Raw genomic sequence first — 288,358 nt, 5'->3', positions numbered from 1 at the left:
GCAGAGTTTTGAGGAGGGGACTTGCAACCAACCAACAATTGTTGTTGTTGTTTTTGTTGTCGTTTCGAATGTCTTTGTTGTTGATGTTGATTTGCTTAGGTATTGAAAGTGGGTTTGCATTTGCAGTGCCGGGCCGTGCCGTGCCGTGCCTTGCCATGCCGCTTAGCGCTCAAGTGTGTGGCATATTGCAGTGAATTGCAGCGACAGCACCAGCAGCAAATGAAAGAATCGGTAATGCGCCTCAAGTTTTCTAATTGACGTTCCAAGCCACAGCCACACAATGACGGCAGTGGATTTGTCAGAGTGCGGGACAATGGCACCCTCAACAAATCCGCTAACGAATGGCAGGCGGGCACTTGACGTTTTGCCAAAGTATGTGCTCTAGTGTTTGTTTCCTTCTGTCTCTTGAGAGAGGAGTCTAACAGAAGAGGAGGGGGGAGGTTCAGAGAATGCATTGATGATGATGATTTTCTACTCGGGCTTGACATGTTGTGGCAAAAGAAATCGGGTAATGGAAAGGTAAGCTAAAGGGCCGCCTGTGTGTTGTTGGCATTTTTCCTTTATGTGGTTGTTGTTTTTTTGAGGGTGCCTTAACATGCCTTTAGAGCCAAGTCCTTGGCGCGTTCATAATTCCCATAAAAAGGATGTATAGGAAGTAGATTAATTTGCATATTGCGCACATTTCCACCTTTGAACACGTTCAAGAGTTTCGAGTAATTAAAATCAGAAATCCGTCATATTGTGCCACTTGAGAGCGTCAATCCACCCAACCATTCCTCCAGCCATCCGGCCAAGTAGTTGGCTTGATTTTTATATTCTTTTGTTGGCTTTCTTTTGCTGCCTGCCCTGCATTTCTCTATTCATTCGCATTTGGTTCCATTCATATTCATTCAGTTGGTCTCGGGGCCCTTTTGTAGCTGTAGCTCGACATTTATTCCAAAAAGAAAGCAAACAACAAAAAAAAAAAAACGTCCACCCGATTCCGATCCCACAATTCATTAACAACCTCAAGTCTTGTGGAAATTATTCGTATTTTCTTTAACATTTCCGTATAGATCTGTGCAGTTTTTCTTGTTGTTGCTGTTGTTGGCAATTCAACATGGATGTCACAGTCTTTTGAATGGTTGGAGCTGGGCCAGCCACCCACCAGCCATACAAAACGAGAAATCCATGTGACATTTATGCCTTGCATTGATTGTGGCGATGGATGGATGGCTGATGTTGTTGTAGAGTACTGGCCAATGGTAATGGGTGCTTGCCCAGGCATCGAATCATTTGACTCGCTAGTATCAGTACAAATGCCCGTAGCTGGCTCATAGTAGGGTGGAGTTTGAAACTGGAGCTTATTCGATTTTTGACGAAAGAAACCCAATGAAGATCAATACCAGGACTAAAGCAGGGAATCAAACTAGTTTTCAGCATCATTTTCGGAAGCTACTATCTTCGGGAAAAAAATCCAAAAATTTTTAAAATTTCCACTTCAGCTTAAGCTAAGGAGGCTTTACCATTGTCCGATTTGAAAGAATATAGGAAGTTAATATTAAAAAAATTGTAGAAATTTGCTCTGTAACTTATTCTCATTTCGCTTGGGCGCCATTGTTAATTGTTTGGCTATGTCTGATTTTTTTATATAGGAAACCCCTAATTCTCTGGCTCACTACTCCATATTTGATTGGGTGCCACTGTAAATAGAGAAAATTTGTTTAGAAAATAAACATTCGATCGTATTTTACGTTTTCCTTCTTACTTTTTCTAACACTGATCTGGCTACTATTCACATTTTCCTATTTGCTTGGGCACCATTGGCCATCGCCTGGTTTATTCTGAAAAATTTTGTACATAAAATGTGATTTGAACTCTAAAAGAGCGCATATTTCCCGTTTATTATCCAACAAAAAGAAATTAAATAGTTTGTCCTTTTAGATTGGGCGCCATTGGAAATTGTTGGCGTTTTACAATTTTTTTTATACAGCCAAAGGGCTCAAGGTATTTACCAAAAAATATTCATTTTTCTAACCCTGAACAAATCAAGTCCCACAAAAAAAACTTCATTTAAAAAAAATTTTTACTGTTTCATATTTCATTGGGCGCCACAGTTGTTTAATTTTGTCTGATTTCTGATAAAGACATTTTTCAAACATACAGGGTGAAATAAAAAAAAACTGCAACAAAGACAAAGGCCAAAATTTTTAATTTTTTTTTCAATTTTATTGAATGAAAGCAAATAATGTCGGAAATGGCATCAAATTTTAGAATAAGTTCAGAATTATTCCAATTGGTCACCTTTGGCACGAATTATGGCCTTTAAACGGCCAATGAAAATGTCACACGCTGCCCGAATGTAGGTCTACGGTATTTTGGTCCATTCTCGGCATTTTGGTCCTTGCGGTGATCGACACTTTGGTATTTTTTAGTGCCATCCTTGCCTTCCAAAATACTCCAGACACAATAGCCTGAGACGGATTGGTATCTAAAGATTTTGGTGGCCATTGTGCGCTGGAAATGAAGCAAGAAACCTCATTTTGTAATAATTTTTGAATGTGCTAAGTCCTGTTGGAATGTCCAATGTCTGCGGCCAAAATGTTTGCGTGCCCAAGGCTTTTTAATACACCCTCCAGAATATTTTCGCGATAATAGTCGGCATATATTCTGATGCCACGGTCGATTAATATGAGCTGAGAGCAACCATCGGCTGTTATTACGGTCCACACCATCACCATGGCCGGCGCTTGAGTTCTTGAGTGGCCAACCGAAGGTGCACATTTTATCCCGAGCTCATTTTTCAATATTTGCCGAATGGAATATTGCGATATGTTCAGCTCACGAGCCATTTCTCGGCCACTGCGACACGGGTTTCGATCAAGTCGCTTTTCTCGCTTTACTTTTCGTACCATTTCTGCTGATGTTGCTGATTTCTTCCGTTCACTTCCTTGACGTCGGGCTAGGCTACCAGTATCACCAGTACCAGTAACGAGCGTTGGTACGAGGAACAGAAGATTTATTCACATTTAAATTCTGAAGTGCTCTAACGATAGCCACTTGTGGTTCTCCAACCAAATATAAAGAAATCACACTACCGCGCTTGAATTCCATCACGAATAACTTTTTTTTTCTGGAAAATTCTCACCAAAATGCTTTCGGACGCTTGTAAACAATATAATGAGCTGTAACTGGAATAATTTTAACAGCTGTCGGACGAGTGGTTTAGAAATGACAGCAGTCTGAAGTTGGTTGCAGCCCTATGGAAATATAATATTTACCAATTGTAGTCATTTGTTCTGGACCATATTTTCAATTTGCTTGGGCGCCATTCTTAATTGTTTAGTTTTGTCTGATTTTTATAGAGAAAACATTTTCCTTCTCTCGTTCACTATTCCATATTTGATTGGGCGCCACTGTAAATAGAGAAAAAAATTTTTCAGAACATAATCATATTATAAAATTTATTAAATATTCATAAAAAATGGAAAATCCCATTTTTTGCTTTCCTTCCTTCTTCTCATAAGGTGAAAAGTTTGTCCGTAGTCCTCCCTATTTGATTGGGCGCCATTGACAATTGTTTAGTTTAGTCCGTTTTTTTTTTTACAGTGGAAGCGCCGGGAAAATCGCTCATACTATAATTTTCAATTCTTGATTTAATTGGGCGCCATAGTCAACATTTTCGTGGGTTGGTTCAGAGAATTTGTTTTTAATTACTTGGACGCAAGTAGCCTTCCTGACCCCCACCGTAGCCAATCCAAAATAATCCAATGGATGCAAGGATTCCTTTAAGAATTCCAGCATCTCCACCGTAGCCGAGTTCGAATACTTTTGAATCTTTTCCTAAAATCTTTACCCATGCTTGTATCTTGAATATGTCCCTCCAATCCTCTCTCCCCTCTCTCCTCTTAACTACTTAGATGCAAGGAATCCTTTAAGAATTCCAGGATCCCCACCGTATCCAAGATCGAATGAATCCTTTCTTGAATCCTTTTCTTAAAACCATTACCCATGCTGGTATATTGAATATGTTTCTCCACTTCTCTCTCTCCCCTCCCTCCCCCTCTCCCCACCACCTTTCCCTAGCACCCACAAATGCCATTGAACCCACAACACCCTAGTATTCTTAACACATCTTAATTTTCACATTTGGATTTTTGCATTTGTGTAACCCATACCATTCTCATCGCACTTCAGCATGGCTTAAATGGGGAGAAAGACTGCCATGACATCTGTGGAGATATACATATGTATGTGCACACATACATACATATGAAGGTATCTATCTATCTGGATAGCTACAGCCAAAGGTACTTCTCATATTTTTCCTAATAGAAAGCTGGCACTGCACAAAAATTGTCAACCATTTTGATTTGAGGAGGACTTTGTCTCCAGAGACTGAGGAGGGTATATAAGGCAGCCAGCCAGCCAGAAAGGCAAGCAAGAAACGGGCAAGTGAGTGAGTAGGTGAGTGAGTGAGTGACTGACTGCCTGGGTGAGTGATTGTCTGAATGACTGACAGATTCTCAAGTGATTTGACGACGATGACTGTGACTAGTATAAGTGTGATTTGATGTGTGTGTGTGCGTGTGTTTGTCTATGTGTGTGTGCACTTTGTATTAAGTTCACATTAGGATTTTTAGCACAGAAATGGGGGGGAGGTGGGGCACAGATGCAGAACAAAAGCAAGCAAGAAAAAAAGGAAATGGCGGATTTAGGTGTACTTCACGTGTGTGAGAGCTACCAAAGTTGTTATTGTGGGTTGTTAGAAGAGTGGCTGGCTGGATGGCTGGGTGGGTGGGTGAGTATGACTGGATTGGCATTGTTGCTGATTTTCATTTGTTGTTGTTGTTGCAGAGAGAAATAAATATCAATTCAAAGATTTCCACTTCTTATGACGGATGAAGCCAGATTATAGCAATGGAGACACAAGGCAAAAGCAACAACAGCAGTATCAGCATCATCATCATCGTCATTGTCATAAAGACATTGGTAAAATGCTAAATACCCACCCATCCAGTCGTCAGCCATCCCACCACCACCCATCAATACCCAGCCCTGAATGCCTGGCTGCCGGGGTGGAATGGCAATTTCATGTTTTACGCTTTTGACTAACTGTACTCATCGCAAGTTAATACTAATAACGAGAATCTACTTCCTTTGTTATCCTGCTTACGTACGTGTATGCCAAGTGAATGGAACCTGAAGCAAGGCAGGATAAGGAGAAGAAGAAGATGATGATATGTCAAAATGAATGCATGGCGTTGACTTCTAATAATTATGGAAATCATTTCAAGCGTTACATTTTGGAAACATCATTTAGAAGGGTATGGGGAGTCATAGGTTTTCCGGTTAGGCCAAGATAATGGGAAGCTCATTTTTTTAATTTAAAAAAAAGGATACATGGTATTTATGGAATTTGTCCTAGGTTCTCACTTATTTCTTAAAGATGTGGAGAGAAAATCTCAGAATATATGTCACAAGGTCTTCAAAACCGATGCGAAAATTGGAACTTTTTTAAAAAGGAAATAAAAGGATAAATGGAAGGTAAGTTGGAATCAGCAAGGACAGCAGGAAACCTCACCCTTTTATTGGCAATTTGAGAATGTATGAGTGCCAGTGCTATTTTTAGTTTGAGGGACTTTGGGGTCCCATTTTGATTTCTAGTTTTTCAATGTCAAGAATTATGGCTTTCATGGCTCTGATTTTCGTAGTTTTTATACCCTCCACTATAATATGGAGAATATACATTTTAGACCCCATAAAGTATATGTATTCTTGATCAGCATAAAATTCTATGTCGATTTAGCCATGTCTACCCGTCTCTCCGTCTGTGGAATTCACTCTAGCTTCCGAACGAAATGAAGTAGGTTGATAAAATTTTACTCAAATGTATATTATGCCTGCAGGACTTTTGGTATTGAAAATGGGTCATGTAGGTCCACGTTTTGGTATAGCCCCCATATAACGGCACCTCCCGATATTCGGTATATTGATGATTTTAGCTACACCATTCACCGAATTTTTTCCAAGATTAGCATTTGAATATTGTAATGGCTTATGACAAACGTTGCCTATGCAGGTCCATGTCGTCGTATATACCCTAATATAACGGCTACATTCGGATTTTTTAAGATTTTAACAGAATTTATAAGGGATTTTTTTTTTTTTTTTTTGAAAATTGCCAAACTCCTTCCAAATGGTGGAGGGTATTCAAAGTTCGGCCCGGCCGAACTTACAGCTTTTTTTACTTCTTATATTTCAAATCCTGTAGGTTTTTTGGAGATATTTTCTTAGACTGTCGGAGTGATAATTTGAGGAGTTTTAATAATAATTTGTGCATAATTGTAAAAGGTTTTTTGAAGGGCATCCGGTCCATAAATGTGGCAACCCAAGAAAGTGGGACCCTTCAAACCTTCATAATTATAACCTCAGCCATATGGCTGGGGAGGGTATATATCATTTCATGCGGCCAAAAAGTGTCTCATCGAAATAATTGTTGTAGATTCTAGCTCTCATTGGACCAAATCCGTTTCAGGACATTTGGAGTCGATATAGGGTTGTTCGTACGACCGTCCGTCCCTGAGTCTTTCTGGCTGGCTGGGGCGCACAATAACTTCCGAACGGAGTATCCTCCGATTTGGTGCAAACTTGGCACATCGATATATTATTATCATACTTAGATCGGGTTCGGAGATGGACAATATCGGTCCACTCCTTCTGGTACCTCCCCCACAAAAAAGGTCAAAATTTTCACAGAAAACAATTTACCGTATAGAACAAGAAAAAATTATCCAATTTGGTGCAAACTTGGCAAATCCCAATATTTTCGTCAGTGTTAGCTCTGGTGCGAAAATAAACAATATCGGCCACTTCATCAAGTACCTTCCCCACAGAGGGACAAAATTTGGAATAGTTATAACTCATATAAAATGTGATTTAAGAACCCGATTCTCTTCAAATTACACACATGACAATATTTTTGTTAACCTAAGGTCTGGTGTGAAGATGAAATATATCGGTCCACTCCTTGTGGTACCTCCCCTGCAAAGGGTCAAAATTTTGAATATTCATGAAGCTCATATAACGCGAAATCAACATCCGATTTCATTCAGACTTTGAACATCTCAATATTTCCATTAACCTCCCCCTCCTCCAACCTCCCCCAAAAAGGGTCAAAATTTAGAATAGCCATAAAGCTCGTAAAACACGAAACACGCATCAGATGCCTTTCAAACTCGGCACAGCTCAATATTTCAATCAACACAAGACATGATGTGAAGCTGGTAAATATCGGCCTACTGCTTCTGATACCTCCCCCTTAAATTGTCGAACTCTTGAATAACCAAAACGATCATAAAATGCGAAATAAGCATCTGGTTGTCCTCAAATTTCACACATCCCAATATTTTTATTAATGAAAGATCTGTTGTAGAGATGGGAGATGTCGGTCTCCTCCTTGTGCTACCTCCCCCACAAAGGGTCAAAATTTTGAATAACCATGAAGTTCAAAAAACGCGAAACACACATCTGATGCCTTTCAAACTCGGCACAGCTCAATATTTCTATCAGCAGAAGATCTGTTATAAATATGGTAGAGATCGGACCATTCCTTCCGGTACCTCCCCCACAAAAGGTCAAAGTTTTGAATAAGCAACACGATTTTAAAATCTGAAATAAGCATCCGGTTCTCTTCATATTTCACACCATTATTTCTACTAACACAAGATCTGTGTGAAGATGGGATATATCGGTCCACTCCTTCTTGAACCTTCTCCACAAAGGATAACAATTTTGAATACCCATAAAGCTCAGATAACGCGAAATTAACATTCGATTCCATTCAGACTTGGCGAATCTCAATATTTCCATCAACACAGGATATGTTATAAAGATGGTAGGGATCGGACCACTCCTTCTGGTGACTCCCCCACAAAAGGACAAAGTTTTGAATAAGCAAAAGGATTTTAAAATCTAAATCTAAATCATAAATCCTATTATTTCTACTAACACAAGATCTGCTGTGAGGATGGAATATATCGGTCCACTCCTTCTGGTATCTCTTCCACAAAGGGTTAAAATTTGGAATAGTCAGGAAGCTCGTAAAACACGAAATTAGCATTCGATTCCATTCAGACTTCAATATTTCCATAATCACAAGATCAGTTATTAAGATGGCACAGTTCGGACCATTTCTTCTGATACTTCTCCCACATAGGTTTCATTTTTCTCTCACCTAGAAACCTGAGATGAGTATGGAATTTATGATTTGGCATAAAATTGGATGTAAATGTTCGATTTTCTTGTAATTTTGCGCATACCCATATTTTTATCTGTATTAGATGAAGTATGAAAATGGAATACTTCGGTCCACTATATCTGGTACCTCACGTACATTTTAAGATTTTCTTAAAATTATCACATATCTCATATAGTCCAAACCTCGCACATCCCAATATTGAGATCATATTTATTTATGTCCGATACAAAATGTACAATATTGGTCCATTCTTTCGGATTCTACGTTTCGAAAACATAAAAAAGCTAACCTAAAAAATGTTTGCAAAGAAAGCTTTTCTATTTTTTCCAATACTGCTTCATATTTTCATTTTTAATTTTCAAATCTCTTCTTGTGATTTGATTATTTTCAAACTATTTATGTTCCTCTCGAACAGGGAATATCTCGTTAAGAAAATCTCCGAAAAATATCCATATTCAATAGCTTCTCCCATTAGCTGAGAGGCATTTTTAATTATCTCCTTCAAATAGAGATTCACAATGGCCCACAAAAAAACTCCAGGGGATGATAAATGTCAATTCTAGAACTTTAATTAGAATTCAAATGGTGATATGACAGCCGTTCGAAATTTAAATTTGAATGCATTTAAAACAGGGCAAGGCAAAGAGTATCCCTTGGGATATCTGTGTGTTCACCAACACAATCGTAAAAAATAAATTGTTTTGAATTTTCTGTCAAATTGGTTTTGGGAGAATATTTAGTTTTGTTCGAGCAGTCGATGAGGAAGGTGCTGTCGGAAATTTTTATGAATACACCGTAAGAAATATTGGATCACATAAATATATCTTACTACATATTTGAAACAAATATTTCCGAAATTATAAAAATTACAACTATTAAGATTTGTATACTTGATTGATTTATTTTTGACCGAATTTGTATAAAGAGGGAATTCATTTCATATTGACCGACAAATTAATTGTCATTCTAAAGTAGTAGATATTTTCATATCCCCCGATTTCTATGAGGTGTCATGTACAGTCTTAGTCAATTTTAGGAAAAATTGCAAGATGCGATGTTTATCATTCTGTTTGTAATTTATGGAAATAATCTGTTAGAACCCAACGCATAAAATTCTACGACTATTTGCGTATGTCAGCCTGTGGAAATCGGTATTACTTAGATCGTTAGCATGTTATGTCCGAAATTAGTAAACACAAAAAAAATTATATAAAATTTCTGAAAATTTTAATTTTAAAATGAATAATAATTGAAATAATTCTGCAAATATATCTCCGAATTGTCTGTCAAAATATTAATTTTTTACCAACGAAGTTGTTTTTAAAACAGACAATGTTAAATTGAAAATTTAAAGATAACAAATTATTTCTCACTCTGTAAAGAGAGGCAAAAAACACTTGCAATATTTTGTTATTTCAAAACACATACAATCACAAAAATTTTTTGAGGCTCTCTGCCTTGCCCTGATTTAAAATCTACTGATTTCGAAAATTTCATAAAAAGGGATAAATTTAAGGCCATATGTTGGATTTAATGTAAAGTAAATGGATGTAAATACATATATACATATGTATGTACATACATATCTATATGACATTGTGTAGTACATTTCTGTCGAAACGAGTGTTTGAGACAGCAACTGCAGATACACACGCTTCCCCCATTTGATTGAATCAAAGTGACAAATGTGTGCATATTCCTCTTAATTGACAACTCAAGTATGCCTCGGGGGTATTACAAAATAATGGCAACAAAAACAACTCCTCTACAACAACTACAACAGCTACTGCCAGCAGCCAGCCGAGGAATAGTAGAGTGAGTTAAATTCAACCAACAGCCGCCATTGCCGTTGTCACCCTTTGTCGTCATCGCCGTTGTCGTTGTCGCCCCTCAAACATTTGGCATTTTGTCAAAAATGTTAATGCCGCATAAATTAATAAATCGGATGCCTTTCATGGCCGTTGAAGGGAATTAACACTCCCTTGCACTTCAATGAATTCATAATGGCGTCGTTGTCTACGTTCGCCCTGTGCCGTCCCACTACTCCTCCTTTCCCTTGGCCTTGCCCTCGTCCTTTGGGTTTCTTTTTGGACCATTCATAGACGTTTATCATAGAACTCGATGCTGATGCCGTTGGTGTCGTTGTTGTTGTTGTAGTTTGCATATTTTTTCAACCCTGTGGCAGTGAATTTTAGCGACATGTTGAACGTGTTATTTACCAAACACGTTCGTCAGGCTCAAACATTCACACACAGAGAGACACACACACACACAGACACACTTCTAGGTACATACATTTATATATGTACGAGTATGTATTTACAAATACTTTACTCATAAACAAATAATGATGCCGATGATGATGACGGCGATGCTGAATAGCAGGACTGACTGCCTTACACACTGGGCCAGTATTTACCTAATTACATATCACAGTCCCCCGGCGCTGTTCAGCCTCTTCTCTCTTTGTTTTGTTATACACCCATTCGCTTTTTGTGGCAAAGAAAGACAGAACGAATGGAAACAAAAGCCTTACAGTCTTTATATAAACAGATTTCTGTTTTCCTTTTCTTGTTGTTATTAATGTATGTTGTACGGGGGCAATGGGCAAAGTTATGCCCAAGTGGTCTACACTGGTACATAGTCAAGGATCCTTGCAGAGCAAAAACAAAAAAGGTGGGAATGATAGATAAGTTTGAAAAAAATGTTTATTAACATTTTTTCCATAGAAAAACTGGTTGAGATCTAATGCTTCCAGGGAAACAAACTAATCGATAACGTTTATTGTTTCCAAAGTTTGCTCGATAATTCCATAAAAAATCTTGTTCGATTTTTTTACATAGAAAAATGGTTTGATAACAACATTTTCTATGGAAAAGTTGTTCGATAACAAACTTTTCTATAGAAAAGTGGTTCGATAACAACCTTTTCTATGAAAAAGTTGTTCGATAACAAACTTTTTTTTCGATAACCACCTTTTCTATAGAAAAGTTGTTCGACAACAACCTTTTCTATGGAAAAGTTGTTCGATAATAACCTTTTCTATGGAAAAGTTGTTCAATAGCAACCTTTTCTACAGAAAAGTGGTTCGATAACATCCTTTTCTATGGAAAAGTGGTACGATAACAAACTTTTCTATAGAAAAATGGTTCGATAGCAACCTTTTGTATGGAAAAGTTGTTCGATAACAACTTTTTCTATAGAAAAGTTGTTCGATAACAACATTTTCTATAGAAAAGTTGTTCGATAACAGCCTTTTCTACAGAAAAGTTGTTCGATAACAGCCTTTTCTATAAAAAACTTGTTCGATAACAACATTTTCTATTGAAAAGTTGTTCGATAACAGCCTTTTCTATAGAAAAGTTGTTCGATAACAACCCTTTCTATAGAAAAGTTGTTCGATAACAGCTTTTTCTATAGAAAAGTAGTTCGATAACAACATTTTCCATTGCGAAGTTGTTCGATAACAACCCTTTCTATAGAAAAGTGGTTCGATAACATCCTTTTCTATAGAAAAGTTGTTCGATAACAACATTTTCTATAGAAAAGTTGTTCGATAACAGCCTTTTCTACAGAAAAGTTGTTCGATAACAGCCTTTTCTATAAAAAACTTGTTCGATAACAACATTTTCTATTGAAAAGTTGTTCGATAACAGCCTTTTCTATAGAAAAGTTGTTCGATAACAACCCTTTCTATAGAAAAGTTGTTCGATAACAGCTTTTTCTATAGAAAAGTAGTTCGATAACAACATTTTCCATTGCGAAGTTGTTCGATAACAACCCTTTCTATAGAAAAGTGGTTCGATAACAACATTTTCTATAGAAACATTGTTCGATAACAGCCTTTTCTATAGAAAAGTTGTTCGATAACAACATTTTCTATAGAAAAGTTGTTTGATAACAGCCTTTTCTATAAAAAGTTGTTCGATAACAACATTTTCCATGGAAAAGTTGTTTGATAACAACATTTTCCATGGAAAAGTTGTTCGATAACAACATTTTCTATAGAAAAGTTGTTCGATAAATAATTTTTCTATATAAAAGTTGTTCGATAACAAACTTTTCTATAGAAAAGTTGATCGATAACAACCTTTTCTACATAAAAGTTGTTCGATAACAACCTTTTGTATAAAATAGTTATCCGATAACAATATTTTCTATAGAAAAGTCGTTCGATAACAAGCTTTTCTATAGAAAAGTCTTTCGATAACAACCTTTTCTATAGAAAAGTTGTGCGATAACAACCTTTTTTATTGAAATGTTTTTCGATAACAATCTTTCTATAGAAAAGTTGTTATAACAAACTTTTCTACAGAAAAGTTGTTCGATAACAACCTCTTTTTATAACACCTCTCTTCAAATCAAAAATTCAATCAAAAACAGTTTGATAACAAACTTTTCTAAAGAAAAGGTGTTTGATAACAGGCTTTTCTGTAGAAAAGTTGTACGATAACAAACTTTTCTATAGAAAGAGGCAAACAAACTATAACAAACATTTTTATAGAAAAGTTGTTCGATAACAATCTTCCCTATCGAAAAGTTGTTTGATAATAATCTTTTCTATTGAAAAGTTGTTCGATAACTTCTATATAAAAATTTTCCGATAACAAACTTCCGTACAAAAAGGTTGGCCGATTGAAATAAAATTTTTAGATTACTGCAAGTTCTGAAACATAAAAAAAGTTCTCCGATAAGAAACATTTCCTTAAAAAATGTCATTTCCCATATCTTTAAGGAAACTTGTGTTATGACATTTTTTCGATAACAACATTTTCCATTGAGGTGGCATGATATTTTTATTGCACTCTTTTGTGTAACAGCTTTCTTAATAATAAGTTCGGTGGAAATGCCGACGGTTCTTAGTTCATTCAAGGCATTCAATTTCATTTTCAATGTTGAAAATATTGTTTTAAGCAGGGAAAGTCAAATCTTGCTATAGAATGCTTTCAGGATAAGTATCAATTCCATGTATCTGTTTCAAAATCAAATCCCCCTCTTGACATAAGTGGTGGTTGTAATTTCCATAATTCTACCCATCCATATATTTTCCAAAACAAATCTCGTTGTTTTGATTTGAAACAATTGCCTGCCACTAAACGCGCTGTCTAAACAAAAACAGAAAAAAACTGGCTCCGTAACTATTTGCAATCAGATAAAAAAAAAAAACATGCGATCCTTGTCAAGGATCAATGCAAAATATGAAAATCCTTGTTGTTGAGATGGGTTCTTAAGTTACCACTCTGCGATGTAGGGTGTTGCCTAAAACCATTTCTATGCTACAACAACAACAATACAAAGTGAAACGAACGAAAAAAAACAACATTAATAAACCATTGACGTTTTGTTGTAGTTCCGGCTAAATGTGTTGTTTAAAATGCATGCATGTGAGTTTCAGCATGTGTCCATGTGTGTGTGAGTGTGTGTGTGCGAGTGTGTTGATTTCGAGTATACTTTGGCATCCAAAATTGTCTCGGATGTGATGAGTGGTGCTGTTGTCGAGTGTTGCCGCTGCTGCTGTGATTGAATGAAGGGATCTCTTCTTGTCGGTTTTTTTCCTCCTCTGCCTATGTACGATTGCATGTACATATGTATGTATGTGTGTGCGTGTGTGCAAATAGATTACAAACGACAAAACAGTTTCCGTTCCTTCTTCACTTTTACATTGTCGATTCATCATTCATTGTGTTGAATTTGTTCTTGTCGTTGTTTGCAAACAGGCACACACACAGGCAGCCGAACCAAAGGACACTTCTGGGAGAGTGTTGCGTTTTTTCCTCCGATTCACATTTGCCAGAGTGTCCCTTGAGTTTACATTTCACATAACGACTTACAATAGACCCACACACATGTACACATACACATGGATACATACTAATGTGTATGTGTATCTGTGCAATCGAATGTGTATTATTGTCGTCGATGATAATGCCAAAGGGGCGGAGTACTGTTGTGGATTGCGCCATGTCCTTCGCAAGGCGTGTTGGGCTTAAGTACATACACCGAATAGTGGGCAAACAGCCGGAGGACATTGAATGGTGACAAGAATTGAAGACATTTTTAGGTTATTATTGATAAATGTTTTAGTCGATAAGATTGTTATCGATGATTTTGGGGGATATTTTAAAAACGATCGAGCTGATGAAATGTGAATGAAATTGCCTTTACAAAACCGATAAGAAGGTTCTATTGAAAATGTTGATATGTGAAGAAATAGTTGTTATCGAATCACTTTTCTATAGAAAAAGTTGTTATCGAAAAACTTTTCTACAGAAAAAGTTGTTATCGAAAAACTTTTGTACAGGAAAAGTTGTTATCGAACAACATTTTATAGAAAAAGCTGTTATCGAACAACTTTTCTATAGAAAAGGGAGTTATCGACCAACTTTTCTATAGAAATAGTTGTTATCGAACAACTGTTCTATGGAAAAAGTTATTATCGAATAACTTTTCTATAGAAAAAGTTATTATCGAACAACTTTTCCAATAGAAAATATTGTTATCGGACAACCTTTCTATAGAAATAGTTGTTATCGAACAACTTTTCTATAGAAATATTTGTTATCGAACAGCTTTTCTATAGAAATAGATGTTATCGAACAACTTTTCTAAAGAAATAGTTGTTATCGAACAACTTTTCTAAAGAAATAGTTGTTATCGAACAACTTTTCTATGGAAAAAGTTGTTATCGAACAACTTTTCTATGGAAATATGTTGTTATCGAACAACTTTTCTATGGAAAAAGTTGTTATCGAACAACTTTTCTATGGAAATATGTTGTTATCGAACAACTTTTCTATAGAAAAAGTTGTTATCGAAAACTTTTCTGTAGAAAAAGTTGTTATCGAAAACTTTTCTGTAGAAAAAGTTGTTATCGAAAACTTTTCTATGGAAAAAGTTGTTATCGAACAACATTTCTATGGAAAAAGTTGTTATCGAACAGCTTTTCTATGGAAAAAGTTGTTATCGAACAACTTTTCTATGGAAAAAGTTGTTATCGAACAACTGTTCTATGGAAAAAGTTTTTATCGATCAACATAACGTTAAAAAAATGTTATCTGAAAACTTATCGAATAGTTAGTCAATAGAAAACTGTATTGATGGACAAGATTTCCAAGGAAAAGTCTGTTATCGACAATATTTTATATAGATGATGCTATTATCGGCTAAATTTTTTACAGAAAATTTTGTTATCGACTAACGTTTCTATGAAAATGTTTGTTATCGAAGGATTTTTTCCATGAAAATGTTGACTGTCGAACGACTTTCCTAAATAAAATATAAATATATATATAGAAAATAAAATAAAAATAAACTAATCATTAGAAAATGTTGTTATCGATCCACTCTTCTTTGCAAAATATTGTTATCGATCCATATTTTTGTGTAAAATATGCCGTTATCGAACAACTTTTTATAGAATTTATTCTTATCGTCTACCTTTCCTTTAAAAAGGATGACTTAAATCCAAATTTATGCTAAAACTGGCTGCAATTATACCCTGCCCCCCGACCGTCTGACATTTTTATAAGTGTAAGTAAGTATCGACGGTGATTATATTATCGTCGAACACAGAACAATTTTTGTAGAACAGAGTATGTCCGTGTGTGCGTGTGTGCGGGTGCGAGTGTATATAACACGCTTTTGTACATTTGGATCGATTTCAATATCCTCCACTTTGTTGTCGGCCAAAGAGCGCCGGAGCTTATACGAATGTTTTCATTATTTTTCCACTTGGCTCAACTCCTTGTCTGTTTGATTTCCGTTGATGATTACACTCCAAAGCGACCAACTGACATGTCGGGCCATGGCACAGTTGGAAAAGACCGTGACGAGGCTGAGAATGATGATGATGATGCTGAATAGAATAGTGACAAGATGGGTGGGTGGTTGGGTGGTGGGTTTGAGGCTTTGGGTGGTTATGGTGATGTTGGAATGGAATCCTTACATTTCAGTATCTTCTCAACAATGGCATGTTCGCTACGATGAGGGGGCGGGGAAGTTTTTGCAGCCTTAGAAGTTTATGTTGGTGGCTAGGTTTGTTTAGAAGTATTTGATGGTGGTGGTGGTGGCGATGGCTAACAGGACGAAATGCTGCTGTTGTTGTTGCTAGTGAAGCGTCGCATGTTTACCTAACCACCAAGGGGGGTATATGGATTTCTTTCCTTTTATGATATTTTGTTAGATGTGTGTCGGTGTGTGTGTGTGGGTATAATATCAGTGTTATATACTTCTCGGGTACAGCCAAAAACACTCCAGTGGGAATTTGGCTTTGCCAATTCATTTGAAGTCTTAATAATCACGCTCGAATAATAAAAACATGTCGGCGGCATTGAAGAGGGCCTGGGTTTTTTGGGCTGAATGGATGGGATGGTCGGATGGCTGGTTGGATGAATGAGCTTTGCACATGTCAGGCATTGATTAAAACGCTCAAAAATCAATTTTCGGAAAGCGCTTAAAAAGGGATAACAACAACCACGGCCTTAGCCCTGGTATGTGTGTGTGTGTGTGTTTGGCTGTGCGTGTGATGCCAAGTATCTGATAACAAGAGAATTTAGATTTTTTTCCTTTTCGAAGATGATGCTGATGATGAAATGTGAATGAAATCGCCTGGCATTTGGGTTAAATATGCCGCTGCTATGATACGTTGGTCGCCATTTAATTTGGAACAAATGAATGCATTTGATTTGATTTGGGTGAATTGCCCTGTGGGAAATGTTGTTATTTTGTTATCCTTAAAGGGGTCCTTGGCGTATCCTTGTGTCTGTGTGGCACGAAGGGTTCCGTTTGCATCGATTTCAGAAAAAAGCTAAAACGAGTCAAAATGTATGGCGCTACATTTTAATTTTTGCTGCTTTTCTTTCCCTTTCCTTTTTCTTCTCCCTCCTCTCTCCACATCACATTTTGTATCGAATAGCCAGAAAATTGAACGTTTGAGTTATGTGTTGGTTCATTAAAATTATTATAATTTTAATTAAGCAATTACGTCGTCTGTTGCCACTCCAAGTTTGGAGGATTGCTTCTTGGGTTCAACAAAAATTTGCTTTTGAAGTATCCAAGCTGCCATTCAGGCTGCCAACCAGCCATCCAGGCAGCCATCCATTGGACCAGCCAAGCATCTATTGATTGCCATACACAATCGAATGTTGGATGGTTGGTTGGTTGGTTGTATGGCTTGTTGAGGTTCCACACCAGCAAAAAAAAAGCAAAGAAAATGAATCCATGGATGAGAAAAAAAAATGTGGCTCTCCCACTCTGGCCTTTCATCAAAACTCTATTCCAAAAGGTGGTTCTCATTTTTTTTGTGGTTGTTGTTGTTGTTACAAAAAGTCCTTGTGTTTATTTTTCGAATTAATTGGAGCTGTTGACATTTTTTCCCTCATTTCTTTTTCTTCTTCTTCTCGAAAGCTCTCCGTCCTACACTCACACAGCCACACAAAATGGACTTGGTTGTCGTGGTTGGCTGTGGCAGAATTGATGATTATAAAATTTTTATTCATTAAATAATTGGTGATGTTGTTGGCAGCTGCTGGGGGATTGGGGGTCCGGTGAATTTTTTTCATTGGTCCTTGGCTATTTCGAATGAATGGAAATGAGGAAAAATTTGAAGTGATTTGGAATAGAAGTTGAATGTCACAAATTTTTGTGGACAAAATGGGGAAGGTAGTAAGGTTTCCCAATAAAAACGTAAGTCCTTATGAGGCTTCCCAATGAAAATTTAATATATTCTGAGTTTTTCTACAGAAAACAGGATTTTTCAAAAGCTCCCTAAAGAAAACTTTTTTTTTGGCAAGTGTTTTTTCCTAGAGAAAATATCACAGTCAAGGATGCGATTTTTTTCGGGAAAACTTTATGTTTTCAAATATAAATCTTAAATTGAAGTAGATTTATGCACCAAAAAATATCCCAAAAAAATATTCCATTGGAATTTGAAATAAGTTTAGCTTATATCCTGGATTTTGCTCGATCCTGGATGAATTTTTTGTTCTTATGATTATTTTTCTTCCATACAAAATAAAGTCATACATTTTTTTCTAAAGAAAACTAAAATTCAAAGAAGTTCTTCCCCCAAGAAGTTAAATTTGGTGAACTTTTGCGGTAGAGAAGCCAAGTTTTTCAGAGGAAAAGTCAATTAAGAAAAAGTTTTTAATCAAAAACCCAATTCAACAGATTTTTTCCAGAATAAAAAATTAATTTATAATAGAAACATTTTCTGTAGAAAATTAAATTTAGCCTCCATATTCTGTGAAAAAAAAACAAATTTTGCGAAGGTTTTCTATATAAAAATTAAATTCAGCTGTTTTTTTTTTTGTGTAGAGAAAGTCAATTCAAATCCCCTTTTCTATGGAAAAAAGACCCCTTTTCTATAGAAAAAAGTCTATTCGGTAATCTTCTCCATTAAAAATTAATTTCAAGGAGTTTATTCTTTAAAAACACCAATTCAGTGAAATCTTGTTAAGGAAAATCCTTTTTAGCTAATTTTTTTAAGGGGAAAGAGTGCCAAGCGAAAAATTTTCTATAGAAAAAGATAATTTCGCTTTTTTAAAGGAAAATTCAATTTAGTATTTTTTTCTCATAGGAAAACTCAATGTAATACAAATTTTAAAACTGAAGAGGTCATTCCAGGACAGTTTTTTCATGGAAAACTTCAATTCCGTGATTTTTTATTTCAAAAAAAAAAAAAAAAAAAATCAATGCCGCAAAAGTTTTCAATAGAAAAATGAATTCAGCAAACGTTTTTCCATAACAAAAATCCACTAAGAAAACTTTCTTTTTTATGATTATATGAGTTCTTACCATCGTTCTCCACTAATAAACAAACGTTGTTTTTATAAAAACAACAATAAAGGGATTTTGCAACAACAACAAAATACTATGGTATCCCGAACAAACAAGTTAACACTGTTCTATCATGAAAATAATGAATATCTGGAGGTATATGGGGTCTATACCAAACCTTTGACTTATATGTACAGTTCTCTGCAATGATGTTTCTTACATACTGGGAACACAATTGACAGCAAATTCGATTCAAAATTGTGACTAAAACGCCCAAAAGATCATAAATCTTCAGGTATAGGTATATGGGGACCTATATGGTTTATTTCCACAGTCAAAAAACCTAAAATACATCGGAGTAAAAGCTAAACGATTTTCACAGTCGGACAGAGAGATGGCACGCATTTCCGAAACCACATCCATAACTCAATTCCAGATACCAACAAGTTTCAAATTTTAGAATTTTATATCTATCCCTTCAACTAATACCAACTATAGTATCATTTAGTACTTTTCGTACAATTGTAGTACACATTTCAAAAACCACATCCATGTCTCAATTTCAGATACCAACAGAGACCTCAATATCAAATTTGAGAATTTCAGACCTATCCGTATACGAAAATGTGTACCATTTAGTACTTTTCATACAACTATAGTACGCATTTCCAAGCCCACCGCCAAATCTAAATATGAAACTTCAGATTTGTATCTTTATCCCTTCACCCAATACCAAATATAGTACCATTTAGTACTTTTCGTGCAATTATAGTATACATTTCCGAAACCACATCACTATAGCATTTCCAGATACTAACAGAGAGTTTAATGTCAAATTCTGGGATTCCAGCTCTATCCCTTCACCCGATACCAAAATTATTACCTTTTAGTACGGTCGTATTTCCAAACCGACCTCCAAATCTCAAGCCCAAATACCACCACTTATCAAAATATTAAATTTAGTAACATTTAGTACTTTTTGTACAATTATAATACACACTTCCAAAACCACCTGCATATATCAAGGTTACACATGAAAAGAGACCCTAATAAAAAATTTTACAATGCAAGCACTATCTGTTCACTCAATATCAAAATTGTACCAAACATAGTACTACTTAGTTCGTTTCTCGCACTTGTAGTACACATTTCCAAAATCAACCACATTTACCATAAATCTACCACAATAAGGACCTCAATAAATTTTATTTTCAAAATTCTAGCTTAATCCGCTCACCTCAATCCAAAACGCTCTAAATTTAGTACCATTTAGTACGGTTCGTATACTTAGTTGACATTTTCAAAATCACCTAAATATCCCTATCCTTATCTCAAACTTACTTTCCAACCTTGATTCTAATAGCAAATTTTAAATTTTTAGCTCTATCCGCACACGTAATACCAAAGGGCCTCATTTTAGAAATTTAGTACCATTTTAGAACTTTTTGTAACACTGTACGCTTTGGCTCATCTATTCTGCACTCCATCGGTGACTCTCATTTCAAATTTCAGAATTCTAACTCATTCCGTTTGTCCAATGCAATGTATTACATTTTTAGTACATTTTTGAATTTTTCGAATCCTTTTAGTACGAATTTCCAAAAAAATCTTTGCTACATCTATACGGCACTCCATCAGTGACTCTCATTCCAAATTTCAAAGTTCTCTCAAAATTCTCCCAAAAAAAAAAAAAATAATAACTTAACAATTTTTTTCAATTCAATTAAATTAAAGTAATTTGTCATAAAAAGGCAATTTTGAAAAATGTTTGAGTCAATCCTGTTATGACTGTTTCCGTAGAAGAAGATGATTGTATAAAGGGGTTTTATAGAAAAATATTTTTGGAAACCATTTTCTGTAGGAAAAAGAATCAGCAAATTTTTCTATAAAAAAATTGAATGCCCTTTTTTTTCAAACTTTAAAATCCGATTTTTTTTTCCTTAAAAATTCAAAATAAGGACTTTTTTCCCATAAAAATTACATTGAACATTTTTTTCTATAGAAAACCTAAATCCCGATTTTTTCTATGGAATAACTACCCTTAGCTGATATGTTTCATTTGAATTAACTCACTTTTATTTTCGGCTACTCGATTTCCATTCAAAATACTTTTGCAATAAAAAAATACGAATTTTATTTAAAATGTAAAATGCTCCCTTTTTTTACATTTTATATGCCCTTACTACCGATATTTACATACCCACCTACACACACATGCATACACATAAAATGTGAGTATATTTTTTCACTTCAACGCGTTTCCGATTACAATTTCAATATGGATTTTTGATCTTTAAATATTCACAATCCATTGGAATTAAGCTTCCCGGCTACCCCGCAGCCTCTGTGTGTGTGTGTGTGGGGGTAGGGGAAAATCTAATGTTTATTGAAACAAAAGGGCAAACGAATGAAAAATTGGAGAGCAACAACAAAACCATAGCGGAAGAGTGGGACTAATACAAGGAATATGCATGATGAATAGCAACAATGCATAATCGCCAAAATACTTGTAAAAATAACAAATATTTATGTATGAGAGGCAGAGAGAGAGAGAAAGAGTTGTAATGGATACACAAACACACATATACATACAAACATATATACGAAGGTGCAATGGATTTATGACAATTAAGAGTGAAAATGATATACCCTATAGCGGGGATTTGATATTGGTTAAATTTTCGAGATATATTTACAGAGAGAGAGAGAGAGAGAGAGTATTTGAATTGGAAAATCGTGTAAAGAGTATAGAGAATTTGGAGCATTAATTACGTTCGATCTCTTAGGCGCGTTTTAAAGGGAAATTTTTGGAATTTTTCCTTAATGTTTGTAATTAAATTGCAGTTTTTCATACATTTGATTTTTTTTTAATGATTTCTAATCATAGAAAAATATGAAAATGTTTTTTCTCAAAATCATAGATGGGCAAATATGCACGCCAGCTTTGATGTATCTTATTCTCTGTGTTTATAATATATGGCTTTTTCCAGAACTGCAAGAATTTGGCAAAAATGGCAAAAATAGTAAATTCTTGCAGGTTTTGGAACTAAAAAACAATAATTTTAAAATAATTTCGATAATATTTTTGGTTAAAAATTTATAAATATGATAAAATTCGATGCAGAACAGTTGCTTTGAAATTCTCTTAGAAATGTCTCTTTGATTTTTATACCCACAGCCATATGGCTACAGAGGGTATATTTTCATTTGATACGGCCAAAACGTGCCTCATCGAAATAACGGTTTTAAACCCTACGTCTCTTTGGACCAAATCCGTTTCAGGACATTTGGAGTCGATCTAGCGATGTCCGTCTGTCTGTACGCCTGTCTGTCTCTCTGGCTGCAGCGCACAATAACTCTCGAAGGCAGTATCCGATTTGACGTAAAGTTGGTACATCGTAATATTTTTATCAAACTTATATCGAGGTCGTAGATGGACAATAATAATCCACTGCTTATGGTTCTTCCACCATAAAATGTCGAAGTTAAAAAAAAATATTTTACTGCACAGAAAGAGAATGAATTATCCGATTTCGCTCCAACTTTGCGAATCCTAATGTTTTCGTCAGTGCTAGGTCAGGTGCAAAAATGTCCAATATTTATCAACCCCATCATATAACTCCCCCATAAAGGGTCAAAATTATAATTATAACTCTTATAAAATGTGATGCAAGAGTCCGATTCTTCTCTTAATCACTATTCCATATTTGATTGGGCGCCATTGTAAATAAAGAATTTATTTTTTTTTCAGAAAATAAACAAACGATCGCTTTTAATATTTGCTTTCCTACTTTTTCTAATACTGAACAATTTGAACTTCCTATTCACTTTAAATATCCTCAGCCACATGGCTTGAGATTTTACACGGCTAAATAGGGGCCAATCGAAATAATGGTTTTAGATCCTAGGACCAAATTCGTTTCAGGACATTTGTGATCGATGTAGCGATGTCCGTCGGAAGTATCCGTTTTCATCCAAACTTGGTAGAACGTAATATTATTATCAAACTTAGATCAAGTTCAGAGATGGGCAATATCAATCCACTCCTTCTGGTTCTTCCCCCACAAAAGATCGAAGTTTTCAAAATTAATATTTTACTGCACAGAAAGAGAAAGGATGGTCCGATTTTGCTCGAACTTTGTGAATCCTCATATTTTCATCAGTGCTAGGTCATGTGCGAAAATGGACAATATAGGTCCACTCCATCAGGGACCTCCCCCACAAAGGGTCAAATTTGAATAATTAAAGCTCTTATAAAATGTGATGTAAGTGTCCGATAGTCTTCAAATTCCACATATCCCAATAATTTTATTAGCCTAAGGTCTGGTGTGAATATGGGATATATCGGTCCACTTGTCCTGGTACCTTCCCCACAAAGGGTCTAAATTTTGAATATCCGTGAAGCTTAGAAAAACGTGAAATTAACATCTGATTCCATTAAAACTTGCAGCATCTCAATATTTCCATTCACATAAGATCTGTTATAAAGATAGTAGAGATCGGACCATTCCTTCTGGTACCTCCCACACAAAGGCTCAAAGTTAGGAATTACCAAAACGATCATAAATTCCGAAATAAGCATGCGATTCTCTTCATATTCCACACATCATATTATTTCTACTAAAAAATGATCTGTTGTGAAGATGGTAGAGATAGGACCATTCCTTCTGGTATCTCCCTCACAAAGGGTCAACGTTTGGAATAACCATGAGGCTCATAAAATGCGAAATTAACATCTAATGCCATTCAGACTTGGCATATCTCAATATTTTCATCAACACAAGGCACGTTATAAAGATGGTAGATATCGGATGATTCCTTCTGGTACCTTCCCCACAAAGGCTCAAAGTTTGGAATAACCAAAAACCATCATAAAATCCGAAATAAGCATCTGGTGCTCTTCATATTTTACACATCTTATTATTTTTACTAACACAAGATCTGCTGTAAAGTTGGGATATATCGATGCACTCCTTCTGGTGCCTCCCCCACAAAGAGACAAAATTTTGAATATCCATGAAACTCATAAAACGCGAAATTTATATCCGATTCTGATTCCGATTGCGATCAAAAAAGCTATGGTCAAAGCTCTTCTTTGATATATTTAAGAGAAATAAACTCCTCTTTTCCTGTGCCTCAATTGTTTTGAACCACTCTCTCTTTCTCTCTGTTCTCCCAGCTCCCTTGTGAAAGTGAAATATATAATTATCCTTGCAAATTCCCTATGCCTGGTCCAGCCTTGATCATATCCCTTTTGTTGTTCCAGTAGCAGATCCGCTAGACCACCGTCAGCACCGAAATAACAAAAATTATAAAAAAAATAAACTCAGGCATCGGTCAGTCAGTCAGCCAGTCAATGCTGACGATGATGTTGGCTTCCATAAACTGCAATTGTTACAATTGAACAGCAGCAGCAACAACAACAAAAGCAATAATAACACCAACAAAGCAACCAAAAAAAAAATCATAACGAATGGAAATTTTCAACTTCGAACAGAACCCCGCTCTCCCTCCTCTGTGTGTTTTGGAAACCAGGAACCAACCGAAAAGGTATTGAAGCGGCACCAACGCGTTCACTTTTCATATTTTATGATGCTTCATCATTGTTTGTTGGTAAATTGCCTGGAAGCCATTTTAATCGGTCAAAAATTTACAAAAATATTATACAAGTTTGTTGGCTCGACTGTCCGTCCGTCTGTCGGTCCAACCATCCACTCCATTGATGGATATTCTTTGGTCATGTACAGATGTAACACATCGACATATGTACATGTATTCCATCACATGCCACACACACATACAGCCGCAGCTTTTAATCCAATAAAACTATGATGACTGGCACCTGGATGCCTGCTTTGCTACTCCATCAAATATGTGGGTGAAAAAGGGGGAGAGGAAAATTACACACAAAAAATTGAATCCTTGTTGTAGGTGCTTATTACAGGGAATTTTACGAGTGCGGCTATCTCAAGGAGCATGATTTATTTCTTACAATTAGCGTTGAGGATTCTTTTTTTTTGTAGTGAATGGAAGATGGGATGAAGAGGGGGAGCAGGGGGAGATGTGCGCCATTTCTTGGCTTCCCTTACCTGGCATTTTGACGTATTTCTTTGGAATATCTGCAGGAAGAAAGAAAGAAAAAAGTAAATCATAATCAATGTTGTTGGGGGCTTCATTTAATTGAGGCATTATTCATTTGGAGAGTGCACTAGGCTGCAGTGCAAAAGGACTTAAGTTCGTTTTTTTATAAGGAAAGATCTCGTCGGAGATCTTCTTTCAAAATTTCAAAGCTCTATTTTTACTCTGGCTAGCTCTTTCGTCATTTCAACAGACGAAGAGAGAGAGAGAGACGTATCTCAATTGAATTAAATTTTACCGATCATGAGTATAATATTTACTCATGACCGGCGTAAAATTCTATGTCGATTAAGATACGTCACTATCTCTCCCTCTCTTCTTCTGTTGAAATGACGAAAGAGCTCGCCAGAATAAAAATAGAGAGGGAGAGAGAGAGTAAAAATAGAGCTCTGAAATTTTGCCCAGCCCATGATACCATTCATAGAATGTTCAGCATTGAAAATGTAATATCTCGCCCCACCTTCCGGTATAGTCCCCAATATGGTAGCCCCTGAACATTTTAACATAAAAATCCAACCAAATCAATTTAAATTTGACATTTAGGGCTCTCAGTATGTAGTCTAACTTTCTGCCCCCATAAAGTGTACCTCCAGGGGCTGCTAATATTTTCTATGCAAATTTTTATTTGAAATTTTCAAATGACTTTTCTTTTAATTCATAGAAAAAAAATTGGTTCCCAGAATTTCGGTAATTTGAAGGCTCCGGTCCAAATCGGCAATAACTCAATATTTCGGATTAATAATAACTCTCAAAAATTTTTGAAAGTGAGCACAATTTTTAAGAATAGCCTTCATATCATGGTACCCTATGATTTTCGCTATTTTGAAGTCATCTGTCCCGATTACGGATTCCGTGTGAATAGAATAATTCCCCTCAGAAAATATCACTGTGCGACAAATTTAATTTTTTCAATAATTATGGAGAAAATCCAGCAGGTTATGCAGGTAGAGCTATGTATTGGCGATTTGAAAGTTCAAAACGCAAAGTATCCTAAATAGAGGCGGCAAGATTCGCGCCTCTTTCACACTTTTTGAAATCCTTGGAATCCTTGCATTTTAGGGATATAGTGTCAATGGCAATATTGCAGATATAAATAAGAAGAATACTTTACTTTGCTATTTTAACCCTCAAACGAGTCAAAAAGGGGTCTTTTTGGTCCTTTTTTTAAAATATGCTTAAAAACTCCCTTTAAACGGCATCGTGGTAAGTTAAAATATTCTATAAAATTATTTTCCATAAAATTCTACTATACAGGGTGAGATAAAAAAACTGCAACAAAGTCAAACGCCGTATTTTTTACATTTTTTTAAATTGTATTGAATGAAAACAAAAAATGTCGGAAATAGCATCAAATTTTAGAATATGTTTAGATTTAATCGAATTGGGCACCTTTGACAAGAATTATGGGCTTCAAACGGCCAATGAAACCGTCACACGCTGCCCGAATGTTGCTCTGCGGTATTTTGGCCCACTCCCGGCGAAGCGCTTGCTTGAGGTGATCTTGTTTTCCAAAATACTCCAGAGACAATAGTCCAACGGATTGGTATCCGGAGATTCTGGTGGCCATTCTGCGCTGAAAATGAAGGGAGGAACCTCATTTTGTAACCATTCTTGGGTGGCGCGTGCTGAGTCCTCTTGGAATGTTTAAGGTCTGCGGCCAAAATGTTTGCGTGCCCAAGACTTTAATACACCCTCCAGAATATTTTCGCGATAATATCCGGCTTTTATTCTGATGCCACGTTCGATTAATACAAGCGGAGAGCAACCATCGGCTGTTATGGCGGCCTACACCATCATCATGGCTGGCGCTTGAGTTCTAGTGGCCAACCGAAGGTGCACATTTTCAGCTGACCTCTTTGGCAAGTAAAAACGATCATTTTGTTTGTTTACAAAACTGCTGGACAACGAATGTTTTCTCATCGAAGACGGAGAAAACCAAATTCGGCAGTTCACCACTTTCGGCCAAGCGAAGCAACTCTTTAGCTCTTTTGAGTCTATTTTCTTTCTGTTGCGGTGTAAGTTCTTGCACTTTTTGGAATTTCAATGACTTTACTCCGAGCTCATTTTTCAATATTTGCCGAATGGAATATTGCGATATATTCAGCTCAGGAGCCATTTTTCGGCCGCTGCCACGAGGGTTTCGATCAAGTCGCTTCTTTACTTTTCGAACCATTTCTGCTAATGATGTTGATGTTTTCTTTCGTCCACTTCCTTGATGTCGGGCTACGCCACTTATATCACGGTAACGAGCTATGGTACGAGAAACAAAAGATTTCTTCACATATAAGTGCTGGCGGGCTATAACGATAGCCCCTTGTGGTTTTCCAGCCAAATGTAAAGAAATCACACTATCACGCTTGAATTCCATCACGAATAACTTTTTTTGTGGAAAATTCTCACCAAAATGCTTTTGTACGCTTGTTAACAATATAATGAGCTGTCACTGGAATAATTTTAACAACTGTCGGACGAGTGGCTTAGAAATGACAGCAGTCTGAAGTTGGTTGCATTTTCATGCTTTTTTCTACTTTTAATTTAACACGTATCCCTTTCGAGTCAAAAATCTCCCTTTATACTACATTTTTGGGGAAAAGTGTTAAGGGAAGAATTATTCGGGATCAAATGTCATTGTGAGTCTCTGAATAAAAGAAATGCGTATACCTAATATGTACAATGAAAAATATGGCATCAATTTTTGTTAAAAAAAACTTAGTTTGTTTCTGAAAAATTTGGCACTTTTTCCAATTCGCTACAAATTTTTGTATGATTTCACTGCACAATAGCCAGTCTGGGTTGTGGAATAACAAGCCTGAGATGTTCTTCAATTATGGTAGAGGGTATAAAAATTACTTTTGAGCAGGAGAAGTTCTCTGAGAATATGAAAATTTTTAATAGAAAAAAAACGTTGGTCCCTTAGAAAAAAAAAAATAAAATTAATAACAATTATTTTTCCAGGCAGATTTTTCCCATTGAAAATAAAAATTAATCCTTTGTATTTTTTTTACTAATTTTTAAAATTAGTTTTTCAAAAAAAAAAAAAAACTGGCCCTTTAGAAAAATCAATAAAAAATTAATGAGAAATATTTTTCTAGGCAGATTTTCCATTGAAAATAAAAAAACATTCCTTTGTAATTTTTCTAAATTTTAAAATTTATTTCAAAAGTATAGTCCCTTAGAAAAATCAATAACAAATTATTTTTTCCCTGGCAGATTTTTCCCTTGAAAACCTCGTTTCCTTTGTATTTTTTCTATTTTTTTCTAATTTTCAAAATTTAACTTCTTTAACATTTCAGCCCTGATTTATGTACATATCTGTGTTGCTTTTCGCATTGCCTTTTTCACCTCCTGCACTTTTTAGCTGAAGTTGTGGTGTTTCCTTGACGGCCATTTGTAATTTACTTTTACGCGGTGTCTCCATTTTGCTGGCCGTCACACACAAAGAAGGACTGCAGCTATGGTTGTGTGTCAGAGAGAGTGGCTGTGAGTGTGTGTGTCTGCAGGGTCTGGGGGTATTGGTGACAAAGTCTATGTGGTTGGTGACAGTCACACAACACCCACCACCAAATGACAACTGGAAAAAAAATAAATAAAAACAACAAGGCAAGAAGGACATAAAAGAAAACAACCCTTGTGGTGGTGGTGGTAACTACAACGGATGAAGTCTTGACAACACCAAATGAAATTACACTGGGCAACCAAAAAATATAAACATTTATTGAATTTTTTTAGCTCTGATTGCATTCAGAAGTAAATAATGAAAATTATTAAAAAAATTAGTTACGAAGTTTCGAGAGTATAGTTTTCAGATAGCATGAGAACTCGTCCTCCCATGGCTTCAATTTTTGACTTCGGTTGCTAGGGATTCCTTCCCTTAAAGCAACCCCTCCAGACACAAACAACCCCTAAAATTTCTTTGAATTTAACAAGAATACCCACAGCTTGTGCATCTATGAGGGTGTGTGTGAGTGTGTGTGTTTACTCCTGTTTTCTCCAGAAATCCTTAGGATTTGTTAACTTAATGCTGCTCAATGATCATAGATGGCGCATCTTCTAATTCCACCTAGTTTGTCACACAATCCAACAGATGTCGCTTCCACAGATATTTGATTTTTGAGTAAAACTCCTTAAAGAAGTAGGAAAACCACAAAAGTTGGCAATTCTTTTTCCTGACTGGGGATAAGGACACCACATGTGTGCGTGTGTGTCTCATATGCTTGTTTGCATAGCTGCAGCTGCTTGTATGTGTATGTGGGTTGGCCTGTTGTCCTTGCCAGTATCCCAGTATTCTCCCCGTTTTTATCAAACAAAACAAGTGCCACTTAATGAAGTGGAAAACTTTCATTTCAAAACGGGTCGTGTACTTTTATTGTTGTTGTAGTTTCGGCGTTGGGTTTTTGCTTTTGTTGTGGGGATTTTGATGCTGTTACATTTTTCAGAAAATGGGCTGTGTGGAAACAGTGGAAAGGTCTTGGATCTGGAATAAAATTTAAAAATTAATCCCGGGGATGAACTTTTTTCTATAGAAAAAAATTCATCCCCGGGATGAACGTTTTTTCTATATGAAAAAAAAATTCATCCGTCGGGATGAACTTTTTTCCATAGGAAAAAAATTCATCCCGGGGATGAATTTTTTCTAAGGATGAACTTTTTTCTAAGGAAAAAAATTCATCCCCGGGATGAACTTTTTTCTATTGGAAAAAAAATTCATCCACGGGATGAACGTTTTTTCTATAGGAAAAAAATTCATCCGGGGGGATGAACTTTTTTCTATAGGAAAAAAATTCATCCGGGGGATGAATTTTTCTCCTCGTCTTTGACGTTTATCCCACTGTCTCTTCCTCGCTCTCTTTCCCTCTTTCTCTATTTACCAGCTACGCTACACCATCATGCAAATTGTGTTTTTGTTTGTTGTTGTTGTTGCTGTTGTGGCGCTCTAATGGAGCAAAGTTTTTGTCCACTCAAACGACAAGACCAACGAAAAACAAGAAGAAGAAAAAGTTGATGATGTTGGGATCTATGGTGGCAATAGCAGCACCAGGGCAGCTCTATAACCCGGGTACACACCGAGATGAGAAAAAACTATGTGTATGGACAACAAGATACACGCGCACCCATACAGACATACGTAAATGTTATCAAATGGCAAGACACGCATGGAGCTGTGTTTGGCCGACCCATCTGACATGGGACACACGCACACACCCGCACATACACACCCACACACAGATAGACCCACATGAGAAAGGACAAACACGATTAAACTTAAAACTACACACGTGCTCCAATCCCCACCATCAGGAACAGGACACAAAAGTACACACTCACACACACACACTGAGATACACACATACGTGTTTGCATTCATTTGTGTGGTTGTCCATGTGTGTGTGTGTGTGTGCGTGGATTGGGGCTTGTTTGCTATACCCTCATAGCCGACGGTAGGCAACGTTAAATCATGTGGAAATGCTGGGGCGAACTTGTTTCGCCTGCGTTTTTGGGCGAGAAAATTAAATTGGCCAGAGCTGCTGAGTCCATAACTCTTGGCTATACACCACCAACAAAATGTCCAGGCAAGCAGCCAGGCAGGCAGTCAGTTAGTTAGTGTGTAGCTGGACGTTGCTGGACGTCATGTACAATGAATGGACCATGCAGGCTGGCAGGCACTTTTGGATTATGCCGGACAGAGAGAATGGGTAAATATGTATCATATTCCTCAGACCCCGGCGAATGATTGTCGGAATCATGGGGTGGCATATTTTGAATGGTCAAGGCGGATGGGGACCTCGCCTCCTTCCCCCAGCAAAGAAGACATGCCTTGTCGGTGCGTATTTTACAAGCACCTACCGAAGAACAACATTTCCAGCAGCTGAGACACCTTGGGTCTCTGTATGTCATCCTCCTTGTTTGTGTGCGTGTCTTCATGCTGTTCCCGTGTGGTTGGTGGGTTGCGGGTAGGGGCGTTCTTGACTTACACACAACGCGTCCAGCAGTTCCACTAAATTCATCTGTGCGTGCAGATGAAGTCAGAAACCAAACTGACTGAGGATAACCCAGAGCCAAGTATCCCTTGGTACGATGTCCTCGGCGTTTGTAGTATCCTTACCACAATACAAAATTGTCCTTAATGTGCTATGTGCGCACATAGCACTCTCAACATGATGGGAATGTGGGTGTACGACTGAGTGGTTGTGTGTGTGTGTGCGTACGGCACATAATGCGTATGCTGGAAAACATACTAATACAGTAACCGGCTGATGGATTAGGATGGAAGAGAGAAATAGAAAAGAAAAAAATATTAAGTAGAAATTTATTTAGAATTCATCCATCGATGAAACTTTCTCCAATCGGAAAAACACAGCATCCGGCTGACAGATTGTGACGGGAGAAAGCTAAGAGAAAACATAGACCTCTTTCGATTCTTTTAGCCACATTATTTGTCGGAATTGTTTCAAATTTCATATTAGAAGGTCCTAATAGGTACTAAAGCCTATGACAAAAAATTGCGTGGGCAGGTCCACGTCTTCGCATAGCCCTCATATAACGATACCTCCCGATTTTCGGTATTTTGATGATTTTAGCGACATTATCCACCGGAATTAGTTCAAATTTCGTGTTCGAAGATCTTAATCGGTACTACAACTTATGACAAAAAATTATTTATGCAGGTCCATACCTTCGTATAGCCTCCATATGATGGTACCTCCCTATATTCAGTATTTTGATGATTTTAGCGACATTATTCACCGGAATTGTTTCACATTTCATATTAGAAGGTCGTAATAGGTACTACAACCCATGACAAAAAATTGTCTACGCAGGTCCATGTCTTCGTATAGCCCCCTTGTAACGGTACCTCCCGATTTTCGGTATTTTGATGATTTCAGCGACATTATCTACCGGAATCATTTCAAATTTCGTAGTTGGAGATCTTAATGAGTACTACAACTTATGACAGAAAATTGTCTATGCAGGTCCATGTCTTCGGATAGCTCCCTTGTAATGGTACCTCCCGATATTCGGTATTTTGATGATATTAGCGACATTTTTTCACCGGAATTTTTTTAAATTTGGAATTGGAAGTTCGTAATGTGTACTGCAACTTATGACAAAAAATTGCGTATGCAGGACCACAACTTCGTATAGCCCCCATATGGCGATACCTCCCGATATTCGGTATTTTGATGATATTGACGACATTATCCAACGGAATTGTTTCAAATTTTAAATTTGAGGTTCGGAATCGGTACTACAGCCTGTGACAGAAAATTGCGAATGCAGGTCCATGTCTGCGTATAGCGCCCTTTATAACGATATCTCCCTAGATTCGGTATTTTGATGATTTTAGAGACATTATCCACCGATTTCTAATTTTGAATTTGAAGTTCGGAATCGGTACTACAGCCTATGGCAGGAAATCACTTATGCAGGTCCACCACGTTTTCGTATAGCTCCCATATAACAATTTTCATTCAAGCAGTATTTTTCGACGGATTATTTTTTTTTTTTTAAATTTTCAAGTTCCTTCCAAATGGTGGAGGATATTAAAAATTCGACCCGATCGAACTTTTTACTTGTTTTCTAAAGGGATGCATTTTTCCCGTACCGAAAATTTCCTTCCCAGATTTCTGTACGGAAAAATCCATTACCTAATATCCTTCCTAATCAGTGTTCATGATACTGTCTCTCAAAGCATCTCCTCTTGATTACAAGTCAGTCATGTGCAACTGTATGTGTATGTATGTGTGTGTGTGGGTAAACACACTCACGCATTTTGTGATGAAGACGATGAGGTAATTTGGCATACGGTTAAATGTTTAAAATGCCTCAGCAGAACTCTCTACAAGATAATTGACATTTTCCAAAAGAATACCAAAACACACAGATGCACACACACACCCGCGCCCACATTTATGGAATCATACAAAGATTAAGGGCTCTGAAGGTGGTAGGTGGTTGGGGGAAGGCTAAGCATGAATATAAAATAAGTAGAACCATAATCATCAGCAGCCTTATCATTTGAAGTCCTTAGAGTTGGAGTGCTAGGAGATTGGGGGAGAGGGACATTAAATGGTTTCCTAACTTTCTCAAAGACCAGAAAAATAGTCCCAACCCCCCGAAGAATGTAGATGTCACTTCACATGGCCACCCATTATGGGGGGGAGAAAACTTGATCCTTTCACCTATGTTTAGGCGAATTTCTGCTGCTTTGAAGCCTGCCGCCCAACTCCTTGATTTAAAGGACCCTCTGCTTAAGCAAAGAAAGTGTGAATATTGAGAGTCACTCGTGTGCCAGGACACTTGAGTGGATGCCGGCAAAAATACAAAGAGAAGATGACATTATCTGTGAGTTTCAAAGGATTCGTAGATACAAAGAAAGAAAAAGAGAGAGGAAGAAAAAAGCGGCCATCATCCTGCATTTGTTGTTGTTGCTGTTTTGGTAATAAACAAGCCATTAACAGCTCTTTTTGTTGTTATGTTCGAAACGTTAGAGCACCTCTTGTGTAAATGATTAGAATGCTTACACAAAATAAGAAAAAGTAGCAGAAGAGGCATCTGAAGTGGCTGCTTCCTTCCTCACACTTGAGGTGCCTAAAACAGGTTAAACACGATCGAAATCAAAACAACAAATTCCTGAGAAATCCAACAAGTCCCCTTTCCCCGGCTCTCACTCTCTCATTGATATTCCGCCTTGGTTGTGGCTATTAAACAATGGAAACATATTATTGCTTCCGCTTGGATTTGCTGCTTCCAAGAAGGCCTTGGATCATAACGCTCATAATTCTAGCAGCCAAGCTAGAGAACGGAGGAGAAGAAGAAGAAATAGACGACACCATTCTTCTTGGGTGAAAAGGAATTTTGAATTGAATTTATTTATGGACGGTCATAGCAAGCCGTGGCTACGAAGGCCTCTCCATCCATGAGCTGCCTTTGTTGGCCTGTGAATTATGGTTCTCGGTGTTTTATTGAATTGGAAGTGGAGTGCGCGCGTGTTTTGAAATGACAATTATCGCACGTTGTAATCCCAAAGACACACTTAGGCTCGCTCGTTCGCACACACACACACACTCGCCACTCAATCAAACGCTTATAAACCCTGGTCTTGCCCCGTTTCAGCTTGTAATTGATTTGTTCTTAATTCTTTTTATATTTTTGTGTGTCCGCTTTATCTTTTCATTTCTTCAGCTAGACTTCTAAGAAGATTTCTCTGCCCGGTACGTGAGCGGATTGCTGTATGTTTTTGTGGTTTATTATTATCATCCATATTTGTAGGTTTATTAATTATGTCTCAGGTATGTGTTGGAAGTTGGCGTTTCGAAACAGAGAAGTTGGGAGGTATAGCAATAAAGAGGCGAAGTTAAATTTAGAGGATTTTTTTTCTAAGCGAAAAAATTATAGGATCTTGGGGATTTGATCAATATTTTTTCCGTTAGGATAATTTTTTTGTGAAAAAGAAGTTAGGAACTCTCCGTTGGTTTGCCGAAAGCAAGGTCCAGCATTGGTTTGAAAAAATATTGGAATTTTTGATATTTACAGAAGGTTGGGACGCTAATTTCATATTTTGCGAGAGATATTATAAATGGTGGATTTTCAAAATTGTTCTACCGTATGCCAAAATATTAAGAAAATCCGACATTGATTCCAAATTTTACTAGAGTTATAAAAATTTAAAATTTGAGATTTTTGTGGGTAGGGTTTTACAAGGAGTTCATCAATATTGACATCTTTCGATCCTGACCTATATTATGATGTGTCAAGTAATCCCTTTACTCAATATGAACAATTTTAAAATTTTGGAGGAAAGAGGATCGATACCTTTCATTTTAAATTCGCTCTATCATATGCAAAATATTAGGAAAATCGGAAACTTATATAAAATTTTACCAAAGTTATTAAAATTCAAAATTTTGACCATTGCCCATTTTCGAAACTGACTAAGGCCTCAACTCCAAAGGTGGCCTATCCGGGTTTTTATCCTATGGCAATCAGGAGCCTTTAGATCGTGAAGAAGAGTAATCGAAGCATTCACATACGATTACAAGTTTTGGTGATGGTGAGCAGAAAAGGTGGAAGTCCTCTACATGGGAGATGAAAATATGCCTGGGACTTCATCAGATTTCAAAGCCACCTCCTTAAATCATTATAAGCTCAACTTGAAAGAGCGAATTAACAAACAAAATGGCTTTTGCCTTTTAAAAAAATCCAACATTTCAAAAAAGTTATACAGTAGTTATGTATAGAAGCTTTTGGAACCGTCCATGGCCCTAGGGGCTAGGTAACTGTGTTAATTGAATATAAATAAATAAATAAAAATAAAAAAATATATTCGATTTGTAGAAGCTCCCCTTCAGCTTACGAGCTTGAATCGAAGCACGGTTAACCTGCTTCTCGCCACAAGATACCGCATCAAAGCTGAAACCGAGGACATTGTGAAATGGCCAATTGTGTCAAAAATACCGCTTTAATTACCCATTTTTGGTACCCATTAAGATCTTCAAATACGAAATTTGAAAGAAGTCCCGTCTATAATGTCTCTAATACCATAAAAATGCCGATTATTGGGAGGTACCTTTATATGGGGGCTATACGAAGATTTGGACATGCATAGACATTTTTTTTGTCATAGGCTGTAGTACCCATTACGAACTTCCAATTTCAAATTTTAAATAATTCCGATGAAAAATGTCGTTAATATCATAAAAACGCCGAATATCGGGAGGTACCGTTACAAGGGGGCTACAGGAAGATGGAGACCTGTATAAGTAATTGTTTCAACTCGTATCGAGATGTGATTTATTTTCACTCTCAAATTATTTTAGATAATGAGAATAATGAAAAAATATTTTGAAAACAAACAGCTAAGTTCGGCCGGGACGAACTTTTAAAACCCTCCACCATTTGGAAGGAACTTGAATAATTTCCGCTTAAAAACCCCGTTGGGTCTATACGAAAACGTGGACCTGCATAGATAATTTTTTGTCATAGGTTGTAGTACCCATTACGAACCTCCAATTCCAAATTTTAAATAATTCCGGTGAAAAATGTCGTTAATATCATAAAAATGCCGAATTTCGGGAGGTATCGTTACATCGGGGCTATACGAAGACATGGGCCTGCATAAAATTGTTTGTCATAGGCTGTGGTACCCATTAACAGCTTCTTATACGAAATTTGAAAAAATTCCGGTCAATAATATCTCTGTAATCATCAGAATACCGAATACTGGGAGGTACAGTCATATGGAAGCTATACGAAGACTTGGTCCTGCATAGACTATTTTTTTTATAGGCTGTAGCACCCATTAAGATCTTTCAATGCGAAATTTGAAACAGTTCCGGTATATAATGTCTACATATGGGTGCTATACGAAAACGTGGACCTGCATAGATAATTTTCAGTCATAGGTTGAGGTACCCATTACGAACTTCCAATTCCAAGATTTAAATAATTCTGGTGAAAAATGTCGCTAATATCATAAAAATGCTTAATATCGGGAGGTATCGTTACGAGGGGGCTACAGGAAGACGGAGACCTGTACACGTAATTTTTTGTCATAGGTTGTAGGATCCACTGCGAACTCCAAATATGAAATTTGAAACAACTCCGGTATATGATGTCGCCAAAATCATCAGAATACCGAATATCGGGAGGTGTGGTTGTATAGGGACTATACGAAGACGGGATCTGCATACACAATTTTTTTGTCATAGATTGTAGTACCCATTAAGATTTTCAAATACGAAATTCGAAACAATTCCGGTCAATAATATCTCTATAATCTTTAGAATACCGAATACTGGAAGGCATCTTTATATGGGGGCTATACGAAGACTTGGACTTGCATAGACAATTTTTTCACATAGGTTGCAGTACCCCTTGCGAACCTCAACTATGAAATTTGAAACAATTCTGGTGAATAATGTAGCTAAAATAAATAAAATTCCGAATATCGGGAGGTATCTTTATATGGGGGCTACACGAAAACTTGGAATTGCATAGACCATTTTTTGTCACAGGCTGTAGTACCCATTACGATCTTTGGCAAATGGCAACTCAGACTTTCACTTTGTCCGCAAATCTAACCTAAACATCGTTGAAATTCTGAGTAAGTGCGAAATATTAGGGAGAAGACAAAATTCTCCCATAATTCGCTAGTAAAGGGAGTAGAGGATGTGATTGTCTCTTACACCCAATCGATAATTTCTTTTTCACTTCCACTTTGTCCGCAAATCTAACCTAAACCTCGTTGAAATTCTGAGTAAGAGGCAACAGTGAGGGAGAAGAGAACATTCTCCCGAAGAGTGTCTGATACTCTCCAAAAATTTCTTCAAAAGGATGAGATCGCTAAAAATGGGATATGATCTCTTACTGCCGATCGATAATTTCTATTGAGCTCGGCAGGGGATCCAATATTTCATTGTTGTTGAAAATTATTCTTCTGGACTTGCATAAGCAATTTTTTTATCACAGGCTGTAGTACCCATTACGAACTTTGGCAAATGCCAACCCAGATTTTTACTTTGTCCGCAAATCTAACCTAAACCACGTTGATATTCTGAGTAAGATGGAAAAGTGAGGGAAAAGAGAACATTCTCCCAAAGAGTGTCTGATACTCTCCAAAAATTTCTTCGAAAGGATGAGATCGCTAAAAATGGGAGCATAGGAATATGATTGTCTCTTACTCCTCAAATCAAATATTTCATTGTTGGCCGGGCCCTCGGCGAAAAATACTTCGAATATACTTTTGCTAACATGCCGCTGAAGACCCGATTAACAATAAAATATTGTATCTCCTGCCAATCCCATATACATATAATATATTGAGAATAAGAGACAATCATATCCCCTGCTCTATTTTTTAGCGATCTCATCCTTTCGAAGAAATTTGTGGAGAGTATCAGACACTCTTTGGGAGAATGTTGTAGATATGATATATTGAGAGTAAGAACCAATTACATCACTTGAGAAGCAAAAGGTTGTAAAGTCTTTAGAAAGAAATATTCTTCCGCCTTCTAATACTTCCAGTTAAGCACGCCTGTTTTCTTCACCGTAAGAAGATATACGTAGAGGAGACCAAGGCCCAGGCCCCGATTATTAAGTGTCCGATGTCTTTTGTTCTCCTTTTTTTTTAGAATCTATTTCTTGGCCTTTTATACCCTCCCCTTCCTTTTTTTCCCTTCCACCTTTCCTTTTCAAACCAAACTTTTCAATTCCATTAATAACCTCAGTTCATTTCTCGCCTTCATCATCCTCGTAACACTTTGGCCACATAGATCTCCAGCCATATGTTAATAAAATGAGACAAAAAAAAAACTACTCTTCTCGAAAAACTAACTTTTAGTTTTAATTTAAAACGTATGTTTTCATTTGTGGCCATGTCCTTAGATTCGAGGCGAAGGAAAAATGATGCGACTGGAGTTGGGTTACTTTTTTGTTTTTCGTTGTTTTTGTATTTTTCCATTTTTGCTAAGTGAAAAGTGTGGCATGTGAATGCTGTTAAACTATGGATGCAAATTGTTTTCCCGCTTGTTATGCTATGTGAAAATGCCATACATATATATATGTATTTTTGTGTGCTACAGTGGAGGGCAAATGTGGTGGGAAAAAATGGAAAGATATGTGGTTATGTGAAAAAATAAAAAAATAGACTCCTCTATGTGTCCCATACAAATGTAAGTACCCATTGGATTGCTCCTACTTGGGTGAGATCACTTGGGTATTCTGATTGGCAGCAAAGACTTCAAAGACCTGGATCTTATTTGAGATAATAATCTACTCCTGATTTGGGTAAAAACTTAGTAAAGTAAATTTTTGAAACTTTCGATTTTGTCTAATAGGCTAAAAATCTGTTTTCGATTTTCGAATTCTAGATTAATTCACTCTAAATCCATATACCTTAAATAACACTCCAATTGAAAGCTAAATTTACCAAAGATGCTTTGGCAAAACAGAATCCCCATTGACCATCTACAGTCCATATATTCGGAAGCCTGAAAGTATGCAAAACATGCCGGAAATAGCATCAAATTTTAGAATAAGTTTCAATTTGTTCGAATTGGTCACCTTTGGCACGAGTTATGGCCTTCAAACGGCCAACGGAACCGTCACACGCTGCCCGAATGTTGCTCTGCGGTATTTTGAATCATTCCCGGCGAAGCGCTTGCTTGAGGTGATTGACACTTTGGTATTCTTTAGTGCCAACCTTGCTTTCCAAAATACTTCAAATACAGCAGTCCAACGGATTGGTATCCGGAGATTTTGGTGGCCATTGTGCGTTGGAAATGAAGCGAGGAACCTCATTTTGTAACCATTCTTGGGTGGCGCGTGCTGAGTGCGATGAGCGATGGAGTCCTGTTGGGATATCCAAGGTCTGCGGCCAAAATGTTTGCGTGCGCAAGACTTTAATACACCCTCCAGAATATTTTCGCGATAATATTCCGTATTTATTCTAATGCCACGGTCGATTAATACGAGCGGAGAGTGACCATCGGCTGTTATGGCGGCCCTCACCATCACCATGGCCGGCTTGAGTTCTGGTGGCCAAACGAAGGTGCACATTTTCAGCTGACCTCTCATGACCTTCTCATCGAAGAAAACCAAATTCGGTAGTTCACCACTTTCGGCCAAGCGAAGCAACTCTTTAGCTCTTTTTGGAGTCTATTTTCCTTCTCTTGCGGTGTAAGTTCTTGCACTTTTTGAAATTTCTATGGCTTTACCCCGAGCTCATTTGTCAATATTTGCCGAATGGAATATTGCGATATAGTCAGCTCACGAACCATTTTTCGGCCACTGCGACGAGGGTTTCGGTTAAGTCGCTTCTTTACTTTTCGAACCATTTCTGCTGATGTTGTTGTTTTCTTCCGACCACTTCCTTGACGTCGGGATACGCTACCAGTATCACGATCATCTCACCCTGTATATTTCAAATACGGCTTCAATGGGTAGCTTATTTGACGATAGATGAGAGCCAAAAGCATTGTTGACTTCCCCAACTCCAAGGAGAGACAGAATCCCCATTCACCACCTACAGCCTATCTATTCGGAATCCTAAAAGTATGCAGCTGTTGTAGAAATAAGTTACACTAAAGGATAGTTGGCACATCAGGTAAGATACTTTCTGCTAATGCTAATATTATGTATTTGTCATTATTAGATGAGTCCAAAAATTCAAATTTTCCAAGGAAACCAGCCTTGGGCTCAAGGACTAGCACCGAATCCATATACCTTAAATAAGGCTCCAAACGAAGAGCTCAATTGTCTAAAGTTGCTTTGCAAAAATCATTTTTTCCTTTTCCGATTCCATGGAGAGACAAAATCCCCATTGACCACCTACTGCCCCATCAGCTGGGAAGCCTAAAAGTATGCACACATTTTTTAAATTGGCCACACTTTTATCCACTACTCTGCTTGGGGATAGTTATCAAGTTTCATTAGCACACTCTGCCGAATGGAGAAAGGATGCTGCCTGATTTTTTGTTTTAGTTCCTTCTTCTGCTCTTTTTTTTTTTTTGCTGGCGATCCACTGGCAAAACTATGGCCATGGCAGCCAGTGATGATGGTGGTGGTGGTGATGGCAATATTTTTATGCAAATTACTTTCAAGTTTAAATGGTTTTACGGTTTGACGTTAGGCGTTACGCGCTAACCGAGGGCAAAAAAAAACACGGAACGTCCGAAAAGCAAATGTCGAGTGACACAATGGGAAATTGTCGTACCCCCGCCGCTCTTCTCAGGGAAATTAATACAACTCTGTGTGAGAGTGTGTGTGTGTCTGCCCATGTATATGAGTATGGACAAACTTCTAGTACAAGTTGCCACATAAATCTTGTCGTTACATAATGTTGGCGGGTCAGCCACAAATTTAAGCATGTTTATTGTGTTTTCCCTGCTCAGCTCTCAGCTCTGCCTGGCTGTTGGATGCTCTTTTTGTTGACCAGCCCCATTGGCCATTCTCAGACTGTGTGTGTGTGGTCGATAGCTCGCTCGACTGCCATAATAAAGTCAAGCCGTGGTGGTGATATTTGCCAAAGCATAGCAGGCGTGTGGTTTATGCCACCGTTGCTGTTGCAAATGCGGTGGCAATTCTGCATAGCTGTTCGCTCGTTAATTGAAATTTAGCGCTACAAACTGATCAAAGGACATTTGCATACATAAACATTGCCGTGCATGTGTGTCGGCGAGGGTGAGCGGGGCAAATAGGGGGCAATGGCAAAATGGTACCGAAAAAAAGAAAATATATTTTTTTTTAAGAAAAAATTATGATTTCAATATTCCTCTCTATTCTAAAACATCATTTGCAGAAAAACTACTCTGAGGATCTCTTCTCTTCCCCCCAAAAAAATTCGGGACTTGTTCCATTTTGTCTTCCACCCGACAAGTGCCATGCATTATTGTCACCTCCACACAACAACATATGGCAATTTGGTAGAACATGGCGTTATTAAAGGCGTCGGGAGTTTTATGTGTTCATTATTTCTGAAATTTCCTGGCCATGGCTGGGCTGGGCTGGCCTCTAGAGGGGGGTTAGGCGTATACCCCATGTATCCAATGTGTGGTGGCGCTTTGTTTGTGCATAAATGTGCCATGCAACATTTAAATGTTGTGGCAATGTTGTGCGTATAATCCCCCCTCCCCCTTTTTTCCCCTTCCTCCCCCCCTCCACACGCATTGACAAAATTCAATAAGCTTCGTGTATTATTATTTGGCTTCTATTTATTTGTTCATCCTTTGGTTGGTTGGTTGGTTGGCTGTGTGTCTCCCTCCCCAGCTCTCTCTCTCTCTCTCCATCTCTTTAGCCTTTCACTTCATTTCATTTGGAGTTGAGCTGAGTTTTTGTGAATTTGACAGTTGTTGTTGGCCAAGGTGGTGAGGATGGTGGCGTTATTGGAAGATGTCGGTTGGTGGTGCGCTCGGTGCCATGTTGCGATGTCATTTTCAACGAAACGGAAATTATGGTAATTTTTCATTATATTGTTAAAAATACAGTAGCAGCAGCAACAACAACAACAACACCAACAACCGAAAAAAAAACAACATTTACACATACTTGCAGAAGTAAAAACATAATGTTAATTACGCATGTTGTTCACAAATGAACAGTATCAGACATTTATTTTTTTTTGACGATCAGCCATGGCTGTCACACAAAAATGTTTCATTTTTTTTGGGAGGGAGGAGAACGGAATTTTAAAGCCAAGGGCATGAAGTTTTGTGGTGACAGATATGTAGATTTTTTTTAATTGTTTATATGTGCATATAGATGTGAACTTCTCAATATGTGTTTATTTTCTTTAATACTTAACTCTCAGATGAAGAAAATGGCATCAACTCGCCTAAAAGTATGCAATTGTTTATCATTATTTATATGTTATGTTATGTTATATTTTATTGAGTCTTTTTTTATCAATAAGATTACAATTAAAAACAATATAAAGGAATCCTTAAGACTATAATGTATTATCCTAATGTCAAGAAAAGTTATACAGCATCATGCTTCATTTAATAAAAAGGCAATAAAATGTGAACATCTGGTGTGTTAATGGACGCCCTTGCTCCCGGGACTTTTACATAAAAGAGAAAATCTTAAATCTAGGGTTTAAAACTTAAAACTAAAACTTACATCTAAAAATAAAAACATATGAAAAAGAACAAAAAAAAAAAAAAAAAAAAAAACAAAACAATAAAATAACAACAATAATAATAAAAAAAATAATAAAAAGGTACGCAATAGCTACCCACGATGAGTCCCGGCGAGCGCCTTTTCATAAAAGCAGGTAATGCCTGCCTGATCCTCATTTGAAAACCCCAAAGGAGAGAGATATTGTGTGTTTGACAACCCAAAGTTTCTCTGACTATTAATTGCCTCTATTATATGAGCATTTTCATGAAATTCCAATCTTAAATTAAACTTATCCAAAATATCAAAAGCGTAGGTGGAAAAACGCTTTAACTTTGATTTGGAATAAATATAGTTATTTGAATATCTTTTATTTCTACTGCTAAAATTTTTCCCTATACACAACCTTAAAATTTTTCTCTCCAGCATCTCAAGTTCCTTCATTATCGTCGGTGATATATTGAACCAAATTGGAAATGCATAACTAATTATTGGTCTTATGCAGGTTTTGTACAAAAGAATTTTGGTGTTGGATGGTAAAAATTTGTTACAAAAAAGTTTAAGAAAAGAATTAAAGATTCTTTGAGCTTTATTTCGAACTTTTCTCGCGTGAACATTAAATTTAAAAAGTTTATTAAACTCAATACCTAAATATGTGACAGAGTCTTTGAATGGAATTTCTGTACCATTCAAAACAAGTTTTAATGTCTTACTTTCGGGAACAACAAACCGTTTGCATTTCCCAGAAGCATTCCTTATGCAAATGGCTTCACATTTTGAAGGGTTTATCTTGATACCCCATTTATCAAAATATTGATTTACTACGCGGAGATGTTGCGAGATATCTGCCAAAGCAACAACAGGCGATTCGTGGTGCGAATATAGCAAGGAATCGTCAGCATACAAAATACTTTTGGAGTGTTCACGATCGTGGGGGAAATCACTCATAAAAATATTGTACAGATGGGGAGCTAAAACCGAACCCTGAGGGACACCACAGTTCACATCTGAAAGCTCTGACAACTTGTGTTTAAACTGCACGCAAAACTGTCTTCTTGTGAAAAAACTTTTAATCAGCTTTATGATCTGAGGATTAAATCCAATGTTTATCATTTTCGTCAATATTCCATAATGAGAAGCATGGTCAAAAGCTTTTTCTACGTCAAGAAAAACAGCGACAGTACATTTTTTATCCCTTAAATTTAGAACAATATCATTATGAAATTTTGTCATTGCATCAACTGTTGAATGGCCCCTCTGAAAACCGAATTGTGAATTTGGAATATATGGCAACGATATTCCGTTATCCATTTTTTTCCGAATAACTATCTCGAAAAGTTTGCCCAAATTTGAAAGTAAAGATATAGGTCTAAGATTTGAAATTTCTTCACTGTTGGCTTTTTTCTTAATGGGAATAATCTTGGAAATTTTCCAAGAATCAGGGAAATACCCATTAGAAATGCAATTATTAAATATAATGGTTAAATACTCGAAAGCTTTGACGGGAAGTTTGCGAATAATAAAATTCGAAAGACCATCGAGTCCGGAAGACTTTTTATTCTTGATAGCTGCTGAAATGGCCATCACTTCATCTAAGGTTGTAAGACTTTCGCATCCTTCTCTATTTCTGGAATCCACGTCATTTGAAAATGAAACACTATGTTGAGGAAGGTTGGCAATGAAGCCGTTAATGAGTTCTTCTTCAGAAGGTTGGTGTACTGGCATATTATAAATACTTGAAAAGAACAATCTTAAACGGTTGAGACATTCAGCCTCATTAGTAAGCGTTACTCCATCAATTGATAGTTTTTGCAAGGGAGGCGTCTTATAATGTCCAATGATCTTAAAAACTTGTCTATGTGCTTTCGGTCCAGGCTTAATTCCACGGAGTTTTTCCCTGAAAATTGAGACCTGTTCCAGTTCAACTTGTTTCTTAATCATTAAACCTAGCAATTGAATCTGCTTAGATAACAATCGATATTGCGGACTATGTCTATCACTTGAGAGTTGATAAATTCGTTTAAGTTCCTTTTGCCAACTATATTTCAGTTTGTACAGATTCTTAATTCTATCAGAAATCAAAAACTTCCGTCTTCCTAATTCGACTTTTTCAGAATGAGATTCAGAAACCGTGCATATAACAGAAGTAAAATGTTGTATATATTGATCAATTTCTCCGTTTGTTAAATTATTAACGGAATTAGGATAATTGGTCATAACACCCTGCGTCACATCATGTTTAAAATCGCTCCAATTCGTGTTTTGGTGACTCACAAAGAAGGATGGAGGATGTAGAAAAATTTCAACACTTGGAAGCTTAATATTAAGTTTTAAAGGGTAGTGGTCTGAAAATGTGGGCAAGGATGTGGTGGAATATAAAGGGTTTGGTAGATCCGAAGAATTAGAATTGACGATGAAATGGTCCAGGAATGATGAACCATTTGGAAAGGTGGGTTCAGTCGAAGAAATTTTTGTGAACATATAGGGGTGTTGTTGAAGAAAGTCGTAGAAGCAAGTGCCGTTAGAGTTATTTATAGAATCCCCCCATGAAACATGTTTAGCATTGAAATCACCACCAACAAAGTTAAAGAAAGATTGGGGGACAAAAAGATTTCTTATTACCATTAGGCTTTTCTACATTTGCCGTGTTTTTCAATGGGGCTGTCTTATGCAACGAGCTATTAGATTTAACATCAAGGTCACCTAACAGTGCAAATCTATTAGATGGCGAGGTCGATGTACCAGGTACGTTTTTAGGAATGCTAAATTCAACATTTGACAAATCTACTTTTGCTTTTTTATTGCTACTTGCGATTTTCCTTTTCTTCTGCACGAGTTGAAAATCTTCATCAGACAATTCTTCATGATCCATATTGCTATTAGAGTCTAGTACCGAAATTCTTGCGGAATGGTCTTGCATGGGATTTGGGTTTTGCAAATTCTTGACGTCTATTGATGGCAAGTCTTCAACACTTAAAATCATATTCGTATTTTTGTGTAATTTACACATTGAAGATGTAGCTTGACGGTTTGAATTCGATATTCCATCATTGTTAGAATCAGGTCTTGGTGATACATGTTCATTGAAACAAGCAGCATGCAAAAGCGTTCCGATTCTTGATTTTGTGGTCTGTCTGCCTTTATCTGGAGGTATGTTCTCAGCAGGATCGCGGACATCTCCGCCCAAAGAGTTCAAATCCATTTCAAAATTTGACAGAAAAGTTTGTTCAGAAAAAAAAATAATTAATTTTTATTTTTCCGTAAATTTAAAAACACGTCTACTTCGTTCAAAGGCTTTCAGCAAAGTCCCATTATTTATAAAAAATGGCATTGGTTTGTAAATACTCAAAATATTTATTGCAGACCCCATAGAGTATATATATTTTCGATCAGCATAGAACTGGTAGTCAATTTAACCACGTTTTTTCGTCCTCTTAAAAGGAGACACATGCATCGGAGTTTTGAGAGCTTACATCGTAATTTCCCCCTTCTTTTGCATTTTTTGAAATATTCGAATGAAGATTCCTTAGAATCCCAGCATTTTAGCTATATAGTGTCTTTGGCATTATGACAGATAACGATACGAGGATTATTTTGGTAGAATCTTTTAACCCTCAAGCGAGTCAGTAAAAGGGTCTTTTTGGTCCTTTTTTTAAGTTCCCCTTTCTTCTACATTTTTTTTTGAAATTTTCGGATTAAGATTCCGTAGAATCCCTGCATTTTAGCTATATAGTGTCTTTGGCATTATGACAGGTAACAATACGAGGATTATTTTGGTAGAAACTCTTAACCCTCAAGCGAGTCAGGGAAAGGGTCTTTTTGGTCCTTTTTTTAAGTTCCCCCTTCTTTTACTTTTTTTTTAAATTTTCGGATTAAGATTCCTTAGAATCCTTGCATTTTAGCGATATAGCGTCTGTGGCATTATGACAGATAACGCTACGAGGATTATTTTGCTAGAAACTCTTAACCCTCAAGCAAGTCAGTAAAAGGGTCGTTTTGGTGCTTTTTTTAAAATATCATTAAAAACTCCCATTAAAAGGGATCGCAGCAAGTCGAAATTTTCCACAAAATTATTTGTCATAAAATTCTACTATAGGTCCTCGAAGACATCAAAAGTCTAAATGTTACCCAAATACCAGAAATTAATAAATATTAAAAAATACATTTTAGGGTTAAAGTCGTACTTTATGGGAATTTATGCAAAATTCTCCTACAAAACGTGAGTTTAGAAGGATGACTTCAAAGAAAAAAATAATCTTCATCAAATTCCGCTACGGCCACCAAAGAAATGAAATCTCTATTTCAATTATATAACAATAAAATACTTGCATTAATGTTCCCAATAAAAAGCCGAAAATATTTTTTTAATTTTTTTGATCATTTCTAACTCGGGCTTTTTTTTCAAAATATGATTCAAAACTCCCATTAAAAGGGATCGCAGCAAGTCGAAATTTTCCACAAAATTATTTGTCATAAAATTCTACTATAGGTCCTCGAAGACATCAAAAGTCTAAATGTTACCCAAATACCAGAAATTAATAAATATTAAAAAATATATTTTAGGGTTAAAATTATACTTTATGGGAATTTATGCAAAAATCTCCTACAAAACGTACGTTTAGAAATACGACTTCAAAGAAAAAATTAATCCTCATAAAATTTCACTATAGGCCACCAAAGAAATGAAATCTCTATTTCAATTATATAACAATAAAATACTTGCATTAATGTTCCCAAAAAAGCCGAAAATATTTTTTTTAATTTTTTTGATCATTTCTAACTCAGACCTTTTTCAAAATATGATTAAAAACCCCCACTAAAAGGGATCGCAGCAAGTCGAAATGTTTTATGGCAATATTTGCCATAAAATTCTACTATAGGTCCCAGAATATATCAAAAGTCTAAATGTTACCCAAATACCAGAAATTAAAAAAATATTAAAAAATACATTTTAGGGTTAAAACCGTACTTTATGGGAATTTATGGAAAAATCTCCTACAAAACATAAGTTTCATCAAATTCCACTATAGGCCACCAAAGAAAGGAAATCTCTATTTCAATTATATAACAAGAAAATATTTGCATTATTGTTTCCAAAGAAAAAAAAACCGAAAATATTTTTTTAATTTTTTTTCATCATTTCTAACTCGTACTTTCGTTGAGTTGATGCATAAAAGTAACCTAAAATTTCATTGTAGACAGAAAGTGCCCGAAGAAAAAATATTCTACACTAAATTCCACTAGAAATTTCCGAATAAATCAGATACCTAGGTTTAATAGGCTTCGAAAAAATTGCCTTCGAAATTTATGCATTATACAAGTTGAGATGAAAAAACTGCAACCAACTTCAGACTGCTGTCATTTCTAAGCCACTTGTCCGACAGCTATTAAAATTATTCCAGTGACAGCTCATTATATGACTTACAAGCGTCCAAAGGCATTTTGGTGAGAATTTTCCCGAAAAAAAGTTATTCGTGATAAAATTCAAGCTTGATAGTGTGATTTCTTGATATTTGGCTGGAAAACCACAAGTGCACCTTCGGTTGGCCACCAGAACTCAAGCGCCGGCCATGGTGATTGTGTGGGCCGCCATAACAGCTGATGTTCGTTCTTCGCTCGTATTCATCGACCGTGGCATCAGAATAAATGTCGAATATTATCGCGAACATTTTCTGGAGGGTGTATTAAAAAACCTTGGGCACGCAAACATTTTGGACGCAGACCATGGGCATTCCAACAGAACTTAGCACCATCGCACTCAGCACGCGCCGCCCAAGAATGGTTACAAAATGAGGTATCGGCCCAAATTCCATCATTCAAAAACTTCCTGCATTTTCAAAAAATTACCTAAAATATCTTATATAAAGTGGCAGGTTGTATTTTTTATCAGACTTAGGTCAGATACGAAAAGGAAGCTTCTCTATTAAGGGTGAACAGTTTGAATAATCATAACGTCAGTGAATATATATTTAAATAAAATTGACGATAAAACAAGTTAAAAAGCAGTAAATTCGGCCGGGCCGAACTTTGAATATCCTCCTCCATTTCGAACGAATTTCAAAATAAAATCCTTAAAAAATTCTGTTAAATTTTTAAAAATACCGAATATAGCCGTTATATTAGTGTCTATACGACGTGGAGCCACATGGGCATTGCCAAATTCAAATTCGAAACTTGAAATAAACTGTGAATAATGTAGCTAAAATCATCAAAATATCGTATTTAGGGAGGTACCGTTATATCGCAGCTGTGCGAAGACCTGGACCAGCATAGACAATTTTCTGTCATAGGCTGTAGCATTCATTACGAACTTCAAATACGACATTTCAAACAATTTCTGTGGGTATTGTACCTAAACTCGTCAAACTACCGAATATAGGGAGGTACTGGTATATGGGGCCTATACGAAGACCTGGACCTGCACAGACAATTTTCTAACTTAGGCTGTAGTATCCATTGCGAACTTCAAATACCAACTTTTTAACATTTCCGGTTAATAATGTCGCTAAATCATCAAAATACCGAATATCGGGAGGTATCGTTATATGGGGGCTATTCGAAGATGTGAACCTACATGGCCCATTTACGAACTTAACCTGCCTATTGGAAAAGTAAACATGTGTGCAAAATTTTAGCCTTCTATCTCAATTCGTTCGAAAGATAGCGTGATTACAAGAGATGGACAGACAGATGGACGGACAGACGGACATGGCTAAATCAACTTAGAATTTTACGCTGATCAAGAATATATATACTTTGTTGGGTCTGACATGAGTATTTCGAGGAGTTACAAACGGAATGACAAAGTTAATATACCCTCCATAGTATGGCGGAGGGTATAAAAAAAGTAGGCCCAATATCCATCATTCAAAAACTTCCTGCATTTTCAAAAAATTAATAAATATCTCATATGAAGTTAAGGAAGTAGACGATATAGGGCAAATTTGGCAATTTTTAATTTTTTGTTAGCCTTAGGTCAGGTACGAAATTGAACCTCCTCCAGAAAGGGTCAACGGTTTGAATTATCAGAACGCAAGTGAAAATATATTTTAATGAAATTATCTACAACAACAAAATGTGTAATGTGGTCTTAAGACTCTGAAAGCTTGAACTATCGCCTAAATGCCCAAAAGTATGCAATCAAGTTAAGCTCACCGACTGATAGTGACTATTTCGAAAAGAGAGAGAGAGATAGTGAGTGAGAGACATATCAAGTAGCACATTTTTCCATTTAAGATCAGCTGTTCTTTGTTTAAAACAAAGTCCCTGAAAGTTAACTTCCTCTATCCTCATCCTCATCCCCCCTTTTCCTTTATGACTTCCTCATAAAAAAGGGTTAAACACTTGCCTCCCGTAGTGTTTAATTACGCTAAACACTCACTGAGTAGTCATTGAAATATCAGCCAAATATTTGTTGAGAGTACCATCCGCATCAGCTGGTCTGGCCTGGAAATTTGTATTTTTTATCAGCTACGAAAGGGGACCTCCTCCATAAAGAGTGAACTCATAACTCAAGTCAAAATATTTTTAAATAAACTTGACTATAACAAATAAACAAATGTGTAATCTGGTCTTCAGACTCTGAAAGCAAGAACTATCTAAACGCCGAAAAGTATGCAGCACACATCTAAGGCACAATCCGAATGGAAAATTCAGCGCCTGATAATGAATGTTTTGGAAAGAGAGAGAGAGAGTGAGAGAGGGATAGAGAGAGATGGATACAGAGAGAGATTGATAGAGAGAGAGAGGGAAGGATAGAGAGAGAGAGAGAGGGGTATCAAGTAGCACATTTTTCCATTTAAGATCATCTGTTCTTTGTTTAAAACAAAGTCCTTGATAGTTAACTCTACCTCCTCTCTTCCCCCTCCCCCCTAATCCTTTATGACTTCCTCATAAAAAAGGGTTAAACACTTGCCTCCCGTAGTGTTTAATTACGCCAAACACTCGCTGAGTAGTCATAGAAATATCACCCGAATGTTTGTTGAGAGTACCATCCGCATCAGCTGGCCTGGTCTGGCCTGGCAGGATATTAGCATATCTAGTTAGTAAAAATCGTTTCTACGTTCCTCCGTTTGTTTGTTTTAGTGTGTTATGGGGTAATAAATCTTACGCTTGGTCGTAAATGTTTTTTATTTATTTTTTCTACTTTTATTTTGCGTTTTAATGGCATTTATGGAACTATGTCAAAGCTGAGAAGTCATGTCAAATGAACTGAATAAAAAGGCTTCAGCCAAGGATCCTTTGGCTTAACCCTTTCTGTATGTGAAAGTGCGTGTGTGTGTGTGAGCCAACCTCACAAATACTTTTCGCCTAATTTGTTAAGTCACCCAAAATAGTTAATAATAATGACTTGTTGTTGTTGTTGCTGCCGCCACTGTCACTGCTGCTGTTGTTGTTGTTGTTGTTGTGGTTCTCCATTGTCATTAAACGCAATTTCCATACATGCGTTCATAAATTGTTTATGATAATTTTAACAAGCACAGTAGCGACAACAATAACAACAACAACAACAACATTAACAGTTTATTTATTCACATTTACAACAATGTTGGCGAAGCAATGAACGAACGTAGGACAGACATGAGAATTGCAGAATGGATGTATGGATGGCTTGACATTATGGCCTATCTGTTCAAAGGACATTAAATTTATTCCTCGTCTCCGTTTCTTTTCTTTTTTGTGGCAAAAAGAAATCACTTGTTTGCTTTCAGGGCAAGTCAAGTACTTCAATCATCGTCAGGGCCACCATTCGAAATTCAAACAGGGTTTGGGGTAGATAGATGGCTGTTGTTCCAAAAAAAAAAAAAAAAAAAAAAAAACAGAAAAATATGGAAAAACGCAATGTCATAAAAACCCTTTCTTTCCGAAAACGGTGCCTGGTACCTACCACTAGTTTGCAACACTTTGATTCCATTTTCAAATCGCAGAAAATCGCATTCCTTTAAATGTGCTCCCTCACCCTCACTGTGGGGTAGGTAATTTTTTTTCTCCGTAGCTTCTTTATTTATTAATGTAATCGCCGAGAGTCTTGGTGTCCCAGCTAGTTACGTGGTTGTCATTAGGCCTCCTACCATTATTGGTTACACAAGTTAACGCCAATGTAGTAGTTGTTGCTGTTACATGCCCTAGCATGCCTATTATTGGAACTGACTTTCGCTCTGACGGTGGCATAAATAATATTCCGAAAATTACTGTGCTGTTGGCAAATTAATTTCCATTTGTGTGCAATTATCGCATCAAGCCAAATGTGCCAAATTACCTGGTTAACTCGCATTAAAACTTTTAGCCAAAGACGGAGGAGTCGGTGCCGGTTGTCGTCGTTTGTTCGGCAAATCGTGCAGTTTGTTTGTGTTATGGCAGATTAAGGTGGAAGAAAGTACACGGAGAAAAAGAACACAATAAGAAATGAATATTGCAAAAATTGAGAAAGTATGTTCTCGGCGCCTAAAAGTATGCATCAGTCATGTGTCGAATGTTGTATTTTAAGGGAAAAGGAGCACAGTTTTATTCAGAGGAGAGGAGACAACATAAAACAAATTATATCGACTTATATTTTTAGATATAGCCTCTTGAGATATTTTGGCGCCCTAAAGTATGCCGCAATTTAAGGAACACAATTTCACTTCACACCTAAAAGTGTGCAAGAGTCAAATATTGTTTTTAAATCAAAATAAGCATAGATTTACTCAGCATTTGGCACCTACTAACAATTATTTTAAATTAAGCATTTCAGACTTTGTAGTAATTTCGACGCCAGAATCAGAAATATGTTACTTTTTTCAATTTTTCCGTTCAACCCAATTTCCTTAAATTTCCCAATTTAGTAAAGTTTTCCTGTAGAAACCCTCATTTAAGCAAAGCTTCTTTTTAGAATATTTCCAAAGGATTTCCATAAACAAAACTATTTTCAGCAATGTTCTTGATTTGACAAAAAACGTAAATGGATTAATCTATCATAAGCACAGCATATTTTCAGGCGATTTAAGAAGAATATTCCGAGGGGATCCATGAGTATATCGCACACAGAGTTTCCATTCAAATTTTAAAACCAGTGGGAATATTTGATGAAATATCTTCAGGTTGTTTATATTGTTATGATTGCGCCCCCATGTATGCTTTAATTTTCTATTTTTATACCCTCCACCATACATAGTATGGAGGGAATATTGAGTTCGTCATTCCGTTTGTAACTCATCGAAATAATCATTTTAGACCCAACAAAGTATATGTATTCTTGATCAGCCCTGTCCGTCCGTCTGTTGTAATCAAGCTACAGCCTAAACGAACTAAGATAGAAAACTAAAATTTTTCCCAGATCTCTCTTTTGTCTGCAGGCAGGTCAAGTTCGAAGATGGGCTATATTGGTCCACGATATCGTATAGCCCCCATATAACGGTACCCCCGATATCCGGTATTTTGATGATTTTAGCCACATTTTTCAATGGAATTGCATGAAAACTCACACAAGCAGTTCTCTAAGAGCACTTTATATCTTGACAGAGAATTATCTATATAAGTCCACGATATCGTATAGCCCACCCATAACGGTATCCCCCAATATTCTGTATTTTGATCATTTTAGCCACATTTTCTTATAGAATAGTCTGAAAATCCACACAAGGAGTTCTTTGTGGGCAGTTTACCGCCTGAAAGAGAATTGTCTATATTGGTCCACGATATCGTATATCCCCCATATCACGGTACCCTCCCCATTATTGGTATTTTGAGGATTTTAGCGGCATTGTCTAAAATTCTACACAAGGGGTTCCTTGTGAGCATTTTACCCCCTGAAAGGGAATTGTCTATATGGGTTCAAAATATCGTATAAACTCCATATATCGGCACTTTTCGAGATTTTAACAGAATTTAATTTTATTTTTATTTTTTGAAAATGTCCTAATTCGTTCCAAATGGTGGGGGGTATTCAACTTGTTGTTTTTGATATTCCCTCCCTCACACAGAATGATATTTTAACTTAAGAATGAATGAGATTTTATGGTTGTGTTCAGGTTATTGAAATTGATATTATAGCACCTGAAAGCATACTTTATTTTTCGATTTTTGTTTTTTGTCGCATCAAAAATGTTTAATTTTGTGAAATTTTTAAAGGGAACACTTCTGTTTAGGCAGTTCAAGGAGAATTATCAAAGAGGATCCATGGGACTTTCAATTTCCGAAAATACTCTATGGGCAAATTTAATAACAAGACATTGCTATGATAGCGCCCAAAAGTATGCTCCAATATTCTATTTATGTTTTTTTATATTCACTCTCTCACACAGAACGATATTTAAATTTAAGAATGAAAGGCAACATTTAATGGATGGGTTCAGGTTAAATTGAAATTGTTATTATAGCGCCTAGAAGTATACTTCATTTTCGTTTTTTGGCATCAAATATATATTGTGACTTTATTTAAGGGCAATTTAAGAAGAATTTTGAAAGAGCATCCATGGGACTATCTCTTTCCGAAAATGCTATTCAAAATTCTTAATATGTGGGCAAACTTAATGCTTTGAAATTTTTAATGGTAGATCTTCAAAGTATACCTCATTTTCCTGCTTTTGTTCTTTGTCTTCATTTTTCGCGCATAATCATATTGGCATTTAAGAATCAATGGAAAAATTCGTTTTGATGCCTTCATTTTACTGAAATTGTTATGGCAGTGCCTCAAAGTATGCTTCAGTTTTTCATGTTTGTTTCGACTTTCAATCTGCTTCTCTTCGAAAAAGTCAATTTTGCAATTTTTTTTCTGCTGAAATACTAAGTTCAGTTACCTCCTACTTAGAAAAGTTTAAATTTAGAGCGGAATAGCTTAATTCGGCAAAGCAAACCTCATTGGTTTTCTGTGAAAAATATAAAATCAGCGACTTTTTTTTGTAAAAAAATCTAAAGAGCTAAGTATTCCCAACTTAAAATTCTATTCGGCAACATTTTTTTTTTTTTTAAAGAAATTCCTTAAAATAAATTTGTTCCTTGATATTACTTAGAGATTAATTTTACTGACATAAATGTGGCATATTTTCAGGCGACTTTAGGAAAATTTTACGATAGGATATTTTAGTTATGTCTTCAAAGTAAAAATATTCGGCATTTAGAATTTTTGAAAATAATGCGGGTGTTAAATTCTAAGTTTCCTTTTATTGTCCCCATAACGCCTCAAAGTATACTTCAATTTTCAATGTTTTTCTTTCTGTGTATTTCTCCATTCATTGTAGACGGTATTGCCTGCCTAGCTAAGGACTTGGTTTTCTTCTGTTTTTCTATTCTTTTCTTTTCTTTAAGGGGAGGTTCCCGGCTGATGGGAAAATAGCAAACCGTTATTTATTTTGCCATACATTTAAACACACACACGAACACCCACACATCTATCCAAAGCTTATCTGGGGGGAGTTTGGGGCTTTTAAATCTCGAAAAAAAAACTTCTTGGAGGGTGGTTCTCTAAATAGGTGACTTTGGTAGGGATTGTTTTGGGTGATTTGCATGTTTGCGCTTTTCATGAATGTTTCTAGGCCTTCGAATGCTAACAGGGGGGGGGGTTCTGATTGACTGGCTGTGGGGCTGACTGGCTGTTACGTTAAGTTGTGTTAGTTTTTTCTTTGGTTTCGTTTCGTTTTGGTAAAATTTAATTTGACGACACTATTAAGTGGGCGTAACACGGTTGTATTTATATTTTGTCGTTAAGCTCAAAATCGTTTCCAAACAGAAACACATACACCCACATACCCACAAATATCCATACAGTTGTTAACTGTCATGTTAAGGCAATTTGCCTGAGCTTCGTTTGCTGGGCCTTAAACGCACAGCAATTTAGCAAGTCCCGCCAGCTAGGCAGTACCCAAAACTAAGGCAATTGACAATTTTTTTTGTCGTTGTAGAACATGCCGGGGCATGTGACAGGGCCAGCTGTTTAGCTAACAGTTAGATAAAGAAATGGTTTTTGTTTTTTTTTTGAATTGGGGGAGGGGAATGGGGAAAAGCTCCCCAGTCATATTTATTTGGCGCATTGCAATTAACTTTTTAATGCCATAAATAAAAAAGTTTCCAACACTTTTCAATTGAAGAAGCCAAAACAGGCAGCAATGAAAGCAGAGGAAAATAATTTGATTTGATCTCGTTAAGTAGAGAGACCCTCCTCTACCTCCCACTCCCCTCAGCACTCAGTTTACATTTAATCTCCATATCAATGACAAGTCTGTTGTCATTGAATTTCAAGTGTTTTGTGACTACACTTGACAAGTCGCAGCATCCCATTCCGCTGATTCTCCATTGAAGATTGAAAGAAAGCTAAATTGTCTACTCCCTTCCCTGGCTCGCCTGCCATCAAATTTTTCTCAAGTACTTTCATTAAGCGAGAGCTGATGATGCGTGCCGAAAATGTGCCTTGGCATAGACCATGAAACTCATAGCATTTCCATACAATTACATTTATATTCTTTCCTGGCAAACAATACCCAGGGTACACCACCACTACCCCCCCTCAAGGCAAAGCGAAATCACGGTTAACAATAAATTCTAACATAAACATCTCTAATAATTGTAATAATTTTCATCGTCTACCCCTCCCCTCTTGGTAATGGAAACCACCAACAATATTGCCACCCTAGTCTCGATGTGGCAGGAATGCCAGCATGCCACCGCCCCGCTGTGACTTTATGAGCCGCAATTGCGAAAAAAATTCTTCCAGAGTCAGCAGAAAAACATTGATTCGAATACACCACATGCTCTGCACTGCTTATTCTTGGGCTATGGGATTTCCGTTTACTATTCTAGTCGATTCAAATATTCCAACATCCCAAGGAGGGGTAGGGAGGGAAACAAAAACTGCGTCTTTGCTTTGGGCCGGGACAAATTTGACCTTCCGTTCGCTGTTTGGTGAGTTTTTTTCTGCAAAGAAATTTGGGTTTTTACTTCTCTCTTTCAACTCCCGCAGAGTCCAAACAGCAACATAGCCACCTCATTTACTTCCTTTATTCCTCACATGCTTTTCTTTTCCGAACTTCCTCTTTGTTTTGCTCTATGATAATTTCTTGTATCACCCGGCTCACGAGGGGAATGAGCGCGTGAAACGCACGAATTATCACAGCTCCAAATTGCTTAAACAATTCCTCTACAATTGATTTAAGGCTTAACGCTGGGGAGCACGCTTCGTTAAAAAAAACCTCAGATTAATCATTGTCGTATTATTTTGGAGTTGGAGTCTTTCTATGGCTTTCGACCACCAATGCCAAGGGAGATTCCATTATTGATTATCTTTATTTTTTGATTGTGGTATTGTTAAGTAATTGTCGCTTAAATTAAGGATTTGCCGCAGGGATAAAAGTTTCCAAGTTATCACCAAAGATCTCTCTCAAGAGATTTTATTCGAGTTAAGAGTCAAGAAAAACAAGACAAATTAAGAAATTTATTAAGAAATTTATTAACAAAAATCTGTAATAGAGACACAGACTATTGATGTTTTGCCTAAAAGTATGCATCGCACATGGCTAGAACAATTGTTGAAAAGGGGAAAGGGAAAGATAATTTAAATCAGATAATTTATAGATATGATATTTTATATGAAATGGAACCTAAGTATATTTCAAATGGATATTTATTAACAGCTTGGAAAAAAATTCGGAAAAAATAGAGATAGCATCTTGAGGCATCGCCTTGAAGTATGCAACACACATGGCTGGAGCAAATGTCAAAAAGGGGGAAAGGAAATATAATTTTAACTTAAAATAAATGCACAGCTCATTTCATTAAGGCCGAATAATAAACTTTGTATTGTCATGATCAAAATGGAACCTAAGTAAATTTAAAATGGAAATTTATTAAAAGCTTGGAAAAAAATTCGGAAGAAAAAAGGATCATATTGAAATTGAAATTATATATATATATAGGGAGGTCGGAGCTGTGCCTAGACCTGGATCAGCATAGACAATTTCCTGCCATAGGCTGTAGCATCCATTGCGATCGTCAAATACGACATCTCAAACCATTTCGGTGGGTATTTTACCTAAACTCGTCAAAATACCGAATATAGGGAGGTACTGATATATGGGGCCTATACGAAGACATGGACCAGCATAGACAATTTTCTGTCACAGACTGTAGTCCCCATTACGAACTCAAAATACGTAATTTGAAACAAATCCGCCGAATAATGACGCTATAATCATCAAAATACCGAATATTGGGAGGTACAGTTATATGGGGGCTATACGAAGACGTGAACCTGCGTAGACAATTTTCTGTCATAGGCTGTAGTATTCATTACGAACTTCAAATACCAAATTTGAAACAATTCCGGTGAATAATGACGCTAAAATCATCGAAATACCGAATATCGGGAGGTACAGTTATATGGGGGCTATACAAGCACGTGAACCTGCACTGAAAATTTTCTGTCTTAGGCCGTAGCATTCATTGCGAACTTCAAATACCAAATTTGAAACAATTCCAGTGAATAATGTCACTAAAATAATCAAAATACCGAATATCCGGAGGTATCGTTATATGAGGGCTATACGAAGACGTAGGCCTGTACAGGCAATTTTCTGTCCTAGGCTGTACTTCGAATACCAAATTTGAAAGAATTCCGATGAATAATGTAGCTAAAATCAACAAAGAACCGAATATCCGGAGGTACCGTTATATGGGGGGTATACGAAGACGTGGGCCTGCACAGACAATTCTCTGTAATAGGCTGTAGTATCCACTACGAACATCAAATACCAAATTTGAAACTATTCCGGTTAATAATGTCCCTAAAATCATTAAAATACTGAATATCGGGAGGTACCGTTAAATGGGGGCTATACGAAGACGTGGACCTGCACAGACAATTTTCTGTCATAGGCTGTAGTATCCATTTCAAACTTCAAATAGCAAATTTGCAACAATTCCGGTGAATAATGTAGCTAAAATCATTAAAATACCGAATATCGGGAGGTACCGTTGTATGGGGGCTATACGAAGACGTGGACCTACACGACCCATTTTCTGTCTTAAGCCGTAGTACCTATTGGGAACTTTAAATACCAATTTTGAAACAATTCTGGTAAATCATGTGGCTAGAATCATCAAAATACCGAATATCGGGAGGTGCAGTTATATGGTGGCTATACCAAAATGTGGACCTACATGGCCCATTTTCAATACCAAAAGTCCTGCAGACATACTATACATTTTAGAAAAATTTTATCAATCTACTTAAATTCGTTCGAAAACTAGAGTGATTTCCATAGACGGACAGGCGGAAGGACATCGCTAAATCGACATAGAATTTTATGCTGATCAAGAATAGATATACTTTGTGCGGTCTAAAATGTATATTTCAAGGTCTAACACAAACTTAATATACGGAATGACAAACTTAATATACCCTCCATACTATGGTGGAGGGTATAACAGGAGTGTTCCCAAATTACGGTTAAGAATAACTTTTGGCCTACTTGTCATGTTATGACCCGTAAAAGTATGCATCATACCTACCAAAACAAACACCAACAAGAGTTAGGAACTACAAAAAAATATATATTTGATTTACCTCTAAATATCCAAAAAGCTTGTCCTGTACCTGGAATGTTTCACAACAACTTTTCTATGTTTGCCTAAAAGTATGCAGCATGTCTTACAATTACATTTTAAAAATAGGTTTCAGCAATCCTCCTTTTGAAATGTACTTTGAGCATTATTTTTCCTCCACTTGTTCTGTTTTGGCCCCTAAAAGTATACATCATACCCGACAACACGAAAAAGAGGTTGGGAACTAAAAACATTTTTTTTTATCTACTTCCTAAAGAAAGTCGTTTAAAAATCCAAGATCCTTTTGAAGAATACCTTTTACAAATCCAAAATCATTTTTAAAAGTATCCTATAAAAATCCACGAATATTACTTCAGTAATTCTTCAAAATCTTTTAAAAACCCAGGAATATAACTTTGTTGATCCTTAAAAATCCTATAAAAATTCACGATCCATGTTTAAAAAACCCTTGAAAAGCCACAATCGTTGTCTTTTTTCTTTTTCTTTTTTTTTTTTTTTTTTTTTTGAAAAATCCACGAATATTGTTCTGGCGTTTCTTAAAAATCTTTTTTTCAATTCATAATTTTGCCGATTTTTGTCGATAACCCAAAAAAAAGATTTAGAGGATCCCACTTCACATAGGCCTTACACGCCAGCCCTCTGGGAGCTTCACATTTCAAAAGCACCCTACCAAGATCCTGTGAAATAAAGGAAGCCTCTCGGTGACATTGTCCTCTTTGCATGAATTTCTAAATAGAAAACATTATTCCTTGGTGTCTCTAAGTGTGTTTGTGTTGCAAAATTTTATCTCCGCATTCAGAGGATATGCCTGCGATAGATACCCCATCTAAGGCCATTTGTTTGTCCAAATGTTGCTCTGCAACATATAAAGGGTCCCATGTGTGTGAGTCATTCTCGTCACACACTGACAACCGGAGTATGACATGTATCCATGCGTGCCAAATGTACTGCAATTGTAGTGGTGCTCCATCTCACTCCTCTCCTCTCCTCTCCTCTCCTCTCTGTCTCTGTCCATTTTCATGCAATTTCAACAACTGGCTAACCTGACTGGCTGGCAAATGAAAGAGTCATAAGACGACTCCGGATGTCATGGAATTGGATTTGTGTAAGTCCAGGCCAGGCTGAGTTTGAAACATTTCCCAACATTTCTGTACAGGCCAGCAGACGGTCAGGCAGGCATTAGAAGATTACAACAGTTAATGGAGGTGTACGGGTATGTGTGTGAGAGGAGGGGGAGAGGTGAGTTTGTGCTAAAAGTTGGTTAAACTGACCCATGTAAATGGAGTGGGAGCCAGGTGTATGTTATGCTCCACTCAGGTTCCAATTGCAAATCTACTCTACGTGATTCTTGCCTCCTTCCCTAAGAGGTACATTTTTGCTAAGGTTCACATCAAAATGGCATTGACTTCAGCATATGCATGTCATCATGTCATACATAAATACATATGTGACCATGTATTTGCCATCTCCGTGTATGTATGGGAGTATGTGTGTGTGAGTGTTTGCATTTGCAAATCATTGTGCTCTATGACTTCTCCAGGGACTCTCAAGCACTTCTCACACATTGGCAAAAACTTGTCAATGACGATGATGATGATGATGTTAACGTTGCAGAGCCATACAGAGTCGTCCCTGGCAAGTGGACTTCATTTCAATTGTCATCGCCACCAATGCACCAATGATTTGTCAATGCTAATTGAAATGTCAAAGGATGTGAAAGGATGTCTATATTATGTAGCTTCCGGAGAGAAGTGTAAATGAAGTTTGGGGGAAAGGTAGGAAATTAATATTTTGAAATTGAAAAATAATAGAAAAATAAAAAAACTGGATTTGAAAAAAAAAAAAAATTAAATATTCAACCCTCAATAGCAAAAAACTCTCAAAAGTCTTGCTCTCATGAAGGTTACTTCCCTGAATTGGGAAGCTATTTAAGGAATTAAAAGAAAGTACTTCACAAAAAAAACCACTCCCAAAGAAATTAAACAAATTTTGAAAACCGAAAGAAATAATAATTCTGGACTTTCTTGAAGTAACCTTCCCAATAAAGAAGGTCGATCGGTTTTATAGAAGTCCTAATAAGTCTTATATTGTATAGGCGCCCCTTCTCAAGGTCTTCTTCGTTTTAAGCAAAATCGCTTTAAATTCATCCATATAAAGGGTGAGATAAAAAAACTGCAATAAAGTCAAATGCCATAATTTCTACATTTTTTAAATTATTTTTTGAATGAAAGCAAAAAATGTCGGAAATACCATCAAATTTTAGATTAAGTTTAGATTTGTTCGAATTGGTCACCTTTGGCATGAATTATGGCCTTCAAACGGCCAATTAAACCGTCACACGCTGCCCGAATGTTGTTCTGCGGTATTTTGGTCCATTCCCGGCGAAGCGCTGGCTTGAGGTGATCGACACTTTGGTATTTTTTAGAGCCAATCTTGCTTTCCAAAATCCAAAACTCCAGATATAATAGTCCCACCGATTGGTATCCGTAGATTTTGGTGGCCTTTGTGCGCTCATTTTGTAACCATGTAACGGTCTCACGCTGCGTGAATGTTGCTTCGGGGCATTTTGGCCCATTCCCGGCGAAGAGCTTGCTTGAGGTGATCGACACTTTGGTATTTTTTAGTACCAACTTTGCTTTCCAAAATCCAGTACTCCAGACACAATAGTCCAAGGGATTGATATGCGGAGATTTGGTGGCCATTTTGCGCAGGAAATGAAGCGAGGAACCTTATTTTGTAAACATTTTTGGGTGGCGCGAGCTGAGTGCGATGGTTTTGAGTCCTGTTAAAATTTCCAAGGTCTGTGGTCAAAATGTTTGCATGCCCAAGGCTTTAATACACCCTCCAGAATATTTTCGCGATTATATTCGATTATTATATTATTCTGATCGGGCACGGTCGATTAATACGAGTGGGGAGAGACCATCGGTTTTTTATGGCCGACGCTTGAGTTCTGGTGGCCAACCGAAGGTGCATATTTTCAGCTGACCTGCGATGTTGCTGAGTCCTGTTGGAATATCCAAGGTCTGCGGCCAAAATGTTTGTGTGTCCAAGGCTTTAATACACCCTCCAGAATATTTTCACCATAATATTCGGCGTTTATTCTGATGCCACGGTCGATTAATAAGAGCGGCGAGCGATCATCGGCTGTCATGTCGGCCCACACCATCACCATGGCCGACGCTTGAGTTCTGGTGGCCAACCGAAGGTGCACATTTTCAGCTGACCTGCAACGGTACTGAGTCCTGTTGGAATGTCCAAGGTCTGCGGCCAAAATGTTTGCGTGCCTAAGGCTTTAATAAACCCTCCAGAATACTTTTGCCATAATATCCGGTATTTATTCTGATGCCATGGTCAATTAATACGAGCGTAGAGCGACCATCAGCTGTTATGGCGGCCCCCACCACACCATCACCATGGCTGGCACTTGAGTCCTGGTGGCAAACGAAGGTGCACATTTTCAGCTGACCTATGTGACAGGTAAACATGATCATTTTCATTGTTAAAAACTGCTGGACAACGAATGTTTTCTCATTGGAGACGGAGAAAACCAAATTCGGCAATTCACCACTTTCGGCCAAGCGAAGCAACTCTTTAGCTCTTTTGAGTCTATTTTCTTTCTGTTGCGGTATAAGTTCTTGCACTTTTTGGCTCATTTTTCAATATTTGCCGAATGGAATATTGCGAATGTGTTCAGCTCACGAGCAATTTTTTCGGCCACTGCGACGCGGGTTTCGATCAAGTCGCTCCTTCTTTACTTTTCGAAACATTTCTGGAACATTGCGAATGTGTTCAGCTCACGAGCCATTTTTTCGGCCACTGCGACGTGGGATTCGATCAAGTCGCTTCTTTATTTTTCGAACCATTTCTGCTGATGTTCCTGTTTTTTTGCGTCCACTTCCTTGACGTCGTCGGGCTACGCTACCAGTATCACGGTAACGAGCGATGGTACGAGACACAAAAGATTTATTCACATTTAAATGCTGGCGGGCTCTAACGATAGCCACTTGTGGTTGGTTTTCCAGCCAAATATAAAGAAATCACACTATCCGGCTTGAATTCCATTCCACGAATAACTTTTTTTCTGGAAAATTCTCAGCAAAATGCTTTCGGATGCTTGTAAACAATATAAGGAGCTGTCACTGGAATAATTTTAACAGCTGTCGGACGAGTGGCTTAGAAATGACAGCAGTCTGAAGTTGGTTTCAGTTTTTTCATCTTATCCTGTATAGGCGCATTCCTTATGGTCTTCTTCTCTTTAAAAAAAATTCGCTTTGAATTAATCCATGTATGTAAGACCCCTGATAGTTCGGAGAACGAGACACATGTCCGCATGACAAATTCCCTGTAATTCATCAAAGGTTTGCATATCCTAGCCAGGACAAAAAATTTGCTTAGTCGAATAAAATTTTGGGGAAAAAAGACAATAACTTTTCTCACAAAAAACCCCGAGTCCTAACAACAACAACTACAACAAAAAAAGACACAAACTGTGCAAATTGTTGTAATGAAACTATTGTTGTAACATGTCATAAATTAGTCAAACAACCATCGGCTGTCCAAATGTCGGTACGAGTCGGTGTGCCTAACGCATTAACTGGCTACTGGTTAACAGGGTGGTGGTTAGATGGATCGATGGTTGGCCTCAAAAGATGTGTCAACCCAACACAGCAGAACACAACTGATGGACTCAATGCACTGGCCGACTGACTCTTCGACGGCGTGTAAGAAAAATTGCCATCGAACATTTAACAGTCGATTAAATGCGCAATTTATGACCTTTGAATTGACGGCGAGGCGAAAACGCTTCGAATAACTGTTACTTTTAAGCAGCCAAGCATTTCGAACACTCGAACACACAGGGCACACACAATTACTTACATGTGGGCCTAACAGTTCTCCACCCTCCATTACCCTCTCTAAACTTTAGCCGAAAATGATGCTAATTCAGTTGGAGTTGACATCGACGGCAATAACAACAACAACAACAATAAAAAAGGCCAAAAAGTAATCGATACAAACAAATTAAAACGATTAGACTTTTCTTAATTTAGTGCTCGGTTTTTACGAGGCTAGCCGAACGTGAGGGGGAGGACGGCTGGTGAGAGGAAGTGTTTATGGGCCGCCAATGCTGCCACCGTCACCACCACCACCACCACTTCCAAGAGGACTTCTATCATCAACAAAAAATATGGCATAAGAAACGAATAAAGTGACGAAACTGAGGAAGGACAGTGTCGAAAAGAGGATGAATTGGTTTTATCCATTTGGATAATTGCATAAAGGGATAAAAGGCCTTTGAATGTTATGAGATCACATAATTATACCCTCATCCATATGGCTACAGAGGGTATATACAATTTGATACGGTTTAAACGTTCCTAGTCGAAATAACGGTTTTAGACCCTAGGTCTCTTTGGGTCAAAATTTTAAATAATTATAACTCTTAAAAATATGATGTAAGAGTCCGATTGTCTTCAAATTTCACACATCCTACAATTTTTATGAACCCAAGATTTGGTTCAAAATTTTGAATATCCATGAAGGTCAGAAAAAACGAAAACAACATCCGATCCCATTCCATATGATTTTGGATAATGCGGATAGGCCATGATAGGACTTTGGACAACATGGATAAGTACTTTTTGCCCTTTAGACGGCCTGGATAAGACATCCTGGCTCTCCCGATAACATACAGGGTGAGATAAAAAAACTGCAACAAACTTCAGACTGCTGTCATTTCTAAGCCACTCGTCCGACAGCTGTTAAAATTATTCCAGTGACAGCTCATTATATTGTTTACAAGCGTCCAAAAGCATTTTGATGAGAATTTTCCAGAACAGAAGTTATTCGTGGTGGAATTCAAGCGTGATTTCTTTATATTTGGCTGGAAAACCACAAGTGGCTAATCGTTAGAGCACTCCAGCATTTAAATGTGAAGAAATCTTTTGTGTCTCGCGCCATCGCTCGTTATCGTGATACTGCTAGCGTAGCCCGACGACGTCAAGGAAGTGGACGCAAGAAAAAAGCATCATCAGCAGAAATGGTTCGAAAAGTAAAGAAGCGACTTGATCGAAACCCACGACGCAGTGGCAGAGAAATGGCTGAACATATCGCAATATTCCATTCGGCAAATATTGAAAAATGAGCTCGGGCGGGGTAAAGTCTTAGAAATTCCAAAAAGGGCAAAAACTTACACCGCAACAAAAAGAAAATAGACTGAAAAGAGCTAAAGACTTGCTTCGCTTGGCCGAAAGTGGTGAACTGCCGAATTTGGTTTTCTCCGTTCTCCGCTGAGAAAACATTCGTTGTCCAGCAGTTTGTAAACAAAACAAATGATCGTTTTTACTTGCCAAAGAGGTCAGCTGAAAATGTGCACCTTCGGTTGGCCAGCATAACACCAGAGTTCAAGGGCCAGGCATGCTGTTGGTATGGGCCGCCATAACAACCGATGGTCGCCCTACGCTCGTATTAATCGACTGTGGCATCAGAATAAATGCCGAATATTAATGCGAAAATATTCTGGAGGGTGTATTAAAGCCACTCGTATTAATCGACCGTGGCATCAGAATAAATGCCGAATAGTATCGCGAAAATATTCTGGAGGATGTATATTGAAGCCTTGGGCACGCAAACATTTTGGCCGCAGACCTTGAATATTCCAACAGGACTCAGCACCATCGCAGGTCAGCTGAAAATGTGCACCTTCGGTTGGCCACCAGAACTCAAGCGTCGGCCATGGTGATGGTGTGGGCCACCATAACAGCCAATGGTCGCTCTCCGCTCATTTTAATCGACTGTGGCATCAGAATAAATGCCGAATATTATCGAGAAAATATTCTGGAGGGTGTATTGAAGCCATGGGCACCGAAACATTTTGGCCGCAGACCTTGGACATTCTAACAGGACTAAGCACCATCGCTCATCGCACTCAGCACGCTCCACCCAAAAAAATGGTTACAAAATGAGGTTCCTCGCTTCATTTCCAGCACACAATGGCCAATGGTATCTCCGGATACCAATCCGTTGGACTATGGTGTCTGGAGTATCTTGAAAAGCATGATTGGCGCTAAAAAAATACCAAAGTGTCGATTTCGACCTCAAGCCAGCGCTTCGCCGGGAATGAGCCAAAATACTTATGGTCGCTCTGCGCTCGTATTGATCGACCGTGGCATCAGAATAAATGCTGAATATTATCGCGAAAATATTCTGGAGGGTGTATTAAAGCCATTTTGGCCGCAGACCTTGGACATTCCAACAGGGCTAAGCACCATCGAACTCAGCACGCACCCGAGAATGGCTACTAAATGAGGTTCCTCGCTTCATTTCGAGCCCACAATGGCCACCAAAATCTCCAGATACCAATCCGTTGGTCTATTGTGTCTGGAGTATTTTGGAAAGCAAGGTTTGGCACTAAAAATACCAAAGTGACGATTTCGACCTCAAGCAAGCGCTTCGCCGGGAATTGGCCAAAATACCGCAGAGCAACATTCGAGCAGGGTGTCACGGTTTCATTGGCCGTTTGAAGGCCATAATTCGTGCCCAAGGTGACCAATTCGAACAAATCTAAACTTATTCTAAAATTTGATGCTATTTCCGACATTTGCTGTTTTCATTCAAAAAAAAAAAAAAAAAAAAAAATGTTAAAAAATGTAAAAATTATGGCGTTTGACTTTGTTGCAGTTTTTTTTTATCTCACCCTGTATTATAGCACTTTTGAATAACGTGGATAATGGAAAATATCTTTATGGCAGCTATGGGCAGCCTCGAACAGAAAGGTATAAAAAAAGCACATATTCTCTCTCTCGATTTTCATTTGCCGTTGATTTGCCAGGGCAAGAGAGTCTCTCACCACTACTAATGCAAATATTATGAGCAAGGCTGCTTTATGGATACATGGCAGAGTATTATGTGCCTTTGGCGAATGCGTATAAGGCACGGATCACATCGATAATACTTAATATTATCCTGGATAAGCTAAATACTTCACAATGTCCTTTTTAACAACGTGGATAAGGAGTTTTTTTCATGCCTTCTACCACTGTTCCTTTAACTGATTTCCTTTCCTCTCTCCCTCTCTCTCTCCCTCCCTCCCTCTCTCTAATACACAACACTATCACAAAATTGCATTGGTATGACCATCAACATCAAACAATGTCATCCCATCAAACGTCGTCGGACCATCCGTTAAAGTCATCAACAAAAAAAAGTGCGTCCGTTTTGGTCAGTTGTCCATGGCAGTTGTTGTTGTTATTGTTATTTGCCTTGTACTACACGCTCTACTCCTGCGTGCTGTGCTATTGACACTTTATTGAGACAAATTGATGCGTTTTCAATGTGACCCTGTCTGGCCGGCCGGCCGTCGGTGCGGCCGTATCGATGCGATATCGCATAGATGACGCCCCATACTTACTTGCGCTTGTCCGAAACCATTAACAACGCCCATATGTCTTTTTCTTGACCAAATGTGTCCCACACGCAGCCAACAATGTGTAATTGCGGGGGTGGGAGCCGAGAGGTCAAAGAAGAACAAAAAAATTGTCATTTACTAAATTAACAGACCTATAAAAACAATAAGAACAACAACAACAATAACAGCAGTAATCTAAACATATATATCTTCCGCCACTTTCACTAACCTCCAGAATGAGTGAGTGCCTGACTGAATACCCTGTCTAACTTCGAATGACTTTTGAAGCGATAAAGTCATTATTTTAGCAACACCCCTTAAAGGAGCCGAAGCAGGCACGAAGAAGGTCATCAGGATGTGGCTGCTCGAGATAACGATCTGGGCGAGTTGCCAAAATTTGCTACCAAAAAACCAAAGCAATGAATAAAGTTCATGAGATTCTCAAAGTCCAAGGGAACCAAACCGCTGCAGCAGCAGAAGAAGAAGTAGTGGAAGAAGCAATTAAACTGATATGCCGATAAACAGTTCATTTCATTTAGCTGAGCATAAAAACACACACACACACACTCACGCGGAGGGCCTTTGCTTGCTTGCGTCATCATCACCTTTCAATGGCCATTACGCATCACCACACACACCAACACACAACCAAGCAAAAGGGCCTAGCCCCGGGTGATGATCGGTGGAGGGGAGCAATGGATGCCGGAAGGTACCTACACTGGCCTACTCTTTGGGTATGGGAGAGTTGCAAATACGATTTGCTTGCTTATCGCGCGATATCATCGCATAGTGTCTCACACTCATATTTCGATCGTTCGAATTCGCTGCACTTCGTTACGTTCGATCAGTCAAACAGAACCGATCGATTTGTTTGATACTTTGTATTGCAGTTGGGGTGTAAATGGAATGCATTAACGAGGGGTGGAGGGTGGAGAATTATTGAATTATTACAAAAAGAGAAATAGAATCGAAACGGATATTGAATATAAATTTTGATATTTTTGGGAGAAACTTTCAATGTCATAATCCCTGTTTGGAGAATACCAAAATGTCATTCATATCTCACGGATAGAGAATATATAGTTACTTTGTATGAACTCTGGTTATTTTAAACATCTTTCTGATAACCCATCATTAGCCTTCCTTATGTAGCTCAAGAGGCTTTGTTTTTACTATCCACATAAATACATTTTTTAAAAATTGAAAAGATCTGAGAAACTGGGAGAAATCGGTCGCAGAAAAATTAACTTTTGAATTCTCTTATTTCTCGTCTCTCCCATAAACATGGGGTTTCCTTATAAAATTCTCTCTCTCTCTCTCTCCCATATTTTAAAAATATAAAAAAAAATTGAGAAAAACGGGAGAACTTGGTCGCAGAAAAATGGCTGTTTCCTTCTCCCATTTCTCTCTCTCTCCCATAAACTTGGGGTTTCCTTATAAAATTTACTCTCTCTCTCTCTCACTTGCAAGTTAATAATAATTTTTCTCCATTTTATTTAAATAATTATACCCTCAGCCATATGGCTAAAGAGGATCTGTATCATTTGTTAAACCCTAGGTCCCTTTGAAGCTAATCCGTTTCAGGATATATGGAGTCGATCTAGAGGTGTCCGCCCATCTGTCTGTCTGTCTGTCACAATAACTCTTGACGGGAGTAACCGATTTGATCCAAACTTGGTACATTGTAATGTTATTGTCAAACTTAGATCGAGGGCGAAGATGGGAAATATCAGATCACTCCTTCTGGTACCTCCCCCACAAAATGTCAACATTTTTAAAGAAAATAATTTACTGCACAGAAGGAGAAAGGATAATCTAATTTTGCCCTAACTTTGCAAATCCTAATATTTTTATTAGTGCTATGACAGGTGCGAAAATGGACAATATCGGCCCGCTCCATCAAGTACCTCCCCCACAAAGGGTCAAAATTTGGAATAATTGCAATTCTGATAAAATGTGAAATGTGGATTCGATTCTCTTCAAATTTTACACATCCAAACATTTTTGATAAAACAAGATATGGTGTGCAGATGGGATATGTCGGACCACTCCTTCTGGTACCTCCTCCACAAAATGTCAAAATTTTCACAGAAAATAATTGGCGGTATAGAAAAGGAATAGAATAGGTATAGGTCCAAAATTTGGAATAAATATATCTCTCATAAAATGCGAAATAAACATACGATAATCTTCAAATTTCACACATCTCAATATTTTTACCATCACAATATCTGGTGTGAAGATGGGTTATGTCGGACCACTCCATCATGTACCTCCCCCACAACGGATCAACAATTTTTAACAATTGTAACTCTCATAAATTGTAAAATATGCATCCGATTCTCTTTAAATTTACCACATCCTAATAATTTTATTAACACAAGATGAGATGTAAAGATGGGGTATATCGGTCCACTCCTTCTGGTACCTCTCCCACAAAGGGGTCAAAATTTTGAATAATTATTGCCTCTCATAAAATGCGAAATGAGCATTCAATGATTTTCAAACTTTGTACATCTGAATATTTCTATCAACACAAGACTAGGTGTAAAAATGGTAGGGATTGGACCATAAATTCTGGTACCTCCCCCACAACGGGTCAAATTTTTTGAATAATTGTAACTCTCATAAAATGTACAAAATGTGTCCGATTCCCTTAAAATTTAACACATCCCAATATTTTTATTAACAGAAGATCTGATGTGAGGGTGGGGTATATCGGTTCACTCCTTCTGGTACCTCCCACACAAATAGGTCAAAATTTGGAATATGCAAATATGCTCATAAAATGCAAAATAAGCATCCGATTTCTTTTAAACTCTGCACATCCTTACACTTCTATTAACAGAAGATCTGGTGTAAAGATGAAATATATCGGTCCACACCTTCTGGTACCTCTCCCACAAATAGATCAAAATTTGGAATAGCCAAAATGCTCATAAAATGTAAAATATGCATCCGATTCTCCTCAAATTTCACACTTCCCAATATTTGTATTATTAAAAGATCTGATGTGAAGATGGGGCATATTGGTCCATTCCTACTGGTACCTCCCCCACAAAGGGTCAAAATTTTGAATAATTATATCTCTCATAAAATGCAAAATTAGCATCCGATTTCTTTCGAACTCTGGAAATTCTAATACTTCTACTCACAGAAGATCAAAAGATGGAATCTATCGGCCCACACCTTCTGGTACCTCCCCCACAACGGGTCAAATTTTTTAATAATTATATCTATTAAAAAATGTGAAATAAGTATCCGTTTCTCTTCAAGTTTCACACATCCAAATATTTTTACTAACGCAAGTTCTGGTGTGAAAATGATAGATATCGGCCTACACCTTTTGGTACCTCCCCCACACAGGGTCACAATTTTAAGTTCTTATATCTCTCATAATATGCAAAAGATTCGGTGATTCTATTCAAACTTGGTATCTCTAAATATTTCTGTCAACCAGACATCTGATGTGAATGTTGAATATTTTAGCTCATTGTCTGAAGTGGGCTGAGGGTACACATATGTAGACAAAATCAAGAGATATTTTTTTATTTGTTTTAAAAATTTTGTTACTGCCACTTTTCGAACCACCCTCGTATCAACTCATCCATCCAGCCAACCGAATACCCACATATCGAATGAATGTCATTTGGTTACCTCGCTGAAGATCGACCACATTTTACCCATGATCATTTCTTTTCGGCACAACAACCACACCACATGGTCTTCAAAATAACAATAACACCAACAACAATAAATACAAACACAAACTGCATTGCTCCGCTACTGCCGCCGACGCTGACAACAAATTAAATGCATGCAATAATTTTAATCTAGTGTTTAGTGCTTCCGAATGGTTTTACATCAATAATGGTTCGAGCCGAATAATTAACTGAGGGGAGCGTAGCATTGGGCAGACCAGCCTTTATTTGGAAACGAAGAAACCCAAAACGAGGGACGCCCTCAAGAATGAATTTCTTTAATTGGGAAATTAATAATGGTTAAATGCCAGTTGCTGTTGTTGGCTGCTGGTGGTTCGGACAAAATTTATAGGTCATAATTAAGGGGCGAGCTGGCTACCTTGGGTGCGTAGCGGCAGCATCTTCATGGTCATTGTTTGCCCATTTCCCAGGCAATCGAATCGAAGACCCGAAAACAATGGCTTGTTTTGAATGACAGGTCGGTTATTTATAAACCTCTAAGCCATGGCATTCAAATGCTCAATTGTATACCCCTACCTCCACCTCCCACCGGCCAGCGGCCACAGGCAAATGACCACCATCAACTGCCCGATCGCAAAGACACTGGGAGAATGCTGGGACAATCTCTATTATAATCGCTGTTTTATGTGCAAATAGTTAATTTTTATTTGCGACGCTGGAATTTAGCGACGCTGTTTGGTGTCAGTTTGATAAGTTGCCTTGGCCAATGGCCACGGCATGGCCACGACAATGCACATTCCAGTGGCCAGAACAATTGGATTGCGCAAAATTCCATTCTTGATTTGTCTGACACTCAATTTTATCGCTCTTTCTCCTGCGCAGCATTGGGGTGTCTCCTGGTGTGTGAGTGAGTGTGTGCGAAACGATTCAATAAAACTTGGAAATTGGTCTGTATCCCAGGCTCCTGTAAAGTGTCTCCAACTTCTTTTTGTGTTTGGGAGACAATTGCCATTGACAACTTAAATGCCTTAATAGTGGTGATCACTTTGTGTCCGAATTACTTTGCGAAAACAAAGACAACAACAACAAACTAAGTCAGCTCTGAAATATTCTGCATTGCCGACTAATCTGAATACTAAAATGGACAGTATCCTGACAAGGACTTAGTGAAGGGAAAAAGGAGGCAATTTTTTTAAAATTTAAATCTTTCAAAAATCTTGCCTTTGAAAAAAGAACGCATATTCTTTAGACAATTGCGAAATGTCCTACTCTTGAAACGGACGTTGGTGTCCGAGTGCTCTTCTGATCCTACCTTCGTTATCTGAAGTAAATTTTTTTTTTGAAAAAATTTGGTATATTATTACCATATACACAATATTATTTTTATTCGAAATATATTTAAGCAATATCCAAGTTATCCGAAGGATATTTCCGTCATATTTTGACCTCCGGATAACTTGGACATTACAGCAATATCCCAAGAATAAAAATAATGTGACAGAAATGAGGCTCGAATTGCCGAAATATCTTTGGGATGACCAAGCACTCTCGGATAAGGAGATTTTGATATAATATTGCGTCGAATATTTCGAATTTTAAATAACTGAATACCCGATTACTCAGAGAGAATTGAAAACCACTTAGGATAAAAAAAAAACTTTTTCTGGATAAAGAGGATACAATTTTAAATTCTTTTAATTCAAGAAGATCGACAATTCATGTTCCAGAGAATACATAGATCAACCAAAAATACCGCTTGGATAACGAGAGCATACCATTTTAAGCTGTCTGATATTGCGGATACGCTTCGGATAACATGTATTAGTCATTCAGGCATCTCGGATAATTTGAATACAGAAAATTGTATTTGCAATACACGATTCGTATGAAGTCTATGGATAATTGGGAACATGGACACATTTTGGATAAGGCGAATAAGTAATTTAAGTGCCTGGGATAAAGCGGATAACCATTTATGCAACTGGGATAATATGGATAAACTGCTTGGACAAATGACAAGGTGTAGATATGGCATATATGTACCTAAGATAACGCGGTTAAAGCATTTATATAACTTTCGTAATGTGAACAAACCATTTAGACATCTGGGATACAACGGATAAACCATGTGGACATGTAAGATAATTGGGATGAACTATATAAGCACAGGGGATAACGTAGATAAGACAAATAGATATCTAGGATAACGTGACAATTTAGACCTCTAGAACATCGCAGATAAGGCAATGCGATGTCTAGTAAACGTGGATAAGCAATATTGACATTTTGGATAACGTGGATAAACAATTTAGGGATCCAGGATAACGTGGATAAACAATTTAGGCATCTAGGAAAAGGTGGATAAGCAATTTAGGCATTTAGGATAACGTGGATAAACCATTTGGGGTTCTAGGATAAAGTGGATAAATCTTTTATGCATCAGGAATAATGTGGATAAATATATTTAGGCATCAGAGATAACGTGGATTAACCATTTAGCATCTGGGATAACGTGGATGAACCATTAAGACTTCTAGAATAACATAGGTAAGCCAACGAGATGCATTGGATAACGTGGATAAGCTATTTAGGCATGTAGGATAATGTGGATAAGCCATTTAGGCATCTAGGATAAAGTGGATAAACCATTTAGGCACCTTGGATAACGTGGATAAACCATTAAGGCGTCCAGGATAACGTGGATGAACCATGTACGCATCTAGGATAACGTGGTTAAATCATTTAGACATCCAGGATAACGCGGATAAAACATTTAGACATCCAGGATAACGTGGATAAATCATTTAGACATCATGGATAACGTGGATAAACCATTTGATCTCTATAGTAACGTGGATAGACCATTTAGACATCCAGGATAACGTGGATAATTCTTTTAAGCATCTAGGATAATGCGGATAAACAATTTATACATTTTGGATAAGGTAGATAAACCATTTAGGCATCCAGGATAACGTGGATGAACCATGTAGGCATCTAGTATAAAGTGGATAAACAATTTAGGCGTCCAGGATAGCGTGGATAAGCCAATTAGACGTCTGGGATAAAATGGATAAGCAATTTAGGAATCTTGGATAACGTGGATAAATAATTTATGCATTTTGGATAACGAGGATAAACTATTTAGGTATCCAGGATAACGTGGATAAACCATTAGGGCTTTCGGATAACGTGGATACACCACTTAGTCCTCTAAAATAACGAGAATATGCCAATTAGATGTCTAGAATAATGTGGATAAATTATTTAGGCAACAAGGACAACGTGGATAAAACTTTTATGCACCTAGGATAACGTGGATAAACTATATAGGCATCTAGAATGACGTGGATAAACCATTTATGCATCTTGAATAACGTGGATAAGCCATTAAGGCATCTAGGATAAAGTGGATAAAACATTTACACCTCTAGGATAACGTGGATAATCCATTTAGGCATTGTGGTTAACGTGGATTAACCATTTAAGCATTTTGGATAACGTGGATAAACCATTGATAGCGGGGATACAGCAAAAGCTTTGATTTGGATAAGGTAAATATCCTTTGGATAACAACAAATTTTTACAAATCTCTTTGGATAGTTTAAATTTTTCTAAAAAATCTTTCGGATATAAATAAAATATTTGCAAACCCCATTCCGAGAAGCATAAGGACCTTTATGGCTCACATATACTTAGAGCTTTGGATAAATGGTGATCAAAAAGCCGTAGGGATAATCATAAAAATTCTTCGGATAACAGGAAAGCATGGGTAAATTATTTATGGATAAGGGGGATATTTTATCAAACTCCTATGGAAAAAAGAAGACTGGTAAAAAATGTCGGATAAAATAGCAATTCTAGGTAATTGCTTCGTAATAGCTTCCAAAGCTTTCGCATAATGGTTATAATGAATATTTTGGAATATTTTTTGAATATTATTAGGAAAATGTGATAACTTCGTCTGTAGAGATCGCATAAAAGGAGTGTTCCTGAATTTTCATTGGGTTGAGATTTTGACATTTTATAAAGCAGGTTGTGTGGATCATCATAAAAATCAGAAAAAGTCTCTTAGAATAAGGTAGGATAAAATAAATTTTGGCTATAACACCTACAGATAAAATAGCTTTTACAAAAAAATCCCTTCGGATCATCTTAAAATCTGGATAAGGTGTGGATATATCCATGTTTTTATCCCAGATTTTTTATTTTCCCCCTACCTTGGATATCTCCCAATCTTTCTAATATTATCTCCCGATACTGTACGAAAAACTAATAACGGCTTACAACTCAACTCTGGGTGACACCCATTGCCCAGTCACACTCTTTTCTTGGAGTCCAAGAAAGAGGCACCCAGAAAATCATTCAATGCTCGATTGTGCGTAACCTTGTCTTGAACCTCTCTCCTCTCCCCTTTCAGCCACTCCACAATAACATAACAAGCCACTCGTGCAAATGAGAAGGATGTGGCGACGACGGCGGCGGCGGCGGCGTCGAATGTTGTGACGACTGAATGAGCATCGTTGTTAAGATATCAACTGTTTGCAGCTCAAATATTTGGCCACTTTAAGTAGATGTTTGCTACTGTTTATTGAAAAATTGCTGGCTGGCTGGACATTGTTGTCGGGATGGTAGGCTAGCTGGATGACTTGCGACGGGTCGGAGACTGAGTCTCCAAAACAACCTGAAACTTGAAAGCGGATAAATTTGAAATACCTGATTCAATTGTATTTTGTCTTATTTATTTTTATATTTTTGTTGGTGTTGTTGTTGTGGGGATCTTGTTGTTGTTGCTGTCATTGTGGCCACAGAATAAAGTAATCGCCGCCACAATGTCATCATCATCATCGTCATCGTCAGCAGCGGCACCATCAACCTTAATGTTTTTATTGTTGCTGCTGCCTTTGTCCCAAACCCCAGAAACACAGCCAAACAACTCTCTAAAGATCTCCGATGTCATTGTCGTGTCTTTGCTGCCTCGTTCGGCCGGGCCTTGCTTTTTCGCTTCATTCCATCCAAGTTTGAATATCTGTGTTTTGTTTTGGGTGTTGATTGGAATTTTAAACGACGCTCATAAATTAAGCGCAAAATTTGAATATCGATTCTGATTTTCAGTCTTAGAAAAAAGGTGCTTTGCTAAATCAAGTAGCCAAGAGACCTCCTCTCCCCCCTCCAAAATATTCAATAACAAATAGCTAAATTATTGGAACATATCACAACAAAATGAGCAAAAAAAAAAAAAAACATAGATACGATTAAGGAAAGTCCCCCACCATCTGCTGCGGCTAGATAAAAAGAAGCAACTCTCTAACTGGATGAGACTTAATTACAGTGGTTAGACCAGATCTGCTGCTGCTGCCGCTGCCGCTGATGTTGATGATGATAAGTTGTTGCGGCGTTGTAGCCATAAATCTGACACTGGCCGGGCGAGAGATATTGCCTGCTCTGGATGTTTATTTGCAAATTGACATTTCAGGCGATGCAAACGCTAATTTCAAATGTACATCGCAGCCAATCGAAACTGACATAACCTTAAATATTTAAAAACCTGTAAACAACCGCTAAACTGTATTTGTAATGCGGCTATCCAAACAATTTTCCTGTTAACCGCAAAAATATTATTCTAAAGCATTTTGAGAGTGGCGGGCACAGTGGGGGCATATTTGTGAAAAATTGGGGGATAATGTTAAAATGGGAGGAAACCCTAGGATAGTCCCGACCATGACTTGGGTAAGGTGAATAATGTGGAAGATAGGGAAAATAGGCTCTGTGGACTTGTGAATTGAGTTGGATGAATTGTATAATAAAAGTACCGACTTAGCTAGTAAAGCCAAGGGGTCCAGACCCTCCACTGAAATGGTTAATTTTCTGATATTTTTAGGAAAACTTTGCATGAAAATCTCGTTTTTTTGTCGATTGCCACCACCCAAATGACTTCGAAAGTCATTTCTGTGAATAAAAGGTTAATCACAATCATACGTAGGATAGGGTCTTGTCAGTTAGATTGGTTATGAAGAAAACCCGGGTTAATAAATAGATAGAAAATAGAGCTCGGATAACATAGATAACCATTTATCTCAGTGCCAAGGGGAATATATACGGCTCCGGCCTTTGTGGATAACGGACATTTGATATAGAAATGCTTTGGATGATATGGATAAATCCTTAATGAAACCGGAATACCATTAATATAACCTTAAAACACTGCGGATAATTGGGATAAATTATTCTACAGCTGCGGATAATGTGGCTACGACATAAATATACTTAAAATTACTAAAATAATTTCATTCATACACCACGGATAATATGGATTTGCTATTTTTCGACGTCGGATAAAACGGATAAACCTCTTTGGATACCGGATAACATGGATAGACCACTAAGATACATTAGAGAATATAGAAAGGCCATTGGGGAACTTTGGATGCTGTGAATTGGGCATAGACACTCTTCGGATAAAGTGGATAAATTTATTATGAGCTCAAGATGACGTTAGAGTATATTTGAAATATTACGGATAAATGGCAGAGGCAATTTAAGTGCTTTGGATGAAACGGATAAACTATTTAGGTACCTAGGATAACGTGGATAAACCATTTAGAGACATGGAATACCATTTAGACACATAGGATAAAGTGGATAAACCATTAACATAACAGGGATAATGTGGAAAACCTATTTAGCCTCCTGGCATAGCGCGGATAATACTTTTGGGCACCTGAGATGCCGTGGGTAAATAATTTTTTTAATAATGGTAACGTGGATAAACAAATTACGGCAATGTGGATAAGTCATTTAAATACTTAGGAAAACGTGGATAAACCTTTTTGGAATGCCGGATAACATGGATATTCCACTTTGGATTATGTGAATTGAGCATAGAAACACTTCGGATAATGTGGATAAACAATTTTAGGAGCCTGAGATAACGTGAAAGAAGAATTGAAATACTGCGGATAACAAGGATAAGCCATTTAAGTACTATGGATAAAGTGGATAAAACATTAAAGCGCCAAATACAACGTGGATAAATCATTTAGGCACAGGAGGCAACTTGGATAAACCATTTAGGAGATTGGAATAGCGTGGATATCCATTTTAGACTCATAGGATAAAGTGGATAAACCATTCAGATAACAGAGATAATGTGGATAGGTTCCTGGCATAATGCGGATAATATTTAGATGACGCGGATAAATCATTTTTTCAATAGGGTTAACGTTGATAAAAAATTTCGGCATCTTGGATAATGTGGATAAACCATTCAGGTACCTGGGATAACGTAAAGGCTATTTAATAACATCGGTGAACAATTTTGGTACTCGGAATAACGTGGATAAATTATTTGCAAGCGTAGGATAACGTGGATAAAAAACTGAGGCATCTAGGAGAACCCGGATAATCCCATTAATGTTGTAATGGATAACAAAAATACTGAATTTATACAAACAGGATAACATGGATAATAAATTAAGACACTTGGATAAAGTGGATAAGCAGTATTGTGGCCAGGGATGTATTGGATAAACCACTTTGGAACCTTGGATAAGGTAGGGATAAACAGTATTGCCGCCTGAGATAACATGTATAAACCACATTGGAACTTTTGGAAAACATGGATAAACAATTTAGGCATCTGAGATGATATTTGGGAGAACGTGGATAAATCGTATGTGTACCTGGGATAAAGTGGATAAAATATTTGAGCTCCTTGAATAAAATGGATAAAATATTTAGCAGCCTGGAATAGCGTGGATAAATTATTAAGTCATCTGCGATCAAGAGGATAAAAATATAGGCTTTGGAGTAAAATGGATAACTATTAATACCTCGGATAACGTGGATAAACCGTTAAGACAACTGGAATAACGTAAATAACACATATGGGCTACTTAGATAGCATGGATAAAACAGAAAGTCTCTTTAGTAGCATAGGCAAACTAATAACTAGGCAGGGATAGCATGGGTATATCGTATGGGACTTGTGGTGACGTGGATAAAACATATGCGCACTTCGGATATCCTGGATAAAATATTTGGCATTTTATCCGAAATGAATGAAATACTTGACCACCTGGATAAACTATTTATATCAGGGATAACCATTAATCTCCTTGGAAAACTTGGATTAACACCAGGGATAACATGGATAAATCGCATAGGTACCTGGGATAATGTGGATAGAACATTTAGCCTTCTTGGATAACATATTTTGCCTCTTTGGATAACACGGATAAACTATTTGGCCACATGGATAAATTATTCACATCTGTGATAGCTCGGATATAAAAGTTTCGCTCCTCGGATAACTTACATATACCCCGAGGATAATGTGGATCAACCATATGCGCCACTGCGATGACGTGGATAAAACATTTATCCACCTTGGGATAACGTGTATGAGCAACTTTAAGTCCTTGGATAACTTGGATAAACACAAGAGACAATGTGGATAAATCATATGTGATAACCGGGATAAACTATTTGGCCACATAGATAAACTATGAATTAATGTGGATAAGAATTTTAGGATCCTTGGATAACTTTTTAACGTGGAAAATAAATTGAAGCTCTTTGGATAACACGGATAAACTATTTGGACACCTGGATAAATTATTGATATCTGGGATAACGTGGATAAGCAACTTTGGGTCCTTGGATAATTTGGATAAACAACAGATATAATGTGGATAAATCATATGTGCTGTTGGAATGGCGTGGATAATATATTTAGGCTCTTTGGATAACATGGATAACCAATTTGGTCACATGGATAAACTATGGGATAAAGTGGATAATTTTAGGATCCTTAGATAATTTTTTAACGTGGAAATAAATTTAGGCTCTTTGGATAACACTGATATACTATTTGGACACCTGGATAAACTATTGATATGTGGGATAACGTAGATAAGCAACTTTGGGTCCTTGGATAATTTGGATAAACAGAAAATATAATGTGGATAAATATGCGCCCGTGGGATGACGTGGATAAAACATCTAACCTCTTTGGATAACACGGATAAACTATTTGGCCACATGGATAAACTATGGGATAATGTGGATAAGAAATATAGGTTCCATGGATAATTTTTTTAACGTGGAAAATAAATTTAGGCTCTTTGGATAACACGGATAAACTATTTGGACACCTGGATAAACTATTGGCATCTGGGATAACTTGGATAAGCAACTTTGGGTTCTTGGATAATTCGGATAAACACCAGAGATAATGTGGATAAACCATATGCGCCCTGGGATGACGTGGATAAAATATTTAATCTCTTTGGATAACACGGATAACATATTTAGCCACATGAATAAACTATGGGATAATGTGGATAAGAAATTTAGGCTCCTTGGAAAACTTAGAAAAACACCAGAGATAATTTGGGTACATCGGGTAGGGACCTGGGATAACATGGATAAAACATTTTGTCTTCTTGGATAACAGGGATAAAGTATTTGGACAACTATATAAACTATTCACATCTGGGATAACGTGGATAATAAATTTTGGCTCCTTGGATAACTTGGATAAACGCCAGAGATAACGTGGATAAATCATATGTGCTCTTGGGATGACGTGGATAAATCATTAGCCTCTTTGGATAAAACGGATAAACCATTGGGACACTTGGATAAACTATTAACATCTGGGATAACCTGTATAAACAATTTAGTCTCCTTGGATAAAATCGATAAACTATTTGGCCATATGGATAAACAATTCACATCTGGGATAACGGGGATACGAAATTTAGGCTCCTTAGGTAACTTAGATAAACGCCAGAGACAACGTGGATAAACCATATGCACCCTTTGGGATGACGTGGATAACATTTAGCCTGTTTGGATAACATGGATAAACTACTCGGACATCTGAATACATTATTCACATCTGATATAACGTGGATATAAAATTTAGGCTTCTTGCATAACATGGATAAAACCAGATATAATGTGGATGCATCGGATGGGGACCTGGGATAATGTGGATAAATATTTTGCCTCTTTGGATAACATGGATAAACTATTTGGGCATCTGAATATATTATTAATATCTCGAATAACGTAGATAGGAAATTTAGGCTCATTGGATAACTTGGAAAAGCCTTATGGGCACGTGGGATAAAGTGGATAAACAATTTAAGCTCCTCGGGTAACTTAGACAAGCGCCAGAGATAACGTGGATAAACCATATACGCCCTTGGGATGACGTGGATAATATTTAGCCTCTTTGGATAACATGGATAAACATTTCGGACACCTCAGATAACGTAAATAGGAAATTTAGGCTCATTGGATAACTTGGAAAGCCATATGGGCACATGGGATAAAGTGGATAATAAATTTTGGCTTCTTGGAAAAATTTCTACTCCATAGATAAAATTTTGTCTCCGTGAATAAAATTTAGTCTCCATGGATAAAATATTTAGCCTATGCCAGATGACGTGGATAATTCGTGATGGCTCCTGGAATAACGTAGAAAAAAACATTTTACCATCCTCAAACTCTTTGGATAAAGTGGATAAACCATCGTCATCCATGGTTAAAAGTCCTCATTATTTTTTCCGAATTTTTTTTTTCAATTCTTCCCCCCACTGTTCATTATTGAAAGCAATCAATCGCTCATCCGAACGGCGGCTCTAATGGTATAATTCCAAATTGGGCCAAACCAAAAAAAAAAAGAAACAGCAACAACAAAATAAAATGCTAGTCTGCCGCAAGAGCAACAACAACAACAACACAATTGACAGCAGCTAGAGCTGCGTTTACATTCGTAACGAATTACTTTAAATTATTGAACGAACGAACGGATTTTGATGGCAAAATTCCGATGGCACGACCGCAACTAAAATCAACATTTAGATGGGTATGTTTTGGTAAATATTCGTCAACACTGGCAGCAATGCAGGATGACTGCCTGGCTGGCTGACTACCCGACTGACAAATGCAATGGATGAACATACAAATTGTGATTTGCCTGGCGAGGAGTCAATCAAACGACAAAAAATCGGAAAAAAACACAAAAAGTGGCTGTAAAGTAATGCCGCATAAATGAGCTCACTGGCCAATATTGGGACACACAAATGTGGACTTATGTAGATTTTATGGGGAGCCGGAATTCAGGGGGGGGGGGGGGGTTAGGAATGTCCAAAGACGACAACCATCCATTGACGATTGTCAGACGAAATTGCGGCATTTAGTTAAAAATGAAAATTGGATAATATGCTTTTCATTTTTAGGCCGGCCTGTTGTCGTCCAATGCAATAACATCTTACGACAGTCAGTCAGTCACTGTGTTCGTCCGTCCGTCCGTCACTCTGGCAGCCAAGGACGCCAGCCAATATGTTTGGCTTTTGGTGGATGGAATAATTTCATCATTTGCATGTCAGCGGAGCATTGCATTTTGACAGTTGAGCGGACAATTGTCATGCATTGGCAAAGGAAAGGGGTGAGGGAGCAGGGGATCCCAACTTTAGTTGTGGTCACAGATCAATAGGCATATGGCGAGGTGTATCGACAACCTCATTTCCGGATAATACTCCTCGGCCGGCCATAAAGAGCAACACTCATTTTAATCGAGCATGACTTTTTGGCCACAGCAACACCCTACTATTTTCCATCCGGATGTGGTGGGAAAGCAACTATTGCGTGGTGTCGTCACAACCACAACCCTTTGAGAGCATTCTGTAACGGTTACAGATCAATGAAGCGTGGCAATAACCTGGTTTTTGGGTCTAAGTACCTAAAGTGCAGAATATCGATTGATCGATGGATGGATAGCTGTATGGGATAGCTGGGGTACCCAACTGCCCGAATCGATGGTTGACTAGCATTTATGCATATTTATACACACTTTATTTGGGCGAATTAAAATAACGACAACCGCGACGACGACGGCGACGACGACAATCATCAGAATAACCTCCACTAATTTGCATTTAAATGGTCGATGGTTCAATACCGGCTTCCCAATTTGACTGCTGAGCATAACCCTTTTTTTTGGTTGGCAAAGAATTTTATTTGACTGAATGTCTTTTTCCCTTTGGGCTTTGATAAATCGTCACAGGTGTTTTGCAGGCAGACAGGAAACATCATTGTTTTCTCCAAAAAACGAAAAAAAAAACAGAAAAAAACCCGCAACGCAGCGCAACGAAATGGAATGAAAAACAAATAAACAATTTATAGCTAAGGAAACGCGGTTTCCAATTCATTATCAGTGATTATCATCTAAAAGTCATCAGATTCCGAGTGGGCCTATTGATTGTTAATACCATTCGGTTTTTGTTGTTGTTGCTGTTTTTATTGTTGTTATTTGGGGTTATCATAAATTTCCGCTTAATTGGAAACTTGACTTTCTCTCCCATGCAAAGACAGATGTTTTGAGAGGAGATGGGTGCGGAGAGCAAGAGAGAGAGAGAAAAAGGGAGAGATAGAGAGAGAGAGCTATCAAATTCAAATTCAAATTTTTATTGAGTCTTTTTTTTTAACACGAAAATTTACAATTTTGAAGTGAAGAAAGAAATACTTAAAACTATAATGTTTTGTTTTAATGACTAAAGCGTATTTTCAGCGTCTGGCTTTACAAAAATTGATAATTAGTGTTTACTAAACTAAGAGTGTATATCGTGCTTGCTCCCGGCACTACAATGTTTGAGAGCATGTCTCATTTTATTTACCTTAAAACTAACTTAACCTAAACCTAACCTACACTTAAACAACAGAGATGATCAAACGAAAGTTTGTTCATCTAAGTTGTTAACTAGCCCCTGTGAATTCCACGAGAGGTGCTAATGTAAAATTCTGGACACTGAATATCTTCCAGAGACATGTATAAGTCAATACCTAACGGTGAGACGTAATTAGTATTTTGCCACGTGAAATTAGATTCCTTATTAACACATTCCTGAATAAGCAAGTTTGAATGCATAAAAGCCCTGTTAGCGTAGTTTTTAATTAAACGCATAGCATATACTGAGATTGGGGTAACTTTCGATGCTTCGTATATATACCGATTTGAGAAACGCTTATTATGGTACTTAAAATTTTTTCCAACACAGAGACGAAGTATTTTTCTTTCGAATATCTCAAACTCTTTCATTACCGTTGGAGAGATTGGGAACCATATAGGTAGTGCGTACACCAGTACAGGCCTAATGCTTGTTTTGTAGAGCATTATCTTGGTTTTCGTCGGTAATGACTTGCTATTAAGAAGTCTTGCAAATGACCCCTTAATACCATATGCCTTACCTAAGTAGCCTCGCGCATTTGCATTAAATTTGAATAATTTATTGTACCAAACACCTAAATATTTAAATCTATCTCTAAATGGTATTTCTACTCCATTCAGAGACAACTTCAAGGACTTGCTTTCTGGTACAACCCATCTCTTACATTTCCCTGAAGCGTTCCTCAAACACATAGCCTCGCTCTTAGAAGTATTGATTTTTATACCCCAATCAGTATAGAAAGCATTAACTGTGTTTAAATGACAAGATACCATAGACAACGCCGCAGCAGGAGATTCAGCGTGCGCATACAAAAGACAGTCGTCTGCGTACAATACACCCAATACACCCATTTCCATTGCATTGTCCATTGTCGATCATAAAAGTTCGATGTGATGAGATTCCAAAGAAATTTAAACCCAGAAATGTATGGAAAAAAGAATTCAATTTCAATTCAAATCTATCCACTTTTTCTTTTTAACGCGTAAACGGACAATTTAGAAATCATCAAAACCAAGTTTCTTGTTCTTAGGTTATACACATATTTAATTTTTTTAAATAATTTTATGTTACTTAAAATATTAAAAAACCATAAACACTGAGTCTCTTCGTATGCCCTAAATATCCATAAATATATGCATTTTCATTATGTTTACTGTCTGTGCCATATGCTCATGTTTGTGTATTTGCCTAAAAGTATGCCTTCGTTTATGAGAGACCAAAAAAAGCTGGAATCTCATTAGTGACAAAAACAAGTATTTAAATATATGTATTTTGACATGTTGCGAAAATTAATTTGAGTTTTGTGTTGATCTCCAATGTGGGAGTGTGAGATGGGCAGGGTTGCCAAGTTAAAATAATTTAAAAAAAAAATAATAAAATAAATTTATTTTCAAATAATAAAAAATATAGCAAAAAATGGGAAACAAAATATTCCCAAATATTTTTTTTTTTTTTTTTTTTTTTTTTGTATAAAATAAATTATAGAAAATAGCAAAAAAATATTTTTTATATTAATTAGTTTGGGAGCTAACCATTATAATAACGATAGCCTAAAAGCATGCTATAAATTTTGTACTTTTTTTAAAATTAAAATTGATTGCAAACAATTAATTATTGATGATATGATGATCATTAATAATGAAAGTCCAAATAAAAATTAAAATGTATTTAAATTGCCCAAAACTGACAATATATTGCTAAACATTAAAAAATTTAATTCATTATTTTTGCCAATTAATTTATTTTGTTTTTATTTCACAAACTTCCCATAATCTAGTTTGTTTATTATTTATTGCAATATTTACTTAATTAATTACAGAAAACCCCAAAAAAAAACAAAAGCATTCTTGAACTCTTTTCTGCCAACAGCAACAACAACATGATGTTATTTTATTATTTTTTATTTTGTTGTAATTCGCTGTTATTCACAAATTAATTATTACTCCATAACGTGCTTATAGGCGAATTAACACAAACAAGAGCTCTAATTATAACAGTATACCACAACAATGCATACAATAAGGCTCACGCCGCTATGAAACCCTGAAATAGTTGACTATTTTAAGGCAGGGATTTGTCTGTTCCATAACTGCAAGAATGTAAAAATCACCGATTTTCAAAAAAATCTGAAAATTAGAATATTTTTGTAGGTTCCGGAACGAAGATTTTTTAGACTAAACGGAGAACTTTTAGAACGGAGAACGGAGAATTTTTAGACTAAAATCTGTGCTGATAACTTTTAGGTTCCTAACTTGCAGAATATATTTTTTTGAAGTATCTCTTTTAATGCAGGCGTATATATCCTCCAATTAATGGGAGATTTTTAAGCAAATACCACTCCGAATCTAGGTGCTCTTATAAAGGGGGATAAATTTAACATTTTTTGTTAAATTAATCTCTGATTTCGGGGACTATTTTTATTCACATATTTCTTCGGATTTACGAGCATACTTTAAGGCTGTTATAATACTAGAATTTTTGCCTAATTTTAGATATTTCAATCAGGATTTTTCTTAGAAAGGTTTTTATAGTTATTGGAGTCACTGATATATCCTTTGATTTATGGACTAATTTTAAGCCATTAGACCTTTGAAAAAAAAAAAAATGCCAGACAGATATATCTGGGAATTCGTAGTCTATTCAAGTATACCTGGTTCGAGATTTTCCTAATGCAAGTAAAAAGAAAGCTTCCATAGCCACAGGATCTGGAGAAAAAAGATCTTTTAAAGATATTTGGTATTGACAAAACTTCAGAGAACTTTTATACAGGGTGAAATGAAAAAACTGCAACCAACTTCAGACTGATGTCATTTTTAAGCCACTCGCCCGATAGCTGTTAAAATTATTCCAGTGACAGCTCATTATATTTTTTTACAAGCGTCCGAAAGCGTTTTGGTGAGAACTTTCCTAAAAAAAAGTTATTCGTGATGAAATTCAAGCGTGATAGAGTGATTTCTTTAGAGGACTCCAGCATTTAAATGTGAATAAGTCCTTTGTGTCTCGTACCATCCTTCGTTACCGTGATACTGGTAGCGTAGCCCGACGTCAAGGAGGTGGACGGAAGAAAACAGCAACATCAGCAGAAATGGTTCGAAAAGTAAAGAAGCGACTTGATCGAAACCTGCGTCGCAGTGACCGAAAAATAACTCGTGAGCTGAACATATCGCAATATTCCATTCGGCAAATATTGAAAAATTAGCTCGGGCGGGGTAAAGCCATTGAAATTCCAAAATGTGCAAGAACTTACACCGCATCGGAAAGAAAATAGACTCAAAAGAGCTAAAGAGTTGCTTCGCTTGGCCGAAAGTGAACTGTGAACTGCCGAATTTGGTTTTCTTCGATGAGAAAACATTGGTTGTCCAGCAATGCAGTTTGTAAGCAAACAAAATTATCGTGCTTATTTGCCAAAGAGGTCAACTGAAAATCTGCACGTTCGGTTGGCCACCAGAACTCAAGCGCCAGCCATGGTGATGGTGTGGGCCGCCATAATAGCCGATGATTGATCTCCGCTCGTATTAATCGACCGTGGCATCAGAATAAATGCAGAATATTATCGCGAAAATATTCTGGAGGGTGGGTAAAGTGGGGTTGGAGGGTTGGGCACGCAAAAATTTTGGCCTGAGACTTTGGACATTCCAATAGGACTCAACACCATCGCACTCAACTCGCGCCACCCAAGAATGGTTACAATGTGAGATTCCTCGCTTCATTTCCAGCCCACAATGGCCACCAAAATCTCCGGATACCAATGCGTTGGACTATTGTGTCTGGAGTATTTTAGAAAGCAAGGTTGGCACTAAAAAATATCAGAGTGTCGATCACCTCAAGCAAGCGCTTCGCCGGGAATGGTCAAAAATACCGCAGAACAACATCCGAACAGTGTGTGATGGTTTCATTGGCCGTTTGAAGGCCATAATTCGTGCCAAATTTATTCCCATATTTCTTCGGATTTTCGAGCATACTTTTAGGCTGGTATAATGCCAGAATTGTTGCCTAATTTTGGATCCTTTACTCGGAAATATTTTTTTCTTAATTCTCTTATAATTTAATTTTTGGATTATTTTTGGAGAGTTATTGTCTTATTTAGACCCTTTAATCTGAAATATTTTTTAAATTTTTTTTGTAGAGATTAATTAAGGGATTAACTGATTTTTTTTCAACTTAGGCAGATATATCTCTGAATCCATTCTGATTTTCTGATTAAGTTTCCTCGGAGTCCTTGCATATTAGGTATATAATGTCCTCGGCAATTATACTGATAACAATATGAGTGATATTTTAGTAGAACATTTTGACTCTAAGACGGGTCACCGGAGGGGTCTTTTTTTTCAAAATATGGTTAAAAACTTTGAATCTGTGGATTATTTTTTGTAAATATAACTGATTCGAGATTTATTTTAATGTAAATAAAAAAAGGTTCCATAGGCACAAAATCTGGAAGAAGCCCTTTTAAAGCATTTTGCATAAAAGTTCTTCGAGGAACTTTTGTAGTTAAAACATCCATTCTGAACCCAGAAGACGCTAAAGGGTGACTTTTAGTCATGTTTTTCCAGAAGATGGACCCATAGTTCCTTTTGATGATCTGCATAGAATCACTTTCTGAGTTGATTTATGCATGTCAGTCCGTCCGTCCGTCTGTCCATGTATTCTTGTGAACAAAATGCAGGTCGCATTTATTATCCGATTGAGATGACATTTTGCAAACAACATTTGTTTGGCCCAAGGACGAACCCTATTGAAATTGGAGATAATCGGTAAAAATTTTGATATAGCTCCCATATATATCTTCGTCCGATTTGCCTTTTATTGTGCACCAAACGTGTAATATCAGCCCGAATAGTATGCACATACAACCAAATTAGGCCTGAAAATAAGTATGCCAAATTTTATCGAAATCGGTTCAAATATAGCTATAGCTCCCATATATATTGTTCATCCGATTTGTTATTTTTGTCCTCCGCAGCCGTAATATGCACTCTGTAACAACAATATTTGGGGAAATATATCAAATGCTTCTCAGAAATAACTTTGCTAAATTTTATCGAGATCGGTTCAGATTTGGATATAGCTCCCATACATAACTTCGTCCGATTTACCATTTATTGTGCACCAAACGTCTAATATTTGTCCAAATGGGATGGAATTTGGCACATACGACCGAATTTAGTCTAGAAGGTAGTATGCCAAATTTGGTGAAGATCGGTTCAGATATAGCTATAGCTCCCATATATACTGTTCATCTGATTTGTTATATTTGTTACCCACAGCCGTAATATGCACTCCGTAACAACGATATTCAGGGAAATATATCAAATACAGCTTAGAAATATCTTTGCCCAACTTTATCGAGATCGGTTCAGATTTGGATATAGTTCCCATATATATTTTTATCCGATTTCAAATTAATTTCGCACCAAATGGGCAATAGAAGTCCGAATTTAAAAGAAACAAATGCTTGGGCATATTTAGTCCTTTGAATTTTAAATTATAATAATAATCATAGCGTGTATGATTGAATTCTCCCATAAAAACTTTTAATTATTAAGTGGAGTTCAACTAAATTAGCAAAGTGGTGTAGGGTATCATAAAATCGGCCTCGCCCGACTTCAGGACTTTCTTTACTGGTTTAGTACAAATCTTGTATAAAGCTATCCACTAATTTCAGTTTTAATAAGTGTCTCGTCCACGTTTTCCAATAGATTCGTTGGAAAAATTATATTCTGGAGAACCCTTCTGTTGGAAAATTTGTATTTAATATAAACTCTTAATAATTTTTAAAATAGTCTTTTTTCTACTTTTAAAACTCTCATATTAAATATTGCTTAACATTAGGCTCTTATAATTGCAGCAAGTGTAATTTTCTGCGGGAGAGAGGTGATGAAAATGATGGCTTCTCACATCTCGATAACCTTTTGCACATAAAATCTGAAAATTGGGGCAATTATTATCGCCTAGTATAAATTTGGATTTACACCTTAATTTCCAATTCGCTCCATAAACGTTTTCAAATCTTTAATATTCGTCACCTTGATGGGCCGCAAAACATGGCGTTGAGCAACTTCCCCAACGCCGCCACATAAATCTTTTATGGCATTTTTTTGAAGTCGGAATCAAGAACAACAAGAAAAAAGTGTTGTAATTGCTTCCTAATTAGCCGTTGGCGTCGTCGTATATTCAAGTAAAAATAACCTCAATTACAACAAACCAAGTCATTCAACAACAACAAACACAACGGCTTTGGCAAGAAATGTAAGTGAACCATAATATTTCGCACCTTTTCGACGGCTCTTCAAAAAAAAAAAAAAAAAAAACAGAAAAAAATAACAACACCAAACACGGGCGTTTTGATATTAAAAGCTCAACACCATAACGAGCAATGTAAACGGATGAGAGCTAGGGGCAGGGGAAGACCAGAGTGTAAGGAAAACAAATTAAACGCCAACACCAACACCAAAAAAAACCTCAATTAGGTATTCGCATTGTCGCCGCCACATTTTCAAAGTAAATGAATTGCAATCCAGTAATGGCCATCAATGAACGCCTCCAAGTCGATTCTAAGAGCAAACGGCTAAGGTAGGCTGCCAACCCGCCAGCCAACCAACTAAAGTGGCAAGTAATTAAATAACGAATGGCTTTTTAAGCATAAAATTAAGTACGCGATAAGAAAGAATAAATGTGTTGATCGCATGTCAACTCGAATGCGAGGCGGCTAAAGCTTAGATGAAACAAACAATTGCCCACCCGCCTGCCTTTTTGCTGTATTAAACGCAGGTATAACACTCGGATTAGCCAAATACGATAAGTCACTCGTAAGTCAGTCAGGCGGTTGGACGGTGTGGCGACCACCCTTTCCATGTTGGCTAAGCCCTTAGCCCAACCAAAACAAAAAAAGGCAGCGATAAACCACAAATAAATTTGATAAAACGCTCTGCATGAATGGCCGCGGATAAAAGGGCTCAGTGTTACAACGAACTCCCCCCCTGAATAAATATCACATTAATAAGGATTATAAGTTATCCTCGATAAAGGATTAATACACTTTAGGAAGTCGGATATACAATTGCTAATGAAATTAATAACAATTAAGATTATCGGAAAGAGACAAACAAGAAAGAGTGCCAATAACTTTTCTAAGGGGGGACTTTTTTGTTTCTACAACTTGACCCAACTAACACAAGGACAATGAAGAAAGGGATAACAAACAAAAATGTAGGTAGGTAGTTGTAGAACATATACAGAGTGAGATGAAAAAACTGCAATCAACTTCAGACTGCTGTCATTTCTAAGTCACTCGTCCGACAGCTGCTAAAATTATTCCAGTGAAAGCTCATTTTATTGTTTACAAGCGTCCGAAAGCATTTTGGTGAGAATTTTCCAGAGAAAAAGTTATGCGTGATGGAGTTCAAGCGTGGTAGTGTGATTTCTTTATATTTGGCTGGAAAACCACAAGTGGCTATCGTTAGAGCCCGCCAGCATTTAAATGTGAAAAAATCTCTTGTGTCTCGTGCCATCGCTCGTTACCGTGATACTGGTGGTAGCGTAGCCCGATGTCAAGGAAGTGGACGGAAGAAAACAGCAACATCAGCTGAAATGGTTGGAAAAGTAAAGAAGCGACTTGATCGAAACCCGCGTCGCAGTGGCCGAAAAATGGCTCGTGAGCTGAACGTAACGCAATATTCCATTCGACAAAGCCATTGAAAAATGAGCTCGGGGTGAAGCCATTGAAATTCCAAAAAGTGCAAGAACTTACACCGCAACAGAAAGAAAATAAACTCAAAAGAGCTAAAGAGTTGCTTCGCTGAGCGAAAGTGGTGAATTGCCGAATTTGGTATTCTCCGATGAGAAAACATTCGTTGTCCAGCAGTTTGTAAACAAACAAAATGATCGTGTTTACTTTCCAAAGAGGTCAGCTGAAAATGTGCACCTTCGGTTGGCCACCAGAACACCAAAACTCAAGCGCCGGCCATGGTGATGATGTGGGCCGCCACAACAGCCGATGGTCGTTATGGCGCTCCGCTCGTATTAATCTACTGTGGCATCAGAATAAATGCCGAATATTATCGCGAAAATATTCTGGAGGGTGTATTAAAGCCTTGGGCACGCAAACATTTTGGTCGCAGATCTTGGACATTCCAACGCAAGCGCGACCCAAGAATGGTTACAAAATGATATTCCACGCCTCCTTTCCAGCGCACAATGACCACCAAAATCTCCGGATACCAATCCGTTGGAATATTGTGTCTGGAGTTCTGGATTTTGGAAAGCAAGGTTGGCACTAAAAAATACCAAAGTGTCGATCACCTCAAGCAAGCGCTTTGCCGGGAGTGGATCAAAATGCCGCAGAGCAACATTTTTGCAGCGTTAGACGGTTTGAAGGCCATAATTCGTGCCAAAGGTAACCAAATCGGACAAATCTAAACTCATTCTAAAATTCCATGTTATTTCCGACATTTTTTGCTTTCATTCATAAAATTAAAGAAAAAATGTAAAAATTATGGCGTTTGACTTTTTGCAGTTTTTTTTTTCGCCCTCTATATTCCAAAAATGGAATCTTAATCGAAAATTTTCAAAAAATGTGGAAGAGAGGGAAACTTGTTCCTCTACCCTGGTTACTTTGCGATGTAAGTTTTCAAGACGCCGATACATGTGTCCTCTAATTTTAGCTCTACTTTTATAATCTGCCGAGTTTGTGTTGTAATTTTAGAAAAAGTTGTATTTTGACTCTAATATAAAGGAAGATAAGTCTTTTGGTCTGTACTTTTCTGAACGTAACAGTGCCTTTCTTTGCGAAACTGCAATTGAAGTGTTTCCTAGGAGTTATAGCGTGTTATTGTCCAATTGTGGAGATAGATTTTTGTACATGACCTAAATATGTTTTCTCTAGAATTACCGCAAATATCCAAGTAACTCTTAACGATTAAAGAAACCACAACTTGACAACAACAGAATCCGCTTTTAGACCAGAATTGTCCGAAGAGTTCATGGAATGTCCAATCATAAAAGAGATTCAAAATTACTAGATTTCCACTCAAAGTTTGGGTTGAAATTTCTTCTCCACAAATCTTTGCTCTTTTTCCTCTAAGACTTACCTCCATAGCCCCGTTTTGCAGATGAAAACAAAATTTCGTTTTTTTTTAATATTGTTTTTGTTGTTGTTTTTACAATATAGTTTTTGTCTTTTTTTATTTTTCATTTTTGTTTTGCATATTTCGTTTTTATTTCATTTTCTTTAATTATTTAAAATAACAAATGTACATTTGTAACGTCTCTCTCTTTATTTATTTTTTTGTAAAATCCTAAATTCGAAATTAAAATTAAAAATTGTTTATATATATTAACTGCTGTTTTTTTTAATTTGCGTTTTTTACTGCTTTAATTTTTTTAATATTAATATTATTAACTTAGTTCTTACAATTTGATAATGTTTTTTTTTTGTTCTTTCTTTTATTTCTTAATACTATGTTTTGTTTGTTTTGCATTTCATGTTATTTTTTTTTAATTTTTTTTATTATAATTATTTTTTTTATTTATATATAATAATTTTTTATTTATTTTTTTATAAATATTTGCATTTTCTCTGTGAGATAGATGTGTAGATTTATGTATGTAAGTGTGTGATTTTGCATATAATTTATTTATATATGAAGTTGTGTGAAAATTTGGTGTCCATTTTTGTTTTTTTTTTTTTTTTTTTTTTTTTAATAGGAAAGGAATGTGTGAGGTTAGGTTTCATTTGTTAATAATTTCTTAAGTTATAAATTCCAAATAAATGTTTTGCTTCTTGATTACAGTTTTTTTGTTTTTGTAACTGATAACCTTGAGATGCCAAATAGTATTTTTTCTTTTGTTTAATTTGTATATATGTTGTTAATTTGTTATTAAACTAAATATATACTTTTCATATTTTAAAACATAGTGTTTTCTTTTTGTAATTTTTATATGATACAATTCATATGGAACATATCACAAGCTGGAAAGAGATTTCTTAAATGAGGACAGAGGACATTTTTCTGTAAGGGGAAGGTAAAAAAATATTTACAAAAAAGAAAAAAATAGAGTAGAATAGAATTTAAAAATTGAACAAAAATATTAAATAAAATTCGGAATTCGAAATCGAGAGATATTAAAAAAAAATAGTATTTTTTTAAGAAAATAAAAGGACTTTTTATTTATTTATTTATTATTATTATTTTTTTTTTTGAACAATTTGAATTCGAAATTAATTTTCTGAAATCTCTTTCAGCTGTGATATTTATGTATATGATAGTGATTTATTTTTTGTGTTTATTATTTCTTAAATAATGCACTTTAAATTGCATTGGATTCCAGGAGATTTCTAACATTAAACGCACACGCAAAAAATCGAATTGAACAAAGTTGTGGCTTAATAAATTTCTAGCATTAAAAAATCTGAATTTTTTGTTCTAAAATTCGCTAAAAGATCTATGAAAAAAGCAAGACTTATTTTTATGAACTTTAGGTTCGGTTTCTCAATGGTTCAATTCAAATTAGACAATGTTGTTCACATAACAGCTTTATTCGCATTCCATTACTAGAATGGAACTAGTTCATTTAGCTGGTTCCTTTGTTGCATTTAGTTCCTTCCTTCATATGTCATTGTGTTCATTTTATGCGGTATTTTCTTTATTTTGCCAAAAATTATTTATAATTTTTTTGAAATTAAGTAATTGGTCGAAAGGAAAAATATTTCTTTTTTTATTTATTTATTTATTTTTTTTTAATAATATAAAATAATAGATGTATGAACTTTTTCTTTTTTATGCAAAATAAAATGAAAATAACTAAAAAGTAGGTAAACTAAAGGACCTAGTTGATATAGTTCAAATCATTTCTTTCACGAAATAGTCTCCGTAAACAAGTTCATTTCGGATCGAGTCAGAATGGAAATAATGAATATAATTAAATGTGGTTCGTTTCAGAACAAACTGATTCAAAATGATTCAAAATACATTCCATGAATGGAATTATTGGTACCACATCCAGGGTTCATTTATTTATATATCTCAGAATCTGTTAGAAGCTGTATTAATTAAAGCTTTCTGTCATGATAGAAGAATACAGGTAGTAGAATCGACACAGCTGCTGGGACAATAAACTGTCAAACCAATTTTTAATCTTAAAATTTTTGAATGAAAATTTATTTAAATTCGTTAAAATTGTTGAAAAATGCATATCATAACGATCTCCGATTGGTTTCGTATAAGAAAACTTATAAAAATCTTATTATTTACAAAAAAAAAAAAACATTAAAAAAATTTTCCCGTATCAATGTTCCCAAGCGTTGAAGCATCTACCTGAATACTTCTTGTATGTTCTCCGATTTTTTATTCTCTGATTGCAATGTTATTCAATATTTCGAATTGTCTGTGATCTCACTGAACCTCTCTTTCTTCTGTGTCTCTCGCTAAGTGCCCATGGGCGCTTTTATGCAATGCTTTTTGTTTCAATTTCAAATTGTTTGTCCCCTAGGGCTGTTGGTGTATGGAATGAACGGCCCTGAACTAGGTGCGGCCGCCCTGAACATTGGTCGAAGCATGTGGTAACAATATGAAAGATCACTTTATTTAAGCTCAACCCTGGAACTCTAGATTCTGGAATCCGTATTCGTACACGTGGTGGATGTATTACCTCCGGGATAACCATAGATATCCAATCAACTGTTAACGATCGAAGAAACCATAACTTAATGAGACATTTTTCTAATGCCTCCGGAATTGCCACCAAAGTAAATTTTAACAAATGTTGTTTTGCAAAATGAAGATTTTCTGATTTTAAACGGAAAAAATCCAAATTTAAACGAATTGTTCAAGAAATGTGCTAGCTCCAGAATTACCACAGATATCCAAGTAACGAAGAAGTATTTCACAGAATAAAATTTACAAAAAAAAAACCCTGTATATTGGCTCGTCATTTATGTACAGCATTTTGTACTTACCTGCCTCTTTAAAGGGGTACACAAAGAATCAAGTAAAGAAAAGTCTAAAAGTCGGGCATATTTAGTAGAGTTCCAGTAACAAAAGTTATTTGAATAGATCATAGCACCTCTCAATATTTTGCTTTAGAGCAGTTATTTTTAGGTTTCAGAGGGCACTAACATATGGGAGGCATATCCAATTCTGAATCGATTTTCACTAAATTTGACGAGAGAAGGATTATATTAAATAAAATATAACGGAGCTGAGTTCCACAAAATGGAAACGTACGTCCCGAAATGCACTCCATTTGCTCCATTTGATTTTTGCCATTATTTGCAGAATAAACCTGAAATCGAATTAAGCTTATATGTGGGAGCTCTAACCAAATCTTAGCCGTTCTCGAAAAAAGTGGGCATAGGTATTTCCCAGCTCTATAAGATAACTGGTATCAAATATCATTGTTCTCGAATGCATATTACGAATGTGAGGGACTTAATACCCCAAAACGGATGAAACGTATATATGGGAGCTGGAGCTATATCTGAACCTATTTACACCAAATACTGGTTTGTAGGATGAATTTAGCCGTAATTACCAAAATTCAGTCCATTTGGGTTGATATTGGGCATTTGGTGAACAATAGACCTGATAAAGATATGTATGGGAGCTAGAGCCATATCTGAACCGATTTACACAAAATTTGAGGTGCTGCTTTCTAGAATGAATTCAGTCGTAATTGCCAAAATTCAGTCCATTTGGGCTGATATTGGGCATTTGGTGAACAATAAACCTGATATCGGATAAAGATATATATGGGAGCTATATCTTAATCTGAACCGATCTCGATAAAATTTGACAGAGGTATTTTCGAGCAGGATCTGATGTCCGCCACCAAATATCATTCTTGAGGAGTGCATATTAAGCATGTGAGGGACGATTTAAAACCTCGAAAACGAGTGACACATATATGTGGGAGCTATAGATATATCTGAAGCGATTTTTTCCAAATTTGATGCACTTGCTTCTAGACTGAATTCGGTGGAATGTACCAAAATTCAGGTCATTTGGACTTGTATTGGCCATTTGGTGCACAATTAACCCGAAATCGGTTAAAGATATATGGGAGCTATATCTAAATCTGATCCGATTCTCACCAAATTCAATAGGGTTCGTCCTTGGGCCAAAAAAATATTGTTTGAAAAATTTCATCTCAATCGGATAATAAATGCGACCTTTATTTTGTTCACAAGAATACATGCACAGAGGGTCGGATGGAAGGACAGACGGACTGACATGCATAAATCAACTCAAAAAGTGATTCTATGAAGATCCTCAAAAGTAAGTAAAAGTAAAGTAAATATGCCGAAGCATTTGTATCTTTTAAATTCCGACTTGTATAGCCCATTTGATATATATTTGGAGCTATATCCAAATCTGAACCGATCTTGATAACATTTGGCAAAGCTATTTCTGAGCTGTATTTGATATATTTCCCCAAATATTGTTGTTACAGAGTGCATATTACGGCTGTGGGTAACAAATATAACAAATCGGATGAGCAATATATATGGGAGCTATAGCTATGTCTGAACCGATCTTCACCAAATTTGACATACTACCTTCTAGACTCAATTTGGTAGTAAGTGCCAAATTTCATCTAATTTGGGCAAATATAAGTCGTTTGGCGCACAATCAAATGTAAATCGGACGAAGTTATATATGGGAGATATATCCAAATCCGAACCGATCTCGATAAAATTTAGCAAATGTATTTCTGAGCTGTATTTGATATATTTCCCCAAATATTGTTGTTACAGAGTGCATATTTCGGCTGCGAAGGACAAAAATAACAAATCGGATGAACAATATGCATTGGAGCTATAGCTATATCTCAACCGATTTCGATCAAATTTGGCATACTTATTTTCAGGCCTAATTTGATTGTATGTGCATAATTCCATACTATTCGGGCTGATATTACACATTTGGTGAACAATAAAAGGCAAATCGGACGAAGATATATATGGGAGCTATATCTAAATTTTGACCGATTATCTCCAATTTCAATAGGGTTCGTCCTTGGGCCAAACAAATGATTTGTGCAAAATTTCATCTGAATCGGGTAATAAATGCGAACTGTACTTTGTTCACAAAAATACATGGCCTGTTACAAACAAATGCACAAAAACATATTACCCTGACCACCTTGGGGTGTAGGGTATAAAAATCAAAACTGCTGCCTTCCTTTGATTTTCGATTAAAATTCCATACCCTGACTGCAATCGATAGGTGTGCGCTTAAGTTATATACTTCTTGTTTTTTTATTTTTTTTTGTAATTTTTTTATTTATTTTTTTTTCTTTTCTTTATCCTTTACACTACATGGTAGATTTCCTTGAGGAAAGTGGGTGTGTGTGTGTGTGAGGGGGAGGAGTGTTTTTTGTTTTGTGTTTTGTATTAACTAAGTCTATTATGTTTTTGTTTTTTTTTGTTTTTAGAAATATATGCAACTAAAAAAACGACACTAAACTAAAACTTATTTTATTTTGTAGATTATTTTCGGTTTTTTTCTTTTTCTTTTCTCTTTCTCATTTTTTCAATGATGTCTCTTTTACAGGAAATGTTTGTGTGTGTGTGTGTATCTGTGAGAGGGTTTTATGTTTGTTGTTTTTTTTTTGCTTTTGTAAATTATACATACATAAACGAAACCATTGACGAAAGACAATGACGACAACAGCTCGTTAAAGGAACATAATGGAGATTGAAAAAAATCAAATTCAAATTCTGATTCAAATTTAAATTCATAATTTCATCATCAAATATGGACTATACTAAACACAAAAAAAAATTATATATATATATGTATATTTAATAATAATACTAAACTTATGTATAGCGTAAAGAGAGGGTGGAGGGTCAAAATGTCTCTAATGCTCGGGGTGGGGGGAAGGACAAAAACTTAAGCATAAATTTACATAAATATACAACATATGCAGTATGGAGGTGGAGGAGGAGGATTACATTGCTTGGTGTGGGGGTCTTAAAATGGGAGGCTACTAGGCTCGGGGGGTCCTTTGCATCAGTAAGCCCCAGTTACATTTACATACATATACATATTACATAATAGCATGAAATACCAATAAAAATAAACGAGAGACAATAGTTTGTTGTTGTTTTTTGTTGTTGTTCTTGTCTTTTGTGTTGAGTAAGAAAACAGAATAAGAAGTAAAAAGTAGCAGCTAAAGAAGATTACAAGTAAGATACGTTCTTTGGTTTGAATTAATTGAAAACAAAATTAAAATAAAAAAAAAAATAAAAAAAAAAATAAAAATAAAACTTAGGGTCTGACAGTCAGAACTTTTGAAGGTTAAAGTAAATTGTGGGGAGGGGAAACAGCATTTAATGATCCTAAATTGAGTTTTTTCTCTTTTTGCTCCTGGAAAGCTGTTTCGTTACCTTTTTTCGGCGATGTTGTTGTGGTCTGGTTTAGTTTTGAGGCTAATCAATGGAATAACGATTCGAATTATGATTTTGTTGATGCTGCGGCTGCTGATGATTATGGCTGCTGCTGTTGTTGTTGTTGTTGCTACTCGTGATGCCATCAATTCCATTGATCTGACGCCAGGCATTTAGTACGGGCTGCAGTTGCAACGAATAGCTAACTTGTCACACATCATCCAGATCTATGACAGATGAGCGATCGTTGTCGTCCCGGTCATACAATTGTCACTGATCCCCATGCAGGCCCGGCGATTTGCGGTGCAAATCATCCATGGACCCGCTGGTGCTGCACCCACTGCCATTGTGCTGCACCTCCAGCCCGTTGACCATGTTTTCAATCGATTTGAGCTCTGACGGTGAGTTGGTACGTTTTATAAGGGAGGGCGGCGTGGTGGGTGACATGGAGATTGGCCGCGTCGGAGGCGAGTGGGAGGAGGCACGTGGTCTTGGACTAGAGCTGAGACTGCGAGGCCCATTGTTGTCAACACTACCCGTGCCGCTGCTGCCCATGCCGGGGCACTCGGAACCAGAGCGATTGGCATTCGAACCAGGCGTCACAGCATCAAAGGCCGAGCCCAGACTGCCGGGCAGGGTGTAGGGCGAGAAACGATGACCCTTGAGACCGTGCAGCGGCGAGGCTGGCGTATGTCCTGAGTAGTGTCCAAATAAGGCGGGATGCTGAGCGGCTAAAGCAAGTTGAGCATTGAACAGGAGGCCGGGATTGAGGCCCGCCGCTGCAGCGGGATTGTGCAGCAAACCCAAATGATGTGGCGGGTACAGGCCGTGTGGATAGAGGTAAGGCAACAGGTGTGGTGATGGATGTATGGGTGGGCCAACGGATATATTGGGCGAGGGATAGGAGCCGGCCGCACCCAGGCCGCCGGCACCCTCCTTAGGGCTACCCGAGGAGGTGGGCCGGAACGCTCCACCCGTACTGCCACCCACCGATTCTGAGCAACTTGAATCACTGCCATCACGTTCCACCTCATCCGATTGCAGTCGTCTTCGCAGGGCATCATCACTGCCGTGATCGCTGGCACCGGCCAGATGGTTGAACCAAGCTGCAAGGGCTTTTAATAGATTAGAAAATGTTGGGGTTAATTAGAGAATCGGTTGATAAAATGGGAGATACAAAATGTGATGTGAGAGAGAGAAGAAGAGATGGGGGAGAGTTTAAAAAGGCTGGTGAGAGGGTTAAATTTTTTTCTCTTCAAAGAAGAGGTGGCCTGCTCTTCTAAAGGTCAAATGAAAAGGAAGAGAATTTCTGCAGATAGAAGAGAGAAAACCACAATTCTTCCAGGAATATAAAATCAACTCTTCTAGACATAGATGTTTTAAAGGTTAAAGAGACCAGGGCCTCAACTCTCGCTTTATAAAAATGTGAAATGAAAAATTTGGAGGAAGGAAGGAAAAGTCAAATGAAAAATTTCCTAAAAAAAGTATCTTTCACTTTATGTTTTCATAGAACAAGAATCCAAACCCAGGGATGGGATTGTTTTTGTAGGAAAATATGAAGTGAAAAATATTTTCTTTAAAAATGTTTTCTTCACAAAATGTTTTATTTCAAATTTTTATGGAACGAGAATTGAGGCCTTGCTCTGAGGCCTTGCTCGATCTGGTTCTCTACCAAAGATGGAAGAGTTCTTTCACAAATAGAAGAGAGGTATAGTAGGAAATTCTCTCTTCTATCCCTAGAGGAGAACTCAATTTTTGTCCATAGCAGAGAAACCACGCTTCTATCTGTTTAAGAAAATACCTTTCTATCCATAGAAGAGATTTTATGAAGAGAAGAGGTTTTATTGATAGAAAGGTCTTTTCTGATACAGATAGAAACGTAGTTTCTCTTCTATGGACAAAAAATTGGTTTCTCTTCTATAGACAGAAGAAAAAAGAGCGATTTCTCTTACATATATAGATGGGTGGCTCTCTTCTATCTGTGAAAGAGCTCTTTTATCTATGGAAGAGCTGCGGGACCTTTATCTCTTCTATCTGTGAAAGAGATTTTTTTCTCTTCTAGGAACAAAAAAAGGGTTTCTCTTCTATGGATATAAGAGAGACTTGCCTTCTAGAAATGTGGCTTCTCCTCTCTGAACAGAAGACCAACTTCTCTTCTATGAATAGATGGGTAGTCTCTCTTCAAAGTTTAATTGAACGGTTTCTTTTCTCTCCTTGATTTCTCTCCTTTGGATAAGAGAAATCCTTCTCTTCCACAGATATATCTCTTCAACTCCTTTTTTTTCTTCACCCCAATAAAAACTCCCAGAAAAATTCACCCCCTCTCCCCCCTATAAAATGAAACGATAAGTAGTTTTTTACACTTACCCGAATGCTGGTGAGCATGCATCTGCTGCAGCGAATGACTCAAAGGCAGCAATGGACTCTGTGGCGGCCCCACCACATCCAACAGCTTGTCCTCGTCGTCCTGTTGATTGTCGTGCATGGAGGGATGTGAGTGCAGATGATGGGGCGGCCTGCCCGTGTGGCCCAAATGCAAGGGGGCACGCGAACTGCTGACATGTGTTGGATTCAGTTTATCCGAATCGGACCCGCGATTCGAGAGTAACGCTTGCCTGTAACAACAGTTGGTAGATACGAACGGCTGATTAGAACATCCAAGGTTCAGTGGGATAGAGAGTAATGTATTGAAATAATGCAAAAATATAAAGTTCGGAATTTTTGGAAAAAAATTGAAAATTTTTGTTTTTTAAAAATTTCCGTTGAATTTTTGTTTTAAAATTTTGTCTTTGATTTTTTTCTAAAATTTGGTCTTTGAATTTTTGCGAAAAATTTGAAAATTTTTGATTTTTTTTTTTAAATTTCCATAGAATTTTTGTTTTAAAAATTTGTCTTTCAATTTTTTTTTCTAAAAAAATTTGGTCTTTGCATTTTTTCTCCATAAAACTTAGTCCTTGATTTTTGAGAGATTTTTCCAGAATCTTTTTTAAGGAAGAAGTTTTGAAGAGATTTTTTGAATAAAAATTAGTTTTTAGATTTTAAGAATTGAAATGCCGTTGAGTGTTGAGAAATCTGTGGATTCTATATTTTCCAGGTTGTGATTTCTTCTGTAGATAATATTTAGCCCTATTGGCCGAATAATTCTTTAAGGGTTTTTTTGTTTAATTCTACTTTTTTCTCCTCCTAATTTTCGGTGATTTGAGGTTATGCAGACATAATTTGAGGTTAGAGTTGATTTTTTCATTTCACAATTAAGTTTTGAAGCTAATTTGTTAAGGGTTTTGTTGTAGAGAGTAGAGAACCTTGTAGACCTTTAAGAGATTTTTTTTTAAATTTGACTCATCTGGTTTGGTGTGTGGTTTGAGGTTATGTAGACATAATTTGAAGTTAGAATTGATTCTTTATTTCACAATTAAGTTCGGAAGCTAATTTGTTAATGATTTTGTGGTTGAGTTCGAAAGAAGTTTATGGATTTTATTGTTTTCTTTCTCCTCCCCCTCCCCCCCTCTAACCCCCCTTCTATAGCCTGTCGTCTCTGAGTGGCCAGCATTAATTCCTTTGCTCATTAGCCTTAAAGCGGCTTAAACCAGAACACATTTTTGCTTTGTTTTTCTTGTTGTCAACAGCAACTTTGGAGGACAATTAGCTGGGCTTTTGTCTGGAGAAATAAATTCCAAAAAAAATTTTTTTTTGGATGCTCTCCGGAATATTTATTAATTCCAACCCCATCTCCCCTCCTCCACAGAAGAATCGTTTTTTTGTTTGTATTGTCTGTTTGTTTGTTTGCCAAGTTTGATTGTGTCGATTTAACCCCTTTTCAAAATTCCCCCCTTCCAGCCCTCCGGTGTTGATTTCCCAAGAAATTTGTAGTAGGCCAGGGATGGGGGAGGAGGGGGTTCTTTGGTGACAATCAATGAGTAAATGTTTAAACGTTGTCTTAGTATCAATTCTATTGTGTTATCCCCCTCCCCTTTCCCATAGCCCTCTTGACTCTTAAGTGTTGTAACAAATTCCGAACTAATTCATTATTAGTTGTCGGGAGGGGGGGAGGTAGCATGGGTTTCGTTTACAATTAGAAAATGTGGAAAAGTGCGTGTTAAGCGTATTAAAACAACCCTTTTTTCTACCTCTCTCTCCCTCTCCCTCTCTTCATGCTAAGCAAATGACTCCGCAAGAACAGCAACCTGGTTATAATAATACCATGGCTAATAATAATTTTGTGGCTTTGCACCCTTTTTCCTACGCCACAGGATTTGTTTAATGGTTGTTAAGTGCGTCTAGCTTAGAAAAGGGTTAGGGTGGGGTGAGGGAAAAATGCGTGTGCGTAGCCATGTGTGTGTGATATTTAAATCGGCCTTGGGTATTCATCATTATCGCCACATGAAGCCCACCAAAAACCGGGACATTTAAACGTTTTGGGAGATTAGGTCTTTGTCCCTGGCAGAGGAATTCCAAGACCTGGGGAGTTTTATATCAAAACATACGTTAATTGATGTGTTTTTTCTTATTACAACCAAGCTCTGCAGGACAACTCCAAGGTATTTTAGGAAAAGGAAACATATTCCAACAATTATAACCACAAGAAACAAAGTTCTACAAAAGGCGAGAATAATACAGAAACAGGAAGTTAGAAGCTATCCTTGGCATTTCTAAAAAACTCAGGCCCCAGGCAATGCAAAAAAAAATCAATTTGCCAAAAGACAATCTACCTTCTTCCCCCCTCCAACAAACTAAGCCCATAATTGCAAAAAAACGCTTGGGAAATTGCCGCGCAAATTAAAAATAAAACAAGAAAATTACAGGGCAAAAAATAGCTTTGCTAATCTCCATGATATTGACAGTCTTTTTTTTACAAGACAGATAGGCTGCTAATCACCCATGCCCACAGGCAACCCCCCTCCCCTCATTTCCCGCTAAGGTATCTCTAATATATGTGCATTTATTTCTTTTCCTTTCCTTATTTTTTTGATGGGATTAAAACGTCTTGGCCCGCCCTTGACGCTCCCACACATATCCGTCTAGCTTATAAATGCTAGACAACATTCTAAATTGATTTACTATTAAATTACTGGCAATCCAACAACACCACTAACAACTCACCACCATGGAGGTAGTAAGCCGACGGCAACAATATGTCTGGTGTTGTTTGCAGTTATTTCTTTTTTTGTGTCTTGTTTTCGAAAATTGCCCAATTTGGCGAAAGTAGCAAAAATTGTAACGCTTTGATGTGTGAACACCAAAAGGAGGTTTTTCTGATGTTGTTGTTTTTGCTATTTTATTTAATTCCCTGTTTGCAGGCCGTCGCCATCACCAGCCTTGTGGCAAACAAAATTGCGCTAACGTGTTTTGAATTAATTTTTTATACATTTCCAACTTTTTTTTTACTGGCTGGCACTCTCTTTCTCGGTGTTTTTCAATTAAAGGCAATGATGACTGACGGACGGACAGACCGACGGACTTGCTGGGTGGATGGTATGGCACCATAAAATACCCACATACACGTATCCTTTGTTGCACTACTCCATTGTTGGCCAAAATAAAGATATCAGCATTAGCCAAGCCAAGGCATTTGAATAGCCTAAAAGCAGGCAACACTAAATTGAAAACCAGAGATGGTATGGTGAAGGTAATTTAAATTAACGAAGAAAAAAGACTAGGGATATTATAAAATGTTGTAAATCTTAAAAATTATACGAGAGGTCCTATAAGAGAGGTTCCGGAGGAAAATATTTGAAATATTATTTTTTCGGAGAATATCAAGAATTGATTGTATAGACCAGGGCCGGGCAGAGAGTCACACATTTTTCTTCTCCCAACATTTTTTTACTCTCTGATTACATTGTTTACGAAAGTCCCAGGTTGTGGGTGTGGAGGAAATTACGCTCTACTCTTGGATCTGGTACAGAGCTTCAATCTTCCAAGTTGTACTAGAGGTCCTATAAGGTGAGTCCTCTAAGGGAAATACTTGAAATATGATTTTTCAGAGAATATCAAGCATTGATTGTGTAGATCAGGGTCGGGTAGAGTGTCGCACATTTTTGTTCTCCCATTTTTTACTCTTTGATAACATTGTTTATGAAAGTCCCCGGTTGTGGGTGTGGAGAAAAGTACGCTATACTCTTGGATCTGGTACAGAGCTTCGATTTTTTCTCAATTATTTTGATGAACAAAAAAAACACATATGACTAAGTTCGAATAGAATTCGAACCGAAAATGTTCTGAAAATAATACCTTTTCGCGAAATCTCGTTACACCAAATTCACTTTGAGTCAAAGTGGTGTTAAAAATTAGATCTTTCGAATTCGCTTTCCAAAATGTGGGAGAAAAAGGGGCATAGAGAGATAAAAACTGCTTCGAACAAATTGAGACTTTGGAAAAGAGTCGGTCTATAAAATCTTCCAATATTCATGCATTCATTAATTTCACTAATTTCATATTTAGAACTTTTGTAGCATACTTTAAGGGGTTTTAAAACTAGTTCAGTTTCTTTATTTCTTGTCTGGAGATATTCTCTCTCCAGGAGTTAAAAAATAACTCCTGGAGAGAGAATATGCCAGGAGTTAAAAAATAACTCCTGGAGAGAGAATATGCCCAGACAAGAAATAAAGAAACTGAACTAGTTTTAAAACACCTTAAAGTATGCTACAAAGTTCTAAATATGAAATTAGTGAAATTAGTGAATGCATGAATATTGGAAGATTTTATAGACCGACTCTTTTCCAAAGTCTCAATTTGTTCGAAGCAGTTTCGATCTCCCAATGCCTTTTTCTCCCACATTTTGGAAAGCGAATTTGAAAGATCTAATTTTCAACACCATTTTGACTCAAAGTGGATTTGGTGTAACGAGATTTGGCGAAACGGTATTATTTTCAAAACATTTTCGGTTCGAATTTTGTTCGAACTTAGGATAACTGATGAGGATTGGTGGTTAGGATAACTGATGAGGATTGGTGGTTCTTTAAATTTTTTTGGACGACTTCGATTTTCATGTAATCCCAAAAGTAGGCAGTGATAAACATGTTTTTGGTGTCGAAATCCCAAATTTTTGCAACAGAATTTGTGTGTTTCTTTCAATATTGCGTACAAACTAGAAAGCTGTTGAGCTGATGTCTTCCAGAGACATTTTTAGAATCTCGGATTTAAAAATAACGAATCTGTCCTTTATGGACTATTTCATAAAAATAGCCCTCCTTATAATCTTGCAATCCCCAGGAAAGTTTGCTTAAAGTCTTGTCCAGGATTATGCCTACGCATCTTTGAAAATCTGAAAAAAATCTTAAAATCGCAAAATCGACTTTTTTCTTTTCGATTTTTCATTAATTTGCATTTTTGGTCGATTTTCGATTTTCATGTAAGCCCTAAAGTAGGCAGTGATAAACATGTTTTTGTTGGACTTTTGCTTGTCAAAATCGCAAATTTTGTAGCAGAACTTGGATGTTTCTTTCAAATTTGCATTCAAAGTCGAAAACTGTTAAATTGATGCCTTCCAGAGAAATTTTTAAAATCTCAGATTTAAAAATAGCGAATCTATCCTCTAAAGACTATTTCATATAAATAGCACACCTTTAAATCTTGAAATCCTTGTCCAGAAAAAAGGAATAGGTATCTCACCTGAAAATCACAAAGTCGAATTTTTGCTGTTCGATTTTTCATTCATTTGCATTTTTGGTCGATTTTCGATTTTAATACAACGCCCAAAAGTAGGCAGTGATAAATGTGTTTTTATTCCCCTTTTTTGTAATCCCCCTTTGATAAACGTGTTTTAAATTCCCCTTTTTGTAGTCGACTTTAGATGTTTCTTTCAATTTTGCACTCAAAATCGGAAGCTGTTGAGCTAAAGTCTTCCTGAGAAAATTTTGAGAACTCTGATTTAAAAAAGCTACCTGATTTAGAATATATCCTTTCACGCTTTTTACACACAGAAAATCCTCCTTGTGATCCTAAAATCTCCTGAATAGTTTAGCCCTGGGTTGGAGATACGTATTTCGTCCGCAAATCGTAAAGTCGACTTTTTTAAATGTTCAATTTTTTCATTAATTTGCGTTTTTTCGTGGATTTTAATGTTTGTATTAGCCTAAAAGTATGCAACGATTAATGCGAATTTAGTATTGATTTCAAAACATTAGGAAACCGAACAGATTATTTGAAGTAGATCGTCAAAATTGAGCAGATATTCGACATTTTCCCACGAATATGTCTAAAAATTTATATTTGTGGGTCATAATTGGTTCTAGTGTTTCCATGTTTCCACGTGGGGGGTATTAAAAGTTCGGCCCGACCGAACTTAATGTTTTTTTGCTTCTTAAATCTAAATCTTGCTATTCGAATTCGTTTTCTGCTCATTTCAGGATGGGATGTTAAATTGATAGCCGATTTTTTCTTGAAAAGTCTAAAAGTCGACTTCAGGTCTCTAATAAATATTCTAATTTAAAATCCGCTTTACCCTTGGAAATATGGATCATTTTAATAATCCTTAATAAAACCTTTATGAATTATTTGTTCAAAATACCCGATTAGGGTTCCAGAGGTTATTCGAAAAATTGTTGAATATTTAACGAAGCAATCTCTAAGTTTTTTTTGGAGCAATTTTTGATTATATTCTGATTGCTTGCATGTCCTCTCGAAAATATCTTCATACAAGTCCTGAACTATGTCCTTTATTGACATTGATTGATTTAAACTCAATTATCCTCCAAACCTGACAATTTTCTAACCCCCAACCTTGCCAATTAAATACTTCATTGATTCTTCGTAAATCTAATCACATATTTTGTTTCTTCGATTCGTGGATTAGAAAAACAACAATTACAACAACAACAACAAATACAGCTTTGCCTCAGCCAAGTGTGTTAAAACGCTTGTTATCAGAAAATCCCATGCAAATTTCCCCCAACAAAAGACAAATGACCCCCTCCGTAGAATGGCCAAGTTAATACCATCATCATTATCTGTGTGAGGAAACACAAATAATTTGTTGTAGTTGTTGTTGTTGTTGTTATCCAAAAAATCTGCTAAGAACTCAATTGATTGATTGATTTTAATTTCCGTTTCTAATAGAATTGATTTCCTTTGGAGCGTGTGCCAAGCGGCAACAACAACAACACCACTACCATCATCATCACCATCGACATGTATGAGTTGCCTGTAATCCAGGACATAGATCAAGGGATTTATGGGGTGGCAACGCTTTAACGGAAATCCGATACCGTTTGCAAATCTCCAAAGCATACGCTAGCGGTCATTTAGAGTCAGGAAAAAAAGCGTTTCATTTACTTGCCAAGCAAAGCTTTGTTGAAGAATTTCAATTTGTGTGTTTGTTTGTGTGCGGATTTTGCCGAAGTTAGGGGTGAAAACGGAAAAAATCAAATCTCGGCAATTGTGGTCATATGTCTGTCACTGAGCCAAGTCCGCAGTGTTGATGACGACTACATTTTCCACAGAGTCATTGTTTGGATGTTGCTTTCGTTTGATGGCTAAGGAAGTGAAGGCGAAATCCCTCTCTCTCCCTCTCCCATTGTTTCCTTGAAGCATGATGAATTGCATTTTGAAAGGACATGGAATGACAATGTTTCCATCAAAAGTTTACTACCAATGTTTTTTTGATAGATTTCATGGATGCCTGCATTGCTGTTTTGTCGTTGACACCCAGGGCCAAAAACAGACAAGTTGTGGGTTGCCCGTCTTCGAGCGCCGGGTGTTGATGGCTACTGAAGTCAAATGTCAGGAAACATGAATTTCCGAAAAAAAAAAAATTACCAGTTTTCGGCACTAATATCAAGACTGGTGGCACGGGAGGCGAGTCCTGATCCTTTTTCGTTGGCGGCGAAAAATATGTCAAATGTTGCCTGAAATGTCAAAGAGATAGAGAGAGAGTCACCCACACGCAAAGGCCGTACCAAACACAGACACCATGACTTGACTTTTCCCTGACTGACAGACAGCCAGAGAGTGTGGTTGGCATCTTCATTTGCCCTGACACGACAATGAGGATGATGATGAGTGAAATGCTAAGACATGATACCCACAATTTTTTGGTGGCTTGTGATATATTTTTTTTGTGCAAATATTTTGTGACTACTGTGTGACATATCATGTCACAGTCAGTTGTTGTCTTCCATGGCAAAATATAACCTCCTCCTAATGGCCCAGGTCCATTTTGGGTGGAAGGGAGGGAGGAAATCAGGGGAAAATAACGCAGAGAAACACCAATTCGAGGGCATTGAATTGAAATTTTGCACTCGAAATCGTAACACTTGGAGCGCAGGATTTCTCTAAGAGAAGCTGGTGCTCTGGTCCAATTTCGGGTAAAGAGAGAATTTTTTAGTTCTCTAAGGGCCAGGTCCATTTTGGGTGGAAGGAGGGGAGGAAGTCAAGGTAAAATATCGCGAAGGAACACCAATTCGAGGGCATTGAATTGAAATTTTGCCGTCTAAATGGTAAGACTTGGAGCGCAGGATTTCTCTAAGAGAAGCTGAACAGTTTCTAGTCTGATTTCGGGAAAAGAAAGAATTTTTTGGTTCTCTAAGTGCCAGGTCCACTTTGGGTGGAAGGGAAGGAAGTCAGGGAAAAAAACCCCAGAGAAACACCAATTCGAGGGCATTGAATTAAAATTTTCTGTCTAAATCGTGAGACTTGGAGAGCAGGATTTCTCTAAGAGAAGCTGAACAGTTTCTGGTCCAATTTCGGGAAAAGAGAGAATTTTTTAGTTCTCTAATATTTCGAGGGATTCTATGTCTAAGGAAAGACCGTTTCTAAGGAAATCCGTGTTTTAGAAAAGACCCTGTCTAAGGAAGGACCGTGGGAAATACCATGGAGGCGATGCCCTTGGATTTACAAGGAATTTTTTCGTACGAATGGGGCCCAAGATTTCTCTATGAGGAGCTGAAAATTTTCGGGTAAAATTTTGGCTAAAGAGAGAATTTATAAACTCGCAGATGTTTCTGCGATTACTATACCACTCTAATGGTGTCTAAGGCAGGAGTAATGTATTCGGAAATATTTTTTAGAGGCACGCCATGAAAAGCAGTACCCTTCTGAGACAAAGTCCAAAATTTCTGTTTCAATTTCGGTTAAAGAGAGAATTTTTTAGTTCTCTAATATCGAGGGATTCTATGTTAATTTAGTGGTGTCTAAGGTAAGACCTTGTCTAAGGAAAGACCGTGGGAAAGACCATGGCAGCATTGCCCTTGGATTTATAAGAAAAATTTTCTTAAAACTTGGAGCGAAGGCTTCCTCTATGAGGAGCTGAAAAATTTCTAGTAAAATTTTGGGTAAAGAGAGAATCGTAAACCCTCAGTCGTACTTTGGGATTCTATGCCACTCAAATGGTGTCTAAGGCAGGAGAGATGTATTCAGAAATATTTTTTAGAGGAACACCATGAAAGCAGTACCTTTGGATTTACAAGAAACTTCTGAGAAAATGTCCAACATTTCAGATAACATTTTGGGTAACTCTTAAAATTAATGACCTTGGAAAGCTACTAGTCTTGCCAAAATATTACCAAATTTCCAAGATTATTTACTTTAAAGACATTCGAAGAAGTTCTCGTAAAATTCCGATAAAATTTGGGGATCTCTTCAAATTGTTAGGCGTCTTACCAAAATATTGCCGAAATTCCAAGGTTATTGACCTGACAGTCCCTCGAAAACGTCCTTTCTCAAAATAGTGTTCGTCGAAAGTCTTACAAAAATATCACTGCAGATTATTATCCTTATAGTCCCTCCAAAATTATCTACAAAAGTTGAACCAGATCCAGACCTCAAATATTTTGAAAACCCTCCTAGATTTTCAGGAATATTTTTGGGTTAATTTTTTTATAGATTTCCAAGCATAATTGTGGAGAGACTATAAGGATAATAATCTGTAGTGATATTGAGGTAAGAGTCCTGGGATTTTGTTCAAGCGTGTCAAAGGCAATTTTGCGGAATGGATTCGACATTTTTCATAGATTTTGGAATGATGTTGGGGAGAAATATCCCTTAATTTTTTTTTTTTGAACATATTCTGGAATCATTTTTGGAGTTTAGGAAAATTATCGTCTCTCTAAAATTATCTTTCGAAATCTAGAAAATTTGACCCAGAAGCAGACTTTAAATATATTGAATATCCATCCAGATTTTCAGAAATATTTGAATTTTTTCATTTGTATTTCGAATTATTCTATTTGAAATACAACTATAAAAAATCGAATTACAATTGAAATAATTCGAATTACAATTGAAATAATTCGAATTAGAAATGAAATAATTTAAATTACTATTGGAATAATTCGAATTACATTTGGAATATTTCACATTTCAAATGGAACAATTCGAATTACAATTGAAATAATTCGAATTACAAATGAAATAATCTAAATTAATTCGAATTAAAAATGAAGCAATTCGAATTACAATTGAAATAATTCGAATCACAATTTAAATAATTCGAATTACAAATGAAATAATTCGAATTGCAAATGGAACAATTGGAATTTTCACTGAAACAATTCGAATTATGAATGGAATAATTCGAATAACAATTCGAAAAACTCGAATCACAATTCGAAAAATTCGAATTACAATTCTAAAAATTCGAATTACAAGTAGAATTTGCAAATTTTCAATTTTTTTGCAATTTACATCTGAAAAATGTGTAGTTGAATTTCGAGAGAGATTTTCAATATTTTTATTTCGAAACTAGTGGTTCCGTTAAAACGTTAAAACGTATGAAAATACTCTTCAAATATATTTGAAATTAATAATTTTGATCATCCATATCCTTAAAATCCTCAGCGACAAATTTCAAAATTTTATAAATTATTTTCAATATTTTTTTCCCTTGGAAATTCCGAAATTTATATTTTAAGAGAAAAACCAGATGACATTTCAAATTAAACTCTAGTGATACTCACTTCTTTTCCCTTTTTCCGGCGCCAGTATCGCGAAAACCTTTGGCAAAGGGATTGTTGTCGATTTTCAATTGGGTTATCTGCATTTCACAGGGTGGCAGGACGGGCAGCAGGCAGCACACAGCGTTAAAAAGGAAGAAAAACAAAAGAAATTTGCAAAAAAATAACGTTAGTTTGTCAGATATTCATTCATCAACACACAGAGAAATAGGTGGCCTCTTCTCATGCTCCTCTCTCTCTCGTTTTCGACACACACTCGCACAGGACGTGTGGAGAATTATCATTGATTTGTTAGTGAGCAGCTAGGGGGCGGGTGAGGTGAGGTGGATACCTTTACATACCTTTTCATTTTGATATGCAGTCACAGCTATGAATTCCGTCTCCTTGAAAACGTACGTCCTGAACGTGGAGTATGGTAGTTTGATAATGTCGTTGGCTCGCACCAAATGAAACCGGGGTTGATATTTGTGCATGGAATTGAGTATCGTCTGCAAATGGAAAACAAAGTTGGGGAAAAAAAGAACAAGAACAGAATGAGAGATTTTTGTCGATTGTTGTTGGTTTTTAGGTTCAGTTCAGTTTAACATTCAAGGCAATAGGCTTTTGTGTCATCATCCTCATCAAAACAAGCAATGGCAACAACAACAACAACACCAACATCAGCAGCAAAGGCTGTGATCTGGGTGTTTGTTGTTGTTGGGACACAGTGTATCCAACATGCCAGGCATACAGCAATTGATTGGTTGAATGATTTTGATTTGGTGGTGTTCTTGTGGACTTGTGGATCGAACTGGGTCTAGGAGGCACAATGGCTCCCCGAGTTGACAGAGACATAATAAAAAAACAAAAAACCGGGATATGGATTAATAAAATATGTAAAACTGGTACTGGCCAAACCATGGTGCAGGAATAGACATCCATCTATCCATCCCGCCAGCCATAGTTTGGCAAGTCTTTCAGAAAAGACAAACAAAAAAAAAAAAAATTTGCCACACAATGGCCACCCACAATCAAATTGCAAACTATTCTAAAAGAGTGTGTGTGTGGCCTTAATGTGGGGTTTCAGTTCGAGCCCCCTTCTCTCCTACCACGGCCATTACACGCCATCTCCCAATGCCTGCCCAAACTCCAATAATAATCGTGTTCGTTGACTTGTTTTCCATAATGCCCATAACTCTTCGATTACAACTCACAAACGTTCAATTCTGAGATTTATTTCGTTTCAATTTTTTTCCTTCAGCCCGTTGTTGTTGTTGTTGTTTTACCCTACACAAATTCGTGTTTTCTTCTTGATCTTCAGACCGGGGCTATTGGTCTATCATAAATATGAATTTAGTTTGTGGTTAATTTTGTACGCTGCTGTTATTATAAGAGACCGCCGCCGCCGAAGTCGTCGAATGGACCTCACATGTAGAGCCGACAGAGACGACAAGTTGATTACAAGCCCACATTAACAACAACAATACTAAAAACAACAACAATACTAAAAACAACAACAATACTAAAAACAACAACAATACTAAAAACAACGACATGAAGATTTGGCCAAAAATTGGGCAGAGTTACCGTTTTCAAAATTTAAATTTTGGGTCAAAGATTAGGGCAATTTTGACTGAACTGATTCTGAATAACTTTTATAAACTGAAAATTGATTTTTCTTTCCAAAAAAATTTCAAAAATTTACCAAGGAACCCACATTCAAAAAATATTGTTTTAAAAATTTGTAGAAAAAACCTGGAAATTTTAGTCATTTTTTCAGGGTTCGAGAGAAATTGTTGCTTTGAAAATTATGTTTTTAAGGAAAAAGAACTCTGGGCTTGCGTTTTCAAATTCTTTGATTGAATTTTTCCTTCCATTTTTTAAAAATATTTTCAAAATTTGCCAACAACAGCAATATTCAAAGAAAAAAAATTTAAAATTTTTGGGAAAAAACCAGGACATTTTAGTCATTCTGTTAGGGTTGGGTAAAAAAAGTTTTCTGTTATGATGAGGTTTTTAAGGAAAAATAACTTTATCTAGAACTCAGGACAGGGTTCCTCAAAAATTTTGACTAATTTCTTTAAATGCCGAATCGATTTAAGAATAAGAGACTCCCTTTCTCTCAGGATTCATAATTTGTTGGCAGAAAAACTATACATTTTGCCTGAAGACAGTAAATTAGGATTTAAATACTCAAAATAATCAGAAAAATCGCCTCAATGACTTGATCAAGTTTTGGGTATTAAGGCCCATTAAAAATAGTACAAATTGTATATCCTACCATTCTTTGATAGCCGCTCTAAATATAAAAATTGCTAAAGACCAGAAAATCGTAATTTAATACACCGTAATCGAAGATATGCGACAAGGTGTGCGTTGGATCCGAAACGGGCATACATTTTTTCCTATCTCGAACCAATTTTTTTTTAAAGTACTCTATAAATGGAGAAATATTATGAATATATAGCCTTCGAAAGGTCCTTTTTCCCACTCGCATTAGATACAAATATTTTTTATGATAAGCTATTTGTTTTGGTATGAAAATGGTAAACATTGCAAGTAAAATTTATCATAACCAATAAATTTACATGAATGAATTGATCAAGTTAAAGGTCTTAAGATCAATTGAGAATAAGGGAAAATTTGTACCCTACGATTCTTCGATAACCGCACTGAATATAAAAATTGCTAAAAACTAGAAAATTGAAATGAAATGGACCGCAATAGAAGATATGCGGCAACGTGTGCGTTAGATCCTAAACGAGCATACATTTTTTCCATATGAAGCAAATTTTTTCCTACAAGACTATGTTCTCGGAAGCCAAGGCGAAATTATTATGAGGATATAGTCTTCCAGGAAAGGCTTTTCTCCATTTGTGTACTGGATAAAAATATTTTTATGGTAAGCCATTTGTTTTTGTATTGGAATGACGATTTTCTTCAAGTAAAATTTACCATAATTAACAAATTTATATCAATGAATTGATGAAGTTTACGGTCTTAAGATCACTTGAGAATGACGGAAAATTTGTACCCCATTATTCTTTGAATATAAAAATTATATAATATAAAAATTATTAAAGATAGGAAAATTTCAATTACGAGGAAAAAATTCCAAGATATGCGACAAGGTGTGATTTCGATACGAACATATGTATTAACCTATATATCTGACTATGAAGCACCATTTCCGTAAAAAAGAGGAAAAAATATGGAAGATATGATCCTCCAGAAGACACATTTCTACTATATATTGGATAAAACTATCCCAGTCTTAATATAAAAATTCATAAAAGTTATAACCAAGTTGGAAAAAGTACCCAATTTACCTCAACGCCATCGTAGAGTTTTCAAGCTTAAAATCTATTAAGAAGGACTTAATATTGGTTTGGTAAGGTTCATTGGCATCCGTTCTAAATATAAAAATTACTGGAACAGCAAAAGCTAAGGTATCTTAAATATAACGGCAGATATACCAGGCACTATGCATAAGATCCTAAAGAGCTTTTTTTTACAAAAATGTCGACAGATTTCCGGCTTAGTTTTTTCTACCAAGACAGTAATCTCTTCAGCATGATACGATCCTCCAGGAGAGACCTTTCACTCATATATTGGATAAAAAATATCCCAGTCTTAATATAAAAATTCATAAAAGTTATAAATAAGTTGGAATAAGTACTCAATTTACCTCAACGCCATCGTAAAGTTTTCTAACTAAAAATCTGTTAAGAAGGACTTATTGTTGGTTTGATAAGGTTCATTGGCATCCGTTCTAAATATAAAAATTATTAGAACACCAAAAATTATGCCATATTAAATGTAATACAAGATATGCCAGAAACTATGCATAAGATCCTAAAAAGTTTGGTTTTTACAGAAAATGTGGGCAGATTTCCCGGCTAAATTTTTCTAATGACGACTGTAATATTTTCAGTCTCTTGATACTCTTATATCTCCAAAATATTAAAAACTGCCTGTTATCCCATTGAAAAGAAATTGTAATACTGGCAACCCCGAGTAGAAAAAAAACGAAACACCTTTTTAATTACCATAATTTTGTGTAAGCCAAACTTACGGTGGCGGCGGCACGATTAAAGTCTCCCCTCTCAACGAAATGAAATAAAACGTAACAAATCAAATCTGTGTTCAACAATTCCAATTGCCTGGGATTCGAATCGTACAACAGCATTCACTGATTCAACAATTTAAACGATCACTTCATTTAAACGACAACGGCCACAGACCATGGCGGCGATGGCAGCAGCGACAACAACTCCAGTAGTTTTCAATCTGTTTTTAGACTTTGTTGAATAAATCGCATAACTGGCTAGACAGTTTAGCTTTTGCCAAGAGTTTTTTTTAAAAAAAAGGAACAGCAACAAAATCTAAAACAAAGCAAATCACCACCACCAGCATTTGTTGGTTGGCGATTTGAGAGAATCAACGAATTGCTGTTTATTGAATGAATGAATTCCAGTCGCTGATTATTATGCAGAAAAGTACGGACCACACACATTGTCCATGGCTATGTGTAGTCAGCCAGCCAGCCAGCTAGCAGCCTGTGAAATCCGGCATCAAGGCAACAGCAGCTAGTTAAAAATGACACAGCATGATGCGTCTTATAATTAAGCGACGCCATTTTTAAAACGCTAGCAAAAAAATTGTCATCGATGGGAATCGAAGTCACAGCCTTTGTGGGGAATGTAATGGATTTTTTTGCGACCTTTTTTTTGTGTTGAAAAAAAATACAGTAACCGGCAGAGAAATTATGACAAGCAGGAGATTCTTGGAAATGATTTCATGGGGGGAAAGTTAAAACAAAACAAAGGTTTTAAAAGAAGCAGCATTTTAAGTTTAGCGATAACGTAAGATCCTTGTTTTGTTCTTAGACTTTCAAAGTTACCTCGACTTCCAAGCCAGGACTAAAGTAAGAAATACTTCTCTGAGTGCTTATAAATCGTTGCAATATTATTCTATAGGGTCCGCTTAAAAAATAAAAATTGTCGAAAGTGAGAAAACTGAAAGCCAATGGAAATGGTAGACGTTGGCCGAGAGGCCGTTGTTTTTTTGAAGAAACTTTGTCGTTGTTTCCTGAAGAAACTTTTCCCCAAAATTTGGTAGGCCTTTGAGCTGGATTTTTTAAACTTTTTATGTATAAAAAGGATTCTATTGGGAAGTATGAATGAGACTTTGTTGAAAATAAAATAACCACTTATTTCAGTTCAGAGATAAAAAAATATTAACATTATTAAGTATTTAATATCAAAATGTGTAAAAACGACCTCGACCTCCCAGCAAGGATTTAGGCAAGAAAGACTTATTTGAGGACCAATTAATCTTTATAATTTTATTTTTTAGGATCCGCTTTAAAAATAAAAATTATAAAAACTAAGAAAATCAAAGACTGAAGAAAATTGCAGCCATTTTGAGGGAGGTATATTGTTGTTTCCTAAGGGAATTCTTTTACATTATCTTGTGGTATGCTTAAAGGAACTTTTCTCCAAAATTTGTTTTAGACCTTTAAGCTGGATTTTTTCCTATTTATAAAAAGGATTCTATTAAAAAATATAAGTGAGACTTCATTGAAGATAAAACAATGAATATTTACATTGTTAGGATCAAACACCTGTAATGTGTAAACAATGACCTCGACCTCCCAGCAAGGAGTAGAGCCACAATGTCTTAGTTTAGGAACAATTTATCTTTGTAACTATATTCTTAAGGGTTCGCTCTAAAAATAAAAATTATGAAAACTAAGAAAATCGAAGACTGAAGAAAATTGCAGGCCTTGCGCCGGAGATATAGCGTTGTTTCCTAAGGGAATTTTTTTACATTATTTTGTGGTATGCTCAAAGGAACTAAAGGAAATTTCTTCCAAAATTTGTTGTAGACCTTTAAGCTGGATTTTTTTCCTATTTATAAAAAGGATTCTATTGAAAAATATAAGTGAGACTTCGTTGGATATAAAATAATAACTTATTGAAGTTTAGAGATAAAGAAAGTATTAACATTGTTAGGATCAAACGCCTGTAATGTGTAAACAACGACCTCGACCTCCCAGCAAGGAGTAAGGCACGAAAGACTTAGTTTAGGACCAGCTTTTCTTTGTAATTACATTCTTTAAGGTCCGCTTTAAAAATAAAAATTATGAAAACTGAAAAAATCGAAGACTGAAGAAAGTAGCAGGCATTGTGCGGGAGTCCTATCGCTGTTTCCTAAAGGAATTTTTTCACATTATTTTGTGGTAATTTTTAAATATATATTTATAACGCATTTTATTTTGATAAAAATCGGGCTTCGTTTTAAGAATTTTTGAGTGAGAATACCTTGGGGTTTTTACAAAAAATGTTCGTGAATTTCGTCATATTCTGCCTGGCCGAACACTGTTTTCGTGTTACTGTACTCATTCAATTTCATTTTCCCAGTCGTTTTCCAAAAAGTCATTAAATCGACAAATTATGGTCTGATTTTAGGGGTTTCAATTCAATTTAATTGTTCTTTAGTCGCATATGTGTCGCGGCATTTTGTACATTTCAACATATTTGTGGACATTTGTAATCAGGTAGACAGACAGACAACCCGTCAGAGAGCGGTGGAAGAGTTGGGAAATATGCGATGGCTATGGATGGACAAAAAAGCTTTTCCTTATCAGCGCCAAAGACTAATTAAGAGTTGAGTTTAGTATCCTCCGGCTTCGTGTGTGTTCTAGCCAAACGATGACATTATTAAGCCGAAAAAAGCACGAATCAGCACCGTGTGAAATTTGAATTCCTGGATGCAATCTTGCGGTGGGTCCCTCAAAGCCAAGAAGGCCGTTGGCGAGTTCAGACAATTAATATATTGATATGTCTACCAAAAAACTTGTGTGTGTCTTCTTGGCCACTTGAAATTGGAAAAAAGAGGTCGCGCTGAATCAGCAGCCAAAGTTGGCAACAGAGCTGTACACACCTTGCTGTTGGCCTCTACAGAAGACTACAGCCTCCTAATTGGGAGATTACGTGTTTGTGGGTAATATCTCGTCTCGCATGTGAAATCCTCCGAAAAAAGCAAAGAAAGAAAAGAGAAAGAAATGCCATCTCCTCGGCACAACTGACGGTGATGATGCTGGCTGGCTGGCTTGCTCTTTTGCCTTCCGCTGAGTTTTTGGCAGTGACCATCACATAAGTAGCCAAAAGCTGCTTTGTTCGCCAGTGTGTGCGCATAAGCATTTTCGGGCATTTATAAATAATTGATTGAACTCTGTGGCGCCAGGGTGAACTTCTTGTTTTTCTTGTGGCCCATAAACAAGCTGAGCCTCCGAAAGCAAACGAAAGAAGTGTTGTTAACAAAGTAAATAGCTGGCGGCTCTCTAATTTGTTTAGTGATTTATGATGCTTCCTACTAATTCTCCGACTCGTACAAGTGTAAGTTTAAGATACAAATCAGAGGCCAAGCAGAGAGTTCCTGCTTCAAAAAGAGAAAACTTTGCATAATTTGTTATGTGGAGTAAGAGTACCAGCAAGTCTCTCTTGAACGAGGGGATAAGAGATGCTTTGTCAATACTCCAATTAAATTGTCACCCATATTGGCAACTATCATTAACTCCTGCTGAGCTCCTTTCATAGTCTCTTTAATTTATGACTTTAAACTTGGCTCTGCCAGAAAATCTATGGCCGTTAAGATTTTTATATGCAGGCATTGTCGATCAGTTGTGCCGGAATGATGACAAAATTACTTGATTCATCAGACCAAAAACAAACGACAATAAGTGACACACAGAGCAATCACACATCAATTGTTGGGTTGGGACAGTGGTTTGGAAGGGGCAAGCCGATCAGACTTAGACTACGTTTTTAAAGGAATTGTGTCCTCCACAAGCGTTATTGAGAATAAGAAGATGGTTTTGACATTGGAAAGCACCAACCATTCTTTTTTTGGGGATTTTTTTAAAATTTTCTCGATCTCCCGGCTGGGATTAAAGAAAGACGGATTTTTTTCAAGGACACCAAAATCGATATAAAATAGATTTCTGATGTCCGCTTTAAAAATAAAAAAGGTCGAAATTAGGAAAACGCAAATTTGGAAAAAAATAGTGGACGGTTGTGCTGAAAGTCCAGTGCCGTTTCTTAAGGGAACTTATGGCACAATTCATCTTAACCTCCATGCCTGCATTCAAGCAAGAAAAAAAGTATTTTAGTAACACAAAATCGGTACTAATCTATTCTTTAGGGTCCGCTTGAAAAATGAAAATATAAAAAAAGGAAAAGCTAAGAAAATTCTAGGCCTTATACAAAAAGTCTATCATTGCTTCCTAATGAAACCTGATTTCAAGAAAAGTACCTCGACCACCCGGCATGTATTCCAGCAAGAAAACATAATTCTAGTGTCACCAAAATCATAAAGTTTTTTCCTTAGGGTCCGCTCTGAAAATGAAAATTATCATAATTGGAAAAAAGGAAAATCTGAGAAAATTGTGGGTCTTATACACAAAGTCTAGCATTGCTTCCTAATAAAAATTCATTTCAACAAAAGTGCCTCGACCTCCCGGCAAGTTTTTCAGCAAGAAAGCATTATTTCAGTATCAACAAACCTGTACCCCTTTTTTCTTTAGGGTCCGCTTGAAAAATAAAAATTATCATAATTAGAAAAAGGGAAAAATTTAGAAAATTGTAGGCCTTATACAAAAAGTCTAGCATTGCTTCCAAATAAAACTTTATTTCAACAAAAGTACCTCGACCTCACAGCAAGTATTTTTGCAAGAAAACATTATTTCAGTGTCAACAAACCTATACCGCTTTTTTCTTTAGGGTCCGCTTGAAAAATTAAAATTATTATAATTGAAAAAAGGGAAAATCTAAGAAAGTTGTAGGTCTTATACAAAAAGTCTAGCATTGCTTCCTAATAAAACTTGATTTCATGAAAAGTACCTCGACCTCCCGGCATGTATTCCAGCAAGAAAACATAATTCTAGTGTCACTAAAATCATACAGTTTTTTCTTTAGGGTCCGCTCTAAAAATGAAAATTATCATAATTGGAAAAAAGGAAAAACTAAGAAAATTGTAGACCTTATACAAAAAGTCTAGCATTGCTTCCTAATAAAATTTCATTTCAACAAAAGTACCTCGACCTCCCGACAAATATTCCAGCACGAAAATATTATTTTAGTGTCACCAAAATTATACAGTTTTTTCTTTAGGGTCCGCTCTAAAAATGAAAATTGGAAAAATTGTGAAAACCGAAATTGGGAGGAAATTCTGGAGGATATGCGAGAAATCTAGCATTGCTTCCTAAAAAAAGTTTTTCACATAGTTATTTTTAATATTTTCTATCGATATTTTTTAAGGACTTGTTATTAATTTTTAATTATATTTTTTTACCGATTCTCCAAATATAAATGTTTATGGAAGCTGGCAGAGAAGTATTTTTATTCCTACATTTACCAACATTTATGTGTGTATGGAAATTTCACTTGAAAATTGATTGGGCGCCAGATTTTTCACGAGATTGTTGTGTCTTTAAATTAGTGGCTTATTATTATTTCTTCAAAATATTTTTTTAAAGACTAATATTTTCAATTTCTCTAAATGAAAATGTCTCTCGAAGTCATAAAAAAGCTGGCTTCTTTCACATTATCCGCGTGTAATATATATAAATTTTCATTTAAAATTGATTGGGCGCCACATTTTTCAATTCGTACCTTAATTAGTTTTTTTATTATTTTTTTTTAACTATTTCTTAACTTCTAATGTTTTTGAGATCTCCAAATGGAAATGTCTCTAGAAGCTGTCTTCTTCCCATACAATTTGCATTTAATATAGGAAAGTTGTCATTTAAAATTGATTGGGCGCCAGATTCTTCCATATTTTATTGTGTCCCTAAATTCACTTTCCAAATCAAAATAATTCCTTTTCTCTTTAACAAAACCACTGTCTTTCCTCACATTTGCCCAGAGAAACCCACAAATGCCGCTTGAATCCAAAAGATGCCTGTGCCCCTGCCTAGCTGGCTGACTGCCTGCCTGACTGACTGGCCGTCCGGCTGACCAAAAACAAAAAGTAATCGATCAACAGCCGCCAATTATGTGACAATATTTTAACAATGATGCAGTCGGTGTTTGGGCTTCATGAGAAGTTCGAAGACGACAATGTCGCGTTGTACGAACTGTGAGTTTACACGCTCGTCCATCAAGCGGGTGCAAAAGTAATCAACACACTACGCGAAACGCGTTAACAGACAATTATTGGAGGCGAGCAATTGCCAACAGAACCGTTACCGTATTTGGGTCGATAGAGGAAAATTTGTCCGTTACTGTCACTTCAGCGAAGAGTTCAGTGGCTACAGCTTGTGCTTAAACAGCAGGAATTCTCGCAAAATTGTTTGCAACCATTTTCGGCAAAGTTGTGGCAACTTAAAAATTGTCGTACAACAAGCGGGCTGGCAAGTTGCAAGTGTTGTAACAACTAAAGACAATTTCATGAGGATGTCGACGGTGCTGCTGCCGTGTCTGGCCATTGATTACATGTGAGTTGTGTCTTCATCCCCATCCATGGCGATTTCGTTTTCCAGGAGATGAAATGTAAGCTCATATGTTGGCTTACTCTCTCCCCTCTCCCTTTTCCCCATCTCTTCTGGGTTTCCTACATTTATTGTGATGCGTGACGGAATGGGACAAAACAGAAATACATTAAAATGAAATTGTTAATGTGATTGTTTTCTGCGTGTGTGTATGTGTGTGTGACACGCTGGACAATGAGAGACTGGATGAAGATGATGATGACGACGTTCCTTACAAGACATTTGACGATTGATTAATCAAGTCATTTACTTGTAAACACACAAGGATACACAACCACCGCCAGAGTCCCCAACACCAATCATCACCAATCACCATGGATTGTTGGCTTGGTCTCTTGGCATCAGCTGCCTGCATGTAAGACCATCCGAATTACGGCCATAAATTCTTGGGCTTTTCGAAATGGATTGATTTTTCATTGCCAGGGTTTTCATGAATTCATTTCTCTGTGGTGAACTAATTTTAATGGCACGCAATCTCCTGTTTTCTGATTTTTTCAATGAAATACCGAAGAATAAAGTTTGCATGTCGGGAGGATTCACTTTTCGCTCTTGATTTAAATTTAGGAATTTTTATTTTTTCTTCTCTCGATTTTTTCACAAATTAACAGATAATTTGGAGTACATTATTTTCCATTTTTTTTTGTCTTCTCTGCTAAAGAAGAGCTAATTTGCTAATGATTCTTATTGGCAAATTGATACCAGAATTGAATGGCAAATATTATTTGGCTTCAGGTGAAAAGGCAAAGGAATTCAAAAAATAAATGCCGATAATTTGACAGTAATAAAGAAATTATCATCAAATTGGTAGGGGACATTAGGGAAGAATTTTCAATAATTGCAGGATATGGAGAGGATACTTATGGTCTTTAAGAAAATTGCGAAACTAAAAATTATTTTCAATTCTTAAATGGGCAGAGACCCAAGAGAAGATAAAAAAAATGAAGCCAGAACAAAATTTTTAAACTTGCGAAACCAAAAATGTTTTTCAATTCTTAAATAGACCTCAAGAGGAGATAGAAAATGAATCCAGAACAAAATTCTTAAATTTTATTCTGGGAACAGCTCTTATTAAGTTATCTAAAGCGGCTTTGTAAGATCCCTTGGAAAACGGTCATCAATGTATTGGCCAAGTCTTTTACGGCTTTCTCTCTCTAGTCAAATTGTAAAAATTTTCAGCCAAATAGCCCAGAAATCTGGTAGCAGCTCTAATCAAACTAGCTTTATAAAGTCAAGTCAAGTGAGCCAGGTAGAAACTCCTCCAGGCCTAAAATTCAAAGTCAACTATTCTTTCCTTATCTAAACAAAATTAGCTCGACGTCCCAGCTAGGACTAATGCAAGAAATATATATTTGAGGACGATTAATTGGGTGCAAACTTATTCCTTGAGGTCGGCTTAAAAAATAAAAATTGCCGAAATTGGGAAAATGGATAACTGTAGAAAATTGGAGACGTTATGTGGGAAGCACGGGATCGTTTCTTAAAGGAACTTTAGTTATTTTTTTAAATACCACTTGAGCTGGATTTTTTTGTCAAATGCTTTACTTATTAGGGGCATTTTATGGGGAGATATAACTAGGAGTCCCTGGTAGTAAAAACTATCAAATATTGGAATCCGAGGTAAATATAGTCATTGTGTGGCCTTCGGTTTCCTAGGAACAAACAAAAATCACCTCGACCTCCTTGCAATCATTAAGGTAAGAAAATGTTATTTTAGTACCTCCAAATCAGCTCAAAATTCTTCTTTGGGGTCCGCTCTAAAAATAAAAATTATCAAAATTGAGAAAACGGAATGTTATAGAAAGTTGCGGAAGTTATGCGAGAAATCCATCACTGCTTCCTAACGTAACTGATTCATATAATTTTGCGTTACGCCTTTGAGCATTATTTTTTGTGAACTATTTTATTTATTAAAAATCTATTTTTGGGGAGATATAAATAAGAGTCCGTGGTTGTAAAAATCATTAACTATTTAATATAAGAGAAATAAAAAACATAACGAAAATTAAACTTATTATTAAAATCTTCTTAAAAAATCAAACAAAAATCACCCCGACCTCCTAGCAATCATTAATATAGGAAAATATTGTTTTAGTACCTCCAAATTAGTGTAGAATTTTTCTTTGGGGTCCGCTTTGAAAATAAAAATTATCAAAATTGAAAAAACGGAAAGTTTTAGAAAGTTGTGGAAGTTATGCGGGAAGTTCTGTGTCGATTCCTAAAGGAACTTTTACACATAAATTTTTGTTAGGATTTTGACTTGCATTTTTTGTGAACTATTTTATTTATTCGTGGAACTGTGTGGGGAGATTTAACCAAGTGGCCCTGGTTGTAAAAACCACCAAATTATTGAGGACCGAGGTAAATATCGTCATTGTGTGGCCGTTGATTTCCTAGGATCAAACAAAAATCACCTCGACGTCCTGGCAATCATTAAAATAGGAAAATACTATTTTAGTACCTCCAAATTAGTGTAGAATTCCTCTTTGGGGTCCGCTGTAAAAATAAAAATTTCCAAAATTGAGAAAACGAACAACAGTAAAAAGTTGCAGAGTTTATGCGGGAAGTCCCGCGTTGCTTCCAAACTGAACTCTTTCACATAGTTTTGTGTTACGCCTCTGTGCATGATTTTTTGTAGGCTTGTTTCATTTATTAGTGAAATTTTGTGGGAAGTTTTAACGAAGGGTCCCTGGTAGTAAAAACTATCATGTATGGAGACCCGAGGTAAATATACGGTAATAATATTATCATTGTGAGATCTTGTGAGAATTTAAATCACACATAAATCAACTCGACATCCTTGCAAGTATTCAAGCAAGAAAATATTATTTTAGTACCTCCAAATTAGTTTAAAATCATTCTCTAGGGTCCGCTTCAAAAATAAAAATTATCAAAATTAGAAAAACGGAAAAGTGTAAAGAGCTGCTGAAGTTATGCGAGAAGTCTAGCATGGTTTCCTAGCGGAACTCCTTCACATAATTTTGTGTTGCACCTCTGAGCTGGATATTTTTGTCAACTATACTTTTTCTATTCGAAATCTCAATTTGAAGATAAATGAAAGTCTTCAAGACCTGGCAAAATTTGTAATAAAGTCAACAGCTGCTTGGATAATTTGCCAAAAACAAACCAATGTTTTATTACTTTTTTTTGGAAGAGTATTCATTTTCTTTAAGCCAGTTTTATGCTAAAATATTCATATGTCATCATCATCGAAGCAACCTCAGCATTTGCTTATCATCTGGATTTTCATATGAATGTTGAATGAGCATTTAAAACCAGGCCCAAATCAAATAAAAAAAAAAAACAAGAAAACGGAAAATTGGAAAAATTCAAAAACTCTTCATAGATTAACCAGCCACATACACTGTTCGGAGCAAAGAAGTTTCTTGCTTTTTTTTCATACATGACTTACATGTGTCGTTCGAATGCTCACGATTTTAAAAAAACTCAAACCAATGAAGCGAGAATCCAGTCACGTTTTTGACTGCCTCTGCTGCTGCAGAGTTGTCTATTCAATAAACCAGCCAGCCAGCCAGCTAGCCACTCAAACAGATTTTGCCAAACATTCCGCTAGCCATTCGGCTGGCTAGCCCCAGCCAACCAACTACAAATAAGCTTGCAAGTGTTCAAGACAGGAAAAAATTTGTATCACTTAAATATCGGTTTGGCTGGTCGGCTGGCTGGCTGGATGGCCGACTGCTATAGATATTAGCCATACAGCAAAACAGAAATAACAATAACAGCAACAACAACAACAGCCAGCCAACAGCCACTTGCAAATCACAAGGGGCGGCGTTTTGTGGCCCCAACCATGTTAACGGCCACTGCCGTCGCCACCACCGTCCTGGCCTGTTCCATGCTTTGCTTTGCTCTGCCGCATGCTAAACATTGTGTGTTTTAATAATGTTCTCCATTTTTTTTTCTACTTCTTCTTCGTTTTGGGGGTTTGAAGTTGTTTTCATTTTTTGATGTTGTTGTTGCTGTTGTTGTTTTTGCTTTAGACCAGGCCATATGCATATTGTTTAGGCCAATGCTGGTTATTTGTGAAAGCATCAACTGTTGGCCGTCGTTGTCGTCATCCACCACATCTCCGTCACCGTCATCGTCATCATCATCATCGGCCGCAACATTTACATATCGAACTACTAATGAAGCACGCCGAGAAGTCAAATTTGCAATGACATTTGCTTTTACCAGTTTTCGATTTGTTCTGACCAAAGTGGAAGACAAAAAAAAAAAAACACACAGAGGTGGCTGGCGGCTTACAGGTCCACGAACACAAAAGGAGAGTATGTGTGTGTGTGTGTGTTGGCGAGGGGTTTTGGGAGTCGAGCAACAAAAAAAATATGCTTTGGGGATAATTGGGTTTGTCAGTAGACGGCCAGTAGAAAATTTGCTGTGTTTTGCAAATGATGGACGACACCATGGCGTCAGGTATATGACTGCATTGACGGCGCCGCCAAATATGAACATGATGTTGTTGCATTTTTTTGTCTTTCGTTTTTGGAGGAGATCACAAAAAATAAAATTGCATAAAATTTCCAAGGCATATAAACTAATAATAAGACTGGATGCTTAGATTTTTGAGGCCGAAATGCAGATGCAGGAACCTTGGCTAAGTGGGAGATGTAAACAGCTACTGGATTAAGGAGTGTATTTTGTTACTCTCTGATTACATTGGTTTTAAATGACCCTGATTTTGAGTGTAGAGGAAATTATGCTCACTGGAGGCACGAGTTACTATTTTTGCCTGGCCCTATGCCTGACCTGGCCCTATATAGACTCCAAATGGCTATATACTCCAAATCAATCATTTATGTCTATTTTTTACGATCCACTTATTTTGAAAATCTAAAGTCTCAGAGGCTTAACAACAACTGCTCGGTAGAGCCAAAATACCTTACGAACCCATATCTATACAAAAAAAAAAAAAAAAAACAAAAGATTGGGCTTTGAAATCCTGATTGTAATGTTTTAACTTCTTCGGAGGCCCTTCAACTGTTTAGGATACCAGAATAGGTACACAACCTTCCATGAAGAGAAGGGAGTGTTTATAGACTTCTGATTTGTTGTCTTGCTTCCATTCCTTCCTATAGCTTTTATTTCCCAGCTACAGGATTTGGAAATTTGCTCTCTGATTTCAATTTCAATATCTGAAGCTTTTATTTCCCAGCTAGTCTTAGCTACTGGATTTTGAATTTTGGTTTCCAATTTCACTTTTTTTTTTTTAATTTTCAATTTTTTTCTCTCCTGTTTTTTTCATATTTAACTCATAAGCCTAACACAAAATCCTAAGCCGAGGTAAAGAAAATACAAACCCAGTGCCAGAAAATGTCATGAAAATCTGTGTTTGAGACTTTTGATTAATAAGATTCAGTTCAGGAACCTCCAAGGTTCCATTGTATTTTGCTCTTTGGAATGGCCACCTCCAAAAAAAGTCAAACGTTTTAAGACCCCATAGTGTCATCCAAATTTGTTCCAATATCTCAAGGTCTAGACACCTCTAGCTACTGGATTAAGCTTTAGCTACTGGTCTTCAATTTTTGTCCATGGTCGTATCTTCGTCACCTTCAAAAAACATCATTCCAGCTCCTATTTAAGACGTATTTTTGAGCTCCACCTTATTTTAGGAGTCTGAGACCCTAAAACTCAACCGAAATCAGAAATATCCCAACAAATGTCCTTTAAATCCTCCAATAAACCCGAGAGAAGAAATTAAGACATTTTTTATGAGAGAGGAACAATTTCATGCAAATTGGGAGTTTGAGAGTATAATTTATGAGACAGATAGAGAGAGAAAGAAAGATAAACAAATCAACGTTATGCGATTGCAATAGGGATGGGGAGAGAGAGAGAGAGAGAGTTCAAAGCAAGACTGAGTATTGCAAGCGCATAATTTTAAGATTGCGACAGAGATGGGAAATTAATATTTTCTTGATTGAGACAGGGATGGGATGTAAACATCAGGGCTTAATAAACAAATCAGGACACTTAATAAGCAAATCTGGGTTGAATACTAGAAACACTTTACAAAATTCTTTACAATTGAAAACTGATCTATTGGACAAAAAGTCGATTTAGAGTAGAAACGGAGTTTGAGATTCTTAAAAAAAAAAACGTTCTCAGGACCGAAGCTTCCGAGTTTATTTTCAGAATAGTCCTTACATACAGAGGATATTTTTCTATAGAGAAAAATGTGTCACCTAGTACTAAGAATTTTTTTTATTAAAAAAATACGTTTTCAGGACCGCAGTTGTTAAAAAATTACGGTCTTAGCAAAAAAAAATTTAGAAAAAAAATCAATCATTTTCTTAAAAAAATATTTTTTAGGAAAAAAATTCAGTAATTTTCGTTAAGACCAATAATTTTTTACAACTTGGGTCCAGAGAACGCTTTTTGTTAATGAAGAAAAATCTCACCACCATAGGACAGATTTTTCTCCATAGTTGAAACCCTCTGTATCTAAGGACTATTCTGAAATGAACCCGAAAACTTTCGTAAAAGTGGGCGTAGGGTTGGAAGGGTACTCCCTTTTTCAAAACAAAAATCTATTTTTCAAAGAAAGCCTCCAAATATGTTTTCTTGGAAAAAATGAAGCATTTTTATGACCTATTCAGGGATGGATAATTGAATATTTAAATAGTAAAACATATTTAATATTGATTTTTTTGGGTTTTTTATAACGATATGGCATTATTTTCAGAAAGGAGAGATAGAGATGGAAAATCTGAAATCAGGGATGGAAAATCTGATATTCAAAAAAAAATATATATAAAAGAGACAAATGAAAGAAAGAAGAGAACTTTGTTCAGGCATGGAAAAGTAGATATTACACAACTGCTCTGGTTTTAAAAAGGTCGGAGAGGAAATTGAGTTAAGGTCAGGGCTGGGAGTTCAGATATTCCAAAGAAATATTAAAATGTTCAAATGTCTAGAGAAGAGAGACAGAGAAAATCTCGCTCATTCAATTTCAAGAGATAAAGGGAAAAGTTGTCGGAGAGAGATAAACTCACTCATTCAATCTCCCTTTTTCCCTTAAAACTCAGATTTTTTCTCCGTAAACCTTCCTTGTCTGTGAGGTAAGAGGAAAGGAGGTTAATTGATGGGATGGGAAATCGTATCAAAAACTCTCTTTTTTTAAACTTTTTTAATTTTCATAATTTCAATACAAAATTCTGCTATCCTGTAAAGCCTGTGGTCTGTTCCAGAACTGCAAGAACATATATTTTTCTTACTCCAATAACTGATTTTTCCTTTATGATAATGGGAAATAAATGCAAAACTAGTAGATTCTTGCAGGTTCTGGAACAGAGCCATGATTGGGGCTTATCTCCTATTTTCGAATATTTCTTATTTGTTTTTTTTTTATTTTCAAGAAATTAACGAATTTTAATTACCAATAATTTCCCATCAATTTGTGCAAATTTGTTGCCTAAATCACCAAAACAAACAAAACAAAAATTATGTTTATAACTTCCGCTAGATATCGAATGGCCGGTCATTGCTTTTGTGGTTTATGGCGATTTTATTGAGCTAAGCAATCATTAGTTTCTTTGGCGCAATGAAAAAACGAAAACCAGCCGATAAGTTTTCCCACAATTAAGTAGGGATTTTATGGGGCCACACTCTCCTTCACCCCTCCCCTCTCTCTCCCTCTATGTCTCCCTCTCTTGCAGATAATACCTTGATAGTTTTATATTTGTTCTCCTGCTTTAATCAAACCTAGTTGAGGAAAAAGATCAAAGAAAAACCATTTTCCAAACAGCCTCAATAAATATTAAACACCCATGGCCTGCAGAACCAGAAGCAAAAGCTTCTGCTAGCCTGCTGTCGTTCGGTTCCGTTCCATTCCACAATCAAGCGTTTGCTTCATTTGTAACATTTGTCAGGGAATCTGGAATATCATCAAATTGTTTGTTGCATGTGAATATTGCATTCATTTATTACCGAGGCCCGGTGGCCACCAACAAAGGCCAACAAAACTGGGTGTCATGCAACAACGTGCCAAGGCACCGGCCGGGCCAAAGTGGACATCAGCGGCATCAGTTAAAAAAAAAAAGAGAAGTGGTAGTTTAAGTGGCCAAGCGATATGTCGTCGACATCTTTCTAAGGAATGGCTAGGTGTTTGCTGTTGTTCCAGCAACAACAACATTAGCGCCTGTATATTGTCGCATTTTATTCTGCCATATATCCGCCTCTTCGTCCGTCCGTCCGTCCGTCCGTCCATCCTTTCGCCAAGGCGTTTTTCCATCTGTGCCTGTCATTTTCTAATCTTATATACAACACTTACAATGGCGCTGTTCCTTGGCTAACTTTGCGGGACGCATTCGCCACCGATTCTCACACCGAAATTATTGCGCGACACTGTGTGAGCGCTTGCGTCCGGGAATGGCGGCAGCTTTCAATAGAGCCCGGTAGCAGCAGCACCGAGACATTAATCGATAAAACTTGAGTATTTTTTCATGTTTCGAAGCGAGCCATTAAAAGATTGTCAGCTTAGCTCCTCTTCAGTTAATATTGGCGGCGTTATTGTCGTCGCATCGTCGTCCTCATCATCATTGGCATGGTGATCGTTGCTGTTGTTGTTGTTGGTGGTGTGTGGATAAGCAAGGCAAGCGGCCTTCAATGCCAGCGACAATAAAAACAGAACTTAAGCTAAAGGTGCTTAATGAAATTCTGCTGGATGGGTACTCTTTGTCTGTTTCTCTCCTCCGGCTGGTGATAATGCACACACCAACCAGTCAGCCGGCCAGCCGACCAGCCACCACTAGATGAGTGCCCGGTTGCGTGTCGGCCGTTAAGCTTCTGTTAGCTATGTGGCGGCAATTATTTGCAGACAAATTTATTTTCAACCTGGACATTTTTGTCCATCGTCGTGGTCGTCGTAGCCGTCGTTGTATCCTTGTCGTTTTCAGCTTTTATTACCCTCAGCAATCAAGTAATGCTCTCGTTGGCTTCTGTGCGCCCGCAAAGCACAAAGGTGTGCATGTCCCCCCTCCCCCCCCTCTCTCTCTTCCCCCACCGACCTACAAAAGCCAAAACAGAACCCCAAACAAGGGCGACAAGTGTTAACAACAAACGGTAAAGTAGGCTTTTTAAAATACCACTACCACATCTTTAATTAAAACAAATGCTCTCGCCATTGACATTTAAAAAGCTACGGCAGAATTCAATTAGCACTCCAGCCTGGATGCGAGGGAGATTTATCGATCAAAATCAATTTGGTCCATTTGTTTTGCCGTGGGGAGGGGGAGATATTCTGTGGCTTTTGTCTTCCTGCCACACGCAATGTTTTGGAGATCCTTGCCAAAAACTAAAGGAGATCCATGGCTGGGTAACTGTGGGGGACAAAATTTCGGGGGCTACTTAATTGGAATTTGAAAGGGTTTAGAGAAAACTATCCGATTTTCTTGGAGGAGCATTTTTTTACAACGATTTTGGAGAGAATTTTTCTGATGCTCTCACCTATTTAAGGAGCATTAGACCGAAAACCTTGTTTTAGGGCGACGGACCTGGAAGCCTGTTCGGACTTAAAACCGGTACAGCTAAACCGATTATAATGTGGGTATTATTTGTTTCCCGGAATGCTTTGTTTTTTGGCAAATCCGGTCATTTGACATTAATATTTTGCATACAAAAACCCGGATTTAAACCGGTTCTACGAATTGATCCAGCTCTAGGGATTAGACCGGTTCTACCAAAAATGGGTATAAATTGGAAACCGATGAAAACTTTATTCTAGGATGACGGATCCGGGTACCCGAATATTTGACTTGAAATTTCGGATAAAAAACCGGATAAGGACCGGTTATACTGAACGGATGAATATGTGTGACTCATTTAAATTAGGAAAGTATTTTTTCTCGGTCTATCGGCATTTTGGTTACAAAAACACGGATATGAACCGGTTCCACGAATAAAACCGGTTCTACTGAATGTGGGTTATATTTGAAAAGTGGGTACGATCCGTTTCTATGGATCAGATCAGCGTTCTACTCAATCTTAGTTCCATTTGACGGCTGATGAGAAGGGTTGTTTGGAATAATTTTGACACGCTGGATACCCAGATATTTGATCCGATAGTTCTGAAAAAGCCGATTTAAGTCCGGTTCAAATTGAAACTAATGAAAATGTTGTTCTCTGCATGACTGAATCGGGTTTTCGAATATTTTGATGCGAAAATTTGAAAAGTTCCGGATTAAAACCGGTTCAAGACGTTCGAGTGAAGCTAAGGACAACCTAGTTCTTAGAGGACGGTTATCCGATTATCCGAATATTTTACACGAAAGTTCGGATAGAAAACCGGGTTGGGACGGTTCAACATAAACAACGACGAAATGGGTATCATTTGAATCCGGAAAAAAATTTTCTCAATATTTTTCATACCCGGTATCCGGTTATTCAACAAGAAATTTCGAATACAAAAACCGGATTCAACTGATTAGACAGGATCTACTCAATCTATGTTTTATTTGAAACTGATGAAAATGTTGTTCTCTGCAAGACTAAACCGTGTACTCGAATATTTTGACCCGAAAGTTCCGGGTTTGAACCGGTTCTTCATGTTGTATTTCAAAGCTAATGAAAACCTTGTTCAAGAAGAGTGAACCCCTGTACCCGAAAATTTGATCCGAAAGTTCGGATACAAAACCGGGTTAAACCCGGTTCGCCCGAACCGACGACAATATGGGTATTATTTTAAACCTGGTGGAATTATCTATCAATTGATGGGAATACAACAGTGTATATTTAAGGGGATCGGGAGTTATAGCAAAATTCTCGGGTTTTTTGTATGCGGAACCCCTTTAAAACCCCCAAAAAGTAAAAAAAAAAACAAAAATTTTGGGAAATCGCAAAATATATGCCTCTTAAAATTATGCGCTAATATCATTCCTGGATCCAGAGATAGACCTGTTTTGCGTAGAACCGGGTCCGACTCGTCCACTATGCCTGTATAAAGGGATCAAACAAAGAGGTAACGGGGTCCGACTACAAAAAAATATATTTTCTCAAAAACAGTGGGAAGTTTTTAATGGACACGGAGTTGAAGGATCAAGGAGCCAAAGGATCAAGGAGCCAAAGGATCAAAGAGCCAAAGGATCAAGGAGCCAAGCAATCAAGGAGCCAAAGGATCAAGGAGCTAAAGGATCAAGAAGCCAAAGGATCAAGGAACCAAAGGTTCAAGGAGCCAAAGGATCAAGGAGCCAAAGAATCAAGGAGCTAAAGAATCAAGGAGCCAAAGAATCAAAGAGCCAAAGGATCAAGGAGCCAAAGGATCAAGTAGTCAAAGGATCAAGGAGCCAAAGGATCAAGGAGCCAAAGGAGAAAGAAACAAGGGACTACTGCTTCCCCAGTAGTTTATGTCCTCAGCCTTTGTCTCGTAGGATTACCTGGCTACGAATCTTTTTTTTTTGTCGGGTGAGACCTTTTCCAAGATATTTTAAGTCGGGGATGGGAGCATCCAATCTATTTGAAAGTTCCCATATCACATTACTATTTATTTATTTTTTTTTTTTTTCGATTAAGTCAAAATATGGGTAATATGAGTCCGCTATACCAGGTACATTCCTCAAATCTGTAAAAAAAAATTTTCTGAGAGGTCGGACACCATTCACCCTCTGTGAGTATCTATTTCTCCCTCGAAAATGCTAAATATTTCCATAAATCATATCCATCTAAACCTCTCACTTTGATCCCCTCAAACTAATGCCTCCTCGCCCCAAATAATTCTTTTATTTTGCCTCCCACTTTTGTTTGCCACTGTATTTGGCTTGATGTCAACATTGTAAACAGCTCTTTGCGTTTTTATGAATGAATTTTTTTTGTCGGTTGGAGATATCAAAACCCCCCCCCCCCCAACACCCCTTCACAGTTTCTGAAAGGCAACAAACCGAGCTTTCTGATTGCTTTTAAAAGTGCTTATGAATACATTTCAGAATACATTTAAATGAACGATTTGAATAAGAGAATCGAGAAAAAGATGAAGAAGCCAGCATCGGCAAACAAACCACCACAAGATCACACGCTTCTAAACCAAACAACAACAAAAAAAAAAAAACAGATCCATATGCTGGCTGCTGATGGGGCTGCCGCCACAATGAGCCCTATCAAAATTTAAAAGACGGTTTCGATCGCAAATAACATTATGTAAATTAGCACCATGGCTAAATAGAAGCAGATTGAAAATCAAAAACCAAGAGAAAAAAAAACTCGGAAAGGTACGGCAAACGAATGAATGTTCTTCGTAATGGATATGGGTGATGAGGCTGGGGGCCCAAACCAAAAACTTGTCTCGCTGACACTATAAAAAATCACTTGAGATAAGCAAATGTCATCGGCAACAGCAACAACAACAACAACGCCAATAAGGTTAATATCACAAACAAAAGATGCCGCATTTTAAAACACTTGAGTGTTTCGAATTTCCCCCTTCCCCACCCGAATCATCTCTAGGGGGAAAGCAGAACCCACAACCTTTTTTTTTTGTTTTTTTTTTTCGGATTTAAATTTACAGTAGCCGATTTGTTGATGCTAAACAGCAAAAGTTTACCGTGTCATTTGTTTTGTTTTGTTTTGTTCGCCCCAAAGACAGTGGCCTAATGAGAGCATCCGATTAGGCCGCAGAGCTGATGAAGATCGATCCCAACAACAACAGCAAAATTAAAACTTAAAATCTTGTAATTAATGCAAATGTAACAGCATATTTTGATGATGGTATGTAACATGATTCACCTGAATTAAATCGAATCGAATCAAATAGGGACAGGAAAAAAAAATATTCCAAAATAAAATATAGCGGTTAAATAAAGGGAGAGAGGGGGGTTTGGTAAAATTCAGATAAAGTCATTGATGAAAATATTTCGCTTTTGAAGATATGATCCATGTTTAGACCAAAATGGTGGACTAATTGAGAAATTGAGGTGTTTCTGGAAAACAGAAATGAAAATTTTCCCTTTAAGGGCTTTCGATTTTTCCGACGCTATTTAAAAAAAGGATAGTATGTAGGGATATTTTAATTTAAAATGGAATTGAAAAGATTATTTTTAGTCCAGGCAGAACTTGAGGAGATTTTTTATGGAAGCCTGAGCAGATTTTTCCTGCTATAGAAAAAAAATACCACTCGGAGGTCTTTTGAATAGAAATAGAAACTTGTACCGATATTTTTTATTTTAGTTTGTTACTAATGTCCCCCAACTAAAATGTCCCCAGCAAAACAAAGTTTTTAATAGGATTTTTTTTTTAATAATATTCGGTACTTTTAGGTACTTTTCCTAAAAAAAAAATTACATTTTCCAGGAGGAACATTTAATACCCTCCACTTATTGGGAAAAAAAATATCTGGATTCAAACGCGTTGCACTGGACCTTGATTGATTTTTTTTTGCAAAGAGGGAGCAGACCTTACAAGAACTCCCAAATGTCAAGTTTCAACTGATTTGATTGGAAATTGTGGTAAGAACCTTCAAAATACGGTAACTCCGAAGTTACCGTTATATGGGGGGCCATATCAATTATTGAACCTAAAATTTCCCTTAAAAGCAAATTTAGTTTAATTCCCGTTTTGGGATTTTTCGGACACTATTTCAAAAAGGAATAAAAAAACAACTAAAAAAACATTAAGTTCCGAACTTTTAATACCCTCCACTATTAGATAAGAAAAAACCGTTTTTAAATAAAAATATCTGGATTCAAATGTGTTCCATAGGACCTTAATCAATTTTTTTTTTTGCAATGAAAGAACATACATTTCAGGCATCCCCCAAATGTCAAGTTTCAGCTGATTTGGTTGGAAATTGGGCCAAAAACCTTCAAAATACCGAAAATCAGGATTTACAATTATTTAGGGTCTATACTAATTATTGGACCTAAATAGAACATTGTTTGTAGAAAGAGAACATACCTACCGAGAACCTCAAATGTCAAATATCAGCTAATTTGGTTGAAAAATTCTGGTAGAAACCTTCAAAATACCGAAATTCGGAAATTACCGTTATATGGGGGCTACACCAATTATTGGACCTGAATAGAATATTTTCTGCAAGAAGAAAACAGACCTAACGAGAACCTCTATTGGCAAGTTTCAGATGAGTTGATTGGAAATTGTGGTAGGACCTTCAAAATATTGGAAATCGGGGTGGGTATCGTTAAATGAGTGGTATACCAAATTTTTGGGCCTGAATTGAAAATTTTTGGCAAGAAAAGAACAGACCTACCGAGGATTTTTATTGTCAAGCTTCAGCTGATTTGGTTGAAAAAATCCGGTAGAATCCTTCAAAATACCGAAATTCGGAAGTTACCGTTATATGGGGGTTACACCAATCATTGGGCCTGGATGGAATATTTTATGCAAGAAGAAAACAGACCTATCGAGAACCTCTAGTGGCAAGTTTCAGCTGATTTGGTTGGAAATTGTGGTAGGAACCTTCAAAATACTGGAAATCGGGGTGGATATCGTTATATGAGTGGTATACCAAATTTTTGGACCTGAATTGGAAATTTTCTGCAAGAAGGGAACAGACCTGCCGGGATCCCCAAATGTCAGGTTTCAGCTGATTTGGTTGAAAATTGTGGCAGAAACTTTTAAAATAAGGGAAATCGGAAGGTATCGTTATATGGGGGCTATACCTAAACGTAGACAAATATAACCCATTTTAAATACCAATCAGCCTGCACAAAATATTAACATTTTTGCCAAATTCTAGATCAGAGCTCTAGATTAAATAATGCGGACCCTATCGCGATTTCAATAGACATACAGACGAACAGGCAGACGGACATAACTAAATCGCCTTATAATCGGGAGCTACCGTCATATGAAAGCTATACCAATTGTTGGACCTGAATACAATATTTTTTGCAAAAAGATAACAGACCTGCCGGAAACCCCAAATGTTAAGTTTCAGTTGATTTGGTTGGTAATTGTGGTAGGAACCTTCAAAATACTGGAAATCGGGAGGTATCGTTCTACAATCAGCCTGCACATAATATAAAACTTTTTGCCGAATTTGAAAGCTCGGGATTAAATAATGTGGGCCTTATCGTGATTTCAAAAGACAGACGGACATCGCTAAATCGCCTTATAATTTTATTCAGATCAGGAATATATTCTTTTTGGCCCTCCGATGAAAAATTCGAGGTATTGCAAAACGAAAGACAAATTTAATCTTCGCTCCATTGTATGGTGGATGGTATCGCAATTTTTGAAATTTTGGTAAGTTTTATGGAGCAAATTCAAAAAAAAAAATTGTTTCTCCATTGGAAATATTTCTCTCATCTCAGGTTTTCCTCCTGGCTCCATGTGGGTCCCCATAATCCACGCTACAAATTATTTCCTTACAAGTCGTTACAAATTTTACCATACATTAATATTATTTCATGCGTGAGTGAATAAAATATCCTTGTTGCCCCTCTCTCTCTTTTCCTCTCTCTCTCTCTCTTTTCCTTTCCCTGCCCAATTCCCGATACAATCAAGTTAAGTCTCCTTTGAGCTTTTGTGAATAGTAGTTTTCATATCGATATGATTGCGGCTCGTTCTTGTTGTTGTTGTTGTTGCTGTTTTTATTGTTTCATAGAATTTGAGTATTTGTATTTTCTCACTTCTGGAGTACTTTGTAGCCAAATTAGTTTGAAGTACACATTCGACATTCGAATAACAACAACACTCGAGAAAAGCAATAACAAAAAAGGAGCAATCGAAAGCAATATTATATGGCCCGACATAAATGTGATTTACGGGCGGTAGGGCCGAGCTCAGCACCATACACACAATCATATGTGTATATCCATACGGACATATATACACATGCGAAATAAAATATATATACATTTTTATAGAAATTTATGTTTTATATGTAAATCCATATGTACGTATGTATGTAGGTCTGTCTGTACGTATGTATTCACATTGTAATTGCCGTGTATGTTATTGTTGTTGCTGTTTTTGGTATTGATGTGGGTTTTTGTAACATTGAAAGGTGGAGGTTTATTTGTGGCTGACTGACTGGCTGGCTGGCTGGCTGGCTGGCAGTTCGCTTGCTCGCCTATGGTTTTCGGTTCGATTCCGATATTATGATGTTGCTGTTTTTGTCGTCGTCGCTGGTGGCTTTTGGTGGTTTGAACATTTCAATAATTTTTATAGCCGATAAAATTATGAACAACAAGAATAACAACATTAAGCGTAAAAATATAACAATATTATTTATGTATAAAAAAATATTATAACAGCACACACACATGTACACACACACGCACACTCATACACATACACATACATTGTACATGCCAGAAATAAACCATTTATACATGCGGACATTATAGATTCCTGTATATCATTATTTTCAAATGAAAGTTATTACCATTGTTGGTGATGTTGTTGTTGTTTTTGTTGTTCTCGTTTGTTGTTGTTGTTCTCGTATGCTCCCCTGCTGCTGCATTGCAAGTAAATCAATGTTAATGTTATAACATTAACATATTTTCCAGTTAATTATCAAAACACAGGTATCAACTACCAAACAACCAACCTACCACACACATGGCTGGTGACCAGGTTGTACCACCAAATCTAAAAAAAAATCCCCCCAAGAGTTGTAACATGTAAATATGCACCACGAACATGACCGACGAAAACCGTAATTGATTAGAGATAGCCAATATGAAATCCTAGTGGCCAACAAATGCGGCTAACCCAGCTTCCAAAATTTGAGAATGGTAGTCAAAACTTGAAAATTAGCCACAATCATTCAATAAAATAACCCCCTCCTCCCCACACCACCACCACAAAAAAAAAAGACAAACAATCAAATCGTGGGATCGTTTTCGTTTTGGTCATAAACTTTTCAAAACTTAATTAATGAAACGATAAAATGAGCAGCAAACAATCATTGGGCCAACCAGACACCACCACCAACAACATCTCTGATACCATTTAAATGTTTTTGGTTACAAAAAAAGAAAAAAAAAAAAAAAAAAAAAAAAAACAGAAGTACAACCTCAAAACATCAAGGCCCAGCATGCCATCAGCTGGGTAGACAATCAAAATTAAATATTTTTGATTACACAGGGCCAAATTAGGAGAGAGAGAGAGAGAGAAAGAGAGAGACCACACACACTCGCCTGGTTTAAAGAGTTATTTGCTCTCAAATCGAAGCCTATTAATTTTCGGGGACTAAAACTAATCAATGCTTTATTTCAAAAAAAAAAAAAAAAAAAAAAAAAAAATTATCAATGGACCGTGTAAACATTATAAACAAAGGGAAATTAAAATATTAATTCAAAAAATTAAATAAAAATATATTTTTTGGATTTTATAGCTTGAGGAGAATTTTTATTTTCCAGCAAAAATGACAATTTTTGTTGGCATGGCAATGGGAATGTTTGAGGGAATCAGTCTAGGCTAACTTTTACTAAAATTTAATTTTCGATCGTAGCCAAATAAGATATTTGGGTTCTCGGTTCTGGTTTGGATTTACTAGCTCAAATTGCATGCTGGGATAAAAAAAACTGCCACCAACTTCAGACTGCTGTCATTTCTAAGGCACTCGTCCAATAGCTGTTAAAATTATTACAGTGACAGCTCATTATATCGGTTACAAGCGTAAAAAAATATTTCGGAGAGAACTCTCCAGAAAAAAAGTTATTCGTGATGGAATTCAAGCGTGATAGTGCGATTTCTTTAGATTTGCTTGGAAAACCACAAGTGGCTATCGTTAGGGCACTCCAGCACTTAAATGGGAATAAATCTTTTGTCTCACATACCATCGTTATCTCGTTACCGTGAAACTGCTGGCGTAGCCCGACGAGGTCAAGTAAGTGGACGCAAGAAAACATCAACATCAGCAGAAATGGATAAAAAATAAAGAAGCGACTTTATTGAAACCCACGTCGCAGTGGCCGAAAAATGGCTCATGAGCTGAACATATCGCAATATTCCATACGGCAAATATTGAAAAATGAGCTCGGGCAAAGCCTTTGAAATTCCAAAAAGTGTAAGAACTTACACCGCAACAGAGAAAGTGGTGAACTGTCGAATTTGGGTTTCTCCGTTCTCCGCTGAGAAAACATTCGTTGTCCAGCAGTTTGGGAACAAACAAAAATGACCATGTTTACTTGCCAAAGAGGTCAGCTGAAAATGTGCATCTTCGGTTGGCCACCAGAACTCAAGCGCCAGCCGTGCTGATGTCGTGGGCCGCCATAACAGCCGATGGCCGCTCTCCGGTCGTATTAATCGACCGTGGGCTTCAGAATAAATGCCGAATATTATAGCGAAAATATTTTGGAGGGTGTATTAAAGACTTGGGCAAGTAAAAATTTTGCCCGCAGACCTTGGACATTCCAACAGGACTTAGGATCATCGCACGCTCACTCAGCACGCGCCACCCAAGAATGGTTACAAAATGAGATTCCTTGCTTCATTTCCAGCCCACAATGGCCACCCGAATCTCCGGATACCAATCCGTTGGACTATTGTGTCTGGAGTTCTGGATTTTGGAAAGCAAGGTTGGCCCTGAAAAAATACCAAAGTATCGATCACCTCAAGCAAGCGCTTCGCCGGGAATGGACCAAAATACAGCAGAGCAATATTCGGGCAGCGTGTGATGGTTTCATTGGTCGTTTGAAGGCCATAATTCGTGCCAAAGGTGACCAATTCGAACAAATCTAAACTTATTCTAAAATTAGATGCTATTTCCGACGCGTTTTGCTTTCATTCAATTAGAGCGTTTGACTTTGTTGCAGTTTTTTTTTTATCTCACCCTGTGTGGTGGTAAGCCATTCTCTCTCCCTGCCAAATCAATGGCAAATAAGAATCGGTAGAGAATGTGTGTGTTGTGTTTATACTTTTTTCGATCGATACTGCCCATAGCTGGTTTTGAGTTTCTGAGAGAAACTAGGATTCATACAATCAAGAGAATGTATATTTGGGGGGGAGAGAGAGAGGAATGAATGGATGGAAAACTTCAAACTTAGCAAATTTCTCCAACAACAGACAGGGATTCAGGATTTTAGTAAATGTTAAGAGCCACCTAAAGCATACCATGAGCCAACAGCCAACAATGAGCCATCAGTCCAATCTGCAGGCCAGTCCCTGCTAAGGAAAGGGAAAAGCAATCCGAAGATTATTCGTACACAGAAACTATACATAGACTGTGATTTTGTGTAGAACATTGTCGATTTTTCTAGGCGATTATCCTTTTCGATTTCGACTTAAGGCAAGGGATCTAACATTGGTTCCTGCTGCAATGACTCCGAAAAATTGGGGGTTGAAAATATAATTCTCATCAAAAACTAATATCTCATATCTCTTCTCCAACTCCTCCATCAATTGCGACAATGTTGCTCAAAATATTTCGTGCGTTAATTATAATGGGAGAGTATTTTGAGTAGAGAGAGATAGAAAGAGAGAGAGAGAGAATACGTGTGAGTTTATTTGTAATTTTCCGTTAAAGGCTGATCTTTTCAGATTTAGAGAAGAGAAATGAGATCCTAGAGCGGCATTGTTTAGTTTTTTCATTGCGAGAGTCAATAATAGTTTTGGAACTCAATTTTTATTCCACCCCCCCTTTCCCTTCTCCCACGATCAATATAAATTGCTTTGGACTCAGACGAAAAACTAACATTAGTTTTATTTTAGTTATCTCCAGAATTCGGTTATTTTGTCCCCTTAATTCTTGTCCCCCTTAATTACTTCATAGTTATTACCTTCCCCTTTGTCCAAGGAATCTCCAACGAAAATTATCTGCCCCGCAACAATTTAACACTAATGATTCCCAATGATGGCGTCATCATTCTCATAGCGCAATCCCGATAAAGATCAAGATCTGCAAGGAATGAAAAAAAAAAGAACGAAAAACTGCCAAGAGTGCAAGTGAGCTGCAGTTTTTCCACACCTGACCAAAAACCATTCCAACTGCCGCTTTTCAGGTTGTTGTTGTTGTTTTTGCTGCTCTTGTTAATATTGTGGCAAGCTGCTTGTTTATTAATTATTTTAAGCTCCCGTCTTTACCACCAAGTTAGTACCTCCAAAGGCATGGAAGCAAGGAAGGAAGAGTAGTAGCGGGTGGGGGAAACTACTGATGGCATGTTTCACAAATGTCATCGCCAACTTCGTTGTGCCTGATGCCTGAATGGAGATTTGTGAGGGCCGATAAAACATTGCCAATCATTGAAAAGTTCGAATGGCGAATGAGAAAAAAAAAACAAAACAATAGACGACCAGCTTCTATGTGGAGCAGCGATCCCCTCCCGTTGAGGACAGCAATAATCTGTCGTGATGTTGGGTTTTTGTTTTTTTTTTTTCTACTTCACATCATGTAGGTGGGGGTTCCTCCTGCTAGACAAAATGCTAGGAAAAAATCACCTTCTTCCGAGGCAAGTGTTTTTTGTTGTTTTTACATTTTGTTGTTCGGTTTTGGGATTTTTGGTTCTGGTTATTGTGGCGTGCACTAAAACATGTGTTGTACAACACAACTTACCACCAACAGCCAGCCACTGGGCTGCCTGCCACCAGGCTCAAGGTATTCGATGAGGGCTTCCTTGGCAGCCAATGGGACCTGCTAACTGGCTGGCCTGCCTGGCAAGGCCTGCCTGGCTGGCTGGTGTATGCTACAAATTCGATTTCTAATCGATGAATTTTTCTTGCATATCTAAACATGTTGTTGGAAGGGCGGCAAGGGCAACTGCTTCTATTTTCTGATAACTATCTAAAATGATGTTTATTCCAATTTGTTGGCTTTATTGTTTGTCTGTGTGGCGGAGGCGCCCCAGGGATGGAGGAGGAGGCTATGCTTTGCCGTTATTGAAGATGTCTCATTGTTTTGGCAATGCTTTATCTGTTCCAAATAAATATTTGCCTTGGATTTTTATTATTTTTTTTTGGTAGTGGAGAGAGAGAGAGGGAGAAAGGAGGGGGGGGGGGGGAGAGTGTGTGCAAACCTGTTTCCCTCTCAAAAACAAATCAAATAAGTTCCGAATCATTTGTTTGGCTTTTTTATATATTTTGGGTAATATGCAGCTCCCTCAACATTGAAGGGCCAACAACGACGGCAACAAATATGTGTATCGATGGATGGCTGGCTGGCTGGCAGGGGACATAACGAAGGTCGAACAATTGCTGGGCACCGTAACAATGACAATGCGACACAGAGACAGTGGCGGCAAAGATGTTGATTTCAACAACTCTAGGCATCCATCCCGACGCTGCTTTATGGCCGGTAGTAAGTAGTATGTCGTTCCTTGTTAAATGGCCAGTTGAGGTCCTCCAAGCCTTTGCCAACCCCCCCCCCCCCTCTCTCTCTCTTGCCTCTCTCTCTTAACACAATGACCAGGCATATATTTTCTTCTTCCACTTCTTGGGGACGTTTTTTGGCAGCTCGAATTTGTTTAGAGTGCCAGGCCTGGCCTGTACGAGTGTGTGTGTGTTTGAGGACCCAAACTTGGCCAGCCATCCATCCGTTGCAGGCTTTTGAAGCCTGCTTGCCTACATCATACAAATGTGTATACGGTTCGCTTGTCTTTCGATTAAATGTGGCAAAAGTACACCGATTTCTTGTTAAGATTTGAATGTGGTCAACGTCGTTTTGGATTCTTTTGTTGTTGTTGTTGTTTTTTGTTATTCTTTGCTTTTTGATTTTTTGCTTCTGCGCCACTCTTCCTTTTTGGGGTTCTTCCTCTTCGGCTGGCTTGTGTGTGTGTTTGGGCCGGGCCTTTGGAAATCGGTGGTGTGGCTGTGGCTGTGATGATGCTCATCCATTTAAATGTCTGGATTTGGCTGGCGCCTGCGGTATTCTTTTGTCTTTGGTTTTGTATAAATTTTTCTTTTGGGTCGTTTCTTTTTTTCTGGCGGGGGGGGGGGGGGGGGGACTTGGTTGTCATCACATATAGCCCAAAAACAACAACAACTATCATTGAGGACTAGTTGTTGTTTTGCGAGTTTATTTGCCTTCGCATGAGAACGAACTAATCAAATATCCCAAAACAAAGGAACTTTGTTCGAAACTTGAAAACTTGCCAGAGCTGGATATTTAACGCTCACTCCCTCCCTCCCTCCCCTCTTCTTCGCTTAGATTTGCAAAGGACCCTCGTCAGCATCATCGCCATCGTCATCATCATCTGTGTGCAGATTACCTTTTGAAATCCATGTAAAACTTGTAAACTAGGCGCAGGCGCCTAATCAAAGCTGTAACAGTCCAGCCGCCTGGCGTATTGTTGCTGTTGTTGCTGTTGTGTGTGAATGTCAGCTAGTGGTGCCTTGGATCACATGGTGAATGTTTTTGGAGGACAACAGTAACAGCAGCAGCAGCAGCCGCCACGATTATTGGTCTCATTATTTAGACAAGGTGGAGTATGTTGGCCAAAAAGAAAAACAGCAACAACAACAACAACAGGAATTTGTAAATCACCTGAGCGATGGTAGTGAGAAAAGGTTGTCTATTTGAAAGTTCCGAAATGCTTCACTAATCATCTGGACATTTATACTTTTACTTGGACTTTTAAAATTAAAAAAAATTTAAAAAAAAACTCAAAATTTTAAAAATAAAATAGAAAAAAAAAATTTGAAAAATAACCCAAGGAAGGATAACTTAGAGGACTTGGGAAACACGTCAAACAAAAATAAGTACAAAATAAACCACTTCATTGAAGCCTTCTACAAAATTAAGGTATAAAAGAGGTCTTCTTATGTGGAATACCTTTTAAAGATGGAATATCTAGGCAAAGGGGCTCCATGGATAAAGGACTTAAGTCAGAGGCCTTCCGCAAAAGGAAATTTCTTGCAGGTCTTTTATGGGCAGAAAAACTTCCCGAAGTGTGTGTAGATAGAAGACCATTGTGAGGGCTTTCAGGCTTTGATATTTTTCTAGAGGATGCCACAGAAGGAGACTTTCAGTGGATATCACAGAAAGAGACTTTCAGAGGATATCACAGAACGAGATATAACTTTATCAGGGTTACTTTTCGAAGTTCTTCTATGTCACATTTCCCATTAGTATTCTGCTTTATCAAGGTTACCTTTCAAAGTTCTTCCATATCAATATCGTCCATAGGTATTCTGCATAAAAGCGACTTGTCATTTTCCCTTTTTAAGAATAGAAGACTAGAGAGTTCCGCTATTGACAGTAAATTTCATGAAGGTGTTCTGCGGGGCAAAAACCTTCTTCCGGCTTGAAGGGGGAAAAAACTGCCACAAAAAATTTAACGGCCAACGAAATTCTAGAGGTTTTCAATGAGGATAAAGAATTTGCTAAGAAGTTCTCCAAGGGGACTTTCAGAAATATAATTCCTCGGAGAAATCATTTGGGGAAAGAAGGCCTTCCCACGTAATTTTAGATATAAAAAAATACAATAGTACCAGGTTATTGGCCCTCATCATGACTATATGGACCATCTAAACCTTAGGCCTGTTTTTTTTTTTTTTTTAATCTCCACTCCTTTAAGCTCGCCTTACAGGTTCTTCAATCATGCTTCCGGACTTCCAAATTGGTCCCTTAGTTTCTTAAGGTAGACATTTTTAGTTACAACTGCAAAAGTACAAGTTTATCGGACCTTAACGTGTCTATGCAGATTATCTAACCCTTAGGCTTGTTTTTTCGGATACCCTGTCCTTTACTCTAACCTTACAGATTCTTCAGTCATTTTTTGGGAGCTCAAAATTGACCTCTTATCTTATTTATATACATATTTTCTTGGTAACTTGGTCTATCCTTCCGGTCAATTATTGAGACTCTCTAACCTTTAAGCTCTACCTACATAGACTCCTTCCTTCGGCCCATTAAATTGGACTCTCTGGTTGAAGCCCTGCGCCTTGATTGCTTTACACACATTCTCTTGTTCCTCAGTTCTCCCCACAGATACCCTAGATATCCATTCATATCACATCTCTACACTCACTGGGGACTGAGATTAACTATATACACACCTTGACGATTTAATATGCCCATATATATTTATTTATTTATCACTTCATCTCATCTGAAAAAAAATATTTTTCGATTATCCTTTCAAATATTTTTTTGATTTTGAACTTTCAACTTCGCGGAACCAAAAACGATATCCTTGAAAAAAAGACCCACATTTAATTAAATATTTTGGTGGTAATTCGATAAAAATTCCTGAGGAAACACCTCAGAATGTTACTACTGAGGTTGAAAAGTTCCATAAAAATATTTAAAAAAAATTAGAAGTCTTTAGAAGCCTTCCTACTCCATATAATTAAGTCAATATTTTTTTCCTAAGAATAAATTTTTAAAACTCCTCCATGAAAGCCAAATGGTCCTTGGAAAAACACAAGAAATTGTCGTTGAATTCTTTCTTTTTTTAAGATTTTTTCTGTGAAGACTTAGAAGCCCTTTCAGGTCTTGAAATATTCCCAAACATTTATGAAAAGACATTTTTTTGATGGGTTTTTAGGAGTTATAACTTTGACATGCTACTCTTACTATCCCTCCATATTTCTCTCTCTTCCCAAAAAAGAGATAAAATAACAAAAATTCGTTTGGTTCGCCAGCCTCTCCATTTATTTCCCTTTCTATCGAAAACACCTGTCCCCTGCAAACCAATCAACAAATAACCACCTCTCCCTCGTTGATGTCTCATCTACCAAATAATTAAATGTTCCTCCTCTCTAATTACACCCTCAATCGCTAATTAAGAGGAAGGTGGACCTTTTTTTTTTTTGACCAACGTTATCTTGGAAAGAAAATAAAAATCTCATCAGCCACTTTCAAAATCTATGGGTTTTCAATAACTATTTTATGTCAAACCTTCCGAAGATCATTCATTTTAAAATAATTATCAATCTACATCTTCGTATCTTCTTCGATGCTGGGTGATTATTTTTTTTTTTTAACTGAAAACCAAAGACGAAAAAACCAAAGAAAGATAATCACTTAAATTCTTCGGCATGGGTACAGGTCAATACCGTGGGAACCAAACGCCAACACCATCAATGACATCCAAAATCTCAGTGGCCATCCTCCGGTCTTATTTCTACGATTCGATTTTTGGTGGAGAGGTGAAATAAGAAAACCAAATCTTAGCCGCCGGCAAAGTTTAAAGTTAGTCAAACATAATTAAGGGGGATTTAGGAAAAAAAAAGAAATATGCGGCTTGACTTAATGATTAATAAATCATTAAAACCACAAATAGAGAGACATTGGTAATGGTTTGAACATGCAGCAAAAACAACCACAACAACAACAACAAATGTTACACAAAAAAATAAACATAATCTCCAATTAAAGACTTACCAAATCAAAACAAGAAAAAATCACAATAATCCCCCCTTGTGATAAATGAATTGGATTTGGGCACATCAAATTCCAAAAATTTGCAAATTTTATAATTTTTTTTTTTATTATAGAATTTTCAATGCCGATAAAATCGTCTTTTGACATTTTCACCCACCCAGCGCCACAAATCCGCTACAAGTATTTTGTGTGGCAAACACTTGAAACTTGAAGTTCATAACGCATTTAGCACTCATCGAACTCTTGGCATTTATGGCTTTGTCATTGCAACCCAGCATCGCATCAATCTGCCAGTCATCTATCCAGGGCCATAAGTACAGCTAATATTGGCTCACTTTGGCATCAACAATTCATTGAATTGGGGAGTAAATCCTTTCGCAAATAGGATATCCGGCAATCGGCAATAGAAGTGTTTCCATTAAAACAGCACTCAAGTGGAGAAACAGAAACAAAAAAATGGAAACGAAATTGGTGGCACAATTGTGTGTGAGAGTGGCTTAGGGGAGTGGGAGAGAAAGAGAGAGAGAGAAAGTGATACAAAGAGAGAGTGGAGAAGGCGGCCTAACAATGATTGATTGATTGCCAAGGGAAATATGTTTATTGTTGCTGTTGCAAATAATCCAATTGTGAATGGAAATCTCTATCCTTTGATCTGCCAACGACAATCGATGAGAATATTCAAATGAAGAGCAAAGCAAGTGACAACAAAAGAGAACGAAGAGTTACAATGAAGACAATAGGGTTTTGTGTGCATTTGAGCAATGATTTCTAAAGGAAAATTGAATTTAAAAGAGAAATTACAAAAAAAATGAAAGGAAATTTTTTTGAGAAAAAATAAAATGTTTTAAGAATATCAATACAAATTGGATGCCGTAAAGCAGAGCTGTTCAAAAAACAAGAGAATTTTTACTCCAATGTATATTATGTGTGCAGGACCTTTGGTATTGAAAATGGGCCATGTAGGTCCACGTCTTCGTATAGCCCCCATACAACGGTACCTCCCCATTTTTCAGTATTTTGATGGATTTAGCGAAATTATTCACCGGAATTGTTTCAAATTTGGTATTTGAAGTTCGTTATGAATACTACAGCCTATGACAGAAAATTGTCTGTGCAGGTCCACATTTTGTTGTAGCCCCAATATAACGGCACCTCCCGATACCCGGTATTTTGATGATTTAAGCGACATTATTTACCGGAATTGTTTCAAATTTTGCATTTGAAGTTCGTAATGGACACTACAGCCTGTGACAGAAAATTGTCTGTGCAGGTCCACGTTTTTGTGTAGCCCCCATATTCGGTATTTTAATAATTTTAGCTACATTATTCACCGATTTTTTTTTTCAAGTTTCGCATTTGAATATTGTAATGGCTTATGACAAAAGTTGACTATGCAGGTCCACGTCGTCGTATATAGAACCTAATATAATGGCTACATTCGGTATAAGATTTTACCAGTATTTTTAACGAATTGTTGTCTAAAGCGCTCTTCAAAGGTCAATAAATAATACAATTTCAATACATAAAATATTTTTATGATTGGAGACTTATAAATGGGGTTTCTGTCTATTTTTTTGGAGACTTTTAAATGGTGTTTCTGTCTATTTTCTTTTTTTTAATCAGTCAATTAAGAAAAAAAGACAGGCAGTAATGGGCAACCGATATTGGGAAGATATATGTTCTCCGAAAATTCTAAAATTTGTCCTGGAGTATCAATAACGAAGTTAAGCTGCTAAAATACTACTTATTTAAACACCTTCGACTTTAGTTCAATTTTTTCAATTTTCTTTAAATTCTATTGGCTTGTTCCAAAACTGTAAGAACTTAAAACATTTTAACCGATTTTTAGATTTTTGCAGGTTTTTTTTTTCTTTTTGAATAGTAAAGGCAGCCATTTCTGGGTTTATTTCTTGGGGCCTGAGAAATAAAAATAATTTCCTAGGATTTGTATTCCAATCCTGCATCTTATATTTTCGGATAATTTTTTTCTGTGTTCAAGACGTTTTTTTTTTTTTTTTTTGTATTTTTTGTGTACTAAAAATATTTCAATTTGAACTTACATGAACATACTGGGGAATATGAAATGAAAGAAAAATGAAGAAAATGTGTGTATTAATTCAATTTTGGAAATATTTGAAGCAAAATGTTTTGGAAATATGAGATGAGGAGGATTTGATTCATGGCAGAGTTATACATTCTATGGATATCCTATGAATTGTAGAAGGCTTGAAAATAAAAGTAAGAGGGATTTATTGAACATTTCCCAATTTAGCGAATTACTGGGCGAAAAAAAAAAACTGAAAAACTACTTCGATTTGACGCGAAAATCTAGGAAGAGTCCTTCACCTAGTACAAACGTGCTTTCCAGGCTCAATTTTTGCCAGATATCATATTTTTGTCTCCCAGGATTTTATCTAGGATTTTATCTCAGGATCCTAAATCCAAGATTTAAAGACTTTGCTAAGAATAATACGCCACTGACTCGATTTTAAGTCCCTGGATACTTAAAATCGGGTCAGAATATTTTTTTTCATAAATTTCATAAAATTTATTCGAATGGAAAGTATTTTTGATTTTTCGCATTTCCTTTCCTTCTAAAAAAAATAGAAATCCCAAATAAACGCCCTCTGTTTCATAACTATTTGAATTTCTTCTCACATATTGCTGTTTTCCGATCTCTCTCTCTCTCTCTCTCTCTCTCTTAATATTCTTGTTAATTGGGCTGTCATAATTATTGCCAAGATCAAAGTTTTTAATGGCTTTGCTAAGAATAATCGTCATTGATTCGATTTTAGGTCCCTGCTCTGTGGTAGGATATTCTAAGAATTTTTTCATAAATGTCCTAAATCTCCAAAAAAAACTCCCAAATAAACGCCCGCTGATTCATAACTATTTGAATTTCTTCTCACATATTGTTGTTTTCCGATCTCTCTCTCTCTCTTAAAAATCCTGTTCATTGGACTGTCATAATTATTGCCAAGATCCAAGTTTTTAATGGCTTTGCTAGGAATAATACGTCGCTGATTCAATATTCGGTTCCGCACAGTAGGAGGTTACTCTAAGAATTTTGTTTTCATAAATTTCGTAAATTTTATCCGAATGGGAAGTATTTTTGGATTTTTGTATCTCCTTCTAGAAAAAAAAACTCCCAAATAAACGTCCTCTGATTCATAACTATTTGAAATTCTTCTCACATATTTAGTTTTCCGATCTCTCTCTCTCTCCTAAAATTCCTGTTCATTGGGCTGTCATAATTATTGCCAAGGCCACTGTTTCGGTTTGTTTTTTTTCTTTCAATTTCATATTTACGATTTGTTGTTGTTGTTGCTTTTTGTATATTAATTTAAACTCGTCATTCTTCATCAGATTGCCAAGGCTAACGCAATGGGCGAACGAGCGAGCGAGTCGGCGAGTACGTGGAAGAACTTACAAATACAAATTCCGACATGGAGTGCATGCGGATTTATATTCACAATTTTTCAAGTTTTCTACAGTTTTAACACTTTGCATTGATGATGGACGGACGGACAGACGGACGAACCAAGCAAGTGATGGCCTCCCTGCTTGCCTGGCTGGCTGGCACAATGGCCTACCTCCTGCCATAAATCTGTGGAGTGTGGAACTTAACGCAACACTGCAATTCTTTTCTCTTCTTCGTCGTCTTTTTGTTCTTCTGCTTCTCATTTTTTTCCAATCAAGTAACAAAGCGTTCTGACGACGAGGACGGCGTTTTGTTCAGCCTTGCTGGTTTTTTGTTGTTGTTGTAAGTGAAAAAGAAAAATGGCTACATTGGGTGGGGTATATTTGTTCCTCAAGCCAACAGGCATTACCCCAACCCCCCTCCCCCAAGAGTTTTGGCTGCAACCACTTCATTGGCTTGCCGGGCACACAGAAATTTGTGTGTGTAAGGAATAGCCCAAGAGGAGAGGCCACAATTAGGCCTTTCAATGTGAGTGAGTGTGTGTGTGTGTTACGGGAGGTTATTGCGAATTTGGGATTCTGCCTGCCTAGAAATCTTTCAATCTCCTGCAATAAAAGTGCTCCAACTCCTTCCGCTTCCGTTTGAAATGCCATTTCCGGGAAAATAAAGTAATTAGCTTTGGCAAAAGACTGTGAAAACGTCACCTTGTGAAAGCTTTGGCAACAATGGCAGTTTTGTTTTTTTGTTGCTCAGAGGTAGGAGTAGGCTTGGGTTTTTCGCTACTCAGTTCATTATGCCCTGTTTTTTTGTTGCTGCCTTTCTCTCTACGAGTGTCTGCCCCAGTCACTTTGCCAGTCGTCACCCTCTCCCTCAGAGAGTGTTTAGATTTTTAGCACTTGCCTTTTAATTGAATAGAAACTGCTTAAGTGGCTAAAAGAGCTGGTGAGGAAACCACACAACAATGGCCTGTTGGCCCCTCGGGGGCCAGAACAAACGTCATTTGCCTAAACGGAAAGCAATTGAAATCCCATTTATATCCGACCTCACTTTGGCATTGTCTGAAACTCTGCCAGGGAAGGGAGTAGTAGTCCAATGCTCTATCTGTCTGCCATATTTTCTGGCTGGCTTGTTATTTATTTACTATTGTTGATTTAAACATTCACTTTATTGACTTCCGCCAGGGCTTGACAAAATTTTACAAAGCCTCGGCACATAATTATAGGGCCTTCTCTTCAAATATTTATTATATAACAGAGGTGGGATAGGGGGGTGAGCGGAGCCAATTAATGCAAATGTGTTTGTCTCACATGGAAAAATTGACAAAAATAACTCAATTTACCCCTTAAATGGTTATTAATTCATAGGTCGGCAAATCTGTTGGGCGAATTTTTCAGCCAAATTATTAAACGACCACAAAACTAAGTCGAATTTTCTTAACCCATCCCAGACTACCAGCATTGGAAGTTCATACAATTTACTTAACCCCTGTATTCCTTAATCGAATATTACAAAACTCCATAATTTGTTTAGAAACTCCCCCCTAGGAGTATAAATACACACACACATACTCACCCATACCTTGTTATGACAGTGTTGACAATCTCTGTGACAGGGTAAATATTACCTCAAAAACCAAAGCCATTAATATCCATCGTTATCGATATAAACAACTGATGTTAAAAGTAATTATCCCACCACCACCACCACCAGACCATTGCCAGCCAAGACTGGCTACAAAATAATAACAAGCTGTAACTGACATTCTACCAGGCAGGTAGTTAAAGTTTTATTCCTCAGAAAAAGTTTTCCTCTATTCTGACAGTTATTTACACTTGGGTTTATGCACATTCAACAAATAGGTTTGTTATCCTCATAGCTGGGTTGGCTTTCATTGCAAAGACAATTGTCAGTCAGTCTATGGCCAGGTCTATGTCTATATCAAAAGTAGAATGGTTTTAGCCAAAAGGCAAAGGCAGGAGAAAACTTTGTCTTTGACTTTTTGGAATGCATTGATGGCTGGCTGGCTAATTCTTAACTGCATTCATTTGATGTGACATGCAGCGTTTTGAATATGAGTCCATAGGCAAAATATCAACGAAAGCAAGGAGTAAAATACACTGGAATACAAATCTGGAGGACATTTTAAGGAACACACATTAATTAATAAACCAAAATAGAAACTTTAAGGAAATCTTACATTTATTTTAAAAAATTTCCATAACTCTCCCTAATATTTTTTGGGTTCAAGATAGCCCAAGGCAATATCTTTCATATGCTATATAGAGTTCAAAATCCCCCTAACCTTTCTCAAGTTATGGCTCTTTTAACTCTTGCGCAAATATATATATATTGGTTCGCACCCTCCAATGGTCCAATTTTTGCGAATTAACGTATCTCCTTTGTCATTTTCCACTTAAAACAGTAAAGCATAAGACTGCTGGGTGATTTATATCATTTTAAGAGCAAAAGTTGACCCGTTAGAAGCCTCAAAAGTGTCAGAACCATAGGTGAGAGCAAAAACTTACAAAACATACTCTGTATGGAAAATAGTCGAAATAAAAATTACAAAATATAAATATAGTAAAAGTTTTTCCACAATTTCAAGATAGCCTAATAGAATAGCTTTCATATAGTACATAAACTTAAAAAATCCCTTAGGCCATTCTCAAATTATGCCACATTTGGTGCTTGCGCAAATATGTAAATTTTGCTTCACATTGTCCAATAACCCAATTTTTGTCAATTAACCTTTCTCCTGTTCTCCTGCTCGGGTTTAAAAGTGAGATACAAGCCTCCTGAGTCAGTGAATACTTTAATTCGATAATACGGTCCCGTTTAGAAGCCTCAAAAGTCTCTCAACCACAGATAAGTGCAAAAACTTACAAAATATACTCCATATGGAAATTAGTCTCCATAAAAATTACAGCGTATAACTATAGGTTACTTTTTTTACCATTATAAGATAGCCCAAACTTATAGCTTTCATATGTTACATAAACTTAAAAAATCCCTTTAGCCATTCTCAAGTTATGCCTCCTTTACTGCTTGCGCAAAAATATACACTTTGGTTCGCATCATCCAATGACCCAATTTTTGTCAATTAACTTCTCTCCTTGGCTACTTCTCGACTTTAAAAGTGAGATACAAGCCTCCTAAGTCAGTGAATACTTTAATTCGAAAATACGGTCCCGTTAAGGAGCCTTAAAATTCTCAGAACGCCAGATAAGAACAGAAACTTACAAAACATGCTACATATGGGAAAATTTTTTCTCTAAAGAATGCAGCGTATAACTATAAGCAACTTTTCCACTATTATAAGATAGCCTTAAGGAATATCTTTCAGATTCTGCACAGATTTTAAAAATCCATTAAGCCATTCTCATGTTATGTCACTTTTGGTGCTTGCGCAAATAGATATATTTTGCTGCGCATTGATCCATAGATAAAATTTTTGCCAATTAACCTTTCTCCTTGGGTACTTCTCGGCTTAAATAGTGAGATACAAGCCTCCTGCGTCAGTGAATACTTTAATTCGACAATACGGTCCGGTTTAGAAGCCTCAAAATCCTCAGAACCACAGATATGAGCAAAAACTTACAAAACATGCTCCATATGGGAAAAACTTTCTCTAAAGAATGTAGTGTATAATTGTAGGCAACTTTTCCATGATTATAAGATAGCCTTTAGGAATATCTTTCATATTCTTCGTTGATTTTAAAAATCCATTGAGTCATTCTCAAGTTATGTCACATTTGGTGCTTGCGCAAATATATAAATTTTGGTCCGCATAGCCTAATAATCCAATTTTATCCAATTAACTAATTTACTTATCCATTTTTCGGCTTAAAAAGTAAACACAAGTCCCCTGGGTTATCAATATCCTGCTAAGAGGCAACCATTTGGGATATCTTCCAAGTGATATATAAATTCCGAATATCCTCTGCATCGTTCCTGAGTTATGGGCTATTTAATGCTTGCACAAATTTGTGATATTTGCGTAAAGCTATCAAAGCAAATATTTTGTTATGTGATGCCATTTATTCCAAATTTCCGGTTTACAAGGCAAGAAGAACCTAATTAATCAATATCAGTTCATTAAAACTTTTTTAAAGATACTAAATCTGCCTTGGAACAAAGATAAGGAATATAATTTTCAAAATATGCCCTATACGGAAAACTATTTTGCTTAAGGGTAGGGTTATTCATATGGAGTAGAATTTTTCCACAGAACAAGTAGCCCTAAACGAATAGCTTTCAAATGGCATATAAATCTTTAATATAATCAAAAATGTTCCCAAGTTATAGGCCCATCAATGCTTGCGCAAAATTTGTGAATTGTCGTTTTCGATAATACCTGTATAAAGCTGTCATATTTTGAGTTTTATTCAGGTTTTATATTTAAAAGGAGGCCTGCTAATGCTGAGGCGCTATATAATCCATAAAAATTGCATCAAAAAGGTTTAAATATCCAAAAACAGGTGTTAGAATTAGTGATACAAAGAAAATAACACACAACGCCCTCTGTTTGTGAGTTTGTCTAAGTTATAGATATAATGATTATATTTTAGTGAAATTTTTATTAAAAATGAGGTGTTATACACGAAAGTCTTTCATATATCACATGCTTTCTGAGAATCCATCAAGCCTTTCCCAAGTAATGGGATATATAATACTTACGCAAAATTGTAAATCTTTGCGCTTGGCAATATTGATGATCTTCTTGCTATTTGCTTCCGAAGTTTGTAATATTATTTGCGGAAAAGTAAAAGGCTATGCTCCAGATGCTATAAAATCACAAAAACCTATTAAAGTGTTCCTGAGAATGCCTAAAATCTCATGGTATTAAAGATGAAGTGAAAATATTACAAAACGCCACCTATGTGTGAAAATGTATATCCATTACATATAGGGGTTTTATTTGAGAACAGTTTTTTGTGGATAAAATCATAACCAATACGAACATGTTTCAAATGAGTTAAAATTTGAAGAAATAAATATATCCTTCCTGAAAATATGTGACTCTTATTGCTTGCGCAAAAAAGATGATTAGGGTATATAGGATACCTGATATCTCTCGCGACCGTTTTCACTGTAAGTTATGTTTTTCAATCTCCATCCTTTCTAGCGAAAATTTTGGAGGATTTTAATGATTGTTTCTATTTTTGCTCCTAAATTTTTCCGAGATTGGGGGTTACTATTTTATTAAAGAAAGTTTACCATAAAAAAAGCTATTAATTTTTGTTTGTCAGCTACCTCAACACAACTTCCATTTCCAAAGCAAATATGATTTTTTCTTTCCAACCATCGACATATTCTTGATTTCTGAAATAATTTGAGATCATGTTCCTCAAAAATATTGTTACACTTTTACCCTTTACTGTAAAATATCAACTGCGTAAACAATAGAATATTCTAATAAAGTCAAAACCAATGTAAGTTGTTCTTTGTCCAGCGAATAAATGAACTGACCACCACAGTCTATTGTGTCCAGACTGTCCAGTCTGTCCATTTGGGCAGGCCACTTTAGGTTTGCAATCAGGCCCAGGCAATGCGAATAAACAGGGGGAGGCAGGCAATACCCGCCTGTCTGTCAACATCAATGGCATAATAATAATAACTGACAAATAACGAACATCAATGAACACACAAAGACAATAACAACAACAACAATATTAATAAATAACAATTTACAACAATTTGAATACAAAGTTTTTTAATTATTCACACATTAGCTGAACTATGTAGCCATGATTTAGTATTGTCTTTTGAAGGGCTAATGCATGAAAATATTATCAAAATTTTCCCTCCTTCAAAAAATTTATGATTTTTTTTTTGGATGCCCTTGGCTATCATTTACATTTTTCTCTTTCGATGGGATTAGGGAAAAGTGATGATTTCTCAATGAGCCCGAAATAACATGATTAGTCAAAGACAATACAGGCTAGACAAAGAAAAAGAAATCTCATCAGGCCTAAAATGATTTCATTTCGCCCGCAGACCACCCCGATGTGAAGAGCAACTGTCTACGAGAGCAAGAAGTAGACCTCCAGCAATTTGTGTAGCTGTTTTAACTACTAATCGTAAGATATCAGTAGCTACCTGTTTTCACCCAAAACGCAAAATGAAATGAACAATACGGATGATAAGGGATTACAGCCATTAAACCCAAAAAGTGAAAGAAAGAAGAAAAAACGAACGAACGCTCACACACAGCTGATGATGAGTGAGTGTGGCTGCTATTAATGAACATGTCATTAACCCCCGGATGAGTGGCTGTCATCACCAGATTTAGAACGCACACGAACCCAACACGCATCAGTTTCATCTACTAATAACATCTCAAAATAATGAGTTAATTTCATTTTCCTATTGGGTTTTAATAGGCCTGTTGGGAAAAAGAAGAAAGAAGCTAGGCGTTGCAGTTACAGCGGGATTTGTTGTTGAGAAAATCTTTTTACCCAACCATGGCTTGTGATGGCTATGATGAACCAGGGGCCAAAAATGATTTGGTCGATGCATTGGCTTGTAATGGTAATTAAGGGATAATAATGGATTTATATTTTGGATGATAAAAAAATATTTCTAGGCTTATCTCGGCAAAGAATAATTGAAACTGATAAGGGCAAGGAATTCCATTGGAACTTGGAATATTAATTTAAAAAACAATACAACGTTGGGCGCCACTTTGAGGCAATTTGTGATGAAATTCAGTTTTAAAATATAAAATTAGGTAAATTCTTTGAAGGACGCTCAAGATCCTTGAGAAGTAGTTTAAAACTCAAAGGACAATATATTTGCAATCAAATTTTGGAAAATGAGAAGTTAAAAGGTTTCATTCAGAAACCAAATAAAAAGGCAGAAATTGAAAGAAATCCGTAAGTATGTGTTGGCCCAGTTTTAAATCCGGTATCAAATAAAATTTCTAAAAATTCCGAAGACCGAAGAATACTACAAAGTTCCTTTGCAAATCAGAACAAAAATTAATAGCTTTTTTTATGGTAAAATGAATTGAAAAATTTAATGGAAAACTAATAAAGGAAAATTGCGAAATCTATCCGAAAAAAGTATGAACTCCGTAAAATTCATTAGAATATTAAAAGGATAACAAATCAAATTTGGCGAAATTAAAAGACTAACGACTGTTTTAGGTACAACAAATGTGTAATCATATTTATAAAGAATGGTGGGCTAATTTGTGCTGTGATCGAGGCTAGTCCACCAAAAAAGTAAAGAAAAAATAGTTAGTCGAAGAAGGATTCTAAGAGAAATGATTAGCTGAAATATGTTAACTCTATTTATGTCCCTACTGGAAAAGCTGAGGTCATTGAGACCGGCAATTTTCAAGGAAGGTATTATATACAGTATTAGTGGTCAAATATTGAAAGAAGAGAAATTAAAACATTTCAAACTAAAAATTAATAGCTTTTTTTATGGTACAATTCATTGAAAAATTTAAAATTTAAAGACACACCAAATGGGGCCTCAATTGTATAAAGAAAAATGGTCCTGGTTATGCAAAGATCGAGGCTAGTCCACAAAAAACCAAAGAAAATAAAATCAGTTTAGGAAGGGTTTCAAGAGAAATCAGTAGCTGAAATATGTTAACACCATTGTCGCTACTGAAAAAATTAAGATCATTAAATGCCGCAAAAGCAAGATTTTGTAAGTAAGGTATTATATACAGTATTTGTGGTCAAATATTGAAAGGATATAATTTGAAATATTAAATTCGCGAAGAAACGGAATACAGAAAATGTTTAAAACCCGCTGGCAAAACTAAACAAAAATTAATAGCTTTTTTTATGGTAAAATTCATTGAAAAACTAATAAAAGATGAGAAATTGAAGAGCTAAAAGCGATTGCAGACACGACAAATGGGGCCTCATATTTATCAAGAAGGATAATCTTAGTTATGCAGTGATCGGGACTAATCACCCAAAAACAAAACCCAAAGTAAAGATAGTCACTTTAAGAAGGATTCCAAGAGAGAGGATTCATATTTATCAAGAAGGATTGCCTTGGTTATGCAGTGATCGAGGCTAGCCTATCAAAACCCTGAGGTCATTGAATCCGACATATTTTCAAGAAAGTCATCATATACAGTATTTGTGGGCAAATATTGGAAGAATAGAAATAGGAAGAATAGGAATACAGAAAACTTTTAAACCAAAAAAATTGCGGAATCTATGGGCAAAACAAAAAATTAATAACTTTTTTTATGGTAAAATTCATTGAAAAATTAAAGGGAGGACTAAGAAGTATACCCATTCTTATCTGAAATAATAGGAATTTAGGAAGAAAGTTGAACAAAAAAACCTGAAGGTTTAGGAGGGAACACTTCAATATTTTGTAAGGAGAAAAAATAGGGAAGTGCAAGGAAGCTGCTCAGGAAATTATAGGCTGGAAGTTCTTTCCTGATTTGTTATTAAAGATGTCAGCTCTATAGGTCCTACGGGAAAAGTTGCACGTATTGAGGATGATAAAAGAAAAAGGAGTGTAGTGGAGAGGATTAGACTCGCTCATCATTTGATCTACTTGAAATAGAAAAGGATGACAAACGGCATGTTTTCGCCATCAAAGTCCTTGGTCTCCGAACAAGTTATTAAATCTGAGCCCAATGAAACCCTTCAGTATATGATGAACATATTTTTTTCAAAGGAAAGACAGTATAAGGATAAGAAGGATACTTCTTAAAGGGAAGACAGTATATTCCCTAAATTCAGCACTTCAATTCTACAGGTTCTACTGAAAAAGTGCTGATATTGAAGATCATAAATAAACAAGAAATGTAGCAGATCGGAATCGATTTGCTTATATTTTAATCTATAAAATAGAAATTGAAATCAAAGGGTTTTACTCTCTTCAAGGTCTGATAACAAAATTCCTGGTTTCCGAACAAAATATTAAATCTGACTCAAGTGGGCAACTTCAATAGAGATGTATTTATCGTTCTCAAAAAGGAAGAGAGTAGAAGTGAAGGGATTGCTTTACTCTCCGAAGGATTGGATTTCAAACTTTTTGGTTTCCGTTCAAGATATTGAAGCTGAGTCAAATAGGAACCTTCAATATAGGGTACACATGTCCTTCTCAACAAGCATATTCCCTAAATTCACTGCAAGACCGAGTTTTTCAAAAAGCTGCTTAGGTTTTTAAAGGGGATCTGAAATTTTTAGAGACACTAATTTTTTTAAAATCTTATCTTTTCACTAACTCCCAAAACCTCCCAGCCATGAGGCCTAACATGGCCATCCCTTCGATATTATCGATAATATGTGAACATGCCTACTTGCCCAAGTGGATGGAGAGACGGACAGACAAAGGGAACCTCTAAATAAATAACCGAATAAATATGGCTATCAAAAGACACACAACAAAAACCTAAGCGCCAAGAAGAGCAATTACAACAATGTTGTGTCCCATGTGTGTGCGTGTGTTTCAATGGGCCCAAACCCAGGCAGGTATGTGTTTTTCTTTTTGGTTAAAATGCGATTATAAGGTGATTAAATGCAGGAGTGAACAAACAAAGCCCTTCTGCTTGTCTTCGTCGGGTGCTGGTTTTGTTTTGGGCCAAAAAAAATTGAAACGATTATCAAAACATACAAACATGTTCGACTAAGTACTTACTTACATTGTTAATAGACTTAAAATTGAAAGGTCCAACCCACGTCGCCAATTGCTTCCAGAGCAGCCAGCCAGCCGGCCAGTCAGCCACAACAACAACACTAAACACCTTTTAGTTATCTTTATGGGCTGCCCGTTCGTTCGTTTCTTTCATTCATTCTTTGTCTTTGCTTGAAGGTTTGTTATGCAGGGCACAATGAGCTCGTCAGCTCATAATTACCGAAATATTAATGAATTATTTGGAAAATACACACATTAACCCAAAAGAAATACCTCAACTGGGCCCACGAGTTAGGGGTGGGGGGAAAAGGCCCCAGACCCACATAAAACATAATGTGCAACAAGATGTTCATTATGATGGGCTGGACACCCGAACAATTTTATAAGGCCATGGCACACGTACCACAACCCAAAATTTTCAAAATGCATAGCTGCTCTGGCCGAAAAATAACCCGAAACGAACGAAGCTGCCGTTTTAGATTTTTTTTTTTTTTTTTTTGGATGGCGCCAATGTCTCAACATTGCTGGGCACGCAAATTATTATGCGTCTGCATAATAAATTGATTAATACATTTACTCATACAGACGTACATAAATATGTGAATGCAATTGGAGGAAGGGGTTATATTTCTCACACACACAGATACTCATGCATACACATGTATTTATCACGTATCAAACTACAGTTTCCTTTTTTTCTGAGAGACCCCCTCCCCTTCCACAAGAAAAAAGGGCGTTACGCGGCTGGCCAGCTTGTCTTACTTGGCCATACATTTTGTCCTATAGCTTCTCCTCCTCCTCCTGCTTTGTGGCGGACTGCAGCAGTTTGTGGTTATAAATCTACGTGCTCGAGTAGATTTTCTGTCATCCACCAAACATAAATAATAATTTTTTTATTATGGAAATGTTATTAAAACATTTTCGATTTAGTACATGTCTGGCCATTTCTCGTCGCCGCCGTCGTCGTCATCGTCGTCAGTCATCATTGTTGTCAATTACAAATTTTCTTTCATTGGAAATGCTGGTATTACACACACACACTCACACAAATTGTGGAATTACAACACGTTTTCATGGCTTACAACTAATTGTCCATTGTTTGATTTGTTTTTTTTTTTTTTTTTGGTTTAAAATTACATTTTAATTTTCGTTAATAGACAAAAAAAAAACGACAAATGCATTTATAAATGGTTATTACATGTGTATATCCATATAATAATTGGTGAGAAATGAGCATTGTATGAAATGGAATCTGAAAATTATGGACATGGAGAAGTGAAAATTATATTAAAAATGACAATTTTATGAAGAAAAAAATGCAAGGGAATCTATCAGAAATTACTAAATATTCCACTTTTGCTCGGAAGGTTGATGGATATGCAATAATACTTATGTATTTCGGATAAAAAAGGAGGAAAATGTTCCGTTCTGTTTAGGAAAAAGAAATTGCTATTGACACCTGATATTAGTTTGTTTTGAACGTCGGAATTTTGAAAGAAACTCACACACTTTTACGTTGGGCGCCATTTTGACACAATTTAATAACATGTCACTTTGAATTGTTTTCAATAAAAAAAATCGTTAATTTTTAATGATTTGATCTCACGACATTAACTTCAACTGATAAATTTTTGGAATGTGAACGAAGCCATCAAAAGATATGATAAAAAATTTACTTTCATTTCTATAAAATCGAAAAATTAATCGCTTTTTTATGGTAAAAATTCTAAGAAAATATTTTCAAAGTAAAGAATTGAAAAAAGTAAAAAAAAAAATTACTGACAAAACTGCCACTAGGTTCGTTAGTCAGGAGCATTTTGCTTTTCACCTTGTAAAAAATTAACTTTTATGTTTTAAATGGCCAAAAATGTTAAAATTTGTCGTTAAACGAAAACACAGCACCCATCTATTGGGCGCCATTTTTGCACCATTTCTTAACATCTTACTGTGCACAGTTTTCAATAAAATGTGTTTACTTTACAATGACGATAAGACTGCTTGAAATGCTCTCATGGTTTAATTTTAATCTAAAAAAATCTTCGAGAGGGCAGAGGAATTCAGGAACATTTGACATAAAAAATATATGGAAAAAGTTGCCAATTATTGAAACAAAATCCCTCATCCTTCCATTGGGCGCCATTTTTGCACAATTTCTTAACATTTTACTATAATAGTATTCTATAGAAGGTATTTAATTTTCAACGACACTAAACTACTGGACGTGTTCTCATGGTTTCGTAAAGTGATCACCACTAAAAACCTTCGACAGGCCAGAGAAATCTCCAGAAAATTTGTGACTTTTATTCACTTTAATTATTCATCTGCAGACATTGGTAAAATCAGAAAATTAATAGCCTTTTTTATGGTAAACATTTAAGAAAATATTTTCAAAGTAATGAATCGAAAACAGTAGACACGGACATAGAGTAGATACGGACATAACTGCCGCTAGGTTCGGAAATCCAAAGTATTTTGAATCTCAACTGGTAAAAAATTAAGTTTTCCGTTCTAAAAGTCCCATTGGACGCCATTTTTTCACAATTTCCTAACATCTTACTGAGAAGAGTTTTTCATAAAATATATTTAATTTTCAATGACTATAAGACTGTTTGAAATGCTCCCATGGTTTTATTTCAGCGTGAAAAATCTTCCGCAAGCCAGAGTAATTTCCAGAAAATATGTGACTTTTATTTACGTTAATTATTCATCTGCGGGCATTGGTAAAATCAAAAAATTAATATCTTTTTTTATGGTAAAAATTCGAAGAAAATATTTTCAAAGTAATAAATCGAACAAAGTAGAAAACCCTACTGACAAAACAGCTGCTAGGTTCAGAAATCCGAAGTATGTTGAATTTCTCCTGGTAAAAAATAAAGTTTTCCATTCTAAAAGTGCCATTGGGAACAATTTCTTAACATCTCACTGTGAAGAGTTTTCCATAAAATGTATTTAATTTCCAACGACTATAAGACTGTTTGAGATGCTCTCATGGATTTATGTCAGTGTGAAAAATCTTCCGCAGGCCATAGAAATTTAAAGATCATATATGACATACATTCAATTCAACCTTTCATTTACGGGAATTGGTAAAATCTAAAAATTAATAGCTTTATTTATGGTAAAGATAGCATGAAATCATTTCCGTAGAAAAACTTGGAAGCAGATAGAGTACACATAATTAATGGTAAAAATGTAGGAAACTTCCCATATAAGTAGTATTTGAATCTAAACTGGGGAAAAATATGGTTTCTGTCTCAAATATCCAGCAAAAAACTGAAAAGTGGCAATCACGCAAAAACCATTCATCTTTACGTTGGGCGCCACTTTTGCCCAGTTTACTTACATTACTCTGAAAATAATTTTCGTAAAATTTTTATTTTTAATAAAACTTAAACTGTCTAAAGTGCTTGCAAACATTTTCAAAGAAAGAACTGGACGGAGGATAAGGAAACATAACTTGGAAAATTTCCGCAAGGCCAAGGAAACCTCCCACAAATAAATTTGTGAGAATTGCTAAAATCTAAAAATTAATAGCTTCTTTTATGGTAAAAATAGTGTGAAAATATTTTCAAAAAAAGCTAACATTGGAGTCAAATGTTTTATTGATACAAAATTATTAAATTCAGTCTTCCGTTGGGCGCCATTTTCTGCAAATTTTACTAATATCTCACTCTGAAGAACTTTGATATCTATTTTTCACTTTCTCTCTATCTCTCTCTTCTATTTATATAGTTTAACAGCAACTTCCTGCTGTATATTTAGTCCAGCAATGTTCTAAGAACAATAATTTTAATTTAGTGGATATAACTCCTTCCCTTGGGGAGCCATTTTCTGCAATTTAACTAAATATCTATCTCTGAATAACATTTGCAAATTGCATTAACATCTCAATTTGAATATTTTCAATAAATTATTTGTTCCTCTCTTACTTTCGGTTACACATCGACTTCGTGAATTTGCAGTTTATCTCCTTAAATATCCCAGGGAGAAAATAGGTCCAGAATTTTGAAACTTTCAAGAAATGAGAGATAACTGTCGGACTTCATGAAGTTTCAAAATCCTGGAACTATTTTCTCACTGGGATATTTAAAGGATGCTTTTAGATCTCTACAAAATCTCGATCCTCTACTCATCTAAGCCTAATTTTCTTTCGAACTTTTTTATTCTGTTTTGGTTTTTTTCCTTTCCGACTCCATTCGGCGTTTGAAGCACCACTTGATTTTGTTTGTTGTTTGCCTTTGTGATCACTTTATCCAAATAGCAAACAGATAGACAGACAGACAAACGAACAAACACACAGAAAACCTATGATTTCCTAGGTTAATTTGCCGATTCGAGGCATTTATCCATTCATTCGTCCGTCCAACTATCCATCCAAGCATTTACCGCCAACAGCATTTTTCATTTCATGGTAGCGTTGACATTATCAACCCTCGGTAGTGCCACTGGTTTTTTCTGTATTTTCTCCGGGCATATATCTGACTGCTGTAGATTTTCATTTCAAATCTTGTTTTTTTTTTGTCCTCCAAATATTTAAATAGCTTTGCTGAGGCTGAAGACAGGGCAAACAATTTTTTTCTCATTGCATTGTTGTTGTTTGTTAAGTTATTTGATTTGAAATACAAAAAAAACGTAGGTTTTCCAGACACTTGTTTTTTCCGCTGGGTTTCCACTCTTACTTTCTTCTTTGGGATGATGTTGTTGGCGTTGTTGTTGTGTTTATTTGTTGTCTTGCCTTTGTCACCATTAAACATTTGTTGTCATTGTTGTTATTTGTTTATGAGTGCATTTAAAGCGCCATTATGCGGCAGCATCTTAAATTTCAGTTGTCGTTTTTTCTGCTAGGTTTGGGCCTCAGTCCCGGACTGACTGCCTGTTACGGCAGCAGCACTTGTTTGTCGAAAACATTAAAAGTGGAAAAAGGAAGAGCGACCCCAACTACTTTGACTGTGTTTGCCAAAGCGGAATGCCTTTCTATTTGCCTGGGCCAAACACAACAAAGTAATGGCTGGAAGTAAATCGCTTGGCCAAACAAAAACTAATTCCTAAACGCCGCTTAATTGCGGCCAACCAACCAGGCAGCCAGCCGGCCGGCCATCCAGGCCTGAAATGCATATGAAATGTGTTTTGCTTTGTTTTGTCTATTATTTCAGTTTCAGTTTTCCGACCGTCCGGCCTTCTTTGGTTTCTGCCACAACCTCGCTGATGATTAATGTTAGCCAACAGCTCCAACAATGTTACGAGGCACCTCTCAACAAACTATCACCATATTTCAGCCAAGATAAGCCGCTACTGTGCCACTGTGGATGTCATAAAGCACGGCGCAACAAACTAAGAAAACATTTCAAAATTTGTTATTTCGGAGGAGAAAAAATAAAAAGTAGTCAACTACTGACAGTTTTGTGGCCATCTAAACACTTACGATTTTGCTGACTGCTTGGCTGGTCTTAACACGTAGCTGGTGTGTTTTCCTTAAGCTTAGCACGCAAATAGGATGTCACTCAATTAGCGTCATTCGCCTGTGCAGTGCAGGGCAGGCGGCCGCCCCCAACGGAAAAATTATTTAGGTGGGCCGTCGGCTTGATGCCGTTTTTTATTATCTACCCGGGCGATTCTAGGGAACCTTAAGGGACTTGGGGTAGAGGGGATGTAACTGTAGCTGAGTGAATTACATGTTAAGCTTTGTCACAAATTATTTTGTGCTTTTCACACATGAACACATCACAGCAGAACCGAGCTGAGCAGAGCTCGCTTTGGACGTCGTCGTACCGTGCATGTGATGGATGTCACCTTGTTTTATGGCTCACAAACATGGTTTTAGCGTGTCAATATAAACACATCACCAGCCAGCAGCTACACGAATGCCAAGCAAACAAACAAATGAATGAATGGATGAAAGAAAGAAAGAATGACGAACGACCAACCTGCCACTGCAATCAGCTATTAAAACAACAGAAGCAACAAAAACAGTAGCACTATTAACAACTTTGCTTTGTTAGTTGCAATCATTGCACCTCCTCGCCCTCCCCCCCCCCTCCCCTCATTCACAACACCCTCATTACCAACTGCAAGCCACCAGCATTCCATTTAACTCTCTCACTTCTTACTCTCCCTCTCTCCCCACCCCCTTTTCTCTTAGTGTTGGCTTTTATTTTTTCAGCAGGCCATTGGCAGCAGAATTTGCGGGCTGGGTAAAAAAGCTACAGGGGATTCAGAAGAATTTGAACCCAGGCAAATGGGAGAGTTCTACAAAAGTGGTCGAAAATGACGGAGAAGGGGACCTAATTGGGCAAATTTTGGCATTTTCTAAGAAACAGTCAGGGAAAATGTCTCCAAATTTAGAATTTCAGTGGATCTGAATTTCTACCGTCCTACCTCTCTAAGTATCAAAGTGGCCAGAAATGACATAGAAGGGGTCCCAATTGGCCAAATTTTGGGATTTTCTAAGAAAAAGTCGGGGAAAATGTGTCCAAATTTAGAATTTCAGTGGATCGGAATTTCTACAGTCCAACCTCTCTAAGCATCAAAGTGGCCAGAAATGACGAGCAAGGGGACCCAATTGGTCAAATTTGGCATTTTCCAAGAAACAGTCGGGGAAAATGTCTCCAAGTTTAGAATTTCAGTGGATCTGAATTTCTGCCGTCCTACCTGTCCAAGAACCAAGTCAATAGCGACCTCATTTTTTTTTTTGGAATTTTAAAAATTTAGGAAATAATTTTCCAAATGAAATGTAAAAGGAGATCAGTTGCAAAATGTGATAAAATCAGAAAATTACCCAATTAGGCGCCCCAAGAGACTCAAAGAGACCCAGGGTAGACTATTTAAAAAAAATATATATTTTTTTAATATTATTTTTAAAATTACCACCAAATGCGCATTTTAAATAAAATTTTGAATAGTGATTTGAGGAAATAAAAATTGAAATTTTACTTTTAGTTAAAATGTTAAATGTTACAATCGAAATTGCTTGGGCGCCACATGCAGGGAACAGTGACATAAAATATATATTTTTTGAAAATTAACGAAAAAATTGTTTTATAAAAATACTTCATTTAATTATTGTCTTTTTCAACAATTTGTTGACCACCAAATTAAAAAAAAATTAAAAAAAAAAAAAATAAAAATTTAAAGACATAAATCAATTGGGCGCCACCACGTATAGTAGAAGCAAATACAGGTTTAAAAGAAAATATTTTTCTTATAAAATCAGTTCAAATGATTATTATTTTTAAATAACATTTTCAATATTTCAAAATTAAAAAAAAAACAAATATTAAAATTGGACCATTAGTCAAAGGAAGAAATCGATTGGGCGCCACATTCGATGCAAAGTAACTAAGAATACATATTTTTATGAAAAATTTTTTTTTTCTCCTAAAATCAATTAAATGACCACCAAACGACCAGCTTCAAATACAATTTTTAATATCCCAAATTAAAAAAAAAAATAAAAAAAAACATTTAAACTTTTAATACCCTCCGCCTTAGGGTAAAGTAAACATTAGAACCCATTGTGACCCACAAATACCAATTTTTAGACATATTCGTGGGAAAATGTCGCAAAAATCATAAGAATATCGAATATCTGGAGCTATACAATGTTTTGCCACCAGATCTAGAACCCACTATGACCAACAAATACCAATTTTTAGAAAAATCCGCGAAAAAATGGAGCAAAAATCATCAAAATACCAGAATCGCCACCGCAGCCAGAACCCATTATGACCAGCAATTACCAATTTTCAGACAAATCCGTGAAAGAGTGTGGCAAAAATCATCAAAATACCGAATATCGGGAGTTACCGTTATATGGGGGCTATACCAAAACGTGGACCTATACATGCAATATTTCGCCACCGCAGCCAGAACCCAGTATGACCAACAAATACCAATTTTTAGACAAATCCGCGAAGAAATGTGGCAAAAATCATCGAAATACCGAATATCGGGAGGTACCGTTATATGGGGGCTATACCAAAGCGTGGACCTATACATGCAAAGTTTTGTCACCGGAACTAAAACCCCCTATGACCAACAAATACCAATTTTTAGAAAAATCCGTTAAAAAATTGTGACAAAAATCATCAAAATACCGAATATCTGGAGGTACCGTTATATGGGGGCTATACCACAGCGTGGACCTATACATGCAAAGTTTTGTCACCGGAGCTAGAACCCATTATGAACTACAAATACCAAGTTTTAGACAAATCCGCGAAGAAATGAGGCAAAAATAATAAAAATACCGAACATCGGGAGGTACCGTTATATGGAGATTATACCAAAACGTGGACCTATACATGCAATGTTTTGTCACCGGAACTAAAACCCACTATGACCAACAAATATCAATTTCTAGACAAATCTGCAAAGAAATGTGGCAAAAATCAGTATAATACCAAGAATCGGGAGGTACCATTATATGGGGACTATAGCAAAACGTGGACGGATATATCTCATTTACCAATACCAACCATCCTAGACACAATACAAATTGTTCTGCTAAATTTTGACGCTCTACGTCAAATAATGTGGGCTGTGTCGTCATTTCAACAGACGGACAGACAGACGGACATTGTAAAATCGTCGTAGAATGTTATGCTGATTATGAATATATATACTTTATAGGATCTACGAAGAATATTTAGGGATATTACAAACGGAATGACAAAGTTAATATACCCTCCATTCCATGGTGGAGGGTATAAAAAAAAATAAAAAAATGAAATTTTGCCCCTTAATTCCCATTTAGTCACTGGATTGATTTTTTTATGCAGCACAAGATTGAAATAAAACTAAAGTTTCTATCCGCCATTAAAATATAGCGGTACGTTCAAAAGTTACCGCAATATCCGTTAGTACCTTTTAGTACCCTTTTTTTGGGTTGGTACGAATTTTCAAAAAAAGAAATCAATTTTATCATAAATCTGCACCTCAAGTGTGATTCTCAAACGATTTTGGAATATATCAGTTTTCTAGGCATACCCTTACTCCCCTACCACCTTTCTTCTTTTTACACCTCCGTATGACTTCATAGCTTAAGCTTTTATCGATCGATGGTTCCATACCAAGAGTTTGCTATTTTGTACCTTTTAGTACTTTTCGGTTTTTTTTGTACGGATTTCCAGGAAGCCTTAACACAGAGAATAGTTTACATTGCAAATTTCTGAGTTCTGCATCCACCCGTTCCCGTAAATTTCTGATTTCTGCATCCAACCGTTCCCGTAAATTTCTGATTTCTGCATACACCCGTACTTTTAACATTTGGTACATTTTAGTACCGTTTAGTACGACTTTTCCAAAACATGTTTTTACAAAGTTTTTTTTTTAATCGCAAGCCACATACATAAATGCAGATCCATAGCTCAATACTATTATATGGATGCTCCGTACACTTCTAGTCAGAATTTGCAGAAATTCCGGCTTATCACGCCAAATTCCGGCTTCGTATATACGATTCCATTGGTCAGTAGTCACCTGACTTGTCTATATGTTGCCGATATATCATTGTAAATTATGTCGATATAAGCTATTTTCAATTTTTAGACTTAGGTCACATTGCTTTTCAGCATGTCGGTTCCGAAACCAAAATATTGCCCACATTTTTTTCAAATTTACATCATTACAACATATTTCGTTAGGTCCGTATGACATATTTAGTTAGAACAACAAATGTTGGCCCGAAAAGCTCTTGCAAAACCACAACAGCAACAACAAGAACAACAACGATTATAATAAAAATAATAACAACAACAACCAGTTGAAAACACTTTACCTTCATCCATAATCATGTGATAATTAGTTGGGACCACGGCAATGTTGGTTGGTTGGTGTCAACAAAAACATCCGAAGCAACAGCAGCGTTCCACCTTCCATCTCTTTCGCTCCTCTTCACCATTGGGGCGGCATAGGGCCATCCAGTGGCACCCAACTAAATTAGCCAAGCATTTAACCATGCAATGAGTGATTTTTATTTTTCAGTTTGCCCATCTATCTGTGTGTCAGATACATACATCTGTAACTACATACATACATGTTCGTAGGTGTGTATGTGTTGGCCCATTCTTCTATCTCTCTATCTCTCTGTATCTATTCTATTCTCGGCATACAGCGATTTTTGACGTCCGAGAATAATAACCGCCAGTGATGACATAATAAAAGTGTTAATTTGAAACATTTTCCATTTAGACGCAAGCCCAAAATGTAAACAGCGTTGACAGCCAGCGACGGATGGACGGGCGAATGAAATGGCAAAAATGTAGCGAATATTTTGCTATGCTTTGGTTTAGTTAGCCCCCGTGGTTGTTGGTTTTGGTTTTGATAGCCACAAAACCAAAAAAAAAAGAAAACAAAAAAGATTTTAGTTTTTTTCCGAAGTTTTTGCAACAAAATCGCTTCTGAAGGGAATTAGTTAAGGAAATAAATAGTTGAAATTTGAGGTTATGGATTTTGAATAATGTGACGATGAAATTGTAAAAATTATTCGAAGTAGTGAAGATTTTTCAAGAATTTTTCATAATAAAAAAAATACTCGGTGAAATGCAAAAAAAATCGGAGCAATTTTCCTAAGGGGACAAAATACTTCCAGCTAATTTTTTTATGAACGTAACTTTTTTAGTAACTTTTTTTTATTAAAAAAAGGAATATTTGGCAATATTTTTTTCTAACATATATTACATAAATATATTTGCAACAACAATATATTCTAAATAAAAAAAAAATATAATAAAAAAAATATATTTTTGGAATAATTTTTCTGAGGTAGGAAATATTCCAGCCCGTTTTTTATGAACAAATATTTAGAGAACTCTCTTCCTATTTGGAGTAATTTTTCAGCATTTTTTAATGGAAAAAAATTTTTTAATTCCTAAAAATTTGAGATAAAGTATTGAAAATGGTATTTTTTATAGAAAAAATAGTTTTTATGACTACTTAGGTATTTATTCGGAAATATTTCCAGGGATTTTTTAACGAACAAGTACTCGGAATTATTATTTTTTTTTTTATTTTGAAAATAAATTTTTCCAGAGTAAAATTTTAATAGAAAATTTGTCAATATTTTTTTTTTCTAACAAAAAAAAATTATTTCAAATATAAAAAAATATAATGAAAAAAAAAAATATTTTTTTTTTGAATAATTTATCTGAGGTAGGAAATACTTCCAGTCCGTTTTTTTTTGTTTTTTCTTCTAAAAAATATTTGGAGAACCTTCTCCCTATTCGGAGCATTTTTTTCGGCATTTTCTGATTGAAAAATGTGCTAATTATTTAAATAAGGTATTAAAAATGGTTATTTAATTTCTTCTACTATTTTTTTCGAAGTAAAATTTTAAGGTCAATGATTTTTGTTCTAAGGAAAAAAATCCAAAAAATTATAATTTTATAACAAAAAAAAAAAACGGAATATTTTTTTAGAGTAGGAAATACTTCCAGTTCGTTTTTTTATGAATAAATTATTTAATGAAAAAAGTTCTTAATTGTTTTAATCCGTAAATATTGGGGATAAATTTTAATTTTTTTTTTTTGAAGTAAATATTTAAGGGAAATATTTTCAATACTTTTTTGAAATAATAATATTTTTATAAAAAAAAAATCGGATTTTTTTTATTTATTTTTTATTCATTTATTTTTATTTTTTATTTATTTATTTTTATTTTTTATTTATTTATTTTTATTTATTTTTTTTATTTATTTATTTTTTTTTTTTTGTGGGAAATACTTCCTGCCCTGTTTTTATGAGTAAATATTTATTATTTTTTTGGAGTAAATATTTAAGGGAAATATTTTCAATACCTTTTTTGAAATCGTGAAATTTTCCAAATAATAATATTTTTATAACAAAAATTTCGGATTTTTTTATTTATTTATTTTTATTTATTTATTTATTTATTTATTTATTTATTTTTTTTTTGTGGGAAATACTTCCTGCCCTGTTTTTATGAACAAGAATTGGGAGAATAACTTTTCAAAGTCGAAGCATAGAAAATGTTATTTTCTATGAAAAACGAAATTTTAAGGCCTAATTTGGTATTTATTTGGATTTTTTTTTTTTTTTTTTTTTTTTTTTTGAAAATATCTGTTGATTATTTTTCCCCTTGGAAAAATGGAGTAGCCTTTGCTTTCAAAAAGTTTTCAGAGTTAAGTAAATCTACTAAAAAGTTTTTTGGAATACATTTGTTGGCCATTATGTCCCACATCCCGTCATCCAAAACTTCGTTCCTTCCTTCCTTCCCAAATCACTTATTTGACTTCCTTGCCATTGTCTTTTGCTAATTTCCTCTAAAACGTAATTTGAGGCCTTCCAATTCATAGTTCTTGGACAGCCAGTGATCCCCCCAACCCCTTTTCCCCCGTCCATTTCGAAGAACAATTCATTGCCGTTGATTGTTCCAAAACTATTGTGACGACAGCATAATTAACAGAAGCAGCAGCGGCAGCAGCAGTTGGTTTCTTTCTACTCCAAATTCTTTGTGGCATTCTTTGAATCTCAAAATGCCAGAGCCTTTCACAATCGAAAACACCCAAAAGACAATGGAAACGCTTTTCCCGCAGCCGACAGACGCACTCACACACAGCGAGCTCATTTAGCTACGACATGCCACACATTGAAGGCGGTGGTAGGCTCTATGACGAGGCCGAGGCAGCGACTCCTATAATTTGAATGTCGGACAGACAGTGGTGCCCAACCAAGCCCTGGCACAGCTTCTTTCCGATGTGTTGATGGGTGCGACGACAGATGAAGACAAATTTACGTAGATTACAAAGCGCACAAGAGAGCGTAGATACAGGATAAGGCCAATGCTGCAGCCGCAAATCATGGGCCACAACAATAACAACAACAGCACCAACAATGATGATGATCCCATGCTGGGCCAAGTTGAGTTGGCGGCCTGAAGCTTACAGCGCAGATAGATAATAATAACGCCAACAAAGGCATAACCCATCAAGGCGAGCAGATGATGATGATGCTGATGCGCAGAATGTGGAACTAAAGGGGCGAGGGAGCGGGTAAGCGGGTGCCCAACAATTCAAAAGGAGCTATGTTAATGTCAGCTCCACACAGCCGCACTGAGGCCAGCTCACAAAGGAACAACAGCAGGATGAGAGTGAAGCTGAATGAATACTGGCGCAATTCGCAAAAGGACAACAAAGAAATTAATTTCTTTCGCGGAGATAACAACAATGACAGCAACAACAACAACAACAGATCTTGCCCCACCAGGAGGTGAATGTTGAATGGGGGCGTTTTTTTTTGGCAATACAAAAAAATCCCATCCCTGGCACGGCATTTGCCATGGAACTCAAAACACAATGGCAAGACGTTTATTCAGACATTTGATCACAGAGAATAGCGGCTTCCCCTCCAGAAAAAAAAACCTCAGGAAAACCGAAAAAAAAACAATTTCAACAAATTTCTTCCTACAATACTGCTACTTAGCGGAGTAAAATATACGAGTACCTTTGTCAGGCATTGTCATCACCATCAGCAGCCTCATTATCATCATCGTCATCTGTGAAGCGACAGCAACAGCTATGACACAAAAGGATGCCATTGTCAACCAAGCACCGCATCGAAAGGACACACTTCAAGCTAATTCTTAGCTATTTGAAAATACTTAGCTTCACACACACACACACCTAAAAACAACAACAACAGCAACAAAATATTGTCAGTTTTCTAGAGGAACAGGGTTGTCAGTTCACTTTTTTTAAAGTTTTTTGAAAACCTAGAAAAGGGTTTGAAGGAAGGCATGCAAAATTTAGGCGGAAGTATCGCAATTTGCTGCTGTGAAAACTAAATGGAGCTAATAACTGGAGCTGTGGCATTAATTCCGAATAAATTTATTCAGGATTACGTCAAAAATAAAAAAAAGCAAAGTTCCGGGCCAAACTTGAAAATTTTCAAAAAAATAAAAAAATTAGAAAATTACCACTTAAATGAAAACTGTTATATGGGGGCTATACGAAGACGTGGACCTGCATACAAAAATTTTTATCACAGGCTGAAGTACCCATTACGAACTTCAAATACCAAATTTGAAATAATTCCGTTAAATAATGTCGCCAAAATCATGAAAATACCGAATATCGGGAGGTACCGTTATATGGGGTCTATACGAAGACGTGGAGCTGTATCCGAAAATTTTGTCATATGCTGTAGTACCCATTACGATCTTCCAATATGAAATTTAAAAAAATTCTGGTAAATAATGTTGCTGAAATCATCAAAATACCGAATATCGGGAGATTTCGAGATATCGAGGAATGACAAAACTAATACACCCTCCATAGAATGGTGGAGGGTATAAAAAAATACTCCGAAAAAAATTTTAGTGAGAAAGTCTATTCCGAATATTTTTGCCGAGGAAAAATAGCTCCGTATAATAACTTGGTGATAATGCATTTTTTCCCACTGAAAAATTTGACTCCGCAATTTTTATATATTTTGTGAAATTTATTTAGAATACAAAAATTATGCAGAAATCTCCAAATAAACTTTCTTTCGAATTTTTTATTTATTTATTTATTTATTTATTATTTTTTTTAAATCGGAATTTTTATTTTTTTATTACATTTTCTTAAAGATTTTTATTTTCGATTCTGGATTTATTAATTTAATTTTTATTGAAATTAAAATTTTAAAAATATTATTGCGAAATAATATTTTTATTTAACTCTTTCTCTTCCTCTCTCCCATTCATAAATATTCCATCAAAGCGTGTTTTGTTTGTTTTTTTTTTTCTTCGATTTATTAATTTGATTTTTTTTATTATATTTTTTCCTATTATATTATTATTATTATTATTATTATTATTATTATTATTATTATTATTATTATTATTATTATTATTATTATTATTATTATTATTATTATTATTATTATTATTATTATTATTATTATTATTATTATTATTATTATTATTATTATTATTATTATTATTATTATTATTATTATTATTATTATTATTATTATTATTATTATTATTTATTTATTTATTTATTTATTTATTTATTTATTTATTTATTTTATTTTTTTTTTTTTGAAAATATTATTTCCGAATAATATTTTTATTTGACGGATATCCTTTCTCTTTCGCTCCCTCTCTTCTCCTTCTCATAAATTTCCATTCTAAGCGTGTAATTCTTTTTTATGATTTATTTACAATTCAAAAGAGTCCTGCCCAGTTTCTTTCCCTTGGAGTTTGGAATGTTGGTGGAGGGTGGTGGAGGTTGATGGCTTTCCTGGTGTTGCTGCGTACGGGTGTTATAATTTACATAATGTTTTTGGCACTAGGATTTGACATTATCGCGTTAACCATTAATGGTTAGTCAGTGCGTTTTTTTGGTAATTGTCATAACGGCCGTTTGGCCACTACCAAAAAATGGTCGGTTGGGTATTTTCTTATTTTGGCTGCTCCCACAGCTTGCTGCTACTGTTGTTGTATTTTTTGCTTTATTTATTGCCCTCGCTTGGCCGGCTAACAGCGGGTTTATTTGTTCCTTTTGTTAGTTTTATAGTTCTAGTTAAAATGTCATAAAAACCTAAACATGCCTCATTAATTTTAAAGGCGTTGATTATACAGCGTTGAAGTCTTTGGTGTGTGTGTGTGTTGGTGTGAGCAAGCGTTCGGTTCGACCTTAAAAAGACACGCAAAAATGTCCATCCACCCGCTCGCTTTAAGGTGACACTGCCAACTTTCCGTTTTTTTTTTTTTTTTTTGGTAATGGTGGCGCCCAATAAAAATTCCTTTTGTTTTCCTTTTCCTCTCCTGTGGAACAGTGGCAAAGGTGTGACAAACTACCCCCCCCCCCCAGGCCGGAATGAAAGCTGAACTCCAAAATTCCAGGCATTCGTAATATGAAAAAAATATTTCTTGCTACAAATATTACATGCTTTCAGGCCAACAAAGGGAAATACGGAAAACAGAAAAAAACTACCTGGAAATGAATATTAAAATGGAAAATGGCAATAGAAATGAAAATGAGAAAATTCCAGAGCGTCAAACAATTTCATTTTGCCAACTGCAGAAATGTAGCTAACGAAACACCTAACAAGGTATACGTCAGTATTTGCTGCAATTTTGCTCTAATAAAATGCCAAGGAATGCTGGCTGGCTGGCGAACTGACTGACTGAGTGGCAGCATGACGCCCTACTGCCAATGTCCTTTGGCTGGAGTGCAAAGAACTGAGCCTCCGCTTTGAAGGCAAGGAAGGGAAAACTAAAACACACCCCAAAACAAAAAAACAGAAGAATTGGTTTCAGTTAGACAGTCTGGCTTTAAGTAGCTGGCCACAAAAACGGCCGAAGCAACAACTCATATCTCGTGTCTGCATCTCTCGCTGTAACATTTGATGCCTTATCTATTGACATATATACCCATGCATAATGGTCCGGCATTTGGCTGAATGCGGCTGCTGCTGCTGCCGCTTCCTCTGGCTTCTAATGCTTGTGGAAACGCAACATGGTTTGCATTCATAAACGCATCCTCTGACATGAGTTGCTCGCTCGGCCGGCTCGCTTGGTCGGTTGGTGGTGTACATTTAATGAAGCAAACAAAAGAAACACAGAGAAAAAGGGTATCATGGTCCTTTAGGTTAATAGCTTTGTTGGGAGATCTCCGCCAAGATTAGCGGCCAACAAATGTTCATACGCCTAATCGTTTTGTTGTTCGGATGTTTCTCTTTTTTTTTTTCAAAAAAGGGGCCATTAGAGCCTTGATAACAGAACGCATTCGCACAGCATAACCTATTGAACTCTGCATCATCCAACTATCTTTATGACCTAACCACATGTTTTAATCAAATGGGCCAAAGAGAGTAAAGGAGTGAGATAGAGGGGGAGAGGAAAAGAGAGGGAGCGAGAAAAGGCGACAATATGTGACAAACTGTGTGGTAAGCCAGAAAGCAAACCAATCGATTCCGCCAAACAAAAAAATAATGAAAATTATGACCAAGATGTTGTCCTGATATTGATCTAATGCCTCGGTGAGCCCAAAAGGACCTTGGCAGATGCAATTTATCCTTATGGAAAAATAAAAACTGAGAAAGGCGTGAGAAGGGTTATTTTAAGGGTATATTTGAAATGTCAATTGCATATAGAAATGTTGGGAGGAGTGATATTCCTCCAGAGATAATTTATTTGGAGTAAGTCACCTCCGCCAGGGGGTTTCGGAGTGAATTTTCGTTAAAGGATTTTTGCGGAGTAAATTTTCCCTTTAAAGGTTTTTCTGTGGAAATCACTTCCGAACGAACTGAAAAAGGTTGATCAAATTTTACTCAAATGTATATTATGTCTGCAGGACTTTTGGTGTTGAAAATGGGTCAGGTCATGTTTTGGTATGGGCCCCATATAATAGTACCTCCCTATTTTCGGTATTTTGGTGATTTGAGCGATATTATTCACCGGAATTGTTTCAAATTTGGTATTTAAATTACGTAATGGATACTACAGCCTGTGACAGAAAATTATCTCTGCAGGTCCTCGTCTTCGTATAGTCCCCATATAACGGTACCTCCCGCTATTCGGTATTTTGATGATTTTAACGACGTTACGCACCGGAATTGTTTCAAGTTTGGTATTTGAAGTTCGTAAGGGATGCTAAAACCTAAGACCGAAAATTGTCTATGCAGGACCATGTCTTCGTATAGCCCTCATATAAAGACACCTCCCGATATTCGGAGTTTTGATGATTTTAGCGACGTTATTCACCGGAATTGTTTCAAATTTGGTATTTGAGGTTCGTAATGGATACTGCAGCCTATGACAGAAAATTGTCTATGCAGGTCCATGTCTTCGTATAGCCCTCATATAAAGACACCTCCCGATATTCGGAGTTTTGATGATTTTAGCGACGTTACTCACCGGAATTGTTTCAAATTTGGTATTTGAAGTTCATAATGGATACCACAGCCTAAGACAGAAAATTGTCTGTGAAGGTCCACGTCTTCGTATAGCCCCCATATAACTGGAACTCCCGATATTCGGTATTTTGATGATTTTAGCGACATTACTTACCGGAATTGTTTCAAGTTTGGTATTTGAGGTTCGTAATGTTTACTACAGCATGTGACAGAAAATTGTCGTTGCAGGTACAGGTCTTCGTATAGCCCCCATATAACGGTACCTCCCAATTTTCGGTATTTTAATCATTTTAGCGACATTATTCACCGGAATTATTTCAAATTTGGTATTTGAAGTTCGTAATAGATACTACAGCCTATGACAGAAAATTATCTCTGCAGGTCCACGTCTTCGTATAGCTCCCATATAACTTCACCTCCTGATATTCGGTATTTTGATGATTTTAACGACATTATTCACTGGATTTTTTCTTTTAAGTTTCGCGTTTGAGGGTGGAGGGTATTTAAAGTTCGACCGGCCGAACTTACAGTTTTTTTGCTTAATTTTTTTTAAAAACAATTCCGATTTATATGACCGAAAAAAATTATTCGGAGTAGTTTACCATGAAAAAGCTTCTTCGGAGTATTTTTTTTAATTCGGAATAAATTTTCTCCTTATGAAAATTATTTGGAGTAAGTATATTTTTGTTGCATTAAAAAAAATTCGGAGTAAAAATTATTTAAAAAAAAAAATCCTTAACATTTTTTCGGAGTATTTTTTTTTTTTTTTGGAAACAGCCTTTTGATTAAATTTCCACAGAGAAAATTCATTTGAAGATGGGACATTAATTTTTCCTTTTAAAGTCATTGTTGCATTCCCATTTTGATTATCAATTCTCCTTGATTTACTATTCCCCAGAACTCGTCCATTACTCTGACAGAAAAGAAAAAAAGAGACTGTTCTGGTGTCGTTGCCATGGCATTCAAACTAAAGTGGAATTCTCAATTTGGACACAAGTCAAGGCAAGCTCGCCCAGTCCCCCTTTGACTTGGTCTCCCAGGACTACCCAGAACTACTTATGCTGGAGGACATGTGCTTGTCCTTTTTTCCACAAGGACAGCAAAAATGTCAACAATGCGAGAGAGACAGAGAGTATGTCTGTGTGTGGGATAGTTTGAAGATGTTTAGCACTTGAATCCAATTTACCTTTCAACCATCCTCCCCCCTCTCCTACCACCCCTGGATCCCCAGCATTACCAAAATATCCCAGACAGGGGACAACTATGTCTATTTAAACTTAATTGATGTGCAGTCATACGTAACATCCTGGTAATCATCTTGGATACAGGACACATTTATAGTTGAGATTGGGGGAGGAGGAGATCTAAAATGTCCTCTCATGTGGGCCCACTTGAAACAATTGAAATAGAAAATCAAAGGAATCTGGTCTTGGGTTATTTTTTTTCTTTGCTTTTGGCCAATTTAGATGTTGTTTTGCCAGTCAGGCACAAAGCTTTCAAAGACACACACACATGACACATGCACACCACCCATACACACACACACACACATAGCCATGCGTGTGTGCATTCTCGTGTGACATTTGAAGAAAACGTGTTTTTCCTTTAAGACAAACCTGAAAACTTTCTGCTTGATTTATTCTAATTTTATTTTTGGATGAAAGCGAAATGGTGGATGGAGAAAAGCCAACGAAAACCCGCTGATCATCTGCCGTGGCAGTTATAACAGAAAGGCAGGCAGGCATATGCATGTGTGTGTGTGTGTGTGTGTGTGGTTTTTATCCACAGAGGGTCGTTTGGTCGTTGGTCTCTCCAACCCCTATCAAACGATCGAACTACAAACAGACCGACTTTTATTTCAAATAAAACCGATGGTAAAGAAAACATGGACAGCAACAACAACAACATTGTTGTATTAGTTGTTGCTGTTGTTGGCCGCAAATTGAAAGGGAATTTTTATTGCTAAACAAAAGGGTGCGAATGCTCTTCCTGCAAATCAATATGGCCGACATTCGTTCTTATCATCATCATTATAATAATGTGAGTATTCCAAATTATTCACGCAAATGCCCATTGAAATGAAAACACATACACACACACACACACAGATGTAAGTCTGCTTGCATACATGCATTGCCTATGCCAGAGAATTGAGTTAATTTTGTAACCACAAAATCGAAAAGGAGTTGATAGTTTGAAAAGCGCTGCTGGCTGGTTTTTTGTCGGAGCACAATAAAAACAAACAAGAAAAAAGAAAAGCAAAACTGTTACGAGTGGAAATTACGGAGATATCCTTGTGAAAGGCAACACCCCAATGGATGTGTTTGAGGGGTATTACAGTGGGTGCCAATTATGGGTATTTAGTTGGAAATTGGAAAAACTTTTTTGGAAGAGATTCTAAAAATTCGGAATATGATTTCTACTCCATTTGCAAATATGAAGAATATTTTCATTGTTGAAACAGGAGTCAACTCGAAAAAAAGGGCATGGAAAAATTGACCAAAAATTGTTTTCGGTTTTCCCATTTTTTGTCAACATTGATGCAAATATTTATTCGATACGCAATGGAAATGGAGATTTCTTTTCTTGGGTGACTTCTAGTGAAATTTTATGAGGAATATTTTTAACTTTGGGACTTTTTACAAAAAATGAATTCTTAAGGGAGATATTGGCCAAGAATGAAAATTCGTACATAACGCAAACACCTAATTTTCACTTTGGTGTACCAAATTTTCGAATATAATTTTCTTTAAAACTATTGCACCTAGATATATAGTTTATTCTGAGATTTATAGTGAAATTCGGTATAGAATATATCCTCCTTTAACAGCTTTTGCCTAAAACGAAATTTTATGTTAATTTCAGGCATTAACTAGAAAGAAAATCGAGGAAAAATTGCTCAAAAAAATGAGGAAATATTTTCTGTTATTTTTATTAAAATTACTTCATATATTTTCCGGAGATGTAATGGAAATTTAGATTTCATCTCTTTGGTGACTTATAGTGAAATTTGATAAGGAATATCTTTTTCTTTGAGACTTTTTACCAAAAATGACTTCTTAAGGGAGATATTGACTAAGAATGAAATTAGTGTAAAATTGGCAGTACAAAAGGCAAACATGCAATTTTCACTTGTAATTAAAAAAAATCCAATGTCAATTTCTTAAAAACTATTGTTCCTAGATATATGGTTTATTTTGAGATTTATAGTGAAATTAGGTGTAGAATATTTCTTCCTTTGAGAGCTTCTACCTAAAACGAAATTTTATATTATTTTCAGGCGTAAAATCAAATAAATGGCCGACGAAAAATTATTCAAAAAAATTAGGGAACATTTAGAGTTTTTTTTGTCAAAATTGATTCAAATATTTTTGGAATATGTAATGGCTATAGAAATTTCCTTTCTTTGGGAACTTATGGTGAAATTTGATAAGGATTATTTTCGTCTCTGACGTCATCCTTGTAAAATTATGCTTTGCGGGAGATTTTTGCATAAACTCACACAAAGTACGGTTTTAACCCTAATATGTGTTTTTAATATATTTTAATTCCCGGCGTTTGGGTAAGAGTTAGACTTTTGATGTCTTCTATGACCTATAGTAGAATTTCATGACAAATAATTTCGTCTAATCATTTGACTTGCTACCATCTCGTTTAAGGGGAGTTTTCAACCATATTTTCAAAGAAGGACCCAAAAGACCCATTTGTTGACTCGCTTGAGGGTTAAAATTGTTAACCCAAATAATTTTCGTGGTTTTATCTAAAATATTGCCAAAGACACTATATACATAAAATCAGTGGTTTCCAGGGAATTTTAATCTGAAAATTTTGATTAAATGTGGAAGAGGGGGATATTTGGGGATATTTCTATTTAGGTCACTTTGCGGTGAAAACTTTCAAAACCCTGAAACACGTGTCTTCTAATTTTAGCTGCACTTTCATAATCTACTGGATTTTTGCTGTAATTATTGAAAAAAGTGAATTTGGCCGAACAGTGTAATTTATGTTAAATTAAAACTGATAACATTTTATATGAAGCAAAATTTTGAATCACACGCCACCAAAATTCGCATTATGAAAGAAAAAAAAACGAAACCGAAATTACAAATAAAAAATGTAAAATTCAACCGATCCTGCCTGTGGGTTTTGAACTGCGGACCTCGGTGTGCAGCCATCATCCACACCAAATATGCCTGATGAGCCGCTTAACCAACGGCTAAACGCCTCGCATAGTAGTGAGTGTGTGATAGTGTCTATCCGGCTTTCATTTTCACTGCTAATTTCAGATCATTAGGCACGTCTCGAAAGAGAAACAAACACATAAAATAAAAAAATATTTTCTTTCGAATGAGAAATTTCGGGAAATTCTGTTGGAAAATATTCTGGCGAGACGGAATATGGAATATTAGGATTTGTATCAAAATACCGGATTGGAAATATTCCACGACAACTAAAGAAGCATCGAATTCGGAAAAATAATAGAAAATTTAAAAAATTCAAAAAAAATTTTTTTTTTCGAATAAAAAAATTTTTAATTTCCACTCGAAATTATTCAACAGCAATTTAATCTGTATCGTTTTCATTTTAAAAATTTATTAATTTAATTTTTATTTTTTCAATGGAAAAATTACCCCCCTACATTTTCCCATATGTGTAATTAAATCGAAAGCTTAGAGACCTTTTTAACCTTCAGGCTCATTATGGAAATTTACTACCTCCCCACCCTGTGACCCCTTCACCTCCTTTGCCTACCCTCTAAGTACAAAAGCTTAATATGCATGAGCCGTTAGATTTTTGTTCTATTATTAAAATTAAGTGCGATATGTTGTTGTAGATTTCTATATATATTTACAACAAATGCTGGCTAACATGTCTCCTCCATGGGCGAGTGTGTGCGTGTGCGTGTGTGTGTACATGGATGTGTCGTTGTAAATGTTTTTTACAAAGTGTGTTACACACCAGTGTTTTTTTTTTTTGTCTGTTTTTTCCTGTTTTAAACTATAATTATAAAATTATTACACATATGGGAATTGTATGGCGGCAAAACAACACACGCTCCTTGCCAGCTAAGTTCTGCGGTTAGATTTTGACACGCACTTCATTTGGGTTTAGCTTTGTTGTTTTATGCTCCTGCTCTCGCTCTCTCGGTCTCTCTAACAAAAAACACTTGAGTTTAGCAGTTCAACAGTTCATTGAGCAGTTGAAACAACGCAATGCCCTGCATATCCTCCAACAAATAACCAATCAATTGTATCCTTTGGCCCCTTCCACAGGGAGCGGTGGCGGCATAGGCAGCCCTTCAATTGAAGATAATTGAATCCCGGTCCCCGGGCCGTAATAACAAGCCCCGTGACACTTTGTGGCTTTGTGTGTTAAGTGTGTTGAGAAGGTGACAGGTGTCTAAATAGTTTTACTGTGACACATTGGAATTTTCAAATTGTCGCCGTACTCGACGATTCTAATGTCAAAACAAAAACCCATAAATATGGGTTTTAAAGTGATTACATGTCGGGCAAGGAGGGTGGTGTTCATTGCAACGAGCCCCATCCCCATGGAGAGGTAGGAGGTAGGTAAAGCAAACTTTATTCCCATTCTGTCAATGAAACTCATCAATTTTTTCAAAATTCTTTGAATTCTAAGTTTTGTCATATGTACTTTGGGGGCAGGCCAGAACTACGCCCATTTCGGCAAACTAAAAGTCTTTGAAGTCAAAGTTGATATGATTCTCAAAAGACCAGCAATGGGTGGTGGCCATTATTCAAAAGTCAAACAAAAAAACAAAAGTTCTCAAAAAGGGAATTTATTATGAAATGTGGGATATGATTACAAAAGTGCTTACTAGGGGGCCTCTTGGAAATTCAAAAAAGGGGATTTTAAACAATTTTTATAAAAATATTTTCTGATGTTAAAAACAATTTTGTAATCCCAAAACATATTTAAAATGTCAGAGCTTTTTTCCAGCACTCTATATTTAATTTTTGAAATAAGTCATTATACTACTGCCTACAAGGAAGCCATTGGTAATCAGATTATTTTATTTTCTTTGGCATATCAAGTTTACTTTGAAGCAGGGATTTTTTTCTGGTCTCATGACGTGTATGGAACAAGTTTCCTATGTTGCCTCTTATGGAAAAAAGTAAGATTTATATTTAAGTGATTACCCAATTGCTTACAAGGATGCCTTTGGGTAATCAATAAAATCTCAAACATTGTATAAAATACAAAAAAGTTTTAAAAAATGAAAGCTATTAATTGAGTTAATTGGGAGTAGTCTAAAGGATATTACAGTAATATGTGTAAATCTTGCAATTTACAGCTTACAAAAGTGATTCCTTAGAAGGCATGAAATAAGGACTTTTTAAGGTTTTTTTGTCACGATATAATAAACAATATTTAATCATAAAAACATATCATATTGAATAAAAAAACTGTTTTCTATGGACTTCCCACACTCCAATATGAAATTAAATCATTACATTATTGCTTACAAAGAAGAATTTGGTAAGCATACATTTTTTATTTATTTATTTTTTTATTTATATTTTTTGAGGATATCAAGTGTATTTTTTTTCAAAACCTCATTTTCAAGTTACTTCCACCGTTAGGGATTCATAACCCATGGATATAATTAATTTTAAACTTATGTGATTACCTCACTGCTTACAGGGATGCCTTTGGGTAATCCAAAGTTCTCAAATATGATCATTTTTTATTTATTAATTTTTTTTTTTTTTTTTTGAGGATATCAAGTGTATTTCTTTTTCAAAACCACATTTTCAAGTAACTTCAGCCATTAGGGATTCATAGGCCATGGACATAATTACCTTCACACTTATGTGATTACCTCACTACTTACAGGGATGCCTTTGGGTAATCCAAAGTTCTCAAGTATCAGCTACAAAATATTTGCAAGATTTTTTGAAGAAAGCATTAGGGTGGCATATCAAATGGATATTATAAATTCCAAATTTACATATGTGATTACCTCACTGCTTACTGGAATGCCTTTGGGTAATCCAAAGTTCTCAAGTATCATCTACAAAATATTTGGAACATATTTTGAAAAAGTCTTTGCCTTGAGAGTACTTTTCCATAGGGATTTTAATTTTTAACAAATTATTGCTTATTGACTTACCAAAATAGCAGTTGGTAATGAGATGTTCTCATAGAATTCTGAGCTAAAATAAATATTAAAGAATTCAAACCCAGAATTAAATGTGCTTCGGATTCCTTGAACATTACCCTAACAATATTTTTGCTAAGATTTTTACTTGACATCTCACAAAAATGGAAAGATGTGCTTACGATTTCGATTCCCAGTAAGCAAATACCTTTGAAACCCAAAGGTAAATGGATAGGATTTGGATAAGTTAAATGGAGCAGCTACGACTTATTCGTAGATTGAATTATATTGAAAAAATCCCTGCGAATAAATGACAAATTTCCAAAGAAACTTTCAATGCAAAAGTTTTGCAAAATAATTACCTAACTGCTTACCGAGTGGCTCTAATTACATCATACTCTTTTCCAGCTATCTACTCAGCTTGTGTTCTCTCAATTTGTAAATGAATTATTCCAACATAAAACTATCTAAATCCTAATTCACATTTTTATATTCCATAACTTATGTTAGTTAAATGAGTACATACTCTTCTGCTTCTTTGGAAGCATGTAAGTAAGCAGAGAGTCTCAACTAAGAGCAGGCTTTTAAAATATCAAGGAAATTAAATAGTGAGCCCACAAAAACAAATATTTTGTAAAATTTTCCTGGAAAAAATAGCAGCATTCCAAAGAAATTCAATGCGCAAATACTGAAGACTAATTACCCAACTATTTACCAAGAAGCCTCAATGGAAGTCTAACCTCAAAATTCTCTTTTTTCTTCTTTTTTTAATCTTATGGCATTCCATAAATCTAGTTTTGCATATCCGTTTACCAATAATGACATATGTATCTCTTTTTGACTGTCTCCTTATCTGCCATAGCGACGAAGAAAACCTATCAACATTTCCACTGACATTTAAAGTGCTAAAGACAATTTTTCTCGGACTATCTTCTTTTCGGCTTTGGCGGCTACTACTACCAGTGTGACGATATTCGTTTGTTCTTGAATTGATGGCAAATAGTTTGTCGTCGTTTTTCTGCTTTTCATTTCGGAACACACACAAAGCGTGCAAGCTTATTAATCGACTCAGAATTTTCATTTTGTTTTATTGATCTTTTGTCGGCAGTGCCGTTTATCGGCTTGCTTTTAAAGATCTGTTGGAAGTGAATACTTTTTTTTTGCAATTTGTTTTCTGCTGGTTTTCCTCTGGCCGGACGGTCTTCGTCCATTACAACATGAACACGCAACGGGAGGCCTTAAAGCAAAAAAAAAAAGGAAAGGAAAGAGTTTTGGGTACCCATCTTCTCCCCAGTAGTCATCTAAGGCAAAATTTTATATTCATCTCTGAATGGTGTGACGCAAAAAAAAGAAGAAACTCTTTTTCGCCACACCATCATCCGTTTGATCTCATCCCATCCCCACCTTCCTTCCGTTCATAACTAAATAAATTCAATGAAGACCATCATCAGACACGGCTGGATAGGTTCTTCTTTTTTTGCATATTGGACTTGGACTTGCAGTTTCAGTTTTACACATGATCACACGGTGGCGGCGTCTTAGGCTTCGGCAGGCCTCAAAGAGCCAAAGCAATTGGCTTATCCCAAGACTGATTGAATAAAAAGCAACAACAACAACAAGAACACCATCATCATCAACGCTAAAGACGACGACAACAACGGCGACATGAATGGAAGCAGCCGCCATCTAAAGCTGCTAGATAGATATTAATTCTGCCATTTTATCACCGATTTGTACGGGTAAAACATACATCACTTGCGAGCGTGTTTCATGCGGCATATATCAGCATTTATGGCATGAAGATATGAAGAGTGAGGCCAGCAAACAGGATTATAGTTAAGAAAAGCTATTGAAGAGATTAAATTATTCAAAATAGAGAGATAAATGCTTACTTTATGTACGCCTTGTAAGTACAGGGGTAAGCAGGGGTCTCAAGAAGACGCAACGAACTTAAAAAGTTGGAAAATGATTCTACCATTCATAGAAATAACATTTATGAAAAGTTTTTTTAAGATTCATAAAATATTTCAGGAGATAACTAAGGGATAAGTCCTGAAAAGTGATTACCTAACCAATTACAAATGTGCCTAAAAGAAAGCCATATTTTAAAATAGATGAGATTCTAATTATTTATATATAATTCCAATTTTGTTTGGAGGAAACTCTGTTGTACAATAAAAGGAAGATCTTCTCTTGCAAGAAACTTTCAAAATCCAGGTGCCTTTTTTTTGTGGAAATTTTGCTTACTCCTAGATTACTGGTGGCCATATCAGTAAGCAAGGGGTTTCAGTAATTCAGCAATAAACTCGGCAGAGTTTTCAAAGCTTTGCCGCAATTAAAACACTTCATTTTCTCTTGGAAAAAATATCCCATTAGTAAATGCAGCCATTGTGGGGAAATAACCATTACTTTAGGGTTACTAAGTAAGCAAAAAGTCTCGAAATGCTGTCACATAAAATTAATATGGTGCATCGTAATCTATTGTTTCTTAAAAGTATTAAGATACATAGTATTTTTTATGATTAGTATTTTTTATGATTTTCTTTTACAAAAAGATTTCCCGCAATTCCATTTAAGAGAAACAATCATTATTTAAAGGCTACGATGTAAGCAAAAAATCTGAAAATGCCTTCACAAAAATTTTATGAAGAGAGGAAGATCTCTCGATTTTAAGAAGAGATATGATTAAGTTCATTTAAAGCCCTTATGATTTTCTGTTACAAAACAAATCTACATTACCCAAATGCTTCCATTTAAGAGAAACAGTCATTACTTTAGGGCTACCAAGTAAGCAAAAAATCTCAAAATGCCTTTACATTAATTGAATACGGTGGATCATGATCTATTGTTTCTAGAAAGTCCTACAATTCATAATATTTTTAAATACACAATAGTTTTCCCAATGAAAATTAAAGGGGAAGCCATGATAAGCGATTACTTCATTGTTTACTAAAGGACCTTAATTAATCAGAGAAATGAAGTTGTTATTTTATATTTTTACTAATTTTTATGAAAAAATACGTAAATATTGATTTATTTTTGATTTTCAAAATATATCAAGATCGAGTTAATATTATTTTTATTATAGAAAAATTATTATTAATTATTTTTTTCAATATTATTGAAAAGGGGACTATATTTGCATTTAATTTAATTTAAATATTTTAAGGAATAAAATATTTGAACCCAAGTCCACAAGAACACCTGTTTTCTTTTAAAAATAAAAGTTGTTGACAAAGTTTTGAAATAGTGTTATTGAATTTCTTTACGATCGAAAAGTAGGATTTGAATTCGTTGGCCAGCAATATTCTTTGGTTTTATGCTCCGCAGATTTTTACCTTCCGCTCCAATAAAATTCAATTCATTCTCTCGGTACGTTTCAGAATTATAAAACACTTGCAATTATCAGCTAAAATTCAAAATATTGTCACGAAGGATTGAGGGAGGAGGGCAAAGGAAGTGAAAAATATATTTGTGTGCATTATTACGAAGTACTATCTGTTCGGGGAATATATATTTGTCGGATGGATAAAATTTGTGAAATCTCGATAAGTTATTAGTTTTAATCGCGAAAAAGTGGTAAATCCAATAAAGGTTTGACAGATGGATAGGCAAAGATGGAATCTCAATAAGTTATTTTTTTCTGAAAGCGAGGAAAATATTTCCGAAGCGAAAAAAGTTTGAAGGAAGGACAAACAAATTTTGGACCCTCAAAAAATTATTATTTGTGAACGGGGAATATGAGAATTATATAATTCTTTGACACATATGTATACAATTTTGGAATCTCAATAAGTTATTATTTCTGAACGCGAAAGAAAAATATATTTCCGAAGTCAAGAAAAGTTTGAAGAAAAGACAAACAAATTTTGGATCCTAATAATAATTTATGAAAGTATTTGGAATTTTGCGAGAAGTTTATTTGTATTTTTTGAAATGTCAAAGGGGTCAGTTGAAGTAACTTCACAAAAATTTGGTCTAAGTGTTTATGGGATCTTCATAGGTTATTATATACTTCAATTTTAATTAACTGTATTTTGCCAATAAAAAATTTGGAATCTCAATAAGTTATTATTTTTGAACGCACAAAAATTGTGAATTCGTTGAAGGTTTGACAGATGAAAAGGAAAAATATGGAATCTCAAGAAGTTATTATTTCTGAGGACTAAAAAATATTCCTAAAAAAAAGACATTAGAACTTCGACACAAATTTTTGACAAATAATTGTCGTTTGTGAACGATACAGATTAGTATGGATTTTGAAAGTATGTGGGGATTTGATATTTATTTTATGATTTTCGAAAAAAGCCATTTACTATATTTTGCCGATAAAAAATTTGGAATCTCAATAAGTTATTATTTTTGAACGCACAAAAAATTGTGAATACGCTCAAGGTTTGACAGATGAATAGGAAAAAATTATGGAATCTCAATAAGTTATTATTTCTCAACGCAAAAAAAAATATTTAAAAAAAAAGTCATTAGAACTTCGACACAAATTTTAGACAAATAATTTTGGTTTGTGAACGAAACAGGTAAATATGGATTATGGAAGTATGTGGGGATTTGATATTTATTTTAGGATTTTCGAAAAGGCAAAATATTTGCCGATAAAAAAAAATTTGGAATCTCAATAAGTTATTATTTCTGAAGGCAACAAAATATTCCCAAAAAAAAGTCATAAGAACTTCGACACAAATTTTAGACAAATAATTGTCATTTATGAACGACACAGATTAATATGGATTATGGAAGTATGTGGGGATTTGATATATATTTCAGATTTGTCGAAAAAAGGCAGTTGAAGAAGTCTCAAAATTATGGAATCTCCGTAGGTTTTTGTTAGGGGCCAACACGAATTTCTTGCCATATTTTCCTTTTTTGTTGGAAACAGAACTGGGTTCAGAAGCATTAGTGGGATTCTCTAACTCATTTTTTGAGCTACCGACAATAATCGGAAACTTTGAAACTCAAGGCCAAGGCGAATTTCTTGTCGTATTTTTTTTTTTTTTTTTTTTTTTTTGGAGACTGAACTGGGTTCAGAATCATTAGTGGGATTCTCTAACTCATTTTCAAAAAAAAATCGGTAACTTTGAAATCCAGCATTTTGATATAAAAAATAAGTTAAAGTGGACAACCTTGGTATCTATCGGTAGGTCTTATCGACAACCTTCATTTCATCACTAACTTACCGACAAATTTGGTTATTTACCGAAATTATAAACTTAAAATTTTAACGACTTTTGTCGATCTCTCAAGAAAATAGTTAGAGCATTCCACTACAGTTCTGGTAATATTTCAATAGAGATTGGTAAAAAAAACTATATCCTTATGTTTGGGTAGGTCGAAGGACCATTTCCGTAAGGCATAAGGGTATTCGGTGATTATAGTCACATTGATTTTGAATTTTAGCTGATAATTTTGCCTTCCATTTTTTTATCTTTTCATAGATCTTTTTTTAATGTATTTTTTTTTTTTGGGTTTCCATAGGTCCCATACATATGGTATATTATTGAGTTAGAGTTAAAATTGTTGTTTGGTAAACAAAGAAAACGTACAGTACTTACAAATCCATGTTTATCACTAATGTTATTGGTCAGCTTAAGCTTGTGAAATGAGACAACTTTTTGCATCCATTGTTCACCGGTTGTGGGCGAATCTGGATGGATGTACATGCGTTTGGGCATTTCCGGATCGGCTTTGCCGGCAATCATCCAGCGGCTGGAAAGGGAAAAGAAGAAGGGTTGGCAAACTCTCTTAAGTCCCACTTTCTCTCTCTCTCTCTCTCTTAAGTCCCTCCAACTTACCTATTGTGAAATTTATAACGATAATCATCGGCAGCCACAATATCCAGTAGTAGAATATATTTCGCCTTGGCATCCAAGCCTGATACACGAAATTTCATTTGCGGGAACATTTGTCTGAAAGAGAAATCCAAGAGAAAAATTAAAAATTATTAATTTTTTGTGAAAAAAAAAATAATTGCAAAATTACAACATTAAATGAACAATTTTTAAGAATTATTTGCTAAATCCAACTACAACAACAAAAACATTCCATGTTTGGGTGGCTTAAGCATTATCATTATCGAGTTTATCATAAGCCAGCCAAAAACAGGCGTAGAGGTTCGTGCGGTTGGTCAGTCAGTTGCCTGCCTGCCTGGCTTGGTTTATGGGCCGATCTCCGTAATGTGGCGCCAGCAAAAGTGCACGAAAATTTAAATTTCAAAGTTATGTCTAAATGGCTATGCAGGAATCTGTCTGTGTGAGAGCCTGATGCCTAGCAGTAGCTTTTAACCACCATCAGGTCGGTTGGTCAGTCAGCCAGCCAGCAGAGTAAATTGATATTTGTTTTTGGCGAAAAGGAAAGGACTTGCTTGCAACATGGTTGCATCCACACCAGCGCTACATGAACCAGAGAACTGTAATAACTACCACCGGCGTTGAAAAAATGCTGCTCAGTTCGCTTGGGTTTCCACTGCGAGTCGTCCGTTGAAGCCACCCATTATTAGCGGCCTAATGCTGTGGCTTCATTTGTCCAATTTGGTGAAATTGTTGTGGCAGCAACCACAGTTAGTTAAGTAAAAACAAACATTTTTATTTGGTCGCAAACGAACGTGTTGAGAGGCTTGAACGAACGAACAACAACAGAAACGCCAGCGGCGCCCAACAATGACCAATGCCAGCCAACCGGCCAGCCAAACAACAGCAGCTAACCAGGCTAATATAGCGTCGGCCATACAACAAACCACCGGCAAATGCTAAGCTCACGGAGAACACTCATCAGCCAGCAATGCCATGGAAGGCAACCGGGCACCGGGTTCCTACTGCTTCCTTCTACCCTCATCAATATTCTCATTTATTTCGTTTATTATTTGCTGCTCGTCGTCCTCGTCCTCAAAACTACCTCACAAATATGAAAATTATAACTTTGAGCAGCAATCACTCAATCTCTGGGCTCTGCTGCAGCCCTTTTTCAGGGGCAGAAGACGCAAAGCAGGACTAAAGGAGAGTAAAACGACGCCAGCAACTGACTTCCTTGGCTTAGACTCATGAATCAAATTTAACGAATGTCTCGTCGTCCATAAGTAACGATCATCATTGCCATCATCATCACCATATTATTAACAGCCGCCACGGAGCAGCAAACACCCAGCCAAGCAGCCAGCCGGACAGACAATTCACGGCGACAGACGTCAGCGAAAAACCAACAAACAAGCCCCCTAAACTACATGGGATTGTCCATGGATTGTTGTGTGGCGATCAAAAGGGTCTCTGGCCCATGAAATCCCCAAGAAAATAACTGAGCTCATGATTCTATCTGAGCCAGAGCCAAAGCCAGGGACCAGCTAACCAGCCACCATAAATGTTCCAAGGGTTTCATGGGTAAGCCTTGTTCACCTTGCTTCCTTCCGCACTCAAGTCGGAGTTTTATGCGCCAAGCAAAACATGCTTTTGGTTTGGCAATTAACAAGGCTCAGTCAGGCTAAGGGAAAGCTCAACGCATCATACTCAGCACCCCCTACCCCCCCCTCTCTCTCTCACACTCTCTGCTTCTTTGGGAAGACACCTTAGCCAGTTAGTTGCTGGTTAGTCAGTCTGCTGCATTGCCTTTGGCTTGTTTTCAATAACTCGTTAACCATTATTGAAAACTTGGCGCCAGTTGGCAGAACTCACACCAGCAATGGACAATCGGCCAGTCGTCATCACCATCACGGGCAGCAGCAACAGCAGCTATAGACGCAGCGCCGGCCGATGTTGTCGCCTTCCACTTTGGCTACATTTTGGCAAAACACACACACAAGACCTACAAATCGGGGCCACCACACACGACACGTTGGCAAAAAAGCTCCGCATGTTCTGTTCTCCTTGCCACATCCAGGCATCAATCTAAGATCTGCCGTTTCTGCCAATATGCCCTTGATGCACAACACACACACACACAGTCGCACTGCCAGTTAGCAATTGATAACATTGCTACATGGCTAATTTTTAGTGGTAAGCATTGTTTTGGGGATCCTTGTCCTCTTTGCTCGGCTGGCTGGCTGGTTGGCTTGCGAAGTTGGCGCTGGCGCTGACGCTTTATACGTTATTTTCCGTTTGTTTGGTTTTCTTTCATTTTATGAGATATTCTCAGGTTGATTCTTGAGCGATTACTGCTATTCCCCCGAGAGGATAAGCATGGGCAGGCATGGAGGATCAAACAGTTGTTTAACGAACTGTGTGACGTTCTGAAGGGGTTATGATAAGAATTTGAGAGAGAGACAGAACAAAAGGTAAAGGCGAAGAACCATTTAAATTATTTAAGAAGTCCACTTCGGCAGCAAAGGACCATATATTCGGGAAGAGGATGGAAAATTTGGGGAGATGATAGTAAGTAGCGGTAAGTTCCGATATTAGAGATTATTAAATTTAAAAATAAATTAAACATATAATTTCTTCAGAATACAGGATACTCCTACCTCCCTTTTTTCCAGGCATGACAGCATAACCACCTAATCAGGACTACCGGACCTTTTGCAGAAAGTATTTGACTAGAACGGAGCCTGAACACCAAAGTATTACTGGCTGTGGTTAACATCTTCATATGAAGCATAGAACAGGGCAAATAGAAAAAGTCGAAGGACCATTTAAGAAGTCCCCGTACGAGTCAAATACTATGGAATCTCCAATAAGTTATTAATGGATGAATTGAAAAACAAATTTGGAATCTCAATAAGTTATTAATTGTAACAAGTAAAAAAGCTGTAAGTTCGGCCGGGTCGAACTTAAAATACCCTCCATCATTTGGAACGTTTTTGGGCCATTTTCCAAAAAAAAAAAATAAAATCGGTTAAAAATTCTGTTAAAATCTCAATGTAGCCGTCATATTAGGGTCTATACGACGACGTGGACCTGCATAGGCAACTTCTGTCATAAACCATTACAATATTCAAATACGAAACTTAAATAAAAAAAAATCGGCGAATAATGAGGCTAAAACCATAAAAATACCGAATATCGGGAGGTACCGTTATATACGAAGACCTGGACCTGCGCAGACAATTTTCTGTCACAGGCTGTAGTAGCCTAACCGAACTTCAAATACCAAATTTGAAACATTTCCGGTAAATAATGTTGCTAAAACCATCAAAATACCGAATATCGGGAGGTACCGTTATATGGGGGCTCTACGAAGACGTGGACCTGCACGGACAATTTTCCGTCTTAGGCTGTAGTACCCTTTACGAAGTTCAAATACCAAATTTGAAACATTTCCGGTGAATAATGTCGCTTAAACCATCAGAATACCGAATATCGGTAGGTACCATTGTATGGGGGCTCTACGAAGACCTGGTCCTGCACAGACAATTTTCTGCCATAGGCTGTAGTACCCATTACAAACTTCAAATACCAAAAATTCCCGTGAATAATTTCGCTAAAACCTTCAAAATACCGAATATCGGTGGGTACCGTTATATGGGGGCTCTACGAAGACGTGGACCTGCACGGACAATTTTCTGTCTTAGGCTGTAGTACCCATTACGAAATTCAAATACGAAATTTGAAACAATTCCGGTGAATAATGTCGCTAAAACCATCAAAGTACCGAATATCGGGAGGTAACGTTATATGGAGGACTATACGAAGACGTGGACCTGCACAGAAAATTTTCTGTCATAGGCTATAGTAATCACTACGAACTTTAAATACCAAATTTGAAAGAATTCCGTTGAAAAATGTCTCTAAAATCATAAAATCACGGAATACCGGGAGGTACCACTATAGGGGGGCTATACCAAAAAGTAAACGTACATGACCAATTTTCAATACCAAAAGTCCTGCAGACATAATACACATTTAAGTAAAATTTTATCAAACTACTTCATTTCGTTCGGAAGCTAGAGTGAATTCTATAGACGAACAGATATCGCTAAACCCCCCTTGTGGGGTCTAAAATGTATATTTCGAGGTGTTACAAATGGAATGACAATCTTAATATACCCCCAATACTATGGTGGAGGGTATAAAAATTGAAACCAAGTCATAACATACGATTATAGCCGTCATATGATGCTACATGGGGCATCACTGTTCGAGGAGAATCAATTATGGAGGTCGAAGGACCATTTAATGAGGATTTGAATTATGGATTTGAAAAAATTCTGGAATCTCAATAAGTTATTAAATCAGAAAAAAAATAATATTTTGTGGAATACCAGATCACTTTTAGAATCAGAATCAAGGCTCGAAGGACCAAAATCAGCTCACAAAAAAATTTCACCCAAAGACGTGACGCAAACTTTTGCCAAGCACTTTAATTGCCTCTCTCCTCTCTTTGACATAATATCGAAAAACCCACATACTTAGTTGCCTGCATCGGTTTTCGGATGCCCTACTCCTTTGCCCACGAACTTGTTTGGTTTATTACCACTGTTGGCTGGCTGGCAGGCAGGCTCGTTGACTGTCTTACTGTTTGTTTGTTTAGTTGTTGGGTTCTTTTTTTTTTGTTTGGCCGTTTAAGTCGGGTTTGGGGCGTCTCTGTGCGCCAGCGCACACATGTCTTATTTCAACGAGATACACGTATTTAGGAATGATGATGGCTTGTTACCATCGTGTTGATAAGCTTGTTTGGATATTTTGCACACAATTTTCATTGTTGTTGTTCAGTTTTTTTTTCGGTTTTTTGAGCTGCGTACGCGTTCTTCAAAACGGTTTGAGAATTTCTTGTGGACTCTTGTCCAAAAGATATTTTGTGTTGCTTGATTTTGTTATTTTTTTTTTTCTTGGCTTCGACGTTACTTTCTTATGGCCCGGCATCGAACATTTTGCAAAAAGTTTTGGGCCAAATATGACATCATGGGTCAATTGTTGGTATGTTTTAGACAAGCGTTTCAAAATGTTTTCCCAATTTTTTGAAAACGAAAAAAAAAACAAAAAAGTTCTGCAATTTTTTTTCCACTCAATTTTTGTCGAAAACTTTTGTCAACATGTTGAGGAAACATTCGTTTTTTTTGGATGAAAAATACGACAAAAAAAATAAGAAAATTATTCTGACTGTCTCTTTTGATTAGTCATTAACTTGGTTCGATGCCTGTTGACGGCTGAGAAGAATTTCGTCAATGTCAAAGAACAATGTTTGAACAGTGGAAATATATTTTATAAAGGTCTCTTTCAGTTTCCTACGAAGGGATTACTTCAAAGGCAAGGTATGGTAAAAGCACAGAACGGACTTCAAATTCTGTCCTAGAAATATTACTCAACTTTGAATTCAACTAAAAACTTGTGACACTTAAGATATATTTAGAAACTAAGAACCCCAAAAAAAAAATATCACCGAATTTATGAAAAATTTGATCTCAGAAATTTGGAATCTCAATAAGTTATTATTTGTAGGAAGAGAGATCATTTTTAAGGTGTGTTTTCATCTCTAACAGATATTTCCATTTAAAATTTATAATTTGAGAGTCCTTTTCCCTTTAAGGCATTATATCATAGCACAGGGCAGAGTTCAAAAGCCTATTCTAGAAATATAACTTAACTTTGAATTCTACTCAGAAACTGGGAATTAAAATATTTTCCAACTTAAAATCCAAGCTATGGAACCCTTACTCAAAAATATGGAATCTCAATAAGTTATTATTTTCAAAACAACTAAAAAAACTTCAGGTTCGGCCGGGCCGAGCTTTTAATACCCTCTACCTTCGGGGTAAAGAAAACATAACTAGAATTATCAAAATGCCGAATATCGGTGGGTATCGTTTTATGTGCGCTACAGGAAAACGTGGACCTAAATATTCAATTTTCTGCCGCCGGAGCTAGAGCCCATTGCGAACTACAAATATCAATTTTTAGATAAATCCGTGCGAAAAAAATGTGGCGAAAATCATCATCAATATGTCGAATATCGGAAGGTACCGTAATATGGGGGGCTATACAAAAACGTGGACCTAGACATACAATGTTTCGCCTCCGGAGCTAGAATCCATTATGACCTACAAATACCACTTTTTAAATAAAAGCGTGAAAAAATGTGGCGAAATCATTAAAAATTCCGAATATCGGGAGGTCATATGGGGGCTATACAAAAACGTGGACCGATCATTTTCAATACCAACCATCTGCCAAATTTTGATTTCAACAGAGAAATAGGCAGACAGTGGGACATCTTTACATTAACTTAGAATTTCATGCAGAATTTTTTTTATATATATCCTCCTCTTCAAGGTGGAGGGTATTAAAAATATAAATTTCTGTTTTTTGGACAATAAAAGAGAATTCTAAACAGATACTAATGTTCTTCCAAAATAATCTATGGTTTAGTTAAAATTTTTTGGCCTTTCAGAATATTTTTAAATTTTTGAATCTCCCCAAAAATTATGGAATCTCAATAAGTTATTAATCCCAATGGAGCAGAGTTTTCATTTTTTAAAAATCCACTCTCTTTTTAGGTTGTATAAAAATTATTTAGAGGGTATGATTTAGTTAAACGTTTACGGAATTTCAGAAAGTTTTAAAATTTTTGAATTTCCTCAAAAATTATGGAATCTCAATAAGTTATTAATCCCAATGGAGCAAAGTTTTAATTTGTAAAAGACCACTTTCTTTGTAGGTTATAGAAAAGTTATTCAGAGGCATGATAAGCTGAACGTTTTTTCAGCGATTTTGTGTTGGCTTCGGAAGTTATTCCCTTGGAGTAGATGTAGTTTTTTAGAAAATTTCATCAAGAAAAGATTCGGAAGTAAGTCATTTCCTATCAGTAGATGCCTCTTGGATCAAAAGTTCTTAGGGAAAAAATTCAGAGGCAGTTACGGATTTTTATAAAAATTCAGTGAGGCCTTATCTTCCAGATTTTCACCAAAAAATCTCTCAAAACTGTTTGGAAATTCTCCAAAATATAAAACCTCCAATTTTCCAATATTTTTTCTTTAAATTTTCAATTCCCCCCCAAAAAATCCACTGTCTCTCCGGCAAATTTTTACACCATGCTGTCATAGTGCATACCACGTTTTGCTTTCGCTAAAATATTGCGGCTGTATTGGTTTTCTCATTCAGTAACCCGTCATAATTTTTCGTTGATTAAGCTTTGGCATAGCCAGCGAACGAACGAAGGCGAAAAAAAAATATTTACTTTTTAAAATTGAAGTCACGTTTTTTTGCAGCGTCCTGTTGACGAGATATACCCCCAGTTGAATGATTATGCTGGACATGTTCTTATTTTTTCAGGCACTCGTGGACGACATGGGTAGTGAAGTGAAGAAAAGCGGGAGGTGGGATTGAAGGGAGAATTTTGATTTTGGCCATTTTTAGTTGGTTTCTTTTTTGTTTCAACAAAATAATAATGACAGACATAGTTAAGTTATTAAAAACCCAGACCACCTACATTGGGCCAGGCAAGTCTAAATTTAACTATTCGCCCATAATTGCACCTGTCCTTTGATCCTGTTTGTTTGGCGTTTTTTCTCCTGCCAGCCAAGTGATGAAAGATGAAATATTTTTGTTGTTATCAGTTTGGAATATCCATTGATCGATCGATTTATGCTTCTTCTCCTTCGAGAAGGAGAAAGGAAATGCCAGATATCCAAGTAAATTTATTTCAAGACCAATTTTGTATGCAGGAATCCCGGTGTGGCAGGTGTCCTTGTCGCAGATAACCCTGTTGACAGCATTTGACAAACGTATTACAGTTTTGGTATTAATCTTTAAGGACTTTGTCAACACGATCATGCCAGATAAAAAAAGGGAAGGCATTGTTTTTTCATTTCGATTCGATCTTCTACTCGAATATAACAAGGGGTCAGTCAGTCACTCAGATGTTTATCCTGGCATGTCCTCCTGTCTGTATTCCCATCTCAATTTGAATATCATGTCAATTGTCGAACAACAATTGTTCCATTAACATTTCAATAAAACTCAAATGAATTTACAATTCTGATATGCAAAATAGGCCCTGAATTTATTGGACAAATCGAATTTGGCAAAAGCAATAAGGATCAGAAGAGCGATTAAAATGTTGTAAAGAAACGATAATAAACAAATGTGAGTAAACTTCCCTAAGAAAGGGGGGCACCCATTGTTTACAGCAGCAGCTGCTGAGTTCCAGGGCTCCTGAATGGCCACACTAATTACCTAAAAAAAAATACAGCAAAAAAAAAACTAAACAAGGTAATTTAGGGGTTCGCCTGGGTCATAAAAACTGCCATAAATTACTCCCAATCAAATTGTTAAACAAATAAACCATCAAATGGCCGGCCAAAGAGAGAGCGAGAGATCATCAACGGCATCTCAATCTATATCTTCAGGTGGTTAAATACCCACGCAAGGCACACCAAGAATCCCAGAAAATTAAAAAAAATAAAACAATAAATAATGAAATTATGTTGAGAACTGATTGTTGTTGTTGTGGAAATAAATGACCAAGCGCCAGGATCCTTCTCGTTGGCGGCGGACATACCACATGGACAAATGTCCATTTATACACCACAAAACGACTTGAAATGTTTCGTTTCGTTTTGTTGCTGGTGTTGTTGTTGTTTGTGGATTATTAAATATGCCACAGCGTCTGACTGACAGCCGGTAACGCCCCCAAAAAATATATCATCAACCACAGCATCCCTAGGATTAACAGAGCAAACAGAAAACCAAAACAACCTATCCAACAACAACATGAATAGTTCTACTCCAAAAAACAACAACAACAACAGCAGGAACAACTTGAAAACAAACAAATTATTACAATTCACTTGGTTTGATGTTTCATTAACAATGCGGATTGGATTGGGATTCGAAGCTAAAGAAGGGAATGGTGGTTTGGGAAATTAAAGGAAAAATGGTGTTCGCTTCTTTATTTAAAAAAAAAGGAATCGAATTCAAGACAACCCATTTTGAATATGGAAACTCAAATTATGGAATCTCAATAAGTTATTATCGCCTCCAAAAAGGGGCAAGGGAATGTGGAAACTCCTGGTGAAAATCAAAACTTCTAAAGAATTTGGAATCTCAATAAGTTATTATTAAAAAAAATGAAAAAAAAAAGAATGACCGCTCTCTTCAAAAAACAACTCCTTTTAAAGGATTTGAAAATTTTGATTTATCAGGACCTGGATATAGGAAATACAAATTTCGAATGTGGAAACTCAAATAGAAATAGAAACTCATAGAAAATATTTCTTTTAACATTTTTCGAAAAAAAATATGGAATCTCAATAAGTTATTAATTTCAAAATTTTATAAATATTGTGCACCAAGTCTGTACAATAATATTCCAATTCATAGTCTGAATCACCCATAAAAAAATCAAAAATTATGGAATCTCAATAAGTTATTATCGACCCAAAAAAGAGGCAAGGGAATCTGGAAACTCCTGGTGAAAATCAAAATTTCTAAAAAATACGGAATCTCAATAAGTTATTATTAAAAAAATTAAATAAAGGAATGACCACTCTTTTAAAAAAACACTTTTTTTTAGAATAAGTTTAGATTTGTTCGAATTGGTCACCTTGGGCACGAATTATGGCCTTCAGACGGCCAATGAAACCGCCACACGCTGCTCGAATGTTTCTTTGCGGTATTTTGGACCTTTCCCGGCGAAGCGTTTGCTTGAAGTGATCGACACTTTGGTAGTTTTTAGTGCCAACCTTGCTTTCCAAAATTCTGCAGACACAATAAGTCCAACGGATTGGTATCCGGAGTTTTTGGTGGCCATTGTGAGCTGGAAATGAAGCGAGTAACCTCATTTTGTAACCATTCTTGGGTGTCGCGTGCTGAGTGCGATGAGCGATGGTGCTGGGTCCTGTCGGAATGTCCAAGGTCTGTGGCCAAAATATTTGCATGCCCAAGGCTTTATTACACCCTCTAGAATGTTTTCGGGATAATATTCGGCATTTATTCCGATGCCACGGTTGATTAATACGAGCGGAGAGCTACCATCGGCTGTTCTGGCGGCCCACACCATCACTGGCCGGCCGGAGCTTGAGTTCTGGTGGCCAACCGAAGGTGCACATTTTCTTGACATGCATAAATTGACTCAGAAAGTGATTCTATGAAGATCTTCAAACGTAACTATGGGTCCATCTTGTTTCCCTTACCACTATGTGGTGTAGGGTTTGAAAATGTATGTTTTTTGCCAGAATGAAGGTAGAAATCTACCGAAAAAGGACATTGTTTCTCCTTACTCAATTAAGTTTCCTCTCTCTCTCTCTCTCTCTCTCTCTGTCTTTAATAATACAAAATAACGAATTTAACTTGTTTGATTTTTCTCCACGATTCTGCAAAGGCATCCTCTTCAACTCTTGACATTTTAAAAGGCCCAGTTAAGTTTCTTCTTCTTTTAACCCGTCTGAAACCCTTAGTTGCTTGCCTTTGACTCCATGTCATCTGACTTTGCCTGATTTTTATCAAAATTTGGTTAAAAATATAATTTTGGATTCCACTTCTTTCTAAAGAGGTTTTTAGGGGTTTCTAATTTTCAGAAGACATTTTAGGTTCCCAGAAAAAAATACCTTCAAGAAAACTCAGTCTTTGGTCCATTTATGACCCTCTAGATACAACTTCAGCGGGTTTGATTCCATCAAATTTTTATCAAAATTCGGTTAAATATGTCATTTTGGGTTCCACTTCTTTTGTACAGAGGTTTTTAGAGGTTTCTGGTTTTCAGAAGACATTTCAGGTTCCCTGAAAAAAAAGTACCTTCAAGAAAACTCAGTCTTTGGTTCATTTATGACCCTCTAGATGCGCTTTAACTCCATAAACAGTACATCTTCAGCGGGTTTGATTCCATCAAATTTTGCCAATTTCCTCTGAGTTTATCTGATTTTTATCAAAATTCGGTTAAATATGTCATTTTAGGTTTCAGAGGTTTTTGGGTTTCAGAAGAAATTTCAGTTTCCCAGAAGAAAGTACCTTCAAGAAAACCCAATCTTCGGTCCATATATGACCCTCTCGATGGCGCTTCAGCTCCATAAACAGTAAATCTTCAGCGGGTTTGATTCCAACGAATTATCCCAATTTGTCTGTAGTTTTCATTTGTTAAGACCTCGACTTCTAATTTTCCATAATTTCTCTGAAACTTCCATCACTTACCCTACCTTGCCCCAAAAAATTCCCTCAGTTCAGATCTCAATTCTCCCCCACCTTCCTTAATACGCTTCTCTTATCTCAAAGTCCCAAGCAAAAAGGTGCTGGTGGTGTTGTTTGCTTATCTTGTGGAGGAGCTGCTTCTGTCTTAGACTTTGGGCCAGTGTGCTGTTGTTGCAACGGCTGCTGATATGTTTTTCTTTTCTCTGGGCCCGCGTCTGTCATTTGAGACGTTTAACTACATTATCAGCAGACAATTAAAAAACAGCCAATATGAGAAACTACTAACAACAAAACTCTCTCACTTGGACTACAAGAAAGAATGAAAAACAAAAACAACAACAACAAGAACACACTGAAGGCAGTTGCCACTGTTTTCTGGTGCTCTTGCCTGGGTCTCCTCTTCAGCCGCTTCATAATACAATGTACTTGCTTGTAGATACTTAATCAAACAAACATAACAATTAACATGGGACCAAGAGCAACAACAACAACAATCGGCCACAAGGCAAGCAAGTAGATCACAGGCACTTTTAGGTGGCACACATGGCTCATAAATCAGCTTCAATCGAAACGAGAAAGAAAATGTCACTAGAACATATTTTTCGGCAGATAAGCCGGTCTTTCTCTCGACTCTGGGCGATGGATGACAAGTGAAAGTGTCTTCACCAGCAAATTTATAGCCAATGACCTTAAGAACCTTCTGCTAGCCGGCCAGCGATAAAACCAACAAACAAACCTCCAGGGGAATGATGGATTATAGCCCTGGTATGCTTGAAATATATGAATGTAATTTCAAATTACATGCCATAATTTAAAAAAATATAAACAGCAAAGGTCAAAGGGCATGCAGCGGAACATATATACAAAACAAAAAATATGAAAATTATCTTTATGTGTCAAACTTCTGGTATTCGCTGTCAATATTTTGCAGCCAGCCAGCCAGCCAAAGCCAAGCCGCAATAATATAATAATAATTGAGCCAGCTCACAACCTGCCAACAACAAATAATAATTGCACAGCTTTTGAGCCTCATAAATGCCGGTGGCATTAACAATTGTTGTGTAAAACTGTTAATGCCAATGCATTGGCTTGACGGGCTAGCAGGTTCGGTTCGCTGGCTACCAGGTTAGCTGGTTGGTTGCAATGTGCGTGTTGAAAATTGTCTCAACAATTGGCACTTTTGCGCGTGTAGAGTGTAAAGTGCATAAATATGTCCCATGCACATTATAAATTTGTACATATGTAGTCATAGACATCGAGATACTAGATAAAAACTAGCGGCTTAAACATATATGTCGATATGTAATGACGAGAGAGAGAGAGAGAGCGAGCCAGCGAGTACCAGTGTGTATTTAATATGGGGGCATATTTAATGAAATTTATATAAGTGAAATTATATTAAGCTGTTACAAGTGATCTAAACATGGTCGGCATTCTGTTATCTAGTAGCGAATACAGTGGCCCAGAAAAAAAAAAACAAATAAATTATAATTTACACAGATATTCAAGTTATAGGCAGTTTAGAGATTATAAATAATTTAGTTAGAACAAAAGTAATATTTTAGTATTTTGCAGATATTTTCCATAATACAACTCCTATCAAAATAAATTAGGTAGCATTTTCAAGATAACTAACCCTGCTAAAAACTTTACCTTAGACATAAAAATTTAGCACTTAAAAGTAACAAGTTAAGAGCCTTAGAACAAACATACTGAAAACACCTGATAAATGACATTCATTTGTGCATGCCACAATATTGGCCATATCTCAAAAACTACGACAGATATTTAAACAAACCATAACTGATATTACAGATAGGAGTCGAGGTTCTAAAACTTCTCTGGACATCATGGCTCTATATTCAATTCTGCATGGCTTTACGAAACGTGTAATATTGTAATTGCTACATGAAATTTATTTGGCAATTTATTTCAATAATTTCTTCATAGTTTGAAAAGTATTGCAGGTATCGGAACAAATTAAACGGAATTTCATAGGAAATAGATCTCACAACGGAAGCTTCTTTGGGCTTTACTAAGAGGCTCAACTAAGAAAGAAGTTATGAGCCTTAAAGTGACACTACCCAAAATCCTTGAAAAATAAACCAATTTACGCAAAATGTAATTGTGGACATATCTCAAAAACTATTAAATATTTTCTAAGTAGTTATGACTCAAATTCAAGATGGGGATCTTGACTCTAAAATTTCTTTGGACATCATGGCTCTATAACCAATTCCACATGCGTTTATAGGGCATGTAACATTATAAGTGAGACATGAAATTTAATTGCAACAACATTTCAATAAAGTGCCCATAGTTTGAAAAGTATTGCATATATCTGAACAAAATAAACAGTATTTTGTAAGCTTAGGATCTGGCAACAAAAGTTTCCCTGAAATCGATTATCTAAGAAATCAAAGAAAAAAGTTATGGCTCCTAAAGACAAGTTACCAAAAATCCTTGAAAAATAAGTCATTTTGCGCATGACACAATTGACCACATATCTCCAAAACCATTACAGATATTGGAACACATTATGTCATATTTTTAAGACAGAGGTCCAGGCAACAAAACATTCTCGGATATCGAGACTCCATTTTGCATTTTGTAAGGCTTTCTGAAACCATTATTGTGGCAATAGTTCCAAAATTCTTGTAAAAAATCTATTCTATAATTTCGACATTTTTTAAAACCTGTTGCAGTTATCTGCAATATTTAAGCAGGATTTCAGATAAGAGGAACAAGGCTATAACATTTACTTTGGGATTACCAATCCATCTCTTAAAATAAATATTTTGGAGAAGTTAGAATCATAGCACTGAAAACTTTGAAAATTCTAAAAACTGGAACGTTTTGCGCATGCTACAAATTTGTGTATATCTCCCAAACTAAACATGATATTAAAACAATTCATATCACTCCTTGAAGACAAGAATATAGGCTTCAAAAATTACTTTAGCACCTAGACTCTATATTTATTTCATGAGGCTTCACCGAGCCAGTATCTACGAAACATAATTTAAGTTTATATTAAATAATGTGCAATTATTTTTTGTCATATTTCAAGAATTATCGCAGGTATCTGAAAAATTATAAGTGCTTTCTGGAAGAGGAGGGGTAGGGGTACAAAAAACTCTTTGGTTATTATATCTATCTGTGTAATTAAAAAAGTTATGTAACGTAGAGTGAGTATACTGAAAAGACCTCAAAAAACATGCCCTTTTGAGTATTCCATTATTTTGGACATAACTCTAAAACTAAGCTATGTATTTACACAAGTTATGGCGCATTATAAAGCTTGGAGTTTAGGCTTCAAACCATCCTTTAAGGTTACATTTCAAAATCTAATACCATAACAGATAACGTGATGAATATCTAAAAATATATATTTTAAACTTAACTAAAAATGCTTCTCAGTTGTTTTGGCATATCTCGAAAAGTATTGCAGCTATTGGAATCAGATTGACAGAATTTTAAAGATAAGGTTCGGGGCTGAAATAATTCCACCAATCATAAATAACCCATTGCACAGATAAAAAGGTATCAGTCTCAAACTGAGATTGCTGAAAGCCCTGGAAAAATAACCATTTTTGAGTATGACCACCTTTTCCCCCATAACTCGAGAATTAAGCTATATTTTTAAATAACCAAGTGGAACGTATAGAAGGGAAGGCACCCCGCTACAATTTCTCCTTTGGGTAAAAGTCTCCACATGTACTTTTTGGTCCCAAAATTATTTAAATTAAAGCAATCTCCTCATGTCGTACCTTGGTGTGGGATATCCCCATGAGAAGATACTTGCAATACTCAAGGAAATTGCATTAGCCCCCTTACGAACTAGAATTTAGGTGAGAATTTTAAATGTGTTGCACATGCCTACATCTTGGCCTCGAGTGTGTTTGCCCCAGTTCTCTAGATATGACAAAGATTGCATAAGAAAATGCAATGCATGTGGGGAGCTGGATGCAATTGCACTACAAGTAGCTGCATGTCATGCAATGACGATGATGGCGATGACGACGTCGACGATGACGATGACGATGATATGCAACGAGGGAAGGAAGTATTGTTTTTTTTTTCCACAACACTTTACAACATTGTCTTTGGGAGAAGGCTAATTCAGGGGCTGGGAGCTTAAAGCTTGAGTTTAGCACGTTTTGCCTTTTTCCTTGACATGTAAAGTGGCAACACTTGCCTGAGTATCGGTAGCACAACAACAGCACTTTTCTTGCTTATCAATGCTGTGGTGCTAATCGCCACTCATTCATTTACACCTTCAGTGTGGCACTTACGCGCGCTGCCTGTTTGTCTGTCTGTCTGCCTGTCTGTCCATTCAACACTTGACAAGCAGAACTCATGGGAGTGGGGTGGAGGGGGGAAATGAGCAAATTTACTGTTAACCAGGCAAAACCAGGCAATAAAGTCCATTCAAGAAGTTGGCGTACTTTAGCACCTTGAGTGCTTTCTGCCTACATACATACCTATGTAAATGGGCAACAGACAAACATACATACATATGCTTTTGTGCATGTACATATGTGTGTATGTATGAGTTGTGGGCACTTGTAATAGACAAAAGTTCTACCCACTTCTGTGCATGCCAAGCTAAAAAAATACTCCAATCCACCTGCAAATAAAACAATGCCGGTACTCATTTATATGCTGCTGGTATCTATGCATGTGTGTGTGTGAGTGTGTGCCAGCGAGTGAGTGTGTATTGCATTTTTGGAGGCTTCACTTACAATTGTTGTTGGCTGTATGTGTCAATTGTACATTTTCTGCTTAAAAACAATGGCATATTCTCTGAAAAATGGTGTGAATGTGTGATAATTTTTGCTTCAAGTTCTATGACATGCATGCCTGCGCTGGCTGGCTGGCCTGACTGCCTGTTTGGTTGCATTCATTCATTTATTTTGCCAGCCAGCCAACCCGTCCGTCAGTCAGCCAGTCATTGAGACAATACAACTTTTGGGATTTCATTTATATTTTTGAGAGAGATGTTCGCTTGCTTGTTTGGGTTTTTTATTTTTTGAGTAATTTCATTGTTATTCTGTTGTTGTTTCGTAAAACAACCAGTTACTTCAGAACAGAAGTTGAGTGCTTGGCCAAAAAGTCAAAAGGGACTAACTAACAAAATTTTGGAAATAGAAAAACAGGTATTTTTATTACAACACCCGGTTCCGAACATCTTCTCTTTCAAATATGAATGAAAAAATATTAACAAAAAAATGAAAAATATATTTTTTTACATTTCCACATTCCCAGCCCTGCAACTCTATATAGAGTACGTTCTTCTGACTTGTGTTCAAAGAAGCTTATGTAGCCTGGAACCTTGTCTATACATATGCCATAGTAGGTTTTAAAACTCACCATGGTTCTCGAGTTATCAGGAAAATACATAACATACATTTATGCCCTAACTTTTCTACCAGACTTCAGTAAACTTATCCCGCCGGTCATAACTTTCGGCCGAGAGGAACTACACAATCCCACCCAAGGAGGTTCCGGAGACCTCATCCAACTACTCCAAAACTCCGCTAACAGAATTGAAAAAGCTAATAACGTTTCAAAGATATGACCAAAAACCTTAAATAAATGTTTACAATCTATAACTCTTCTTCATTAATAACAATTTTCTCCGTCCTGTTAATCCCATAAACCTTAGATTTACATAACCAATGAAGCTTTTGTAGCTTAAACTCTCCTCTTTAAATAGAAACCAAGCTGATCCCAAAATCTTGCATAGTTTATGAGTTATGTTACAATATGTGACCATACGCAAAATTGAGTACTTTTTCGACGATTCTAAGTAACACAAATTTCTCACACATACACAATTTTCTCAAGGAGCTAGATATATACCCTTAAAGAAGCTTTTATAGCCCCACTCCTACTCTGAAAAAAACATTTATTGTGTCCAAAAATCTGCCATGGTTTTCAAGATATTACGAAAATTCTGAAAGTTATGGATTAAGTTAAGTTTTTTCGAATTTGTAGTTCAAGAATCTTGCTTATGTTAGCCCACCTAAAATAAGTTATATAATCATGAAACCAATGGAGCTATTCGAGCTTGACCTCTACCTTATAAGATATGCTCTAGCATGTTTTGGAAATCCATTTGGTTTTCAAGATATACGCAAAATATTGATGTTACCCACAAACCTTATATTTTTCGGACTTTTTTGTAATGTTACTCTCTGGCCCATAACTTGGTTACATGAAGAGCTGGATACATTTACCCAAGAGAGATCTTGTAGTGCTAGTTGTCAGCTTTAAAACGCCGTTTACTTTATTAATGTAGCTACAAGGGTCTCTGAAATACCTTGAATATGTTATGGAACATTTTTTCAAAAGAATGAGATTTTAGTGCACAAATCGTTACTCCCTTTACTGCTTTTTAGTTGTATATAGAAATTTGTTGCCCAAAGCGGTATTAGAGCTTGGACTGTCCTCTTTAAGACATGCCATCATATGTTTCATTACACCCCTTAGTTTATGAGATATGAGGAAAATAAGGTCTGCTCACAAAAATGATATTTTTCAATAGCTTTTCAGTGACATGCTTCTGCAAACTGTAACCCCTCAATTTGAATATTTCGTTCTTTGGATCCAAGGCGATTCTTAAAGAGCTACTCCTCCTCTTTCCAAAAATATTTATAGAGTTGCCACATTGTTCCCAAAATACATAATTATCTTCCAAACTTTAGTTATTTAGCCCATTTCCATTGTGTAACACATTTTTTTCGTTTTAAATACCCACTAAACGTACAACAAACTAACTATACGACATGCCATACGCTCACTCCGAGTTTGGGTGTCCGTATATACGCCGTTGCGTTTCATGCAACCACTTAAAAATTTGCGAGTTTTCAACGAGTCTTGCCTTTTGTTTTGCGTTTTCTCGTACAATTAACTTGAAAAGAAAAAACTTTTGGTTGGCGCTGCTGCTGATGTTGCTGTTGGTGTTGTTGTTTTTGTTGTTATTTTTATTAACAAAGTGCGAATTATTGTTGTTGTGTTTTTAAATTGCTCACTCTCCAAAAGCAACACTTGGCCCGGCACTTTACACTACACCATTCCTCAGAGAGTTTACAATACCAGCACCAGCCAACAATGGATCGGAGACTCCAGTCAGCCAGCCAGCCAACCAGCCTGCCTGCCTACCAGCCAGCAATGTTGCAAGAAAATAGTACAAAATAGTAGTCGTAGTCGTCATAGTAGTAGCAATGTACATTGTACGCCATACGTTAAAGCCCACCATTCATTCATCCATTCATTCACAGCCCAGCAAGCAACCAGAGGAAGGCTGGCAGGCAGTCAGCCAACGAAACCCAACATACTGGCAACAACCACAATTTACTTCTCATGGACTTTCCCGTGATGCGGAGTTGTAAAACAGGAACTTGAGGAAGCAAGAAGCAAAATTGTTGCCACAAGGTTAAGGAAAAGTATTCTACGCGAGGAAGAGTGAAAATGCAAAGGCAAGGCAACAACAACCAACAAAAGCAACAATTATTTTCAAGACAACTATATTTCATAGTTAAACATTAAGCTGCGTCATATGTCATAGATACACACATTCTTTTTTCTTCTTCTTGTTTTAATCATAGTCTTTGAGAAGAAGTAAAAAAAGGAGGAAGAAAAAGTTATGGTGTCTGACAACAAATTAATATGGGAGAGACACAGGAAATGAGTGGAGAATCTCCGAGAAATCAAACCATAGATTATCATCATAATCATAAATGAAATTGCTTCAATGATCGATTGTGACACGTGATAATGAGGTAGATTTAATTAATATGGGGGCTTGGAAGGGAACGGAACGTTTACGTTACGTTAGGGAACAGGGAGTTACGTTTACTTTACTTTAAGGATGGGATTTTTCAGGTAAACGGAGCAATTTAATTAACATCAACCATAAAAAGTTGTTTAAAATTGCGTTACGTTTCCGTTACGTATACATTTAATTAATCAAAAAATAATTTCTTGTAGAAGTTGTTCAGAATCAGAGTTGCATTTCCATAAAGTATGATGAATGTGTCCAGTTTTTTTTAAAGCTAAAATTAACAATACAAATAAATACTATTAATTTATGGTTATTAGGGGATGGAGTCCGATTATAGGTCAATTAGCTCGCAAAACGTGTCCCTACGCCAAGTGGTCTCAAAGAAGATTTCACAGCTTGACATCTTGTCTTCAAAAGAAAACAAAAATAATATTCAATTAATGTTTAGTTTTCGAGTTATGCCGATAATAGGGAGCATGCTCAAAAACTGCCAAAATTCTGCATATTTTGAGTAAATCATTTCTAGGTCCAACAACTTCTAAATTTTAAGAGTAAGCTAACTGCTTCAAACGTTAATTTTTTAGGCCTAGTATCCTTTTATAAATTACTGTTAAAGTCATTCCGATATCTCTATTAGGCTTTGAGATATGCTACATATACATGAGAAAAACTATTTCCTAATACACAAAAATACATTTACATATTAACTTTGCTTGTGAAACCCGGATTTTTTGAGTCTCTTAGGAACATCGCAGATATTTCAACATCAGCAAGCATTTAAAGCTTTATTTCTCCTCTACACAAAACCATTATTATATATCTAATATGTCTTATTAGTTTTCGAGATATGCTCAAAATACTAAGCTTACGCAAAATTGGGGGATATTTCTAACGTTTTGAGTAACATTGTTCCAAGGCCTATAACTTTTACATTTCGAATCGTAGATCATTCATCTAAAAGGCATTTTTATAGCATACTGCCTTTTCTATAAGACTGTCTTTAGTTTGATTTTGGTAGCTCTCCCCGATATCGTATAATATGAAGAAAACTTAAAATACATATTTGAAATTAAGAAGCTTTCAATTACGTTGTTACCATTTATCCCGTCGTACTATTAAAACGGTCAGTTAGACTGAAATTAAACTCAAAGCGTTTCTGAAGCCTAATAGAATATCTTCTTAATGTGATATAAATCAACAATGAGTCTTTAGTAGTTTCTGAGTTATGGTAAAAATAAACACATTACCCAAAAATGTTAGAAAAAATTTATTTTTTGGGAGTCTCATTTCTTGACCCACAACTTTTTTGTTTGAAGACCCAATTGAATCCCCTTAAAATAAGTTTATACATCGAATAATTAATCTTTAAAACAAAATCTAGATTGAATAAAAATCTCTCGTAGTTTCTGAGATATGCCCAAATTAAAAACTTACCCAAAAATAATAGAAATCTAAGACTTTTTGGAACATATAATTGTTGGCCCATAACTTTTTTGTTTGAAGACCTAAATGAATCTTTCTAACAGAGCTTAGAATCGCCAACAAACGGTCTTTCAATAACGATCAAGACTGATTATATATCCCCAGTAGTTTTCGAGATATGTAGAAAATAATAAACTTAGCCAAAGTAGGTGGAAATTTATGAATTCTTCATACTTTCATTTACAGGTTCATAACTCTTTTTGTTGAAGACCTAAAAGAATCTTTCTAACAAAACTAATGTTCAAACGCGATTCAGATTGATTATATATCTCCAGTAGTTTCTGAGATATGTCGAAAATAAACAACTTACCCAAAACTAAAGGAAATTTATGACTTCTCAGTACTTTAATTTGTTGGCCCATAACTTTTTTGTTTGAAGACCTAAATGAAGCTTTCCGACAGATAAATGTCACTCATAACCGAATTTTTAAATAGGGCCAAGATTGATTATAAATCTCCAGTAGTTTCTGAGTTATGCCAAAAATAATAAACTTACCCAAAGTTAGTAGAAATTAAAGACTTTTTGGTACTATCGTTTTTTGGATTATAACTTTTTTATTTGAAGACCTAAACTCTTCTTTTTAACAGAGCCTAATGTCACTTATAAACGACCTTTTAAATGGGGTCGAGACTGATTATAAATCCCCAGTAGTTTGTGAGTTATGCCAAAAATAATAAACTTTCCCAAATTTGCCAGATATATATCACGTTTTAATACTTTCATTTGTTGATCCATAACTTTTTTGTTTGAAGACCTACATGAATCTTTCTAACAGATAAATGTGACTAAAAAAACTACTTTTCAAATAGGGTCAAGACTGATTATAAATCTCCAGTAGTTTCTGAGATATGCCAAAAATAATAAACTTACCCAAAGTTGTTGGAAATTTAAGGCTTTTGGTACTTTGAATTTCAGATTCATAACTTTTTTTAATTAAAGACCCCAATGAAAGTTTCTAAAGGAAATTGTGCTCCTAACATCCTTTTCTAAAAACCGGGACCCATATTCAAATTAGAAATACCTTAGATTACCAAATATTTAACAAAAATTATAATAAATAATATGAGCTTCTATTCTGCCTCATTTCAAATTTGCTAGACTTCCTCAAAATGGAACCCACACTCCATATTCTCCCCAGTTTGTTTGACTCCTAAACGAACGAACCAAAAATAACTCAAACGAATATTTGCCAGTTTTCTTATGTCTGTATTTCATATTTGTTTGCTTTGAATTATTAATGAGCTGATGATGATCAGGCGATGATGAATTGCTGACTCTTTAGAAAATAAAATGACTCGTTCGGCATATCACCTAAACTGCCACTTAGGCAAACAGTCAATAGCTGTCTGACAGTGTGACTGCATGCTCTGGAACCCAAGCACACAGATCCACATAATTGTTGGGTATCTCTTGGTGTTGCTGTTTGGCTGGGTGATGATGATTATGGTGGCGTTCACATAGCGTTAAGATGAAGACTTGCAGATCACTTGGCTCAATGTTGGAGGTTTTCCTGGCTGTGGTGATAACCTTGTTGGCTGGCTGGAATGGCTTGTTTGTTTTGTTATTTTACGTGCCAAATACGCCCACTTTTTTGGTGTGGCTGGCTGGCTGGGTGTCTGTCTGTCCGCCTCAACTCTTGGCATATGTTGGCAATTTTTTCTTTCTGCCTTTGTGGTGGGGCCACAAAATTGCCTTAAGGATCATAATTCTGGGTTATGTTTTCTTTTTTCGTTTTCGTCTCGTTACCATTGTTTGGTTAGCCAGCCTTGTTAACCTAAATAATTGGCCTTAGGCCTTAAATATGGGTATTTTTCGGACAGAGACGCCAGGGAAGAATGCCTCAATGTCGATGACGAGGATGTGCATGACGATCGTGAGAGAACAGGTTCCTGTCATTTCTTTGTGGTTTAGAAACAAAAGCAAAAGTAACACACATTCCTTTGGGAGTCCTTTTTTCAGGGCACAACAACAACAACAAGGAATTTCATGTGTGTGTAACGGATATTAGATTATGGAAACAGGTTTCCTAACTGCAATTCCCCATAAATCCATTTACAGTAGCAGGGCACACAAACCAACAAACAGACAGACATACCTTTAATGATCTGCAGCCCCATGGCCAGCTCTGTTGCCAAATATTTTGTCTTCTGGTTGTTGTTGTTGTTGCCACAGACCCAGCTGTTGCTCAGTCAAAACAAAACTGTATGGACACGAACAGGAATTTTTTTGAACCAAGGGAACGAACTGCAAGGATGATGATGACGATGATGAGCCTATCTAGAATCCTTAACCGCAATACGAAAAGGATGCATGCAAGGTATGCAAGAGTGGAGTGTATGTGGCTGAGTATGTATGTGTGTGTATGTTTGTTGGGTATTTGTGTTGCTGTTGTTGTTGTTGTGAACATTGTTTGTTCATTTTTTCAAATATACGGGTTAATGTCTGGATGCAAACCGGCACCTTGAATGCAACTGACGGTTTTTGCACGCAAACGCTTTTTTTGTTGTTGTAGGTGTTGTTGTAATAACGAAAAATATAAAACAACACAAAAACAAACAACAACGAAGCCTAAAAAAATGTATTTATACACTCTTCTTTCTCTCTTCATCATAACATTGTTGCTGTCTGTCACAATTCAATGAATGACAATGGCCTCTGGGACCAACCAAACCAAACGGGGTATTTGTGGGGTGCTATAGAATTGGGAGCAGAAATTTTATAAACTTTTGAACTTTATACACGATTCATGGAGGTTATATGGAATAGAGAACATTACATCTGGAATCATCTGCTGTCCAGTAGATATTATCGGAGTTTATCTTTGAGAGCATTTGCTATAGGGAGGAGGACCTCTAATATCATCTACTGTAAAGTAGACGATCTCTGAGTTCATCAGCTGTACAGGAAGATCATCTACTTTAGAGGTCATATGTCCTCTTATGTCATCTCCTAAGGAGTAGACGACCTCTGAGGTAATCTCCCAAAGAGTAGACGACCTCTGATGCCAGTTTTCAAAGAATCGACGACCACTGATGCCATCTTTCAAAGAATCGACGACCTCTGATGTCACCTTTCAAAAAATCGACGACCTCCAAAGCCATCTTTTAAAGAAACGAACATCTCCCAAAGAGTCGATGACCTCTGAGTTCATCTCCTAAAAAGTAGACGACATATCAGGTCATCTCCCAGAGAGTTGATGACTTCTGAGGCCATCTTCCAAAGAGTAGATGAACTCTGAGTTCATCTCCCAAAGAGTAGACGACCTCTGATGCCAGGTTTCAAAGAATCTTCGACCTCTGATGCCATCTTTCAAAGAATCGACAACCTTTGAGTTCATATCCCGAAGAGTAGATGACCTCTGATGCCAGCTTTCAAAGAATCAACAACCTCTGAAGACCATCTTTTAAAGAAACGAGCATCTCCCAAAGAGTCGATGACCTCTCAGTTCTTCTCCTAAAAAGTCGACGACATATGAGGTCATCTAACAGAGAGTAGGTGACTTCTGAGGCCATCTTCCAAAGAGTAGACGATCTCTGAGGTCATCTCCCAAAGATGGATGACCTCTAAGTTCATCTCCCAAAGCTGATTCCATCTTTCAAAGAATCGACGACCTCTGATGCCATCTTTCAAATAATCGACGACCTCTGAAGCCATCTTTTAAAGAAATGAGCATCTCTCTCTTTGAGTTCACTTCCCAATGAGTAGGCGACCTCTGATGCCATCTTTCAAAGAATCGACAACCTCTGAGGCCATCTCCCAAAGAGTAGACGACCTCTGATGCCAGCTTTCAAAGAATCGACGACTTCTGATGCCATCTTTCAAAAAATCGACGACCTCTGAAGCCATCTTTTAAAGAAATGAGCATCTCCCAAAGAGTCGATGACCTCTGAGTTCTTCTCCTAAAAAGTCGACGACATATGATGTCATCTAACAGAGAGTAGGTGACTTCTGAGGCCATCTTCCAAAGAGTAGACGATCTCTGAGGTCATCTCCCAAAGATGGATGACCTCTAAGTTCATCTCCCAAAGCTGATTCCATCTTTCAAAGAATCGACGACCTCTGATGCCATCTTTCAAATAATCGACGACCTCTGAAGCCATCTTTTAAAGAAATGAGCATCTCTCTCTTTGAGTTCACTTCCCAATGAGTAGGCGACCTCTGATGCCATCTTTCAAAGAATCGACAACCTCTGAGGCCATCTCCCAAAGAGTAGACGACCTCTGATGCCAGCTTTCAAAGAATCGACGACTTCTGATGCCATCTTTCAAAAAATCGACGACCTCTGAAGCCATCTTTTAAAGAAATGAGCATCTCCCAAAGAGTCGATGACCTCTGAGTTCTTCTCCTAAAAAGTCGACGACATATGATGTCATCTAACAGAGAGTAGGTGACTTCTGAGGCCATCTTCCAAAGAGTAGACGATCTGTGAGGTCATCTCCCAAAGATGGATGACCTCTAAGTTCATCTCCCAAAGCCGATGCCAGCTTTCAAGGAATCGACGACTTCTGATGCCATCTTTCAAAAAATCAACCACCTCTGAGGCCAGCTCCCAAAGAGTATATGGCCTCTGAGGTTATCTCCCAAAGAGCAGATGACCTCTGAGTTCATCTCCCGAAGAGTCGACGACCTCTGAGGTAATCTCCCATAGAGTAGACGGTCTCTGAGGGCATCTCCTAAAGAGCAGATGACCTCCGAGGCCATGTTTCAAAGAGAAGATGCCCTATGAGGGCATCTTCCAAAGAGTTGACGACCTCTGATGTCATCTCTCAAAAAGTAGACGACCTCTGAGGCCTAGTTTTCAAAGAGTCGATGATCACTGATGGCATCCTCCAAAGAGTCGACGACCCCTGAGGGCATTTTCCAAAGAGTAGACGACCTCTGAGTGCATCTTCTAAAGTATATACGATCTCTGAGATAATCTCCCAAGGAGTATACGACCCCTGAAGGCATTTTCCAAAGAGTAGACGACCTCTGAGTTCATCTCTAAAAGAGTTGACGACCTCTGAGGCAATATCCAAAAAAGTAGACGCCATCTGAAACCTTCTTTCCAAGAGTAGACTTCTGAGGTCATCTCCCAAAGAGTAGACATCTTTTGTAGAATAGGTAACTTCTGAGGTTATCTAATGTAAAATAGATGTAGATGCCTTTTAAGGACATCTACTGTAAAGAAGATGCGGTAACATCTACTGGCGTGTAGATGTCTATTTAGACCATCTACTCTGTAGTAGTTGTCTTTTCGGTAGATCTACTGTTACGTAGATGTCTTTTTAGGTCATATACTGCAAAGTAGCTGCATTGTTAGATCATGTTAGGTGGAGTAGATGTCGTCCTTAGACATCTACTGTGGTGTAGATGTCCTTCTCAGACATCTATTGTGGTATAGGTGCCTTTCCAAGCACAGCTACTGTGGAAAATATGTGTTTTAAGGACATCTACGCTTTGATAGATGTATTTTTACGTCATCTACTGTTGAGTAGATGCATTTTTGGCCCATCTAAGGACCTCTTGGCCATCTACTGTTAAAATTAGGACCTTTTGGCCATCCACAGATATCCTTTCTTAAGTCATCTTAAATGTAGTAGAACTCATTTCAAGTTATCTACTATCTTCCTTAGTACATCTACTGCAGAATATGGATTTAGAGATCATCTATTGGCAAGTAGATGCCATTTCAGGCATTTAGATATGACATCATCTTTTGTAGAATATATTGACCCCTGATGACCTTTACTCTCTTATATGGCATCAACGTCCCCTCTTTTCCACAAAAATCCCCAATCCATTCGATTAAGCCCGCAAATTTGTCACAATGCCTACAGTTTCCCTTTTTTTCTGGCCGGACCAACAACCTACTCCCCTCCCCTCCCCACCTCCATCCTTCGACGATGACCATTCCAATCTACCCTTCAAAAAGTCATTGATTTGTTTAATCTGCATGGTGTTAGTAAGCTGTATGTATACATACATACTTATACATAAATATATGTACATAATCTGTTTATATGTATATAACTACTTATGTATTCAAGTAGGTTGGTGTGTATGTATGTATGGATGTGTTTTATGTGAGTAGTAGTAGTAGTAGTAGTAGAGTAGATAAATTGAATGTCTGGCCGAATGACTGGCTGGCTGGCTGACTGGCTGCCGGGTTGGATAGATGGATGGATAGATGGCTGCCTAGTTGACTCTCAGTCTGTTCATTTGTTTGTAGATATCTATTTTAGTAATTGCGCATGTCTATGCTGTGAAAAGCACACACACACACTCACACACAGGCAGGCAGCCAGCCAGCCAGCCAGACAAAGCCTGGCAAAAGGCAAATGACAAAGTTATTCGATTGGAAATTCGTTTGGTGACCAGTTACATCATATCATCGGGCCAGGATGTGTACAGATGTCGTCATGTGTTGTGAAATTTTTTAGAGCTTATCAAAACGAGGAAACAAGTTCCCAAGAATTTTCCAATGAGGATAGGTGAGGGGGAAGAGAGAGAGAGAGGGAGAGTGCCTACAACACCATACCATGGGAGTTGGTGTTGTTAGAAATCCTTGTGGGCAATCCTTAACAACAACGGACCTGGTTCAAGTTGGACACCCAGCTGGTGTTTTGAGGTTCCTCAAAGAAAAAGTGTGTGTGTGTTTGTGCGTGTGTGTGACAACACATCCATGTCTTACTTGCCGGGGTGATCAGTGATGTTGTTTGTTTTCCAATAATCTGCCATCTTTTTGTGTAGAGCATCATAAATTCGCAGCAGCAACAAACAATGATGACAACAACAGCCTGTTGTTGTTGTTGTTTTTCATCTCTCCACAGTATCCTGGCCACATGTACTCGCTCGCCCAGTGTTTGTTTTGGCACTGCTGAATGAATTTAATAAGTTAACAGCGAACCGGGGCCAGCCAGCCAACCAATAACTTGGCAAATTCTCCTCGTTTTGCCTAAATAGCCCACACACAAAGCACTGCCCTGCAGCAGTGAAACGGCGAGCGCCTTGTGTAGTAATCTTCTTTTAATACCTGTCGATAAGTATGCCCCATGCTGGCGCTGATCTTGTGGGTCTTTCTGTCGGCAGTTTAAGAATCACACAAAATCCCAGCCAATTTTTATAAAATATCGCCACCGCCACACACACACACCAAGGATATTGGTCATCGGACGTTAAGAAAAAGGAACCGAAATGACAAAATCCTTAAGGAAAAACATAATTTCTTCTTTACAAAGAATTGCAAAGATTTTCAATCAAAAAAAAATTAAAATGCGTGTGTTATGGGGACTGAGAGGGAGAGAGAGGAGGGGGAGGAGGAAATAAATTTATGTATTGTATTTCCTAACAGAGGTAACATCAAAGGAAGAGAACCCACAAATAACAGTTAATAAAAAAATAACATAAAAATGAATTGAAATGAAAGGGAAACTTTAAGATTCAAAAAGTTTTAGAACCTCTTCAAGAGGAAATGATGCACAACTCAAGAATGGCTTTAGCAAATTCCCTGCAAAATAGCTTGATGTAGAGTGCTTCGAGTCCACTTTGATCGGTCTAAAGACTGAGATACGATATCTCCACAAGTTTTGGAGTTATATAATTAACAGTGTACACAAAGTAGCTCGTATTAAATTTTTCACATATCCAAGAGTTTTAATATTTTGAGAATAACTCAAGAATGCACTGAGCTATTTAGCCATAAAATTGCTTGAGTTAATATGCTTTGAATATACTTCAATCGGGCTTTTCACACATATATGACTTCTTCACTAGTTTGGGAGTTATTTAGCTTACAGTGTCCATAGATTTCCTCGAATACATATTCCTACATTTCCGAGGGTTGTAGCATTTTTGCCATAACTCGAAAACGCATTGAGCTATGTAGCTACAAAGTAGCTTCAATTAAACTGTTTTAGATATACTACAATCGGTCTTTTCACACATATATGACTTCTCCACTAGTTTGGGAGTTATATAGCTTACAGTGTCCATAGATTTCTTCGAATACATATTCCTAAATTTCCGAGGGTTGTAGCAGTTTTGCCATAACTCGAAAACGCATTGAGCTATGTAGCCACAAATTAGCTTCTATTAAACTGCTTTGGATATACTACAATCGGTCTTTTCATACATATATGATATCTCTACTAGTTTGGGAGTTATTTAGCTTACAGTGTCCATAGCATACCTCTGCAACATATTTTTACATTTCACAGGGGTTTAGTATTTATGCCATAACTCGAGAACACATTGAGCTATTAGCCAGAAAATTACACAAAATTAATATAATTTGAATACAATTCAATCGACCTTCCCACACATATACGACATCTTCACTACTTTGGGACTTATTTAGCTTACAGTGCACTTAGCGTACCTCGATAGCACTTTTTTATATTTCATGGGATTGTAGCATTTTTGCCATAACTCGAGAACGCATTGAGCAATTTTGCTACAAAATAGCTTGATGTAAGCTGTTTCAAGTAAGCTTTAACAGTTTTTAATATAGAACCAAAGCTCATATGCATTAAAGAGTTATAGACTTAACAGAGAGCATGTTATACTTATAGGAAATATTTTTACATTTCATGGATTTTTTATATTTTTGGTGTAACTTCTGAACGGCTTGATGGATTTTAATGAAATAAGGATTGAAATAGTCTTGATTAAGTGTTCTTTAATTGAGGCAAAAGAAAGTTCTGAAATTTCATTACAGCTTTAGTTTTATTTACATTACAGTGCTTACAGAAGCAAGTTTGTAAATTTCAAATATTTTCAGCAGTGTTAGCATTTTGAGCATAACTCGAGAACGCCGCGAGCAATTGCGCTTAAAATTGACTTCAATTATTCTCTCTTGCGTGCTCTTTAATCGATGTAACCAGAGAATAAATATTAATTTACTAGTTTCAATGTTATTCGGTTTACAGTGGGAAAAAAAGCAAATTTGGAAATGCTTACTCCATTAATGATATGTTAGAATTTTTCGCATAACTCCAAAACGCATTGAGCGATTTCGCCATAAATTGCTCAATATAATCTACGTTGGGAGCTCTTCAATTCGTCTAATTAGAGTTACAAAATTCCTTTAATAGTTTTTGAGTTATTCAGTTAACAGTGAACACAAGGTATTGCAAAGGCAAATATCTATATTCCAGTGATTTCCAGTATTTTAGCTATAACTCCGGAACGGCTAACACAATTTATATAAATGACAACTTTGAATAATACTCTTTTAGCATTCTTGAACTAATGTAAAAATTTTCAACTAGAATCCCTTAGTTTGAAAGTTATTACGTTAACAGTGACGTAATGTTAATGTAATGTTACGTCAAAAATACTATTTCTATTACAATTTGAGAACGACTTGCTCGATTTTTATAATTTATGTCCTTAAAAAATCTCCTCGAAGTACGCTTCAATGGCCCCAGAAACATATTCAAGATTCCCATTTATTTTTAAAAGTTATGTGGTTAACAGTGATCACAGATATCTGTCATTGTAGAATTTTGCTCATTAAGGTATCTTGGTATTTTTGGTATAACTTGAGAACGGTTTAATAGATTTCCATAAATGATGGCTTGAACTATTCCTATTCAAATAGTCTTTAAATGACTGAATGAAATTCTGATGATAAATTCATTGGTTTGTATGTTATGTGGTTAACAGTGGCCATACATTTCTGAGGAGTGAATTTTTATTTTTTTCGGATTGTATTATATTTTATGTATATCTCTGGAATGGTTTGGTGGATTTTTGAAAATGATGGCTTGACATATTTTTATTTAAACAATCTTTACATGATTCTAAGAGATAATGTAGATTATGTTATCAATTTGCGAGTTATGACGTTTACATTGGCCATAAAGCATATCAAAGGTATATTTTCACATTTCTTGGAATCTTGCTATTTTGAGCACAACTCGAGAAGTGGTTATTAGATTTTCATAAATTTTGGCTTGAATTGAGCTTCTCTAAGCATACTAGAATAAATGATAACAAATTTTAGCAATTACTTATTTTCTTTGCGAGATATGTCACTAACAGTGGGCACATAATGTTAGTTTGGTATATTACCGATTTTTAAAGGTTTTTGATAGTTTTGCCATAACTTGTAAACGGTTTGTTGGATTTCTTTTAATTATGACTTGAAGTATTTGTATTTAGATGGCCTTCAAATATCATGACAAGATGTTGAATGTCTTTTCTATTGGTTTATGAGTTATTTTGTTAACATTTGCCATATAGCACTTTAAGAGCTTAACTTCGTATTTTATGGGCAAATAGTTTTTTGCGCATATCTGCAGATTCGATTGGTGGATTTTCCTAATTTATGTCTTTAATTGATCTCCTTCAAGCATCCTTTAATAAACCTGAATTGAGATATGATATTACTTCAATGGTTAACGAGATATGTCAGTCACAGTGGGCACATAGTGTGGTTTTTAAGTATTTTTTGTTTTCCAGGCGTTTTGTTATTTTAGGCATAACTTTTGAATGGTTTAATCAATTGGAATGTTTTATAGCTCAACGTAAAGCTTAAAGATAAGCTTTAGTCGCTTCTTGCATTTATTTTTTATATCTCTATTTGTTTGTGAGTTATTTGGTTAACATTAGTCATATAGCACTCCAAAGGCATAACTTCGTATTTTATGGGCAAATGGTATTTTGCAAATATCTGCAGATAAAATTGGTGGATTTTCCTTATTATTAGCTTGAATTGATCTTCTTCAAGCATTTTATAATAAACTTTAAGTATGACATGATGTTACTTCAATGGTTAACGAGATATGTTACTTACAGTGGACACATAATGTGGGTTTTAAGTATTTTTTGTTTTCCAGGTGTGTTGGTATTTTAGGCATAACTTGTGAATGGTTTAAACAATTGGAATGTTTTATAGCTCAAAGTAAAGCTTAAAGCATGAGCTTTATTTGCTGCTTCCATTTAATTTTTATATCTCTTAAAAGGTCTATTGGTTTGTGAGTTATTTGGTTAACATTGACCATAAAGCACTTCAAAGGCATAACTTCGTATTTTATGGACAAATGGTATTTTGCGCATATCTGCAGATTAGATTGGTGGATTTTCCTAATTTTTGGCTTGAATTGATCTTCTTCAAGCATTCTATAATAAACCTGAAGTAAGATATGATATTATATCAATGGTTACCGAGATATATCACTTACAGTGGTCACATAGCGTGGGTTTTAATAATTTTTTGTTTTCCAGTCGTGTTGGTATTTTAGGCATAACTTGTGAATGGTGTAACCAATTTTTAAGTTTTATAATTCAATGTAAAGTTTAGAAAACGAGATTTATTTGTTGCCTTCAAATAATTCTAATATCTCCTATACCATGTGAGTTATTTATTTAACAGTGAACATAGTTTACAAGTTAATATTTCTCATTATCTCACATTGATGGTTCATGTCTAAAATAAATTATGTATAACTTGTGAATGGTTTAATCGATTTTAATTTTCTATAATTCAATGTAAAGCTTAGGGAATGAACTTTATTTGTTACCTTCAAATAATTCCAATATCTCATATACCATGTGAGTTATTTATTTAACAGTGAGCATAGTTTACAAGTAAATTTTTCTTATTATCTCACATTGATGTTTTATGTCTAAAATAATTTTAAGATTTTTGATTTTAATTTTTTTGTTCTATTTGAAGCCTTTTTATCACATTTTACAAAGTTTATGGCAATATTTGCCCCAGAAAATTTTCAATTTCCATTGAATTTCGTTCAAAATTTAATGGCATTCCCCTTCCAAGTCTAATATCCAGTAAAAGTGTTTAATTATTATTATTTTTCTGGATTATTTCAAAAACACACAATTACCATGAAAAACATAAAATTTCGAATAGATTTTTATTACCCCACTGTGTGTCTGTCCGTGAGTTGAGAGAAAATGCCTAACTAACCCGTCTCGGTAGACATTTACACGTTTTCCCAGTTTAACACTCGAAGTTTTATTGTCGCGCCATACAACGAAAAAAATCAAACGTTTTTCAGGTGAGTGTGAAGAAAAGTGTTAACTATGATTGTTGTTGTTTTTTCAGCTGTTGCATATTCAATATTCCGTTGGCTCATGACAGCATTTATTAACTCGAATACATGCGCCTCATGTGATTGAGTAAAATTTTGAAGAAAAAAAAATATATTTTTCTTTATTAATATTTAGATTAATTTCCAACTAAAACAAAACGACGACAACAACAACACCAACAAATGCTTAAATTGAATCAAAAACATTTAGAGACTTCCAAGAAAAAATTGTTCATATCGACCACTGAATACATAATTGAAAAACATAAATATAACACCACAAGCAAAAAACCAGCCATCCAACCAACCACTTAGGTCGCCAGCCCAACCATTGAGCCATGGATCATGGCTGGCTCCCAAGCTAGAAGAAGAAAACCCATGGACATCCAGACTTCAGACACATTTATTTATGTTTTGGAATATTTTTTTTTTTCTGTTGTCTTCTTATGAGAATTATGCTCCGGGGGGGGATAGCTGAAAGTTGGGCCGCTGTTCTGAGTGTTGGAGGGTACTTAGAGCACAACAACGCATGAAGTTGCATCAGGCATACAAATCACGAACTCTTTAGAGCAGCAACAGCAGCAGCGGTTTGGCTGAGAATGTCTTGTGAGAAGTTGTTGCTGTTGATTGTGGGTGCTAATGACAATGGCTGGGCCTGTTGTTGCTCTTGTAAACCATAAATTGTTATAATTTTATTAAATCATTTTAAACAACAACAACGAAAAAGAAAAAATCTACTTCAGTCTGTTCTTGCGAAAATGATTTGTAACTTATTTTCAGCCTGATTTGTTTTTTCTTTTCGCTTTTTTGGTTTCGAAAATTTATTCTATTAGTCGTCAGCAGCACGTTCGCCAATGTTTATTATTGTGGCGTTAAAAATTAAACAACTACGTTGTTCATAGAGTTATTTGGCCAGGCCCGGCCTGGAATGGCAGTGGCATGGACTGGCTGACAAACTGCCTGATGCCTTACTGGCTAGGTTGGATGGATGGTTGGCTGGCTGGCTGTTTGGCTGACTAGCCACACAAAACATTAGCGCGCGTAATTGTTGGCCATCAATATGCGAGTAGATGCCATAAAAATGGCCACTTTTAGCAATTTTAGCTGGTCGGTGACAAAAATCAAAGCGAACACCCGACGGCGCACCTATTTGGTATGCAAAAATGCGCGCCACAATGTCTCACAGAGACTGAATACAGCACACAGAGAACACACATACATACACATATACATAATAAACATATTCAACAACATCATCAGAAGCAGCAGCAGCTACATATATGGTTTGCCAGTACATCATATTTAGTTGAAGGGTGGTGTGGGAGGACAGGTCATGAGTAACAAATGTCCAACACCCATTCTTGTTTTGAGGGGGGGGGTAAACAAAATTTGCCCAACTGAATGTTTTTATCCATTTTTGTTGATTTGTTAATTGGACTCCACCCTCTGGGTTGGTGTTAATCTTTAATTTATGCCAAATCGACTGCCTCTTTTATGGGGATTTACGGAAGGAGGGGAATCTTTGACCGGCTCCAAATAGATAAAAAAATTTGGCCATCTTGAGAGAAAGAGAAATCATTGCCAGATAATATTCTCGGAAAATCAGAGATATTCTCTTCAAGCCTCAATTCTTAAATATTCGGAAATTTAAAGATATTTCACATCCCTTGAGTTAATCGAACATGGTCCTCAAGTTGTCAGAACTTAAAGTGCGATAGCTCACTTAAATTGACCCACGGGAGGCAATCGCCATGATGAATGTACTCAGAGCCATCTATAGTTCAAATTTTTATTTTTTTTTTTTTTTTTGGAAATAGCGCTTTATATTCTGTATAATTCTAAACCTCGGCAAAAAAATGAAAATTCCAAAAATAGAGTGCAATAAAAGCTTTCTGGATTTTCACAATTGCATTTTTGATTTGTTATGCTCTGGTAGCGCCATCTATATTTCAACTATCTTACCTCTAAACCACAAATGGGTGCCAGAGAGGGAGAGAAATGTGGTGCTGGGCCAAAGTAAAGGTAAAAGTAAGGAATGTGCTCAAAATATGGCAATTCTCTTCAAAGGAAAAATAATTGATTACGAGAAACGTTTTCGGATTTATTTAGTTCCGCAAACGCCATCTACGTTTCAAATATATTTTTAGGGTATCAAAACTGGGTGCTGGCGCATTTTTTCCATTTTTCATTGATGAATTTAATTTTTTACAGATTTGTAAAGTTCGCAAAATATTCTTCATATTCGTCATCAAGTCATCTGAATTTCGAAATAACGCGCCTCATCGAAATAACGGTCTTAGATCCTAGGTCTCTTTGAACAAAATTCGTTTCGATCAAGCGATGTCCGTCCGTCTGTCTATCTGGAAAACTTCGTACATCGTAATATTACTGTCAAACTTAAATCAAGCTCGAAGATGGACAATATTGCTTCACTCCCTCTGGCACCTCCCCCACAAAATGTCAAAAGCTTCACAGAATATATTTTACTGCCCAGAAAGAGAAAGTATAATCCGATTTTACTCCAACTTTGCATATCCCAATATATGCATCAGTGCTAGGTCAGGTGCGAAAATGGACCATGTCGGTCTACTCCATCAAGTACCTCCCCCACAAAGGGTTAACATTTGGAATACTTATAACTCTTATAAAATGTGATTTAACAGTTCGATTATCTTCAAATTACACACAGCACAATATTTTTATCAGGTCAAGGTATGTTGTGAAGGTGGGATATATCAGTCCACTCCTTCTTGTACCTCCCTCACAAAGGGTCAACATTTTCAGGACCCATGAAAAAAGCGAAAATAACGTCAGATTCTATTTAGACTCTGTTATAAAGAAGAATTAGGAAGAATTAAGAATACAATGCCCTTATTGTGCCACCTTTGGTACTTATGGGCACAAATTATAACCTTTCGAAAATGAAAACTCTCCAATCGATTTTTTTAAATTGTTATCCTAAAATTCTTTAAAAAAAATGGTTTTTAATCTCCCTTTTTTTTTTTTTTTTTTTTGAAAATGAAAATCTTTCCAATTTTTTTTTTTAATTTGGTCTCTAAAATTCCTTGAAAATGAAAAAAATCTGCACTTTTTTTGAAGTTATGGATCCGAAATTCTTTATGAATTTCGATAATATTCGGACAAATGTTTCGAAATTGGGTACGGTAAATTTTTTTCCAAGCACTAGTTGTTCTTCTTTTGAAAACTATACGCTCCGATTATAAGCTTCCATATAAAAGTTCTTCCCTTTTGAAAACGGAAAAAATATTATTATTATTATCATTATTTTTTTTTTATTTTTTTTGTTTTTTTTTTTTTTTTTTTTGATTTGGACTGTAACTATGGGTATCGATTGAATTGGGACCACTGCTTCGAAATTGACTCGCTTACCAGATGTTATATAGCCTATACTCTAATCATGCCACCTTAGCTTCAGACACACCTTCCATATAAATACTCTCTCTATAAGGAAATTGCCCGAAATATCTTCCAAATTTTGGTTCTAGAAATTTTACCGATTTCTATGAAATTAGAAAAATATTCTCAAAAAAATTTAACTTTCAAAAATCTGTAAAAATAAGGGACTAATTGTCCCACCCTTTTCACCTAAAAGCAGATATTAAAACCTCTCCCAAAAAGGCTAGGAAATTTTGATTAATATCTGCTTTGATATGAAATGTTGACTGAAATCTTCTATCCAGAATATAACCCTGACTAACTTGAAGAAAAATGGGTCTATTACCCAAAAATGTCTCTTCCATTGAAAATTCTCCACAAAGTGCAATTACTTATGCCCTAATCGAAAAACAAAAATAACGACTACAACAACAAATTGGAGACAAAACCCTTGGCCACTTCAGCAGCGTTGCGAGAGCGCGTTAATGTTGTAATTTAAAATAATCACAACATGTTTTTGGCATTTCGAACATGAGACGACAACGACGACGACAATAGGGTCAGCCAGAAACTAGTCGCTCATTGTTGGTCGCTTGTTCAGTTGGTTACATTAAGTAATTGTCATGCGTTTATGTTGTTGTTATTGTTGTTGGTTGGTCTTCTTTTGTTTTGTGAAATACTTGCGAGGCCGGAAATTGAACTTAAACACCTCTAATTGTGCCCAAATAAAGAGAGAAGCGGACACACAATTACTTTTTCGAGTACCAAAATTGGACACACAAACAGAATGGTGAAAGAGGGGGAGGGGAAGGGTGCCAAAGCAATGTGTAATAATAAATTTACAAATCAAAATAACCAAGTCTTCACCCAAAGATTTCCACCTTAGCCACAAAACGCCGTTTAAGGCTAATTGTCATTTCGAATTAGGTCATTATCAGTTTTAAATGTCTCCGGGGCCAGTGGCGGCCACACATCGTTTGGCGGTTTTTCTTAGAAACAATTTTTTTTTTTTTTTGGAGGGAAAAGGTTTCGATTTTGGGTTTTTTTTCTGTTTTTTTGGGACAGACCAACAAATTTGTTCGGAAATCAAATATAATTTCACCCAGGGTTTAAGCGTGAATTTGCCACGAGACAAAACCAATGGGGCAGATAATCAATCGGCTTAAAGCCCAAAAGCCACATATCATCGGGGATTCTATGCCAGGCTGCCTGGCTGCCAAAGAAGACCAAGAAGAAGAAGATGGACAAGGAAGAGGGATCGTTTGGGTTCATGTGTGACAATGCTATCAGTTCGGAAAAAAAATTAGCAGAGCTGTGATGGCTTTTGCCAAATCATTAGCTGCTTGTGGCGCAGCTCCTCAAAATTGTTTGATGGCGGGCGTTTGAATTCTTGCAGCAATTTCTGCTTCTGCTGCTGTCGCGAGGTTGCTCTTGAAGCTGTCTGTCTCTCTGTCTTTGGCTGTCGCCATCCGTCCATTCTTTTGTCGCAAACTTTGATGTGTCATCGGCCATCTAGGAAATGTTTATCAAATTCATTGAACCACTTTCATTAGTTTTGACATCCTTTGCTTTTCTCTTCTGCTTTTTTTGGGCTTTGGATGCTGCTGAGCAGCGGAGCAGTCAGCCAGACGAGACTTCTTTGATTTCTTTTTCCACTCTGCTCTTACAATTCTTTGCATGTTTGATTTCAATTCAATATTTTTTCTTTTTGTATTCGCAACTTCTTTTTGATTGCGTTTTGGTGGGATATTTGTGTCTCCGTGGTAGTGTGTGAGTGTGTGTGTGGACTCTGGAGACGGACGCCTGATATTCGTTAACTTTATGACAACTTGTGTCGCTGGGCTTTGAACATTGCCAGCGTTCATTCTTACATGTTGTTATCTCATAAACGCATCATAAACGCGCTTTAATTCTGCTATCCCTTTTTTTTTGATGGGGGCCAGAAGAAGGGCGAGAACGAGGAGGAGGAAGAGAGGAAGTTTTGTCCGGGCGACACTTTAAAATTGTGGCAAACCCAATCTCCTCTTCTCCATTTGGTGTTGAGTGATTTTTTTGTTTTTTTTTTTTGTCTAACCCTGCCCCATGCCTGGCCTGGCCAAGAAAAGCGTGATGCTTGATTTCAAGTTGATGAAGATGAGGATTCGAATGGCTGATGATGATGGTGAGGTTGATGGGCAAGCAGTTATTAAAACACCAGCACACGTAACATGCTCAAAACTTCCCACTTTTTTGTGCGATTTTTTTCGGGTTGTGGCAACAACAACTACAACAAAACATCAGTTTATTGCCAAATCGTAGTTGATTTTGTTTTTAAGAGAGGGGGAACAAAAGGACAAACAACGGTTCGGCCACTGCTGACCATCTCCAGCAAAAAAGCAAAAAAAAACAAAACTGGACAATCAAAAAATCTTTGATATTTCACTGGCGCCACAAAGACGCTGTGCCGAATTTAAGTTTCTTTTTGTTTTTGGTTTTTTGCAGTACTTCTTTTTGGTTGAGTTTTTGTGTTTTTGGCCGATTTGTTGTTCCATCCTCATCATATTCTTCCCATCATTTTCATCATAAACTACATTCTTTTTTTTTTTGGTTTTTGGTACTCACATTTAAAACACAAATATGATTAAATTTAGTTGAAAAAAACAACAACAACCACATTAATATCGAAAAGTTTTTTTTTTAACCAAAAAAAAAAAAAAAAACTAAAACATTTCAAATTCCCCAACCAAAAATTATGGAGTCTCTAAATAAATACCTCAATGAAGTTAAATGAGTTTTTAGACATAAAATTTTTCGATACTTAAATTTGAGAAAGAAAATCAAAAGAGAAATATTTGGAACTGGAAGAGAAAACAGGAGGACATATTTGAAGAGAGATAGATACCCAATTGGAAGAACTCCAGTTAAGTAAAAACTCGGAGATTTTTTTAAATTTTTTCCAGGGGTATACCCTGATGAGGAAAGGAATTTTTTTCTTGAGGGAGGGAACCGGATACCCGGATATTATACCAAAAATCCGGGTCCACGACCCGGGTTGCACCAGGAACTCCTAAGCCAATATAAACAATATTGGTATCATTTGAAAGTGAATAAAAATACCCTGATGGGTTAAAGTACTATTTTTCTTGGAGGACGGGCCCGGATACCCGGATATATGACCCAAAAATCCGGTTCCAAGACCCATGTTTCACCAGGAACTACTAGTCCGTTATAAACAAATAGGTATCATTTGAAAGCTATTAAAAATACCCAGATATTTGCATCGAAAATTCGGGCCCAAGACCCGTGTTACACTCAAACCTAACAGGCCCATATGAACAATAAAGGTATCATTTGAAAGCTAATAAAAATCCAATCTATCGAACATGGAAGTGGGAACATAGTTATTTAAAACGATTCGGGAATTGTAACAAAATTAACGATTTTTTTGGAACCGGATTTTTTAAAAAATCCCCCAAAAATCGAAAAAACTCCCATTATGGGAGTTCACAAAATTTATGAAAAATTATAGCCAACCTTTCCAAAATGCAGCAATTTGTGGTATTATTTTTCTTTGATCTAGATATATGGGCGTTCAAATCCCGGACAACTCGATTCTGTTGGATATTTTATTAGCTTTCAAATTATACCCATTTTTTTTCACAGTAGGTCCGGATTTTGGGCCCACTGAGTATCAGGGCATTTGGCTCCGTCCCCCAAGAATGAAATACTTTCCCGGAATCAGATTGCAAATAAACACCTCTTGAGACATATTCGAAAAAAAAATTATTTTTTACTAAACTAAGCTAAGCCTGGATCGAGGTATATGGGTGTTTAGGCCTCGGACAACTTGATTCTGTTGGATAATTTATTAGCTTTGAAATGATACCCATATTTTCCACAGTAGTTCCGGATTTTGGCCCCGGACTATAGGGTCGAATATCCGAGCATCCGTCCACGTCCCCCAAGAAAAAAATACTTTCCAGGAATCCGATTGCAAATGCCCATCTCTGGAGATAAATTCAAAGAAACCCGAGAGTTTTAACTAAACTACAGCTAAACCGAAAACGAAATGCCAAAAATTGGCGATATTAGGAGGAAAACATGATTGAAGCGTAAAAAAACTCGGAGTAATTCTTCCATGGAGTAATGACCCATTTTCTGTACCAACGATTCTGGGTGTTATCCAAAGATCTTCGACAAATATCAAGGCTCTAACCTAAATGTTGCGAAAAATTACTCAAACTATAGGCGTCCCTTTGTATATTGGCCAAAAGAGAGCTATACCAAAAACGTGGATCTACATGACCTATTTACAGTGCCAATGATTCTGGGTATAATCCAAAGATCTTTGACAAATATCAAAGTTCAAACCTAAATGTTAGGAAATATAACTCAAACTTTAGGCGTCCCTTTTGTATATTGGCCAAAACTATAGAAAGCCCTTAACAAAGATTGGCCTAAAACCTCCGAAACTCCTTTTGGGGGTTTTGATCTAAAAAACGAATACCAGGTCCTCTTTTAAGAATTTTACACCACCCCGGCTGGCTATTGGATAGTGAAATTGTGAGAAAATTTGCAGGGAATTGGGAACGAGTTTTTAATTGAAAATAAGCAAGGTTTTTTATAAACAAAAATTTATGATATTTTTTTCCTGGGTATATATTGAATATACAAATATCTTTTGGTCAGAGACTCACAACAAAATTCGATGTAGAATAATTCTTCCCTTGACATTTTCGCCAAAAAATGATGTATAAAGGGAGATTTTGACTTGCTTTGGAAAGGTGTAAAATTATCATGTAAAAAAGCTAACTCAAAATTTTCACATGTAATATACTAATTTCAAATGTAATTTGCTTAAAAACAGTGAGAGCTAGATATATGATTTATTCTGAGATATATGGTGAAATTTAGTGTAGAATATTTCTTCCTTTGACAGTTTCTGCATAAAACGAAATTATATGATACTTTCAGGTGTCAAATCGAAAAAAGTCCAAAGAAAAATTAATAAAACAAAATTGACAAAAATTTTTGGATTTTTTTTTTTTGCAAAATTGTTTTAAATATTTTCCGTATATATAATGGAAATAGAGATTCCATTTCCTTGATGACCTATAGTGAAATTTGATGAGGAACATTTCTGTCCTTGAGACTTTTTCCAAAAAATGAATTATTATGGGAGTTATTGACTAAGAATGGAAAAGTGTTAAATTATCATGTAAAAAAAGGCAAACAAAATTATGTGTACTATAAAAATTTCCAATCTAATTTTCTTAAAACCTATTACACCTAGACATATGGTTTATTTTGAGATTTATATTGAAAAATAGTGTAGAATATTTCTTCCTTTAATACCTTCCACCTAAAATGAAATTTTATGTTACTTTCAGGCGTCAACTTGAAAAAAAGGCCAGGAAAAATTGATCCTTGGTGACTTCTACTAAAATGTGCTGAAGAATATTTTTGTCTTTGAGACTTTATCCAAAAAATCGATTATTAAGGGTGATATTGACTAAGAATGGAAATGTGTTAAATTATCATGTAAAAACAGCAAACACATATTTTTCACTTGTAGTACACAAATTTAGATATATAGTTTATTCTGAGATTTATTGTGAAATTTAGTGTAAAATATTTCTTCCTTTAACATCTTCCACCTATAATAAATTTTTATGTTACTTTCAGGCATCGAACTCGAAAAAGGGGCGAGGAAAAATTAATCAAAAATATTACGAAATATTTTCGAGTTTTTTAGGCAAATTTGTTTGAAGTATTTTCTGGATATACAATGGATATGCGGATTTCTTTTCCGTGGTGACTTATAGTAAAATATTGTGAAGAAAATTTTTTTCTTTGATATCATCCTTCTAAAACGATGCTTTGTTGGAGATTTTTACATAAACTCCCACAAAGTTGGGTTTTAACCCTAAAATGTATTTTTAATAATACCAGTTTCCCTTAAAAATTTCAAACAATCTCCAAATCGGTATTTTTCTCTTTAATTCCTTTCTCTCTCTAATTTTTTCATTTTTTTTTAATTTAATTTAATTCAATTTAATTTCCAAAACATTTGTTTCAATTTGCTACCATTATCTCCAACTCCATTTCGAAACAAAAAAATATAAAAATAAAAACAACAACTTTCAATGTTTACAAAACTTTGCGTTACGCTTGAAATCTTGCGCACTTTTCAATTTCAATTCATTTTCAGTCCTGGCTGGCTGGATGATTGCCTCCCCGACTGCCTGCCAGCCTTCCTCGCTAATTTACTTTCAAAAAAGTAACGCACATTTTCTGTTATGTGTGCAATGAAATTACTTTTGACTCACAAAACTAATTCGTTTAGTGATTTAAATAATAAAAATAAATTAGGTAAAAGCAAGAAAAGAGGAGATAGGCAATGGAGAATAGAGGAAAAAAAGAGAAAGGGCGGAATTTTCAATTTGTATAGAAGTAGTGTTTGTTTTCAAGTGATTAAATGAAGGAGATTCAGGAAATAATTTAATTTGGAGAGTATTTCAGGGGATCTGTTTTGAAAAAGGCAGAGAATTTTAAAACTGCTTGAACTCGTGCTCACAACTGATTTCTAGTGGTAAATAATGGTCTTATAAGAGGTTATCTTTCCAAACACCCAGAAAATGCTATTTCCGTGACTCTTTATAACCAGCTAAGGTTTTATTCCGAGTTCTTTCCGAATTCGGTCCGAATGTCTGCTGAAATTTTTGACTCTAGTTCCGAAATTTCTTTCGATTTCGGTTATATAAAAAATAGTCACCGAAAACGGAAGATTTACTAAGAAATTTCTAAAAAAAAATATATATATATATATTTGAGTTTCCAGAGAAAGGCAATACTTTGAACATCCGCAGAGATACGCCATTTGAAATTTTTTAGAGATTTTTACAATTTACGGGATTTCTGTCGAATTTGAAAGAGAATTCTTTGAACATCCGCAGAGATTCTCTATTTGGTATTTTTACGAGTGTATTTAGGTAATCGCCAAAAAACGCAGGAAATAGTCCAGAAGTTCCTTAAAAATAAGAAAATCGGTCCAATTTTTAGTAGAAATTTAGAGAAATCAATAAAAATGAATAAATGAGAAATCTAGGGAAAAAATCTAAAATCGGAGCCCACGGGACAAAAATTGTTAACTGGGTAGCTTCTTTACGAAGTATTCGAGGGGAAGAGCCAAAGTCCTCAAGCTGATGAAGATCCACATTTTTTAAAATATAGAAATACTAATAATCCTCGGCCAAAATATGAGCTCAATTGGTTTTTGGGATCTCTGTGAGCTTTCTATAGAGAAATCTGGAATACAGTCAGGACTTAAAACATAAAGAAAAAAATGCTTAATCAGGTTAAAGATATGACGGATTTTTGTTCTACAGCTAAAAGTAGGGTGCTAAAATCCACACGAACTAAAGCTGGTGTATAAAGAGTAATTAAATTTTAAATATCGCAGAGAAGGCTTTCCAGATAATGGAGATCACAGTGGAATGATTGTCTTGTGACGATTTGCAATGAAACTCCGACGCAGTCAAAGAGGCCTAGGCTCCTAGTCCCTCTCCTAAATGTTATATTTTAGGATATATTTAGAGCCTTGTGCTTGAAAATCCAACTCGGCCGAAACCGAAAAATGGGATTTTTCTCGTTTTGATTTTTCTAGTGCCAGGAGTGCTCCCGCTTCATAATTCGCTGTGAAATTTTAGAGGATAATTATTGAAATGTACAGATTTATGAAGCCCTATTTTTCAAAATATACCAAATTTCTACAAATATTAAAAATACTTCTCTAATCAAAACATTTTTCTTTTGGGAAAAACATTGCTATTTTCGAGTCCACCGGAAGGTCCTATATTAAAAAAAACTCCCTACCCTGGAAAATTATTTTTTTCTTCTTCCAAAATCGAAAATTGTATTGGACAAACATGTCAAAATTTGTAAGAAGCAACCCATAAAACATTTGGATCGAAAAAAAAATTAAAAAAATCTGAGGCAAAATATATCCAAGGAAGACAAACTTTTTAGAGATCTGGTAAATATTTCTAAAAATATGTTTCTGAAATATTTTTGCTGAATATATCCTTTTTGGACCCCTAAGAAATTTCTTCTGTTTCGCAGAAAATTTAAATTCAATAAATTTTCCAGTGTTTTTATTTCAAACACTATCCATAATAAATCAGTTTGAAAAAAAAAATAAGAAAAATTTCTTTTTAGCGAAACTTCTTACGCCTTTTTAAAGTCTTTACTTTTGAAAATTTGAATTCTTATGAAAATTATTTCCAAGGAAATAAGTTTCTATGAAAGTTTCTAAAATCGTTTTGCAGAAAATATCCCTTATGAAGACCATAACACTAAATCCTCTTCTAAATCTCGAATAAAAATTTTCAGATTTTTCATCATCAGGTGCATGTGTTTCAAACCCTTTCACGAATACAACTTTTATTCAAAGTCCTAGATTACTTTTTATCAAGTCTTGGAATAAAGAGGAGAAGAAAGAGGAAAAAAAATCCAATCCTGTAAAAGTTTTTCAAAACCATAAAAATACTCATTTCTTATTGAAATTACTCAAAATATCCCCTTTTTTCTTAGAGCAAGAAAAATATTCAATCCTGATAGCGTTTTTTAAAACTCAGATACAGATTTTTTAAATACTTCTTCGAAATTATCTTCCTTAAAAAGTTCTGGGTTTTTATTAAAAAAAAATCTGTTCGAAATATTGATTTTCAGTAAAGCGAAAAAATATTCGATACTGAGAAAAAAAAAATCAAAGCCCAGGGATTTGGAAAAATCTTATTTTTAAACCTTAAGATTTGATTAAAACTTCTCATTTTTTTTTAATTATAAGGAACAGGAAATTAAACCCCTTCCCTGGATGTATCTCCCTTTAAAAAGCCTGAGTTTTTATTTAAAATATTCAGAATATTCCTTTATCTCTAAGCGAAAAAATCTCAAAAAATCTTCAAATCTCTAGGATTTGTTAAAAAATCCAGCTCTATATTTATCAGGCACAGATTTTTCAAATCCTTTCTTGAAATTATATTCTTCCTAAAAGGTTTTCAGTAAAGCGAAAAAAATATTCGATACTGAAAAAAATTCTCACAGACCATGGATTTGGAAAAATATCATCTTTAAACCGTAAGATTTGATAAAAAGTTCTGATTTTTGTAAATAGCAGCTACAGGAAATTAGACCCCTTCCCCGGATGTATCTCCCTTTAAATATCCTGAGTTTTTATTAAAAATATTCAAAATATCCCCTTTTCTCTAAAATTCAAACTTTTGAATAAAAAATATTCAAAATGTTCATGTTTTTCTAATATCCAATTTGAAAGACCTTAGGGTTTAAAAAACCCCCTCAAAACCCTAAGATTTGATAACAAAAATTCAATTTCTATATTTATCAGGTATAGGTCTTTCAATTGGCTCTGGGTTTTTATTTAAAAAAATGTTCAAAATATAAATTTTCAGTAAAGCGAAAAAAATTTCGATACTGAACAAGGTTTTCAACGGCCATGGATTTGATAAAAAAAATTATTTCATTTTTTAATTATCTGCTGCAGTTTTTCAAAACCCTTGGATGTACCTTCTATTAAAAGTCCAGGATTTTTATTAAAAAAAATTTGAAGGTGTTTTTTAAAACCAAAAACGATGTTTTATAATCTTAAGATTTGTTAAAAATTCTGATTTTTCTGAAAGATTTCATAACAATTCTCAAATTATTATTATTTATTTATTTGTTTATTTATTTATTTTTTTTTTTTTGGAAAATGTAAAAATCTTTCAAATCCTTTGGGGGAATGTGTTATTTTTCAAGAATTAATTTTTTCTATTTTTAAAGCATTTAAAAAATATTATTTTTTTTATTATTTTTTCATCGAACTTTCCTTTCCTCTTTCTGTTCTCCCTATATTTATTTCGAATACATTTTTTTTACAAAAATTTCAATTCGTTCCCGAAATTATTTTCATTTGGCAGATGCAGCATCTGCGATGGTTTATGAAACATTAAAACTAAGATTTATAAAATTTTAAACATTCAAAACCTTTTCTATTTTCTCAAAATCAATTTCAGGTCCTTGGGAGGTTTTCACACTTCATCCTGCCATTTAACACATTTTTCCCTGTCCTCATTATCCTTTCAATTCATGTTTACACTTCACTTTTCCCATCCCTGTTCGCGTCCGTGCCGACGGTAACTTTAAAAAAATATTCCTTTTTTGTTCTCCACTTACCTTCCACTCTTCGTTATGACCATTTCCGTGCCAAGTTTGTGAAATTTCTCCCACAGCTCCTTGCCCTCCAGCGTCACCTTGGGATCATCGACCACCCCATCCTCCTCCGGCTGCAGGGCACGCAGCGGACGCATGGCCGGATGCAATTGATGGGCCACCGCTGAGGCTAATACCACGTCTTCGGCGGTCGTATAGGCCGTGCCCAGCGGATGGTGGTGATGATGCGGATGGTGGGGCGGAAAACGTAACGGGCCTGGATACAAACCCGGATGCGGACCCGCAGGACTACCGGCTAGGGCGGCCAGGGCAGCTGCTGGGAAATACGGTGGCTGTTGAGGCAAATGAGCTCCTAGGTGACCAGGTACTGGTGAGTGATGAGGATGTGTGGGTGGGGGCGCTTGAGCTTGGGGCGATGAATGCGGTGGTATGGCGTGTCCCGTTGAAGCGGCGGCGGCCGCAGCAGCAGCTGCCACAGCAGCAGCCGAATGTGAGGCACTCAGTAAAGCCGACGGCAAATTGTTGTTGTTGTTGTTAGTATTATTGCAGCTGCTGGCCGTTCGCGAGGGATTTGTGGCCTCACTGCTGTTGGTGCTGTCGTTGGAACAGCTCAACAATGGAGGATGATTCCGGGAGGGTATTCGACAATTGGATGATTCGTTGTTGTTGTTGCTGTGGGACTCTTGGCCCGGCGACAGCTGAGGCGGTTGCTGGCCACCAACTGGCGATGACTGGCCACCTCCAATGCCGGCCAAATGATGGGCTTGTTGCTGTTGGGCACTTGCCAGATGCCGGGGCGGTGAGGTGGCGGCCGGAGGCAAAACGGCAGCAGCGGCCACGGATGACGATGATGAGGATGTGCCACTGGAGTCGACGGATACGGCCGACTGCGTTGTCGTTTGATTTCCCGCCGTCAACAGCGAGGACACGCTGAAGTCAGTGGGTCGAGACAGTTGCAGAAATGGGTGATATGCCATACCATTTGCGAACCTGGCGAATGGATCTTCAGCTGACTGGTGAAGCAACTCCTGGGTATCGTATCTCATTACATTACATTCGTTGGTCAGGAACTGGGAATGAAATATCGGAGGCGATAAATGGACACTGGTTAGGTGTTTGGATTTTGTTGTTTCAAAATTGCTTGTTGTTGTTGGGTTTTTTTGTTTAAAAGAATTGCACAATATTTGTTGTTGTATTTGAGAAATTGAATTGAATTGCTTGGTTTGCTTTGTTTCAAAATAATTTTTTTTTTAATTTTTTCTGCTTAAAATAAATCACAATTATTTTTTTGTTTTGTTTTCTTGCTTTTGTTGTTGTTTTAACTTTTGTTGTTGTTTTAATCACATTGGCATGGAATTTATTTATTTTTGTTTTTTTTTTTTTTCTCAAATATTTTTTCTTATTTCTCGGGGGTTTTATTTAGTCAAAATTTTCAATTGACTGGCGTTTTTTGTTGTTAAAACCGTGGCCAAAACCCTTTTTGGTTTTGCGTTTTTGTTGTTGCTTTTCGATAACCCCACCGTGGTTGTTGTAGGCTGTAAATTTAAACAACACGAAATTCCATTTAAAAAGTAGACAAAACTAAAAGAACAACAAATACTACGTCGTCGTCGTCACGTCGTGTCAATACGTTGTACACCACCGATACGAGCTTAACGCCGGTCGCTTGCAAACTGGAAATACACACACAAATCAGAGTAGTGCAACCCCCAGAGGTGCGACGTGCGACAACACTCACACACACACAGTCAAATGGCATGGTGTGCAGCAGGGCAACACTCACACAGCAAAGCGTGAGGTTTGAGCAAGAGCGAAAGAGTGTTTATGAGTTTTAAATGAGAGGGCAATTTGAGAGAGTGTTCCAAGAGAGGAGAGTAACCGGTTTAATAAGGGTTTTCCAATTGGAACTTGGAATCACTCAGTCAAAGGTAAACCCTGAGTGTGATTGTGTGTTTCCCCAAAGAGAGAGAGTTGATTTTGGTTTGAGAGAGAGAGAACGCTTTTGGTTGACAAATTTTATTTAGGAAACAAAAAATCACAAAAAAATACGGCAGACAGCCACTAAAAAAAGTTAAACATTAAAACAAAGTATTGGGATTTGAACTAGAATTGCTGGGCCACCTACCGTCGCAATTGTGGGATTTGCCAGGGGTTGGTGTTCTTGTTGTTGCTGGCTAGTTTGGTGTTTCGGGGCGTGAAAAAGAGACAGACTTATAGCACTATTCAGGTGACAATAAGTGAAAACATTATTACCAACACATGGGGTACACTCACACACTCTCACATGGACACTTAAGAGGCAATGCTCTCTAAACAGCAAGATATTTTTTGTTTTTGCAAGAATCCCAACGTCTTCTGCTCCAGAGGAACAACAAAAAAACCTGGTTTTTTTTTTTGCTGGGGTGACAACTTCTCACACTTAAAATGACAAGACATATTTCCACTTTGCCGAATGGCGCCCAAGTGTAAACGAGACAGCTTTATTTATTTAATCGGTTAGCTGGGCCAAGGGAGAGGAAGGAGGACAAATCTCTGGCTCATCTGCCAGAGATTAGAAGAGGCAATAACGTTGAGAAGGATATCCAGGAGTAGCATGAGATAACAAGGATTTTTGTCACATAGCCACCTAGGCAGATGCTGCTCTCTAAAACTTGTCGTGAACAAACATTGTCACCTTTGGCTGGCTGGAGAGAAGATGACAAACCCCCCTCTACGTCCTTAAGAAAAAAAATCACTTTTTTGGGGCTTTCTTAATCTGTGTGCCCCAACAGCAACAGCAACAACAACGTCAACGGCGACGACAATGTCTTTGCCAGCCATGTGTTATGGGAGCGAATGAAAAGGCGACACTTTTGCTGCTTAAAACCCAACGAATGGCATGGATCCAGCAGCAGCAACAACAACAACACGACAACGCTGACGGCGACAAATGGTGAACAACTTATGTGACAATTCCATGAGAGCGAAAGAACAAGACGTAACATTTCTAATAAGCGTAAATATACACAAAAGGAAACTTGTGTTCCACACAGCTACACACACAGCCAAGCAGCTATCGTTGCATGGGTAAACAAATGGCAAACCCTCTAATTCACACACACACACACTCACCCAACGAGCAACACACTTAAGCCGAGACATATCACAGCTACGATGACGATGATGACGACGACGACATCAACACCAATACCGACACCTAAAGTGTGTGAGCCAAAATCCCTAATCTGTGAGCAAGATTGTGTGACATGTTTTACCACAATTACACACACACACACACACAGAAATCCTACTCAAGCCCAAAAAGAGACTCTCAGCTCAGCCCAGAGATAGCAGCAGTTTACTTGAACGACAAAACATTTGGCTCCCCTCTACAATGTGAGCACAAAAACAAAAAAACATACAAACAAACAAGTCTCATAAAGAGCTGAGACAAAACGCACACACACACGCACACTTGTACACTTACTCAAAAGTTGACACCGTTGGGCTGGATGGCTGGATGGCTGGCTGGCTGACTGTGTTTGCTCTTTATAACCCTATAAAATTCATTGGAGCGAAAGGGACAAATGCGACATCAACACCATTCGCACAGACGACCCAGACACACTCTCCACCATTGTGCCCACGTACACACGCACACACACACATGCATGCACTCTGAGAAACACTTACTCTCCTTTATGGCCTTACCTCTCACCAAACGACCAGCCACTACAAAACAAAAAAAAAAACGATATCACACAACAAAAGAAAAACAAAAAAGTAAACAAAGCAAGCACAAACTAAAAACAGCGTCAAAATAACAACAGCAACAACAACAACAACAACACAGAGTAAAAAAGAAGATGTAAGCCCAACAACACTCACTCAAAATGGTGTGATGATTTAGATTCTTTTGACCAACCAAAGGCGCGGGAACAACAACGACGCGCCATTTAACACATTCACACAGACACACACTCGCGCACACACACACACAACAGCACAAGGAGAAACCAAACAAAACACGAACGCCAATCTTCCAAGGAAAGAGGAAACGGAGAAGACGAAGAAGAAAAAAGGTTTGATGGCAAACTGGTTGTAAACTACAGTTTGGCCAAATAGGCAGGCGGGCAGGGAGTGTGGAAGGATGAAGTTGGATGACTGGCTGGCTGACTGTTTGCTTGGGCTTTTCAACGCTTTGCAGCAAAAAAGGCAATTAATGCCATAGACTAGTGTCAATTTACGCGCGGCATTTTACACAAAACCTAACGTGAGCCCAACAAAACACCGGCCAAACAGACACCAACACAGGGATACACAGACACACACACACTCACACACATTTGTTTGGATATTTGCAACACTCAAATGCAAACACATGCCCACACACACACACAGACGTACTCACACAAATTTGAATGCTGCTTTTCAGAATTCATTCATGTGCTGTGGAAAATAATAGCAACAACAACATCAGAGGGAAAATTGCAACAACGAAAAATGTGAGTTTTGCAAGGTGGGCAGGGGTTGGGGGGATCAAACGATGAATGTTAATCACGATTAATGAACACAAGTGCAATAAACTCACCACACCACACCACACCACACCATGCCCATGCTTTTGACATTACCACACCACACACACGTTTGGAACCGCTCTTCGTTTTTGGCGAGTGGGAGTGATGGAACGTTATTCTAACACCGTTTCCCAGCATTTGAGGTGGGAGGTGGTGAGCTCATTGAACCGTCGAGGTTCTCCTGCTAATAACATGTTCGTGTTAGAATTTGACAAGTTATCGCCTGGGTTTTTTTTGTTGCTGCGATTATAGATTAACAGATTTTCCTCTCATCCCCCAAAGTCCGCTTTTTAGAGGAAAGACCTTTTAGGTACATATCTCTTCTGAAGAAAAAAAGAACAAACGTTTTGTTGGTATTCAAGGAGATAAGAGAGCATCTCCGTAGAATAGCACCAGGTTATGTTGAGATACAAGACAAGAATTATTTTTAATAGAAGAACAGAAGTCCTTTTTATAAAAGAAAGCTGAAGGATCACTCGCAGAAGAGCGGAATGTCTTTTCTGAAAAGAGTCGAAGGTCTGAAAGAGGTCTCAGAGATAGCCCGAAAAAAACTGAAGATGTTTAATTTTTATTTTTATTTACTAGAGAGGAAAATACCAATCTTAAGAAGTCACAATATCTTCTCATAGAAGCCTAGAAGGTTTCTCGCAGAAGGCCAGGAAATCTTCTGATAAAAGCTATAAGGTCTTCTCATAGGGGAGCCGAGGGTAGTTTCATAAACGAGACATAATGTTCTTCTTATAGAAGCCCAGTTTAGCTTATCATATTGGGCCAGCATGTCCAGGATTTCATAGTTGGTCAGAGAGTCTTCTAACCGAAGTAAGGCCAAAGGCATTTTTAAAGGAGATAGCCAAAAGGCTAGTCCTTATCAGAGAAGAAAGTTAATGGACCTCTCGCAGAAGAGCAAAAGGTTTTTCTATAGAAGAGACGAAGCTCGAAGTGCCTCATAGATAACCCGAAAGAAATGAATTTACTTCATTATTATTTTAATTTAATTGAGTCTTGGCATTTCCATAAGAGGCCACAAGATCTTCTCAGAGAAGGTTTTTCATAGTACCCAGGAAGTCTTCTCATAGTGGTCCAGAAATTTTTCTCAAAAAAGCAAGTAGGTCTCCTCTTGGGAGAGTCGAAGGTAACTTCCTAAAAAAAAAAAAAAAAGATTTGATATTCTTCTCATAGAAGCCCAGTATATCATCTCATATTGGGCCAGGATGTCCAGGATTTTATAAAGGGCCAGAGAGTCTTCTTTTAAAAGACGAGCCAAAGGTATTTTCATAGAAAAGAGCTGAAGTCCTATCTCAGAAGAGACCAAGGTATTTTTATAGAAGAGAGCCAAAAGTCTTTTCAGAGAGCTTAGCTTTGTCCTGGAGATTTTTTTTTAATTTTAAAAAGAAATAAAATTTTCATTTCCGGTTAGCTACGTTGGGCTCCAATTCAAATTGTGGCATGGGAAGGAATGTCAAGGGTACTGCCTGGCCAAAATTAAAGCCATTTTTATCTGTACCAACATGGGATCCTGAATGCCGTCACCGTCAGGCTAGAGAGAAACCCTGTAAAAAAATCACAAATCATTTTTTAAAAAATACTTGGTCCTCCCAAAAAATATTCTCAAAAATTATACCCCGAATTATCCTTTAAAAATTAATTTTAATAAACTTCTTGCAAAATTCATGATTCGTATGCTCTTAAAAATTCAGGATTTTCGATAAGACACGTCTTCAAAAAATATTCAAAAAAAAAAAAAAAACAAAATTATTGATCTCATGGCTCTTAGAAATGTACTCAACGGAATTATAAGTCACATAGATCTCTAAAAAAAATCACAAGTTATTTCTTAAAAATACTAGGTCCTTCGAAAAAATATTCTCAAAAATTATACCCCAGATTATCCTTTAAAAAAAGTACTATTTTTAATTCAAAATTCTTAAAATGTATTCTTAAATTCTTCGTATTCTTTCAAGCATCCCTAGTTTGCAATGGGGCGTATTAGTGACACCATGACGTATACGCTCTATGGTCTCAATGAGAGTTAATTATATTGAACTTAAAATGTTTTGTTTTTCAATATTTCTTCATGCAAAAAAAATGGAAAACATTGGCATTGAGGATCTCTCTCTCTCATCATCCCTCCCCTTACTTGGCTTTGCAAAACAATTTTATTTATTTGCGGATATAGGCCGGAAAATAAAGTTTATTAAATTCCTGAATTTAGTTCAACAATTTTAGCAACGTTTTGTTGTTGTTGTTGTTTTTTTTTTTGCATTTAAACTTAATTATTTATTTGTTTAATTGACAGAAAATAATTGTTTTGGAAAATTTATATTAAAGAGAGTGAGAGAGAGAGAAAAGTAATTTATTAAATTATGACTTGTTATTTTTTCCTGTCTAAAAAAATATATATTTTCTATTTTCCCACTTCAAGCTGTTGAAGTTAGTCGGGTGATAATTTTAACTTATTTTTTTATGCCATTGTTTTCAGGTTTTTGTTTTTGTTGTTGTTGCTGTTGCCAGGATTAATAGAACAAAACTCCACAGAGATATCGATTGAAACATGGCAAATAATGTTCAAAGTCATTCAAGATTTAAGCTCAAACATGTTCAGTATATAAATACACACACACACACACTATTGTGATGCTGGACGAACACACTCTCCACACATACTCTCTCTCATATATACACACATTTATCGTATAAATATCATAACTATGAATGCCAAGCGGATTGTAGTAAATATCTGTTTGCCACACACACATACACATATAAACATGTGTCCATATGTGTGTATGTATGTATGTGTGTTTATTTGTAATAGTCTACATTATCTGCTACTCTATGTGTGGCAAATACATTCTATTTTTCACACATTCTGGTTGGCTTTTCCTGCTGCCACCGTCGCCGCCGCCACCGCTGCTCCTGCTCCTGCTTTTGCTATACTCTTGGGAGTGTAAAGTTAATTAAACAAAGCCAGATGGTGTTGCTACAACTATCTGAACTCGATTTTCAGTAACAACAACAGAGGAGCAAAAAAACGAAAACAAAAACGAAGTGGTAACAAATATACAAACAAATGCTCGCACACACACACACACAGAGTTACATATGTAATCTTGCCACACTACCAAACATATGTTCGGACACACACACGCATATGGGTTTGGTATAACTAGGAGCATAGAAATACGTACAAATGTATATGTATGAGTGGTGATATAAAATTCTGGGACCACAGTGCCTTGGCATCACAAGACTCGACTCGACCCAGGACTGGAGTGGATTGGACTGGACTGGACAAAAGGTATAACCAGTGCCAGTGATGGTCCAGAGTGTTGGTATTCGTGTAAAAATGTGAATTCAACCACCCAGGATAATTGTAAAGGATGCTGCTCGCCAAGCAAAAAAAAATAATGGAAGGATTCTAGAGGCCACAGAAAGAGCGGTGTATTATGATTTCCACCAAGAAAGGGGGAATGAATGTCAGTTGAAAAAAAAAATGGTTACAACAAAAGTAAATATACGCACCTTCATCTGCACACACAGACATCTACACATAAGTGTCTTTGTGTGCGTAAAAAAAACTACACAAAATCCAAACCGAATGCCAGTCAGCCAGTCCTCGAGGGGGGAAGAACAAAAAAAAAAAACAGAACTCTTCTGCACATTTCAAAACTAAGTAAATTTGTAAATACTCTTAGACGGCCAGGGAGAGCATTAGCTGGGAAGAAATGCCAACAACAAGTAATAAAAATGAATAACCAAAAAAAAAGCAACAACATCTCCAACAACGCCGTCCAATTTCAAATGAACTGATGCGATAACACGTCATGTGTCTGTGCAAGGATATGCTTACACCTACGATTGGTGTTTATTACACATACATGTGTATTGCTACATATACACACACATATATGTAGGAGATGTTTTTTTTTTTTTTTTTTTTTTTTTTTTTTTTTTTTTTTTTTTTTTTGTATATATGTATGTGTGTGTAGTTATCGAAAACCAAATAGACAAATCTAATTGGATTAAGCCAAGTTGGTCATGGCAATGTTACTTTTATTTGTCCCTGGGAAAAAAAGGTGGGCACATTTAGTCGGAGATAACAAAAAGGAAAGTTTTTTTTTTTGCTTCGGTAAAGGTATGGAGATTGTGGATTTTTTTAGAAAATATTTTCGCAGGAATTTGTCCAGCCAATTATTGAAGGGAGTTTTGGCAATATTTCGCCTTAAATCGTATTTAGAAAAATATATTTCGAGTTTGTCACAGGATCATCTGCAAAGTTTAAAATATGTTTCGAAAGGATTTTCGGAACTTAAAATCATGGACTCAGATAAGTCAGCAAAATATGGATTTTCACTTTCGAAAGGTTTCTCGGAATTTAAAATCATGGACTCAGATAAGTCATCAAAAAAAGGATTTTTATTTTCGAAAGGTGTCTCGGAATTTAAAATCATGGGCTCAGATAAGTCATCAAAATAAGGATTTTTATTTTCGAAAGGTTTCTCGGAATTTAAAATCATGGGATCAGATAAGTCATAAAAATAAGGATATTTTACAGGACATAGGGTGGATTTTTTTTTTTTTTTTTTTTTTTTTTTGAAGCAAATTTTGAAGTGTCTTCAGGGCTTTTTGATTTCTCAAAAAACACTTTAAAAGGACCATCAGAGCATTAATCTTAAAGTTTTTATACAAATTCTTTCTGAGAAACCCTCAAGTTTCTATCTGGAATTTTTAAGAATTTTTTTAAACAAGGATTATTCGGGAATATTTTTTTTGAAGGTCATGAGAGCCTTAGAGCAGATTTCCCACGAAAATTTTGAAGAACCATTACAGAAATAATTGTGATTTAAAAAAACGAAAGATCATTACAGCCACCAAGTTTATTAAGAAAGGACCACCAACTTCAGCTGCTGTCATTTCTAAGCCACTCGTTCGACAGCTGTTAAAATTATTCCAGTGATAGCTCATTATATTTTTTACAAGCGTACACAGGCATTTTGGTCAGAATTTTCCAGAAGAAAACTTATTCCTGATGGAATTCAGGCGTGATAGTGTGATTTTTTTATATTTGGCTGGAAAACCACAAGTGGCTATCGTTCGAGCACTGCAGCGTTTAAATGCGAATAAATCTTTTGTGTCTCGTCGTACCATCGCTCGTTATAGTGGTGGCATAGCCCGAGGTCTAAGAAATGGGCGGAAGAAAACAGCAACATCATCAGAAATAGTTCAAAAAGTGAAGAAACGACTTTATCGAAACCCGCGTCGCAGTGGCCCGAAAAATGGCACGTGAGCTGAACATATCGCAATATTCCATTCGGAAAATATTAAAAAATAAGTTCGGGGTAAAGCCATCGAAATTTCAAAAAGTGCAAGAACTTACACCGCAACAGAGAGAGAATAGACTCAAAAGAGCTAAAGAGTTGCTTCGCTTGGCCGAAAGTGGTGGTGGTGGCGAATTTGGTTTTCTCCGTCTCCGATGAGAAAACATTCGTTGTCCAGCTGTTTGTAAACAAACAACGTGTTTCCTTGAGCTGAAAATGTGCATCTTCGGTTGGCCACCAAAACTCATGATCCGGCCATGGTGTTTACTTGCCAAGGAGGTCAGCTGAAAATGTCCACCTGCGGTTGGCCACCAGAACTCAATAGCCGGTCATCGTGTTTACTTGCAAAGAGGTCAGCTAAAAATGTGCACCTTCGGTTGGCCATCAGAACTCAAGCGCCGGCCATGCTGATGGTGTGGGCCGCCATAACAGCCGATGGTCATTCTCCGCTTGTATTAATCGACCGTGGCATTAGAATAAATGCCGAATATTATCGCGAACATATTCTGGAGGGTGTATTAAAGCCTTGCGGCGCAGACCTTGGACATTCCAACAGGACTCAGCACCAACGCACTCTCACTCAGCACGCGTCACCCAAAAATGGTCACAAAATGAGGTTACTCGCTTCATTTCCAGCTCACAATGGCCACCAAAATCTCCGGATACCAATCCGTTGGACTATTGTGTCTGGAGTATTTTGGAAAGCAAGGTTGGCACTAAAAAATACCAAATTGTCGACCACCTCAAGCAAGCGCTTCGCCGGGATTCGGCCAAAATACGACAGAGCAACATTCGGGCAACGTGTGACGATTTCATTGGCCGTTTGAAGGCCCTAATTCGTGCCAAAGGGTACCAAATTGAACAAACAGACAGACGGCCGTCACTAGATTGACTCTATATGTCCTGAGTCGTTTGGATTTTGAATTTGTTCCATAGAGACCTATGGAGGCCAAGGATTTTGAAGAACATTTTTGCCAGACACTTCGAACAAAAAATTGTGATTTTTCAAAATTTTTAAGAATATATTTTTTCAAGTGTCTCTGAAACACAAATCGAAGATCTTTTTAGCAAGGGTTTTCCAAAAACGAGAGATTTTTTTTTTTTAATTCCCTTTCCCACCTCTCTCTCCCCTCTATTTTTGTAAAATAGACATCGAACAAAAAATTGTGATTTTTCACAATTTTTATGAATTCTACTTCCAAGCGTCAAATAGGAGATCTTTTTGGCAAGGGTTTTCCAAAAACGAGAAAGTTTTTTTAATTCTCTTCCCCACCTCTCTCTATCTTCCTCTCTTTCATTTGAACACCAAACTCATACGCCACCTTGGACTTAAATGATTGAATAAATAATATTATGTATACGCTCGTGTGATCTTTGTTTTAGCGAGATTTTGGGAACCTTAATTTTTGCAAAATAAAAATCTTTCAAAAGTACAAAACCTGCAACTTGTCCTATTTTCTGGGAATAAATCCCATAAAAATTCAGTCAGTTACTCAATTCCTTGTCATTTGTATTGGAGCCTGTAGATTTGTCAAACAAGTGTGTGTGTGTGAATGAATATCTTTAAATAAATTGTTGAAGATTTCTAAAAGTTATTCTTAAGGACTAAGAACACTTGGCTTAAAGTCTTCAACCCTCATTGTGCCGTTGTTTTCTTTAACTTCTTTTTTTTTTTTTGAATTCTACTAAGTTTTTATTTGGCCGTCATTTATACGGACCCAATATAAATAAGTTTTTCGTTTTGTTTTTCGAGGGGGGAAAATGGGAAACACACACACACAGCCAACAATTGTAGGTATGTATGTATGTATGTCCATAGACATGTAGGTATGTATTCCACTTTACTCTAATATTAGAGTAAAATAGATGGCAACCATAAAGGCAACCAGATTAAATGATGTGTATTCTTGTTGTTGTTGTTGCTGGTCCGTTTTTTTTTTTTTTGGTACATGTCTATCTATCAGCATCTGCGTTAGAGTATTTTGGTATATATACACACAGACATATCTATGTATGTATAGCTGTGTTTATTTGTATTTTGTGTCTATTTGTTGACGGTTCATTGCACAAAGTTATTTTCTATGTGCGTGTTTCGTGTGTTTCATTTGAGTAACCCCCTCTCTTCTCTCTCCCACCTATTCCCGTTCTTCTTTTGACTGTCATTTTGTGTGGAAATAAAAAACGCACACTCATACATACATACGTACATATGTATGTACCAGAACATTACAAGAGATTAGATTTTTGCTCCATTTGTTAAGTGGCTTGGACCAGAGTCATTTGTTCTCGTTGGTGTGCTTCCACACACCCCGAGTGTCATATAAAGTTTGTCTTTTTCTCGTTTCCTTTTTTTGTCTTTTTTTGCTGTTGTGTTTTTCTATGGATTCTTGTTGGTGGCATTGTCTGGCCACCCATCAACTCCTACATTTGCCATAAGAGATGATCAGAGTGGGCTAAAATAAGATATAGAGAGAGAGTACGAGTGTGTGAGAGAAAGAGAGAAGGTGGAGAGTTTGCCTTTGCTTACTGGAGTGGGGAAAAACTCAAAGAGAGTGTTAAGTGTGTATGTGATGCTATATTCTTTGGTGACTTCTTGTAGGTGTCATTGTCGTTGCTCCCCATCTCATCATCATCATCCGCTTGATTTTGTAGTGCTGGCACTGAGAGAAATAGGGTTGTCGTTTTAGATTTGTGGCCAAAACAAGGACCAACATTTTTCAGAGATTTGTGGATTTAAAAAAAAAAAGATATTTTTTGAGGTTTATCGTGGCAATAATCGTGGGACTAACATAGGTCTAATACATTCTTATATTTTTTCAAGGATCGCCTGTGTCAAAACCGTAGTTTTTTAAACAATTTTTTTAAATACAAGTAGAACGATAATCCTGGACTTTGAAAGATCATTTTTTCAAAGGCCAACAGAGTCATAAACATATATTTTGAAAGAAATATTTTAAGGCTAATCAGAGCGACAATCGTTATTTTCTGTTGCCTGATGTTTAGAAAAGATTTTTTGAAGGTCTAACGGAGCCATAATTTGTGGATTTTTTAAGAAAATTTATAGACGTATAACTGCAAATATTTGGAGATATTTTAAGGTTTGTAATTATACCCTACATCACAAGGTGGTCAGGGTACTATGTCTTTGTTTTATTCTCTCTCTTTTACATAATACTATATTCATACGCCCCAATGCACTGATTCGATAAATAATTAATATTACTTATACGCTTAGGTAACCTGTGTCTAATCTTGATTGTTCAAAACCTGAGCTTTAAAATCTCCAAATATTAAAATCTCTTCGAAATTGAAATATATTTATATTTAAAGTCCCTTTAAATCTCTTTATTTCGCAGGAAGTCGAAAGGGAGATTTTTTTGTTGGAAATATGTATTGGAGGAAGTCTTCTTTTAGTGAAGTGTTTTCAGGGGAGGCATTTTTGTATAAAATTCACAGAATCCGATTTTTTTTTTTGTATTTGATGGCATCTTATAAAGAAGACATATAAGAAGTCCCTCCGTAGACCTACTTTTTTTAATATCAAGAAAAGGATCTCCGGCGAAATGTATGTAGCAAAAAGGAAAAATAAAGAGCCAAAGAGCCATCTGTAGACATCGAATATAATATGGAGCAAAAACAAAAGATGAAAGACCTTAGGGAAGCCTTTTATTTACACCGGACATAATTAGAGAATAGGCGCTTATGAGAAGACTTCTTATTTAGAAAAACTCTCAGGGGTTTTTCTTCGAGAATATTAGAGAATATTTTCAATATAGCTGGAGCCTAATGAAGTGTTCCTCTTACAAAAATTCAGGAGGTGGTCTTCTGATAGAGTAGATCTCTAAAAGAAGTTTTTTTTTAAAAAATTGCAATGCTGAGAAGCCTTCAGAAAAAATATTCCCTTAGGAAAGTTCAGGGGAAATAATTTTTTTATGACATATCATAAAATAGGAAGTATTTGCTTAACGAGAAGGTTTCATAGTAGATATTCTCTTGGGAAAGTTCTCGATGATTTTTTTTTTTTTTTTTGGTGGAAGGAGTGTAATGAACTTCTCGTATAACGAAGGCTGCAGAGAACGTTCTTTATGAAAGAAAAGAAAGACCTAATCTTTCGGGATAGAAGGCCAAAGATGAGGTCTGTTTTTATAAAAGACCTACAATTAATTTGTCTTAGATAGAGGGCTACATAGAAGGCCTTCTTACATTTGGAAGACATAAAGTTGGCTGTCTTTAAAGGAATATTCCCCTTATCAGAGTTGATCTTCTTTTGTAGCAATGCTCGAAGGAGTTTTTTTTTCCAGGAGGACTCTGAGAAGGGTTTCTTTTATCGAAGACAATAAATAAAACTTCTTCTTTTATGGGAGACCTAAAAGAATGTTTTCTTTGATTGAAGCACAAGGAAGAGGTCATTTCGGACGCTGAAGACCTCAATGAAGTTGTCTTCAAAAAAAAAAAGTTCTTCTTTGAGATTTTCCATTTGAGATAACCTGAGATAACCCTCAAAAGTTGTTCTCTAAAGAACGCTTCATAAATGTTGTCCATATCTGCAGGTCTCTAAGAGTACGTGAAGACTTCATCTGATGATTTTTTTTTGAATGCCTTCGTTTATGGCCTTATTTGAGTTCTCCTTTTGGGGTTTTCTGAGAGAGAGACTTCTAGTGAGGTTTACTATAAGATACATTAGAGAAGATCTTTTTTTATCAACAACCAAAGGGACTTACTTTTTTGGACAACTTCTAGGGAACCTTTTTATATGAAAAGAATTTTTGAAGGTCTTCTTGTATGGAGGACTTCTGGACAAACTTTCATTCAGGAAGACAGTAAAGTCCTCTTTGAAGTATTGCATTTGATTTAATCTACTTTAGGGAAGAACTTTTTATACCGACCGTTACTAAGGACTAAGGACCCTCAGAGAAGGACTTTTTATATCGACAATTACGAACAGAGGCTTTCATATACACATCCTCTGAAAAATACATCTTATATGGAAGGCCTTGGGAGGAATTCTTCATTCAAAAGGATCTAATTTCAAGTTCTCCATAAAGGTTCCAATTAAAGCTTTCTGTTTAAGTTAGAATTGCAAATTGCCAAACGATCCAGAGAGCCTACGTTCGCTTAGTACGGACCGTAGAGAGATGCATTCTTGGGCTAAAAGGTTGCCTGCTACTTCCCCTTGGAGCCTACGTTCGCTTGGCTCGGACCGTAGGGAGAAAGCCTTCCTAGTCTGAAGATTTTCCCTACAACTCTCCTTGGGGCCTACGTTCGCACAGCTCGGACCGTAGGCAGCTTTTCCAAGTCATTTCTCTACAACTCTCTCTGGGTACTCTCTCAGCCCGTGTTGCTGTTAGAGATTTCCTGGAAGCATCGGTGCTTCCAGCCACCTCGATGCATTGCGACTTGGCATTCATAGTAACTCTCTTGCTAGCTACGGAGCTAACCGCATAAAAAAGGTAATCTGTCAACTCGGGTTGACAAACTCTCACAACAATAAACGGTCATTTATATTATATTAATACTAATCCCCCTTGGTTTTATTTATCTTTTTATTTCTATACGGTCACGATTTGTATGCCTGAGAGAACATCAACGTCTCATACGGAGAGAAACATTTGGTCCAATCGAGCCGGATTTCTCATCAGTGCCTTTCCCTTTGCTTTCTGCAGGCATTACGTACGGAAAATCATCCCCCCGCATCCTCATACAGTCCACACAACATACATAAAACCATCATCTTCATCAATTATCAACAAAATAACAGGTACGTGAAATCATTTTCTAAAAGTGAGCGAAAAGGAAAAAATAGAATAAACGAAAGGAAAAAAGTCGCGAGTGCATATTCGGAACATAATTGTATTAAACACATATGTGCAGGTCGTCCATCTATCACCCTAATCTCGGCATTAACGGCAATATACGTATTTGGTTAGCATTGTGTTTCTTTTTATAATCCCCATGCATTGAAGTCCCTTCCAAGAAGTGTTAACAATTTAATATTTGTTAAAGTTTGAATTCGGACAGACATACTTCTCTATAAGCATCATTTATTGTCGTTTAAAAAAAAAAAAAAAAAAAAAAAAAAGAGCATTGGTTTATGCAGTAGTGAATTTGCCTTTCGTTTTGATCATTCACTTACAGCATACCTACTTCGCCAAATGATCTAGTTGTTTGTTGTTATTGTTATGCCTATTCGCCGCCTCTCATTGCATTGAAAAAAATAACAATAACAACATATCGATATTCCAACCACTGGTCGCATACCGAAAAAAAAATATTTGGTTGTTCGCTCCGTTGTTGTGAGAGCTTGCATTTACTTCTTTATTTTTTCTAACAACAACACACTCAGTTGTTGCTGCTCTGCCGCTTGACCGCTTTCTTATGCACCACCACAGGCACGTTGACTACGCTGTCGACGTCGCTTGTGTTTTATTTCGTTTTGTCTGCTTTCGTTATTTCGCTGCACAGTGGGTCGCAGGTGAAAAATTCATAATTTATTTTTAATAAATTTATTAAAACAGAAAATTGGCGTATTTTCTCAAATTAATTAATTTTTTGCTACCAACGGGTTTTTGGATGTTGTGCACGCTACAACCAGCCACATATGTACAAATAAATATTTTTTGTCGGCTAAGAATAGTTTTGATTTATTTGTATAAAAATATTTATTTGGGTTCTTTTTGCAAATATTATTATCTGTTTTTCGTTGAACTTCAGTTTTATTTTCTTGCGTACCCTACATTCGGTCATATACGCCAAAAATAACAAAATTGTTTATTTCTCTTGGAAAATTGAACGAGATTTTCAGATTGTTTTTATATTTTCTTACATTAAATATCAGCTGTGTAGTATTTCTCGGAATTTTACTTTTTCCCTAAACGCACACCCTACGGACAGCCCCATTGAAATTTTGGAAATATAATAGGTGAAATTATTTTTTTGCAGATTTCAAGCATAATTTCGTAGGAAATCAATATTTTTAGAGATTTTACCTATCTAGTGCTCGTTGTTTGCCTTTAACTTGATAAATCGTAGATCTTATTGAGTATATATTTTTTCCGCTGCAATTTTAAGTATTTTTCTGATTTCTTATTCACCATGCCATTTACCCCATTGGACATGTTCATTAGAGCTTCGGATGCTCTTATTAAATTTGATGCACACTTCAATTTGGTACGCGATGAGGATATGGATGAGTTTGAACTAGAGGTTCGCTGCGCAGAAATCGAGAAATTGTGGGCAAAAGTTCAGGAAATGTTTGATAAATGCCTGGACTATTTGATGTCTTCAGTAGATTCTCAAAAAGAGGACATCGATTCAGTTGACAGCAAATATGAGGTTTCACATCAGACATATATTAAATGTCTTTCGAGTATTAAGCGGAGACTTACCAAATATCGGCAACTCCCACCATCACCTTCTAACTCTGATGGAAATGGTTCCATTGTGTCACTAGTTGAAGCTCCTGAAAACGCGGTTCCCAATTTAAGTTCGTCCACCCAGGCATCTAAGGATATTGGCACGCAAGTCGAAACTATTACTTCTGAAGTAGATTCTATGCAGAGTGGTAGAAACAACGTCTCAGGTTGGTTCCCTTCGGATAATGTTCACAATCTTGCACTTCCTCCTTGTGATATTGAAGTTTTTAAAGGAGATTTTCTTTCATGGCCCACTTTTCGGGATTTATTTTCCACGGTTTACATAAACAATGCCCGATTAAGTGATATTGAAAAACTGTGCCATTTAGTGCAGAAAACGTCTGGGGAAGCTAGGGAAATAGTAAACAAATTTCCACTCACCCACCGCAGTTTCATTTTAGCTTGGACCGCTTTAAAAAACACATATGACAATAAACGAGTCATTGTAAATAGTCATCTGAAGCTTTTATTTGACCTTCCCGCTGTAGATCGAGAATCTAGTTCCAATTTAAAAATAATTCAACGGGGCATAAACACTTGTTTGTCGGCTATGGCAGTTTATGATATTCCAACGGATCAATGGGATCCTATTTTAGTCTTTTTGTGCATTCAACGTTTGCCTAGGTTAACGGTCACCTTGTGGGAGCAAAGTATTCGGGATAAATCAGCAATATCTTTGTGGTCAGATTTAGATGCATTTTTGACAGAGAGAATTCAGACTCTTGATTGTTTACGGGACATTAAGGGACCTGATTCACATACCAGATCTAATCAGGCCAGGGTTCAGCCTCACTTCACTAGCGCTTCGGTGAATGTTCACGCAAAATCCACTTCGGAATTCTTTTGTTCCCTCTGTCCTAGACAAAACCATTCTCTTCGGTCATGTCCAAAATTCCGAACATTGTCGATAGGTAAGAAATTGTCTGTTGTCCAAACACAGGGATGTTGTTGGAACTGTCTGTCTCTGGGACATTCAGTTGAAGAATGTAAAAGTTCTAATCGGTGTAGTATTTGCAAAGGCACTCATCACTCTTTAATTCATCGTCCAAGCAGTAATACTCGGGTATCAAATAGCTCATCCTCGCACTCGGTTGCCCTATCAAATCCTAACGTCGCATCCACTTCTACTGGTTCTAGTCCCACTATCACCAATACGCAAGTTTTTCACACTTCGCAGAGTAGAAATGTCTTACTAGGTACAGCTATGGTAAATATCCTTCATCAGGGTATATCTTATCCAGTTCGGGCTCTAATTGATCCTGGGTCTGAGGCGTCATTCGTTACTGATCGCATTCAAAAGCAACTAAATCTACCAGTACGTTCGGTAGTTGCTACGGTTTCTGGTGTCAACGGTTCCGTCTCTGCCACATCTAGGAAAAGTTGTTCACTTTGTTTGGATCTCTGCACCATTCTTCGGTTCAAATTGAAACGGTAGCTTTCGTTCTATCTCAGATTTCGGAAAACTTGCCTTCATTTGCTGTTCGGTTTAATCTTTTTGATCAATTGCCCAAGCTACCATTAGCTGATCCTCACCTCTTCGACAGTCGTCCGGTAGATTTGTTGATAGGTGCTGATTTGTATCCCCAGATAGCGTTAGAGGGAGCTCATCAAAAGGTTCTAGGGTCACTTGTAGCTCAAAATACGGTATTTGGTTGGATCCTAACGGGTCCATTGTTAGCAAAACATATGCAAGTTTTTAATTCAAGGCTGCATTTCGAAAAAAAGGAAAATCTTTTAAGCGATTCAATATTGTCTCCTCCGATTAAAAGATTTCGCAGAGGTTCAGCTGTACCTCAATCGTTTTGTAATAGAAAACGGGAAGAAAACTCACAAAATTTGGCTTGGAGGCTAGATCGAGTTGTTAAGGTTCACCCCGGCGGTAATGGAATGGTTCGGCTAATTAACGTAAAGACATCACAAGGGCCAATAACAAAGCGCGTCGTTCTCGCCAATTAAATTATGCTACTTTCTCTTGGGTTTCTTATTTATGTCACAATATACGGTTCGGATGGATTATTTTAAACTCATGCACTCGTTATCAATTTACAAATGAATTAATAAACAAAATATGAAATACGCTCACTAGAAACTGATCTCACGTCTTCTTACTATTAAGTTACTTTGATTAAGTTCATAACTTGTTGATTCCATTTAATTTATGGTCAAAGGGATCTCGGGATCCGTCGAATTACATTGCTTGCTACCATAAATTAAATGGCCAATACGAATTATATTGATTCCACGCAATTTGGTACAAACGATAATAATTAATATAGCAAACTAATTTATATTTATAATTATTGTAACATTGTCCAATGTTTCAAGGTGGGCGGCAATGTTTAAGTTAGAATTGCAAATTGCCAAACGATCCAGAGAGCCTACGTTCGCTTAGTACGGACCGTAGAGAGATGCATTCTTGGGCTAAAAGGTTGCCTGCTACTTCCCCTTGGAGCCTACGTTCGCTTGGCTCGGACCGTAGGGAGAAAGCCTTCCTAGTCTGAAGATTTTCCCTACAACTCTCCTTGGGGCCTACGTTCGCACAGCTCGGACCGTAGGCAGCTTTTCCAAGTCATTTCTCTACAACTCTCTCTGGGTACTCTCTCAGCCCGTGTTGCTGTTAGAGATTTCCTGGAAGCATCGGTGCTTCCAGCCACCTCGATGCATTGCGACTTGGCATTCATAGTAACTCTCTTGCTAGCTACGGAGCTAACCGCATAAAAAAGGTAATCTGTCAACTCGGGTTGACAAACTCTCACAACAATAAACGGTCATTTATATTATATTAATACTAATCCCCCTTGGTTTTTTTTATCTTTTTATTTCTATACGGTCACGGTTTGTATGCCTGAGAGAACATCAACGTCTCATACGGAGAGAAACACTTTCCATGAAGAGCTCTTGTAAGTTTTTCTATGGAAGGTCTCAGTGGAGGGTTTTTTTTATTCTGACAACCTTTGAGAATCTCGTCCTTTTTGAAGACCTCAGGGCAAATACTAATTTAAAATTACCCCATTTGAAGTCCTCTATAGAATACCTTATCAGATGTCCTTTATTAAGGACCTCCATGTGTCCTATTTAAAGGATCTCCTTGTCTTCCATAAAGGAGTTTTTTTATAATGACAACCTGTTTTTTTTTTTTGAAGACCTCTGGTTAAATATTTATTTGAAAAGAGCCGATTTGAAGTCCTCCAAAAAGCACCCCCATGTGTTCTCTATAAAGGATGTTTTTTTTATAATGGCAACCTTTGAGAATCTGGTCTTTTTTGAAGACCTTAGGGCAAATATCCATTTAAAATGTCATTTAAAATGACCCCATCTGAAGTCCTCTATATAATACCTTATTGTCCTCTATAGAATACCCCTGTAAAAGACCTCCAATGAACACCACCTTTTGTATTAATATTATCTACGATGCCTTCTAACTAAAAAGTCCTTCCATATCGAAAAAATAAATATCCAAGCTCTAAACCCTTCCTTCATTTTGACCAAATTTAGAATAAGAGAAAATTTATTTGGATATTCGAACCCCAAAGCCCTCATAGTTCCTCGGCAACCATAAGCGTGTGTGGGTGTAAATTTATATCTGCTGGGCTAAGTAAGTGACGGTGTTGTTGGTTTTCCATTTTTCGGTGTTGGAACACTCTGTGCTTGGTCCCTGGAAATCTTCGCCCTGCTCCTTTAAATAAAGGCTATTTTCGGTGGGTGGCTATCCCACCCAAATCTGTCTCCTATCCGACGAGGTGAGCTGTTGAACTCCCCAAAAGCGTTTCGAGTTTTTTTTTCTTCATTTTTTTTTTGTTTTTTTTTTTTTTGCTCCTATTTTCTTCTGTTCTTTGTAAGCAATTTCATGATTTTTACACATCGTATTTCTTCCCACATTCGCCGCTGCCACTTCACATCATCTTCCACTTCTGATGCCTTTGTTCACAACCTGTAAACACTATTAATACTTCATGTTGCTCCATGGAATTGGTGACTTTGGTCTTAAGTCGTCGGGTGGGCCAGCCAGGCAACATGAAAAGAAGCAGTAGCAGCAGTACCTTGGCCAAGCTGGGTGGTGGGGGGTAACATTTCGTTGTTGCATTATTCTTCTTCTTCTTTATGGGGGTTTGTTTGACTTTCTTCGCCAACCCGCTCCTTTCCTCATTTTCAGTTAGGCCTTTTTCCTTCTTTTTTTGTTTTTTTTTTTGTAAAACTTTTCAATTTTTCTTTCCCTTTTTTTTTGAGATTCTTTGGTGCCATCGTCCTTGGTCGTCTGTGTTTATTTCACACCAGCAGTGTGTCAATGCAGGTGGTGGTGTTGCTCAAACTTCTTCTTGTTCTTCTTTGGTTTTTGTAGGGAGCCTGAGAGAGTGTGAGTTGTGAGTGTCAACCAGGGAGTAGCCATGGTCGAGGTTTGGGTGGCAAAGATTTCCCACACACACACTCACCCAGTCATCCTTTGTTGTTCTTGAATTTTCCTGCCCTGCAATATTCTTAGGTCCACCAAAAACAAAATGAAAAACAGCCAAGCAAAGCAAAGCTGAAAAAAAACAGTTTTCCCAACAACAGCAACAAAAAAACACCCAACAATTGTCTCAAGTACATCCACGGTGTGATCTCTGTGTGTACTTTAAGCCACTCCTTCGCTTATGTGTAAGCTAAGCGTCGCGGATTGGTGTCCCTCAACCAATCGCTTGTGTAAATATGGCCCGAGTCGACTACAACTTTGTTTCGTTGGGACATGGGGACATTTTGGCAGCAAGAGCTGTTGATGAGAAGAGAGGGGGGGAGGGCAGTGGGGCGGATGGGGTGCTGGTGTTTGTAGACACTTTATAATGTGTATTTCTATGCGCCTGGTTTGTCACATCGTAGATGGCGTCTAGAGTGGCGTTGTTTTTGCGTTTTTTTTTTCTTCTTTTAACAATCAATGGCCAAGAACGACAACAGCACCAGCTATTGACCAACTGAACCTTTTTTTTCCTGGCATTTTTAGTTTTCTAATCACTTTGGGTTGGAGTGTCCGTTCCAGCCATTTTAGACAAGCGACATATCCGTTAACAACTCCATTTGAGACTTTGCCAAAAAGGAGGAAAAAAATCGAATGTTTTTTTTCCTACAACTCAATAGAATTGAAGAAGGAAGATGGTGGAATTGAAAGGATATCCAATGGCAGGATTTTTTTTTTTTTTTTTTTTTTTTTTGAAAAATAGATTCGTTATTGGAAATATGTAAAACTTGCGACAAGAATTTGCCAAATTGATTTGGCTTATTGCAAGGCATTCTCAAGGAGGGCATACTTACTTTAAAATCTCATTTTTTTAAAGCATGGCTTGGAAAAAATTTCCCATATTCCATAATTTCCCATTTCCCATAATTCCACTCAAAGAAAATCTTGAAAAATTTATAGATTTGATGGTAAATATTTGTTACTTCATAAATATAAGTGTATAAAATGGTCATGTCGGGTCTAAGGCTATGAAAGAGGAATTAAAGATTTTACGGAATATATAACTGGCGTAATTTGGTCCTACGAAACTATTTCAAATATTTCTGTTGGACGCCAAAAATTCTCTTCCAGAACATACAAAATTCCACTAATTTTGGCTTTCAGATCATCATGATCAGATCATGAATAATCATGACATTCCTTACTTGACCAACAGGTCTTGAAATTTTCAATAGCCTACCTACCCGTAATTTCTGGACAAAGTAGATAACTCAGAATGAATTTTAAAAAAAGCTATTGTCTATGTTTATAAGCCGATGAAGAGAAACGTCCAAGTCGTTTTAGAAACTGTGAAAAACATCCAAAGACATTTTTTTAATAATGGACGCCATCTATATTTCATATTTTAGAGAAATCCAAACATATCAGAATTATTTCGAAATTTTGTAAATTAAAAAAGCCAGCTGTTTAGGATTATTATTGGGTTGAAAAGTGTGGAAGAGACCCAAAGCCAAATTTATTTATCACAATATTTTTGATTATAAAATACGCCATCTATATTTCATATTTTCCTCTTCCATAGGAATGTGAAATATTTACATCATGTGGTATCTCAGTGGAACATTATGAAATATTGCAAAAAATTGTGTTTTGGGAAATACGTCCAAGTCGAGTTAGAAAATGAGAAATATATTGTAAAGGGCGCCATCTATATTTAATTTCTAGATGTTTCTTCAAGTTGTGATTTTTCGCATAGTGGGCGCAAGAAGGTTGAAAATATATGCAATATAAAAGCATTTATTCTTGTTCCTACATTCCATTCAGTCCATTTGGCAACTGAGAAAAATGTCCTGTAAACAGTGCAGTATTATTTTTATAAAGGACGCAATCTATATTTCAAATTATACATTTTATTTTAGTTTGGATTTCAAGATCTAGATAGACACATTTGAGCGCCGAGAAGGTTGTAAATGAAATATTTCTCTCAGTCGAGTTCGAAACAGAGAAAAAATATCCTTTATATTCATACCAACTCGAATTGGATGCATTCAAAGTGCACTGTGTTAAAGGAACGCCATTTGGGCGCCAGCGTTTCCAATATATTCGAATCGAATTAGAAACTGAGAAAAATATCCTTCTATAGTACAATATACTACAATGGACGCCATCTACATATCAATCTATGCATTTTCGAATATTGCATACATTTGGGCACCATGAAGGTTGGCGAATATATGCAATACCATAAATACCAAGATTTCTTTTGGGATATTGGAAACTGAAAAATACAAAAGACGTCAGCTGATTAAAAAAACTCTCATCCTGAAAGCGGAAAATAGATGGAAAATGTAACGACGGTAAATAAAATAAGATCAAGTTCTCTTTAAAAGTTTTAGTTTGAAAGAAAAATCTACAAAAAATTTATTTTTAATTTAATTCCAAATTTTCTGATTTTTAGTTTAAATTTGTTCTCCAACCCTGATATTTATTATTTTTTTGTACTAAAACTTAGACGAACTTCATATGTATATGTTGTTTAAAAGTGGTGCCCAATACACCGCCAATCGCATACACGGTCTTACAGCATTTTTGATGACATTTTTGTTAAGTTGTGGTGGTTTTTAAATAAATTTCTGGAGGAAAAATAGATTTTCTAGTGGGTGAAATGGTCGTTTCGTATGGGAAGATTACATAAATCCAAATTCGAAAAAGTAAAAATTTTTCTGACTTCCAATCCAAATATCTCCCGACATCTCTAATATCTCTGAGAGTTGGCTCCTAAGGTGATATTCTAATTTCCCATCCCACGTAATGAATATAGAGGTTCTTCATATCTTTTTTTGAGTTAAATTGGCGCCCAATACATCGACAAACGCATACATTTTTTGGGGGTTATTGGTTTGATATTATTATTGAAAGTCGATAGGAATCCCACTGGCGCCCAAATCACAAATCCTTTTAATTATTTAGGTGAAATTCTCGAAATTATCTTGCAGAATTCAAGTTGAATTTTGTTTTTTTTTTTTCTTTTAGTCGGAAGTCGATGATGATGAAGATGACCACTGGCGCCCACTGGCTGCAATATTTTGCAGCCGAGAGTCGAGTTACTTTTTAATAATTGATTCCAATACATTTTTTCAGAATTCGAATCGAATATTGTCACCAATAGAATCCGAAATCCCATATTAAACCAATTTCCCGCATTCCAAGTTAAGAGCCTTCTTTGCATCTAAATTCAAAAGATCTCCATTAATGCTGGAATTGGCGCCCAATACATAGCTAAATACATAAATCACTCACAGAAATATGGATGACAATTTTAATGAAAGTCTATTGATTGCCCAATGGCGCCCAAATAAAAAATGCCGAATGAATTATATAGCTGAAATATTGATGAAATATTTTGTAGCCCGAACATCTTATCCGCAATAATGTACTTGATTCCAGTTCATTATTTTATTGCCCCCACTTCAAGTTAAGATTCTTTATTTGCTTTAAATTTTAGAGATTCTCCATAAATGTTTGAACTGGCGCCCAAATTTATAATCAAGTCGATTAGATAACCACCGGCGCCCAAATCACGAATCGGGTAGATGATATATGGGTTATTTCCAGCAATATATTGCAGTCGAGTGTCGCGTTGCAGTCGAGTGTCGCGTAGTTCCATTTTGTCAGAACTTAAATCCAAATTTGTCCAATATCCCTCACTCCAAGTAAAGATCCAATATTTTTTGCATAATAACTTAGAGGATCTTGACGTATTTTTTAAGTGGCGCCCAATACATGGCCAAATGCATAAATTAAAGAATTTTGGATGGAATGTTTTATGAAAGTCGATTAGATAACAAGTGGCGCCCAAATCACAAATCGTGTAGATTATATAAATTATGATCAGCAATATATTGCAGACGAGAGTCCCGATAGGGTATTCCGACACCGTTGTCTTTTTGGTTAATTCAGTTCTATTCTTTCAGAATTCAAATCCGAATATGTCCATTTTACTTAAAGTTAAAATTCGTTATTTTTCGTATAAAAACTAAGAGGGTCTTGACATATTTTTTTAAATTGGCGCCCAATACATGGCCAATTCCAAAAATTTGCTTAGGGAAATTTTGGGCGAAATTCTCTATTAAAGATTGGATTTCGCAATGGCGCCCAAACACACAAAACGTGAAAATGTCATTCAGGAATGTTTTGTGCCATATTTTTTGGTCGAGGGTCGATTGATTTTCCACGAAGCTGTTAAAAAAACACGTCACCACCATAATTCCTTTTTTAAGCAAAAGTTTTCTGTTTCCCATGTAAAGTTTAATGAAGCCCTTGCTTGGCTATAGCAATTCGTAAAGGTTATATTGGAAATGGGGCTTGTTTTTCAAAACGGTAAAACTTTACATTTTATAAGATTTCAACATTGAGTTGTACTTTACAGTAGGTAGGTAGGGGTCCAGGAGACCCGAACCCTCTCTGAAATGGTAATTTTTTAGATATTTTTAAGGCATTTTTCTTGAAAATTCGATTTTTTGGCGGTAGGTCATCCCATCTCCCAAATATTTGGATTACAATATATTTTACAAACCTTTGTTACCTAAAAGTTGACCCAGATTTTGATAAAGCTCACATGAATGTATATTGTTCTTAAGGTCTCCGATGTAGATAGCAGGGCAACGGGTCTGCTTCGAAGTAGTCAATATTTATTTTTCCAGAAGGGTACATGTGTAAATTTTATAAGATTTAAAAGTTGAGTTGCAATTTACCCCTAGGGTCCAAGAAGCCCACGAAATGGTAAATTTTTGGATATTTTTAAGCCTTTTTTTTCGAAAATCCGAATTTTTTGGCGGTAGGGCCATAGGGCCCCATCTCCCCATATTTGACTTGCCACTTCTTTCATATATCTTTATTACCTAAAAGATCGACCAGAATCTGTTAAAGCTCACATGAATGTGCATTGTTTTTAAGGTCTCCGATGTAGATCCTGCTATCCGAGTCTGCTTCGAACCGGTAAATTTTTAATTTAAAAAAAAAATATTTTTTATCTCTCAGGCCCCGAAATGGCTTTTAAAGCCAATTCTGACCACGTCACCACAAAAAAACACCATTAAATATTTAAAATCTGAAAGAAAGTTGGTGTGAAATTTCATATTTGCAACTTGAACTCGAATCGGTATAGAAAATTCTTCCTCGAATTGATTCAGATTTACATGTCGAAACTTATATTTCGATTTCAAGTCAAAGACCCTCCGAAGTTTAAATACAGCTGCTGACAATATTTGGCATGTGTGTCTTTGTATATAGGCTAGGAGCACCTTCATAGAGTCTCGCCTAAATCGACTGAGAACCTCTTAGCACAAATTCCCTAGTCTCTCAAATCCAAAATTTTGCTCCTTTTTCCAAACACACTTACAATTACCGCAAACCATAACAAAATCTGAACAGCGACTGGCAAAATCCTTTTGAAGATCAAAATCTTTTCAGATGCGACCGAACCTATGGTAAATTTCTAATTTGATTCCATGTGACATGGGTCCAATTAAGCAATCAAATCCAAGCATGGACGGGCTGTAAAAGGAAGTTGGGCTTTCTTTACAAGTCAAGCCAAGCCGGCCAGCCAGGCAGGCAAGTAGTCCGCCAGTTAGTCAGTTCATCATTCACTCATTCATCATACATCAAACAAACACATACACGCACACACACACATGACAAACTCTGGCATTCGTAAATTATATTCGCAACAACAACAACAAGAACAACACCAAAGCAATCATTTAAACAGTTTAACAAATGCTTATGACAGTCGTAATGGCATTGCGGCATAGCGCGTTAAACTTAACATGACATTTCGCACTGGTCGTTGTTGTTGTTGTTGTTGCTGTTGTTTGTGGAAAAATAATCACCAGCGTTAAATGGACGAAAGTCGTCAATGTCGTGGACGATGGAAGAAGGAAGCGCGTCGGCCCGGTACCACTTACTTCATAGAGAGCGAGAGACTTCACTTTTAATTAACAGCAACGTCCGGAGATTTAGTTGTTGAATATTTCAGCTTTGATTTGACAGGCTTAAGTGCAGACAATTTCAATTTTGATTTTTTAAACAATTGTTGATTTGTTTGAAAAAATATTATTTTGATTATTTATTTTTTTTAAATTAATTTTCAAAACACTTTTCAAATTTTTTTTATTTTTTTTAATTTTTTTTTAACACAATTTGTTTTTTTTTTTAATATATTTTTTAAATATTTCCCATACGTCTATTTAACGGTTGTTTTTGTTTTTTTCTGTGTTTTGTTTCTTTTGGTGACAACGCGACGGCAAAATCACACGCGAGCGATAAGCTTAGGCTTACTTCTGTAGATTGTCGCCGACAAGTTTTGGTGTAGACGTCAAACGACAAACAGAAAGGCAAACAAATACCACAAAATCTCTGGCCAAAGGAATTGAACTTAGAATATCTCGCCTCGCAAGCTCTGCACAGCCAAAAAACAACAACAACAAAACGAAACCGAACCAAACTGAAACGTCAGGCACACACATACAGGCTGGTGCTGGTGCTGGTAGTTAGTCACTACTCCACAAAAACATGCCTCAGACACAAGACCCAGCGACCGGGGGTAGATGACTGCCACGACTACGACGACGACTACCACGACGATGATGGTGGATGGGATGGAATGGGTTGGGATGGTGATGGCGATGATGAGGAGCAGGGTATGGTATGGCTACACACATACGATGCGATGTGATGATGTGCGGTTATGGGGCAGTTTCACAATAAAAACGGCGTCATCGACAGTTGAATGTTGGCTGTGGCTGTTGTTGTTGTTGCTGCTGCTGGATTCACCCGCGTTCTGGGACCTCTCACAAATCAGTTCGAAAACGCGCGACATTTGCATTAACAATGACACCACACACAAAGTTTTGGATAATTCCACCTTCAGCCGTCAGTTGGAACGATGCCGCCGTTGACGTTTTGTTGTTGGTGTTGTTGTTGTTAAAGTTTATGTGTTGTCTTTTGTTGGTGTGTGGAATTTGAGTGATGATGGCGCGCGGCGCGGTATGGAGCGCCCCGGCCCGGCCAAAGACACAGATTCAGATTCCTTTGCTTCTTTTTCGTCCACTTCCACTTCGCCGTCGTATTTGGCATAAATATGGCGTCGCAGAGCTGTTGGCCACACTCTAACCACCTTTTGCGCGCACTCTGCTCATAAGAAATTCAGAAAATGAAAACAAAAGCAAAAGGAGCCAACCAGCCAACAAGCATGTCTAAGATACACGATACTGATACATGGCCAAAATGAAAACAATAGCAGCGACACAACGTGAATAATGTTTACAGTGGCGTTGACGGTACGATATGGCCACGATAAGATGCGTCAAGTAGACATTTTTTGCGACGGCGGCCAACAATGGTGAAGGTGGCCAAGGGACACTAAATCTTGAAACAACAACATCAAAAACCAATAAAATACCATTGAATTCTTTGTTGTTTTTGTTGTTGTCATTGGTTTGGCAAATAAATCAAATAAAAGCCACCAACATTGTTTTGTTTAATGGCACTCGCAGCATTATTATAATCTGTAAAAAAAAAAAAAAGCAACAAGAAAAATTCTAAAAATGATAAGACCCACACACACTCTCTCTTCCTCTCAATAAATGAATTATCCTTATCTTGGCATTTCAATAATTCCAATTGGAAAACGGCAAAAAAAAACATGAAAAATTATTCAGCAAATTATCTGTTCAACATCATTTTCTTACTCTATTAGGAGATTTATGCTCAACACTCTCTCTCACTCTCTTTGTGTGAGTGAGAAAAATTATGTTGATTTGAGTGGGAGAGTTAGACTCACACAAAAGTCTCATTAACTCACTCATGGCGATAAACATAAAACTACTCTCTTTTCATGGTAAAAAGGAAAATGAGTTCATTTGGAGATGAGTAAAGGGGAAGCACAAAAATAACGGTCAACAGAGAAAAAAACAACAAATAAAATGTCTTAAAATCCTAAATTCACATTTTATATTTTACCTATTTTCCATTTATTATTTTCTTATATTTTTTATAAATTTATTTCTTCCTTAAAATCGTTTAAATCGAATAACTAATTTCATGTTATTCCCTTTGTTATCATGCAAATGTATGCTCTCCCTCTCTCTCTTTCAGGGCATAACCAACTCATGAACCACAAAGAACCATTGCAGCCATGTTTACCTCTCCTTCGCACACACACACTCATTATGCTGGCGCCCAACAGTAGTTGTAGTAGTTGGCCACAACTCACAACAGTGGTGAATTTCTCAATGAGAATGTAGTTCTCTTCAATAATACAACCCAAAAATAAAACAACTAAACCGTCGCCAATTACTTTTCACTTGGATGGTAGAGAGAGCAAGCAACTTTGGAATTGAAGAAATCTTAAATAGAAAAAATACTGTATTTTGGATTAAAAAATGATGTAAAGAAAAGTAAAGAAGATATATTGGAAAGTACCTATGTATTTGAATTTAATTCAAGAAAAACTAAATAATAAATTGAAAAGGGTATTATAAGATAAGATAATAACTAATGATTTGCAAATAAAAAATTAATATAAATCGAATATTATTCTTATATTTCCATTAAATAATATTTTTCATTCGGAACTATTTGTTTATATATTTATTAGAAATGAAATAAAAAAATAAAAAAATAGGTATATAAAATAAATTTAAAAATATGTACCTATTTGAATTTAATTTAACTTAAATAAAATAATAAATTGAGAAGGCCATTACAAGAGGATTAATTTATGATTGCTTAAAAGAAATTAAGAAAACAAGGTAGGATAAGGGCTCCTAAGTTCATCATGTTCCAGTAGTCGACATTTTTTATATTTTACCTCAAATAAATAAGACTTTTTGTAACAAAATTTAAAAACGAATTGTATATTGACGTTGAATATATAGTCAGATATTTGCATGTAAAATTTCGCAAAAGAAAGATAATTTATTCTATTAAAATTTACATTTTTTCTACGAATGTCCTTCAGCACGAACATAACAATGCATATTCTTAAGAAAAAAAAATATGTTATAATTTACAAATTTTCAACAGGGACTTCTTGAAACATCAAAAGACCTCTTTAAAAAAGAATTTTAACATAAAATATTTATAATTAGCAATTTCCCTCCACTCGAAAATTTCACCTCAAATTTTTAGATTCGTTCCAAACACTTCTTGTTACGCCTTTTTAGCACCCGAAATGCAGTTTGTTCAGTTTTACAAAATTATTTTATAAAAACTTTATATATCGTAGTAAATTTCCAGAATTTCAAGGGTTTATATATTTTTCCAGGACTTTCAGTTTCTCAGAAAGGATAATAGGAAAATATTTACAGTTTTACACCAAAAAGTCTTCAAAAACTCATATTTTGAAGCTTAGCGAGGAGGATCCAAACCCAATTCTTCATATGTAAACCCTGGAAACATCCATATCAAAGTTCAGAGTTTCAGTTCTATTCCTTCACTCAATACCAAATTTAGTAACATTTGGTAAGCATTTTCAAAACAATCTTTCTAAATCTCTCAATTCTAGACACCAATAGTGATCAAAAATTAGTACCAATTAGTACATTTCGAACATTTATTTGGAAAACCACCACCAGACACCAATAGAGACCTCAATATCAAATTTCAGTATTTAAGCCATATTTCTTCGCAAAATACCATATTTAGTTCTATTTAATACAATTATAGCACACATTTCCAAAACCACCATCATATTTCAATTCCATTCATTCAAAAAAGACGTTTCGTACAAATATAGGACACATTTCAAAACAAACGCTAAATTTCAGTTTCAGATACCAACATTTATGTAAATATCAAAATTCTGAATTTTATCTCTATCTCTTCACCAAAATTCTGTAAAATTTAGTACATTTCGAAGAATTATGGTACGTATTTGCAAAGCCACCTCCAGATACCAATAGATTCCTCAATATCAAATTTTAGGAATTCAACTCTATTTCTTCCTCCAATACCAAATTTAGTACTATTTAGTACGATTCCTACAATTATAGTACACACTTCCAAAACCACCTTCATACCAAAATAGACCTCCATACCAAATTTCAGAATTTTAGAGAATTTAGAATTTCAATTCCCCCTATTACAAAATTTAGTACCATTTAGTTCAATTATTGTACGCATATCCAAAAGCAGCTCCTTCCCCCCTCAACAGACACCAACTGTGACATTCGTATCTAATTTGGGAATTCCAGTCCTATTCCTTCACCCAATATCAAATTTAGTACCATTCAGTACTTTTCGTAGAAAATGTGGTTCGCATTTGCAAAACCGTTCGATATCTCAATCCAAGACACCAACAGTTTCCGCAATTAGAATTTCAGCGTTCAAGCACTTTCGCTTCACCCAATACCAAATCTAGTACAATTTACTATTTTTCAGACAATTATAGTACATATTTTTAAACCCATATCCCAATCTCAACCTCAGATGCAAACAATTATTACTTTTCAAATTTCAGAATTTTATGTCTACCCCTTCACCCGAACCCAAATATGGTACCATTTTAGTACTTTCGTATACTTGTAGTACACATTTCCAAAACCACCTCTTAACAAATGGTACCATTTTAGAACTTTTTGTAACCTTAAATTACGAATTTCCAAAAAAAAAAACCTAGTACATTTCAGTACTTTTCGTACCCTTTTAGTACGAAGAGCTTCGCGCAAAATTTCAAGATTCTGATTTCAGCTGTTTCGTCTGGATGATGATTCTCGCCAGTCAGTTTCACTACTCTTCTTGAGTGGAATTTTGCAATTACATTAAAATTAATTCATTCTTAATCAAAATATTGTTTTGATTTCGCAATAATAAACAAAGTTAGAAACAGTTTTTTTTTAAAAAAAATTTTAAATTTTCGTAACTTTATTAATATATTAGTTTTTGCCAGTAGTTGGCTTTGCTTTCCAATTTCTGGCCTAGCATATTACCGTCATTTTTTGCAAGAAACAAACAATATATTTAATATTTATTGTTATTTTTTATTTCATAAACAGATTCAAAGTTGTTAAATTTAATACAAATATTTATATATATTTATTTATTTATTTTTTTAATGATAAAAATATAATATTATAAGTTAGTAAAATTGCCAAAAATCTTCTCACTAGGCACCTACCAATGTGGAATAATATTTTTTATCATTTACCTCAATTTTATTTATATTTTCCTCTTATTTTTAAAGATCTCTATGTCCATTTTCTTTCCCAAAAATATTTTTTAACCATTATTTTCCCTATTTCTTAGATTTCATTTAAAATTTATCATGCTCTCTCTCCCCACGACAAAAAAACAGTTGTCACATCCTAGTGACACTCAGTTTTCTCAAGATTTATACCAAGTCAGCCAACAAAAGAACGAAAAAAAAATTCAACAAAACGACATGGCAAGGCACTCTGTTTTCACAACTAGAGGTGCGAACGGCAACGCCTCTTTTGTTGAATGACAACCATTTTCTTTGGGAGGGGTAAAACTAATCCACAAACAAACACGTACACAAGGCAAAAAAAAACAAAAACTAACTACTCAAATATGCAATGAGATATACTCTCGCAAGCACACACACACCTAGGCATTCAACGGCATCGTCATTAAACATGAGTATGGTTTACTCTTTCCAATGCGCATGATTGCGTAGTGAGTAAATGAGAAAAAGAGAGAGAGGCCCATTTAATTCATGAAACCGTGTGGTGAATTTCCAGAGTACACCACATTGTGAGGGCCTTGCATTGCCATTGAGTGTGTGTGCGTGTGTGGTGTTATGTTGTTGTTATTCTCTGTGGATTGCATTTGCAATGGAATCGTTGTTGTTTTACTGCATTTGCATCAACGATCAGTTGTGGGGCGGAGTTAAATAGAGAAAACAACAAAACAAACGAACGAACCTTTCTCACCAGGTAAAAACAGCGTCATTTTTGCGGCATGGCAAAAATGCCAATGCAAGCCAGTTTCTTAAAGAAGACATTGTTGGTGTTGTTGCTGCTGCTGTTTGAAAAATGTATGCCGCCAAAATTGAATGCATTTGAAAGTAAAAAAAAAAAACACAAAACGATGCAAAAGGAAATCAAAGCAAATAGTAAAGACAGATAGGCATTTGTTTTGTTTGTAAGTGAATATTGTTGGAAATACCTATTTATGTTGGAGAGGTTTTTAATTTTGGTTAAAAATAATTCAAAATATGTGGTTATAAAATAATTTTTCTTAGTTAATTTTCAAGAAATTAGAAAAATATTTCTGAGAGATTGAAGTGTCTAGAAAAATGATAAATCAATTAATTTTAGATTTTTGTTTAAAAAAAATAGAAAAAAATGCAGCAGTGGAATTAGGTTTGGAATTGAACGTGATAATTAGAATTTTGTAATTAGTTATGTGAAATGTAAGTATGTTTTGAAAAACAAATAAAAATAGTTTTAATTTTAAAATACAATCCAATACTTTTAGATTTCACCATTATTTTTGTGATAGAAAATTTAATTTTAATTTCTTTTGATATTTTTTTTTTTTTTTTATTTTTTGGTCTCCCTATAGATAATTTAAGTAGAATAGGAAAGGTTTTTCTATATAACATAATAATAACATAAATTTAAATTCAGTTTTTTCGCGGCAGAATTTTTAATATTTAATTTGAATAAATTTAATAATGTGTGTGTGATTTATATGTAACCATAGAAAAAAAATTTAAATTTAAGATTTTGCTCATTCGAATGCAAATTTACATTAAATTAAGTTACTATTGCTTGAAATTTCGCATATTTTTAGACGAAGGAATTTTAGGATTTTTAGGATTGTTGGGTCATCAATCATTCACGATTCTGAGTGGAATTCTTCAATCATAACAAAATTAATTTAGTCAGACTCAAAATTTTGTTTAGTTTTAGAAATAATATATAAAGTTGGGGTCATTTTTTTTAATTTGTAAAATTTGCAATATTATTGAAATGGTGTTTTTTCCAGTAGTCGGCACTACTTTTCAATAGTGAGCATAGCAATTTTTTGTGTAAGGAAAAGGTATAGATTTAAAATAATAATTTAATTTGTATACCCTCCATAGAATGATGGAGCTTTGTCATTCCGTTTGTAACTCCTCGAAATATTCATGTTAGACCCTACAACGTACACAGGATGAGATAAAAAACTGCAACAAAGTCAAACGCCATAATTTTTAATTTTTTTTTTAAATTTTATTAAATGAAAGCAAAAAATGTCGGAAATAGCAACAAATTTTAGAATAAGTTTAGATCTGTTCGATTTGGTCACCTTTGGCACGAATTATGGCCTTCAAACGGCCAATGAAACCGTCACACGCTACCCGAATGTTGCTCTGCGGTATTTTGACCCATTCCCGGCAAAGCACTTGCTTCAGGTGATCGACATTTTGGTATTTTCTAGTGCCAACTTTGCTTTACAAAATACTTCAGCCGTAATAGTCCAATGGATTGGGATCCGGAGATTGGAGATTGGTGGCCATTGTGCGCTGGAAATGAAGCGAGCATTTTGTAACCATTCTTGGGTAACGCGTGCTGAGTGCAATGAGCGAAGGTGCTGAGTCCTGTTGGAATGTCCAAGGTCTGCGGCCAAATTGTTTGCGTGCCCAAGGCTTTAATACACCCTTCAGAATATTTTCGCGATAATATTCGGCATTTATTCTGATGCCCCGATCGATTAATACGAGCGGAGAGGGTGTTATGGCGGCCCACACCATCACCATGGTCGGCGCTTGAGTTTTGGTGGCCAACCGAAGGTGCGCATTTTCGGCTGACCTCTTTGGCATGTAAACACGATCATTATGTTTGTTTACAAACTGCTGGACAACGAATGTTTTCTCATTGGAGACAGAGAAAACCAAATTCGGCAGTTCACCACTTTCGGCCAAGCGAAGCAACTCTTTAGCTCTTTTGAGTCTATTTTCTTTCTGTTGCGGTGTAAGTTCTAGCATCTTTTGGAATTTCAATGGCTTTGCCCCGAGCTCATTTTTCAATATTTGCCGAATGAAATATTGCGATATGCTCAGCTGACGAGCCATTTTTCGGCCACTGCGACGCATTTCTGCTGATGTTGCTGTTTTCTTTCGTCCACTTCCTTAACGTCGGGCTACGCTGCCAGTAACGAGCGATGGTACAAGACACTTAAATTTTATTCGCATTTAAATGCTGGAGTGCTCTAACGATAGCCACTTGCCAAATGTGAAGAAATCACACCATCACGCTTGAATTCCATCGCGAATAACTTTTTTCTGAAAAATTCTCCCCAAAATGCTTTTGAAGGCTTGTAAATAATATAATCAGCTGTCACTGGAATAATTTTAAAAGCTGTCGGTCGATTGGCTTAGAAATGACAGCAGTCTGAAGTTAGTTGCAGTTTTTTCATATCACCACACGCACATTTCACTATTTTCTAAAAATTATCACATATCTCATACAAAGTGAAGGAAGTAACCAATATAGTCCAAACCTGGTACGTCGCAATATTTACATCATATTCATTTAGGTTCGATACGAAACTGACAATATTGTTCCATAGAGGGTAAACAATTTGAATAATCATAACAGAAGTCAAAATATATTTAAATAATCAAACAGTAGGCTGAGGGTATACATCTGTTGGCAAAACCGACTTATACTTTTTAAAATAAAATTATAAAATACAAATCCAACCAACTTTTTTTTTAACAAAAAATTTAAATTCAGAAACATTTTCTACAGAAAAATCTATGCAACACCGAAGAAATTATTTTTGTACAAGTATCCTTAAGGATATTAATTCAGCTTATTTTTAATCAGAAAAGCTCCATTCAGGAAAATTTTTCTAAAGGAAAATAAATATCTTTTCCTTTAGAAAAATTTTCTCGAATGGAGATTTTCCTGATTAAAAAGTGGACAATTTTCTGAGAACATCCAAATTCAGTGTATTTTTCTGTAAATTATCATGTAGGATTTTTATAAAAATTTATTTACAGTGCAATGCAGAAAATTTTCTTTTGGAAAGGTACGCCTTTTTTTAATAAAATTGGACTGTATTTTATTCCTAATGTCCTTTATGTTCGATTTGGTCCCAGATTAACCATGATGTACCTAGAGACAAGAAGTAAACCCATCCAAATTTTATCCAAATTTCTCTTACCCAAATTGCATTCTTTCCCCTCTCTCATCTCTTCCTCCCTTTCTCTCTCTCCCTTTTGACACCATTTTTGCCCCTCTGCGCTTTTTGCATCGCGCAGCAATATCTTTCGACATATGTCAATTGTCATCTGACGACAATAATTCACAAACGTTTTGAGGCATTTAATTTCAATGCGAATTCTTATCTTTTTTGGCATATCAGCAGCGTTTATTGTTTGGCCTAACCTCGAGAGCAATTTGCATGCAATTTCAATTTCAATTCCAATTTTTGTTTTGCCATTCTTTTTTTTTTAGAAAATAAGGCCTATTGAAAGACGCTTTAAGAATTTTATCCTTAAATTTCAACCCTTAAGTCAAAGAGGGAAAAAAGGACACGACAGCTAGGCTGGCAGGGCAATAAACAAATGTGACAGCAACGACGATTTGCATTACAATTGTAAAACGTTTTGAGGTGGAATGTGAAGAAATGGGAATTCGTTTGGATGGAAAAGGGAATTTTGGAACTGAATTTGAAAAGTTTTCAATGGAGTCTAAGGGAAGGAAATTCTCCAATTCAGGAAAGATTTTCCAAATAAAAGTGTTTGAAGATTTATATTCAGCTCAATTTTTTGTTAGAAAGGAGTAAATAAAGGAAAATTTTGCAAAAGATATCAAAAGGGAAAATCTCAATTTGTTAGGAAAGAGTCAATTTGTTGTCAATTTAGACAAATTTTTGAGAAGGCCACGTACAATCAATTATTTTTTTTTTTTCTAAAAAAAAAAAAATTAAATTAACAAAGTTTTTCTGTAAAAAAAACTCAATTCGTATGTTTTTTTAAATGAAAGCTCCATTCGGCAAAGTTTTTTTTTATAGAAAAAAGTTTTTCTAAAAAAAGGTTAATTTAGCAAATGTGAGTAGCAAAGAGTACTGAATGAAGCTAGAATCTTGAGCAAGGTTCAGTCTTAGTGCGTATGCGTGTGACATGGCTGGGGCTTTGGAAGTCGGTACTAAAAGGGTACAACAAGTACTAAAATGTACTAAAAATTGAGTACTTTGTATGAGACACACGGAATGAGCTAGAGTTCTGAAATTTGGATTGATAGTCACTGATGGAGTGCGAGATAGATGTACCACAGGGTTTTTAGAAATACGAACTTCAAGGTTACGAAAAGTTCCAAAATGTTACTAAACTTCTAAAATGGTAAAATTTTGTATTATGTGAACGGAAAGAGCTAAAAACTTGAAATTTGGTATGAAAATCAATGTTGGAAGGTCAGTTTGATATATGAAGGTGATTTTGAAAATAGGTACTAAGTGTGCAAACTGTACTAAATGGTACTAAATTTTAAATAATTTGGTTTAGGGTGAACGGTTGAAGCTGGAAAATTTTGAAATCTTGTATTGGGTTCTCTATTGGCTTTAGGTTTGTGATAAAGAGGTGGTTTTGTAAATGTGTACTACAAGTATACGAAAAGTACGAAATAGTACTATATTTAGTACAAGTTTGTATTGGGTGCGCAGATATACTCTAAATCTGAAATTTGGTTTGGTAGGATCTCTGTTTATGTGTAGCCTGGAGGTGTTTTCGGCAATGTGTACTATAATTGTACAAAAAGTACTGAATGGTACTATATTTGCAATTGGCTGATGGGATTGAGATAAAATTCTGAAATTTGATATTTATATCTCTGATGGTATATGTGTCTGATATTTGGCGGTGGTTTTGGAAAAGTGTACTATATTTTTGAACGAAAAGTACAAAGTATGGAATGGTACTACATTTGATTTTGGATAAAGAAATAGAGCTGAATTAATATTGAGGTCTTTCTTGGTATCTGGAATTGAGACATAGATATGAATTTGGAAATGTATACTATAATTGTACGAATAGTACTAAATGGTACTATATTTGTTATTGGATGAAGAAACAGAGCTGAATTTCTCAAATTTGATACTGAAAGACATCAATAGTTGGTATCTGGAACTGAGATATGGATGTGGTTTAGGAAGTGTGTACTATATTTGTACGAAAAATAGTAAATGGTACTAAATTTGGTATGGGGTGAAGGGATAGAGCTGAAATCCCGGAATTTTATATTGAGGTCTTTCTTGGTATATGAAATTGAGATCTGGTGGTGACTTTGACAATTGCCTGAAGGGATAGAGAAAAAATTCTGAAATTTGATATTTAGATAACAAATAATATCTGTGTTTGAGATTTGGAGGTGAGTTCGGAAATGTATACTAAAATTGTACGGAAAGTACTAAATGGTACTAAATTTGGTATTGAAGACAGAAATAGAGCTGAATTTCTCATATCTGATATTGAGGTCTTTGTTGGTATCTGGAACTGAGATCTGATGGTGGCTTTGGAAACGTGTACCATAATTGTACGAACGGTGCTAAATGGTACTAAATTTGGTATGGGGTGAAGGGATAGAGCTGAAATGCTGAAATTTGATATTGAGGTCTTTCTTGGTATCTGAAATTGAGATCTGGTGGTGGCTTTGGAAACATGTACCATAATTGAACGAACGGTACTAAATAGTACTAAAATGGTGTTGGGTGAAGCGATATGGCTTGAATTCTAAAAATTTGATATTGAGGTCTCTGTTGGTATCTGGAATTGAGATATGGAGGTGGGTTCGGAAATATACTATTATGTATGTACTGTACTATAATTTTAAGAAAAGTACTGAATGGTACTAAATTTGGTGTTGGGTGAAGTAATAGGGCTTAAATTCTCAGAATTTGATATTGAGGTCTCTGTTGGTATCTGGAATTGAGATATGGAGGTGGGTTTGGAAATGTGTACTATAATTGTACAAAAAGTACTAAATTTAGTATTGGCTAAAGGGATAGAGATAAAATTCTTAAGTTTGATATTTAGATTACTGATGGTATCTGGGTTTGGCGCCGGTTTAAAAATGAGACCCATATTTCTACGAAAAGCACTAAATGGTATTCAATTTGGTATTGGGTGAAGCAATAGGGCTGGAATCCTGATATTAAGGTCTCTTTTGGTACATTAATTGTTTGAAAAGTACTAAATGTTACTAAATTTGGGGATAAACATAAAAATTCTGAAATTTAATATTGAGGTCTCTGTTGGTAACTGGAACTCAGATATAGAGAATTGGCACTATAATTATTCCAAAAGTACTAAATAGTACTAAATTTGGTTTTGGGTAAAGCGATAGGGCTAGAATCCTCAAATTTGATATTTGAGTCTCTGTTGTTATCTGGAATAAGAATATGGAGGTGATTTTGATAATTTGTACTATAATTGTACGAACTGATCTAAATAGCCCTAAATTTCGAATTGGGTGAAGGAGTGGAGCTAAAATCCTGTAATTTGATAAAGATGTCACTATTGGTATCTGAGATTAAGATTTGACGGTGGTCTGGAAATGCGTCCTACATTTGTTCGAAAAGTACGGAATGTTACTAAATGTGATATTAAGTGAATGTATAGAGCTGTAATCTCGAAATTTGATACTGAGGCCTCTGTTGGTGGTTTTGGTTTTTTTTTACAAAAAAAAAACTTTTTTTAGTTAAGTATTTTTTTTATTGAAAATATAAATTCAACAAATCCTCAAAAAAAAACTCAATTCCACCAATTTTTTATAAAATGAACTAAAAAAAAGTTTTTAAAATTTACAGTTTGTAATTTTTTTTTTTTTAAATGAAAGCTCCATTCGGCAAAGATTTTCTACAGAAAAAAGGTCAATTTAGCAAATGTGTGTAGCAAAGAGTACTGACTGAAGCTAGAATCTTGCGCAAGGGTCTGTCTTAGTGCGTATGCGTGTGATTTGGCAGTTGCTTAGGAAATTCGTACTAAAAGGGTTCACACAGTACTAAAATGTACTACTGAGGTCTTGTTGGTGGTGTTAGCTCTTCTTTCAAATTAAAATTGAGCTAAGTATTGATTATTGGAAGGAAAATTCAGCAGGACTTTCCTTTATAAAATTGTATTCAGAAAAACCTTTTTGGGATAGAATTCAGCAAAAATTTCCTTTAAAATTACCAGTTCAGCTAATTTTTTTTTAACGGAGTCATTAAATTCAGCTCTCCAATGGAAAAAAAAAACTCCCAATTTAGCAAAATTTTATTCAAAAATAAAAAATTGGAAACATTTTTTTATTGAAAATTACAATTCACACAAATTTTTTGGAAAGTCTGGAAAATGCTTACCCCTTCTCTTTCCCCCTCCCGCCTTGGCCACTAGATGTCCATGGTGTTGGCAAAACCATTTTCGAAATCTTTTCATCTTTCCACCTGTTTTTTTAGTTGTTTTTGTTGTTGTCGTTGTGATCTCAGTAAAGGCCCCCCCATAAACGTCAACATTAAAATGTCATTTGTGAAAATGCAGTTTTGCAACGCCTGATGATTGTCATTCATGGGAAAAGGATGTGCACGTAACAACCTCCGACTAGGTTTGAGGTTGCCTTGCATTTGGGTTTGAGTTTGGGTTTGGGGTTTATTTTTCGCCAAGCTTCTCTATAATTATGGCCAACCATCCGTCCATACATCCAGCCCCGTTTGATTGTGGGCTGCAGCTGCAGAGGTAGTAGGGCCCAGGCCATCGAATATCTCAGAGCCAAAGCGTAACTGTTGGCTATTTTGTTGTGGCTCTTCCCAGCGACAATAAAAATTTCACTTTGCCGCATTGTTTGGATAATTAATACCCTGCGATTTAATAACACTTCAGTGGTTGTTTCAATTTCAGACTCTTTTTTTTTTTTTGCCAAGCCATTCATGCCAACGCTCTGGTATGACATCAATGGCTGGGTTGGATGTTGTCCACTTTCTCAAGCGCTCACATGATCGACAAAATATTTGTTTGTATTTTTCCCCCGTAACCAAGCATAACGCTCCTAGTTCGGTTTCGGAAAACCGCTTAGCCGTTTGCCCATTGCGTTACCGCTTTGTTTCGGCTCTCCAGCTATGTCACGTCTGCACGCCCTGCGGCCAGAAGACGCTTGAATGGAATAATAGCTTCAACTGACTTTTGTCAAAAAACAATTGCAAACAGTCACAGCAACGCGCATCTCATAATTATTTCCTCGCTTCGCTGGAGTTTTGAAACGATCAGACAGCCTAATAACAGGAGCAACTCCGCCATGCAACTGGTGGTGGTGGTGGTCAGCAATGAAAATTGGTAACAGCAGTTCAGCAAAGTTACAAAAGAAAAACCCAGGCCCAGCCATTGCAGCAGCATAACACGCTACCGCATAGCAGACATGCAACGATTTTCCCAATAGCAGCAGCAGCACCCCTTCGAACATCCAGCCTTCCATTCTGCCACCAGTTCACATGAAACCAAAAACCAAACATCGAACTGTGAAACCATCCGTTACTGCCAATTTGCTTGGCCTGGTCGAAGCTACAAATGTTGGGTGGCATGATGATATAACCTCACTTCGTCGTTCCGCGCACACTTGTAAAATAATTATTCAATTTGTTTTAGCCATTTGTTAAGACAAAATGTAGCAACAACAAGAACAACAAAAACAAAACTTATTAAATATTTTACGCTTGAATGGGGCCAAGTGGTATTTGTGCAATTGTGGCACACACATACTCTCTCACACACACACACATAGAAGACAATTAGACCCGTAGCGAGTGTATGAATGAATGTATGGCTTATGCCATTTGTCTAATTAGGGTCTTCTCCGGCTTCTGCCGTACACAAACAAAAACACCAGCTATTTAATCCCTTTTTAACCTGGCCGGAACTTTAGCTCCAAGTTAAGAAATTAAGGTATGTGCGTGCGTGTTGCGAACCGAGAGACTCAGGGAAATTAGGAAAATTACCGTTAGCTTGGTTCCGGTAATTCAAAAAACAAAGAAAATTTGAAATGGAAAATTGTTGGCACCAGCACACATGTTGCCATTTTGGCATCATCATCAAATGTCAAAATTGACAGTTTTGGTTTTGAGTGCGTGCGTCTTGGGGAATTTGAAAAATAGAATCGACGAAAAAAATTCAAATCAAACGCCATTATTTTTACATTTTTTGAATTAATGAAAGTAAAACAGCATCAAATTTTAGAATAAGTTTAGATTTGTTCGAATTGGTCACCTTTGGCACGAATTATGGCCTTCAAACGGCCAATGAAACCGTCACAAGCTGCCCGAATATTGCTCTGCGGTATTTTCGCCCATTCCTGGCGAAGCGCTTGTTTGAGGCGATCGACACTTATATTTCTTTAGTGCCAACCTTGCTTTCCAAAATACTCCCGACACAATAGTCCAACGGATTGGTATCCGGAGATTTTGGTGACCATTGTGCGCTGGAAATGAAGCGAGGAACATCATTTTGTAACCATTCTTGGGTGGCGCGTGCTGAGTGATTGTGCGATGGTGCTGAGTCCTGTTGAAATGTCCAAGGTATGCTGCCAAAATGGTTGCTTGCCCAAGGCTTAAATACACCCTCCAGAATATTATCGCCATAATATTCGGCATTTATTCTGATGCCATGGTCGATTAATACGAGCGTAGAGCGACCATCGGCTGTTATGGCGGCCCACATCATCACCATGGCCGGCGCTTGAGTTCTGGTGGCCAACCGAAGGTGCACATTTTCAGCTGACCTCTTTGGCAAGTAAACGCGATCACTTTTGTTTGTTCACAAACTGCTGGACAACGAATGTTTTCTCATCGGAGACCACCAAACCAAATTCGGCAGTTCACCACTTTCGGCCAAGCGAAGCAACTCTTTAGCTCTTTTGAGTCTATTTTCTTTCCGATGCGGTGTAAGTTCTTGCACTTCTTGGAATTTCAATGACTTTAGCCCGAGCTCATTTTTCAATATTTGCCGAATGGAATATTGCGATATATTTAGCTCACGAGCCATTTTTCGGCCACTGCGACGCGGGTTTCGATCAAATCGCTTCTTTACTTTTCGAACAATTTATGTCACATTTTTACAAGGATTTGTTTTAAATTTGCTATTTAAAGTTCGAAATGGGTATCAGTTCCTGCGACAGAAAATTGCCTTCGTAAGCCCACTTCTTCATATATCCCGCCATATATACTGCTACCCCCTAATATTCAATATTTTTGCCGATTTTAGCCACATTTTTCAAGAGAAGTATCTCCAAATTGGCACCATCTTCTCTGATAGGAAATTATTTTCATAGACCTAAATTTTCATATGGCCCCCCTAAAACTGTACCCAACGAAATTCCTTATTTTCAGGATTTATGTCAAAATTTTTCCGATTTAAGGCAAATTTTTTAAGCGAAGTATCTCCAAATTGGCACCATCTTCTCTGATAGGAAATTATTTTCAAAGACCCAAATTTTCGTATGCACCTCCCCACCCACCCAGAAACTGTACCCAACGAAATTCCTTATTTGAATGATATTTGAAGTATGAAGTACCAAATTTTAGTATTTGAAGTATGAAAAAGTGTACCACTTCCTATGACAGAAAATTACATACACAGGTCCGCATTTTCGTATATCTCCCGATATATAATGCTACCCCCTAATATTCGGTATTTTTTCGATTTTAGCCACATTTTTCAAGGGAAGTATCTCCAAATTGACAACATCTTCTGTGATAGGAAATTATTTTCATAGACCTACATTTTGGTATGACCCCCCTAAAATTGTACCCAACGAAATTCCTTATTTTCAGGATTTATGTCAAAATTTTGCCGATTTAAGGCAAATTTTTTAAGCGAAGTATCTCCAAATTGGCACCATCTTCTCTGATAGGAAATTATTTTCATAGACCTAAATTTTCCTATGGAATTTTTTTCATAGACCCACATATTCGTATGGCCCCTTAAAACTGTTCCCAACGATATTCCTTCTTTTCATGATTTATGTCACATTTTTCCACGGAATTGTTTCAAATTCGCAATTTGAAGTTCGAAATGGATATCAGTTCCTGTGACAGAAAATTACCTTCGTAGGCCCACTTCTCCATATATCCCACCATATATAATACTACCCCCGAATATTAAAATATTTTGTCGATTTTAGCCACATTTTTCAAGGGAAGTATCTCCAAATTGGCACCATCTAAAACTGTACCCAAAGCAATTCTTTATTTTCAGGATATATGACAATATTTTGCCGATTTAAGGCAAATTTTTCAAGGGAATTATCTCCAAATTGGTCCCATTTCCTCTGACAGGAAATTATTTACATAGACCCAAATTTTCGTATGCATCACCCCACCCACCCAGAAACTGTACCCAACGAAACACCTTATTTGAATGATATTTGAAGTATAAAATTTGGTATTTGAAGTATGAAAAAGTATACCACTTCCTGTGACAGAAAATTACCTACACAGGTCCGCATCTTCGTATATCTCCCCATATATAATGCTACCCCCTAATATTCGGTATTTTATCGATTTTAGCCACATTTTCAAAGGAATTCTCTCCAAATTGGCACCATCTTCACTGATAGGAAATTATATTCATAGGACCAAATTTTCGTATGGAAATTATTTTCATAAACCCACATTTCCTTATGGAAATTATTTTTATAGACCTACATTTTCGTTGGCCACCCCAAAACTTCCTTATTTTCAAGATTTATGTTATTTTTTCGGTGGAATTCTTTCAAATGTGGTATTTGAAGTTCACAAAAGGGTACCATTTTCTGCGACAGAAAATTACCTACACAGGTCCGCATCTTCGTATATCTCCCATATATAATGCTACCCCCTAAAATTCGGTATTTTATCGATTTTAGCCACATTTTTCAAGGGAAGTATCTCCAAATTGGTACCATCTTCTCTGATAGGAAATTATTTTCATAGACCTACATTTTCGTTGGCCCTCCCCCAAAACTGTGCCCAACCCATATTCCTTGTTTTCAGGATTTATGTTATCTTTTTCGATGAAATTCCTTCAAATTTGGTATTTGAAGTTCACAAAAGGGTAACACTACCTGTGACAGAAAATTACCTACACAGGTCCGCATCTTCGTATATCCCCCCATATATATTGTTGCCCCCTAATATTCGGTATTTTGTCAATTTAAGCCATATTTTTCAAGGGAATTATCTCCAAATTAGCATTTGGAGTTCGCAATAGGTACCGCCTTCTCTCTGGCTTTTTTTGAGATTTGACTATCTTTAAGTAAATGAGAGATATGTGTTACTGGCCTTAAATTCTCTCCTCTTCCCGAATATTTCTTAAAAACATATTTTCCAAAATTAGGTTATGCATTCTTTCCCCGCCCCCCTCCTTCCTATTGAAGTTCTCTATCTGTAAAAGGAAAAGTTCCTTTTGCGGCAAAAAAACCTGCAAATAAATCTCAACATAATATTTTATGCTTGACATTTGGCTGAGTGACGTCTTGGTTACAGGAACAATGATAAAAAAACCCGTTACCATAACATTTTATGGTGGCCGGTGGCTTGTGGGGGCAGTGAGGGGGACGTGTTGACAAAATCTACCAAAGAAATTGTCCAACAAGGCCAGGAAAAACACACACCAGACCATAACACCACGTCTTCTGGGTTGGCTTTTTAAAAATATCAATGGCATCAATCATAGCAAAGGCAATGATTCCCCCCTTTTTCTGGGGCGAAAATGGGGGAAGGAGAGAAGTTGCATTGGCTAAACAAATGAGTAGAGCCTGATTTGGAGGGAGGGATCTCTGGGCCTTACCTTAAAGGGATAAAAATATTTACGGGTGCAGAAAAAAATGGTCAAAACCATTAAAAGAAAGATTGTAAAAAGAACCCAAGGGGTAGAGTTGTGGGTAGGGGTTGTAAGGCGAGGGACGACAATATCAATGACGACGGGTTCAAAAAGTAAACACTTGACGCTCTTGAGAAGTGGGCTGATACGGAACTCATAAACACATATAGTACAACAACAACAACATATGAGGTACTTACTTGACACAGCAACACAAATGGTGATTACATTCATTACTCACACAGGCACACACACATTGACATATACCCTACACACGCACACATTTAAATGGCAAGTCATCAAAAAATGCACTTCACATGCACTTCACACACACATACACATACATACCGAGACACTTTCACATACATATATGTATATATGGTTTATATGTATGTCAAAGTGTCTCGGTATGTATGTGTGTGTGTAGAATTGCAAGTGTTAAGGCTGGAGACGTTAAAGAATTTAACAGGAGGTTTCAAGGGTTTCCAGTGCCTGCTGCCTTTTTTTGTTGTTGTTCCGCCAAGACCCATAAAAAAGGCAAAGACCAAGACTTGTTCTCACACTGGCAGTTCAATTTTAAAATGGCACCCCACATACCAACATTTACATACCCACACACACACATGTACATATGTATGTATGGTCTTTTTCATAAGCATTTACAACTCCTTCCCTCCTTAACGCCCAAAGAAGACGAAGAAGAAACAAAAGCAAAAAAAAAACAACAACAAAATCCCAAATGAAAGTGCTGAGTAGCCCTGTTAAGCAGCAGCTAGAAACAACAACACCAACAACAACATCGGCAAGCAGGATTTTCCTGTAATGAGCAGTAGCAACATCGGCGTGAAATTATATGCAAATACTCGTTGCTCAAGTACCTTACACGTCCATAACGTGCAACGTGTTCCACAGGCATTTGCAACGCAGTTGCAACCCATTCCCAAGTTTCCACACACAGAGCCCATTCCCATTTGCCCGGGCAGGGCAAGCCCGTTTTAAATGTGTGGATGTTCATAACGCGCTTTTTTTGTTCAGCATTGGCAGTATTTTTAAGCCCGGAGTATGGGAGTAGATAGAGTTTTGCAATTTTAAAGCACCAGGGCTGGCTGGCTGGCTGGCTGACTGGTTGGTTGGGCTGCTCGTTGCCTGGAATACTTGGAATGCTAACACACATCCAGCACCACTTCCATGTCCACATCCGAGTGTTGATCGTTGCACGGTAGCTAATTAAGCCACTTATGTTCTGTGTGTGGTGCTGCTGCTGCATGTGCCGCCGTCACTGTCGCCTGACGTTCGAATTTAGGTTGGGTTGATTTTTAGGTTTATTTTTTTCTCGTTTTTTTTTTTTTTTTTTTTTTTTGTTGTTCATAGAAATCCAACAACAACAGCAAATTACAGCCACTAGGAAACGCAAACAGCACAAAAAACATAATAATTCTGTTCTCTAAGCTTTTTTTTCCTGCGTTCGCCAAGAGCCAAAAACGTAGAACAAACACAAAGAAGTGTTATTTCACGTAATGGACGACAACATTAAAGAGGAGGCAAAAAGCTAATAATGGTTAGCTCACACCCGGCCGGTTATTAGGGTGGGGTGGGGGTAGGAGATAATATATGGGGGGTTACTCAAATAAATTCAATTAATTTAAAAATTGATTTTAAAAAACTCGATTCAAAAGATGGCTTAGATACTTTATCTAATTTACCTATCCACTTGATCATTGGAATGAATATATTATCTAGATCACACATAGATAATTTATCTACAAAATCTAGATGTCAAAAATTAATTTATCTGTATTGTTCAGATCATTCAGATATTTTAAACACCCCATATAGATGGTCAGTAAAATGATGTACTTTCCAGATAACTTGGATACTTTATTCAGGTTATTCAGATGATTTAAAAATTCTTTCCGTGTTATTCAGGTGACTTATATTCGTTATCCAAGTTATCCAAATGACACAGAAACTTTATCCTCGTTATCCAGGTGACTTACAAACTTTATCCGTGTTATCCAGATGACTTATATGCATTATCCACGGCATTCAGACTTTATTCGTGTTATCGAGATGACTTATATGCGTCAACTTTTTATCCAGATGACTTTAAAACTTTATCCACCTTATCCAACTGAATTAAAAAATATTATCCATGTTATCCGGATGACTTACAAACTTTATCCGTGTTATCCAGATGACTTATATGCGTTATCCACGGAATTCAGATGAGGTATATGCGTTATCCAGGTCAACTTTTTATCCAAATGACTTTAAAACTTTATCCACCTTATCCAACTGAATTAAAAATATTATCCATGTTATCCGGATGAAGTAAAAACGTTATCCGTGTTATCCAGATGACTTATATGCGTCAACTTTTTATTCAGATGACTTACAAACTTTATCCGCGTTATCCAACTGTATTAAAAACTTTATCCATGTTATCCAAATGTCTTTATGAATTATCCACGTTATCCAGATGACTTACAAACTTTATCTGCGTTATCCAGATGAATTAAAAACGTTATCCGTGTTATCCAAATGACTTAAATTAATCATTTTCGTTATCCAGATGACTTATATGCGTCAATGTTTTATCCCGATGACTTACAAACTTTATCCGTGTTATCCAGATGACTTATATACGTTAACCACGGAATTCAGATGAGGTATATGCGTTATCCATGTCACTTATATGCGTCAACTTTTTATCCAAATGACTTTAAAACTTTATCCACGTTATCCAACTGAATTAAAAATATTATCCAAATTATCCGGATGACTTACAAACTTTATCCGTGTTATCCAGATGACTTATAAGCGTTATCCACGGTATCCAGGCGACTTGTATGCGGCAATTTTTTATCCGGATGACTCAAAAACTTTATCCGTGTTATCCAACTGTATTAAAAACTTTATCCAAGTTATCCAAATGTATTAAAAACTTTATCCAAGTTATCCAAATGTCTTTATGAATTATCCACGTTATCCAGATGACTTACAAACTTTATCCACGTTATCCAATTGAACTAAAAACTTTATCCACGTTATCCAAATGATTTATATGCGTAATCCACGCTATCCAGATGAGTTTTATGTGTCAACTTTTTATCTAGATGACCTACAAATTTTATCCGCGTTATCTAGATGAATTAAAAATGTTATTTATGTTATCCAAATGACTTATATGAATTATCCACGTTATCCAAATGACTTACAAACTTTATCCACGTTATCCAATTGAAATAAAAACTTTATCCACGTTATCCAAATGACTTATATGCGTTATCCACGCTATCCAGATGACTTTTATGTGTCAACTTTTTATCCAGATGACCTACAAGTTTTATCCGGGTTATCTATTGAAATTGAAAACGTTATCCGTATGACTTATATGCGTTATCCACGTTATCCAGGAGGGTTAGAAACTTTATCCACTCTATGCAGACGACTTTTATGCGCCAACTTTTTATCCAGATGACTTACAAATTTTATCCGGGTTATATAGATGAATTGAAAACTTTATCTATGTTATCCGGATAACTTATATTCATTATCCTCGACATCCAGTTGAGTTAGAAACATTATACACGTTATCCAAATGACTTATATACGTCAACTTTTTTTATTCAGATGACCCAGA

General features: G+C 36.3%; 1 protein-coding gene across 5 annotated transcripts; it reads right to left on the bottom strand.

The window, feature by feature from the left end:
• Positions 1 to 98,516: 98,516 nt before the first annotated feature.
• On the bottom strand, positions 98,517 to 266,023 carry LOC101891159 (optomotor-blind protein). Of its 5 annotated transcripts, none has more exons than XM_059122343.1 (8): positions 265,769 to 266,023; positions 238,163 to 239,694; positions 191,995 to 192,108; positions 191,746 to 191,908; positions 112,734 to 112,880; positions 112,396 to 112,472; positions 101,870 to 102,126; positions 98,517 to 100,617 (listed from the first exon to the last, which is right to left on the bottom strand). In XM_059122343.1, exons 2-8 carry the CDS (start codon positions 239,203 to 239,205, stop codon positions 99,773 to 99,775), a joined length of 2,646 nt encoding a protein of 881 aa, XP_058978326.1. In that variant the 5' UTR covers positions 239,206 to 239,694; positions 265,769 to 266,023; the 3' UTR covers positions 98,517 to 99,772. The 5 variants fall into 5 exon arrangements, with proteins under 5 accessions (XP_058978326.1, XP_058978330.1, XP_058978329.1 ...); XM_059122347.1 differs by having other exon boundaries at positions 98,517 to 100,608; XM_059122346.1 differs by having other exon boundaries at positions 101,870 to 102,117.
• Between the last annotated feature and the right edge of the window lie 22,335 nt (positions 266,024 to 288,358).

Source organism: Musca domestica, unplaced genomic scaffold (assembly GCF_030504385.1).
Source record: "Musca domestica strain aabys unplaced genomic scaffold, Musca_domestica.polishedcontigs.V.1.1 20, whole genome shotgun sequence".
Taxonomy (NCBI): Eukaryota; Metazoa; Arthropoda; class Insecta; order Diptera; family Muscidae; genus Musca; species Musca domestica.
The sequence above is the reverse complement of the archived record's forward strand: the minus strand, read 5'-3'. Positions and strand labels throughout refer to the sequence as shown.

Excerpts from the sequence above, each read along its gene's own strand:
- LOC101891159 (XM_059122343.1), bottom strand. The coding sequence starts at position 239,205 with ATGAGATACGATACCCAGGAGTTGCTTCACCAGTCAGCTGAAGATCCA. Across the intron at positions 112,881-191,745 it reads AACATGGATTTGTAAGTACT|ACGATACTCAATTCCATGCA; the intron begins GTACGTTTTCTT and ends TTCCATTTGCAG. Across the intron at positions 112,473-112,733 it reads CTGCATATCAAAATGAAAAG|ATAACCCAATTGAAAATCGA; the intron begins GTATGTAAAGGT and ends TGTGAAATGCAG.